General features: G+C 40.7%; 3 protein-coding genes across 6 annotated transcripts in view; 2 read left to right on the top strand and 1 right to left on the bottom strand.

Annotated features, from left to right (window-relative positions):
- Nucleotides 1-10,835, bottom strand: part of LOC127632934 (heterochromatin protein 1-binding protein 3-like) — a 14,932-nt gene extending 4,097 nt beyond the window's left edge. The window contains exons 1-10 of the mRNA XM_052111778.1: nt 10,704-10,835; nt 9,987-10,068; nt 9,118-9,316; nt 8,378-8,516; nt 5,821-5,967; nt 5,679-5,720; nt 1,898-2,046; nt 1,724-1,814; nt 1,483-1,642; nt 1,121-1,232 (exon numbers count right to left, since the gene is read on the bottom strand). Coding sequence (XP_051967738.1) covers nt 1,121-1,232; nt 1,483-1,642; nt 1,724-1,814; nt 1,898-2,046; nt 5,679-5,720; nt 5,821-5,967; nt 8,378-8,516; nt 9,118-9,316; nt 9,987-10,059 — 1,112 coding nt within the window. The 5' untranslated portion in view covers nt 10,060-10,068; nt 10,704-10,835. The remainder of the gene's footprint in view (nt 1-1,120; nt 1,233-1,482; nt 1,643-1,723; nt 1,815-1,897; nt 2,047-5,678; nt 5,721-5,820; nt 5,968-8,377; nt 8,517-9,117; nt 9,317-9,986; nt 10,069-10,703) is intronic.
- Nucleotides 10,836-59,238: 48,403 nt separating this feature from the next.
- LOC127632455 (protein bassoon-like) lies at nt 59,239-213,553 on the top strand. Its single transcript, XM_052111035.1, has 11 exons — nt 59,239-59,586; nt 89,904-90,665; nt 188,291-188,725; nt 189,313-195,597; nt 203,900-205,943; nt 206,327-207,168; nt 207,307-207,418; nt 207,859-207,984; nt 208,344-208,399; nt 208,660-208,764; nt 213,021-213,553. Exons 1-9 carry the CDS (start codon nt 59,239-59,241, stop codon nt 208,382-208,384), a joined length of 10,995 nt encoding a protein of 3,664 aa, XP_051966995.1. The 3' UTR covers nt 208,385-208,399; nt 208,660-208,764; nt 213,021-213,553.
- Nucleotides 213,554-222,054: 8,501 nt separating this feature from the next.
- LOC127632964 (ERC protein 2-like) overlaps nt 222,055-288,358 on the top strand; it is a 127,493-nt gene continuing 61,189 nt past the window's right edge. For 2 of the 4 annotated variants that reach the window (XM_052111811.1, XM_052111814.1), the window contains exons 1-3: nt 222,055-222,106; nt 226,254-227,010; nt 286,611-286,637. In XM_052111811.1, the coding sequence (XP_051967771.1) occupies nt 226,357-227,010; nt 286,611-286,637 (681 nt within the window). In that variant the 5' untranslated portion in view covers nt 222,055-222,106; nt 226,254-226,356. The remainder of the gene's footprint in view (nt 222,107-226,253; nt 227,011-286,610; nt 286,638-288,358) is intronic. The other 2 variants (XM_052111812.1, XM_052111813.1) reach the window with 1 other exon arrangement.

Below are 288,358 nucleotides of genomic sequence, written 5' to 3' on the forward strand. Positions count from 1 at the left end.
TTAGGACGATTACGCAAGGATAAGGTGTTGGAGTGATGGCTGCTGGAAATGGGGCGTGTCTAGATTTGATCAAAAATGACTTTTTTCCCAAATAGTGCTGTTTTTTTTACATCAGTAATATCCTGACTATACTTTTTGATTAGTGTTATGACACTTGTACCATTTTCCTTTAGGACAATTGAGGGACTCATACACAACTATTACACAAGGTGCAAACATTCATTGATGCTCAAGTTTCTCTGGATTTACCATTTATATGTATGTGTTTGAGTCAAATTAAAATTGTTTTATCATTCTATAAGGTTGACAACATTTCTCCCAAATTCCAAATAAAAATATTGTCATTTAGAGCATTTATTTTTGGAACATGACAACTGGTCAAAATAACAAAAAAGGTGCAGTTGGTTGTCTAATGGTTAGACGGAGACCTGGAGAGGCCTTCAAGCCACAACCACTGTGAAATTTTGTGTATTATCGGTGATGACCTGAGGGTGCTTCAACAAGGCTGGAATTGGGCAGATTCGTCTTTGTGAAGGACACATGAATCAATAAATTGTGCTTCCTTCTGCTCTGAGGATTGTTTTTTTCAGACAATGCTCCATGCCACACAGCCAGGTCAATCAAGGTGTGGATGGAGGACCGCCGGATCAAGACCCTGTCATGGCCAGCCCAATCGCCAGACCTGAACCCCATTGTAAACCTCTGGAATATGATCAAGAGGATGATGGATGGCCATAAGCCATCAAACAAAGCCAAGCTGCTTGAATTTTTGCACCAGGAGTGGCATAAAAACACCCAACAGCAATGTAAAAGACTGGTAGAGAGCATGCCAAGACGCATGAAAGTTGTGATTGAATATCAGGGTTATTCCACCAAATATTGATTTCTGAACTTTTCCTAAGTTTAAACATTAGTATTGTGTCATTTAAAAAAAAAATATATATATATATATATATATATATATATATATATATATATATATATATATACACACACACACACAGTGGCAACCAAAAGTTTGGAATAATGTACAGATTTTGCTCTTAAGGAAAGAAATTGGTTTTAATGTTGTGGCTGATCAGAGCATATATATATATATATATATATATTTTAAATGTACCTTGGGTAATATGGGTAGCTAAGCTGGTAAGAGCCACTGAGTCCATGACCAGAAATCTGCTCCATCCATCCCATCATTTTACACTTCTGCAAGGTCCTCTTCATGTTGTTCACTATGGTGATATGACAAATAACATTGATAAGAACTTCTGCAAGATACATAATAAAATGTAATATTCACAAGACACGAAAGCATGAGCAATAGTAAGTGATAGATCAAGAGAACTACTTGTGTCCCTAAATTCTGTCTGCAAGACTTCTGAACAACTCATTTGAGAGTATTAGATGCAACCTCAAAACAAAGGAGACCTAATAGAGTCCTTACAGAAAATGCCTTCCCCAGACTGTGTTAGTGTACCGTACCGATTAAATAGACATTCCGCTCCTTCTGTTCCTCCATCAGGAACTTGCGCAGTGTGGTGATGCTGCAAGTCTTGGGTTCGTTCATTGCCGTGATGGCGGCCACTATAGCATCTTCCAGCAGTCCGCCGCCCATGAGGACCTCTTTTCCAGCTTTCTTCAGCTGTTAGAGCACAAACATACAAATTCATTGAAAACACTGTTTTAGCCATTGCACATCTCAACTACAAAGAGGGTATCTCACCTGGAAGGTTCCAGATGCTCCTTTGCCGGTGATCTGCTCCAGGTAGCCCTTTTCCACTGATCTTTGCAGGCAGTTCTTCAACATGTCAGGTCTTAGAAAGAATTATAGAAAGGCTTTACATTTAAGGCTACATTCATAGGATGTCCTGGCTTCTAAACCAGAGCCAAAAATCACCTGTTCTCCACATTGAGTTGAGGGAAGTGTTGCTCCAGGTATTTCTTGATGAGAATGTACGAGGCCTCCTTGGGTTCACAGAGTCGAGTGATGATCAGAGGCAGAGCATCTCCCAGTGTCTCCTTCGTCCCTGCAGTCACAGCTGACTTCTACCAACCAACCACAAACAATTGCAACTATTTTGATAATCGATTATTTGTTTGATTAAACTAATTAAAAAGCTTTTTTTTTTTTGCTTTGCAACAAGTAGTTGTTGCAGCCCTAAAAGACACATAAGGCTTAAACATACTCCATGCAAGTACGTGAACATAGATGCTTCTAGTACACAAGCTCGATTTAACGTAGCGGTTGCATTCCATAATCTGTCAGACTGCCATTTATAACACAACGCAACCACATGGGACGCTATAATGGACATTTTTGTGAACTGTCCACTTCTATGGAGGGTCCTCTTTCAAGTCAACTTCTGTCGTGGCAGAGCAACAGTTTGAAGTGAAAAAAGCTAAGCAAGAAAGATAGTCAATATATTTAAACCAACTTACCATACCTGATTAATAACACTAGGGCTAGGCACTAATACACATTTCCCGTTTTGATTCAATTCGGATTAACAAGCTCTTCATTCGATAATTACATATGAAATAAATTCTCTCCCAGCTAATGCCATTAATTATACAGGGGACCTTCTAACTAGGTACATTAGTATAATAACATTTTTACTAATTATATTTTCACAATTTGTTACATTTTGGCTTTTTAAAAATGAACAAATCAATTTTTCAATCAATAAGATATTATTTATTATTATTTATTAACATATTTATTGTTAATTGCATAATTTGTACTATTTACAAGCATTTACACTGATTTGTTGAACACGTGCTAAAACCTGTACTCACTCTATAACATAAAAACTGCATTTCTGTACAGAGCGCCTGTAGATGATCTTATCTGTGCTGTGCATGATTAGAATTACATTTTTATTTTTTTGATCAACAACTGACAGTAAAGAAAACAAATGGTATTAAAAGAGACATTATACAATGACAAATGGGTTGAGTGGATCTCATCTTTGGACAAACATTACACAAATCAACTTTTACTCTCAAAATGCAGTCCAAAGGATTTCGCTTCTGAATTTGCCACCATTATACTACAAAATCACTGGTAAGTGAAATATAAAGATTTACCAGCCAGATGCCAAATATATACATTTTAGTTGTATCCCTGCATCCAAAATAGTGTACCAAGTCTTGCATTTGGGATGTCTAGATTTTTTGGAGAACGATTTCCGATACTTCCTTTTCCGTACTCGCTTTTTTCCTTAATTCCAGATTCATAGTTGAAAAGCTAAATCAAATGAAAATAGAACTATTTCCAAAATATCTATTTTTTCATTTTTATCAAATGAAGTGCTTTAATGCAGAACTTCAGAGAACATTTCAAAATACAACAAGGAGATATTTTTGTTAAAGTGCTGGACAACAGATCATCCCAGATGTGAGATATTGCTTAAATATAATTATTATTATTAACTTTTAAGTAGTAGTCGGATTACAGTATAAATTATAGTAGCCATACGTTTCTGTCATACATTTTTCTATTTAAATTGAGCTTTTATTTTGGCAAAGCTTTTATTTTGAAGTGTTTGTGTTGTTTTGACGGTAGCTTCTCACCTCCGCAAAAGCAGGTCGCTATGTAACCCAGTGTGATTAAACCACAAAAGGCTGCAATTTCATTAAATACTGTATGTAGTCTGCATGTGCTGCAACTACAAAGTGAATTAGCACTCTTCTTACTGCCATCTGCTACAGATTGTGCAATGTTCATGATGCTGTTTTCCGCATAGATACAGTATCTATAGTTTTCCATGTATGAGCAGCCGGCTATATTTATCTCATTAAATCACAGCCTTTGTGCTTTAAAAATCCCACTAGGGCATATCGTTATTTAATTTTTTCAGCTGAATGTTCACGCTATGATATTCGTACGTCAGATGGTATCGTTTTTTTTATTGAAGCATTTTTAGAGTGTAAGTCAGAAGTTTACATACACTTAGGTTGAAGTCAATTAAACTATTTTTTTAACCACTCCACAGATTTCATATTAGCAAATTATAGTTTTGGCAAGTCGTTTAGGGTCTCAACTTTGTGCATGATACGAGTAATTTTTCCAACAACTGCTTACAGACCGGTTGTTTCACAGTTCCAGTGGGTCAGAAGTTTACATACAACGATAACTGTGCCTTTAAGTAGCTTGTAAAATTCCAGAAAATGATGTCAAGTCTTTAGGCAATGAGCCAATTAGCTTCTGATAAGGCTAATTTGAGTCAAATGGAGGTGTACCTGTGGATGTATTTTAAGGCCTACCTTCAAACTCAGTGCCTCTTTGCTTGACATCATGGGAAAATCAAAAGAAATCAGCCAAGATCTCAGAAAAATCTTTTCCAACCTCCATAAGTCTGGTTCATCCTTGGAAATTGCTCCCAAACACCTGAAGGTACTACGCTCATCAGTACAAACAATAGTACACAAGTATAAACACCATGGGACCATGCAGCCATTATACCGCTCTGGAAGGAGACGCATTCTGTCTCCTAGAGATGTGCGTATTTTAGTGCAAAAAGTGCAAATCAATCCCAGAACAACAGCAAAGGACCTGGTGAAGATGGAGGAAACAAGTAGACAAGTATCTATATCCACAGTAAAACGAGTCCTACATTGGCATAACCCGAAAGGCTGCTCAGCAAGGAAGAAGCCACTGCTCCAAAACCGCCATTAAAAAGCCAGACTACAGTTTGCAAGTGCACATAGAGACAAAGATCTTAATTTTTGGAGAAATGTCCTCTTTTCTGATAAGACAAACATTTCACTGTTTGGCCATAATGACCATCATTATGTTTGGAGGAAAAAGGGTGAGGCTTGCAAGCCAAAGAACACCATCCCAACCATGAAGCATGGGGGTGGCAGCATCATGTTGTGGGGTGCTTTGCTGCAGGAGGGACTGGAGCACTTCACAAAATAGATGGCATCAAGAGGAAGGAAAATTAAGTGGATGGATTGAAGCAACATCTCAAGACATCAGCCAAGGGTTAAAGCTCGGCCACAAATGTGTCTTCCAAATGGATAATGACCACAAGCATTCCTCTTAAGTTGTGGCAAAATGGCTTAAGGACCACAAAGTCAAGGTACTGGAGTGGCCATCACAAAGCCCTGACCTCAATCCGATAGAAAATTTGTGGGCAGAACTGAAAAAGTGTGTGCAAGCAAAAGGGCCTACAAACCTGACTCAGTTACACCAGTTCTGTCTGGAGGAATGGGCCAAATTTTCAGCAACTTATTGTGAGGAGCTTGTGGAAGGGTACCTAAAACGTTTGACCCAAGTTAAGCTATTTAAAGCCAATGCTACCAAATGCTAACAAAGTGTATGTAAACTTCTGACCCACTGGGAATGTGATGGAAAAAATAAAAGCTGAAATAAATCATTCTCTACTATTATTCTGACATCTAACATTCTTAAAATAAAGTAGTGATCCTAACTGACCTAAGACAGGGAATGCTTTCTATGATTAATTTAGATGTATTTGGATTAGGTGCATGTAAACTTCTGACTTCAACTGTATGTAACGAGTACAATAGCACAGTATCGAACCAAATCTAGTTCATGACAGATATTGCAATATGTGAACCATAAAAACAAAAGAAATTTGGTAAATCAATTAGGCTAGCTTTCGCTAATAGCACTTATTTTAGAGTTGACTTAAACTGGATTTTGCAGATACCTTTCCAATGGCGAAACTTCCAGAGAAGCCTTTGCCTTTCAGCTGTGGATAAAGAAGAGAAGATTAGGTATGATTTTGATCTGGCATTCTTTGTGTACTTTAATCTATAAATCCATATTCACATATTTAAATGGCAGATAACCTGTTTGACAGCTCCCTTCTCGATCATACGCTTCAGGGCCTTCTTATACTGATTTTTGGTCTTTTTGTCCATTTCCACAGATGGATACTTCTTTTTCACATATTTGATCATGGTGACAGCAGAAACACCACCCCGTTCTTTGCAACTCTGTAAAAAGTTTAAAAGCATACATTTGAAGATGACAAGTCAATAAAACTAAAAGTTTCTACTACCTAAATCATAGCTTAGAGAGTTCTTTAGGTTGAAAATAGTAAATGGTTTGAATTGTAGTTCTTTATCTTAAAAAGTGCAGCTTGACTGTCTAAAGCCCATAGTATACTTTGGTTTTGATGCGAATGCTTAGCGTCTGCATTAGTGGTCTTCACGGGTCCACCCTAACCCGAGACCTGACCCGGGACCTGTACAGGTTCGTATCCACGTTTTATACAGTCAGTCGTGTCCCATTCCATTGCTGTGGGCCCCAGGTCTATTTAACATTATGTGTAATACCAGAGTCGATCCGAGAAGACCTGGACGTGATCAGACAGCGCTCATGATGATGGTGCTGTGTGTGCGTTGTAACTTGCAACGCACACACAGCGCTCATGATGATGGTGCTGTGTGTGTGTTGCAAGTTACAACGCACACACAGCACCATCATCATGAGCGCTGTCTGTGCGTTGTAACTTGCAACATTGTAAAATTAGGATGAAAAAGTGCAGGGAAATAAGGTGAAAAATGGAGCAGAGCCACAACGAGCTGAGTGACATCAGAGGCAGAGCGGAGTTGAGGCACACAATAGCAAATTAGCAATGCTAATGTTAGCAGCCATGGTAATGACAAAAAAAAACTGCAAAGCTGAATCAAAACAAGTCGCGTTTGTCATCCGTTACTGTGACAGCTAGTGGACTTTTGAAGCTGAAATAATGCGTGGATTAGCTATACAGTTTCAATCATGGTGCGTTCAGACGAGAGGCATCGAGAGTCAAAGGGACCGGAAGTCATTTATTTTCTATGGCAGCCAGCGTCTCTTGGCAGCGAGGCAACCTATTGGAGTATAGAAGTGCTCCGCTCCAGCGATGTCTAGAGAACACAACAGTGTAAACTTTGGTTCCCACCAAACATTAGTTCCAAAGACATAATGGAGAAACTGATTATTGCCATGGTGGGTTTTCCCGTAATATATGATCTGTCCCTGTTTGCTTACAGGGATATAAAAAATAAAAAAAACGATGCGTGGACAAAGTTTTCTGAATTTGTTGGTGTGCCAGGTGAGTTGATGAAGTGGAAATTATGGTTTATATAATATTATATAACAGTAATTAAAAAAAAATTCATGAGGATATACGCTACTTGTGATATGTCGGTAAAAAGATACCGGTCGACATGTCTGGATGTTCTGCGGCCCCTTTAAATATAGTTCACAAAACCAAGCATTCTGAACGAACTCTGCTGCCTATTTCAACTATGTCAGAGCGTCCACAAATCTTCCATAGCGTTGTTGGCAGGGCAGCCATAGTGAATTTTGACACCTCTGGTCTGAACGCACGGTCAACAAGAGAGGAATCACAGAAAACCTGGATGTATTTTACCAACTTTTTTGGCAAGGAGGATGGATTATATGCATCACGGCCAGGCACAGGGGAGAAGGCTACTAACGTTACATTAGGTAAGACACAAAGTTTTGTTTTCACAACTTGTAAATTAACTTAGCAATCAGCTGTGAAATCAGTGTCGATCGGGTCAGTGTCTCCCGGCCGGGAGCAGGTCCCAGCTTTCAAATAATAGACTGTCCGGTTCGGGTCTAGCATTTCTCGGTTCTGCATGGGTACGTGTCAAAGCTTTCAAATAAAAGAAGGGTCCAGGTAGTACATTTCCGGGTCTCTTTGGGTTTGGGCATGAATTTTTGGACCTGTGAAGACCTCTAGTCTGTATAAAAGTCGAACTCTAGCCTTTCAAAGTATACTTCATTTAACTGTGAGAACATACACAGGCTATTGGAACATACACGCTACAACTGCTATTAGACAATGGACTGTTTCTCTTCAATATCTAGACCCATAAAGTCTTTATATTCCTTCAGACTCTAGTTATATTGTGATGACCAAATCCACTGTTGTTGTTTCTATCTTCCTCTCCTGATGTTTAGTGGCAATTAAAAATTATGAGAGCAACAGCCCCACTGTGAGTGTTGCCACCTTGTAGACCCACTTATTTCTGCAAATAATTCATGGCACATGTGCTTTATGGATGTTCAAATCGGGCCACATGCGTTCAGTGTTCGAGCACTCTGCTGATGACGAAGTTTGCTTCACGCATCCAGTACACAGACACCTAGCATTCACGTCTGACCGAAGAATACTTTGGGAACAAGATGTTAAACAATAATAAATGCCGGTATAATAATGTCAGCATCTAAAATGTTACCTTCTGACCAAATATTACAAAAACTTGATGATAAAAACATTCATACGACTTTCTTAGATATATGATTTCACTCTAGACGTTAAGCTGGGAAAATAGCACTACATGGATGACCTTCAATACAACAAGTGCTCCAATGAACTTTGAATAAGACCTCAATGGCTTCTATGATGATTTCTTCAACTTTGGGATGGGAAAGCGAAGTTGCGGCAAATCTCTTGCTAGAGATAGCCGCCCAGACAGGAATCTTCTTTTTTTTTGCTTTTTTGCCTTTGTCATCTCCATCCTTTTCACTGTAACATTTGAGCAAAACAAAAGCATTAACTTGTCAGTTTAATTAAAGGAATAAGTTTAAAAAATAAATTGATAGTCAAGTAGACCTCAAGAAAAAACCTTCAGAAAAACAGATGGATAAATTTTTTTTTTTGTAACCTGGTGTGTTTGTTTACATTAGAATTTTTGAAAGTTGGAGTTTGAATTAACGAGCATTCCGTTGGCCCATTTGATCTCTGTCAATGTAACTGTAGAGGATTTTTTAATAATCCACTGTGTGAAAACAGTCATTACGGTCAGTTAGAAAAGATAAAGCAATGCCAGAACAGTCTGAAGGTCAGTGCCAAGTTTGGTGAATGTAGCTTGAAAGCTCTAGAAGAATTGATAATTTTGGTCTTGGTTTAGGGATATTGGAAAAATATCTGTAGAATAACAGTATGTTGACTTTGTAATCCAACATGATTACCTAACATTTAAGTAAGTACCACTACCATCACCAACTGGAATTGCAAATAACCCCACCCCCCCCAATCTTCCACTTGTCGAACAAACAATCATTATTAATAACAATAACTTGAAGATATTTTTTTTGTACAAGATTTAGAGAAATCCTTAGCTTACATTTTCGCAACATCCTTGACCGTTTTCTTCTTGCTCTTCCCTTGTTCAGTTCCTGCTTCCTCGGATTTCTCCCCCTCATCAGCTGTCTCTCCATCTTTTTTGGCCTGATCATCTCCATCCCCCTCCACCTCATTTGATGCAGGCACTGGCTCTTTATCTTTCTCCTTCTCTACAGGGGCAGAATCTTCGGCAGCAGCATCTATGTAACATAAAACATTGGGATACACTGAGATGTTATGGAAAAGATGCTCCAAACTGGAGTTTTGATGGATTCTAGATGGCTAATGTCTCATAAGCTGATCTTTTTGATTAGAAGCAGAGTTTTGATAGAGACTGAATGAAAACCAGCACTCAAAGTGCTGGAAAGTTTAAGAAATGTTAATTTACAGGAATCTTCAATAGAAGTGAACCTCAATTAACAGCACAAGGCACTTATAATGAAAGTGAATGGGGCCAGTCCATAAACATTAAAACATGTTTCAACAATGTGTCCATAAGATGAGAACAATATACATGATAACAGTGTGATAAATCAGTTCTTTTTTTAAATTATTTTTTACCTTTTTGGTGCTTGACTGACATGGTCACTATAAATGTATTACAAATTGTTTATGTTCCTCATTTGCAAGTCGCTTTGGATAAAAGCGTCTTCTAAATGACAATGTAAATACAAAATTCTTTAAAAAAATTCTCCTTTCGTGTTTTACAGTTAAAATTACAGTGTACGTACTTGGAATGATATGAGGGAGAGTATATAATGACAGAACAATGTATTTTATGTGAAGTGGCTTGAATTGGTTCTACCTGTGGGGGTTATCATTATTACCCTGTCAAAATGGCCACTGTGCCAGGCAGGGGGTAATACATACCTTCCTCAGGGGCATTCGCTTCGGGTGCCTCTTCTTTAGGCGGGGCTGCTGCTGCTGCTCGGCGAATGGGCATGTTTCGAACCTGCCAGTAATAGAGACTTGATTATAGTTTGTTTAAAATAATAATAACCACAGGAGATTTGGGTCAGTCTGCGCATTTTGTGTATGTATCCAAGCAGGGAATCCATGATGCATTGTGTATTGTTATTGTAAATACATTACAGTGTGGTAATTGCATGTTTATTAAAAAATAAATAATAATAATATTCTTTGTATGCACTCTTATGAAGATGGCAGATGAAATGTAAATGCACGACCTCTGCAAACAGGGAACATTGTGCAAATAAAAGCACGCGCACAGAGACTCGAAGGACATAAAGGTACATCAAATTAATGAGGAGCAACAATCTCATTGTTTATATGCTCCATACATAGTATTTGGTGGTATATGAAGCACACAACTTGCGAAAAATCAAAATAGCGTGCATTTTGGCAATGCATGAGAACTCAGTCCCATTTAAAAACGAATAAAATCGAAAATGGCCATTTTGTCAATTTTACCCCTGTACAGAAATGGCGCTGCGTTGGTCTGAAAATGGCAAATGCATGAGGTTGCAAATGCAAAAGAATAAATAAAACATAAACGGCTGCAGTGCATTGAAAACGATGCTGTTAATTGAGCGCGAGCAGTTACAGAATGTGGTTTTTAATGCATACCTTGATGAATTTGCAGTATCAATTGAAAGAAACACTCCCTTCCTTTTCGGAATTCTCTGTTTACGCGCCCCTCCCCCTCGAACGTACACGTAGCGACGGGCGCGTGCACGGATGCGTGTGCGTTCCAGGCACGTCTGTTGTGAGAGGCCAGGGATTGGGCCCATCCTTCTTCTTCTTCTTCTTCTGATTAATGGCGGATCATATCTTTACGATATATACCGCCACCTACTGAACTACTACACAGGAGTGTGTAAAAAGGACGTTTGGCAAATTACATCAAATCAAAAAAAAAAAAAAAAAACTAAACTAAATTATTCTACTTAAACCAGTATCATTAAGATATATAATTAAATATTCGCTTCTTTGTCCCTGCATTCCTTGCTCCTGTAAAATATTATGAATATCATTTCCTGCATCAGTGTCTTTCCATTTCTGTCTGAATTTGTCAAATTTCTTACATTTAAATAAAACATGGGTGACATCCTCCAAGACTTTACATTCAGAGCATATGCCATTACTTTTACCTATTAAGGATAAAGTGGAATTAAGGCCTGTGTGGCCCAACCTCAATCTGGTTATCATACATTCTTCGTGCCTATTAAGACCCAATGAGGTGATTATTTTCCCTCCAACACAGTTCTGGTTCCTATGATAATGTCTGGCATTACTCTCTAACTCCCATTCATCTTGCCACCTAAGTATGATCTGTGATTTAGTTAGAGCTTTAGCATCTCCTTTACCCAATGTAATGTGAATTTGTACTTGGTCTAATCCCAGAGCTTTTTTAGCTAACTTATCAGCAATTTCATTGCCATCAATTCCATAATGGCCTGGAATCCAACAGAATTTACTAATCCAAGGTTTATAAGATTTAAAAGAAGATGCTTTACTTCTAGTACCAAATCTTCATGTATTGCATTATCTGTTATAAAACTTTTTAATACTGCCATAGAGTCAGTACATATAACAGATCTCAGAGGTTTAGTCTCTTCAACCCACCTAAGGGCAGTAATTATTGCAGTCATCTCTATTGAATATACTGATAAATGGTCACTCACTCTATACCCATATCTTTTTCCAAATTCTGGAATATAAATTCCAATACCACAATGACCCTTGGATTCTTTAGAACCATCTGTAAATATTTTCAAATATCCATAATATGAAGTATTTAAATAACTTAAGCAGGCTTCAGTAAAACTTTGCTTAGTGTGATGCTCACCTTTTCCCGCTAATAAATCAATATTTACCTCTGGAACAGGAAGCAGCCATGGAGGAGCACAACTTAAAGCTAATGCTGGACCATACTTCAACTCTTTTAATCCATAATGATTTACTAAATTGTCAATATTCCAACCAAACCCACTGGACGTTTTACAATATTCCCAACAATCACTAAGTACTGACAGAGCTGGGTTGTTGAAACTTCCTTTTAACTTTACCCAATAAGTTAGTGACAATTTCTCATACCTTAAATTAATAGGGGTTTCCTTAGATTCAACTAATAAAGCACTTGTATGAGTTGTTTTAAAAGCACCAAGGGCAATCCTCAATGCCTTAAACTGCATTCTTTCAATTTTCTTGAGGGATGTCTTTCAAGCTGAGCTATACATTATACAGCCATAATCAATAGTTGATCTTATCAATGCTTTATATATGTTCATCAGAGACAGCCTGTCAGCTCCCCAATTATGCCCAGTGACCATTCTCATAAGGTTAATTACCTTTTTACACTTTGTTTCAACACATTCAATGTGATATTTCTATGTAAGTTTGGCATCTAACCATATTCCTAGGTACTTAAATTTTTCACTTCTTTCAAGTTGCTGTTTATAAAGCATAATTTTATATGTTTCAGGGACTTTTTTCCTAGTAAAATAAACAACCTGTGACTTTTGAATAGAAAATTTAAAACGCCAATCAATTCCCCACTGTTCAAGTACATGAATGTCCTTTTGAATCTTATCATTAACATATGAAATGTTACGTCCTCTTCTCCAAATGACAGCATCATCTGCATATAATAAACCTTCGTTACTATCTCCCAGTTTTTCATATATATCATTAATCATTATGTTGAACAAAATGGGACTGATAACACTCCCCTGAGGAATTCCATTTTCAACAATAAACTCATCAGACACTACATCACCCACTTTGACCCTGATGGAACGTTGAGATAGAAAGTCAAGTATATAATTATAAATTTTCCCATTAATTCCCAATTTTCCTAATTTAATCAACAAACCTTCTCTCCACATAGTATCATAGGCTTTCTCAATATCCAGGAAAACTGCCGCCATTACTTCTTTCATTATTAAAGACTTTTCAATTTCATTGCATACTTTAACCAGAGCATCAGTTGTTGACTTACACCTCCTAAATCCAGTTTGATACCCTTTAATTGGATTTATGTATTCTAGAAAATAATTTAAACGTCCAACTATAATTTTTTCCATTAATTTTCCAAAATGTGAAGTGAGTGCAATAGGTCTATAGTTTCCTGGGTCACTGGAGTCTTTACCTGGTTTAGGAAATGGAAGAATTCTTGCCCATTTCCACATGCTTGGTAATTTACCTTCATTCCATACTTTGTTAAACAGCTTAAGAACTTTCTCCAATATATTATCAGGTAATTTCCTAAACATAGCATAACACAGGTTGTCCGTCCCTGGTGCAGAGTATGCAGTATTACTCAATGCCCTTTTAAGTTCTGACATATTAATTTCAGCATCCATAATAGACATATTTGACTCTTTGGTATTTAAGATATTCCTATTTATTTTCAATACCTCTTCTTTCCTTTTCATATAACGCTCCTCCAGGTGGCTACCCTTGTGTATGTCTGCAAAAGCTCTAGCAAGCATATTGGCTTTTTCCATATCTGAGATTGCATGGGTCCCATCTTTAATTAAGACAGAAACCTGAGGAGGCTTAAATTTGCCTATCATCTTCTTAATCATCATCCATACTTTATTTAAAGTGGTCTCTCTTCCTATTGTTGAGCAAAACTGTCTCCATGAATCTCTCTTAGCCTCTTTAATAACCTTCCTGGCTAATGCCTTCTTCCTTTGGTAGTTAATAAGATTGTCCATTGTTAATGTTCTGCGCAGATTCTTAAAAGCTCTATTCCTGTCCTTGATAGCCTCAGAACATTTATCATTCCACCATGGAACATTGGTTTGCTTCTTTTGGTTTTGACTAACAGGAATGCTTTGGCTGGCAGCAACCAATATAAAAGAACTGACAATACTATTCATTTCATCAACTGTCTGATCATTATTAATTGATATACTTTCCCCATTCCCACAGCTTTCTACAAATTTCTCCCAATATCCACAATTGATTTTACCTTATTACTTCCCTGATGAGGTTCAGTTGCTTTACTGATCACTGCGCAAATGAAGGCAAGGAAGTCATTTTTCTTGACCAACATTATTTCTTCTGACATTTTCTTTTTGAATTCACAGTATTCTGACTGTTGAGAATTACGTTTAGGCCTACTGACCTGTTGGACTCTCTCGTTAGGATGGCTCCTGTGGTTTACTCTGCTTATTGGGTTGCTAGCATTTGTTTCCCGAGCTTGCTCTGGTATATACTGGGGAACAATTAGGCTAGCACCTTTCTTTTCCATTTCAATTTTCTTAACCGCCTCAGCATAGGAAACTTTATGAATCATTTTGCATTTCTGGACTTCTTTTGCCTCTTTGTGCTTCTCACAACCTCCATAAGCTGCACTATGATTGCCACCACAATTACAACATTTTAATACAGCATCATGTTCACATTTGCCATACTCATGTTCTCCTCCACATTTTGCACATCTAATTTTTCCTCGACATTGGCTAGCAGCATGACCATACCGCTGGCAATTAAAACATCTTAACGGCGGCGGGATATATTCTCTCACTGAAAATGACATGTATCCCATTTGAACCCTGCTGGGTAGTTCTTTCTTGAAGCCTAATAAAATAGACAGGCTTTCTATTTTATCTTTACCTTTTGTCAACCGCTTAGCTTCAATTAAATCATACTCTTTTAAACTTTCCATGATCTCTTCTATTGAAACTGAAGTTGGGATTCCAGATATTACTCCTCTGACCTTAGATGCTGCACCCGGAATATGTGACGTTACCTTGAGTTTGTTGAGTGTGGTTTTCTTGAGAATATTACTTTGTTGTTCCTTGGAATTTGCAAAGATCAGTATTCTCCCATTACCCATGAAACGCGCATGATTAATCTTGCCTATTTCCTTCTCTATTGCTTTCATGATATGTATTGGATGTAAATCTGGTCCTCCCTTTTGATCAAACACCAAAATAACTTTCCAAACATCAATCCGAGGCCTCAAGGCCCTGTTACCATCTGTTTTGGTCTTTTTCGCCATAACTACTGATTCTATGGATTCCCCTTCACTCTCTGATCTTTGTCGTACATTCTGCTTGTTGCCATTAACAACCTCATCCCAAAACATTTTACCTTCATCAAGCATGTTATCTAGGTTTAACGATAATAAAGATCCACCAGATGTCTCAGCCATTGTCCAAATTATATTCACTGTGAGTAGTTTATTTGATTTTACCGTCGGCGTTCAAATTTTTCGATCCCCACGATTCCGTGTTTGAAAACTCGCCTCTGGCTGGTGTTCAACCCCCTAGACCCCAATACCATCTTCTTACTATTTCTGCTTTAAGCTGCGTTCTATTGGCTGCATGTCGCCATTTATCTTGCGGTTAGGTCGCTAGTGGTATGGATAGTCTAAACAGCACTGTTTCTTTACAATTAATATTATTATTAAAATATTATGATCACGTGACGTGAGCTCTACCATCTTCTCTAGTATTGGCTGTCGCTCCCGAAAGTCGTTCCTCATTTGCATGAAGTTAAACATGTCTCAAATTTGTTGCATCGCTGGACACGACCACATCCCCGTCGCCAGTAGGCCTTTATCACAGTGCTCGTGTCGTCACTTCCAATGGCGGATAGTAGCGTAAAGCGACTTCCGGTTTAGTCTGTAGCAATGGCAGCGAGCACAGCGAGGAATTGTTGTTGCGTTCCTAAATGTTCTAATAGTTCATCTAAACAGCCGTATCTCAGTTTCCATTCTTTTCCAACCGATGAAAAAGCGAAGAAAATGTGGATTCATGCTATTCGACGGGATGAAGGCAAAAGTTTTGCAGTTTTAAAAGGGAGTACGTACGTGTGCGGGAAACACTTCACAGAGTCTGACTACTCGTCAACAGCCGATCGTAAACGCTTGAAACGTGGAGTTATACCGTCCAGGTTCGAATGGAACAACTGGGGGATCCGAACGATCCAAAACGATCCGATGTGCTAGATAAGGTAACGTTAAAGCGACCAACATTGCAGTGAATCAGAGATCAGTGATGAACAGCCTGTAGTCTATTACGGACCCATCCCACCCACAGACCATGACTACTCAACACCTCCGTGTCCAGGTCTTTTGGATGCTGCAGCAGAGAGAATTAGAGAGCTGGAGGCTGCAGGTCTGACTTGCTCTTTGGTCATCCAAATAGGCAAAGACCCCAAAACAAGGTACAGAAAATTTGCCCATGTTATGATTACTCGACTGACCGTTGTCGTACTCACATTAAATATATCTGCCAGGACCTTCTCTCGTAGACCTGCAGACACGCGACAGCAATAAAGAAAAAAACTCATCAATAAGCTGAAGCTTTCTGTTAGGGCTTGGTCCTGGAACCGTCTCTAGACCATGTCTCTGTGCCTTAGACCAATACACAAGGTTCGATGCTGATGGTTCTATTGATGCCCAGAAAATCCTGAAAATCTTCTCTGAGGGAAAGCGCGTATAAAATCGGAAGTCGTCATCCGAGAGACAAAGTCTATTTATTTGAATGCGGGAGACAGACAAAGCTCGCACTTCAGCCTCCAGCTCTCTAATTCCCTCTGCTGCAGCATCCAAAAGACCTGGACACGGAGGTGTTGAGTAGTCATGGTCTGTGGGTGGGACGGGTCCGTAATAGACTACAGGCTGTTCATCACTGATCTCTGATTCACTGCAATGTTGGCGCTTTAACGTTACCTTATCTAGCACATCGGATCGTTTTGGGCGAACACTCCCCCAGTTGTTCCATTCGAACCTGGACGGTATAACTCCACGTTTCAAGCGTTTACGATCGGCTGTTGACGAGTAGTCAGACTCTGTGAAGTGTTTCCCGCACACGTACGTACTCCCTTTTAAAACTGCAAAACTTTTGCCTTCATCCCGCCGAATAGCATGAATCCACATTTTCTTTGCTTTTTCATCGGTTGGAAAAGAATGGAAACTGAGATACAGCTGTTTAGTTGAACTATTATAACATTTAGGAACGCAACAACAATTCCTCGCTGTGCTCGCCGCCATTGCTACAGACTAAACCGGAAGTCGCTTTACGCTACTATCCGCCATTGGAAGTGACGACACGAGCACTGGAAGTCGCCAGCGGTCATTGAAAATGCTCAATCTCATTTTTGCTGCATTTCGTTGGCAGTGCGTTCACACTGCCAGCTAATTTGTCACTTCATGTTGCCAGTGGCTGGCTGTTAGGTTGCTAGTGGTGTGCACGAAGAGTCTGATCATCACTGTATCTTTTCAATAAATATTATTATTAAAATATTAGGATCACGTGAGCTCTACCATCTTCTCTAATATTGGCTGTCGCTCCTGAAAGTTGCTCTTCATTTGCATAAAGTTAAACATTTCTCAAATTTGTCACGCCGCTGGACATGCCCTCATACGGTTGTCGTCGCTCTTGATGCCGGAAGTCACCAGCTCTCATTGAAAATTAATGAGATGAGGTAATTTGTTCGCTGCGTGTAGCTGGCAGTGTGAACGCAGCTTTAGACATATGGCAGAAGTAGGATTAGTATGCTGGGTTCAAACAGCCAGCTACTTTGTCGCTGCATGTCGCCAGTGGCTGGCGATTAGCTCGCTAGTGGTGTGTATGGAGAGTCTAAACAGCACTGTTTTATTACAATTAATATTATTAATAAAATATTAGGATTACAAGTGCTCTACCATCTTCTCTAGTATTGGCTGTCGCTCCTGAATGTCACTCTTCATTTGAATAAAGTTTAAAAAATTTCTCAACTTTGTCATGTTGATGGACGTGGCCACATCCCGTCGCCAACGGTTGCCATCACTCGTGTTACCGGAAGTGCCGGCTCTCATTGAAAATGAATGAGATGAGGTCGTTTTGTCTCTGCGTGTCGCTGGAAGTGTGAACGCAGCATTAGACATATGGCAGAAGTAGTAGGAGTAGTATGCTGGGTAGTATGCCATTGCAAACTCAACCAATGCTAGCACGTTGCAGTACACTGGCGTGGAGACCAGAGGCTGTTCTTTTTAAATGGATGTTAATTGAAGGAGATTCTTGGTTAATGTGAATAAACTGCTTTTGTGAGGAAACAGCTCATCACTGGATAAAGTGACTGCCTGTCCCCTAATCTTCAACGTTTTACTCTGAACAATAGGTGAGAACTGTAGGTGGAGTTTAGTACAACAAAATGCTTTTTTTATAAGAGAGGTCACGTTCAATTTTATGACAGATGGAAGTCAGTTTACGGCTGTCCCCATTTATTTGTACGGTATCTGCAAACAGTGGTTGTTTCTTAATGCTAAGAATACAAATAATGGATTTGCTTTCTTGTGAAAATCAGTCTTGCCCAACTACGGTGAAAGAGCTGATTTAGAAACAGGAGGACATAGAATGTGTCTAAGTGAGTTTTAAAATCGTCCGGTAGAATCTTCAGCATTTTCGTCTGATTTTCACACTTTCTCTTTAGTTAAAATATTTAAGTAGGAAATAAAGACTCAAGTCTGAGCTAAAGTGGCACAATGTCTTTATTAAGCACAGAGAACAAACCGCACACCAACACATAGCCTTTTAAAGGTGGCAGGACAAGAGCTTTCTTTTATCAGTCCCTGTCTTCCCCTTGCCTGCCTGGACTCTGTGGAAATTCCACAGACAGCTCTCCAAAGACAATTGAATCAACTGAAACACACCTCCTCTACGTCTGGCCCGCCAACACTCTCTCCTTATCTGTTTCAGATTTATATTTTATATTTATTTTTATGCATTTGGCAGACGCTTTTATCCAGAGCGACTTACAGAGCCCGTATTACAGGGACAGTCCCCCCGGAGCATCCTGGAGTTAAGTGTCTTGCTCAATGACAAAATTGTGGTGGCTGTGGGGATCAAACCGACAATCTTCTGCTTAACAGTTTAGTGCTTTCAAAATTTCTGTTTGATTTCCACCAGATACATGTTGTGTTGGCCATATTGGGGAGTTACACTCAGTCTGAAAGGGTTTTATGATCTCCAGGGCTTGTAGGTCAATGTGGTACTGTTTCTGCTGTGCTGGTGGGGTCCCAGGACCTGCACCTTGGACATGTTAGCCCACCTGCAGTAATTTTTGTGTGAAGCCCACACTTCTGGGTATTTGGAGTATATGGCTATGTAGTGCAGCTGCTATGGATACATCGGCTAATGGGCTTGAGGAGGTCCATCCCCAATAGAGGGGCTTCTAGCCTTGGCAGCACGTAGACTTGAGTTGTGGTGGAGTGATGTCCTACCTCAAATTAAATCGGTTCTGACAGGTATGCTGTCAATCAGTGTACTGTCACCCTTTCAATTTCAATTGATTGGTGAGTAAAGGGGAGATCCAGGTAAGTCAGCATGACAAAGGCCCCAGTATCTATCCGTAGATTGTAGATACAGCCTGCCTGCTGAAGTGCCATTGTTGCGGCACTCGTTCATGGGGGCCACGTTCCCCTTGGTACAGTTAACCAGCTCTTCCATTTTCTGGAGGACCGCCTGAATGGGACCTCAGTGCAGTCTCGGGAGTCGTGTGGGAAAGAATGTACATGATATGCCCGCACCCAAGACATTGAGTGGATTGTCAGTCCCTCCGGACATGGCTGATTCAGCAAGCGGGTCCAGTTCTGATAGCAAATACCTCCATGCTTCCCCTGGGCCTGAAGTACTGCATCCGCCCACTGGAGGACTTGGTATCGCCCAAGGTATCGCCCATGAGTAACTAAATGCCCTTCCATATCTTTTCATGGTTCTTCATGAGGCCCTCAGGAACACCTTGCTCTCCCTTTCTGGATTGTCCAGGCTGCTATGGGCTTGGAAGGCTGCCCACTTTTTTTCTGCATACTCGTACATGTCTCCATCCAGAATTTGGAGTTGCAGTGACCCATTTTAAGCGGCGACAGGTCCTTCAGGAGTTGAAGGCAGTCAGGCAAAGATAGTTGGGTCACATTGCAACAGTAGACCCCATCATTTGCAACCTCCTTCCATGCCATAGGAGCCATTTTCAACCGTGGGGAGCATTCTAGCTCCACGATTTCACCCTCACTGTCGAATTCAACCTCCTTGAACAGTGCACTGTCAAAAATAGACTCTGAGCCAAAACACCCGCTGTACTGCAGCTCACGCCATGCTCAACTTGTGCTCTGACATGCTGCTGCAGCTTCCGACGGAATACCGTCACCTTACTGTTAACATGGACACAGAAAAAATATGCTCTGCTCATGTGCTGCTCACTCTTGCGATGTGAAACAGGGTAGAGCCACAGAGGTAGGTATCTCAGTATAAATGAATCTTTGGCAATGCAGCTATGGAGCCTTTTCACATATCCGATTGAAATGCAGAAGTAAACAACCGCGGGGTAAACTTGTATAGCGGTGAATGGGAGACTACAGCAAGTAACATTTTTGCTTCTCCTTTGCTCTAACAGCAAAAGAAAAAAATCCACTATCAAGCTTTCCCAGCTTTGCAAAGAAGAAAAAAAAAATAGAGAGTGGTGGATTACAGCAGTCAAAAGAGAGAAAGAGGCAACTTTTTTTGCACTCCATCAGCAGCTATGTGGTAACTCATTTTAAAGCTTATTCCTGGGTAATAAAATACAAAGTATAATGTTAGAAATTTCCACAAAATAATAAAAAAATTGCTAATATAAATAGTTTTTGCTAGATTTACGCTGCTAAATAAAGATGAAACCCTTCATCACAGTCTGTGAAAAGGGTCCATTGAGCATTTTTGTAAAATAATTTTTATTTCATTTGATATAATTTATTGTATTTATTTATTTTTAGTATAGGGAACAATAGGGCATTTAATAGCGTGGTAAAAGATACATTTTATTTTATTTTATCCCAAAACACTAAATAGAAACAAAAACTAACCGCACCTTCCACATGCTTGTAACAATGCACTGTAGAATTTTATTGATCCATGAGATCATTGCTTGGATACGGTCTAAAAGTCGATTTTCAGGCAATTTTATCTAACATTTAATAATTTTTTTAAATGTTGCAAATTTATATATCTAATGGGAATCCTCATTTTCAGTTTTGTTCAAGACGATTAAATCAATAGTTTTACAATAACTGTTCAAGAAGTCAAAGGATAGTGTTTGGGATAAAAACAGCCCCCCTGTTGCAGGGGCTAAAGACCGATATAAAAATGTTTTTTTCTTAAATTGGGCAAATATATTTGTTGTTATATTTGAAATGGGCTCACATTGACTGATTCAATCACAATGGAGATTAATTTGTTTATAGAATGCTTGAAATTATATGAAATGCAAAATGTGATTTAAATAAATAGGAAACAGTTGCACAGTGCTGATGTAGAAACATTATCTTAATTTGTTACTCAAAAAAGCATCTTGCTGTCTCAAAACATTTGCTTTAGATTACAAATTGCACCATAACTTTACGATATCACTATAAACCCCCCTGGAGGCCTTTTACCCTTAAGTGTAAAAAGGGCCAAATAATTTGTGTGAAAATAAATAATAACAGAAGGTTGTTTTGATTATCCTTAATTTAAAAAAAGCTGTCGTATGGGCCTTTTATACCACACGTATAAGTCGTGTAAAAGGCCCCCTCGACACCTTTTTTTAAAAACTGAATTTTAATCTGTTATTATTTATTTTCACACAAATTATGTTGCTCCAACAAATTCAAATATATATATTTTTTTTATCCTGATATATTTTTTGACCAGAAAAAAAGCTAATTAAAGGGTGTGCCTTTAGCCCTCTTTAGTAACAGTACCCAAATTATATTTTTCCTGTCCCTGCATTATTAAATGCAGTGCTTACTGTTCCCTATGTAATGTGCAAACAAAAACATAAAAAAGAGCAGTATACTATTTTCAGATTATGCATTTCTGTTATTTTTTTTATACATTGTATTAATTTTAGTAGTTCTTTACTATTCCGAAAATAGCGCCTGACTTTTAGAGAAACAAATGTACAGTACATTTTCGCAAACAATGCCATAGATAACCACGTTTTTTATTTAAAGAGTGAAGTAAATAAAGCAGGGGTTTTCAAACTGGGGTTTAGAGAGGAGACCGTCAGGGGGATGCAAGGCAGTGCTAGTGGGTCCACAAAAATGTCAGAGGAAAATTATGAAAAATTTACACATTATTTCACATTATTATTTAATTCTAAAATCATGAGATTTTTCAGATTTTTTTTTTATTCTATTGACAGCCATATTTTTATTGAGAGGAAGCTGTAAGAAATAAAAACAAATCTGCATTTAATTTTTACATACAAATATTTCTTATTTGTAAGAAATGAGGGTTGCATTTCACTATACTCTGTATAGCTTCTTTAGAACAATATTTATTATAAAAAGCGCTGTACAAATCAATTTGAAATGAATTGAGAAAATGTTTCTCTTCGGGTTTATATATCTAACCTAACTTTATAAAAAGTAAACATATTTTTATATTTATTTTGTCTTTAGTACAATGAAAATATTTAAAAAAGTTATTTTATTTTTGAAAACATGTCTTTATAACACCAAGTTTAATATTTTTCCCTCAAAGGGGGTTCCATATCCAAGTAAACATCATATTTGGGGTCCTCATTATCAAAGAGTTTAAAAACCCCTGATGAAATTAGTTTAAAATTGATGCAATATTGTTTCTGTAAACTCTTTAATAAAAGCAAACCAATTTTTATTTCATGTTTGTCATGGTACTAAGTCTTTAGAAATGTATATCACTACAACGTTTAAGCTATATTTCACCACAAGAGGGTAGTATTGCAACATTAAGATGACTTAAATCATATCTCTTTCATCTAAAATATAATAAACAGATATTTCTTCATTTAATTTTCTATTAAATGTAGACCTATTTGAAACCAGACATGACTATGCTATTACCATAGCATATAAATACCACAGTATATGAATTTGATAATCATATGTTACCATTTAATCTACCATCACTGCTCTACTGGTACTGTTAAAGTATTTTTATTTTATTAAATCATAATACAGGCACGTTTTTCTCTTCCAAAAGTGAAAATATGATAAACAACAGAAACAGGACAGCTGGACTGCCGGGCATAATGCAACTTGTGGGGTTCCACTCAGTATCAAAACAACTCCCACATACCCTCTGTGATTTTGGCCTGCATGTGGCATACCACACAATAATTTCGCCAATGCAACCTGAAAAAACTACAATATAGGAAGCTTATCTAGCTAATACATTTTATATCTGGTTCCTAAACATACATGGTCTCTCATCATGATTTTGCCAACATTTGTTTTTGGTACCTGGTCCCTCAAAAGCAGTGAGCTTACAGTGTGGTTACCATGCCAACACAAATCTACATCTTTTCAGAGGGAAAGGCCATTATCAAAAAGTCCAAAGAAATTGGCATACAAGTGCAATTGTATTAGAAGTCATTGTTATATGCTCTTTTTGCATATTTTTGTAGTATAAGGAATATTATTGTCATTGTGTTATTCAAATTCACACCTGTTGCTTTCAAGGAAAGGATCAGATTAGCCTTTCTTTTATTGCAACCCTTGTACCCCTTAAATAATTTTTTGTAATAAATGAATATATATATATATTTAAGCAATATCACACAAGCAAGTGTGCGATATGGCCCTACATCAGCACTGCTGTGAGTCGGCCATAGGTAATTACAGCAGTGCTGATGTAGGGCCATGTGATATTGAGAGAGAGAGAGATGGAGCGTGTGCGATCACCTGTTGCCACACCGAATTAGAGATGCTTAGAGCTTTCTGAAGGTCAGCTTTCTCAGTAGAATAAAGACGTCCAAGCAGGGTATTCCTCTCTATTTCCTCTGTTTGATTTAATCATCTATTTTTCCTCTGTTTCAGGAAGGGCTGGTGCACTTCACAAAATATATGTCATCATGAGGAAGGAAAATCATGCGGATATATTGACGCAGCATCTCAAGACATCAGCCAGGAAGTTAAAGCGTGATCGCAAATAGGTCTTCCAAATGGACAATGACCCCAAGCATACTTAAGCTTAAGGACAACAAAGTCAAGGTATTGGAGTGGCCATCACAAAGCCTTGACCTCAATCCGAGAGAAAATTGGTGGGCAGAACTGAAAAAGCATGTGCAAGCAAAGAGGCCTACAAACCTGACTCAGTTACACCAGTTCTGTCTGGAGGAATGGGCAAAACTTCCAGCAACTTATTGTGAGAAGCTTGTGGAGGCAACCAAAAACATTTGACCGAAGTTAAACAATTTAAAGGCAATGCTACCAAATACTACAAAAGTGTATGTAAACTTCTGACCCACAGGGAATGTGATGAAAAAATAAAAGCTGAAATAAATAATTCTCTCTACTATTATTCTGACATTGCACATTCTTAAAAGAAAGTAGTGATCCTAACGAAGATGTATTTGGCTAAGGTGTAAATAAGCTTCTGACTTAAACTGAGAATATATATATATATATATTAGAGCTGTCGATTTAACGCGTTAATTCAGCGCGATTAATTTGACCCCGCAATGCCCGCAATGCCCCGGACCGTAATATGGAAGATTCCTGAGAAATGCAAGCTTGTAGTACCACCTGTTTACTCCAGAGGGCAGTAAGTGCAATTTCAGCTGTGTGGGCAAAGCGCAGTTTATACAGTGAAGAAAAACAACCTTTAGCAGACACACAACACAAACATGCATTATGTTCTTGCATTCAAAACAGATGATGGACCGCAAATCCGAACTAAGAGATTTCAATATGTGTTCTAAGTATTAAACTATATTTAACTTGACACAGTGACCTAAAAATGTTATGTTTATGATGCAACGCATCCAAGACGCTACACAAGCATGTCTGATGCATGTGTTCATTGGGGGGTCCTTAAACAAGCCCTCATAATAAATCTCAAACTGATTGACAAATTCACTTGTGAAATGGATTGCTGTGAACTGTATGCCAATGATTGGTTTATGTTCAATAATATGGTAGTAAACAATACATCTAAAGCCGCTTTTTGTATTGTCTTAACAATGATTAACTCTTCTGCCACAAGAATGTAATGCATTTTAATTATCTGAATATTATTTAATTTATATATATATATATATATATATATATATATATATATATATATATATATATATATATATATATATATATATATAATTTTTAATATTTAAAGATACGATGTATCATTATTTCATCATTATTTATTGAATTATACTTATATAAGGGGCTTTCTCAGCAAATATTTGTAGATGCATTTTTTTAGCGATTGACAGCCCTAATATATATACGTATATATATATACACACAACCGTTAGTCAGAATCAAATTTAACATCCCATTATTTCCCACATAGCCGGGACTTTGAACAAAACAAACGGAAGTGTCACAAATTAGTGTAATCCGAACGGTGTGGAAAATGACAACTTTTCATGGGACATGGGAGTTAAGGGGATTTGCCAACATCCCTTTGATAAATCCAGTGTTGAATAAAAGTGAGCCATGCCTAACCAATCAAGCAGTTCATCAATCCGAGACAGTGGGTACAGATAAAATGTAGATCCTGCATTGACATTTCTATAATCCACACAGAACCGGACAGAGCCGTCACTCTTTGGAACCAGCAACACCGGGCTGGCCCAGTCACTGTGGGATTCTTCTATTACCCCCATATCTAGCATGGCATTTCATTCTTCCTGAACCACTTCTTTTTTGTGCTCGGGTAATCGGTAGGGACGACTGTGTACCACTACCCCTGGTCGTTTCGATATGGTGCTCTATGAGATTCGTAAGACCTGGAAGAGGTGAGAACACATCGGAGAATTCTCCTTGCAAAATGGCAACCTCCATGACATGTGATGGTGAGAGGTGGTCTCCACAAGTGACCGGGGTGACTTGAAGTGGCTTTTAATTTCACTTCCATTCCGAGCTCCTCCCTCTCTGGAACCACCATCACCAAAGTTACGGGGACCGCCTCTCTCCACGGTTTTAAGAGATTGAGGTGGTTAACCTGATGTGCTCCACCTCTAGCCATTCGTTTAACCTCATAATCATTTTCCCAGACTCGCTGTGTGACCTCAAAGGGTCCTTGCCACTTGGCGAATAATTTAGAGCTTGATTTGGGGAGCAATACAAGAACTTTATCTCCCGGTGTAAAGTCCTATAGCTAAGTACCTGAGTAAATTTCCTCATTGTGTGGAGTTTTGCTCTCATGTCAAGAACGTATTGAATTTAGTTTTTGCTGTTTGAAGGTCCCTTTTTCCAATTTTCCCATAGGACATAGAGCACGGCGTGCAGCCGATGCCCATATAATAATTAAAAAGGGGAAAATCCCGTGGAGGCTTGCGGGACCTCTAGTACTGCAAATAATAGGGGCTCGAGCCACACGAATTTACGAATCATATTCTTTTGTGTCTGATTATATCATTCAACCAAGCCATCTGTTTGGGGGTGGTAAACGCTGGTCCAAATTGATTATATTCCCAATACTTCATACAATTAGTGTAGTGTGCCTGACATAAATGTAGTGCCCTGATCAGTGAGGATGTCTTTCAGAAACGACACTGGGCGGTGCCACTGGACCCACGCAGCGGTTCATTTCGGTAACTGGCTGACGAACTGCTCCAGTACCATGAGGTCGATGACAGCTTGGGTGTCATGATCCTCTGCCAGCACCCACCTCTGACAGGCATTGTGGAGCTGTTGAGGGAAGGCAAACGGCAACCGTATTCGCTGTACGGCCCACTAGGTCAGGCCAGCCACACCTTTCAGCCGCCCTCTTGAAGAGCTCGATGAAGGCCTCTGCATCGTCTTGCGGCCCATCTTCACGAGTGTGATGTGGGGCTGGGCTATGGCTGAGGAGTACTCCTCGGGGCCATCAAGCTCCGCAATACCTGCCTATCCTCTCCCTGGACTTGGAGCAGAACCTGGAAACGCAGCTCCTGCTCTGCACGTAAATCCAGGAGGGCTTGATGTTGGGTCTAGTGCATGCCGGCAAGTGTCTTGATGACTTCAGCAAATGGCAATGATTCCATGATTATTTTTCCGCTTTTCAGCTTAACACAAAAGAGTTTGCTTTTCAGCACAACGAAAATGCATGCAAACTCTGCAGCGTGTGTCTCTCTCACTCCCCTCCATCGGTCTGGACACCCTTTTTATCCCTCTCCAGCTCTCACTGTAACACAGAACAGTCGTTAGAGATATGGGACATGTGTCAATCCTTAACGTTCTTCTTTTCCCTCCTCGCTCTCCACAGACATTACTACAGACATATAGTTTGAATGTATTTTAAGCAATGGATGAATGTTATGATGTTATGTTTGATAATTATATAATAATTTGCATATTAAACAAGGAGTAAACAGTAATAAAGATACATTTCTGTGTTTGTATGATTTGGATACCAGAAATTATATTTATCAGTATGGTGTTCTAAGGTGGCAAATCTAGTTTTGGTATGGAGTAGTAAGGAATGAGACAATGTTGATAGCAGACTTTTATAAAATATATTTATAAGTGTGTCACCCATTGCTACTGGAGTGCTCATTTTATCATGTTGGCATAGCTATTCGAATCTCACTATGTGTGGAAGACATCAGTCTGGGTTTATTAGGTAATTCCTGAAAGCTACTGTAGGGTCTTCACTGTCAACACTATGTGTGGGTCAGCCATAGAAATCAAGGCAAAGAAAATGTTTACAGAAATTAAAATAGGCCTAAACTCTCAGTTGCCATTGGTGATGATTCTTTTCCTGATTAATGTCTGGGTTGTTGTATAGCACATTGCAGTTGCAGAGCTGCAGGAAAGCTCATTGGAGAAGACGGAAAAGCTGTAATGAATGAAAGTCAAAAGAAATAATGAGATAGATTTATGATTTGTGAGATTCCTGGTGTAATGGACTACCCCTAGCATGAAGAAACCAGCAGTCATTGAAATGCTTATTTGAATGCCATTTTAAATCCAGAACACTAATTGCACTAATTACAACAATTTTGTAATTTCTGTGCCCTTTAGCTCTTCCTGGTTACCCCCTTTTTGTAAGATCCTTCCCCAGCTGGGAAGCAGCTTTCTGAGTAAGTGGAAACATCCATTTAAAACGTTGTTCCTTTTAGATCCTGTTTGTCATGCACCAGATTTCAGATGTTACGTTTTAGAATCTACTACAATTATCGTACTTTTCTTAATGCTGTGTGCAACGGGGGAAAAACCCTTAGAATAGAGCCATAAAGTTTTTCTGCAGTATATACAATAATACAATTTTGTGAGATGATATATTAAAGTGCAATTATTACTTAGTGTATCTATGTACACTACCCTTCAATGGTTTGTATACATTATAACATTTTTGAGTTTGTGGAAGCAAATTATAATTTATTCACAGAGGATGCATTCTATGGATAAAAAATGATGGTAAAGGCATTTATAATGTTAAAATGTATTATTTAAATGTAAATAAATGCTGTATTCTTCAAACTTTCTGTTCATTCAAGAATCCTCTACTTGTAGCCTTAACACCTTAAAATGAATAGTTAACCCAAAAATTCTAATTCTCTCATCATTTACTCACCTTCATACATCGCAGATGTGTAAGACATTCTTTCCTCTACAGAAGACATGCACACGCACGCGCGCACACACACACAATACTATTATGCTGCCTTTATGTGCTTTTTGGAACTTCAGATTTCTGGCCACCATTCACTTGCATTGAATGGACCTACAGAGCTGAGATGTTCTTCTAAAAATCATAATTTATGTTCTGCAGAAGAAAGAAAGCCGTACACATCTGGGATGGCACGAGGGTGAGTGCTTTCTGCAACACTTCCCAAAGACGGCATTAGTTTATAGGATGCTTTTCATGGATCTTACGATCAGACTTTTCTAACAACAGCTCAATAACTTTATCTTAGACTCATTCGTCTATAATACTCATTCTTAATCACTTACCACTCAAACTTTTAAGTTCTTTTTACATTCTACACTTTTTCCTCTTTTTGCCAGTTTCAGATGTGGCTTATTCTTTGAAAGTCTGCCTAAAATGGCAGCATCCCAGAGTTTTCTATTCACTGTTGCAGATGGGGTTTGACACGTACTGGTCATTGAAGCTGCTGTGGTTTGGTGAATTGTGAGGGTTCTTTTTCTCAAACTAGAGACTCTAATTGACTTGTCGTCCTGTTTTTGAGAATCTAGGCTGCCTAGTTCCATCTCTATCCTGGTTAAATCCAGCTTGATTTCTTGATGGTTCAGGGCAAGACAGTCATACTTTGAGTCGGAGGAGAAAGCGGGGACTTTTTTTGCTAGATATATAAAGCAGAGTGAGTCTTTTACAACCATTCCCTGGTGGTGAACTTTTGACCTCGGCCATTGATATTAATAATGCTTTTAAAGAATTTTATCTTGATCTTTATAGTTCCACATCTTTGTCTACTGATGAAGATATTAGAAACTTTTAGAAACCATTAGATCTCACTGACGACTGAGCAAAAAAATTCTCTTGATTCTGAGATTCCGGGCCAGATGGCTTTGCCGCTGAATTTTTTAGATCTTATGCTACAGAACTGGCTCCACTTTTGCTAGAAGTTAATACGGAATTATTAAAGAATGGAAAGATTCCGCCAACCATGACACAATACTGGTTTGACAAAAAAAGATCCAAGTGAGTGTAAGAATTACTGTCCAATTTCCCTGATCCAGCTAGATGTTAAAATATTGTCAAAACCTCTGGTTATGATATCTCAATTTCTTCCCCTCCCCTTTTTCTCCCCAATTTGAAATGCTCAATTCCCAATGCGCTCTAAGTCCTCATGCTGGTGTAGTGACAGTCCAGGTGGCGGAGGATGAATCTCAGTTGCCTCCACGTCTGAGACTGTCAATTTGCGCATCTTATCACATGGCTTGTCGAGTGCATTACAGCATAGACATAGCATGTGTGGAGGCTTCATGCTATTCTCCGTGGCATCCACGCACAACTCACCACACGGCCCACCAAGCGCGAACCACATTATAGCGAACATGAGGAGGTTACCCCATGTGACTCTACCCTCCCTAGCAACCAGGCCAATTTGGTTGCATAGGAGACCTGGCTGGAGTCACTCAGCACGCCCTGGATTCGAACTTGCAACTCCAGGGGTGTTAGTCAGCGTCTTTACTCGCTGAGCTACCCAGGCCCCCAGTTATGACATCTCTTATACATATAGATCAGGTTGGGTTTATTCAGGGCCGCAGCTCTTCTGATAACATTAGGTGTTTCATCAATATCATGTGGTCAGTGGCAAATGATCAGACTCCGGATGCTGCCATCTCACTTGACGACGAAAACGTCGGCGTCAATGAGATACATGTATAATATAATATAGTATTTAAATTATATGTATATATAGCCTATTTGTATATGCATTTAAATATATAAAGTTTGTGTGTATGTATGTACAGTATGTATATTCAAACCAAAAAAAAATTATATAAATTCTTAATGTGTAGGTATAAATTATATAATACATAATTGTAAATCTGAATATCCAGTTACAAATCTCAATAAATAATTGTCAATCTGACTATATAATAATAAATCCTGAATAGACAGTACATCTGTAAATCCGAATATATAGTTCTAAATCTGATTTTATATTTGTGTGTAAATAGCATTACAGTTTATTCAGATTTACAACTACACATTCAGAATCACAACTTCATATTCCAATTCACAATGATATATTTCCGATTACAAGCACATGTTCAAAATATTCAGATTTATGAACAATAGTGCATAAATTGTCACAGCTTCGGTGAGTTTGGCAGCGTTATTCTGTTGTTTTGTTTTTCTCTCGCCCTCATTTCTCGCAAGCGGATCTGGCAAGCATGATCGGTGTTTCCATGGGGACATTGATTATTCCCGGGGAGGCACTGATCATGTCACTGATTAATGTGCTAGCTACACCTGTTCCACTCTGATAGCACTCCCTACTTAATCCTTGTGTGCCTTCCCTGCCTTCACTAGATTATTGTTTGTGCTGTCAAGCGGCTAACCTTGTTCTCTTTGTCTAGTTGGTGCTGTCTCGTGTATCTGTTGGTTGCTTGTCTCTGCCCACGTGTCGGGAATATGACTGCCCTCCTTTGCCCAGGCTTTGTTCTCTGCGCCACACCAGGCTTCAACGAACACTTCTTATGGATCTGCTCCTGACTTCCACAATGCATACACCTGTCTACGAACACACTCCTCCTTTGCCCATCCTGCGACTGGAGCCGCTTCTGGGATCGCCAGCCTTCACCAATTCAGGCAGGGCTGAAAGTTGTTGGGATATTCTGGATATCGTGGTGCCATTTTGTGGTCCGTTCTGCGTAACGCGGCGGCTCATTTTAGCTTATCGTGGCCCATTCGGCCCATTTGTGGCTGACTCACCAGCCCGCTCGGTTCTCCCGATGACAATTTCTGTTGTTAATATGTGAATTGTTCTTCTGCTTTTGGGTCCCTTTGTCTCACTCTCGCCCTGACATAAATAAATATAATTTATACATGCAAAGTAATAATTAAGTATGTAAGAGTTGCACCCATCAGCATGAAAACATTTCAGTGATTTTGTTTAAATGTCAAATTTTAGCAGTGTGCTCTATTTGAGTTTGTGTAAATCAGTGTAAATAGCTACCCAATTTTGGCCACTAGATGCCGCCATTTAACAGGTTTTCTCTTTGTTTCACACACATATTCTCTCTCTCTCTCTCTCTCTCTCTCTATATATATATATATATATATATATATATATATATATATTGTTCTGTATGCAATTATCTTGTAACCAAGAATAATATGAATATAATAATGTAATTATATATAATAACCTTTTCAATAATGTTCTCTTTTTTTGGTGGAGAATATCATGTTTCAGGCAGTGGCGGAGCTAGGGGATGGATAGAGGTGGCCGTGGCCACCATGGACCGAAGCCTGGCCACCTCATTGGCCATCCCACTCGCAATTGCTGTTTCAGTCTCTTTTTTGGGGTCATATTTTGGTACAGATGATATAAAAATGCTGCCTGAACATTTCTGTGCCACCACAGACTGATCGCTTGCCCCTGCCTGGCCACCCCATTGAATAACCCCTGGCTCCGCCCCTGGTATCAGGGATTTAACAATTGTAATGTGCTAGCTTCGAAATACCCATTGTGCTAAGCACTGAGGCCCAGAAGTTTAATTTCGGTTACTTTGAATCTGAGCTGAAATGTAATTTACGTTTACAACACAGGTTTCAAAGACTTTCCAAATAGCCTTTTTATTACACTTACGACTTTCGAATACATGAACGTTATTGACACATTAGATAACAACAACATGTAGATCCAAGTGTAATTTTTTGTAAAGAAAGATAACACAAGCACACCTTTCAAGCACAACATTTCATTAAAAAAAAAAAGAAATTAAATGCTCAACTGTTAGATACACTGTACTATTTAAACAAATTTAGACACTTTCTGGTTGTCAAACGTTAGTGGAAATCCAGTTGGTTAAAAGTCATTGCACAAATGGCCCAGAAAAGAGAAGTTAGTTTGAGTTAAAGAAAAGCTTTAGCATCATTTGTGGAAGATTATTTGTTTGATGTTTTGTAATATAATTCAATGAAATGCATACATTTTTAAGTGTGACTTGCGCATCCTAATACTTTGCGCTCTTGCATTGTACTAGTATGATTCAGTGCAAACTTGTATTTATTAGCGTTGCTCAGAATAGGCAGTATAAAATGTGGGTTGCACCACAGCTGAGATCTCCATGGCTGATGTGCTTCCATGCAATATTTGCTTGTGTCCATCCCATACAAACAGAGATAATTACATATCAGCTGTGTGAACAGGAGGTGTTCTGTAAGGGGTCTCAGCTGTAATGAGTATGCCAGCACTATGTGCCAGTCAGTCAACTCTGTTTCAGTTAGGCCTCGAAAATGAGTTAATCTGATACAGGCCAAAGAGAACAATGTAAATACACGCTTTCACTTTTAAACAATAATTGAAACGGTAAAGACTTTGGTCTCATTAAATGTAATCTGAGTATGTTTTAACCAAACTCAGATTAAACATGATAATGGGCGGCACTTCTTCAATAACTTCTTACTCAAGCTGGTCTCACTGAATCACAAGATTATATTTATGTGGCTTGTTATTAGGGCAATTTACTTGTAAAAAGTACTCTATAGGCACTACACCACCACCACCACCACCAACAACATTTAGTTTTTACGACACTATCCAGGTTTAGGTTTAAGGTATAGGGAAGGGGGTAGTTTCTGTTGAATTAAAACTTGATTGAGCATTAACTTTTAAACCCTTATTTGTTTGGGGGAAAATTTTACTTGCTTTTAGCTCCAAACAGTGGACATTTCACTTTGAAACTGCCACGAGACGCGTAAGGAACCACATAATGCAATTTTGGCAAAAATGTCAAAATTTTCAGGTCAAGAATCTGACCTCAGTCTTCATGGTGTTAAACTAGGCTTGCTCTGAAGAACTTGCATGAACCTTTAATCTCTTCTAACTAATGTCAGTACCACACCACTAGTCCATCCATGGGAGTAGAAAAATTGGATGAAAGTCAAAAGTACCTTTAATCATGTTAAAATGCAGCCCAATCCCTCACAGTTGTAAAGTTTTCCTCTATTTCAAACTCGCTCATTCTCTTTTCCAGCTTGTGGATATGAGATTTGTGCCATTGGAGTGATGATCCGTTAGTGCTAAAGTCCTGCTGAAACAGCTTGGAATGGAGTTAGAAATTAGTATTGATTTATCCGATTTGGGTGTGAGATGACAATCTGAAATTGTTTGGTGAGTATGAAAGCATACTGTGCATTTATATATTCACCTCAAACTTTCTATGTCTTTTAAAAAGTCATGATTTTCTGCCGAGAAAGCATCACAACAAAAAATCAATTCCCTTTTGTTGCAGAGTACCTCTGGGTAAAACAACTTAATATGTGACTGTCTCAGCTACAAAGATTTCTCATCCTCACAGAACCTTACAAGCATTTTTGATGCACTAGTCCATAGTTGTGTACCAGTTAGAATAGATAACTACTTTAAATTTTAATTCAAATTCGAATCTTAATAGTCCTTATTCACAACATTGACATCCTTGATTTTTAACGGGAATGACAATGAGGCTGTGAAAGATAGACTTGCCGTCTCTTCAAAGGACTGCACTTCAGGTTAAAGTGTTTTTTGGATCGTTCTCTGGACAAAATATTGAAAAAATATTTTTCCAAGAACATTGAGTAGACAAAAAACTCCAGACAACATGAGTTTTGGAAAATCAGATGTGATCAAGAAGCTTTATACAGCTTTATACCATGCGTGCCATTGAAGAGACTGTAAGTCTATCCCTCAAAGCCTAATTTTCATTCCTGTTCAAAATCAAAGATGGCACTAGCGTAAATATGGTGTACTGAGTTATAAAACAGGATGTACAATTTCTGCAAATTACAATTTATTTCAATTAAGAATTTTAATAATACATTTCATTTTTCATTTTTAATACATTTTTATTATTCATAACCAACATTTTAAAATGCCGGCTAGAGCCTATATACATTTAAATTTGCATTTATTAATTTGGCAGATGCTTTTATACAAAGTGAATAAATTATAAGCGAATCATCTTATGGAGACAGTTGTACGAAAATTGTTGTATTACAAAGTTTCACTAGCATCAGAATAACAGTATTCAGGACAGATTAAAGGCTTTTCTTTTAGTGAATGGTTAAGTGCTCATGGAAAGATGTGTTTTTAGCCATATTTTGAAGACAGAAAGTGAGCCTCACGGATGGAGTTGGGAAGTTCATTCCACCAACTTGGGGAAAGTGTTTTGTGCCTTTTTGTGTTAGTACAACAAGGCACAGTTCCAAGCCGATCACAGGCTTCTCGTGTGAACGTGGCTCTGCAGACATATTTTAGGTATGCTGGGGCAGACCCAGTGACTATTTTGTATGCCAACATCAGAGCCTTGAATTTATTACGTACCTCAACCAGCAGCCAGTGAAGAGAGACAAGGAGTGGTGTAACATGTGCTCTCTTTGGTTCATTAAAGACCAGACATGCTGTTGAATTGTGGATCATTTGCAGGGGTCTAATTGTGCATGCAGGGATGCCTGCAATGAGAGCGTTACAGTAGTCCAGCATATTTATGACAAGTGACTGAACAAGAAGTTGTGTGTCATGTTCAGAGAGGAAGGGTCTTATCTTCCTGATAGTGTACAGTGTAAATCTACATGATCGTGCTGTCTTTGAGATGTGGTCTGTGAAATTGAGTTTGTTTTCAATGGTTATCCCTAGATTTCTGACCGTTTTGGAAGGCATTACTGTAGTTGAACCCAGCTGCATGATGATGTTGTGTTCAACAGCAGGGTTGGTTGGAAAGACAAGGAGCTCAGTCATGGCTGGGTTAAGTTGCCGGTGGTGTTCCTTCATCCAGGCCGAGATGTCTGCCAAACAGGCAGAGATTCGAGCAGACACCACGGTGTCGTTGGGCTGGAAAGACAAGTAGAACTGTGTGTCATCGGCGTAGCAGTGGTAAGAGAAACCATGTGCCAGAATGATGGGTCCCAGTGATGTTGTGTATATAGAGAAGAGTATTGGGACAAGCACTGAGCCCTGATGTACCCCAGTAAGTAGCTGATGTGAATTGGACACCTCACCTCTCCAGGCTACCTTGAAGGACCTCCCTGAGAGAATTAAACCAGTCGAGCATAGTTCCTGTGATGCCCAGAGTATAGAGAGCGGATTGTAGGATCTGATGGTTGATTGTGCAAACTCTGCAGAAAAGTCCAGTAAAATCAGGAAGGATGATCTGGATTCAGAAGTTATCTGAAACAGTATGGTGAAATTGTTTTGGTGCTATATGTTAAAATTAAAATAGATTTGTTAAGATTGCTGTGTTAATTGTTTTGAAAGTATTACAATTAAAGATGTCTACTGAGGTAAAAATGTACAGTATTTTAAATGCAGGAAATAAATAGGCATTATCAGCTGAAATTAAAGATGTAATCTGTAATATTTTGTCGCAGAACTTGTATTGAACTATTGAAATTCCTCTGTAGTGTGACTGTGTTGAATTCCGCTTCCTGTCATTAAAATGCAAATCACAACTGAACATCCTGTGGGGCATGGCCAATTAAATTCAAGTTCCAAATGAATTGATAGGTAGCCAATTGTTTAAAAACATATTATTATATACTATGGCCTATTATTTAAACCTACAATAATAATATTACTACTACTACTACTACTTCCTCTACTACTACTAATACTAATAAGGACGACGACAACAACAACAACAATAATTGTTTATAATAACTCTGATTATTATTTGTAATTATTATTTTTAAATATTATTATTAAATTGTAATAAAAAATGATATTAACAATAATAATAATTGATTGCTATTTATTATAAATATATGCAAACTATTATTATTATAGGTTTAAATAACAGGTTATTATAAATAAAACAACAACAACAGCGATAATAATAATAATGCTGCTACTACTAATACTAATAACAATAATAATTATTATTATTATCATTGTTATTAGTAGTAATTTTTTTTATTTATTTTTTTATAATATAACATAATGCTACTACTACTACTACTAAAACTAATAATAACAACAACAATACTTCCTATTATTAAATAATGACAACAAGAAAAATAATAATTGGTAGTAATAACTATTATTATTGTTTATTATTATTAAATCTTATAATAATAATTTTAATAATTAATAAAAATATAAATGATGTATGAATATAGCCTAAATATGAATAATAAATATGATTATTATTGTTTTAAATAATAGGTCATTATAATGAATCATAATTAATACATTAGTATTTTTTTCATTTTTATTAAAGGAAGACTTTTTTAAATCTTCTGATAGCTTTACACGGGCGCGTTCACGCTGCATCTCCGCCCTGCTCATACTCTTTCACGCGCGCTACCGGCTCCGCATGCTCGATCGAGCCCTTCCGTTGGGCGCAGGCGCGCGCGCTCCGCTGTGGATGCTGGATTGTAGGTGATGATGGCGGAAGACGAGCTCCGCTGAGTTTTCTCAGTGTTTTTTATTTAAATTTTTTATAACCACACCCCTATAAGACAAACGCTCGTCAAGACATCTCGTCTTTCTCCTCCGTCTCACTCCGAGGGACGATGGGGAATGAAGCCAGCCTCGAAGGAGAGGGACAGCCTGGACAACCGGGAGGCGCTGTCCCCTCGGCTGCAGCCCCGGCTTCCATTTCAGCACCGGCGGGCGGTGGACAGCTCCACAAACCGAGCAATGGAGCGCCAGCTGGAGCATTGGGAACCGGACTCGGGCCGGGAATGAACAGGTAGCCTGCATAATTTCAACAGCTCCGGGATTTTATGAATGCAATGCAATGCTGTGCATTGGATCTAATTCACTTCGTGTAGTTTATTTTGAAGAGACTATAGATCAGGTCTGGTGTGTATTGAAAGAATGTAAGTCGCTAAATTCAGCATTTATTGAATTGAAACTCACATCCAATAATATGCATTACATTATTCTAATTCTAGTACTAAACCAAGAGCTTCAAAACCTTGATATATGTGCATTATAGATAATCACATCATGAGCTGGACTAAAAAGGGTTATTTGATCATAGGGTTTGGCTACTTGAGGCATAGCTCTATTTACATAATAATATGCTTGTACATTTAGCCAGTTAGACAAGAGTATTTTGGTTCTGCATGTAGTGGTGCCATGCCTAGTATGACTTTCCATTCATTATAGAGGGAGTCTGTGCTTCGATTTCCCATACACTGTCCCAAAGCGAGACAGCATGTTTGTTTCTTGTTTATAAAGGATATAGGGAGTTTATTATGTGAATGCATAATAAATAAAATGACTTTACCATATGCATACCACATAAATCATAAATATTGAATGGAATATATTCTAAGCAATCTGATGTCCAATATGGTAGGTTATGGAAGCAAGGAATATGCTCATTGTGAGATTTATTCCAATAATGTACTTTCTATTCTTTTATTATGCAGATATATTTAAACTTCAACCAGTCTTTGTAGAATAAAGTCAACATTCTTAAAATAGCAACAAGATGAGATTTTTTTTTTACAATGGCAGCCACGCCTGTTTAGTGCTGCTATCAAAATGCATTGGTGCTAAATTCACTCTGTAAAACACACTCAAGACTTAGACAAGAGTATAAGCAAGATAAAATGCTTTAGGATTAATAACTGATAAAATTATGATGAGGATCCATGTGACTCATCTGTTACACGTGCTAGTGTACATCTTTCACTCCTTCTCTCGTCCTTTTTCAGACTCTGCTTCTCTCTCCCTCTACAATCCTTAAATAATGTAACGTGTGAATTGGCCTGTATTCAAGGGATTTAGAATCCGAAAATCATGCTATAATTTATGTGAATGCCCATTTTAAGAATATTTTCCATTCATTGTCAAAATATTCTGTAATAAAGAGTTTTTAACCACGTACCAAACCAAACAGCTCTAAGAGGAAAACATTACAATCTTTGATTTGATGCTTAAGATAATTCGCTTATAATGTATTCCTCTTTTGTATGTCAAAGGTACAAGGATGTGTATTTGAATTCATTTTAAGTGGCATTGAACTACTTATCTCAAAGCAATGAGAAAGATGTAATTGAAACAAAAATGATGGTACAGTATAAAAACAGTATATTAAACAGGAACTATAAAAAATGTATGTTGAAATAACTCTGACTTTTTGATTCTACATAAGCAAATACCAATGCTTGAAAATCTCAGAGCTAATGGTAGGTCTGGATTGAAATGCTTATACGTTATTGTATAAAAAGGGGTTTCTCTGCAGATAAAATTAATTTTGCACTCTATATTCCCAGATTTCCTTTTCTCACAAGTATAACTTGTTTTATATTTTGCACAACTGCATATCAAATATTTTAAAGTGCAAATACACAGTGTAGCCAACCTGAAAAATTTATTTACTATGCAATGGCATCAATAAAATGCATTTGTTGCAGAAGGGTGACCTAGCTGTCTGTGTATTTATGGTTAGGCCTCTCATAGTAAGACAATCTTTTTGATATTAGCATTTTTTCCAGCCTGACTGGTTTGTTCATATCCTAAAGTTGTATCTGTCTAGAGGTGTTAGAAACATACGGATAGATTTGTAATGTTGCATCGTTACGGCTGCAAGTACTGTCTGTCTGTCTGTGTCTGAGTGGCATCATTTAAACTCCTGGAATGGGTGTGTAGCTTGTAGTCTTGAGTGTGTGTTAGTTTGAGGAAGAAGCAAACCCACTGAGTATATTAAAAACTCTTTCAGAGAAAACATTTATTGTTCCATGGGCCATTCCGAGACTCTCACACTATTTCTGCTGCTGCCAGTGTCGGGATTTTCTACATTTCTCAACCCAGTGACTGCTCATTATTACTATTAATAAATCCTTTGAACTGTTCCTTTGCTCTTGGGTCTGTTTGTCTCACTATCGTTCGTTGCACGTGCCTAAAAATGAGCCAAGACCTTGTGTTGAGTTCCTCATGGGCTCATTTGGCTTTTAAATCTTTTTAAAACAAGTTTAAAAAGTTTGACATTTTCCTAACCAGAATATTTAAGTTAAATTGTTTAATTGTTTCAATGTTAATCGAAGTTTAAGTTTAATATGCCAACCTATATAATGCTATTACCACCTTTTTGCAAAATGACTTTTACGTGCCGAACTATAGGTTTTGTTGCAGTTTCCTGGTGAAATGAACACTAGAGACGCTAACAACTGTGTCACAATACAATGGCTGATTATGACTTTATAAACGCTTATTTTTCACACTGTTAATCACACACTGCTATGTTATGATATCAAAACACTTTTACTACTGTATAACGCATCAGTTGAAAAATATTTGTATTACTTGTTTTTTTAACTTGTACTACAGACTTGCCTGCTTTTACACACTTATTTCAATGTGATTAGCTTTCGTGGTAGATGGAGACCAGTTAAGCACACAAGCTGACACGTAAGATGAGAATGTCAAAGAAGCAACACAAGATGATGTGGTTGCTTCAGAAATTGTGCTTTTCATATCTCATTTTGTTTCTCATCAGATAGGTTTAGGTGTTGGTTTAGGGCAGTGGTTCTCAACACTGTTCCTGGAGCCCCCAACACTACACATTTTGGATATCTCCCTAATCAAAACACACCTGATTCAACTCATCAGCTCATTAGTGGAGACTCCAAGACCTGAATTTGGTGTGTCAGAAAAGGGAGATGTACAAAATGTCCAAGGAACAGGGTTGAGAACCACTGGTTTAGGGTAACGATGGCTGTTTTGTTTACCTCTCATTTAATTTTAGATGACTACTGGTTAGGTTTTGGTTAAAGTTTATGATTAGGGAGGTAGTTTTACTCATTAAAACCTTTATCTAATATTCACCCTAAAAACCTTGTCTGATTATGACACCATTTCACTCGCTTTTGGCGCCCCCCGCTGGACATTTCACAGGGAAACTGCAACGTAACGTGTAATAAGGCACGTAATTTCATTTTAAAAATGTTTTGCCACGGAACCGTAATTTTCATGAGACCAGGCTGTAATATGCAGAGACAACTACAAGTAATCCATATGTAGGTTGATTTCCCTGAAACGTGAAAACACTGTGGCTCTATTAAAACATTTCTGTTTTTGTTTAAGGATCTCGACCAGCCTGACACAGCAGCATTGACCCTATGGCATGAGTTTGGGGCAGGACTATTTGTTTCTTGCCCAATAGAGTGCAATGGTCTGATTCTGGAAGTAAAAATCCCATTAATTCTTTTCCATAGATAAATTGATTATTAACGATAACTTATAAACCTTTAAAGCAGGTGTTGGGAACCTATGACTTGCGAGCCACAAGTGGCTCTTTGTTAGAAATCAAGTGGCTCGCAGGGTGATACACCATTCACCAACACATGAACCTTGAAAACTTTCTAGATATAATTTCCAAGCAGAAAGTGTGGGTGCAATTGCAAAGCTTGAAGTCAATGACAGTTTTGATTTCCTTTCTTCCGAATTTGTATATATTTGTATCATCAGCTACTCCTACTGAACAAGGTTTGAAATGAACACCCGCCAAATGCAGATTTTTCATGCAGAATATTTTGCTGATCTACCAGCCACTGTGGAAGGCGAACTGTAAGACTTCTCTGAGTGATATATTACAAAAAATCAGACACAAAGAAGCACGTTTGACAAACCGTGGTTATATTTTGAAGAACAGAGGAAAGAAAAGCCTCGGAGGCGCGTCTGATTTGATATGTGTGCGCAGTGAGCTCTGCTGTTCACGAGTGCAATGAAAGCACTTCTCCAAGACACACATTCATAGAGTTCAGAGCCTCGTTACTATGAGCGATTTTATGAATGTTCTTTATTTTTATGTACACTCAGGGTGTGAAATAGCATCCGCCACCCGCAAAATGCGATGAGCCTCAATCCAGTTCACGAGCTCCTCGTTCAAATGAATTTCATGTGTGGGTAATTTTGCTCATCTACCCGTAACACGTGGGTGACCTGTAAGATTCACAGGTCACCCACCTTGAGTAACACATGACAAGAAATGCTTTTAGTCACAAAAACACGCGCTTGAAGAAACACGTTTCATTATATTTTTAAGAACAGATAAAAAAAGAAAAGCCGTCAATGCTCGTGTCTGATTCACTGTTTTTTCAGAGGCGTGCAACAGGACCCTGTCTCGTGAAACAAGCTAATGTAATCTATGAGAATGCTGCAAGTGAGGTGCAGTGACGGAGCAGTTCACCCTTACACATAATGAATGCATCTCTGCGGGTTCAGTAATATATACAGGCATCTTTGTATTAAAGAAACAAAGACGAAAATTAAACATGTAAATATGTTACCTATTAATGTTTGCATATTTGTTGGTTTTTGAGTAGTCTATTGGCAATATAAACATTTTATTTTATTGAAAAACTTTGTTTTTGAAAATAGTAAATAATTTGTTTGTGGTTTGGCTCTTTCGAAAAAATGCATCAACCAAAAAGTTTTAAATTGGCTCCTTAGTGAACATTTTGCCCGGCTTTAAAGACTGACCTACGGTGAGGTTGTTAATAGATGGTGTTTCTGTTGTAGCCATTAGTCTGCGTTATTTTTTACTTCATTAACTTCTGTAACTTAATTTGTTTCAAAATTGTGTTACAAATCTGAATTCCTGTTGAAGTACTACACTGCCCTTGATCCCAAAGGAGAAAATCCACCAATCAGAGTAAAAAGTGGTAGCAGTGCCCAAAAGTGCCAAGCAGCTTCCGCCCACTTCCATGACTCACCGCGACTGACACAACACAGTTGGTCTCCCTTCACTTTCAAACTACTTATATATTTCGGAATATTTTGCGATACACTTTAAATATAGTGATTCTATTCTTGTAATCAACAACATTAAATCAGTAGTTACATAATTCACAGTGCTTCATGGGTTTGCAGTTTATTCACATAGTCTTGTATCAGATTTTCAAATACGTTTTTGCTTCAAATCAAAGTTACGATTCACTTTGCTGCTGGTTAATTCTGTTTGATTTTTCGCGTACAACACTTTTATTAAGGGATCCCTATGGACAAAATAAATGGAAAAAATACTTCCAGAAACAAGACTTCTGGAAAAGTGGTCAGGTACTGTTGTGCCCTATAGCAGATGGGGGGAATATTCAGGAAACCTGTTTGTCATCCCTTTTGTAATTCCATTGTGTACACTATAGCGCAGAAATTCTACACTTCAACTTAAAAACATTAGCATTATTGTGGTAGGTTTATCAACTTGTAAGCCGTATTAAACAGTTTGTGTTTCCATATCAACAGATTGAGTCTATTGTCATTTTGGTTAGCTCAAGGGCATATTCAGGAACGCAATTGCTCAAGGACATATGTGAATCCCTGAAATTAGTTTCTGAATAGACATATTTGAGACATTTGTGGTACATAGTGCGTATAATTTCGCCTTAACTCATAATGTGTCCTTTTGAATAAAATTAAGTGTTTGCATGTACATTCCAGGGGAATGTGTAGGTGTTGTTGTTGTTATTAATGTAAGAAACATAGAAAGTAGAAATAAGGAGGGATGGAGAGACAGAACAGTGTCTGAAGCTTTATTTCTCAGCAGATGGAAGCAGAGCATTGCTGCCTTAACCACCCAACATCCTACTGGTAGAAGGACCTGAATTGTAATGACACAGAAATCTACTACATGTTCTCGGTGAGCCTAGGGCGATCTTTTAGCTTTCGCCTTATGCTTCCATTCAGTGTCTTTATACCACTCCATTTATTAAGCCTCAGAAGAAAACACAGATGGAATATAGGGATGCACCCCTGGCCTACATGGAGAAAGGCAAGTTTTAAAAAGGTTAACACCATGCCTTTCTAATGCAGACCACTTCCATCATGCAACACTTAATCTTTAGTTCCATTGTTCCTTTGGCCTTCATTATTTATTGCACCAGTATGGCTACTTTAATAAAAGAGAACAGACATTGCTAATTGAGGGAAGAAAAAAGAGAGACTCTTAAGAAGTTTTCACTAGTACAATCATCATGGCACATCAGTACAGTAATAATAGTGGTTAGTATTGTGGAATAGTGCTCTATACAGGAGTATAATGATTCAGACATAAAGTTAGTGCTCCTAGTGGTAGTAAAGTAGTCCATACAGTTATTATTAGACTTTCACTGGGAATTTGGCAACAGTAGGTCGAAATTTCTTCAGCTGAAAGAAAATTTACTGAAATTTGAATCACTGCAATGTAATTTGTGAACATAAATTCTCAATCTTTGGAATTATATCTTGTGTTTTATGCAATAATATGCTTTCCTAGGCTTAGAATAGAATATGAAGGAACACATAAGATGTTACAAATAAAACACAAAACTCATTATGAAATTTTAAACACATTTTGAAATTTGGGGTCATTTTTGTCACTTTCTACATTTTTGTAGCCCCCTTTAATTTCTGATCCTGCCCCAAGTTATACTAATCCTGTAAAAACTGATATAAGGGTATATATTACACAATCTCTTATGAGAAGACTTACTTTTTTAAGTATGGAGGTACCCGAAGTTCATTGTGTGGTAGTATTGTGTGGAGACGATAAACTGAAAGAAGCAATTACCATTTTTCAGAGGAATAAAGCTTGTGGCAAATTTAGGTAAGATTCTGTTTGATTCTGTATTAGCTTGCCCAGCCTAGCCTAGCATACAATATGCATCTCTTAATAAATAATTGTCCCATAATACTAATATTTAATAACCTATAAATGCAACAACAACATAACAACATGTAAATGACAAAGACGCTATCATCACAGCAATTTCTACAGACATTGTTTATCCCATCCTAAATAATGGTAAACATTACAGACATCCGCAGTGACCATTACTGAAGAGACACATGCCCGGAGACCTATTCCGGTCAGAATAGGGAAAACGCAACCTCCAAATTACATTCATCATTGTTTATGTGAACACAATTACTTCCTGGTTTCCATGGGACCAGAACCCATATCTCTAAAGATGCTGGTGCAGTGCACTATCAGTAGAGCCACAGGAAAAGATAAACACAATTGAATTGATGCAAAATGTCTGATGGGAGATGACGCTTGTCAGTAACTCAGCAGAATGGGGTCGATTTCAGGGTACAGGAACATTTGGTAGCAACATGTGGAGTTCCTGAGTGCTCTACAGAGGGATATAATGCTCCAGATAATAGTATAAAACTCTTACACAGAAGTTTAGCACTCCACAAAGGAGACTGTCCAGACAGAGATGAGCCATATTCAGTTTCTATCAGTCTTCACCCATGTCTGTTCTTCTCATGTGGAGATGAGTTGACTCCCACTGGTTTTGTACTCTCCTTCTGTCACTCTGTGAGTCATCAGAGGTGTTAACACAGGCAGTGGGGATAGAAGTTAAGGGTACTGCTCAGCGCTACAGATCACAATTAATCTGATCCTACAGACAGGGCTGTCTAGGGATCCTGTTAGCCCTTTTACGGACTGAAGAGAGAGCAGAGCTTCACAGTTAATGTTCAGGTCTGCACGGTGAAACACTTAAGCCCCATGTACATGCAATTGTGCCCAATTTATTATTTTGTTTAGAATATAGTAGGATTAAAATCAGACATATTTTCAGCCTGCATATACTGTCGATTTGATGAATACAAATACAGCAATCTGAGGAAAAATACTTAAAGGAAACTTGTGATTGAACTCAACTGCACAAACACATTTATATTTCTATCATGTGAGGAGTTTTCCATAGACTTTTATAGTTTTCTAGCCTAGCATACAACTTTTTTCATTTTAGATTTGTATTAATTCATTTTCCTCATGGGGAACATTGTCTGATTGCCACAATGTAGGTGATTTCAGGTTTTACTATCCTTTATTATACTACTATTCTGTGCCTTCTCAAATTTCTGTGCAAAGACGCAATGCTGCATAAAAGCCAGACTAAATTATGCCTGCTCTGACCCACCTCAGTATCTAGTATTAAAGGCAGTTCTGATTACAACCTTAAAATTTGTTGTTGTCATGATAGAGCATATATTTTATAGAGTCACATTTAAATATATAATGTATGTGTAAAGTATAATGAATACATTTTTCATTAATTTCATAGTTCTACATTCATAATTTTATATTTGAAACATTAATCACATAACATTATTAACTGCATTTGTAATTGCTGTTCATGCATTCATGCCACCTCTGAGTAGCATTAAACAGCCTATGTAAATAAAAATGTTCTTAATATATATGCCACCTCAGGACACCCCTAGATGTTACTAAAGGGAGATTTTGTCAGATTTAGCTCACATCTGGGGACAACTGTGTCAAAAAAATGTCAGTAAACACAGACGCACACCCATTTGTATAGTTTCTCTTTATATTTCTCTCTTTCTATACAATCAGACACACAGTTTAACGTTTAAAATTATACCCAAACATTCTGCTTGTATCTTGAAAATGACCACTAAAAGGTACAATGATTTCCAGGTTGAAAACAGCAGAGTAGAAAATTCCAATCAACACTCAATTATGTTTATTTCATTCATGAATAATTACATGAGCACTAGATAGTGTCAAATGTCAATTGTCACATTTATTTATAAAGCACAATTTATACAACAGCCATTGACCAATGTGCTGTACAATACTGATTATGAAAGACACATATGATGAGTCAGAAGATAAACATTAATTGGATCTTAAAAACAGAGCACTGTGCATGATTAAAAGCCAATGAAAACAAATTAGTTTTTAGCAGTGATTTAAAAACATATATGTCTGAGCAGTCCTTATATGCATGGGTAGAATTGTCTAAAGCCTGGGACAAGCAACCACAAAAGAGCGATCAACACTATGTTTCAGTCTAGACCTAGGGACAATAATCAGTCTTTGAGTACCTGATCTAAGAGATCTAAAAGGTAGCTTGGTACAGAGTTGTTCAATGATTTGTAGACAAAAACTAGGATTTTAAAAATTGACCGGCAACCAGTAAAGAGATGCTAATATCGGTGTAATGTGTTCACATTAGAGTCTGCCCTTTAAGAATCTAGCCGCGGCATTTTGGACCATTTGTTAATGTGCCAGGCTTGAAGAATTAAGTCCAGAGTAGAGTGAATTACAATAGTCCAATCGTGAGGACATAAAAGCATGTATCACTCTTTCAAAGTCTTTAAATGAAAGAAAGGGCTTTACTTTGGTTAGTAGTTTCAAATTAAAAAAGCTTGATCTGACAGCTTTTCTGACAACTCTGAGTTCATTTGTTTAGCTAATTTAAGGCCGCTGTAAAATAAGAAACCCAGGTTCTTCACACATGGTTTAGTATGAGCAGCAAGGGGACCTAAATTAAAATGATGGGTGGTGATACCATCTTGGTATCCCAAACATGATAATTTCATTTAAATTTAAGAAATTCAGAGACAACCATGCTTTTACATCTTTATAATAGAGGTTCAAGTGCATTTTTGTCAGTATGTTTCAAAGGCAAATAAATGTGGGTGTCGTCAGCATAACAGTGGAAGGACACACCATGTTTCTTAAAAATAAAGCCGATAAGTAGTATATATATAATGTAAACAAGACAGGTGCAAAAATGGAGCCTTGAGGCACCCCCCGCTGGAGATGGGCTGCTGAGGATGAGACATTTCCAAGGCTAATAGAGGACACCCCTAATAATAATTATTAGGAGTACATGATTCAGTTAATGAGACAATCAATCATCACAAACACAATGATTCTTTGATTAAACACAATTTAGTTTGTATCAAATTACATTATTCTGGTCGCTTAAGTAAAAATTGGAACCAATTTTAGACCAACATGATCACACGGGAAGTCGGCATGCTGTTTCCGAAAGTTCCGGTACCCTTGGATCAGCAACAGTATACCAACTCACTGACATACCCTATCTCTTATCAAACATATTTGCAGCTGAAAATAATTATCTTTACAACTGGCTTCTGGTGATCTCTCCTGGATATAAATGGATGTCACACTTGTTTATTTGCTCTAAAACACTGACTACTTTAGCCTCTGGGGGCAGTGTTTTAAAATTTGGTCAGTGTATAACGATTTAGGCTTTAGAAAAATTGGCACACACTTCTCAATTTTTGTGTGAGATCAGGCTGGCTAGACATAGACTGCATCACAATTTGCATAAAACCTGCCCTATGTAATGCGAGATTTGGATTAGTACAGTATGGCAAAGGTTTTTCTTGTGAATTTTTTGTGTATCCATGCATGTTTTTGGGCAAATATTGCCAACAAACCCTCCTAAAAAGGAATTTGTGAACATTCTCTTTTGACATTTTTAGTTGTATAAAATGGCAAGTAAAGTGAAGTTTTTAAATGTATTAATCTCAGACCTAGATGTTAACACCAGGGCCCAAGCCTTCATGGGGCCCTAAGCAGAAGTTGATTTGGGGGCCCCTCGGTGCCGCCAATATAATTGAATATTGTCAATGCTTGATTATTCGCACACTATAAATCTAACACGCCCCTTATCAATTTTATTAGTTGTAGCTGTGTTGCTTACAACATACCAATGTCTGCCTGGCATGATTTTACCCTTCTACAGTTTTAAATGTAACAGTAGCACACCTATATTTACCCAATCCTGTTGATCCTCTGTTACCAGTTTTGTGGACTTCCTAGAGAACAATTTGCAGCAGAAGCTGTAGACAGTATCATTTCTTTTTGAATAAGTGAACAGCTCCACTTACATTTTTTTTCCCATTAATTAACTTTCTGTAGGAGTAGTGGAAGCTTCGGACATCAGGTTTTTCAGGGAATGTGAAGTTTTCCTGTATAGGCAGTGGCACTCTGCTTACCAGATCATTTCTGAGTCAGACAGGATAGATGACCACATCAGTGGATGCAAGTGCTGGGAAGTGCTCCTCGCATGCAGAGGATGGACCTGATGAAAGATTAAAATAATAATAATAAAAGCTAGCCATGTTAGATGTCATATTAGAAGGTAATGCAACTGTCTGTCAAAAACAAAGGCATGGTTTTAATATGGTTTAATAATGATCTGGGATTGTTGAAAAATCATCATCAGCTGTAGCACAGGAACTTGGGGCAGGTGGCGTTGGTTGTGCCCAACGTCCAAAATATTTCAACAGTGCTCCTAGGGAAGTTTCATAAGAGTACATATTTGACAGAATATTTGACAAAATATGTTATTTTCTCAACACAAATTATTATACACAGCAGCAAGCCATCTGTACACCTAAACAACAACTCTTAATCTATAACTAGCTAATTGAGGCATAATGATATTGGAATATAATAGCAAAGACCCCAAAATGGTAGACTAATGTAAATAATGTTAAGTTGTTATCAGTACCAAGTTTATGGAACAGAAGCTTATTTTTATTACAAAAATATATACCCAGGAAAGTTATTTTTACACAGAAGACAAAAACTTTAATCTAAAACTTGTTAAGTAATATGTTGTACTAATAATATATTAAGATGTCAAGGCAATTTACGGATGTTTAATCAAACTTTCCTAAAAAAGAAGATATGCTACATTGGCTATGTTAACTAACTAGCCAGCTAATGTTAGCTCGTAACTTAGCCTAGCTACTTAACATACCTTAATCGTGCTGTTTTTTTCTCTTCCTGTGTTTTCTTCTTTTTCCTTTTCTTTGCACCAGAGGATATGTCCTTTTTTGTGACATTGCTGTTTTGCTTGCTTGCATCCTGCAGCCCGTTAACATAATATTGCATTTAATATTGCGTTTTTGTATAATTACCATTGTCCATTGATAGTATAATCACAAAAAAAATAAAATAAAATAAAAAATAATAAAGCTGTCATTTAATGTGCTCTTGGGGGCCCCCTGGTGGCCACCGGGGCCCTAAGCAGCCGCTTAGTTCGCTTATGCCTTGGGCCAGCTCTGGCTAACGCTAACAATGCAAACCAAACACTATGTAAAAAGGGCTTTATGGTACTTTCTTTTAAAATCAATTTGAGGTCTTTAGCTCTGAGAAATTTGAGCTTTTAGAATTTGTTGTTACTGTGCATACTGGTCTTGTCTGACTTCAGAGCACAAACTGTTTTAAAGAATACCTGTTTTAACTGTTTCAAAATTCAGTTTTAACATTGTGTGAGACTAACCTCTGTGTATCGAATGAAGCTGAGGCAATGTGAAAATTGTTTTCTATCTCCAAATCTCTTTTTATAGCCTTCAGGATTTCAGCAAAGATATATTCAACAACTTATTGGCAATATCTCAGAATATCTCTGGGTGGAAACCTCCTCAAATGCTTGCTGGAGAACACTATCAACGGCATGATGTTTAATACTTATGGTTTAGGGTTTGAACAAACCCTTAAAGGTGCTATATGTAATATTTTTACTGTATTAAATCATTAAATGACCATAATATGTCATTAGAGAATTAGGAAACATGCTAAGTTGAAATACTGGCTTCTCCGAATAACAATGCTATAGCCAGTATATTCTACTTTTCCATTCCGGGCCGGAATTTCTGTTTATGTTTTGGCCTGTGTGATCCTGCCTATTGCCCACTCACCAATAGTATTTCAACACTGCCGGATTGCCAGATTTGAAAAATTTGCAGGCAATCAACACTGCGTGCTGCAGCTATGGAAGCCAGCAAACAAACTGGATCAGAGATAACAGATTCCCCCGACCTAAAAAGGCTCGCCATCCATCTAAACCACCATGACCAGAGGTGTAGTAAAACAAGGACAAATATTGGAGATGCCTATGTAAGATGGAGACAGCTTAAAGCCTAGAAATCCTTTAAAACGGATGCTGAGTTGGCTAATTTGCATGTTAACATTCTGGAAACCTGCATTGAGTCTTGGGCATGGCAGACAACTCTCCAATATTTTGAATTTGGACTGCAGTACCCATTTTAAATACTTGTTGTCAGTCTTACATTTAGTACCTTTAAGGTCCCAGCACACTTACGGAGATGTAATTCTTCATTCTTCTTTCAGAGGTAAAAAGAAGTTTGAAACCACTGAGCAATGACAAACTCCTTGCGAACATTCAGACACCGGTCACACTGCTGGGGGAGGTGTTTATAGGTACATTTAAAAATGAGGCCACTCAAGATGACATGTAAATCATCAACTAATATGACATTAAAATGTGTTATCAATGAGTTCATGCCTTGTTTTATAGAATTCACATGAGATCAGTAAACAAAACTGTATTATCTGCCCAATGATGATTTAAAGTAACATATGTGCACAAGATAATGTGTAATTTATTATATTTACTTTCCCCATTCCTGGTGCTAATGTGCTAATGCTATACACTGCTGTAGTATGTGCCGATTACACTCTGTTATTATAATTTATGATGGCACTGATTCTACTGCAAAATTGGGTACATAAAAGAGTGTTAAAGGGTTAGTTCACCCAAAAACGGAATTATCCCATAATTTACTCACCTTCATGCCATCCTAGGTGTATATGACTTTCTTCTTTCAGCCAAACACAATCAGAGTTATATAACAAAAATATCCTGGCTCTTCCAAGCTTTATAATGGGAGTGAATGGTACCTTAGATTTTGAAGCCCAAAAAGCACATCTCTACACGAACGATTGTACAAATGTTGCTATTTTGTTCACTTATAACTCTGCAAGTTATGTTGACTGATATTAACTGACTGAATGCAATTTAGTTGTCAGCCTCAAAGTAGGTGGAACTCCAGGTCACACCTACCAATGACATGGATCAATGGCAATAAGGTTTTTAGCAGCCGGTAAGTTTTCCTAAAAGTTCGCCCTGGCAAGCTGTTACGAACCATCAAAATAAACTCTAAAACACTTTCTTTTTGGCCAGATTTTGTTCTAAATTATGTCAGACCCGTTTGTTATTTGACTGCATAAGAAGTGTGCTGAGGCCTTTAACCTTAAGTATGAGCAATTGTAATAGCGATATTACTACAAACACCACAATACAACTCAAAGGCTCCAAAAGTGAAACCTTTTTTATCTTTTCAAGCATAGGATAGTCTTTCATTTAATAGTTTATATATTCATAAACATATCGGTTTGCATCACTGTAAAGACGAGTATTATTTGATACCATCAGGTCAGTCAGTAGTCATTATCACTGAACAGAATGTGTAAAACTCATAATAACTTTCTAATGCCTCAAGAGTATCATCTGTAATTACTGATACAGAGCCAGCCAAGCATTAGCAATTCACTCTGAGTCACAGTGGTTGGAAACGTATTGAGTCGACATTTAAAATCAACATGAAATGTGTTCGTAGTGTATATGCAACTTTTATCCATCAGGAATTGATTAAATTGATCTGATTTTTATGTTGACCTTATGTAACAGGGTAACAGAGAAAGGAGGAGACGAGAACAGGACGAAGCATCAGCTTTAATTATACTAAAACACTCAAACATAAACACATACAGGGCAGCTGCCTGTAGCCCTCTCTCTCTCTCTCTCGAACTGCCGCGTCCAGTTGCCTTTATCCCTCTCGTTGGCTTGATTAGCCTGATTAGGGGCCGTGTGTGTGTCATCACGGCCCGGCCTGGCCCCACCCTTCTCCTTGTCACTGTGAAGTAAATATCAGTAATAGTGAAAATGCTAATTCTTGATATCAGTACTTAGGTTTGCACTTGCAGAAATGCCAATTCTTAATGTCAAAAATGAAGTAATTATAGCAGAAATACCCTCAAAAATAGAGCGGAATGAAGTGTGTAATTTCTCTCAAACTATCCAGTCAATGTTTTGGTGTGCCATAGTTTTTACACTCTTAAGAAAATCAGCCTACAGATGGATAACTTATACTTCTCTGCACATCAAACTGGGATCAGAACAAGTCGTTTAACATTGAAAAAATTACACATTTCACCTTTTAAATATGCTGAAAGATTATTATTGTGCCCAAGCATAGTACCTGTAAGCCTCTTCATCTAAACCAATCTGTTGCAATGGCAATATAGTGTGTAAATTGAATGTTCTGAAAGAACTCTGCAGCCCTTGTTGAGCAGAGATTATATTTCTCTGCAGAAAATAAAGCTGACCCTGAAATAATTAACTTTTCTCACACTGTGGAGCTTCTCTGTTGATTCAGACACTATTAATGGGTTTAGACTGGCGATGTGGCCCATTTTAGGACGCCAAAGTTTCACTGGAAGTTTTGGCCAAAATATAATGAGGGACCAGGTGCTGCATATATTCCTGGACAGACAACAGAGCAAGCCAAGTGTAGCCACACACACACACACACACACACACACACACACACACACACACACACACACACACACACACACACACACACACACACACACACACACACACATATGTTGTGTTTCCATGTTTTATGGGGACTTTCCATAGACATAATGGTTTTTATACTGTACAAACTTTATATTCTATCCCCTAAACCTAACCCTACCCCTAAACCTAACCCTCACAGAAAACATTCTGCATTTTTACATTTTCAAAAAACATAATTTAGTATGATTTATAAGCTGTTTTCCTCATGGGGACCGACAAAATGTCCCCACAAGGTCAAAAATTTCGGGTTTTACTATCCTTATGGGGACATTTGGTCCCCACAAAGTGATAAATACACGCTCACACACACACACACACACACACACACACACACACACACACACACACACACACACACACACACACACACACACACACACACACACACACACACACACTTGTCTATGTCTGACTCACTGTGAAACCAGCTATTTTAGTTCTTGCACACTTTTTTCTTTCTCCTCTGAATCTGACAGAGGAAGTGTACACGTTTGAAGTGTCTTATATGTGCGTTTGAGGCTTTGTGCATGGATCCTCGTGCTTGTGTGTTAGCTGGCTCTCTGGAGACGTTGTTATGACCATAAAGAAAGCTTAGACTCTTTTCTAATTGCTCACTTATCTCAGTGCCAACAGGAGAAAGACAGAAATGAGAAAATCATTACTGCTGTTGACGTGTGACCTCTGCAAAACACAGAGTAGCAGAAAGTTGTCACAAATAGGCAACTTTATAGGCAACCTGGGTCCTTAATATAGAGAAAAAGAGACCAATAAAAGGTTAAACAGAAACTTAAGTAAGAGGTAGAAAGAAGTCTGGTGTTTATTCAACATTGGGTCTTAATTGAAAAGGAAAAGATATGTGAGAAAGCAAAAAGAAACAAATGTAGTATACATAAAATGTACAGCAGAAGTTGTGCTAGAAAAACTCTTTATCCGTCACACTGACGGACATAGTTGTAAAAAATTTTTATCCATCATACTTGTTCCCTGTCAAAAAGGTACACTTTGATGCTGCGCTGATTTAGCGCTTTGGGAACAGTTTTAGGTGTGACCAGCTGTGAATATGTGTGCAACACGTCAATGAAATTGACTAGAATTTATAACCTCTGCTGGTGACATCAATTGGATGCACCTGTAGCAGGGCTATAAATAGATGCGTCACAGGTGCATCGTCAGATCTTTTGTCATTCTGTGTGTGTTGTGCTTCTTGACTGTCAGAACTTTCTACTTTCCTCTGTTAGCAGTTAGAATTGTTAGGCAGTGCGCAGAAACCTTTCTCTTTTCTTTAATAAAAAAATTAAAAAAAAGAAGAAAAAGAATGACTGATAAACAAAGCAAGCGGTGTGTCTTACATAAACCATCAAGGAGGTCTATGTTCATGCCAGCTAAACAGACTTACACGACAGATTCTCCTTTGGGCCCAGGGCAAGCTCCTGTCAATCAGAGCAGCTTATATCCCTGGATGCCTGAATGTGGGAGCAGATTTACTGTCCAGACAGAAAATACCGACGGGGGAGTGGAAACTCCACCCTGAGGTAGTTGAACAAATCTGGGTGAAATTTTACAGGGCAGAAGTTGACCTCTTCGCCTCTCAACAGACAGCGCAATGTCCCCTCTACTTCTCTCTGAGTCACCCAGCCCCCCTGGGTCTGGACACGATGGCGCATACATGGCCCAGAATGCTCCTTTATGCTTTTCCCCACGGTTTGGCCAGAGTTCGCCAGCAAGGTTCCTGCCTCTTACTGATAGTGCCGAGCTGGCTGAACAGGGTCTGGTTCTCGGAGATAATGTCTCTCCTCGACGGCTCGCCTTGGGCGATTCCGGACAGGAGGGACCTTCTGTCTCAGGCACAGGGGACAACATTCCATCCCCGGCCCGAGCTGTGTTCATGTTTGGCCCCTGAAGGGTACCAACTGAGGGACACTGGGCTTTCACCTGAAGTCACCGAGACCATTCTAAGTGCTAGGGCTCCCTCTACTAGAAGTTATGCCAATAAATGGGGTATCTTTGAAAGATGGTGCAGTGCACATAATGCAGATCCAGTTAACTGCCAGATTGCTTTAGTTCTGGACTTTCTGCAGGAAACATTGTCAGCAGGCACATGCCCCGCCACTCTCAGGGTTTACGTGGCCACTCTATCGGCTTGCCACGCCTTGATTGACAGGATACCGTTGGGGAGACATCCTCTGCTCGCTCGCTTCGTTCGTTGAGCCATGCGACTGAGACCTCCTGCTAGGACCAGGATCCCCTCATGGGACTTAGCAATAGTCCTCGAGAGTCTGGTTTAGACCCCCTTTGAACCTCTAGAGCAGGGGCTCTTATGTCCTTGAGTCAACATCACAAGCTCATGTCTGAGACCACTCTTGCTCTTGTGAGCACAACTACACAACCGTAAGGGGTCTGGCAGCGGTGTGGGTATTCTCGTTCCCAAAGCGCTAAATCAGCGCAGCATCAAAATGTAGCTTTTTGACTTAACTGTAACCCCTGTTCCCTGATAAAAGCGGAACGAGATGCTGCGCTTCATTGCCGCACTGGGATGCCCCAGGACTGCTCTTCAGACAAAATACCTGATGATGCACCTGTGATGCATCTATTTAAAGCCCTGCTACAGGGGCATCCAACTGATGTCACCAGCAGAGGCTATAAATTCTAGTCAATTTCATTGACATGTTGCACACATATTCACAGCTGGTCAAACCTAAAACTGTTCCCAAAGCGCTAAATCAGCGCAGCATCTTGTTCCGCTTTTATCAGGGAACAGGGGTTACAGTTAAGTAACCTGATACGTTTTCATTGTACTAAGACTACATTCAGGGGCATAGTATCCATTATAAAGGTATATACATGACAGTGGACAGGCCTATATGATAGATTTTTTGACTCCCAAACGCAAATCTGGGGAAACTAATAAATTGTAGGGTGAAGTTCTACCTGTCAATCAACCACTGTGCTAAAACAAGATCTTAAACTGTGCTGGTTATGTGTGGGTTTCAAAAGGAAATAATCATTCAATTGAAAATATGAAAAATTTCGAACTTTTACAGTGTGCTGAATAATGACATACATTTTCACAGATGATAAGGACAAACATCTGAAGTTCAGTTAATACAGGTAAAGACTTCTGCTGTAAACATCATGTTTGTGCAGATTAAATGCAAGGATAATTGGTAGAAACTATGCTCCACTGTTGTCAAGATTAGTTTATGTTGTTATACTTTTTTTTGTTCTTTATTATCATGTAAGATACTGACATGTGTAACGTTGCTGCTAGTTTCTGGCAAAGACAAAGTCGATGGAATGAAGAACCCAAGTGCAAATTTATTAATAAATGTGAAAACCAAAAAACCCTAACTACAAACAAAAAACATGAACTTGACTTAAAACTTGACTTGACATAAACATTGCTTGACATGAAGACATCACCAAACACACAATACCTAACAAGGGACAATGGAAAACATGAGAGCTTAAATACTAGACATGTGAGAACACATGACAAAGATGACCAATGAACAGACAGAACTGATAACAAGATAAGAAGACAATAACCCAATGAAAACAAGACACATGAACATGGAGGGAAACAGGAATCACATTACCAGGGATTCACATGAAACAGGAAATAAACTTTCAAAATAAAAGACATCAACAAAATACACATGACAACGTGATGATTGATGCAGTCATGAAATCAGAGATCCTCTCCTCAAAATCCGAATGCAGTTAGTCAAAAGAGACACAGAGAATTTTTGGTTAATTCCCTTCTTTTTAAAAAAGGCATCTATTTCAGCATCTTTTTTGGGTAATTATGATGTTTTGGAAAGGGTTCAACATTTGGAAGAGCTTTAGTCATGTCAGTTTTGGAATTAACAAAATGTTTATTGATCACTGTTTTGTGTGTGTGTGTGTGTGTGTGTGTGTGTGTGTGTGTGTGTGTGTGTGAAATGGCAATAAATAGCTCATTAGAGAAAATTGATGAAATGCTCAAGCATTTTCACAGTTGTTATGCAAACTGTGTTCTCCAAAAATGTGAAAGAAAAGTGCTTATAAAAACACAATCTCGCTGCAAGGAAGATGACAAAATGATAAAACCCGTCAATCTCTTTTGGAAGGTTTTTTTTTTTTTTGCACTCTCTGAGCGAAAAGCTGTTGTTCCATTTAAAAATGGTTCTATTTAAATTAGTTCTTTGAATGTTATTTTCAGTCACCTGAGAGATAACCTTCGTGGTCAATTTCTGCTTCCTGTCATGCAACCATTTTCTTGCAAAATGTCAGAGTCAGAGCAACTACAAAATACTCAGTTAGATTCATCCATAAATGTATTTTTCTCTGTCTGTTACCTGATATTTTACATTATACATTAATTTGAATAAAAACAGTTCAATTAATGCCCATAGAAAAGAAACGTCTCACACAAGAGATCTCTTTCATATTTCAATTGTTTCTCCTTGACAGAAATGACATTAAATGGCAGGAAAATGGAGACCTTTGCTTTAGTTTTGTAGTCTCCTGCTGATTTTTCTTTTGAGAAGAAGATTCTGCGTTTGTTTCCTTAAGGCTTTCATAAAGATCTGAACAATGTCACAAATTATGCTCACACCGCAAAATACATTTACATTATTTTTGGCTTGTTTTCTAGTAAAAATATCCAAACATCCCTAAAACAAGATAAATTTACTTGTGAAGCAAAATGGTGTTATAGCGTTAAGACTGTACTTGTTTTTAGATGATACATCTTATGTTTTTACTTACCACATACTGTAGGCCAATTGATTTTTTTCACCAAATTCTTTCAACATCAAATAATCGGAGGCGCCATTTACACCTTAAATTAACATGCATTTCATACCTTGATAGTATCTGGATATTCTCTAGCTGGATTGTATTTACACCTTGCTGTCAAATGCGCCTCCACTGTGATAGAAGAGAGATCCGATCAAAGTTACCCATGTTAAATCGAAAATGCAACTTACATATTACATCGGAGGCTGTGGTAACTGGAAATTCTCCATCTTTTAGCTAATTTAAAAAACACTGATGGATAATTCAAATGCTTTCCATCACTATGACATTCAGGGTTTTTCCTGAATTTATATTGTTTTTTGGTGGCTTACAAAGCTTAAAGGGATAGTTCACCCAAAAATAAAAATTATCTCATCATTTTCTCACCCTCATGCCAATCCAGACGTGTCTGACTTTCTTTCTTCTGCTGAACACAAATGAAGATTTTATATGAATGTTTCAGCTCTGTAGATCCATACAATGCAAGTGAATGGTGACCAAAACTTAAGCATAAAAGTAATCCATAGGACTCCAGTAGTTTAATCCATGGCTTCAGAAGAAATATGATAGTTGTGGGTGAGAAACAGATCAATATCTAAGTCCTTTTTTACTATAAATCTACACTTTCACATTTTTCTTCTTTTGTAATAAAATATTTTTATTGCAAGATCTTTTGTAATAAAATGTTATTTGTAGTAAAATACAACTTAAATATTCTTATATATATAAATAAATATATACTGTATATAATGTATACATATATGCTGTATATATAATATATATATATATACAGGTATATATATATATATATATATATATATATATATATATATATATATATATATATATATATATATATAAATATCACTTTAGAATGTGCTTTCATTGATCCGATCACGATCTAATCACAATGAGTCTTGGTGCATTTACATCTGTCATTTAATGTGGTCAAGGGCTATCCGATAGCGATCCGATCACCAAAATCGCATGTTATTACGCTTACTGTATGTCAACAATTGTCTCAATTATTTCTATTTTTATGTCTCAGTAGAAATTGTTGTTAAAACATCACAACATTGATACTTAAATTAATCTGACATCTACATACATTTTCTTGAGTTAAGATAGAACAATCTCTGAGCAAGTAAGCCTAATGGTATCCCCTCCAGGAGCCATCATTTAGTCTTTTTGCCACTATGCAGACTCTGTTCTGTGTCAAAGTTCAAGAATGACCATTTCTGACAAGTAAATATGCTTAGTTGAAGAGCAAATCCTGTCACCTCCTTGTGTATATACATTTTCACAAATATAATTGGCAGTCTTTTGGTTGGATCCCTTTTGGTCTATCTGCCTATTTCCTCCCCCAGATTGTACCTCGCTGTATTGATCTATATTTCTATTCTCATTTAAACTACTTAGGACATTGTGGCACAAAGATCTTTAAATCTCCTCCCGTGAATTCCCTAGACAGATGGATTCAACAAAATGTGCAGCTATCAGAAGTTCCAAACGCATACCACACTATTCACACAGCAATGTCTTTCTTTTTTCACAGTACCCAAGGCAAACCTAATCAGACAGACCCGAGCATGGGGCCCAAACAGGGGGGTCCACCGGGTGCGAGACCTGGTCCGGGAGGCCCGACACAGCCCCAGGGACCCGGTTTGGGCCAAACTGCCCGAAAGAACCTCCAGGTGGATGTGAGCAGTACCAGAAGTGGGCATTCACCCGCTGTTTCGCCAGGGGGCAGCGTACCAACCTCGCCCTACTCTTTGCCCCAGATCGCACCCATGCCCAGCAGTAAGCTCTGCCCAGTGTGCAAGAGTGCAGATCTGACAGGCACTACAGAAGGCCAGCCAAACTACAATACCTGCACGCAGTGTCGCTCCATGGTGTGCAACCAATGCGGATTTAACCCTAACCCGCACCTCACTGAGGTAAGTTGATCAAAGGTCATAGGCATCAGGGAGATATCATTTTTAATGGCATATGTTGCATCTTACTTTTATTTTCTTTGATGCAATGCATGTTCACTCAACTCAGTTCATGTTCACTCAGCCTATTTATGGATCCTTGGATTTAAATTCAAGTCTCTTACATCTTTACTTCCCGATCACTTTAATTAAAGATTTTCTCTTAATTTATTGTATATTGAATTGTGCTTCCTTTGTGAAAAATGCCTATTTATGACATCTAAAAAAACAGCAAAAATCGCAACCTAGTCTCATAGAATGAACAAACAACGATTTTGAAAACTGACTTTTACGTGCAGAATTCTATGTTTGAACACTAGAGATACTACAACAACTGTGCGTTTTATTTGCTTTCACACAAATCACAGCTACATTGGCTGATTATGACTTTATAAACACATATTTTTCTCACACTCATAAATTGTTTTATATTATATATTTTTTCTATTTTACTCACACATTGCTATATTATGATATAGAAACACACTTACTATAATGCATCATTTGAAATACAATACATTTTAATGCTTGTATTACAGACTCACTTACATTCATACACTTATTCCAATGTGATCTGCTTCTGCATTAGCTCACCTTATAGAGTGCTGGACTTTGGACTGACACGTGAGATGAGAGTTTCATAGAAGTGACACAAGATGACGTGGTCACTTCGGCAAATGTGCTTTTCATTTTTCATTTTGTTTTTGGATGCTCTCGGTTAGGTTTAAGCGTTGGTTAAGGGTGAGAATGTTTTGTTTACCTCTCATTTGATTTTAGATCACAATTGATTAGGCTTGGGAGGTACGTTTTACTCATTAAAACCTCCCATAATTTTCACCTAAATACCTTGTTATGAAATTATGAAACAATTTCACACGCTTTTGGCGCCCCCTGCTGGGCTTTTCACTAGGAAACTGCAGCCTAACATTTAATAAGGCACGTAATTTTGTTTTGCAAATAAAATATTACATGCATATGTATATTCATAGTAAGAATTGTTCGTTTTGGGTTTGGGCCAGGGCTAAACCCAGGAATGCAGTCGGGACATGTTGCACGCTGGACTCGAAACTGCGTCACCCAAATGAGCACTACAGCTTAATGCTCCAGGAACGTTTGGGATAAACGCTACACATTGACTCTGATACTGATGTCTTTGAGGCATTATATATTCTGATATATCACATTTAGAGTTCTGAAAGTAGAGTTTGGGCCATCAGATACACTTACAAGTCAACGTAGATATTTTGAGAAAGAACAGTTCCAGGCATATATTGTAATTGTGGCCTAAGAGAAGATCTCCAAACAATGATGTGTGATATAATAGCAGTAAAAAGAGGGCAAGAGAAAAAGAGGGAACAGTAGTACACTTAGCAAAGAAGTAGTGGTGATTGTCTTGACCAGAAGCACTGTGTTAATCAGAGTTGTACTGCTGCCGGTAGAGTTTTGGAGGAGAAATAGAGAGCTGTGTTAAACAAAAAGCCTTGGCTAATGAATCCTACGCCTGGTCTCACTCTCCATCTGGAACATTCCCAGGACACACTATACACAACCTGTGACTGCTCAAAAGAGCACCCTCTGGGGCGCAGGGCAATGTGTGTATGCTTTTCTCTGTGCCGCTGCGTGTAGGATGCAAAGGAAAGAGCGAGCCAGTGTTCAAAGATGCGTGTGTGGGAGCGCGAAAGGCCATGCGGCTGAGCTTGTGAGGTTGAGATTGTTTCAGCTTGTCAGAGTAAGTTGCTCAAAGGGGCAAATGGGTTGCAGTGCTTTAAAACCTCCAAGTGAGAATTAGGCAATGGACAGGGGACGGAGAGGAGAGGAGGTTGACAGATCACATCATATTTTCTTGGATCTATTCTCAAGCGGCAGGCCATTATAAGGGAAAATGTATAACAGGCTAGTAGCCAAAGGCAGTTTTTAGAGAGGTTACACACTTAGGAAATGTCCTAAACCTGCTGAAAAGCATGGCTTAAACCAGCCTAATATGTTTTTCCAGTCTGTTTTAACCTAAAAATGCAAAGTCTGTCATCATTTACTCACCCTTATGTTGTTTCAAACCCACATCTGTGAAGCACAAAAGATGTTTTGAAGAGAATGTTTACACTGCTTGTTTACATACAATGAAGTTATGTATTGACCCGGAGTTATTAAGTTCTAAAAAGGAAAACAACAACAACACCATAAAAGGAAGCTATATGGTAGCTTTGTGTGAGGAACAGTCTGAAATTTTAAGTTATTATTCATTGAAAATCTTGCCCTTCACCATAGGTCTTAAATTTCATTTGCACTTGCTCTAGTGCTAAATGATTAATCTAAATAATTTGTGATTCAAAATATGCTTTGTTTTGTGGACAGAAGAGTGGAGCTTTTATCTGCATTAAAAGGCCACTGTCAACTCGACAGAAGTCTTCCTTCTATGTTCAGACAAAATAAAAGCTTCTGCCAAAATAAAGGCTTAACATAGCAATGTTATGCAAGTTAAGAAATTATTACATCAATATTGGTACTGTTTTATAATGATAATAATAAATAATAAAACTAAATAATATACATTTTCCCCTCCTTTCAGACTAAAGTGTCAACAACCGTTTTTGAACAGTATTCAAAATACAGTTATTCTCTCAGCATCTGTTCACCGTCATGCCATCTCAGATGTGTATGACCTTCTTTATTCTGCAGAACTCAATTTATGATTTTTAAAGGAATATTTCAGCTCTGTAGGTCCATACAATTCAAGTGAATGGTGGCCAGAACTTTGAAGCTCAAACAATCACATAAAAGTAATCTATAAGACTTCTGAAGAGATATGATTTGTGTGGGTGTGAAACAGATAAATATTTAAGTCCTTTTTTTACTATACATCTTCACCTTTGACCAGCCCAGATAAGTAGGTGGCAATATGCATGAAGAATGTGAATCAACAAAAATCAAAAGAAGAAGAATTGAAAGTGAAATTGGAGATTTATAGTAAAAAAATTACTTAAATATTGATCTGTTGCTTGCAGAAGATGGCAAATCTGGGATGGCATGAGGGTGAGTAAATTAATAGAGACATTTAATTTTGGGTGAACTATCACTTTAAATTTGGTCAGTAAATAATAGTAAAAAAGTTCATAATTATCATATCGCATTTTATCACAGTTTGATTTTTTGGCCGAATAGCCCTAGCCTGCAATTATATTCAAACTTGCCATGTGGAGAAACCTTGCACTAGGATTAATGTCAACAATGCCAAATGCTGTTGCCTCTGGTTGTGTCTCGTAATCAAATGCGGCAGTTTTTAAATGCAGAAGCACAAATCTTCATGTAAAATGTAATTACAGCTGTTTTGGTTAGCCTGATCTCATGGAAATTACTTGAATGTATTTTACATGTTTCATTACAGATATCGCAACATTATCAAGGTGAAATGTCCACTGTGTGGTGCTAAAAGTCAGTTACATTTTATCCCAAAAGTTAATGCTTTAATGTGTTTTACATTAACAAAACCTATTTACCTAAACTCACCGATTATGTCATAAAAACAAATGTGAGATGAAACATGCAATTCCTAAAGCAACCACATCATTTTGTGGTGCTTCTATGACACTTTCGGTGCCATTGCGCATGCTCATCTGAACCGTACCATGGTCCTTTGTGTTACAAGTGCAATGATCTTTCAGTTTAACCACTGCCTAACTTGATCCCCCTTGAATAAGCTTGTAAATATAGTTGGTTATGCAATGCAATCATCATGCGCTGTAGTAAAAGTGTTTAGGTGTCATAAAATGACATTGTGTGAGGAACAGAGCAAAAGTGAATTGTTTATGAATGGATAATCTGCCGTTTTCCTTGTGATTTGGTTAAAATAAAAAAGTCATTGTTGTAGCGTCTCTAGTGTTCACCAGGAAACTGCCGCGAATCGTACAACGAGCCATGTTTACATAATATTGCAAAAATGTAGGTATAGTAATGTGATACTTTGAGATGGTGGAAACATTATAAGTGCATTATGGACCACAGAATATTTCCCTTTCAACGAGTGTGCACTGTACTATAAATGGCTTTGAAAAAAGCATCTGTTAAATCACGATTAACAGTGACATCCAGGCAGTTTAGTCAGTCAACATGAGGAACACAGCCGAGAACATGTTAGACATAAATTCATCAATGCTATCTATCATCTCCACATCCTTCACAAAAGAGTTTGGTGTTAGAAATTTGTTTGGTGAAGATTTAGGGTCCTGCTGTGTTTCAAATAGACAGGATTGGATTAATTGTGCCCCAGTAGAGCTACACTACAAAGCAGCTGTGATGCTGTCTTGATTTATTTTGATGTTACAGCACATAGCATACAGTGCTAACTCAGCAAAAGTGTCTGTTCTACTACATGTGACAAAATGAAGTGGAAATTTTGATCTGGAGTGTAATTTAATGGTTCAAGTGTGATAAAGCAGATGTTTTGTGAGAATATGGTTTGAATTACCGGAATGTTCAGCAAAAATGGACATGCAGCAGCCTCGGTTAGGCCCAGCTCTGTCTAATGAAAAACTGTAATATTTATACTGTCCTAAAAATTTTGTTTGAATCAGGCATGAACTATATATTGCTAAATGCTTGAGTGCAATGACGAGCTCTGAAAAGCTAGTGTAAATACAGTTGTTGATTTATAGGGTTGGTGCTATATTGGGAATATTGTTTCTACTCCAGTTGTGCTTGACTAATACTGTCAATCTTTTTAGTACTTGATCTGGAGTGATTTTAAAGTCTTATCTAGGGAATTGAGGTAGATGCAATGCATCTTTTTTAGTCTTTTAACAAAAATGATGTCTTTTTGTACTGTCCCTATACAAGTAAACTCATACATACATACATACATACAATTTAAAATCAGAAATTGGGCAAAAATTTGGTTGAAATGGTTCTGCCAAAAGATGCAAATAAAACAGTTTTCAAATAAATCTTGGTACATGTATTTTAAATAAATTTTTATATTATTATAAAACAAATTCAAAAAAATGTAATTCTTTAAATGTGTCAAAAGGACAATTAATTATTTTTATTCAGTAGTTTTTGAATAACGTTTTCATGAAAATGTGTTTATAACATTAGGGCTGTCAATTGATTAAAATATAATAACATTCATTGTGCTATGTGCCGATTAATTAATCACATTTCATCCAAATTAATCACATATATCAATATTTGCTGAGAAAGGCCCCCCAAATAAATAAATAAATATGATTTTATATATAATAAGTTAAATAATTAGAAATATATCATAAATATAATCCATTTAGTCAAGTTCCATTTAGGCTATTTTTTTTTCAAAAGATTATTTGTGCAAATGCATCAGATGGACACTCTTTAAGGGTCATTCTTTGGTTGCGGTATGTTTCATCATCTCGTGCCATAAACTATGCATTTTTAAAACGCTTGCAAGGTAAACGTCGGTTGAAACTTTGAAAAATGTGTCTCAAGATCCCTGCATTATTATGCTCTGTTGAGCTGTCTTCAGTCACAAAAGTTCATCATCTATTTAAGTCTCTGTAATGCAGTGCAATGGAAAGGAGGAGGCGAGAACCGGCTTGATGACATAAATAATATTTTAATGATTAACTTAAACAAAAGACAAACACACACAGGACGGACATGTTCGTAAACGATCTCTCTCTCCCGCACTATCCTCCACAGTTGGCCTTTATCCCTCTCAGAGGCTTGATTAGCCTGATAAGGGACCGGGTGTGTAGAATCATGACCCGGCCCCGCCCTCCGCCCTGCCAAATTCCTCCCTCGTTCTCACAGGCTGGGGAGCCCCCGGCATGATGTGCACCCCCACCCTTTCCCTGGCCGTCTGCCGGCAGGTCATCCCTGTCTACCTGGATGAGAGAGGGGACACGGGGAGGGAAACAAAAATAATAAAAATGGGGGGGTACTTCCTGTAACAGCGTAGCACCCCCCAAAAAAAACACTGTAAAATTTAAACGAGAGGGAAAAGGCCAACGCAGAGTGGCAGTGAGTGAGAGAGAGGAGATGAAAAAAAAAACATTTACTCGCCAGTTCTCTGATACGCGGTAGCTTGTTCCTCGGCCTCTCCTCTACCCTCTAACGGACGACAGACGTGCCTCTCCGGGCAGATCGGAGGCAGTCCTCCAGCCCCTGGCAGACGGAACTCCCCACCGCATTCTCGGGGAACAGAAGGGGTCTCCCCCGCCCCTGGCAGCGGTTCTCCCAATCCAGGCGGTCGGCAGCGAGCCCCTCCCCGCTCGCGGTCTCAGACCCTGCCGCGTTTCAGCAGCTGGTAGGGGACTCCTCCGCCCCTGGCAGTGGCCCTGACCGCTCCAGGCGGTCGGTTATGAGCCCCTTCTCCCCTCGCGGTCAGCGGCCGTTCCTCCACTTCCAGGCAGCTGGGCTTCTCGTCCCCCGGCAGATGGCCGCGGCTGCTCCGTTGGGGTGGTTGGTAGTGGCGAGAACTCTACTATGGCGTATCCCTCCTCCTTCCCGGGTTTCGTAAAGGAGGAGGCGAGAACCGGCTTGACGACATAAATAATATTTTAATGATTAACTTAAACAAAAGACAAACACACACACAAGACGGAGATGTCCGTAAACAATCTCTCTTTCCCGCACAATCCTCCGCAGTCAGCCTTTATCCCTCTCGGAGGCTTGATTAGCCTGATAAGGGACCGGGTGTGTAGAATCATGACCCGGCCCCGCCCTCCGCCCTGCCACAGTCTCCTTGTTCTTTCTGGGCAGCATGCTATCTAGGATTGACAAGGCATGTTGCTTGTACAGACAAAGGAATTCTCTATAAAGCCCTCCCTTTCCAAAAAATGTCTGTGGTATAGCCCAAAGTTGAGGCTGCGCTGACTGCCCCTTGCTGACTGCAGAACGCAAAAAAACATCAAGGTTTATTACAGAATTTACATACTGGACAGGGGGCGTGATTACATTTGTTGATTTTTTTATGCATTATTTTTTATTGAAATAATTACACAAAATGAATGCATTAAATTAACAACCCTAATCATGATATTTATTGTTATCGACAAATACATTTTTGGGATTCCCAACAGTATTGGTATTTTTGCTTATATCGCCCACTTTTATTATATAGTTGTGGCTGTTGCTTTTGTGTTTTTCGGAGTATTCCGGTAATATTTTGTCCCAGGTATTTGGTGTAAAGATATCATATAAAAATGTATCTCTAAATGTCTCTTAGAGAACAAAGACAACAGAACCTGAGACAAGAAGCGAGAACAGCTGGTGAAGGGGAACGAGAGAGAGAGAGAGAGAGAGAGAGAGAGAGAGAGAGAGAGAGAGAGAGAGAGAGAGAGAAAGAAAGAAACATGACATGACATGATGGCGACAAAATTGAGTGGGATGCAGGAATGAGTGATATACGGACAGAGAAATAGCAGGGTGGGAAAAGGAGGATGGAATGATACAAGGAAAGAGAAAGTGGCGATGACACACTCCAGTAGTCACCCACCAGCGTACAGGGGCGGTTCTGCTCTGCCATTGGCTGATCCTCTATTTATAGATCCTACTCTGTCGCTGCAATGATCTCCTTTTCTTACCGCTAGAGAGAAAGTGTGGAGGATCAGATAGGAGGACCTGCCCCAGAAGGATGATGGTGAAAAAATTGGGATATGAGAGATTTCAAATGAATTTGGTAGATAAATTATCCCAAAATAATTTTACCTTTGTGGCACACAAGCACTGTGGAATATAAACTTTAGAGCGAAAAAAGTTCTAAATTCTCAGATCAAATCACTTTATTGTCACTCGAACATATACACAAGTGCAACAGTGGGTGAAAGCCTTTGGTGCAGTTCCAAGCATGGCAGTCATGGCAGTGATATGACATATACCAATTTACAATAAACATCAGATTTATGCAATCTAATATACACATACAATACACAATACAATATACAAATAATAATATACATTATATATATATGTACAATATACAATACACAGAATATAGAATACAAATTATACAATAAAAACTATGTATATAAATATGCAGTAAGGTTGTGTAGTGTTGCATTGACATTCACGCTGTCAGTTGATAGTCAGTTGCCAGTGTGTTGTTAAGAGAAATATAATTTATGACAGTCAGTCAGTATGAGATTAAAGTGCATTGCTGATGTATGTTGATCGTAAGAGATCAAGAGTTCAAAAGTCTGACTGCTTGGGGTAAGAAGCTGTCATGAAATCGGCTGGTGCGGGTTCTGATTAGAGATGCACTGATCCAATACCTGGATCGGTATCGGCTCAGATACTGAAGCTTTTAGACGGATCGGGTATCGGTCCGACGAGACCGATCCAAATCTGATACTGTATGTTAGGCATATTCGTTACTGTCAAGCTCCAAAAATTACATAAAAGAACCACAAAAACAAAAAGTAGTTCATTTGACTCGTGCATTTTATTCAAAGCCCCTTGAAGACGTGCGATAGCTCTGTGAATCACAAAACGCTGTGTTTAACAAGTAAATATATAAAATGCACGTGCAGCTCCAGTGCCTCAGTGAATGGAGCTGCTCTGTTTACACACACACACACTTGCGGCTATTTTTAGCCTTCACGCGGTGCACAACATTTGAGCTCTACTCACGAACAACATCTCAGATGTAGATGCTCAATAGTTCGGTTCACTTATAATATGCATTTAGAACGGCACTGGAGCTGCATTTTACCAGAATTTGAAGAAGAAGTGAATTATACTACTGTGAACATACCTACAAACAGACACACTTACAGTACTTCCTGGAGAGTTCAGAATGTCAAAATAAAAGTTAAGTTAAAGTTAAAGGTGCATGATTGAGATATATTACTATATATTTCTATTAGTATACAAATTATAATAATATTTTAGTTGAATGGGTTCCAAATAAGAACTTGTGAATGAAAAGTGAGCTGATGTCTTCCAGCTAAATGAAACTGAATCCTTTTAAGTCCAGATTCAAGATTAATGTTTTTTTACAAAAAAAACTTATTTTATACTGATGACTTATACTGGAATTACTGTTAATTTTGCTGCTACATTATCCAGTATACTAGTTAATACAGTTTTTTTCAATCGCTATGAAATTTCCTAAACTCTTAACACAGTTAGCACTACATCCGTCTCTATAAGCTATACTATTAACACATTTGTTGTTGCTTTAACACAAAATGCATACAATTAACACAAATTTAAAATGCTTGAACTTCTTTTACACACAAGCTCAACCAAGACCAAAACAATGTAATTTTACAGTCAAATTTACAAATGCTTTCACACTGTATGTCAGAACAGATAACATCATGTTCTAAACATAACTTATGTAGGCTAAAGTCAAAGTGAACAGCTGTTCACATTGTGAATTGAAACACAAATATATTCCCTGTATCTTATTCCATTGCTAATGAGAAACAGCTTATTGAAGTTATGCAAATATATAAATCACAGCTGATTCCCATCTAGGAAGCACACTCAGGTGTTGAGGTTCTTTCAATCGCATGATCATATGTTTTAAAAGAGGACTCTTTGGGCTGATCTTGTGTGGAAAAGGAACAATATAGAGCAACACAAAAGAAAGAAAGAAAGAAAGAAAGAAAGAAAGAAAGAAAGAAAGAAAGAAAAAAAATGCCTGCACGAGGGAGAGGAAGACGAGTACCAGGACAAGGGAGAGGAGTGGGGCAAGGGCAAGGACAAGGGAGAGGAGTGGGGCAAGGGCAAGGGAGAGGAGTGGGGCAAGGGAGAGGAGTGGGGCAAGGTAGAGGGAGAGGAGTGGGGCAAGGGCAAGGACAAGGGAGAGGAGTGGGGCAAGGTAGAGGAGTTAGAATGCGTGGTGGCGCTCAAAGAAGGACCAGAGCTAGGGTAACTGATCAAATAAGAGCTACTATCATTGACCATGTCATAAACCACGGGCTATCATACAGAGTAGCTGGTGAACGAGTACAGCCAAATCTCAGCCGGGACACAGTGGCATCCATTGTCCGTATTTTCAGAGAAACCAACAGGTAGGATATTGCTTCTCCTACAGCAAAGTGTAAATAATTTTACCATTTATTAGAGTGACTGTATGCCTCCGGTCTCTAAAATGTAACTGTATTTTGTCCCTCTAAGGATTCAACGTCTACCTCCCTCAGGGGGCAGAGGAAAGCTCCTGAATGAAGAACAGGAACTTGCTATTGTCAACATGGTGATTGCTGACAATGAAATAAAACTGAAGGACATTCAGTCCAGAGTTGTAGAGGACAACCTTGTCTTTGGGAACATTGCAGCAATCAGCATAACATCCATTTCTCAGACTCTAGCTAAACACAGAGTTCGAATGAAACAACTATACAAAGTTCCTTTTGAAAGGAACAGTGAGCGCATCAAAGAACTCCGTCACCAATACGTCCAGGTAAGGTTATGCAATACAGTCATTACTGTACTATACACAGTGTGTTTTGCAGTAAACTACTCTATAAACCTGGAGTACATTAGGACATACAGTAGATATACAGCAAAGCATTTACATACACTGTGTCTAATTACTTTCAGAGAGTCATGGAGGTGGAGGCCAAACAAGTCCCACATGAAATTATTTATGTTGACGAGGCTGGCTTCAACTTAGCAAAAAGGCGTCGCCGTGGGAGAAACATAATTGGCAAAAGGGCCACAGTTACCGTGCCGGGCCAGAGAGGAGCCAACATTACCATGTGCTCGCAATCTCCAACAACGGTGCACTCCTGCATAAATGTGAGATTGGCCCCTACAACACAGACCGCCTTCTCCTGTTTTTAGAAGACCTGCACGAAAGACTGGTGCCAGAGGTAGAAAGGGGACAGGTGGGAGACCACTTGCCAATATATGTGATCATATGGGACAATGTGGCATTCCACCATTCCCGTGCAGTCACAGCCTGGTTTGACGCCCATCCAAGGATGATGTCCCATTTCCTTGCCCCTTACTCCCCTTTCCTCAACCCCATTGAGGAGTTTTTCTCAGCCTGGAGATGGAAGGTTTTTGACCATCGTCCACATGACCAAATGTCCCTCCTGGATGCAATGGATGCTGCATGCCAAGACATCACAGCTGAACACTGCCAGGGGTGGATAAGGCATGCCAAAAGATTCTTCCCACGATGCCTTGTCAGAGAAGATATCAGGTGTGATGTGGATGAGAACATGTGGCCAAATGCAGAAGACTGGGAAGATTAGAAGATTACTTTTGTTTTTTTAAATTATTATTCCAGTGCTTTTTCTGTTTGTATATCTTGCAGCAATGTCCTTTTGCAAATAAAGTCTTTACTGCAGCAATTCTGTCTCTGTCTTTTTTTTTTCAGAAACTGTACATTCTATAAAGCTACTCTGAGATGGGTCATTCATTTTTTGTGTTGAATTTCTGCAGCAAAAGAAAGTAAAATGCATTTACTAAACCCAACAAAACAAAAATGTAGAGAGGCATCAAAAGAAACTACAGTGCAAAACACAATCTATGATCAATACAATATACTGTCTATTGTATAAGGGCAGACCTTACACATAAAATAATGCAGTTTCTGTAATTTCAGCTGATGATAGTGTTTTTTGTCATTGTGTTATGATTGACTAAATGTTCCTGTTGGAAGAGAACATGTGTTAGTGTTTTGAATATTTATTTGATTTTGAAACATGTTTGCAGTGTTTTGTTAGACATAGTGTATTGTGTTAGTGTATTATTGTATTTTGAAAATTAGTTTTGGAGTTTAGTTTACAATGTGTGATTTTGAGCATGAAATTAACCGTTTTGCCAGTTGTGTGTTTTAGGTGTGTTGGTGCGTTAAGAGTTTAGGAAACTTGTTAAATGTATTGAAAAAAACTGTCATAGCTATTGGAAAAAACTGTAATAAAGTGTTTCTTAATAAGCTATATATTTATATTGAAATAATGTGTAGTTAAAGGTTTGTGTTTCTTTACATATTAAAGAGCACACCCAATTAGTTCCACACAATAATGTAAAGATATTCTAAGCTGATTATGCAAAAAAACAACACTGGTATCGGATCGGGATCGGCCAATACTGAGATTTCCGATATCGGAATCGGTTCGGAAGAGAAAAAGTGATATCGTTGCATCCCTAGTCCTGATGCTGCGATACCGCCTGCCTGATAGTAGCAGTGAGAGCATCCCATGCCTCGGGTGGCTGGAGACTCTGATGGCCCTTTTTTCACACACCGCCTAGTATAGATGTCCTGGAGGGAGGGAAGCTCACCTCTGATGATGTGTGATTCTGCCATGCAATACAATTTTTTATAAAAAGGCAATTGCGAGTTTATTTCACACATTTCTGAGAAAGTAAAATTACGAGATATTATATTGAAATTGTGTGATAAAATTTGAAATTGAAATTTTACTTGCAATTGCGACTTTATGTCACACAGTTGTGACTTTATATATGGTAATTGCAAGTTACCTTTTTTATTTTTTATTCTGTGGCAAGATCCAGCTTCCATAATCAAAAGCACTGTCCCAAAACCTTTTAAAAATAGCTAATAGTCTTTAGTTACATGAAAGCTGTGACCTACGATTTGCTACTTGTTAGTGTTACAGATGGTTGTCATTCTCAATCTGAAGAGCCTTTGATTGGACTGAAATCTGTGTAGTGCAAGATGAGTCATCAGTATTTGGGTTTTGTTTCCCCAGAAGAGAAAGAATGTAAATTTTAAGAATGTATTAAAAGGGAATTTTGTCAATATTTAGTTGTACACTAGAATATATATGAGCTCAAAGCTAACAGCCACTGTGAATAAAAGCCAAAAAACTCTCATTTTGATTTCATATGGTTTTAAAGATGAAGTGTGTAATTTCTGCCCTACTGGTGGCATAAAATTGAATTAACCTTTGCCAACACTCCTTAGACTCATCACGCCATTTTGCACTCTTTGATTCCCTATGCACAAATAGGCAATACTAAATAGAAGGTGATAAACATTTAACGTTGTAATGCACAAGACCACTATAACATAAACACACCAGACAGAAAGCATGGCAGAGGAATCGGCTTGTCCAATAACATCACTGGATTGAATGGCAGCTGGTGTGTAGGGGATCCAGCACAAGAGGTGGGCTAGTTCTTGGTAACTAGTAAGCGTAACAATATCTATTCCAAGTATCTTACGAATTTATCTGAGGGTCGACAGTAATGAGATAACTTGTGAGTGAAATGAACCTGTCGTGAAGCAACATGGCAAGAATCGAACCCCCCAAAAATTCCTCAAAATCCTCCACTTTGTAAATGTTCACTCAGGTTTTATTCAGTTTTCGGTCTCTGTCTCTTTTAGCAAGTCTTCTAATTTTGGCGAAGTTAAGTTTTGTTTCCTCTATAACATGACTGCCATGGACGTGGACATTCATGTTCTCACGGTTGAACAGTTTACTACAAGTAGACACGCCCCAAACTATCGCTATTGGTTTACATAGAAAGGGATGGGTGGAGCTGAGCGGGCCGCTCAAAATATAAACAGCAATGTTTTGTTTGTGTCTGGGAGCTCAGTGTTTATACATTGAGGGGAGGTAAACCAATGAATGACTTATAGTTGTCAATAAACAATTAACTTGGAAAGTAGAATGTATTTTAAAATATAAAAAAGTTGCACACTTCACCTTTAAATGGAACCTTATAACTGACTAATTTGGAATGCTTTAAATAAGCAACACACACTTAACTCCAGAAGAGTGTGGCATTAGCATGTTGCTAAGCTTGGTAAATAGTGAAGTGACAGCTCAGATGCTAAATAGATTGACCTATTTTCTCCATCCATGCTTCAAATGTCTTGTGTCTTCTGATTTTCACAGTATCTACAGGATCTGCCATGAGACTGACAGCGGGAACTGAATGTAGGGCCATCTGGGCTACAACACACACATCACAGCACAAACACAAAGAATACATTCACACACACTGCTACAGCTCTAGAGATTGCATGCAATTTTTCCACCATGACACAAATGTGCCCAGGCAGCATTTGTGTTTTTATTTTTTTAATGGTTACCATATGTAAGACTATACTTTATATAGCCTATAGATCATACATGCTTTATGAACTAAAATATACATACTGCGAGGCTGTGATTGAGAGATCATCCTGCTCTTGAGCCTGATTGAGACATCAAACTTGCCCTATGGCGAGCTGCCTGTCTCATTCCAGAACTCGTGAATCAACCGCTCGGCTCCGAAGAAAAAATCTGAATGAGTGGTTGCGAGCCAGCTCCTTTTATACCCGTATGTCCGGGGGAGTGGCATGCAAATCCCACACGCCAATTCCCATTGGCCTTTTCTCAAAGATCAGAGGTGTTTGGGGCTCCCAAGAGCAACCCCTAGTGTCACTACATCGGCACAACATCGAGTGAGTGACAGATAGGGAACTCAAAATCACAGGATATATTGACTACAGACCTGTCGTTTTGACGTCTGTGGTCATGAAGTAATTTGAGAGACTGATGTTAGCCCGCCTAAAGGACATCACTGGACCCTTTCTAGATCGCTTTCAATTTGCTTATCAAGCAAATAGGTCTGTGGATGATGCATTCAACATTAGATTGCATCATATCCTGCAACATATGGACAGACCAGGGGCATATGCAAGCATCTTTTTTACATACTACAGTTCAGCTTTCAACACCATCATCCCAGCTATACTCCGGACTAAATTACAGCAACTCTCTGTTCCCAGGTCTATCTGTCAGTGGATCACCAGCATTCTGATGGACAGGCAGCAGCTAGTGAGACAGGGGAAATTCACTTCCAGCACATGTATGATCAGCACTGGTTCCCCCCCAGGGATGTGTGCTCTCCCCACTACTCCCTATATACCAATGACTGCACCACCAAGGACCGCCCTGTCAAGCTCCTAAACTCTGCAGACGACACTTCTGTCATCGGCCACATCCAAGATGATGATGATTCTGTACACAGAAGGGAGGTTGAATGGCTGGCTCACTGGTGCAGTCAAAACAGATGATTGTGAACTTTAGGAGGAACAACCCAACATAGACCCCGCTCACCATTCTAAACAGCACTGTAGCAGCAGTGGAGTCATTCAGGTTCCTTGGCACTACCATCTCATAGGACCTGAAGTGAGAGACCCACATTGACTCATTGATTGGGAAAAAGGCCCAGCAGAGTTTGTACTTCCTTCGCCAGCTGAGGAAGTTCAATCTGCCACAGGCGCTACTGATACAGTTCTACACAGCAGTCATTGAATATGTCCTCAGCACTTCAATAATTGTCAGGTTTAGTTCAACTATGAAATCGGACATCAGAAGACTACAAAGGACAGGTAGGACTGCTGATCAGATTATTGGTTGCCCCCTGCCCTCCCTTCAAGAACTGTACACTTCCAGAGTGAGGAAAAGGGGTGGAAAAATCACTCTGGACCCCACTCACTCAGCCCAATACCTTTTTGAACTATTGTCTTCTGGCATGCGCTACAGAGCACTGAGCACCAGAACCACCAGGCACAGGAACAATTTTTTCCCTATCCATCTCATGAACAGTTATAATTATTTTTGAGCAATAATTATGTGCAATACACAGCTTAGTCTATTTATATTTATCCAACATACCCTACTTCTTCTGCCATACATTCCCTTGCATCTGTATAGAACAGATTTGTATTTGTACATACATAAATAAATATATTTTTTTGTCTTATTGTGTATTTCTATATATACTTATATATTCTAATTTATTTATTCACTTTTTAGTTTTATTCTATTTTTTTTATTATTATCTCTGTCTTGCTGTTGTATTGTTTGTGCACTGGAAGCTTCTGCCACCAAGACATATTCCTTGTATTTGTAAGCATAATTGGCAATAAATCTCATTCTGATTCTGATTTTGATTCTGATCTTTATTTAGGGGCCATACTCTTGATTGACAGCCCAAGTACAGTACTTATACATTTGAACCTGCAGCTATCATCTTAAATTCCCTTCCCTTTTAGCACACATATAAAACAATACATGGTAAAATTGGATCAGAAGTGCTTGAGTTCATATTGAACTCATGTGTGAAATGGCTGCCAGTCTCTGAGGGCTGAGAAAGAATGCATTGCTCACAACGCAAATATGATTAATCAAACAACAGAGTGCTTTTTTTATATAAATAGCACAGTGTCTCACTGCCTCTCCATGACAATAGAATCTGCCATGCATTAAAGAAAGGACGTCCTACTTTTTTGGCGCTAACACACAGCAAATGCCTTCATGTGCAACCTGTGTAGTTATAGCAACTGTTAGTGAGAATTTCATTAAATGTCATGTTTATTTGAATTTCATTATATGAAAACACTCTATAATAAACTTCAAATGTTCACATAGTGGGCATGTATTTGCTAACTTTTTGTTTACCTGAAGGTGACAGAATGTTCTAGAACTGTAATGCCTGTGCTGCATTCACAACATGTTGGAATTACCAAAATTAAAAGCTAAAAACTTGTAGAGTTAACAGAGTTTACATCCTTTGACTCTAAATGTAATTGTTTCTAAGCAACACTCATGTGACAGGGTGGAAGGCGGGGCCGGGTTGTGATTATACACACCCGGGCCCTTATCAGGCTAATTAAGCCTCAGAGAGGGATAAAGGCCGATTGCGGATGGTGGTGCGATGAGAGAGAGATCGTTTTCGGACATGTCCGTCTTGTGTGTGTGTGTTTGACTTTTGTTTAAGTTAATCATTAAAATATTGTTTATATCACCAGGCCGGTTCTCACCTCCTCCTTTCCATTGAACTGCTTTACAACTCATAACGCTAAATAAAAGACCATTAAGTTGGTGGCTACTGGCTAGCAAAATGTTTTGTTCTAGCTATACTAACAATAACAATTGAAGTGTAGGTCTTTGGTTAATTTTAGATATAGCCAACCAGTTAAACCAGCTAAAAACTAGCTTAGCCCAGCTTGGACCAGCAAGCCAGCTTTTTAAGATAATATATATATATATATATATATATATATATATATATATATATATATATATATATATATATACAGTGTTTGGGAGTAACAGAATACATGTAATGGGAATATGTATTTAAAAGACTAAATACACTCACCTAAAGGATTATTAGGAACACCTGTTCAATTTCTCATTAATGCAATTATCTAATCAACCAATCACATGGCAGTTGCTTCAATGCATTTAGGGGTGTGGTCCTGGTCAAGACAATCTCCTGAACTCCAAACTGAATGTCAGAATGGGAAAGAAAGGTGATTTAAGCAATTTTGAGCGTGGCATGGTTGTTGGTGCCAGACGGGCCGGTCTGAGTATTTCACAATCTGCTCAGTTTCTAGGGTTTACAAAGAATGGTGTGAAAAGGGAAAAACATCCAGTATGCGGCAGTCCTGTGGGCGAAAATGCCTTGTTGATGCTAGAGGTCAGAGGAGAATGGGCCGACTGATTCAAGCTGATAGAAGAGCAACTTTGACTGAAATAACCACTCGTTACAACCGAGGTATGCAGCAAAGCATTTGTGAAGCCACAACACGCACAACCTTGAGGCGGATGGGCTACAACAGCAGAAGACCCCACCGGGTACCACTCATCTCCACTACAAATAGGAAAAAGAGGCTACAATTTGCAAGATCTCACCAAAATTGGACAGTTGAAGACTGGAAAAATGTTGCCTGGTCTGATGAGTCTCGATTTCTGTCAGAATTTGGCGTAAACAGAATGAGAACATGGATCCATCCTCTGATGGCTACTTCCAGCAGGATAATGCACCATGTCACAAAGCTTGAATCATTTCAAATTGGTTTCTTGAACATGACAATGAGTTCACTGTACTAAAATGGCCCCCACAGTCACCAGATCTCAACCCAATAGAGCATCTTTGGGATGTGGTGGAACAGGAGCTTCGTGCCCTGGATGTGCATCCCACAAATCTCCATCAACTGCAAGATGCTATCCTATCAATATGGGCCAACATTTCTATAGAATGCTTTCAGCACCTTGTTGAATCAATGCCACGTAGAATTAAGGCAGTTCTGAAGGTGAAAGGGGGTCAAACACAGTATTAGTATGGTGTTCCTAATAATCCTTTAGGTGAGTGTATATGTAACTGTATTCCATTATGTATTCCATTTAAATCATTGGTAATTAAAATACAGTTATATTCAAAAAGTATTTTGATTACTGAAGAGATTAATTAGCATTTTATTGTCATTTGTTTCAGTTAAGATTTAGTCCTTTAGGATGGAAAACATTTATACATATAAATGATGCAATCCAAAGTGGATTTATACAGTGGTGAAACACTTTCTTATGATGTGTTACATTCATACGAGCAGACAGAGAAGTAAGTTTGAAGTAAGTTTGGAGCAGAAGAAATAGTATATTGTAAGCTTTACGCTAAGCTAAAATGCCATTTCTAGCCATTTTGCACGCACGTTACCAGGCATGATCATATTTTTTTATCAAGAAAATTCACATTGCATCATAGTTTCTTTTTTCCAGTAAGACCTTTGATATTAGGGCAAAAATCGCATTCTTGATAATAATGTTTGTATTGTGATCCTTTAAAAATATCAAAAAATCCTTAAAACAAGATCAATTTGATTTATCTTATTTTAGAAAAAACACTGCATTAGACATTTAGGTTTTTCAGAGAATGTATTTTTAACATGTGTATTTGGTCTTATTGTACTGAGAGTTTTTTTGTAGTCAAAACATGTGAAAAAAATCTACCAGTGCTGAAGAAATAATCCAAAGTATTTACAATACGTTACTGACCTTGAGTAATCTAACAGAATATGTTACAAATTACATTTTACAGCATGTATTCTGTAATCAGTAGTGGAATACATTTCAAAAGTAACCCTCCCAACCCTGTATATATATTAGCAGGGTTGTCAAACAAAAAGCTAACAAGCCAAAGCAGCTTTTTGTTTTTAAATGACATCACAATGATCAAGTGGGACTAACATAACGTTCATAAAACTTGGGCTGGGCATTATGGCTACAACAATTATGTCTCAATCATTTTCAACCAGTTTTTGTTATTTGATTTTTTATCTTAATAACTATTTATTTGCTTTGAAATATTTATTTTAAATCAGAGGAACCATAATTTAATCCAAACAGCTGTTGTAGCCAAGTAGATCCAATATTTTAAAGGCATTGAATAAATATCTATTTAGAAGTAATAATAAAGGCATGTTTCATATTGATCTTTTATTTATTATAAAACATATAAACATATGTAAGCGTTCTTACATGATTCTTATTTGTCAATGGCGCCATCCAGCGGTCAGATATTGCTCTGTAACAACCACACATCCGGGGATTAAGACGTTTCAGACCGCTCCTCTGGGTTCTGCGAGCTGTCTCTCCTGCAGCTCGGCTCACTGTGGGATCATTTAAAGTTAGCGAATTAAATAATTTAAACTCAAATCAATGTTTCATGTGCATTTATTTATTTATTTGGCAAGTAGTCTTATTATAGGCTAAATATTGATGAGTCAAGATGGTCATTTTTACAAAATAAACACCAACAGAACTCAATCCGGAAGTTGATTTCAGTTGTTCAGTGATTGAATTATTCTCAAATTACATAATTTCAACTCAAACCAATATTTTAGGTTCATTTATTTATTTATTTGTTTAGTAGCCATGTAATAAGTGGGATAATGTACAGTCAGCCAGTTGTTTATTGTATGATAACAATCGGCTAATTGTACATTATCCGACTGACTGTACATTATGCCTTATTTAAAGTATTTACCTTCAAATACTTTTCCTAAAATATATATATATTTCTTGAATGAACAAGGTGTGCAAAAACTACTCCATTTACTTTTTGTAACCCAGTTGAATATTGCATAATATTACATTATTACTGTGGGACCCAGTCAAGTTTAATATTATAATACAATACTAAATTATCATTATTATTTAATGTAAATAGATAAAAGATAAATGAAGATTCGATTCATTTTTATAGAAAATGTATATATTTCTGTCCTATTTACTTCACCTGAGGCTTTTATTTTGACACCGAAAGTGCAGCGTGCCGTTCATAATGTTCCGCAGCTGTTGAAACGCTACTATCTCCTCCTCCCTACCATCTCATTCTGACATGTCGAAGTGAAGGCAGCATTATCTTAGTATATTCACTTTGTCATTAATGGGCATATCATATATTTTTTTCATTATTATTTTTTTTATGTTAATACTCAAAGAATGTTTTCCACAACTGTCAACTCTTTTGCAATTTTTAAGGTACAGCAACAATGTATTGTTGCTGTACCTTTAAAACTCGTCAATCAGCTAATCAATTAGCTCTGTTAAACTGTCAGTTTGGGTAAAGCACATAGAGAAGCTTTTGTTTATGTGACTTATGCTTTTGGAGACAGGATGAAAAGCTGTGCTGTGTTTATAGAGACATTTCAAGTATTTGGGTGCCTTGAGAATGCTCTTTTGATGTGTCTCGTCCCAGTTTTGGCTTACTGTGTTGCTACAGTGGTTTATTGGTAGGAAACTGCAGCATTCAGTTGCTCTCTGTCTCTCAACCACTTTAGTCTGTATACAGGCAATAGTTCCTTTCCTTTGTCTTTCTGCACAGACTGTTGTTGACATGGCTATCTGTAGAGATGTCATGTTATTTGTCTACATGCCTCTTTGATTGTGACATTATCTGTTTGCCTTTCACTTGTTTTATGGATCCGTATCATGTCCATTCGTTCTATCTGATTCAATGGCTTCAATCTGCTATTAATTTAATTTAAAGTAAATAATTTAAGAGTAAATATTGACACAAAGGCACTCCAAAAGCGCCGTTCTTACTTAAAGGTGAAGTGAGCAATTTCTACACTACTAGTGGCACCAAACTAAACTACACAAATAAAGTATGTTTTCAAACAACCTTTGCCAACATTCCTCAGATTCATCACTCCCTTTTGCACTCTCTGATTGCCATACTAAATAAAAGGTGATAAACATTTACCATTGTAATGAACAAGACCACTATAATATACAGTAAACACACCAGACAGAAACAAAATATAAAATAAACGTTTGATTCACTTTAGAAGCCAGCCATTAATGTCCAAACCGCTGGCAACAAAAGTGAGTACACCCCTAAGTGAAAATGTCCAAATTGGGCCCAATTAGCCATTTTCCCTCCCCGGTGTCATGTGACTCATTATTGTTACAAGGTCTCAGGTGTGATTGGGGAGCAGGTCTGTTAAATTTGGTGTCATCGCTCTCACACTCCCTCAAACTGGACACTGGAAGTTCTACATGGCACCTCATGGCAAAGAACTCTCTGAGGATCTGAAAAAAAGAATTGTTGCACTACATAAAGATGGCCTAGGCTATAAGAAGTTTGCCAAAGCCCTGACACTGAGCTGCAGCACGGTGGCTAAGACCATACAGCGGTTTAACAGGACAGGTTCCACTCAGAACAGGCCTCGCCATGGCCGACCAAAGAAGTTGTGTGCACGTGCTCAGCGTCATATCCAGAGGTTGTCTTTGGGAAATAGATGTATGAGTGCTGCCAGCATTGCTGTAGAGGTTGAAGGGGTGGGGGTTCAGCCTGTCAGTGCTCAGACCATATGCCGCACACTGCATCAAATTGGTCTGCATGGCTGTCGTCCCAGAAGGAAGCCTCTTCTAAAGATGATGCACAAGAAAGCCCTCAAACAGTCTGCTAAATACAAGCAGACTAAGGACATGGATTACTGGAACCATGTCCTGTGGTCTGATGAGACCAAGATAAACTTATTTGGTTCAGATGGTGTCAAGAGTGTGTGGCGGAAACCAGGTGAAGAGTACAAAGACAAGTGTGTCTTGCCTACAGTCAAGCATGGTGGTGGGAGTGTCATGGTCTGGGGCTGCATGAGTGCTGCCGGCACTGGGGAGCTACAGTTCATTGAGGGAACCATGAATGCCAACGTGTACTGTGACATACTGAAGCAGAGCATGATCCCCTCTCTTCGGAGACTGGGACGCAGGGCAGTATTCCGGCATGATAACGACCCCAAACACACCTCCAAGATAACCACTGCCTTGCTAAAGTTATTTATAATGTTTTATACACCTTTTTTCTGCAGGCATTTGTTAAACAAGCTTTAGTATCATGTAATGTGGAAACAAACACATTTATCAATATTACTTAATATTAGTGAATGTTTATCACTTACTTTGAAAATCTCCCTGAGTGTCGACATGACATCATGGTAAATGGTCTGCACTTATATAGTGTCTTTCTTTAAACTTAGCGGTTACCAAAGCGCTTTACACTGCGTCTCATTCACCCATTCACACACCAATGATGGCAGAGCTACCATGCAAGGCACTAGCCTGACATTGGGAGCAACTTGGGGTTCAGTGTCTTGCCCAAGGACACTTTGGTATGTGGAGTCATGTGGGCTGGGAATCGAACCGCTAACCCTGCGATTATGGGACAAACCGCTATAACACCTGAGCCTCAGGCTCCCACAGCTCCCACATCATAACCCTGCATCTCGGCGAAATCGGAGAGGGGAATTTCTGCACGAGCCTACAAGTTGTAATTCTGACTTCAAAATGCATTCCATTTCACTTTTCCTAGTAGGAAGTTGTAAAATCCGACTTTCCGAGTTGATTGGAATGCAGCACTACTTTTCAAAACTTGATCTGACAATGAATATTCAAGCAGCCTAATTTACACTTAGAAAACTTCTGATGTTGTATAACACTGCAAAAAGCACTTACCAATTTGCCTGAAATTAAAATCAGTCGTCCTTTCCTGTTTAATAAATTAAGCAATTACACGGTCATGCAGAACATCTCATGTTTTTAAATCCATAAGGATCTCTTTCTCAATGGCAATAGCAGCAGTAATGACAGCCGACTCAGTAAGATCTTGCGCTCTTCACTTTCAAATTACTACACTTAAAGCATGATTGCATCACTCAAATAACCCTATTATTTGATTTGAATGTGACTATGTTTCCCAAAAATTTTTGGAATAGCATTCTACTATTTCTACAGTATACATCTCTTACTTTATTAATTGACCAGACTGCAAAAAAAACTAAAAACATCTATATTAAACCTGCACTGTGATGAGATCATATCAGCGACATACCATACCATAGACTGTTTGAACGTCTATTGTTGCATAATGCATTGTTTTACATACTATTTAAAAACAGTTTGCAGAATACAAAGTGGGATCTGGGGACCCAGGGGGATGCAATGTGGTGCTGTTATGAATGGTGGCAGCGAAGGCAGACTAGGAGAGTGGATCTAAATGCAGCTTAACTTTATTAAACAATCAAACAAATAAACACAAAGGAAAAAACCCACAATGGGAAAACAGGAAACTTAAACACGATGAAACAAAACTGAGAACTCGGGCAGGGAACACATACCAGGCTTAACAACATTCAACGATTGACAGAGGGGAGTGAAAACAACCGGGTTAAAATACACGGACATGGGAAAACGGGGGCCAATGAACAAACAGAACTCAAACAAGATAACAGGGCAATAAACAGAAACCAATGGCAAACTAACGAGGGCAGGTGAAAACAATGAACAGAGAACACGAAGGTTAACAAGGGAACTATGGAGCTACAAGGGTGACAAAAGTGCAAACTAAGGAACTACAAAAGTGACAAAAAAGACAAACAAAGGGCAACAGTGAGACAAGACAAGGTATACCTAACAGGTGCCAGGAGGTCTGCAATCAATTTGAGAGAAAAAAAAAACGAACTAAACATTTATGGATTTTTACATTACATATTTATGCTTTCTAAAGACTAGAAATAAATTTTTAATTGAATTCAATATTTTTTTCAAGTTCATACATGTAACATTGCTCTTATAGTTCGTTAAAGATGATATGCGGTCAATTTAATACATTAAATACATACAATTTTCTTTATGATTTAGTATAATGGCAATATAAAAGGCAACTATTTAATTTTGCAAACATCATGTTTTGTTTATAATATAATGCTGAAACAAGATTTTTCTCTCACAGTATACTGTAAATTAGTCTTTATACAGTACATACAAATATGGCTGGGGCTATTTGCACTGTAAATAACAACCAAAAGCATCTTCTTTACACTAAGTTCAAATATTGTTAGATACTATTTGCACCTTGTGTTGATAATATTTGCACCCCAGTGCAAATAGTGGCAGATACTTTTTGCAACCCTAATTAAATACTAACATACAGAATAGGGGCATCAGTGCAGCATGTTTATTGTGTTTATTTAGAGTCCCACAGACACCCTACACAAACACATACCCCTAAACTTAACTCTAATCTTCCCTTACAAGAATTAACCATATTTCTACCAATTTAAGTCATGTAATGTCATAGTAACTACAAAATAAAAACATGGTTACTATATTAACACCTTATTAATGCAGTAACACCATGGTTAAGTTTACACGGATCAAACTATTCTTGAAACTCCTCGAAAAAACCTTTATATATATTTTACATTTTTATTATAAGTAGCCTAAAGAAACGAACTAACCCGCAACTAACACCAATCAGAATTAAAGAAAATATTGGAGTGGAGTGGAGACAGGAAACATAAAAAGAAAATCTGGGGGCAAAAGGGGAATCAAACCTGTGTCATTCGAACGAGAAAAACACATCTATAGCGTGTTTACACACCACACCATTGAAGCGACACTTGGGGGTCCAGTTTGACTTTAACTTTTGTGTTTCAACCAGACTATCTGAATGCAAATAGTTACAGTGTGTCATAGGTGCTATTTGCATCTAGCGCAAATAGTAACTACATCAAAATATATAGCTGCATTTATATTTGAGAAAGGGGGTCCCTTGCCAGGAGGTCATCATATTTGGGGGTCCTTCTTGACATCAAAGTTTAAAAACCCGTGTACTCTATGTAATATGCAGAAAGCAATACACTAGCATTCTATTGCAAATACAGCAGTAGATTTCAATACACAACCCTTGTGTTGATAGGCAATTATGTTGAATGTCTCAGCAGCTCTCAAATAGTTGGCCCACTTATAGTCAGAATTAATGAGGAATATATGAGGAAAGTGGTGGTCTAGAAAAGGGCAAAGAAAGAGTCAGATAATGGGTGGAGCCTTGAAAAGAAGGGACCTGTAGGAAGGAAGAATCTGTAGGAGGTTAAAAGCAATTGAGTAACTACCAAGAACAAACACAGAGAGATAACGCTTATGGGAAAAGCATGTGTGAGAAAGATAGGGTAGAAATGAAGAGTATTGGCAAAGGTGACACATGTTGTCCCAGTGTCTCTTTTTGTAATTCCCCAGTGTCCATTTGATTCAGAGTGTTTATCTGCTGTCTGCGAGAGACAAGTGCTGACTTTTCATACATCAAACACAGACAAGCCACTGAAAATGCATTCTTAGTACTGCACTGTCCTTAAAAATGACTGACAAACACAACTAGAGACATAATCACACAGTGTGTACTGGCTCAGAATTTGACTTCATGAACATCTCTTTCTCTTACACATACACACTTTCAAACTATTGTTTTTATATTGAATTTTAAAAATGTGTATTTGCTTTCTTTATAATATAATAATAAATGTAATATAATATAAATATACGTTTTCCAATTGAGAATGCCACCAGATATCACCAAAATGTGTTTTTGTCAGATTTACTGTAGCTCACTTTTGGGGTTAATTTTGTCCCCAAACTAGTTTAGTCAAGTGCGTACACATGTACACATGTTTGCTGTTCAAATGGGGACTTTCCATCGACTTCTATTGTTTTTATACTCAGCTGATGATATTTTATATTCTCCAAATCTATTAATTTACCCCTTAACCTAATTCTGTAGTATCAAGCTGCTAGTGTAGCAGATTTTAGGTTTTATTGTCCTTGTGGGGACATTTGGTTCCCACAATGTAGAAGTCTATCCTTTTCTTCCTTAATTGAAGTACTTTTGAAATGCTAAATCACAACAAAGAACCAATATTCAAACAGTTGGCTGAATTCACAAATTGACAAACTAGCTGTCGAAATAATTTTTCAGGCATTTTTAAATATTTACTCTGATTAAATTAAAGTTTATGAATTACTATGCTTAAATTGAATCCCACAAGAAAGTTTGGAGTTAATCATTATGAGAATAATGATTGCCTATGACGTGCCTGGCTGTTCTATGAAGAATTTGGTCATTATCTTTCTTCATAACCCAGAAGTGCATGCAAGCAAAAATATTTACTCACAAATGTAATTTCTTGAACAGTCATTAAATCATTAAATTTCACTATTTGTTATTAGTTGTGTTTAAATGGGTTTAGACTGAAAAAAGATTACCGTAATGCAGATAATGAGAAATTCAAAATCATGTGTATGTAAATATATGCTGTTGTGTTCAATTGTTATTAGATATATGATCTTACAAAAAGTTAAATCTGTGGTGGTACTGAATTGTAATACAGTGGTGCTTTTTCTATACTGATATGATTTTTCAATGGCCAATATACAGTATTAAATATATAAGAATAACATGTACAATAACATGTGGCCATTCTTCTCAGAGTGAACTTCAGTTGAAGTGTGTTTACCTGGTGTAAAGATGCTCAATAACGGACACACACACACACACACACACACACACACACACACACACACACACACACACACACACACACACACACACACACACACACACACGTTGGTTCAGCTATCATTATGAGGCCTCTCAATAGACATAATGATTTTTATTCCGTACAGACTATAGATTCTATATTCTAACCCTACTCCTAAACCTAACCCTCACAAAAAACTTTCTGCATTTTTGCATTTTCAATAAAACATTGTTTAGTGTATTTTTTAAGCATACGTTTTCTCATAAACCACATTTATAGCGTAATACCCTTGTAATTACCAGTTTCTATCCTAAAAAAAGTCCTCATAAACCACTTAGGGGGCTTTCACACTAGCACTTTTGGTGCGCACCCCGGTTCGAATGACGTCAGAGTTCGGTTCGTTTGGATGATGTGAACGCTGTCTTCCGAACTCGGGTGCGCACCCGCGAACCGTACTCGGGTCCGCTTAAAAAGGTGGTCTGGGGTACGGTTCATGTGAACTCCAGTACGGTTCGCTGCTGATATGAACGCAATCGAACCAAACCGCGGAAGTGAATCGCTATTGATGACGTGCGTGTGTGCATGTATGCACTTACCTTGACGAAAAGCGGGATTGACGCACACGCACTGCAAGCAGAGAGATGATTTCTGCTTGCCTTCGCAAAAATTGTCTTCGGCGGACAGCCCGCTGTCTTTTGAACGATTTCAGTATTTTTGCGGCAGACAGACGCAACTGTGTTTCTGTATCTTGATGTTGAAAACAAAACCAAAGGTTAAAAAAAAGAAGAACAAATGTGAACCGAGCAAGTCTATTCATTGAATTTTGACGCCTTTTCATTTCGCGGTTATCAAGCAACACGATTACGCACCAGCTGCAGCTTGATGACGCAAGCGTACTGCGGTTCGGATACAAATATATAATGTGAACACAGTCCATCGGGGGCAGGGGGGAGGGGGGATCAATCGAACTCGGGTTCGGAACAGGCAATCGAACCAAGTGTGAAAGCCCCCTTAAACTTGCCCACACACGCACACATCTGTTTTCACATCTGAACCATGTGACAGCCATCTGTAACACTTTAGAATACTGTATATTACTTAATGCATAACTAATAAGGAATTACTGCAGAACTAATAAGTAATTCTTCATTAACACTTAAGTCACTACTATTAACTACTAAGGAAGATGTGTTAACTAATCAGTATGTAATAGCATTTTATAGTTGTGTTAAGTAACAATTAGCTAATCAATAACTATTGAATTCAGTCATGCCTCCTGATGAACTACTTTTAATTATCTACTAATTCAGCTTCAGGAGAAATAACTATTGAGTAACTACTAATGAACAGTCGATTAATTACAGTTACAATAATATCATAACAATTAGCCATTACAATATTCAGGTTTTGGCCCTTTCTTCTTCCTTACTTCTAATGTTATTATTACTATGGAAATGCAATACGCATTTCGTGGAATGACTACACTCCCAAAATGAGTCATTACAGCGAACAGTATTCTAAAGTGAAAATACAGGGAACCCATGATTATTTAATACAGAATTACCAGATAATCATTCATTAATGGGGTTCCCTGTATTTTCACTTTAGAGTACTGTTCCAGGTTGTAAGTAATTCCTTCATAATTATGTGGTAATTCTTTATTAATTACTCAGGGGTTCCCTGCATGTTCCCTTCCCCTCAGTCATTGCCTTACATACAGGAATAATTTACCCAAATGTAATGTGATATGTGCTGAGGAAAACAAGAGACACACACACTATACTGTATATAAATCATAAAGCTACCTGAGGTAAGTTAGCTAGTCACTTATAGTGGGGATGGGGTTCCATTCCGTTGTTGATTTCTGGTTACAGACCACACTCACAAAGCAATTGACCATTGAAGAAGAAAGGGTCACATCCTGAATATTGTAATGGCTAATTGTTATGATATTATTGTAATTGTAATTAATCGACTGTTCATTAGTAGTTACTCAATAGTTATTTCTCCTGAAGCTAAATTAATAGATAATTAAAAGTAGTTCATCAGGAGGCATGACTGAATTCAATAGTTATTGATTAGCTAATTGTTACTTAACACAACTATAAAATGCTATTACATACTGATTAGTTAACACATCTTCCTTAGTAGTAAATAGTAGTGACTTAAGTGTTAATGAAGAATTACCTATTAGTTCTGCAGTAATTCCTTATTAGTTATGCATTAAGTAAGATACAGTATTCTAAAGTGTTACCCAGCCATCTAATCATAACTAGAGAGACACATACTTACACACATCTCCCACACGCACATACACAACTTTTCTGGAGAGAGGCAAAGTATGGCTAGAAAGCAGAGATATTGAGAATTATTTAAAATGTAAAAAATAGAGCTTTCAATCTCTTAAACTTTTTAATCAAATTAATTACATGATATGCTGATTAATTCATCAAATTAATTACAGTTAATCACATAACAATATTTGCTCGAAATGCAGATAATTCAAAGACATGTTGTGGCTGATGAGTATATCATTGATTAAACAATACAAAAAGTGGCTAAGTTTATGTATTGTTTTTTTATTATTATTATTATTATTACTTGCCCTCTGACTCTACCTCTGGCACAAATTTACAAACTTATACGTAACTTTTATCACCAGCAATCACAATTAGGGGCCTTTAATCTTCAATAGAAGCCAGTTGAACACACATTTGCCCATTTCTTTTGACAACAGTAAGTGGAAACTCTCCCAGAATAACCGATGCCATATTGTGTCAGTTTAGCTGTCAGATATTACAGTTTCATATGATATGATTTGTCGTTTGGTTATATTAAATCCTACATGTCAGCCTTCATATCTCAACATGCCAGTTTCAAATATCGTATCACTGTATGGACACACGACAAGCTAATATACTAAACATCAAACTCAAATGACTATTATAATCCATTCATGAAGGCAAATATCCTGACCAGATGTCACTTGCACATTTTGATCCTATTAGTGAATCCTATTAGACATCTCTGTCATAATATAGTCATGATATTCTCTGTCATAGATTGTGAAGTAAGCATGCAAGCTGTTATAGCTAGGTAGTTAGCACTTCTGGTGCAGCTCTCATTTCAGTGGTCAAATGTGCTCTTACAGTATGTCATTACTACTTCTACTACTACAACTACTATTTATAAAATTATTTCTATAAGTAACTATTACATAATACACCTAGATTTTTGTGGTGCTTGTGCATGCAAAACTTGGCTCCAAATTTCTAGGATGTTCAGGGTGGTTTGGCAACGTGCTGCTTTGTGGTCAGTAAGGTGGTTCTCTATTTGGTTGATAGAGTTTTCTGGGGTTATGTCTAGAAGGGAACTGTTGAGCTGGGAAAGTCTCGCAAGAGTCTCATTTTCTGTTTTTAGGGTAAGGGGTTTATTCAAATCCCTAACTCCAAGCATGAACAATGATAATGCTTGCCTAAGCGAGCACATTTACAAAAATAATTCAGTCGCAAACAACACTCCTTATAAACTCTACCAGTCCTACTGACACCTGCACTTATGTGCCTTGTCCTCTAGTCATCTTCCTTTTCTTCTTTTCTTTTCTTCTAGACCTCCCTGTGATCTTCATCGTCTTTGTATTTTGCACACCGATGCTCTTCATTATGTGAAATTAATGAACATTCTTCTGATGTAATTACATTGTCAGTAAATGGTTCATTGTCTCTCCCAGGTGCAAGAGTGGTTGTGTCTGAACTGTCAAATGCAGAGGGCATTGGGGATTGACATGGAGACACCACGATCAAAGAGCCAGCAGCAGATCCACTCGCCATCCCAGCCCAGCAAACCTCAACTCCAGCCTGAATCACAACCCATGGTGGCCCCGCAGTCCCAGCCCCAACACCAACCTCAACCCCAGTCTCAGCCTCCCCCAGAAGCAAAGAAGCAGCCCCTTCCCCAAGCTACCCCTCTAAGCAAACCTCCTGCTCCAGGTGCCATCCCTCTTCCAGGCTTGGCCAAAGCCCCTTCCCAGCCTGACCTCTCTCGCTTGGGCCCTGGAGCCCAGTCCCAGGCCCCGTGGCAGGACCAGACCCGCAGTGCTGGAAGCTCCCCATCCCGTCAACCTCCTCCACCAGAACAACCCTTTGGGAAACTCTTTGGTTTTGGTGCTTCACTCTTGAACCAGGCTAGTAGTTTGATATCTGTAGATCCCGTGCAAACCGCACCGCCAGCCCACCAACCTTCATCCCCCAAGCCACCACAGAAACAACAGGGACCCACTGGACCTGGTCCAGCAGGGGGTGTTAAACTTGCAGCCCAGCCCGGTCCACCAAGGCAAGATGCTGCTCCAAAGCCCAAAGTGTGTTGCCCACTCTGTAAGACTGAGCTGAACTTGGGAGATCCAGTTAAGCCTCCAAATTACAACCACTGCACCCAGTGCCACACCCAAGTCTGCAACATGTGTGGCTTTAACCCTACTCCTCACCTGACCGAGGTATGAAAGTAGTTTTTTTTATCTTGCTTATTGCTGGTTTGGAATGTCTGAAAAATTCAGGTAATTGTTAATGTGCCTGAGCCTTGCAAGTCTTGAGTGGCTCTTCTTTAACATTGTTGTGGCTTAGTCTCTCTTTTCACTAAAATGTATCTTTTGACAAGTTTTCGTCTGAGACCTGTGAGTTGAAATAATGACTTAATCACTTAATAATTGCAAGTCACATCACTCTGATGTGCTCTTACGTTGGGTGCTGCTGACTAACCAATCAGAATTAACCTCAGGCTAAATTAGTAAATCAAACAGAGATATGAGGATGAGTACTGTATATTCAGAGACTAGTGGGAGCTGGAATTGTTTTTGATCATATGGTGTGGAAATTGCATATTTCTGCCTTGTGGTGATGTCATCTCGCAGTTTATAAGATCAGTGCAGTTTAGGGCGGGTTACTTCCAATTTTTTTTCTTTTTTGAGACATATCAAACAACAGATCTTGTCTGGCCAAGGGATAGTTGAGGAAATTATATTGATGTATATCAGTGATTCAGAATCATTGATCACATAATACCATATTACACATATCATCTTATACAGTGTTGTGCTACCGAAAGGGGTTATTTATCTGCAAAACATTATTATGTTGATTTTATTACAAATAAGATCTAGATATAACATTTTATAAATAGTTTTCAAGTAGAATAAAAGGTGTTATCAGTATTAACTATATAAAGCATCCATTTGGTTAAATCACTTAAAATTAAAATTACTGTATGTTAAAATGTAATAAAACTTAATGACATTTTACACTAGACTTAAAGTGTACTATTTTTTTTCCCCAATTAAAAAGTTTTACTCCTATAGAAATTCATTGTAATTTTGAAACATATTTATAAAATCTATTCATATCAGTAACCTCATACAAGTGGTTTTATTCTATATGGGACAGGGGCGCCCTCATGGAGGCTGCCATTTTAGAATCACATGACCAGCTGAATTCTACTTGCTTAATCTCCATAACTGTTTTGTTGTTGGACACTTTAACTCTTGGATTAAGTTAATCATGGCTGATTGTGAATAGTACATTTCTACAATGACATCTTTAACTGAAAACTATTGATTTTGAATGATGTTGTTTCCAAACCATTAGGTGTCACTGTAATTCCAAGATGACACTAGCATAAAGTTACTGAGTGCACTTTTAATTATTTAACCAAGAACTGCTGTTACACAGAGTGACCGAAATGTTGCTAATATGGCACTGCTTATTTCTCTTAATTTTAACATTTCAAACTTTTTGACCTGTTCACTTGAGGGTGTTAGATCATTACAGTCTTTTCATGGTAATATGTCATGGTATTTTTGGGGGGAAAGTATATTTTAGTGTGATTTTCCAAATGTATTTGAAATGTGGTCAGATTTAGAAGCAATTACTTATCTTTAAGCTTCCAAGGAACTGTTGAGGTGAGGCTTTAGACAAATGTTTTGAGTGTCTTTTATATAGGCCCTTTGGTTCGAATAGAGGTCAATAGATTATCACAAATAACATTTTGCATTTGAGCACTTGGGGAAATTCTGCTGTATTTTGACTGTATTTTCCAATAGCTCTATAAGGATATATGTCAAATTGAGAGAGATTTGTCAGACTTAATCTGTCATTGAGTTTTTCATGAGTTTTTCAAAGCTCAATTTCAGTCTGTGAGATTTCCCCTCAGTCAATGTATTTCCGAAAACTCTTTTACATTTCTACCACCTGTCCGGGTGTCTTTGAAGTCATTCACAACTCTCAAGCTGAAAGCCATCAAATGACTCACTGCCCCTCAGGTCGACAGACAGACGCTCACTGATGGTTTCATTTCCTTCTAATAAAGTAACGATCCTCGTGCAAATTAGTTCCATTGATCGCGTTTAAGCTACTTAATTCAGAGGCCAACAAATTTGACCCTACCCTGTTAGCCGAGCCGGAAAGTTTCTTCTGAGAGTAAGGAAAGCTGGGGGAGTTTTCCACCAAGAAAGCAAACTGATAAGTATGCAAATCCAAATTGATTGAATGATGGCACTAATAACAAGCTTTCAGGGAAGTGTTGCATTGTTTTATAAGCTCACATAGGCTTTACGTAGACACAGCTCTCACAAATCGAGTGTGAAAACTGTCAAATCTTAAGCGAATACACTATAATCTGTCTTGTATTTTTTTTTTTCTTTTTTCTTGTTGTTTTAAAAGGGCACAGTTGGTGACATGATATGGGCTGCAGACTCCTGTTGTATACAGTCTCTCATGTTGTATGTGTCATCTGACCTTTTTGGTGGACTAGTTTGACCCCCTTGTGTCACTGCGGTCAAGCCAGCCGCCACTTCGAAATGAGCGGTCAAACTAGCCGCACCTATATTTCGTGGTGCGCGTATACACTGGTTATTGCGGTATGACCGTCAGAACTAAAACAAGTTAATTCCTGCTAAGGCAATTTCACATGCATTCATTTATTCTGTCTGTCTGTCTGTCAGAAAGAAAGGAAGACAGAACGAAAGAAAGAAAGATTTTAGCACACCTCACAACCTGTCACTGCACGATATATTGAAGTCCAAAATAAGAACCCCCCCCCCAAAACTCATATATTACCTTTTTTGTCCATACATTCAGAAAATCATAAAAATAAAAGTCCTAGCTTCCACAGACCAATTTCACCTCAGATGGGGAGGACACCTTCTCAAGGTGTGAACTGCAATGTTTCAGGACATTCTGATGTTGAATTCCAAAATAAGAGCCCCCCAAAACTCATATATTACCTTTTTTGTCCATACATTCAGAAAATCATAAAAATAAAAGTCCTAGTTTCCACAGACCAATTTCACCTCAGATGGGGAGGACACATTCTCAAGGTGTGAACTACAATGTTTCAGGACATTCTGATGTTGAATTCCAAAATAAGAGCCCCCCAATCTCGAATATTAGATGTTTTGTTTACACATTCAGAAAATCATAAAAATAAAAGTCCTAGTTTCCACAGACCAATTTCACCTCAGGTGGGGAGGACACTTTCTCAAGGTGTGAACTACAATGTTTCAGGACATTCTGATGTTGAATTCCAAAATAAGAGCTCCCCAAACTCGAATATTAGATGTTTTGTTTACACATTCAGAAAATCATAAAAATAAAAGTCCTAGTTTCCACAGACCAATTTCACCTCAGGTGGGGAGAACACCTTCTCAAGGTGTGAACTAAAATGTTTCAGGACATTCTGTTGTTGAATTCCAAAATAAGAGCCCCCCAAACTCGAATATTAGATGTTTTGTTTACACATTCAGAAAATCATAAAAATAAAAGTCCTAGCTTCCACAGACCAATTTCACCTCAGATGGAGAGGACACCTTCTCAAGGTGTGAACTACAATGTTTCAGGACATTCTGATGTTGTCTTCCAAAATAAGAGCCCCCCCAAAACTCATATATTACCTTTTTTGTCCATACATTCAGAAAATCATAAAAATAAAAGTCCTAGCTTCCACAGACCAATTTCACCTCAGATGGGGAGGACACCTTCTCAAGGTGTGAACTACAATGTTTCAGGACATTCTGATGTTGAATTCCAAAATAAGAGCCCCCAAACTCGAATATTAGATGTTTTGTTTACACATTCAGAAAATCATAAAAATAAAAGTCCTAGTTTCCACAGACCAATTTCACCTCAGGTGGGGAGGACACCTTCTCAAGGTGTGAACTACAATGTTTCAGGACATTCTGATGTTGAATTCCAAAATAAGAGCCCCCCCCAAAACTCATATATTACCTTTTTTGTCCATACATTCAGAAAATCATAAAAATAAAAGTCCTAGTTTCCACAGATCAATTTCACCTCAGGTGGGGAGGACACCTTCTCAAGGTGTGAACTACAATGTTTCAGGACATTCTGATGTTGAATTCCAAAATAAGAGCCCCCCAAACTCGAATATTAGATGTTTTGTTTACACATTCAGAAAATTATAAAAATAAAAGTCCTAGTTTCCACAGACCAATTTCACCTCAGGTGGGGAGGACACCTTCTCAAGGTGTGAACTGCAATGTTTCAGGACATTCTGATGTTGAATTCCAAAATAAGAGCCCCCAAACTCGAATATTAGATGTTTTGTTTACACATTCAGAAAATCATAAAAATAAAAGTCCTAGCTTCCACAGACCAATTTCACCTCAGGTGGGGAGGACACCTTCTCAAGGTGTGAACTACAATGTTTCAGGACATTCTGATGTTGAATTCCAAAATAAGAGCCCCCCAAACTCGAATATTAGATGTTTTGTTTACACATTCAGAAAATCATAAAAATAAAAGTCCTAGTTTCCACAGACCAATTTCACCTCAGGTGGAGAGGACACCTTCTCAAGGTGTGAACTACAATGTTTCAGGACATTCTGATGTTGTCTTCCAAAATAAGAGCCCCCCCAAAACTCATATATTACCTTTTTTGTCCATACATTCAGAAAATCATAAAAATAAAAGTCCTAGCTTCCACAGACCAATTTCACCTCAGATGGGGAGTACACCTTCTCAAGGTGTGAACTACAATGTTTCAGGACATTCTGATGTTGAATTCCAAAATAAGAGCCCCCCAAACTGGAATATTAGATGTTTTGTTTACACATTCAGAAAATCATAAAAATAAAAGTCCTAGTTTCCACAGACCAATTTCACCTCAGGTGGGGAGGACACCTTCTCAAGGTGTGAACTACAATGTTTCAGGACATTCTGATGTTGAATTCCAAAATAAGAGCCCCCCAAAACTCATATATTACCTTTTTGTCCATACATTCAGAAAATCATAAAAATAAAAGTCCTAGTTTCCACAGACCAATTTCACCTCAGGTGGGGAGGACACCTTCTCAAGGTGTGAACTACAATGTTTCAGGACATTCTGATGATGAATTCCAAAATAAGAGCCCCCCAAACTCGAATATTAGATGTTTTGTTTACACATTCAGAAAATTATAAAAATAAAAGTCCTAGTTTCCACAGACCAATTTCACCTCAGGTGGGGAGGACACCTTCTCAAGGTGTGAACTACAATGTTTCAGGACATTCTGATGTTGAATTCCAAAATAAGAGCCCCCAAACTCGAATATTAGATGTTTTGTTTACACATTCAGAAAATCATAAAAATAAAAGTCCTAGCTTCCACAGACCAATTTCACCTCAGGTGGGGAGGACACCTTCTCAAGGTGTGAACTACAATGTTTCAGGACATTCTGATGTTGAATTCCAAAATAAGAGCCCCCCAAACTGGAATATTAGATGTTTTGTTTACACATTCAGAAAATCTTAAAAATAAAAGTCCTAGTTTCCACAGACCAATTTCACCTCAGGTGGGGAGGACACCTTCTCAAGGTGTGAACTACAATGTTTCAGGACATTCTGATGTTGAATTCCAAAATAAGAGCCCCCCAAACTGGAATATTAGATGTTTTGTTTACACATTCAGAAAATCATAAAAATAAAAGTCCTAGCTTCCACAGACCAATTTCACCTCAGGTGGGGAGGACACCTTCTCAAGGTGTGAACTACAATGTTTCAGGACATTCTGATGTTGAATTCCAAAATAAGAGCCCCCCAAACTGGAATATTAGATGTTTTGTTTACACATTCAGAAAATCATAAAAATAAAAGTCCTAGTTTCCACAGACCAATTTCACCTCAGGTGGGGAGGACACCTTCTCAAGGTGTGAACTACAATGTTTCAGGACATTCTGATGTTGAATTACAAAATAAGAGCCCCCCAAACTCAAATATTAGATGTTTTGTTTACACATTCAGAAAATCATAAAAGAAACATTTCGAAAAGTTTAAATAAGGGGATGTATAGGTTTTGTTTTGACTGCGTCTATGCAAAAATATATATATTGTACCTTGTAAAAATATGACATGCCTGCATCTGTCTTTGAGTAACTCAATATAACAACCTTTATTATTGTCTATCATTAGCAAGATGTGATATATATATATATAGATATATATTTGTGTGTGTGTGAGTGTGTGTGTATGTGTGTTTGTGTGTGTAAATTTTAATACTTTGTAGACAGGCATCAAGTTTTGACAGACAGCCAATGAAACAAAGAAATGCGCACCTTATGAAATACATTTCACAGTCGATAGCGATTGTTTTTAGTGTTTGCAATGGCAAGTGCAATGCACACTTGTCCCCAGAAGCCGTCTTTATTTGTAATATTATCATCATAGTTGCCGAGATTCTTTTTCAGGACTTCAACTGTCTCCACAATTTCATTGTCTACTATATGTATGGTTTTGTTCTATTGGGGAAATAATGCATTAATACAAATAAATGACATAGTTAGACATAGTTATTGCACTAAGTTCAAATTCACAGATGGATAGTTAATGATTGAATTACTCACCCCAAATAACTTGAATGAGTGCACTCTGTATAAAATCAAAAGAGGAAGACATTAGGATGACAGCATATATATATATATATATATATAATACTGGAATACTGTTCCGTCATTAATATATAAATACACAGGAACAAATGAGTAACGCACTGTTGACATTCAAGTAACTACTATTAACTAACAAGAATTAATAAAACAATTTGTAATTAATATTGCTTTGTCGAATGAGGTAGTTCACTATTAGAAAAGTACTATACTTATTTATTACTTATCTATTACTTACCTATTAAAAATTAATAAACAGTTTCATAATACTTGTGTTTTATGCATAATGCATAACTATTGTACATTTAAGACTAAGGTAACTCCCTTTGTAATGACTGTATGTATAATCTGTATTCTAAAGAGAAAACATCACAAAAACCTCAAAAGTTTAAATTACTTAAGTAAGTATTTAAGAATTCTCATGCTTTTCACTTTAAAGTAATGTTCAAAATAATTAGTATTTTTGGAATATTTGATTCATTATTATTTTCACTTTAGAATTAATTATACATTAAACATTACACGCATTATTTTGAACCTGTACAGTTATAAGTAGTCTTCAGGGAGGAGTGAAAAAAATTGTAGTTAACGTTACTGATTAAATAACAGTGCACTACTAAGCCAACTAAGTCCTATAACTTACTAATTCGGTAATCAGAGTTTTTGGTTAATAAATAATAGTTACTAGAGTGTTCATGTTTGCGCTACTCATTTGCTCCTGTGTAGAAAAAATCAAACTAACTTTACTTAGACAATAACTTTTTATAGAGTTGCTGTAAAGTCAAAACAATATGTGTCCTTTGACTTTACTATTTTCACTGTAAGCTGCTTTGAAACCATCCGTATTGTAAAAAGCGCTATATGTGACTTGACTTAACTAGTTTTTCATTAATGATGGCATGGAACCGTATTGTAAATTTATCACTGTAATTACTTTTCGGTGATAGCATCAACAATCATCAGTTTCTATTGAAAATAATTATGACAATTGATTGAACCAAAGACTGGCCTAAGTAAAACATTTATCTTTTATTATTCAGTAGACACTTTACTGTATAATAAACATTTGCATGACATTAGACAGACCTCAGAGAAATAACATGTTAGCCTAGAATAGATGGTTGAATTTTGCAACGTAGGGCTAATTGATTTGACATGCATGGCTAATGGTGTGTGGCAAACAATGTAATTGCCGTGATGAGTAACGTTACTCAAATGTGCAAATAAATCCAGCTGTGTATCGCAAATGGGAATTGCACATTTAATAAAAAGATGCAGTCACCCTTTCTTTTTCTTCGGCATATTTTCCGTCATCAGATGGTGCAAGTTACGGTTTTGGTTGTTCATTAAGAAACAGCAATACCTACTGTCATCGCACGGTTGTTGTAGGTGTAGGTGCATGTTTAGGCCTCGCAGGTGCCTGTTTAAAACGTATTACATATTTGCTCTTTTGACATTGCACTACGTTGCACAGTGTAATTTCACAAATACAACATAGTTTAGGCATAATAACCATTAAAAATATAATGGCGATCATAGAGGTCAAATCTGAAGTAGACAGTACGTTAATAAAATATCTCTTATTTTCAAGATATAAATGTAATGCAACAGTAATCTAAGTTACTTAATTCTACATTACTGTCGCAGTTAAGTTTTCTATGCAAAATGTTGCAGTTAAATGTTTTTATTACAGGTTAAAATAGCGTGACCAGATGAGATGAAATGGGGGGTCCTGTAGTCTAATATGTAGTCATTGTTCTTTGCCAAAGTATTTTTTTCATTGTTTTCTGTGTATTTTTTCTGTGTGCCACGACAAATCAATCACTCCTTTACGACTGGCTGCACATTAATTCACTGAGCTCTCGGCTGCTGCAACTTGCGCTCTCTTCACGACTCAACCTCCACGGACAGTTTTTAATGTTTTATCAGACAATAACTACTCATTTTTTTGCTGTAGTATAATTTTCGGGCCAATCAGGGCTGATTCGGGATTCGGGACAACAGCTTAGATTTCGGGATTGTCCCGAATTTTTCGGGACTTCTGGTCACCCTAGGTTAAAATAATGAACCACTTTCACCGACATTAAACTTCCAGTCCTGAAACGATTTATTATGGCTCCCTCTGGTGGACAACAGCTACCACCAGTCCAACTTAGCATATATGCATTCAACCATGTAACGGTGGTTTCCATAATTAAGCATATTAAGCTTATGCTTTAATTATGTAGTTTTGAAAATAATATTCTAAACTACAAGTGGATCTGGTGGGGCTTACATCGATGCCTCTCCGGGAACCAGCACCTTATCGTGGTGGAGAGGTTTGTGTGCCCTTATGATCCTGAGGGCTGTGTTGTCTGGAGCCATGTGCTCCTGGTAGGGTCTCCCAAGGCAAAGTGGTCTCATGTGAGGGGCCAGACTAAGAATGGTTCACAAAGACTCTATGGAAAAAACGGAAAGAGGAGGAGTTACCCTGCCCGGAGGAAGCCCGCGGCCCCTGTCTGGAGCCAGGCCCAGATGGAGGGCTCGTCGGCGAGCGCCTGGTGGCCGGGCTTGTCACGGAGCCCGGCCGGGCACAGCCCGAAGAAGCGACGTGAAACCCCCCTCTACATCCCTTGGGCCCACCACCCATTGGAGAAACCGCAGGAGTCGGGTGCGCTGCCATATGTGTGGCAGTGAAGGCCGTGGGCCTCGACGGACCAGACCCGGGCAGCAAAATCTAGCTCTGGGGACGTGGAATGTCACCTCACTGGGAGAGAAGGAGCCGGAACTGGTGAGGGAGGTGGGGTTACCAGTTGGATCAAGGTACCGACAGGCCCGAAGGGCTGCGGCCTCGGCCGTGAGGGAGGCAAAGCAGTGGGTGTGGGAAAAGTTCGGAGAAGCCATGGAGAAGGACTTTCGGTCCGCACCAAAGTGCTTCTGGAAAACAGTCCGCCACCTTAGGAGGGGGAAACGGAGAACCATCCAAGCTGTATACAGCAAAGATGGGACGCTGTTGACCTCAACCGAAGAGGTTATTGAGCGGTGGAAGGAACACTTTGAAGAACTCCTAAATCCCAAAACACTCTCTATGCTAGAGGCAGAGCAGGAGGCCGATGGGGATCAGATTCTATTTCCCTGGGGGAGGTCACTGAGGTAGTCAAACAACTCCGCAGTGGCAAAGCCCTGGGGATTGATGAGATCCGACCAGAAATGCTGAAAGCTTTGGATGTGGAAGGGGTGTCATGGATGACACGCCTCTTCAACATTGCGTGGAAATATGGGACAGTGCCTAAGGAGTGGCAGAACTGGGTAGTGGTTCCCCTCTTCAAAAAGGGGGATCAGAGAGTGTGTGCCAACTACAGGGGTATCACACTTCTTAACCTCCCTGGTAAAGTTTACTCCAAGGTGCTGGAGAGGAGGGTTCGGCCGATTGTCGAACCTCGGATTGAAGAAGAACAATGCGGTTTTCGTCCTGGCCGTGGAACAACGGACCAGATCTTTACTCTCGCAAGGATCCTGTAGGGGGCCTGGGAGTATGCCCATGTATGCTACATGTGTTTTGTGGATCTGGAGAAGGCGTATGACCGGGTCCCCCGGGAGAGACTGTGGGAGGTGCTGCGGGAGTACGGGGTGAGGGGGTCCCTTCTTAGGGTGATCCAATCCCTATACGTCCAAAGCGAGAGCTGTGTCCGGGTCCTCGGCACGAAGTCGAGTTCATTCCATGTGTGGGTTGGTCTCCGCCAAGGCTGCGCTTTGTCACCAATCCTGTTTGTGATATTCATGGACAGGATATCGAGGCGTAGTCGGGGTGGGCAAGGTGTGCGTTTCGGTGGGCTGGGGATCTCAACGCTGCTTTTTGCAGATGATGTTGTCTTCATGTCATCATTGGTCCGTGACCTTCAGCTCTCACTGGATCGCTTGGCAGTCGAGTGTGAAGCAGCTGGGATGAGGATTAGCACCTCTAAATCTGAGGCCATGGTTCTCAGCAGGATACCGATGGAGTGCGTACTCCAGGTAGGGAAGGAGGTATTGCCCCAAGTTAAGGAGTTCAAGTACCTCGGGGTCTTGTTCACGAGTGAGGGGACAATGTAGCGGGATGTTGGCCTGAGAATCGGGGCAGCGGGGGCGGTATTGCACTCGCTCTATCGCACCGTTGTCACGAAAAGAGAGCTGAGCCGAAAGGCAAAGCTCTCGATCTACCGTTCAATTTTTGTTCCTACCCTCACCTATGGTCATGAAGGCTGGGTCATGACCGAAAGAACTAGGTCGCGAGTACAAGCGGCCGAAATGGGCTTCCTCAGAAGGGTGGCGGGCTTCTCCCTTAGAGATAGGGTGAGGAGCTCATTCATCCGTGAGGAGCTCGGAGTAGAGCCGCTGCTCCTTTGCGTCGAAAGGAGTCAGTTGAGGTGGTTTGGGCATCTGGTAAGGATGCCCCCTGGCTGCCTCCCTAGGGAGGTGTTTCAGGCACATCCAGCTGGGAGGAGGTCTCGGGGAAGACCCAGGATTAGGTGGAGAGATTACATCTACACACTGGCCTGGGAATGCCTCGGGGTCCCCCAGTCAGAGCTGGTTAATGTGGCTCGGGATAGGGAAGTTTAAAGCCCCCTGCTGGAGCAGCTGCCCCCACGACCCGACTTCGGATAAGCGGTTGGATGGATGGATGGATGGATGGAGAAAATAACATCCATCACAAAACTGATGGGGAGAAACACAAGAATCAGAATAACGAACACATGCAAAAATAAATTGAGTAGCTACTTCAGCACCACGGACAGCATAATTGATTTGTATAGAGCACTTCTGAGGCTTCAAAGTTATTAGGCATGGTCAAGGATACCAATATGTGTTTATTATATGTGATGTTTTGTGAGTAAAAGTCAGAAAGAGAGAAGAAAGCTTCCAATAGGGACACAGAGAAATACATTTGCATAATGATCTTCCCACCCTCATCCGGAAGGCAGAATCCCAGACAGCATTCAAAAGACAACTGAAGACTTATCTCTTCCATGAGTACTTAACATAAAAAAAAAAAAAAACTTTCCTTCTCCTTTAAATCCTCCCTTTTCTGGTTTTTGCTACTCTGAGCAATGCCTGAACTTTGTATTTTCAGCACTTCTTGCATGTTCTTGCCTCTTCATGTAGTCCTCAGTTGTAAGTCACTTTGGATAAAAGCGTCTGCTAAATGACTAAATGTAAATGTAAATAAGTAATAAACATTGAAAGCAGTGTTATACAGATCTTCGACAGACAAACAGTCCTTGAGGCAACATGGGCGATTACAATACTTGTTTAAAGTACATAATTTTATGTGAGTCAAAAAAGATGTAAATGTATTCACATGCCAGTTACATATCACAATGACATCTATATTGCACAAATTAATGTCCACCACAGAGAGATTTGTGTCAACTAATATTTTCAATGGATAGACACAAGCACAAAGGGAATAGGAATAAAAGTCTCTTCTGGGCATTGTTCACAACTGAGAGCATATAATTGTCCAACTTGAGATCATGAAAGACACTGCGACGGTGCAATTTACATCATCTGCACTGGCTTGGGCACTGTTGTGACTGAAACAGAAAAACAGGGAAATTAATGTTATTACTCATCAATTACAGAAAACAGAAGTCTTAAAAGGCCATTTATTTTGTAAAACAACATCAGAATGTCCTGAAACATTGTAGTTGACACCGTGAGAAGGTGTCCTCTCCATCTGAGTTGAAATTGGTCTGTGGAAAAAGGTAATGAGTTTTGGGGGGGGGCTCTTATTTTGGAATTCAACATCAGAATGTCCTGAAACATTGTAGTTGACACCTTGAGAAGGTGTCCTCCCCACCTGAGGTGAAATTGGTCTGTGGAAACTAGGACTTTTATTTTTATGATTTTCTGAATGTGTACACAAAACATCTAGTATTCGAGCTTGGGGGGCTCTTATTTTGGAATACAACATCAGAATGTCCTGAAACATTGTAGTTGACACCTTGAGAAGGTGTCCTCTCCACCTGAGGTGAAATTGGTCTGTGGAAGCAAGGACTTTCAGTTGTATGATTTTCTGAATGTATGGACAAAACAGGAAATATATGAGTTTTGGGGGGCTCTTATTTTGGAATACAACATCAGAATGTCCTGAAACATTGTAGTTCACACCTTGAGAAGGTGTCCTCCCCATCTGAGGTGAAATTGGTCTGTGGAAGCTAGGACCTTTATTTTTATGATTTTCTGAACGTATGGACAAAAAAGGTAATATATGAGTTTTGGGGGGGGGGCTCTTATTTTGGAATTCAACATCAGAATGTCCTGAAACATTGTAGTTCACACCTTGAGAAGGTTTCCTCCTCATCTGAGGTGAAATTGGTCTGTGGAAACTAGGACTTTCAGTTGTATGATTTTCTGAATATATGGACAAAACAGGTCATATATGAGTTTTGGGGGGCTCTTATTTTGGAATACAACATCAGAATGTCCTGAAACATTGTATTTAACACCTTGAGAAGGTGTCCTCCCCATCTGAGGTGAAATTGGTCTGTGGAAGCTAGGACTTTTATTTTTATGATTTTCTGAATGTATGGACAAAAAAGGTAATATATGAGTTTGGGGGGGCTCTTATTTTGGAATTCAACATCAGAATGTCCTGAAAGATTGTAGGTCACACCTTGAGAAGGTGTCCTCCCCATCTGAGGTGAAATTGGTCTGTGGAAGCTAGGACTTTTATTTTTATGATTTTCTGAATGTATGGACAAAAAAGGTAATATATGAGTTTTGGGGGGGGCTCTTATTTTGGAATTCAACATCAGAATGTCCTGAAACATTGTAGTTCACACCTTGAGAAGGTGTCCTCCCCACCTGAGGTTAAATTGGTCTGTGGAAACTAGGGCTTTTATTTTTATGATTTTCTGAATGTGTAAAAAAAACCATCTAATATTTGAGTTTGGGGGGCTCTTATTTTGGAATTCAACATCAGAATGTCCTGAAACATTGTAGTTCACACCTTGAGAAGGTGTCCTCCCCATCTGAGGTGAAATTGGTCTGTGGAAACTAGGACTTTTATTTTTATGATTTTCTGAATGTATGGACAAAAAAGGTAATATATGACCTTGGGGGGCTCTTATTTTGGAATTCAACATCAGAATGTCCTGAAATATTGCAGTTCACACCTTGAGAAGGTGTCCTCCCCATCTGAGGTGAAATTGGTCTGTGGAAACTAGGACTTTTATTTTTATGATTTTCTGAATGTATGGACAAAAAAGGTAATATATGAGATTTGGGGGGATCTTATTTTGGAATTCAACATCAGAATGTCCTGAAACATTGTAGTTCACACCTTGAGAAGGTGTCCTCCCCATCTGAGGTGAAATTGGTCTGTGGAAGCTAGGACTTTTATTTTTATGATTTTCTGAATGTATGGACAAAAAAGGTAATATATGAGTTTTGGGGGGGGTTCTTATTTTGGAATTCAACATCAGAATGTCCTGAAACATTGTAGTTCACACCTTGAGAAGGTGTCCTCCCCACCTGAGGTGAAATTGGTCTGTGGAAACTAGGACTTTTATTTTTATGATTTTCTGAATGTATGGACAAAAAAGGTAATATATGAGTTTTTTGGGGGGGGGGCTCTTATTTTGGAATTCAACATCAGAATGTCCTGAAACATTGTAGTTCACACCTTGAGAAGGTGTCCTCCCCACCTGAGGTGAAATTGGTCTGTGGAAACTAGGACTTTTATTTTTATGATTTTCTGAATGTATGGACCTTGTGTTTCCTTGAGAAGGTGTGAACATGCAGTGAAGGTGTGAAGGTGCAGAGACAGGTTGTGAGGTGTGCTAAAATCTTTCTTTCTTTCGTTCTGTCTTCCTTTCTTTCTGACAGACAGACAGACAGAATAAATGAATGCATGTGAAATGGCCTTAGCAGGAATTAACTTGTTTTAGTTCTGACTGTCATACCGCAATAACCAGTGTATACGCGCACCGCGAAATATAGGTGCGGCTAGTTTGACCGCTCATTTCGAAGTGGCGGCTGGCTTGACCGCAGTCTTGTGTCATGGATGCTCTTGTTCAGGCTTATGTCCATACACTTTTAGAAACCAATGCAATAATTTTCTTATCAAAAGATTACATTTTTCATGTTATTATTAGAAGGAATGTCTTTGTGCTCTTTCCTGCCCAGGTGAAACACTGCTATAAGCAGCTTAAATCAGCTGGTTTAGCTGGTCTCCCAGCCTGGCATTGCATCGTTAGCTTAGCAACATGCTAATATCTGACTCTATTGAAATCAACTGTATGCTTAGTCTTATGTGCGATTCATGCTTGGAGTGCCACCTGTTCAGAGCATTTCAGATCAGATAATTGTAGTTAGGAAGCTTCTTTAGGTTGCTGGCAATGTAGACTCTAAGACAGGTAGCACAATATGTTTTGAAACAAAAGTTAATGGCTAAGAAAGTTAATGTTAATGAAAGCTAAGAGAGTTAATGGCTAAGAAAGCTTGCTTACATGCTTCTATTATACAACTTCCTTCTCTGATAACAACTTTTGTTAAGGTTATTTTTGCACAGAGCTGTAACTAGATATTATGGAGAGCAATTCTTCCTTCCTTCCAAACAAACATGATTAATTCTCTAGAGGCAACTCACACAACCCTAGTCATATTTGCCACATATTTATTTATATCAACTAACAGAATCTAGGTCTAAAAAATATCTCATTAGCATGTGGGCTAGATGGCAAAAACACAATTAGGGTGATAGACAACTGGACCTGAAGCACAGTAAATCTAAATAAAACACTCTAAATGGTATGGCAGTTAGAAAACACATTATACATAACTATATAAACTATATACAGTATAGTGTCCTACCAGACATGCATTCTCTCTACCATACTGCTGCATGATATATTGGCTATGCTTGGGACAGCATACTACCATACTATTCTTACTATTTCTGCAGTATTCAATATGCATTATGTACATGGTATGCAAATGTTTTGTATGCCTAGAATACATGTATTCATTTGTCAAAATGTGCAGTATACAACAGAGAATACTTCCATTTCCATTGTACTGAATGAACCAGAGAATACCAAGAGATATTTAAATTTTCTATTTTATTTTTATAATTTGTATGTGTATGTTTTTTATGTTTATTTTTTTTTACTCATTGTTTTGATTGTTTAATTTTTCATCATATATAATAAAAAAACATAAAATATTTCAGTTTTTATTATTGTAATTTTGTTTACACAATTCAGTTTTGGTATCTTCAAAATATATATTTTTTTGAGTGTAACTGGACTGCACTTGTTGGCTTACATTTTAGATACATATAGTACATACGTGTTTGTGAGTGTTTGTGTGTGTGTGTGTGTGTGTGTGTGTGTGTGTGTGTGTGTGTGTTTGTTTAGCAGATGCAAACGTATGACTAAGAATGCTATAAAATACTGCTGTTTGAAACATTTATTGGCTGTATACTTGACATACTTTAAAAAAATTATAGGCACACTGCAGAGTATATACAGTGCAGTATACAGTAAGTATTCCATCTGAATATAGCCATTAAAAAGCTGCAATGATAGCTCAAACAAGTCTTTGAATAATTTTTGTAACCGATGCTTTGATTCAGTTGATTCTGAAGTTTAATTGTTTGAAAGAATCAGTTCTGTAAAATTATTCCTGTAATTGTCGGCATTTTCCGGTGGGCCAACGCACTTTGTGGCCGATCAGGGGCGGACTGGCCATCGGGAGAACCGGGACTAAGCTGAAATGAGCCGCCGCATTATGCAGAATGGGCCACAAAACAGCACTGCGATATGCAGAAGGGAGCTGCGTTATGCAGAATAGGACAATGACCCCCCAACACCCATACCCCCTACCCCCCCCCCCCACACACACACATTTTGGGCCAGTTTCTATGTAAAATCCCGTTTTGATTTCTTTTCCCAGTCCACCCCTGAATGTCATACTGCTCTTTTATCTGTATGTGGCAGTTGACTGATTTTGTTTGCACTCTGGTGGATTTTTGTTCAAAGCTCAGATTGAGTTTGCAGATTCACTGGCCTCTTTAGAGAAAAACAGCTGCATGGCTAAAAGGTGGGATATATTTTAAATCAGACATAGATAATCATAATGCATAATTTATCCTCACTCTGTAGACCCTACTGCTACATATTAATTTAGTTGAGATGCTGTTTTAAGATGTGTGACTATGCACGTATGTGTGATTGGGACATGTGCTATCATGGGGAGATTAAAGAAAGCACAGATCTCTTGTTCTTTGATTCATGAAATTCCACTGCAATTTGTAAATAAGGTAGGCCAATTGTGTTTACAGTGTTCTGTAGCTTACAGTATTCTTTCATAAACAAAATGTTGATTTGTATGTTCTCTCAGAAAATATCAGAATGTTATTGGTGTTTCACAATGGCTTGAAATTTACATAATTATTTGCTCAAATTTGTACCATAGTTCTCAAATCTAATTTGTGTTTGCGTACGTTCAAAAGTGGTGCATCAAGATGTGTCGGACAAGGTTTGATGTCAGTGAGCGTGTAGACATGCATGTTCTTTTACCTATTATGCTTAAAGGCCCCAGCACACTTATGGAGACGTACTTCTTTATTCTTCGTTGTTTTTGTTGTTCTTAGCTCAGAGACAAGAAGTTTGAAACAGCTGAGCAACGACATACTGTTTATGAACATTCGGACACCACGTTTGGACAGGTACATTTGAATATGAGGATTCTTTAGACTTCATGTAAAACATCAAATAATATAACATGTATTATCTCTCTATATCTATAATATATAACATTGATGTGTGAATGTGAGTGTGCATGTGTATGTGAATGGGACACAGTGTTAAGCGCTTTGGTAACCTCTAAGGTAAAAAAAGGTGCTATATAAGTGCAGACCATTTACCATTTATCAATAACTTTATGCCTCATTCTGTCTTGGATCTTAGCACACCTCTAAAAGACATGAGTAGAATTCACAAGAAATCAGTGAACGTAGATGTTTTAAATACTTGATGATGCTTTTAAATAATATTTATGCAGTAGACAATGTTTAATTTGTTCTAATTACCTTTTTGCATTCATGGCTTAATGCCATACAGATTACTCTGTTATTGTAATTTACGATGACACCGATACCACTGCAAAGACGGGTGTATAAAAGAGTGTTAATGTGTAGAATACAGATAAAAGAATAATGATAGGCATATGTTACTTTGGGTAGATGTGTGAATAGCTTTACCTGCAAACGGCACATGAGTGAATGAGCATTTAAGAGGATTTGAGTAGATTTAATTCCTTTTGTAGACTAATTAAACAAAAACATGAAATCCCATGACATGTTCTTGGGAAATGTCTCTACGTAAACGATCGTACAGATCTAGGTACGTTTGAACCAGCTCGCTAATAACTGCACGTCAGTGTGTTCATGTTGACATTAACATTGTCAACAATGACATAACATTGTTTAAAGGAGAAGGCCTGAATAGAAATCCTAAATATCTTAAATTCTGTTTTGATGAAAAAAGAAAATCAGACATATCTTGGATGGCAAATTATCAGCAAATGTAAATTTTTGGGTGAACTATTTATTTAATATGCCAAGAACATATTTGGTCATGTAAACGCTAGTTACGCCAATTTCAACGTTTTTGCCGCATTGTGTGCATGTAAACGTGCTCAGTGATGGCAAATACTGGTTCTCACATGTCTTGTAACCATTCATGATGTGCCAAGTTTCAGTGTGGAAGTGTTAGTGAGATTTGTAAACGTGTGGATCCCTTTTTTGTCATTTTTGAAAATTGACAGCCCCCATCCCTATTCATTTTCATTGGATAGAAAAGAGCAAGCAGGACATTATGCAGATTTACCCCGTATGTGTTCCACAGGAGAAAAAAGTAATTTAACTTTCACCCTACATTAGGGTGAGTAAATTATGACAGAATAAAATTTGTTTTGGTGAACAATTCTTTTTAAAGTCTGCAGACATTTTTTGTACAAAGCTTCAAGTGGCTTTTCAAAGCCCTTTGCGGAACACCGTCTGTGCCGACAGTATGAAATCACTCCATTATTCACAGAAACTTGTTCTGAGAAGCGTGAGCCAATCTGAGCTGTGAACCGAGGGGATTTAGCTGCTCATCAAATCATGTGACACTGATCTAAGCTGCTGCATGTAGATATATGTGCATTCCAGACTCTGCACTGCAACAATAAAAGTTAGATGTAAATTGGAGAAGGATTGTGACTACTCCTGTTTTAAGACTACGCGCTGGTCTGGTGGGTGTCATAGTAATGATAAAAATGAATTCAGGGAGCTCCCATTATGGCTAATGGTTGTGATTCATCTGCCGTCTGTGTGCTACAGTTCTTACTCATGATTGGAAGGGGGGAGGAAAAGTGAGTCTCATGTCTTCTAAGGGGATGTTAACATTTGTTTCGTACTGCATCTAATTTGCATTTCTGCAGACCATATTTGTTTTTAAAGCTTTGTTTCAACTACATTTCTGCATATCAGGGCTCAGGACAGTTCAGCTTTAAACCAGAATGATCTCACATTAACATAGAAAAACAAAGGTTGACTTTTCTTTAGCTAACATCATTCTGTTCTTACAAGAATTCGAAACACTAGCCCCATTGGCCAAAGTGGTAAGTGTTATTGGTGCATGGGCACATGTGAGCTCCATTTTGTCACTGATTATGCGAGCATGAATACTTCCTGGTTTCAATGCGGGATCCGAACCCGGGTCGTCCACATCACAAAGGAAGGTAAACGCACTGGAGCCGATGCAAAAATGTGAGTTTGGCAAAATGTGGCAAATCCTAGGGTACTAGAAATCTCAGGAAACAACATATCAATTTATTTGTGTTTATGCTGTTTAATCTGGCAAAAATAAATGAGATTTTCAGAGGTGAGAATGGCTTGTAGGCCACTTACACACGAATATGTTTTTGGTTGAAAATGCATTCTTTCCTCACACTGGACATCCACCAGGGCATGGAGGACTCGCTGCCATCTGCTTGGGGGAGGAGCGAGCTGGCACCCATCAGAGGACAGAGGAGCGGTTGAGAACCGGCGACAGTGAGTCTGGGAGCCGGCAAGCAAGTTATTCTATCTCTCTCCTCTCTCTCTCTCTCTCTGTGTGTGTCTCCGCTTGCCCTTACCCTCTCATCATGCCTCCCTTCGACTCTCCCCCATGTTCACAAGAAGCTAAATAGTGAAAGCGGCTAAAGCTAGCCAGAGCTCAGAGCTAGTCACAAGTCAGCAGCCTCTCCTATCATTCCTTGGTATGTGCAGTGAAAATACCAAAGTATTCTCCTCCCCTCTACCAGTGATGCTTGATTTAACATCCCGTGTCTACTGCCTGTGCAGATATCAACAGCGCAAATGGGTTGTAGGTTGCCAGATTGTGGTCATAAATGATTTGTAATTTGTATGATGTGTCGATTGTGTGAGTAGGATGCGTTTCATTCAAGATCTGGCAACTGGACCACCTTGGAATAATAAATTGATGTGATTATTCAAATAACGTGGTTTGGGCCATACAAATTACGGAGTTTTTTTGGGAGAAATAACAAAATGGGAGACTCCCGGGAAAAACGGGAGTGTTGACAGGTATGCAAGCCGTTCCCGAAGCAGTGCACAGTTTTACAACTGATATTTGGATTTATAGTGTTACATCAATATTACTAATTGATGTGCAGTGCAAACACGTTTTTGTATGAACAATAAGATTAATGACTAATGTCTTTGAAATCCATCCTGGATTAACTGCAGAAGTTTACATAGATGCATTGTCCTTTGTTAGTTGGCTGACAAAGGCTTTTATTGGCAATTAATTGATAGTCTATTTATTTCATTTCAGGAGTGTAGTCCATAATTAGACCAAGGTGATGCAGGCAGAGATGAGTGAGGTGCATTGCAGTTCAACCAGATGGTCATTTCAGTGAGTTCTATCCTAAGTCCAAGGTTCAGGCAGTGGCAAATGCATGTATTCCATGTCTGTTGGCATCAGTTCATCCTCTGAAATCCATTGTAATAGACTGAAGTGATGTCTGGCTGGCATCGGCTGCATTTAGCAGCGGAGTCCGACACCAAGCAGGAACAGAGCTGGATCTGGCCTGTTCTGGTGTCCTCGAGATAGGAATCCTAAGTTTGAGACAGTGATACAAATAGAATAATATTAGCATAGATGCCATTCAATTATTTGCAGAGTTATAGATCATGACCTAACTAAAACAGCCTAATTGTGTTGATGGGTAAATTAGGTGTATGCCTGGCTGAATAGATGAGTCTTTAGTCTATACTGCATCATGAACAGTGTTAGGGAGACACTTTAGGAGCCAAATAGTAAAAGGATCTAGTTCCTGTTGTGTATTTTGATATTCTAGGAACTGTTAATAGGCCAGAATTTTGTGATCGTAATGAACGTGATAGATATGGCTTGGTAGAAGGTCACTTAAGTACTGCGGCGCTAGTCTATTAAATGAATAAGAAATTTAACAGGTAGCCATTGAAAAAACGATAAAATGGTGCTAATATGATCATATTTCTTAGTTCTAGTCAGCACTCTGGCTGCTGCATTTTGAACCAGTTGAAGTTTATTTATTGAACTTTCTCTTTATTGCTTTATCCTCCCAGTAATGCATTACAATAATCTAGTCTTGAGGTCATGAAAGTATGAATTCGTTTTTCGGCATCAGCTACAGAGAGCTTGTGTTGTAACTTATTTTTAGAGGTTTTTGGTCAAATAATTAGTACCTCTATTTTGTCAGGATTGAGTAGAATGATATTTCTGGCCATCCAATATTTGATTTCATTGATAATTGTGAAATTTCGTTGGGTTTCAAAGAAATATAAAGTTGGGTGTCATTGGCATTACAGTGAAAATGTATTCCACAATTCGTCATTATATCTTCCAGGCAAAGAATATATAAGGAGAAAAGCAGAGGCCCTAAAACTGATCCCTGTGGCACTCCATACTTAACTTTATTTATTTGACAATTCCTCACTTACATGGACAAAGTGGTAGCAATCTGCAAAATAGGACGTAAACCATTCTAATGCAAGTTCGCAAATGCCAACATAATTCTCAAGCCTTTTCAAGAGAATGTTGTGATCTATGGTGTTGAAGGCAGCACTAAGATCTAAATGCAGCCACGATCAGATGATAGGAGCAAGTCATTTGTAATTAACATTTTTATTGATTCATATGCACATGACAAAGAAAAACTCAACACATGTTATGTATACCTTGTCTTGTTTCACTGTTGCCCTTTTGTTTGCCATTTTTGCCACTTTTTGCACTCCTTAGTTTTCACTTTTGTCCCTTGTTTAACTCCATAGTCTCCTTGTTAGCGTTCGTGTTCTCTGTCATTGTTTTCACTTGCCCTTGTTAATTTGCCTTTGGTTTCTGTTAATCACCTTGTCATCTAGTTTGTGTTCTGTTTGTTTATTGGCCCCTTTGTCCCATGTTTTTGTATTTAAACCCTGTCTGTTTGTTCAGTCTCTGTCAGTCGTTGAATGTTTGTGAATGTTGTTACCCTGGTCTGTGTTCCCTGCCCGAGTTCTCTATTTATGTTTATTTATTTGTTTATGGAGTGGTGGTGGTGTAGTGGTCTAAGCACATAACTGGTAATCTGGTAATCAGAAGGACGCTGGTTCAAGCCCCACAGCCACCAACATTGTGTCCTTGAGCAAGGCACTTAACTCCAGGTTGCTCCGGGGGGATTGTCCCTGTAATAAGGGCTCTGTAAGTCGCTTTGTATAAAAGCGTCTGCCAAATGCATAAATGTAAATGTAAATGTAAATTTCCCCACTGAGGGTTTTCCTTTGTGTTTTTGTTAACAATAAAGTAAGCCGCATTTGGATCCTCAACCTTCGTCTGCCTTCATTGCCTTACATTCGTGACAGAACGACTGACCACCATGGATCCAGCGGTTTTACGTGCCAGATACCACCTGCTCTGCCTGAGGCAAGAGGACCGTCCGATTGAGGCCCACGTCTGCGACTTCCTTGGTCTTGCGGCTGTTGCGGACTTCCCGGACACCTCCCTTGTGGTCTTCTTCAGGGAAAACTTGAGTGGCTGGCTGAAGGAGCGGCTGCCGCCGGCATCACGCGGCTGGACTCTCCGCGACTTCCTGGAGTTGACCTTATTGTTGTACGGCTCCCCGTTCACCATGGGCCATGCTGGGAAGGACCCTACCTCCCCACCTACTGTGGAGACTCTTCAGCCGTCCCAGGCTCTCCCTGTTATGTCTGCGAGCCAGAGCCCACGCCTGCCCCGGTCTGCGAGCCAGAGCCCACGCATGTCACGGTGAGCGAGCCAGAGCCTATGCATGTCACGGTGAGCGAGCCTGCGCCCACGCCTGCCCCGGTCTGCGAGCCAGAGCCCACGCATGTCACCGTCAGCGAGCCGGAGCCCTTGCCAGCCACGGCCAGCGAACCTGAAGCCACGCTGACCAGGAACAGCGTCCCAGCTTCGCCAGTCGCATCAGCCCGGAGGAAGAGGAGAAGGGGAAAGGTCTCTGCTCTCCAGCCTCCGCCTGCCGCAGCCCCGTGCCCTAAACCCCTCTTGGCTCTGCCCTCAGCGCCCAGCGAACCCAAGCTGGCGCATACCACGGTAACCCAGCCAGCGCCTGTAGCCTCGACCGTCCCTGAGCCAGCGCCTGTAGCCTCGACCATCCCTGAGCCAGCGCCTGTAGCCTCGACCGTCCCTGAGCCAGCGCCAGTAGCCTCGACCGTCCCTGAGCCAGCGCCAGTAGCCTCGACCATCCCTGAGCCAGCGCCAGTAGCCTCGACCGTCCCTGAGCCAGCGCCAGTAGCCTCGACCGTCCAAGAGCCAGCGCCAGTAGCCTCGACCGTCCCTGAGCCAGCGCCAGTAGCCATGACCATCCAAGAGCCAGCTCCAGTAGCCATGACCGGCCAAGAGCCAGCGCCAGTAGCCAAGACCAACCAAGAGCCAGTGTCAGTAGCCACGACCGTCCAAGAGCTAGCGCCAGTAGCCATGACCGTCCAAAGGCCAGCGCCAGTGGTCGCACCCGTCCAAGAGTCAGCTCCTCTCGAGCTTCCCAGTGCTCCGCCTTCCGAGCTTTCCAGAGCTCCGCCTTCCGAGCTTCTCAGTGCCCCGCCTTACGAGCTTCCTAGTACTCTGCCTTCCGAGCCTTCCGAGCTTTCCAGAGCTCCGCCTTCCGAGCTTCCTAGTACTCTGCCTTCCGAGCTTCCCAGTGCCCCGCCTTCCGAGATTCCTAGTACTCTGCCTCTCAAGTCTCTCGAGTCTTCCAGGGCTCCTCCTCCCGAGCCTCCCAGGGCTCCGTCTCTCAAGTCTCTCGAGTCTTCCAGGGCTCCTCCTCCTGAGCCTCCTAGGGCTCCGCCTCTCAAGTCTCTCGAGTCTTCCAGGGCTCCTCCTCCCAAGCCTCCCAGGGCTCCATCTCTCAAGTCTCTCGAGTCTTCCAGGGCTCCTCCTCCCGAGCCTCCTAGGGCTCCGCCTCTCAAGTCTCTCGAGTCTTCCAGGGCTCCGTCTCTCAAGTCTCCCGAGCTTTCCAGAGCTCCTCCTCCCGAGCCTCCTGGGGCTCCGCCTCTCAAGCCCCTCGAGCCTTCCAGTGCTCCGCCTCTCAAGTCTCTCGAGCCTCTCGAGCCTTCCAGGGCTCTGCCTCCCAAGTCCCTCGAGTCTTCTAGGGCTCCACCCCTCAAGCTTCTCGAGCCTACCAGGGCCCCGCCCCTCGGGCCTCTCGAGCCTTCCAGGGCTCCACCTCCTATGGCTCAGCCTCCTACAGCTCCACCTTCCGAGCCTCCTACGGCTCCGCCTCCTGCGGCTCCGCCTCCTGAGGCTCCTACAGCTCCGCCTCTCGAGCCTCCTACGGCTCCGCCTCCTGCGGCTCCGCCTCCCAAGCCTCCTACGGCTCCGCCTCCCACGGCCCTGCCGCAAGAGCCACTCCCATCTCCACCTCCAAAGCCTCCCTCAGCCTCGCCTCCGACACCTCCTAGTTCCTTCCCGGCTCCGCCTTTCTCGGCCCCGCCCCCTGGGCCTCCCTCGGCCCCGCCCCCTGGGACTCCCTTGGCCCCGCCTCCTGGGCCTCCCTCGGCTCCGCCCCCTGGGCCTCCTAAGCCCCCCCACGGTCCTGCCTATGCCTCCTTCGGCGCCGCCTCCCAAGTCTTCTACGGCTCCGCCTCCGAAGTCCTCCTTGGCTCCGCCTCACGCGGCACCGCCAGCCCCTATCCTGCGGCCACCACCCAGGACCCCCAAGCCTACCCACATCCCGTGGTCAACTCCCAGGCCTCCTGCACCTGTCCTTGCCCTGCGGCCAGGCCCCAAGCCTCCTGAACCTGTCCTTGCCCTGAGGCCAGCTCCCAGACCTCCTGAACCGGTCCTTGCCCCATGGCCATCTCCTAGGCCACCAAAACCGGCCTCTGTCCTGTGGCCACGTCCCAGGTCCCCTGAACCGGCCCTTGGCTCACAGCCATCTCCCAGGCCACCAAAACCAGCCTCTATCCTGTGGCCTCCTCCTAGGCCCCCTGAGCCGGCCCTTGCCTTATGGCCAGTCCCCGGGCCATCTAAACCTGTCCCTGCCCGGTCGATACCTCCCTGGCCCCCTAAACCTGTCCCTTTGTGCCCCCATAGACTGCTTGCCTGTCCTGTCGGCCTCCTTGGACTGCCTGTCTGCCAATCTTGGCCCCCCTGGACTGCCTGTCTGCCACTCGTTGCCCCCTTGGACTTCCTGCCTGCCCTCTGTGCCCCTTGGACTGCCCTCTTGCTCTTGTGCCCCCCTGGTCTGCCTGTCTGCCCCTGGTGCCCTCATTTTGTTTTTTGTGAGTTTTTGTCCTTGGTTTTTTTTTCTTTAGGATCGTCTGGAATCCGATCCTTTGGGGGGGGCTCTGTTATGTATACCTTGTCTTGTTTCACTGTTGCCCTTTTGTTTGCCATTTTTGTCACTTTTTGCACTCCTTAGTTTTCACCTTTGTCCCTTGTTTAACTCCATAGTCTCCTTGTTAGCGTTCGTGTTCTCTGTCATTGTTTTCACCTGCCCTTGTTAATTTGCCTTTGGTTTCTGTTAATCACCTTGTCATCTAGTTTGTGTTCTGTTTGTTCATTGGCCCCTTTGTCCCATGTTTTTGTATTTAAACCCTGTCTGTTTGTTCAGTCTCTGTCAGTCGTTGAATGTTTGTGAATGTTGTTACCCTGGTCTGTGTTCCCTGCCCTAGTTCTCTATTTATGTTTATTTCCCCACTGAGGGTTTTCCTTTGTGTTTTTGTTAACAATAAAGTAAGCTGCATTTGGATCCTCAACCTTCGTCTGCCTTCATGGCCTTACATTCGTGACAACACATATACGAAGAATCAACATTTTACATTTAAATCCCACAAATACAATCCCAACCTGACCCCCAATGAACACTCCTGTGGTCCCACATATTAACACACAAACACACACAATCCCCCAAAAAATAAATAAATAAAATAATAATAAACATATATGATTAAACTAAACTACACTCTCCACATCCCCTCCCGAAAGTCCCCCCAAAAAACATATTCCAAGACCGCCCCATCACATAAAATACAGAGTCTGGGACAAAGCAAAATTTTAACATTCAAAACATCACACAAATAATTCTGAACATTTACCAAAAATCTTGGATCTTAGCACACCTCTAAAAGACATGGGTAGTGTCTCCAACTTCTGATTGGCATCACCAACAGGTGGGTGTGTCTTTAAGACCAAGCCTATATAATCTAGAGGGGGTCCAATGAAATCTATGTAAAAACTTAAATTGCATAAGGCGAACCCTTGCATCTCTAGATACAGATTCAGAATCTTAATCCACACTCCATCCTCCAATACCAAATTCAAACCTTTCTCCCATAATCTCTTCATAGAAGTTAAAGCTCCATCCCTCAGACTCTGAGTTAGCAGGGAGTAATACACTGATGCCTCATGAGCTTTTCCAAAAGCAGCAATCACCTCTCCCAACTTAGGGGGGTGTGTGCTACTCCCAAAAATAGTATAGAGCATGTGGCACAGCTGTAAATACCTATTAAGCTGAGATCTGGGAATCCCAAAATGATGACCCAAATTCTCAACACTCCACTCTCATACAGGTTGCCGACTGTAGTAACCCCCTCACAATCCACTCTGACCAGCAGAAAGGGGACTTGTTGATACATATAATTTGGGGTTCAGCCATATGCTTGAGGCAACTTTTAAATTAATGTCAGAATTAAATACTTTGGCCAATCTTGTCCAAATCATGTGCAAATGTGAAATAACGGGGTGTGATTTAACTTCTCTCGTTAGTTTGATATAAGGGCTTTGTAATGGCAAAATATGGGCAAGGACTTCTTGTTGAATAGAAAACCTGGGAGGGGCTCTTTCAGTTGGAAGCGACCAATGAGCCAAATGCCTGAGACCCGACACAAAGTATGACTGTCTTGCCCTGAATAACCAAAACTTTACTTTCTGTGACAAAGTAGCATTATATCTGTATTTTAATCGAGTCAATTCTCTGAGGCCATCAGACGACATTTTGCGCTTCAGCACTTTTAATATTCTCTTCCAACTCCATGAGTTCTCGGGCTTTGGCTGTTTTGGTAAATGAGGCATATTGTATGATCCAACCCCTAAGAACTGCCTTAGGTGCCTCCCAAACCACACCCACAGAAGATACTGAAGACCAGTTGATCTTTATATAAACACTGACTTGAGTCTTTAGCATTTGTTGGAAATCAGGATTTTGTAAAAGGGATACATTAAAGTGCTAACTATTTGATTTCTTTTTCTTTGAATGTGGTAACACCTCTAAACTCACCAGGGCATGATCTGAGACTAAGATATTTCCAATTGAGCAATCCACAACAGATGAAATGAGGGATTTAGATATATAAATAAAAATCTATTCTAGAATAAATGTTATGGACTGATGAAAAAAATGCCTACCAGATGGGTTCAAAAGTCTTCAGATACCTGCAAGACCAAGATTTTTACACATCCTGTGAAGCATCATTGCTCTAGGGGGTTTACACACTTTTGCTTCACTATGATCAAGGACTGAGTCCATCAAAAGATCTCCTCCCAATATTATATCAAGATGGTTGCCAGTGGCTTGCAACATCCCCTCAAGATCTAGAAAAAAGCCCTGACCATCAGCGTTAGGTGCGTAAATATTAGCCAAAATCAACCTTTGCCCCTGAATTTCTGCTAAAACAATAATGTCTCTTCCTAATTTATCTTTAATCTGTTTAAGACATTTGAATTGTAGATGTTTATTTATCAGTATAATGACCCCCCTACTCTTACTTGGGCCAGAACTAAAAAAAAATGTCCACCCCATATCTTCCCAAAATGTTCAGCTTCCTGCAGGCAAAGATGCGTTTCTTGATGAAACACTATATCACAATTATTACGCTTAAGAAATAATCTTCCTTCTATTCATGGGGTGCCCCAACCCATTCACATTTCACATGGAGAGAGATAATCCACTCATATTAACATTTTATATTTTATATAATAGAAAAAATAAATCGTGTGTCAAAAACAAGATTATACAGACCACATTCCAACATTATTGCAACAATGAAACCCCGAACTCCCTCCCGGACAAAACAAACAGAAAAACTAAAAACTAACCTTGTGCAAGACAGCACCAACCGCTGTCAGTCCCTCTAAACTTAAAAGGTCCATGTACGCATACGAGAGCCCCCGCGACAACTTTGCCGTTGGATTTTTCAAGCTTCTGCACAAATTTTGTAAGGCAAAATTACATAACAGAAATAATTTGTAAAACAAACCCCAGCCAACAGGCAGAATAAACACAAAGAAAGTTTAGATTAATTCACAGAACTGTCTCGAAGGTGTGTTCCTCCACAAAATAAGTTCCAGCAGCTATAAAGCCATCCAGTTTCCTCGGACAGACAACCAAGTGATCAGTGAGCCAGTTGTTATGAGTTCAGCAGATGACATAATCATTCTAATGTCCCTTAAAAATATTCAACAAAAAACAAACTCCAGCCAACAGTAGACATAAGCACAAAGAACGAACAGATTCATCCACAACTGTCCCGTAGCAGTGTTATTCCACAAAACAAGCTCCAGCCGCACAAAAAAAAAACAACAAAAAAAAAAAAACAATACAAACTTCCCGGTTTCTCGAATGGTCAAGTGTGTATTATTCACTCAGAGGCTGCATAAAAAAATATACAATGACTTAGTCTGTCAACTTTATAAAAGACATCCTTTGTGTGGGCATGAAGATATATTGCAGTCATTTTTAGTATCCATTCTCAATCTGGCTGGGAACTTCATTGTAAAAGTGATCATACGTCCATGCAAAAGTTTCTTGAAAGAGTCATGCCACAAAACAAACTTCATCCGCTTTGCGGAATGAAGCAAAAAGAAACAGAAATGTGCCCAGCTTCCTCAGACAGCCAGAGTAAGAACGTCTAGGTTACGTATGTAACCTCTGTTCCCCGATGGAGGGAACGAGACGTTGTGTCGGAGAAGCGACACTAGGGGTCTCTCTTGAGCGCCGAGAAGTTGGCAGACGGTATTTGCATATCCTGCCCCCGGACATACAGGCATTTAAGTGGGGCGAATACGGGAGTTCATTCAGGATTTTTCTGAGGAGCCGGAAATGGTCCGGCCACAATAGTGGCTCGGCTCAGCGACGTGGCGGGGAAGACACAATGTCTTCCCTGAGAAAGAAGGTCCTTCCTCAGGGGAATTCGCCAGGGATTGGCTGTCGCGAGAAGCGTGAGATTTGAGAACCAAGTCCGGGTGGGCCAAAAGGCTCACTGGGGGAAATGCGTATTTGTGCAGCATTTATTTGTGCACTGGGGTTCATATGCATGAACCCCAGTGGCGCGGCCGCTGCAGAGGATGCCATATGCCCCAGGAGCCTCTGGAAACGTTAAAGGGACCACGGTGCCTGGCTTGAAGGAAGCGAGGCATTTCAGCACCGACTGTGCATGCTCGTTGGAGAGACGTGCTGACATTGAGACTGAGAAAAGAGATGCTCTGAACCGGGGCGAGCTTGCTCTTTTCCCAGTTGAGCACCTGGTCTCTGTGCGCGCATAGTAACTCTCACAAGGGTGCCAGGATGAGCCAATCGTCGAGGTAATTGATACACCTGTACTTTGTACTGATACACCTGACCGGCGAACGCGAACTGTGGAATGGGTCGGTGTCGTGGCAAGATCGAGACGTAAAAGTACGCGTCCTTCAGGTCTACGGCTGCGAACCAATCTAGATGCCGGACGCCAGACAGAATTTGTTTCTGGGTGAGCATTTTGAACGGGAGTTTTGACAGAGCCCGGTTGAAAACTCGCAGGTCCAAGATCGGTCGTAAGCTGCCGCCTTTCTTGGGTACAACGAAGTAAGGGCTGTAGAAACCCTTCTTTGTTTCGAGAGGATCCTTCTTTGAGAGCGGAGGAGCGAGGAAGCTGAGCGGCACACATGCCAGCGGAACGAATTAAGCCCGGGGAAGCATAGCGGACCTCCGTGCGTCAGGCTTAGACTGGGCGGCAGACCCGAAGGTGGTGGCCCAGACGAGTTATCCGGACGGTAGGCCATTACGAGGACCGCACTAATCCCGAGCTCGGGGGAAGCAGGCAAGCGTGCCGGGGAGGCGGGAGGTTTCGAGGGGATTTACCCAGCGAAAGCATCACCATTATTCTCCCCAGAACGTCTTTCATCGTCCGCGGCGTCTGCCCCAATCCCGTAGGAAGGAGGCGAGGCGCGGGGGGCGGCTGAAGTGGCTTCCTCTCACTACAAGAGAAAGCAGAGATCGCAACGCTGCCGCGGTTATGTTCTCACACTGAAAACATAACCTATTGGAGAGAATGCTCATCTCGAGCTCGGACGGAAAACAAGCAAGTGTGCCGGGGAGGCGGGAGGTTTCGAGGGGATTTACCCAGCGAAAGCGTCCCATTATTCTCCCCAGAACGTCTTTCATTGTCCGCGGCGTCTGCCCCAATCCCGTAGGAAGGAGGCGAGGTGCGGGGGGCGTCTGAAGTGGCTTCCTCTCACTACAAGAGAAAGCAGAGATCGCAACGCTGCCGCGGTTATGTTCTCACACTGAAAACATAACCTATTGGAGAGAATGCTCATCTCGAGCTCGGACGGAAACAAGCAAGTGTGCCGGGGAGGCGGGGGGTTTCGAGGGGGTGCACCCGGAAAAACGGAGCCCGTCATTGTCTCCAGATCGTCTTCATTGCCCGCGGCGCCTGCCTCAATCCCGTAGGAAGGAGGCAAGGTGCGGGGGGAGGCTGAAGTGGCTTTCTCTCACTACAAGAAAAAACCTACAACCGCAATGCTTTCATGGCTATGTTCTTGTACTGAAAACACCTGCGTGTGATCGCAACCCAGGTACGCGAGGCAGTTTTTATGACCGTCAGAGGTGGGGAGAAATCAACCGCATCCAGAAACTACACAGGGGCGGAAAAATAGTCTTTAAAAACACGCGTCCTGAGAAAGACGTTCAACGCCACTGTGTTTTGGTCTTTTTTAGAGCGAAATTACTCTTTTAGAATAACTCTTTCGAGTTGTCTGCGCTGTCGAAGCGCCCAGGGGCAACAAATGCACAGCTGTGCAAGGAAGGAGAAAGCCGCTGTTATGCGCCGTCAGATCCAACAGCATGCAGAGCGTCAGAGGATTAAACAGGAACTGGTGTGTGACTCGCAGCAGACTGCATGCACGACCATCGGCTCCGAATAAATTTTTTGAATGAACTCCAGTATTAGCCCCGCTTAAATGCCCGTATGTCCGGGGGCGGGATATGCAAATACCGTCTGCCAACTTCTCATTGGCCTTTTTTGCATAGAACAGAGGTATATATCAAGTTCGCCGATGACACGACCGTGGTGGGTCTCATCAGCAAGAACAACGAGTCAGCATACAGAGAGGAGGTGCAGCGGCTGACGAACTGGTGTAGAGCCAACAACCTGTCCCTGAATGTCGACAAAACAAAAGAGATGGTTGTTGACTTTAGGAGAGCACAAGGTGAACACACTCCGCTGAACATCGACGGCTCCTCTGTGGAGATCGTCAAGAGCACCAAATTCCTTGGTGTTCACCTGGCGGAGAACCTCACCTGGTCCCTCAACACCAGCTCTATCACCAAGAAAGCCCAGCAGCGTCTCTACTTTCTTCGAAGGCTGAGGAAAGCACATCTCCCAACCCCCATCCTCACTACATTCTATAGAGGGACTATTGAGAGCATCCTGAGCAGCTGCATCACTGCCTGGTTTGGGACTTGCACCGTTTCGGACCGCAAAGCCCTGCAGAGGATAGTGAGGACAGCTGAGAAGATCATTGGGGTCTCTCTTCCCTCCATCAAAGACATTTACAAAAAACACTGTATCCACAAAGCAACCAGCATTGTGGACGACCCCACACACCCCTCACACAAACTCTTTACCCTCCTCCCGTCTGGCAAGAGGTACCGAAGCATTCGGGCCCTCACGGCCAGACTGTGTAACAGCTTCTTCCCCAAGCCATCAGACTTCTCAATACTCAGAGACTGGTTTGACACACACGTGTCCTGAGTTGCACTTTAATAACTGTCACTTTATAACTGTCTGCTACCTCAATAACTGCTATGTGCATAGAACATTATCTCATAGTATGTTATGTTTACATTTTAGAAACTGTCATCTTTTTGCACTACTGAGTACTGGTCGGCGCTGCACTGTCTATTGTCCTGTTCATTGTCAGTAATTTGTTGTACTGTCCTGTACTTTTTGCACATGTTTGCACGTGCACTTTATATAGGTATATATAGGTAGTTTATATAGGTATTTTATTTCGTTGTGTAGTCTCATGTGGTCCTATGTTGGTCCTTTGTTGTTTTTATGTAGCACCATGGTCCTGGAGGAACGTTGTCTCGTTTTGCTGTGTACTGTACTAACTGTATATGGTTGAAACGACAATAAAAACCACTTGACTTGACTCAAGAGAGACCCCTAGTGTCGCTTCTCTGACACAACGCAGAGAGAGTGACAGAAGGGGAACAGTGAGTTAATCCACTCTGGAGCTACATAAAAAAAACCAAATGGGTTACTTGCCCATTGTTTTTTATAAAAACAGTGCTTGTTTAGGACATGTAAATACCCTGCAACCATCCTTTGTTTCTATTCTCAGTTTGGCCAGAAACATCAGTGCAAAAGCGATCTTCTGATCATATAAGAGTTTCTTACATTCCTTGAATCTATTGCATTTCTCTCTTGTTGAATTCGCAAAGTCCGGGAACAAGAAAATATTGTGATTCTTCCAGGAAAGCTTTCCTTTGCTCCTCACCTCGCGCAAAACACGAGATCTCTATCGGATGATCTCAGAAATTTTGCCAGAATTGATCGGGCCTGTTTCCCTCAGCAGATCTGTGAGCCAGGATTCTGTGAGCTTGCTCGATTTCGGTTTCCTGTTTATGGCTTGTTATGCCGAGCAGACTCGGGAAGAACTCAACTAGGAATTTCACCATATCTTTGCCTTCACCAACAATCTGTATGTTATTCCTTCAGCTCCTATTTTCCAAATATTCCAGTTTTTCCAAAAGATTTTCCATAAATATTTTTGTCACTGGCGGATTAATGGAAAATTCCCTTTACGATGACTCCAGATAATCAATCTGTTGCTCAACATCTGCCACTTTTTAACCAACTCAGAGAATTTAGCTTCCATCGCCGTAATTCGACGTATTAAAGCGAGATTCTCCAAGTCAGCATCGACATTTGTCAGGGCGGCTGTGGCTCTGTTGGTAGAGTGGGTCAGCCACTAATCGCAGGGTTGGTGGTTTGAGTCACAGTTAAAGCACAGACCATTTACAATGGCATTACAATGGTAATTGTAGATTGTGTTTGGAAAGTTGATGCTGAATTTCTTCTCCCATCACACTTTCCAAATCGAGTGCCCAGTCTGCAGGCCCAGAGGTTTCATCTTGAGCATGTATGTGTCTTTTAATGTCTCCAGAGCCTGAGGATTTCGACTTATTTGCCATGTTTACCTCAAAGAACAAATATGTAACTGGGTGTATTGAATATCACCGTATTGTAACATGAAAATAATAAAAAAAACTAGCAAAGTGTGCAGAGCTCATGATTCACACTTCTGCCTCTCGCATGGCGTCTCGTCACTCTGGAGCAAGTCATTTGAAACTCTAATAAGTGCAGTCTCTGTACTGTGTTGGGACCTAAATCCTGGCTGAAATTGTTCATATTTCTCTGTAGAAATGAACATAGTTGGGAGGACACAACCTTTTCTAGTATTTTTGACATAAATGGGAGATTTGAAATTGGTCTATAATTAGCCCAATCTCCAGGATCATGCTGTGGCTTCTGAATAAGAAGTTTGATAACTGCCATTTTAAAGTTTCTTGGGACAAAAGTTTGTTTATAAATATAGCTGTATAATTTCCAGCTATTGTTGTATATTATTCCAGCTATTATTTTTGTATAAAAAAACTTGACATTTAATGAAAGTTATGAATATAATTTTCTGTCACATAAAAATACATTGCTAAAAATAAAATGTTTCATTTCAAATGTTGATGTTTTATTTGTTGTTGTTGTTGTTTTTTATAGCCAAATGAATGCCATGAATATTTGCTCATGAATACCAAAATTAATGTGATCTTGATCCATCTAAATTTCTCTCTGTAATTCTTCCAAATAGTTCATTTTCTGCTCAAAACCACATTTAGTTTATTATATTCCAACTCTACATTTCAACATGCAAATAAACTCTCTCTACATAAACTAACTATCAAAACACAGCAAATGCAACTATTTAGAATACAGAATCATTCTGTCAAAATGCTAGCACATTTTCTATCCAACAGCAACATATAGTAAATAAAAGCACTGTCAACATATTAACAGCATTACAAAAACTGCATTACTTGTCATGTTTCAATTCTACCTGCATACAATAGACAATATGAATTCCATTCAGTTTCCTTTTACTGTAAACCACTCTCATTTTTGGTTGAGTGTCGAATGTGTGCATTCTTGGCAACATACTATCTAAAAATGAATGAGTCATCATTGCTTCATAGAATGTGCAGTAGATAAAAATCATAAGTGAGAGAATTGCTGCAGTAAAAGCTTTATTAGCAACATGAAATTGCTGCCACTGATCAATAAAAAATCGAACATACATGGCCATTGGTTCCAAATATGTAAAAATAAAACACAGTCCTGTTCTAATCTATATGATCTTCAGCATTGGCCTCATGCTCTCATCCACATCACATCTTATGTCGTCTCTTGCTATGCACCTTGGATAGAAATACTTGGCATGCCTTGTATACCTCTGGCAGTCTTCAGCTGAGATGTCTCTGCAGCCAGCATCCATTGCATACAGGAGGGACATTTGGTCATGTGGCCGATGATCATACACTTTCCACCTCCAGGCAGAAAAAAATTCCTCAGTGGGGTTGAGGAAATGTGAGCGAGGGGTGGGGGGGAACCATTCTTGGATGGGCTGCAAACCAGTTTACGATTGCAAGCGAATGGTGGAATGCTTCATTGTCCCATGCAAACACAAATGTTTCCTCCCAGTATGTGTAAATGCTTTTCAGTTTGTTCTACTGTATGTCCTCGCCACTACCATCCACCCCAACGGAGCAGCCATGGCTATCTGCCGGGGGACGGAGGAGACCAGGCCAACCGAGAAGGGAGAAGGGGCTCCTAACCGACCACCTGGAGCGGTAAGGGCCGCTGCCAGGGGTGGAGGAGGCGGGGTATGAGACTGCTGTCTGACACCTTTGTGTGTTTGTCTTTTTGTTTATGTTTTTTATTAAAATATTATTTCGATTCTCAAGCTGGTTCTCACCTCCTCCTTTCCCTTTAACACCGTTTCAAATGGTTTATCACATGGTCTATGATGGTGCCTCTTATTTCATCTGTTACAGCAGTTCTTACTCTCCAACTATTCTTCTTTCTCGTCCAGACATTATTTTTTCTCTCTCTGCTTTTCTGTGTTGTTCTGTATCCACACTGAACAAAACCAATCCAAAAAGTCCCCCTTTTTAATGTGTATGTCCATGTAATGGAAAGAACTTCAAAACCTGGCTATGTCTTCAGTTGAGATTGGAATCAGCGATTTCTCAATGTTTCAATGATCTGTGCATTCAAAAATGCTTGTCAGCTGTTACAGTATAGCTTTTGAGCTGCTATTGTTGCAGAAGTAGAGGCTTTATTTAAGGTTTGGAACATTAGGTCTTCATTTCTGGCATGCTGTATGCAAGCATCTGTAAATAAGACAAGATAGAGATGTATCAAGATAAGATAGATCCATGCTTTTGGTATTGAGTAAGCTTGTATGTAAATAAAATAAGAATTTTAGAAATGTGTTACAGTAATTGACTGAATATTCTGTGAAAACAATATGAATTGTGTTAATGGTATGGTCCACAATTTGAAAATATGACTGCAGATTGGACAAAAGGATGTTAGCTATTGTAAAAAAAAAAAAAAAAAAAAAAAACTGTAAACACAGTAAGTATTTCTTAAAGTTGGAATTCAGAATTATTTTGAACTGTGAATCTGTCATTTATAACCCCCCCAAAAAACAAAAGAAACATAAATTGTCTATAGAGAATATGTATATTTTGCATATAATTAAATCCTATTTTAGGACCATCAAGATATTTTATATTGTGACATATTTTGGTTAACATTTAAACACATTTCCATGTCCAAACTCACATTACTGCAGTTTGTCCAGACATTTGAACTTTTGGCTATTTTGTAATACTCTCTATTCTCAATGATGCCACTGATTAGATTCTTATTGCTGTAAATAGTTTTTTTTTTGCTTTATTTCTCCCCATTAACTTTGTATTAATATCAGCATAAACAGAAGTAATACAAACAAATGCTAAAATACTCTTTAAATGCAAATAAGATCTTTTTTTTTTCTTTCTCCACATTACATTAATGAAAATGTATATTTTTTGAGAATTGGGGGAAATGTAAAGTCGTATTGCAAAGAATCTTAATTAGTACAAAAATAGACTTCATTGTCTTTATGCAACACATATTCTTTAAACACATTCTTTACATTTTTGGGTGAAATATGATATAAAAATGTTCTTGAAAACTTTGAACTGTGGCTATGATGGTCACATGACCATGCCCTATCTCATGTATTTGTTTCATCTATACTAACAACCTCTGTTCTGATGTGTCAAATGTGAGTGAACTTCAGAGTTAAAAAAAAAAAGCCTATAAATAATTCAGAAAGGGAGAGCACATTTTAAATAGTGCATGATATGAGAGGCATGGAAAAAGTTTTAATTCACGTGTTAAGGAGATTTGTATGTGTGTGTGTGTGTGTGTGTATGCGTGCATGCATGCATGCAAGGGATATGATGTTTTGTCAGGAATTCTCATTTAAGACAAATTGCCAGCATCATAACAGTTGATATGCTGCTTTTTTTGTAAGCATGTCATATTAATGGAATGGATAATGTATTTGGACCAATAAGAATCAAGGTGACATTGTGTGCAGAAGATAATACTGTCTAGAACACAAATATGGTTTAAAACAATTTTCAGGAGCCAATTGTGAAGCAAAATAGATTGGTATGTTTTCACAGTGCCGTTGAACAAGATGTCAGTGTGCAAATCAGGGTTAGTATAAATTTAAATTGAGATTTTCTTCTTTTTTTTTATTTAAAGAACGAGCAACACAAAAAACACAAATTAACTATATACAATACCAGGGTTCGTAAGACAAGCAAAAGGCCTTCATCAGGAATCACACAAGGACGATACATAATACACTTCTTGGATGTATACAGAGCTCATCTACACCTTACCATTGCAAAAAAAGAATACAGAATACAGAATTCAAAATGTATTTAGTTGCCCTAACGGTTATTATGTGAGAGAGACTATCAATAAAGTCTGACCATGCCTTAATTGTTCTTGGTTTGACTTTGTTAATCCTTGCTGTTGAGTGTTCTAACAATGCAATATTTTTGAATTCTATGAGACACATTTTGTCTGCAGGATAAGTAGGTTCATGCGAAATTCTAAAGAAAACCTTCTTAGCAACAGTTAATGCGGTGTGAAGTATTCTACGCTGATTAGTAGTATGGTTACGCTCATAGTCATCATTCAGCAAACAAAGACTGGGTTGTTTAGCTATGTCCCTGTCACATAACTCTAACACCAGCTGGAAAACCTTATCCCAGAATATATTCTCTAATATATTGACTAATATATTTACGGTTGTAAAACATATGCATATATGTCCCCAATAACTGCAAGTTAAAAATCAAACAAAGGGGGTTGGGTATACGCAAAATTTTATGCAGAATATATAGAGTAGCATAAGCCTTGTGAATTAGTTTTTAGTGTATAAGTTGATGGGCTTGGTTTTTGGACATACAAGGAATACTTCCCTAATCCAGTACCATTTTGGTTTATAAGGATCCAGTTCTTTTTCCAGTACTGTAATAATGGTGAGTGTGCAGGAGCTCTGCTCATGTAATCAGTTGTAGATGAAAGAAACTGCTCCTCATGTCCGTGAGTTCTTTAAACAGTCTGTCAATGGATGGGAATCCAAATTAGAGTCCCATGGTACTCCATAAGCATGCAGTGCACTTCTTAACCTTAAATACAAAAAGTAGGAGTATCTGGGCAGATTGTAAAACGCTTTAAAAAGCTGAAATGACCTTAACCCTTGATCATTGAATATATCACCTAAAACATGTACACCTTGTTCAGACCAAGGCTTAAAGACTAAAAGTTTGTTTCCAGATTTTACATGATGGTTATTCCAGATTGGAGACTCAGCTGAAAATGAAGAAGAACATCCCATGAATTTGCAGACATCCTGCCAGATGCTATGAGAGTTTGCAGATTTCTGAGCTTTCTTTGGATAACCTGTAAACAGCAAATTCTGCAGTTGGTGTGGAATCACAGCCGAAGTTTCTATATCTCGCAAGCAACCTTAGAGTCATTACTTGAGGAGAGGAAGACATTTGAATTCCTAAATATGTAAGAGTCCCATTAATCAGAATTGTATGAGGCACTAAATCTGTATCAAAATAAATACATTTATCGCAGTTAATTATATACCCACTAATGCTGCTGAACTCCTTGAATATTTTCAGGAACTGAGAGACAGAAGTAGAAATATTAGACAAATATAGAAAAATATCATCCGCAAAGAGGGAAATATGTTTGTAGCCAAAAGTAGAGATAGGGGAAATTATTTGATCCTGTCAAATTGCCTGTAGCAAAAAAAAAAAGTAGCAAACAGCATTGGCTTTAATGGGCATCCCTGTTTTGTCCCTCTGCCCATTTGGAAGATGCCAGAGCAGCGTAGCTCTGTTGATATTAGGGCAGAAGAATTGGTATAAAGTGTTTGTACTACATGTATAAATCAAGAGCCAAAACCAAATCGAACCAGAACCAACCAGAGGTACATCCACTCGACCCGATCAAAGGCCTTCTCTGCATCCAATGAAAAACAAATCACAAATATTTTTTTCTTTTCTCCCCAATTTGGAATGCCCAACTCCCAATGCACTCTAAGTCCTCATGGTGGCGAAGTGACTCACTTCAATCCGGGTGGCGGAGGACGAATCTCAGTCACTTCCTCATCTGAGACATAACACATGTGGAGGCTTCACGCTATTTTCCACGGCATCCTGGCACAACTCACCATGAGCCCCACCGAGAGCGAGAACCACATTATAGCGTCCACGAGGAGGTTAAACCATGTGACTCTACCCTTCCTAGTAACGGCAATTTGGCGTAAAAATTTTATACATACAACAAACCCTGATGTTTCAAAAAACTAAAAGATAAACCAACCAATGAACATATAAACACATTACAAATGGTAGCCTACAGAGAGTTAAAACACTCTCTTACCTGCCTGGACAATAAAATTACTCTAAGCCATGCACTCGAACAGTGAGGTGACCCAGAAACTCAAACTGCACCAGTCCAAATGTCTAATAACACTAAAACAGAAATTGCTCTATACTTTAGAAAAATAATACCAAAATATTCATAAATGTCGAGTTTAAATATCCACAGTCTCAGTCGGCGAGGCAGTGTCCATCCGTGAGCTGACTTCCAATGTTGAGACAAACTTCCCAAGCTCTTCTGGGGTCTTGATAAGGAATTGCCCTTGGCCATTTCTTTGAATAGTGCTGGATATAACAGAAATGGCTCTATGCCCAGTTGTTGGAGACCATTTCCTTCCTTCGGACATGGCTTTCCTTGTCATTGATGTGCCTTTGCTTAAGTCGAGAACCGCAAAATACCCAATCCATGATGAGCCTCTGCCGCCCTTCAGAATTTCTTGCCTGTAGCTTAAAGATCAGGGTGCACGGCCTATTTCTAGCAGTGTTACAAGCGATGTGCACGTTCAATTTCAATTGTCTTACCCCTGCAGAAACTGGATAGCACGTAAGCCCACCAGGCTTAAATTATTTTGTCTGGATTTGTCTTCGTAAAGAAACAACTTCTCCCTAAATTCATCCAGATGAGATTTGCTTGCGATCGAGTTCTTTTTTATATCTCGCACCGTAGTTTGCATATAATTAAATTAGTCATTAAAGGATCCATCCTTTTTCAGTGAGTCAAGTCGGTCGGAAATTGTCAGTAATTCTTCACGCATGATTGAAGACGTTAATCTTTATGGCGCTAAGCTGTTTGTCTAGCATCTCAGCGATAGCGTTCATTCATTTTAGCTATTTCTTGGATGGAGAAAAGGGAAATTCCCATTTAGTTGCCATCAAAAGTGCCTGTGAAATTATAACTTCTAAAAAACTCAACTTAGAATGGTGTACGGACAGCTAAGAAATAACAAAGGACATTTGGGTTAGAGAGCGACAGATCTATTGGACCGCCATCAATCGCTGTGCATTCATGCCCCATATTTTTTTTAATCCGTCCTTTCAATTTAGTTTAGTTTTCAATAGTTTTTTACTTTGTGCTTGCTGTTTTGAAGTTTTATATATAAATATATATATAGTTTTTTTATAATTTAATTTTTTATTTTAGTTATAGTTTTACTATATTAATATTTAATGTTCAATGAAGGTGGTCTTAAAAGTTTTAAATGAAATGATATACTGTGTATCTTTCATATTATTTTAGTTTTGAAGTCATGATAATGTATTTAATTTTATTTTCAGTTTTTGTAATTGTTAGTTTTAACATAGTTTTAGTTTGTTTTCATTAACGTTAATTACACTGCGCAAATATGGGCTTGCAGTCCTGAGGGTGTTACCAATTGAAAGCAATTTGAAAGCGTTAAAGATTTACTGTAGGCCAGTGATGAACAAAATGGCAAATAAAGGAGCATGGCCTTGGTCCTGTGGCTGTGTTTAATCATATCAGAAACATATGGTGCTGTAATCCTTTCAATACTGAACTGACAGATGAAACCATGCATGAGTCAGAAAGATAGATTTCAGATATTAATATAAGTAAGTAGTAATTTAGCTGATGCTTATATCCAAAGCTACTTACTATAGACTTATTACAAGGACAATCCTCTCGGACAAGCCTGGGTTTAAATTATTTGCTCAAGCATGCAGTGGTGATTTATCCAGACTGATATCATAGTGAAATTGAATACGGTAGGTTGACTTTTCTTTAGCTGAAATTTTGTCTGTGCTTACTGAAATGCAATGTTGTTGTGCGCATGGGCTCGTGCGAACTGTATTTTCCTGGTGAAATGACCACAGAGGGCCTGCAATAGCAAGTTTTAAAGCATTTTGTTTTCAGCTGTACAGGCTGTAATACAGTGAAGAGGAATGGATATTTTCAAAACTGTACCCCCAAACCTAAATCTTACCATCTGTAGAGTAAAAATTTAATTTTAGAGGGAAAATGCAACCTCAAAATCATACTCGTCACTGATTTGCAACGGAATTATTTCCTGGATTCAACGCGGGATCCGAACTTGTGTCTCACGCTTCCAGTCTGACACGCTTCCAGTCCACAGGGGAAGGTAAACATGTTGGAGCAGTCTGATAGGATATGGCGCTTGTCAGTGAATCTGCATAATGTGGCCGATCCTAGTCTACTGGAACTCTTGGAATCAACATGCTTACATCCCGTGTGATCATGTTAGATTTATCAACCCTTGTGGGGATCGAACTTGCAACCTTTCGGTTACCAACTGCTTAAACTAAAGCTTATAACTGCTTAAAGGTAAAGTTCTCAACATGAGGTTGAGTAAATTATGACAAAATTGATATTTTTGGGGTGAACTATCCCTTTAAGATGGAAAATAGAAAGTGTACATTATGAAATTATTCTTAAAGCACCATTTACTTCTCGTGTTGCACAGTCCTGAAGTAAAAGACCCTCAAAATTGCTTAGCTGGTGTGAAACTCTGCACTAATGCTGCTATCAAAATGAATGCTGGTCTTGACTGGCAGCTCGTCATGTGCAGTGCATATTAATGAGTCTGGGAGAATTTAATCCTAATCCAAAACAACTGGATTTGAGTGACGGAATCCCCAGCATTTAAACCCTCAATGCTGTGACATCACAAAATGTTCTGTCATAATCCGTCTCGAAAGATTTCACACCAATTCACACCTCATGGAAGCGACTCCCTTGGGAATCGTGAGTCTCGTTGCATTCTGGATATTTTAAGCATAATGTTCTCAAAACAGATGTCTAGTTGCTGATTTTGTCTCGTTTTGCTGTATCAATGCTAAGCACACAAAATGGCAGTCCTTTCAAACCATAAATTCTCCTGATCACTCCAATATATCATGTATTAATTACATGATGTATTAATTCAATGATTACAAACATGTAATACATGTATATCGTCAGATAAATGCCACCTAGCCACTAACAGCTGCTGAAAACAAACGTGAAATGGTGTGTACAGTACATTATACTTCATGATGTGATGTATTTCTGAGTGAAACAGGAAATTCAATGACAAAAAGAGAATTTCTTGGAGAATGAGTACAAGTCCCGATGCTTCCTTTTTGATACTCGCTGGTACCAATACCTGATCTTTTGTTTTATTTTCTCTGAATTCCAAATTCAACAGTTTTTTTTTTTTTGTTTGTTTGTTTTTATCTTCAAAATCGTGTCTAAATAAATAAACAAATTAAATCTTGAATCAAATGTAAATTGAACAATTAATTAAAAAATGTTTTTTATCATATGAAGTGCTTTTATAAAGAACTTCACAGTACATTCCAAAATACAACATTGGAGTAATTTTTGGTCAAATAATGTGCTGCCCAACAGAGCATTATTTCTGCATTATTATGTTTATTTCTAATATAATTATTATTGATTTATTATTATTATTATTTGTAGTAGTAATAGCAGTAGAAGTACAGTGAATATTACATAACTATAAAGTAGTGATATATTTCTGTTGTAATTGTTTCCATTTAAATGGAGCTTTTATTTTTGCAGAAGCTTTTATTTTGGAGTGAGGCCCATTCCATATTTGTGTGCATTTGACGGTAAATTCTCAACCTCAACAGGTGGCTATGTGGGGTGCGTTCCATTCAGAAGTAATCATCCCTATGCCCTATTGCCTTTGAAGTCTTTGTCATCCACTATGAGAGCTTTGATGGGCTGAAAGGTGTGTGACTCAAAAATAATGTACATTTTGTTTGCACTTTTTAAATCAGTTTAATTGGAAATGCTGCTTTAAGCTATCTTTTACATGATTATTATGATTGTTCTCACCAAGAAGTACCCTCTAGATGCTGATTCATCCCAATTTATCGAAGGGCCAGTGTGATTATTACACTGTTAAAGGCAGCTTTTTATCTAAATAAATATAGTCTGTATTTGCTGCACGCTACCAAGTGAATTAGCGTTCTGCTTACTGTTATCTGCTACAAAGTGCGCAATGCTTTTGATGGTGATTTCTGTATAAATATCATCTAGGTTACGTATGTAACCTCCATTCCCCGATGGAGGGAACGAGACGTTGTGTCGGAGAAGTGACACTAGGGGTCTCTCTTGAGCACTGATATATACCTCTGTTCTATGAAAAAAGGCCAATGAGAAGTTGTAAGATGGTATTTGCATTAGGGTTGGGCGATGTCCCCTAAATTGGCAGTTGACAATGTTGACAGTAAAACATCGCGATGGACGATGATATTGTGGGGGGATTATATAATTTCATATAATTTTCAAAAATTATATGAAAAATTATAATTTCGTTATTTTACTAACCCAACTAAATGACTCGTCGGCGCTTTATCAGTAGGTTGCACGACACATGAAGCATTTTTTTTTTTAGCTTTCACTTAAGAAGAGTTGTGCACTTTTTATTTTAATATATCTCTTTACATAAATACTATTTTCCACTTAAAAACTATAATTTCGTTATTTTACTCACTGATGAGCAAAAGGTTGAGGCAGAAATGACCATGTACCTGCAGGAAATGGCCATTGATGGGGAAGAGGACCCGCTGACTTGGTGGAAAACAAACGACAAAAGGTTTCCGTTCATGGCAAGATTAGCACGGAAATATCTGTGCATATGTGCTAACAGTGCTCCATCAGAGCGGGTCTTCAGCACAGCGGGGAGTGTAGTTACTTCAATCCGCAGCTTATTAAAACCAGATAAAGTGAATATGTTGGTATTTCTGGCCAGAAACATCGAAATTTAAACATGGTCTATGGTGAAAGATATTAGAATTCTTTACGCATTTTTCGCCATCCGTTGCGGGGCTATTCGATTTTGCATATTATTTTTTAAACGTTCATTTGTGTAGTTCTGTAATGCTTGAGCAACGAGGCAGACGAGGAGATGCGGATCCAATCGCAGTTTAAACTTTATTTAATTAACAAAACAGGTAAACACAAAGGAACAACCCACAATGGGGAAATCAAACATAAAAAAACTGCTAACTAAACACGATGTAAACAAACAGAGGACTCGGGAAGGAAACACACACCAGGCTGACATCAAACAACGATAGACAAGGACTGAACAAAGAAACAGGGTATAAATACATGAAACATGTGAAAAAGGGGCCAATGAACGAACAGAACTCAAACAAGATAACAAGGTGATTAACAGAATCAAAAGGCAAACTAATGAGGGCAGGTGAAAACAATGACAGAAAACACGAACGCTAACAAGGGGACTATGGAGTTACATAAGGGACTAAAGTGAAAACTAAGAAATGCAAAAGTGACAAAAATGGCAAACAAAAGGGCAACAGTGAAACAAGACAGGGTATACATAACAGAGCCCCCCCTCAAAGGATCGGCTTCCAGATGATCCTAGAAGACAAAAAACAAAAGACAAAAACCCACAAAAACAACATGAGGGCACCAGGGGCAAACAGACAGTCCAAGTGGGCACATGGGCAGACAGACAGACCGGGGGGCACAGAGGGCAAGACAGGCAGGTCATGGAGGTGCAAGGGGCAGCCAGGAAGTCCAGGGGGGGAAATGAGACAGTCCACGAGGGCACAAATGGAGATGAGACAGTCCACGGGGCCCATTAGGCAATCCCTGGGGGCACAAAGGGACAGGGTTAGGGGGCCAGGGAGGTATCGACCGGGCAGGGACAGGTTTCGATGGTCTGGGAGCTGGCCACCGGGCAAGGGTAGGTGCAGGAGGCCTGGGAGCTGGCCACAGGGCAAGGACAGGTTTGGGGGACCTGGGAGGAGGCCACTGGACAGGGACTGGGTCAGGAGGCCAGGGGGGAGGCCTCAGGACGGGAACGGTCAGGAGGCCTGGGTGGAGGCCACAGGACAGGGACTGGGTCAGGGGGCCTGGGAAGAGGCCACAAGACAGGGACTGGGTCAGGGGGCCTGGGAAGAGGCCACAGGATAGAGGCCGGCTTTGGTGGCCTGGGAGGTGGTCGTGGGCCAAGGGCCGGATCAGGGGACCTGGGAGGTGACCACAGGACAGAGGCCGGTTTTGGTGGCCTAGGAGATGGAGTGGCCACAGGGGAGGCCGGCGGAGCCGCGTGAAGCGGAGCCAAGGAGGACCTCTGAGGCGGAGCCGAGGGAGGTGATGGCTCAGAAGGCCCAGAAGGCGGAGCTGAGGGAGGCTCAGGAGGTGGAGCTGAAGGAGGCTCAGGAGGCGGAGCCGAGGTAGGCGGCGCCGTGGGAGGCTTTAGGAACGGAGACCAGGAAGGCTCTGGAGTCTCTGGGGACAGAGACGTAGGAGGCTCTGAGGGTGGAGCCGTCGAAGGCTTGAGTGGCTCGAGAGGCGGAGCCATAGGAGGCTCGGAAGGCGGAGCCATAGGAGGCTCGGGAGGCTCTGAGGGTGGAGCCGTCGAAGGCTTGAGTGGCTCGAGAGGCGGAGCCGTAGGAGGCTCGGGAGGCTCTGAGGGCGGTGCCGTCGAAGGCTTGAGTGGCTCGAGAGGCGGAGCCGTAGGAGGCTCGGGAGGCTCTGAGGGCGGAGCCGTCAAAGGCTTGAGTGGCTCGAGAGGTGGAGCCATAGGAGGCTCTGGAAGCGGAGCCATAGGAGGCTCTGGGGGCGGAGCCGCAGGAGACCCCGGAGGTGGAGCCGCAGGAGGCTCGAGAGGCTCTGGGGGCGGAGCCGTAGGAGGCTCAAGAGGCTCTGGGGCGGAGCCGTAGGAGGCTCAGGGGGCGGAGCCCTGGAAGGCTCGGGAGGCGGAGCCCTGGGTGGCTCGAGAGGCCTGGAAGGTGGAGCCCTGGAAGGCTCGAGAGGTTCGAGAGGCGGAGCCCTGGGAGGCTCGAGAGGCTTGAGAGGCGGAGCCCCAGGAGGCTCGGGAGGAGGAGCTCTGGGAAGCTCGGAGGGCGGAGCTCTGGAAAGCTCGGGAGGCTTGAGAGACGGAGCCCTGGAAGACTCGAGAGACTTGAGAGGCGGAGCCCTGGGAGGCTCGAGAGGCTTGAGGGGCGGAGCCCTGGAAGGCTCGAGAGGCTTGAGGGGTGGAGCCCCTGAAGGCTCGAGAGGCTTGAGGGGCGGAGCCCTGGGAAGCTCGGGGGGTGGGGCACTGGAAAGCTCAGGAAGCTCGGAAGGCGGGGCTCTGGAAAGCCCAGGAGGCGGAGCTCTGGAAAGCTCAGAAGGCGGAGCTCTGGAAAGCTCGGGAAACTCGGAAGGCGGAGCTCTGGAAAGCTCGGGAAACTCGGAAGGCGGAGCTCTGGAAGGCTCGGGAGGCGCTGGCTCTAGGACGGGCATGACCACTGGCGCTGGCTCTTGGATGGTCCTGGCTACAGGCGCTGGCTCAGGGACGGTCGAGGCTACAGGCGCTGGCTCAGGGACGGTCGAGGCTACAGGCGCTGGCTCAGGGACGGTCGAGGCTACAGGCGCTGGCTCAGGGACGGTCGAGGCTACAGGCGCTGGCTCAGGGACATCTGAGGCTACAGGCGCTGGCACACTGACGTTTGAGGCTATCGGCACTGGCTCACTGACGTCTGAGGCTACAGGCTCTGGCTGGGTTACCGTGGTATGTGCCGGCTTGGGTCCGCCGGGCGCTGAGGGCAGAGCCAAGGGGGGTTTAGGGCATGGGGCTGCGGCAGGCGGAGGCTGGAGTGCAGAGACCACTCCCTTTCTCCTCTTCCTCCGGGCTGATGCGACTGGCGAAGCTGGGATGCTGTTCCTGGTCAGCGTGGCTTCAGGCTCGCTGGCCGTGGTTGACGAGGGCTCAGGCTCGCTGACCGTGGTTGACGAGGGCTCAGGCTCGCTGACGGTAGAGGCCGTAGGCGCTGGTTCGCTCACTGTGACATGCGTGGCCGCTGGCTCGCTCACTGTGACAAGCGTGGCCGCTGGCTCGCTCACTGTGACAAGCGTGGCCGCTGGCTCGCTCACTGTGACAGGCGTGGGCTCTGGCTCGCAGACCGGGGCAGGCGTGGGCTCTGGCTCGCAGACCGGAGCAGGCGTGGGCTCTGGCTCGCAGACCGGGGCAGGCGTGGGCTCTGGCTCGCAGACCGGGGCAGGCGTGGGCCGGGAGGCGGAAGCCTGTCTTTTCCTCCTCCTCCGGGCGGACGAAGTGGACTGTGCAGGTTCAAGAGAAGCCACTGGCGTGGGGGGTTGCTCGCTGACAGGTGAGGCTGGTGTGACAGGGAGCGGTGAGCTGCACGCTAGTAGGGTCGTCTCCAGGTAGTCGCGGAGAGTGCAGCCAGGCGTTGCCTGTGGCACCCGCTCCCTCAGCGAGGGATTTAAGCTGTCCTTAAAAAAACCACCAATGCGGAGTCCGGGAAGTCCGTAAAGGTCGCCAGGAGGAGAAAGTAGAGAGCGTGGTCTACCAAAGGCTGGTCTTCTTGCCGCAAGTTGAGCAGCCGGCATTTGGCCCGTATAGCTGCTGGATCCATGTGTGGTCTATCGTTCTATAATGCTTGAGCAACGAGGCAGACGAGGAGATGCGGATCCAATCGCAGTTTAAACTTTATTTAATTAACAAAACAGGTAAACACAAAGGAACAACCCACAATGGGGAAATCAAACATAAAAAAACTGCTAACTAAACACGATGTAAACAAACAGAGGACTCGGGAAGGAAACACACACCAGGCTGACATCAAACAACGATAGACAAGGACTGAACAAAGAAACAGGGTATAAATACATAAAACATTGGAAAAAGGGGCCAATGAACGAACAGAACTCACACAAGATAACAAGGTGATTAACAGAAGCAAAAGGCAAACTAATGAGGGCAGGTGAAAAGAATGACAGAAAACACGAACGCTAACAAGGGGACTATGGAGTTACATAAGGGACTAAAGTGAAAACTAAGAAATGCAAAAGTGACAAAAATGGCAAACAAAAGGGCAACAGTGAAACAAGACAGGGTATACATAACAAGTTCATATGACCACTTTACAATATTTCAATAACATAATTTATTTTGTAGCCTGTGCTGAAGTTAATTGTGCTGCTAATTATAAGTGAAATGTTAATGCCGAGTTTCGGTCTGAGTGTTGTTCCCGTTTTCTTGTTCTTCTATGTTTTAATAAATGGGTGTTATTCATATTCACCTTGTTTCTTTCATTTGATTTGACATTATGGATTTATGGCCAAGGAAATTTTTCTTTAAAAGTATTAACCAGACAAAAGTTATTTGACGTTCGCTGGTCTGGGTTTATCTTAAACTGCCGCTTCAGTGTATACAAGAGCTATGTGACAATGAGCAAGATTTTCTGAGACACTACAACTACTAATAATTAATTAATAAAGGCTATTTTCTTGTAGCCTACAACATAAAATATTTTAATCTAAATGTACAGTGTAAGACATGTAAAAAAAAAGACAAGAAGCTAACAATGTCAAGATCAATATTTGTGTAGCCTGCCTGACACGGTATTTTCACAGACTAACACGTCACGTCTCTGGCATATACTACAGTATTTAAAATAGCATATATGCATTAGTTATATTCTCAATTTAATTTACAGAGCAATCCCTGCAAAGTTTTTAGGTTAACTATAGAAGAGACTAGGATTAGTGAGTCACACTAGCAAGACTCGCAAAAGAGGGCGTGGCATCACGATGGTGGCTCTACATCGTGATGTTGGTCAGCCATCACGATGGACGATGATATCGTCCATCGGCACAACCCTAATTTGCATATCCCGCCCCCGGACATACAGGCATTTAAGCGGGGCGAATACGGGAGTTCATTCAGGATTTTTCTGAGGAGCCGGAAATGGTCCGGCCGCAACAGTGGCTCGGCTCAGCGACGTGGTGGGGAAGACACAACATCTTGTTCCCTCCATCGGGGAATGGAGGTTACATACTTAACCTAGACGTTCCCCTTCTGTCGCTCTCTCCACGTTGTGTCGAAGAAGCGACACTAGGGGTCCCACTTCAATCATGCCATGCGCTGAGCCGTGTACGTGAACTGCTGATATAGGAGCGGGCAGGTATTCTTACGTGCAAAGGCGACCAGCTGTATCAGGCTGCACGTACCCTTCCCCAATGCCCCATTAAAGCCATCAGAATCCTTCTGGTTACCCTAGTGAGGGGAACAAGGTGATGCTTGCCAACCTGGGAACAGGCCAAGCCTGGCTGGGCCTCTTTTCTCTCTATGTTTCTCGCATAGAGCAACTACGGCCAGGGCCCTTACATGCATTAAGGGAAGGGGGAGAAGACCCTGCGGAGACCACACCTACCCTTCAAGGGAGGCAAAGAGTGGCGAATACATCACATGGCCGCTTAGGTCCTATGTGGGAAAGTTGGCGCAGTGGTAGATCCAGCCTCGTGGAGGGGGGAAGCTACAGCACGATGACCGAGGCAGCTGGAACTGCCTAAGGGAGACACAGGAGTCCGCTGGTGAGGGGACAGTACAGCGGAAATTACACACAGGGGGAGTCCAAACAGGAGGCCTTAACCTGTGGAGCACCTATTCCAGTACAGGGTAGATTGAGTACCCATAGTGGCTTGGGTCGGCGAGTTCCTCCGCTGAACTGCAGACCCAAAAGGGCTAGGGAGGAATCAACCAGGGATCCGAAAGATGGGGTCTCCTGGGAACAAAGGCGCACTATTTTACCTCGGCTGAGGGAAAGGGCGCTAGGCGCAAGCGATTCATCCGGTCAGATCGTCAGTGTGTTACCGAGTTCTACGGGCTCGGACCTGAGAGAACACAGGACAATACTGACTCAATTCAGAGATTGTAGAATCTTGCGAAAGTGTTAGGTGTTGCCCACCCTGCTGCTCTGCAGATGTCTGCTAGGGAGGTGCCCCTGGCCAGTGCCCATGAGGATGCAACACTCCTCTGTCGCTGACAGAGAACATTTGCAGGTCCCCAACCCTCTTGATGGAGGCGTGCGCGATCAGCAGGGCCGTTTTGAGAAAGAGGGCCCTGAGTCCAGCTGAATCTAGCAGCTCGAAGGGGGGGGGGTGGTATCTGGAGGCCAGTGAGGACCACAGAGCAATCCCAGGAGGGGAACAGGCTTGGCCGTGAGGGAGTTAGCCTCCGGGTGCCTTTTAGGAACCTGATAATTAAGTTGTGCTTTCCCAGAGACTTGCCGTCTATTGTGTCATGGTGAGCTGCGACGGCGGCGACATACACCTTGAGGGTGGAGGGGGACAGCCTCCCCTCCAGCCTCTCCTGTAGGAACACAAGCACTGACCTAACTGCGCATCTTTGTGGGTCTTCAGCCCGGGAAGAACACAGATTTGCAAACAGGTGCCACTTTAGGGCGTAAAGATGCCTGGTAGAAGGGGCTCTGGCTTGGTTGATTGTGTCTACGACGGTCGATGGTAGACCGGCTAGACCTTCCGCATCCTGTCCAAGGGCCAGACGTGGAGGTTCCAGAGGTCTGGGTGCAGGTGCCAGAGCATGCCCCGTCCCTGAGAAAGAAGGTCCTTCCTCAGGGGAATTCGTCAGGGAGGGGCTAACAGGTCTACCTGGGCCTTGCCGAACCGTTCCCAGATTAGCTGTACCGACTGGGGGTGGATCCTCTACTCCCCACTGGGCAAGCGTTGTCGTGACAGCGCATCCGCTATCACATTGAGGTTGCCGGGGATGTGAGTGGCACGCAAAGACTTGAGTCTGAGCTGGCTCCAAAGGAGGAGACAACGGGCGAGTCGTGACATGTGGCGGGAACGTATGCCGGCTTGGCAATTTATGTAGGCCACCACTGAGGTGCTGTCTGACCTGACTAGGGCATGTTTGTCTCGAATTAACGGGAGAAACTTCCTCAGGGCAAAGAAAACAGCCAACAAATCTAGGCAGTTGATGTGCCACCACAGCGGGGCCCCAGCGCCCCAACCCGATTTGGAGGCGTCGGTCGTGACCAGGATGTGTCGGGACACCTGCTGCAAGGGTACTCCTGCCCGTAGAAAGCATAGGTCTGTCCAGGATTTGAAGGTTTGGCGGCAGGCGGTGGTGATTCTCACACGGTGCGTGCCGCGGCGCCATGCTCGTCTCGGGACTCGAGTCTGAGGCCAGTGCTAAGGTGGTCTCATATGCATAAACCCCAGCGGTGCGGCCGCCGCGGAGGATGCCATATGCCCCAGGAGGAAGCGAGGCATTTCAGCACCGACTGTGCACGCTCGTTGGAGAGACATGCTGACATTGGGACTGAGTCTAACTCCATGCTGAGAAAAGAGATGCTCTGAACCAGGCGAGCTTGCTCTTTTCCCAGTTGTCCTGAAGCCCCAAATGGCTGAGGTGCCTGAGCACCTGGTCTCTGTGCGCGCATAGTAACTCTCGCAAGGGGGCCAGGATGAGCCAATCATCGAGGTAATTGAGTATGTGTATGCCGGCTTCTCTGAGCGGGGCAAGGGCTGCCTCTGAGACTTTCGTGAAGACGCGAGGGGACAGAGACAGGCCGAAGGGGAGGACATTGTACTGATACGCCTGACCGTCAAACGCGAACCGTAGAAAGGGTCAGTGTCGTGGCAGGATCGAGACATGAAAGTACGTGTCCTTCAGGTCTACCGCTGCGAACCAATCTAGATGCCGGACGCAAGACAGAATTTGTTTCTGGGTGAGCATTTTGAACGGGAGTTTTGACAGAGCCGGTTGAAAACTCATAGGTCCAAGATCGGTCGTAAGCCACCGCCTTTCTTGGGTACAATGAAGTAAGGGCTGTAGAAACCCATTCTTCATTTTGGTTGGAGGGAAAGGCTGTATCACGTCTTTGCTTTTTTAGTAAAAGAGAGGCGATTTCCTCACACAGGGACTTGGCATGTTTGCCGTATACTGTGGAAAAATGGACGCCCGCGAAGTGGGGCGGAGGCCTGGCAAACTGAATTGCGTAACCGAGTCGAATGGTCTGGTGCAGCCAGCGTGACAGGTTGGGCAGTGAAAGCTACGCCTTTAAACTCCATGCTTTGGGCACCAAGGGGACGAGTATTTTGGATGTACCCGGCGGGGCTTCGCAGCCGGGCGTAACAGGTAATACGGCGTCGGCAGGCAGTGAAGCGTCCCGAAGCTCTGGTGCTGAGAACAGACTCGAAGCACTTACCTTGCTCCGCACACCCGGCAGGGGGCGGGTTCGTGACTGAGGAGGAGGTCTGATGTTGGCGTCCTCTGGACTCATCTGAACCGGCCGGCCAGGGAACAGTCATGGGGCTGAAGGCAGACTGTGGCGGCGTCCAGCATGCCGGGACTGTTGAGGCCTGGCGGCAAAGTGCCGTGAGAACGGCATTTGCGGGCTAGGTGACCCAGAGACAAAAAAGGAAATAGCTCTATTATTGAGAATGTAATGAATTTAACAAAATATTCTCCTCCCGGTCCTCCACCGGGGAACGGAGCGGTCTTACCAGCTCCGGAGCTACCGTCTCGGTCTCTGGGACAGTCATCTCAGGAGCGCCTGGGAGCCTTCCGGGTCCTCAAGGGGGTTCGTGAGACAAGGGGGTCCAACTTCTGCGGGGAGCTCGACACTGGGGCTGAAAGCTGGGCCCACTCTCTTTTGTTAGTTGAGGTGGAGCACCACTTTCTTTTTTTTTTGAAAGCCGCAGGAGGACGCCCTTGGCGAGCAAACAGGGGATGGCCCCTGGTGGTAGGTTTGCGGCAGGACAAGATGTGTGAAATAGCCTCCGTCTGTTTCTTCACCACTGAGGACTGCTGGGCAGAGTCGTCAAGTGGTGTCGCCGAATGGACGGAGCTGGGAGACGGGAGCGTTTTGAGAAAGCATGCTTTGTCTGCCTCCTGTACCTGGACCAGGTCCTGTCCATGTGTTACGTTTCTGGACCATGGGGGGTGGCCATCGCCTGTTCGAGTGCAGTTCCTGCGGCACGTCAAGAACAGGACTACCCAAGTGCAGATTTTGAAGTGCCTTGGCCCGGTGTACTTGCAGGAAGGGGCCATGGCATGCAGGGGGGGAGCGGTCTGGGACCGCTGTACCACCGAGGGTAGCGAGAGAGGAGGAGCGAGGAAGCTGGGCTTGCTCAGCTCGTCATGCACGTCCGGGAAGGAACCGGGGGGGGGCGCGGCTGTGAGTGGCGCACATGCCCGCGGAACCAATTGAGCCCGGGGAAGCATAGCGGACCTCTGTGCGTCAGGCTCAGACTGGGCGGCAGACCCGAAGGTGGTGGCCCAGGCGAGTTATCTGCATCAGACGCCGCTGTTACGCACTCCGAAGCAGCGGTGATGTTGTCATCCAATGCCGGGGAGCTCGAGGGACCGGACGGTAGGCCGTTAAGCGGACCACACTAATTCCGAGCTCGGGGGAAGCAGGCAAGCGTGCTGGGGAGGCGGGAGGTTTCGAGGGGATTTACCCGGCGAAAGCGTCCCGTTATTTTCCCCAGATCGTCTTTCATCGCCGGCGCGCCTGCCCCAATCCCGTAGGAAGGAGGCGAAGCATGCGGAGCGGCTGAAGTGGCTTCCTCTTACTACAAGAGAAAGCAGAGATCGCAATGCTGCCGCGGTTATGTTCTCACACGAAAACATAACCCATTGGAGAGACTGCTTATCCCGAGCTCGGACGAAAAAAAGCAAGCGTGCCTGGGAGGCGGGGGGTTTCGAGGGGGTTCACCCGGCGAAACGGAGCCCGTCATTGTCCCCAGATCGTCTTCATCGCCCGTGGCGCCTGCCTCAATCCCGTAGGAAGGAGGCGAGGTTCGGGGATCGAACGGCTAGATCATCGGCTCCGAAGAAATTTTCTAAATGCCAGTATGTCCGGGGGCGGGATATGCAAATACCGTCTGCCAACTTCTCATTGGCCTTTTTTCATAGAACAGAGGTATATATGAGAGACCCTTAGTGTCGCTTCTCCAACACAACGTGGAGAGAGCGACAGAAGGGGAACTATGGTTTTCCGTGTATGAGCAGCCGACTTTACACATACAATTTTAAGTGCGCAGCACATGCAAACTATATGTTTGTCTCATTAAATTTCAGCCTATGATTTTAAATTGTACACTTAATGTTTACGCAATGAAATTTGTATGTCAGATTGTATCGGTTTTTGGTATTAGAGTATTTTTACGTGTACAAGAGCGCAGTATCAGACCTGATTCCGATATCAGTATTATGATGATTATGATAAAGTACATTTAAAAAAAACAATTCCATTGGAATGAACTGTTCACAATAAGATCAGGAACGTGTATTAAAAAAGTAATTAGGGTCAATATTGATTTCATATTGACTTTAAGCACAGACCATTGGAAATACACTTGCAAAATACATTTAATGTAGTGTACAAATTAAATTCATTATGGCACTGTAGCAAAAACAGCTTTTTTTTGGTGCAGGAAACATTATACAATTTTAAGTGCACTTCAGAAAAAAATTAAATTCTGCAAAATCATTGAAGTCGCTTTTTTATGGTCACTTTCTATGTAAAACTTGGCTCTGAGCAGAATATTTATTGAACTTTGAATGGGAAATTGTAAATGTACTGTATAATGAAATATTTGAGGCCTATAAACAATATACTGTATACTGTACTGTATATTGTGATTATATATATTGCGTTATTGCATGCTCTGACCTTCATGAAACAATTCAGATTCAGAAAGATTCACACAGATCTCAAAACATACACTATTCTTGAGTTACCCTCTTTCTTTCACTCTCACCCTTCTTTTTATATATTTACCCAGCAGGGTGGTAGAACTGATCATGTTAGCATTTATAAGGACATATGAGGTAGTGTTTTGTGTGTGTGTGTACGTACATTGGCCTGTCTGCTTATTACTCTTCAGGTCCCAAATGCATACACACATGATGAGGTAATTTGATGCTTCTTTTGTTACTGTGCTTTAAGCAAAGGTATTATAAGTGTTATTGTTATTGTGCTTTAAGCTTTATTGTTTTTTTTTATTGTATTTGGCTTAAAGCACATGCAGTTTATAGCTGCTAATTTGTTGCCTTTGGTTGCTATGTCAAAACTGCCCATTGGCATGGTACTGCAGTCATCATGAGACTATTAATGTGTGTGTCTGTGTGTGTTTGAGCGTACTTTGCCATACAGGACCATGCATGCCACGCCACTCTCATTTGGCACGGATCAGTTGTTGCATTGCAGGAGGGCCAACACAAACCAGATGGCCCTTGTGCGAATGCTTAAGCTAGGCAAAATGTCCTATGATACGACACCAGACATATTTATTGCATAATGCAAATATACTGTACTCCCAAACATACACATTATTTGTACAGTTAAAACTGCATCACACCTGTTTGTAGCAGGAGAGGTTTGTGTCTATACTGTGATTTTCTTCTTTTCTGAAGGAAAAGGATGAAAGCGTGCAGCAGGATTGGATCAGCCCCGTGGGCCAATACTTGATAAGTAACCTCAGAGAATCCAATAGGATTAACCGAGCACAACACAAGAGAACAGAATTCAATAGAATGGAATGCAATAGAGTGATTTGTAGTGTTACTGCTCACATAGCGTTAATGTGCTTGTTTACTGTTAGTCCATTGGATATTTTCTCTTCTTTCTATTTCTATGATAACACTTTATGATATGTTTTATTAATAGAGTTATTTGGATTACTTTTACCCTGCCTTTATGTCCTTTTTTATGCTCTGCCATGTTTGTGAAGGCATAATGTCGAGTAAACAATTATAATTTTTAGGACAGATTTTGGGACAGACTTTTCTGTCCCAGACTTTTGTTATGAAATCGATATGCGCAAATCTTAAAAATCAGCCAAAATATTTTTTGGCCAGACATGTGCACGATTACTAGTCTTTTTCTTAACAGAAAAATTTTAGAAGCTTTATTCTTATGCATAAACATAAACATAAACTTATACATAAACTTTCTTCCAAATGTTCCTAAAAATATTCCTTAGAAGAAATAAGAATAGAAACAAATAAGACAATTGTTGACATACATTAAGTAAAGAGCTTAAAGATGATTGTGTATTGCATAGCTCAGATAATTTGGTCTTGGGAGAATTTGATAAGAAATGTCCATATTGAAATCTCTGACTTTTGATTGCAGACTTTGGTATATCCAAACAGATTGCATTCAAAAAAATTATTTCAAGATTTACAGATTTCCATTTTATGAAAAAAAAGTCATTAAATGGACTGTGAAAACTTTAATAAATAAAATGAAAACAAAATATTTAGTTTTAATAATGTAATTTTGTTAAACATTACACAATTCAATGTAATGGCATTTTGGGTCCCACTTTCTATAAGGTGTCTTGAATATGTGCTAACATTAAAAGTAAGGTTATGGTTAGGGTTCAGGGTAGGGGTAGGGTTAGTCTTAGGAGTAAGGTTACTGTAACAGTGTAATTACAGATCTAATTAAAAGCAGGTAATTTACATACAAGTACAACGGAACAACATGTACAGTATGTACATAATAATAACATTGTATCAAATTCTTAAGTACATATTAGTTAAATACAACAAATATAAAGTGGGTCCGAATTTTGTTATGAAATCGATATGCGCAAATCTTAAAAATCGGCCAAAATATTTTTTGGCCAGACATGTGCACGATTACTAGTCTTTTTCTTAACAGAAAAATTTTAGAAGCTTTATTCTTATGCAGAAGTCTCCATTTGTGAGAAACAATTATATATATTAAAGAAATCTCATTTGTGATTTTATTTTCTCCTATAGGATATGTCAAGTTTAAAGTTGAAAAGGATTGATTAGTAAAGTTGATTATGTAATCATAATCGAAGCTTGTACAGACATGCATTTTAGTAGCCAACAAATTCCATAAACAATAGCAACAGGTTAGATGCATTATATGAAATAATAAACAGATCACTGTCAAAGGCCATATTGTGGAAATTCATAAACCGTGTAATGAGTGCTCCGATTGCAATAGAAACAAACAAGATGTTGCATCCGACAGACGAGCGATTGCATAATGACACAGAGGTGTGATATGAAACCATGGAAACCAGCAGTGAAACTGCAGAGATAGTAACCGGTCTTGTGTTGAGGTTTTTGAAAGGCAGGACAACAAAACAATTGAACAAAAATATGCCATTAATATTCTATTCTGAGCTTTTAAAAATTTTAAACGTGGATTTTAGTGGTTGTTTTCTAACATTATACTTGTACCGTTTTTTGCCTATTAATCTACAGATTTCACTTTGCAATGCGGTACCTGTCCAACTGATTTTTCATTATTCCTTTTTTCATTTTGTCTGCTATACTCCTCCAACATGTAGCTGAGACAAAATTCTCCAAGCCTAGTGTCTTTTCTCCCTCTCTTTGTCTTGCTCTTTCTGCCGGGTGACTTGTTTGTTGGCATGTTGATTGAATTGGTAACAACTCTTTAGAACGATTTGAGATGATGTTTCTGCACTGGCACTGCACCTTTGTGACTGCTGTGTCAGTGTTGCCCATGGACGGTTGGGTATGTATGTGTGTTGGTCCCAGCGTCCAAAATTAACTTTTAGCCACCTGTCAGTGGTGGGTAAACTGAGAAAATATAACGGCCCTGGTTGTCTCCTGTGTGGGAGTGGATTTTTGTGTGCTTGTATTTACTTGTTTTTTCAAGAAAAGCCAGGGGGTAAGCAACGGAACTAAGCAAGATTAATAAACGAAAATGTGTGAAATTTGAAAGGATTTCAGTGTATTGTCTCAAATACCCCCATTCAGATTAGAAATACTTAGCTGAAACAACAAAGGCTGCACAAATCCTTTGGAGTTAGCATTGGCTTCATCATAGTTTCATGTTATGGCACAGTTGTAACCTGGTGCCCATGCTTACATGTATAAGCAAGCCTCTGTTGAATGTGTTCTCAGTGAAGGAGCATGCAAAGTGAGCTAGTACTAAGACTACTTCTGATCCTCCGAGATCCTTTCATTGCTTCTACAAGAGCTCCACAGTTTACTCTGTAATAAGACAGAACAATATATAAAGGATGCAATCTGTTATGCCTGTAGCTTGATATCTAGGGCTGTGCATTTTACACATACTGTATTTTACAGTGTATTCTTCCTACAATTTATTTGAATGAAGGAAGTGAAACAGTATGTAATGATAAACCTTTTAAACAGTGGTATGCTATATTGTTGTCACATAAATTTGTTGTATGTTTCATTCAGCGAGTGCCGTCCATTTATTGGGCTCTATTTTCGTGACTGCACTAGGCACAGTGCAACGACCATGCACAGCTCCTTATCTAATTTTTGTGAGAGGGCTAATACTAAGCGCAATTTTCATGCTAGCTCAAAGCGCAAGTGGGCATGGGTGTGAGTGTTTCCGTTATCTGTGGGTATACGCTTGCAAACTGTGGGTGTATTGTATGTTAATGAAGTGCCGCAAATCGAAATTTGCTGCAAAATAGGTCATTGCACGGGTTTCAGTACCACGTCTTTTTTCAGCGTAAAGTCTAAAATCTGTTTCTAAGTTTGCAGTTTGGATATTCCACCAGCAGGTGGCAATAAAGTGCAAACATAGTGGAACATCAAATTATGTCGGTGACAACCACTGTTGTAGCTGTTTTATTAAACAAAAATGTATGAAATTTGAGTAAAACCTTCTAGAGGATATGGTTTATTTTTCAGTAATTATTATTATTATTATATTTATATTAACATTTGTATTTATGATCTAATTTCTATTAATATATTTTTCTGCTGTTGTCATAGAGTGATTTTTAAGGCCGCTGGAAGAAGTTGGAGAGTGTAAAATGTTGGATTTTATAAGAGGTGGCTACATAGGAATTTTTTCATTCATTATTCAATTTGTTATTTTGATTATAAAGTATATATTGTTTTTCCGTTTGTTGTGTCATTTGAATTTAACTTATTTGTAATTTTAATGAATTATAATTTTATTATTTTTGGTGTGTGTTTCAGTATGACGAGTAGAAGTGTTAAAATCCACAGCCAAACCTGAAAGGCCAATACAACCACTGTTAATCCTAGCCATTATTTGTGTGTCAATTGATCAATATGATTAATAATTCTCTATAATTTAATGGAGCCTACATCCAAATCCAGACGAGAACCACATTTTCTATGTGTATAAAAGGACTGTGTCACTAGAAATATGCCAGACTTTCAACAAGGACACACTTAATGCATAAAAGAATGTAAGTTCATATTTCTGTTTTTCTATTTCATTGCATACATCCTATTAACACTACCAACCTCTTATGAATGTGCTGTCTTTGTTTATATAGTTGGTGTTTGATAGGTTATGGACAATATAGGATGCAGACAGTGGAAACCCCAAGAAGAACCTCATAATTAAATTGCACTTGATCCAGCCCATTAGCACTTTGAGCACGCAATTTTGCCAAACCCACTTGTGCCTAGACTTTGCGCATACTTGTACGAAAATACCAAAACTTCATGGCCATGCCTATTGACTTTGGAGCTTAAGATGTATTGCATAGAACTGCACTTTATGCTGGTGCTCTTAAAACATTTAGAATCTAATTTACAGTAAAGATGTCTTTTGGCAGTCCCATCAAATATGAATCAAAATGATAAAAACATTGTGACTATAATTACTTTTGGATAATTTGTCATATGAAAATGGCATTATAATTTAGTACGCATCTCTCTGGAATGCTTGATTCTGATTGGTCAATCCAGCAGTCTGATACTGTCACAACCTCGATCTAACAGTGCTCTCCTTCTTGTTATCCATTAATGTGTTGATTTCTGTTTTGTGTTTGAGTGCATGCTCTGTTTTGTTTTTTTGTCTGCCATGTGCTTTCTGACCCAGCCCAGTTGTTTCCTCTTGCCACACCTCCTCGTTTAGTCCTTGTATGTTGATTGACTGCACCTGTCACTCATGTGTCTTCATCTATATATTGTGCCTGCCTCCACTTATGTTTGTCGAATAATTTTGTTTGTCAGTTCATATGTTCCTGTTCCAATTTGTTCCTGTTCCAGGACGGTCCTTGTTATTATTTTTATTCTAGTTTATGTTTAGTTTGTTTTCTCTCCACCGTGAGAGATTGTGTTTGCCTGTTTGTTTTCTGTTGTTTAATAAAATATATTTGTAACACAGTTCCATGGAAAGGAGGAGGCGAGAACCGGCTTGTGAATATAAATAATATTTTAATGCTTAACTTAAACAAAAGACAAACACACACGACGGACATGTCCGTAAACGATCTCTCTCTCCCGCACTATCCTCATCAGTCAGCCTTTATCCCTCTCGAAGGCTTGATTAGCCTGATAAGGGACCAGGTGTGTAGAATCACGACCCGGTCCCGCCCTCTGCCCTGCCACAATATTTATTTGCACTCGTTCATGCGTTTGGGTCCTCCTTCCTGCTTATGTACCCTGACAGAACGATTTGACCACTAATGGACCCAGCAGGAATGAGTTTTGTTTTCTGATTCTCCGGTTCACCAAAGAGCTGCCAAAACTGAAAAGGTCGTTGGTCTCCATCAAGGGAACTAGTTGGTGAGGGATTATTCACTGGGATTTCTAGCGTTGACCTCGGGTTTGGGCTTCAACCAGGAATGCCTCACTGATCTCTTTGTGCCAAGCCTGGAGCCAATCAAGTCTTGTATTCTGATTGGGGGTGAAGAGGGGAGTCTTACCGAGACCATAAAATTGGCTTTAAAGTGGGATTATTTTATCTCAGTCTGTGTCTCAGAAGGCTCTCTCTCTCTTAATCACAGCCCGAGGACAGCGATGCACACTCAGTGACAGAGGGTGCTACAGCCCCTCTTCCCATCACTCTGGGGAGGAGGAAGAGATGGAGCTCCACACCTGAGTCTGTGGCTGCCCATCAGGAGGCAGCTTTCTTGCTGACGAATGGCAGGAAGCAGTGGCCATTCTCACTGCAGTGCTTACAATCATCGGGATGAGGAGGAGAACGAAGCAGAGTAAATTACCCATGATCTAGTCGCTGTCAGCACTCATGGCCACAGTGGCCATTCCCCAGTTGCTGCCAGTGTTTCCGGCCATGGAGGCCATTTCCCAGTCACTGCCAGCACTCCCAACCACAGCGGTCGCTGCACAGCCTGTCCAGTTCCCTGTAGTCACTGAATCTGTCCAGATCCCTGAGGCTGTTAACAAGCCTTTCCTGTTCTCTGTGGCCATTAACGAGTCCGTCTAGATCCCTAAGTCTGTCAACGAGCCTGTCCAGTTCCCAGTGGCTGTTGACAAGTCTGTCCAGTTCCCTGAGGCTGTCAACGAGCCTATCCAGTTCCCTGTGGTCGTCAACAAGTCTGTCCAGCCCTGGTGACCTTCGACGGGCCTGTTCAGTCCCCTGGGACTGTCGACTATCCTGTGTAGTTCCTAGCGGCCATTGACCAGCATTTTACTCAGTCCAGTGTCCAGCACCCATCAGACACCAGCTACCAGTCTGTTACTCATCCCATTAACAGGCACCCATCAGACACCAGCAACCAGTCTGTTGCTCATTCCAGTGGCCAACACTCCTCAGACACCAGCTACCAGTCTGTTACACAGCCCAGTAACCAGCACTAATCAGACACCAGCTACCATTCTGTTGCTCAACCAAGTAGCCAGCACCTGTCAGACACCAGCCACCAGTCTGTTGCTCAGCCCAGTAACCAGCACATATCAGAAACAGCCACCAGTCTGTTGTTTAGCCCTGTGAGGTCCCTGCCAGTCTGTCCAGTCCTCTGCTACTGACTTTTCCTTGGTCCCTGTGTTCCCCTCAGGTTCACCCTGGCCTCCCAGCCCATCCAGACCTCTGGGGCCGTCATCTTGACTTGTCACCACAGGCTGGCCGGGGTGTGGTTTGTGTGATGCAGCAGGGCACGCAAAGGTGGGGGCCGTGTTCGTGAGGCCCAGGCTGCAGACGCTCGATGTTCGGTGGCCGTGGGGGAGGTGACCATGAGCACTGGCAGTGTTGCCCAGGGAGAGAGGAACCTGCTCTTTTTTTGACAATTTGGGTACCGCAAACCAGATGGGTGGCGCTCAGCAGGCACAGGTGTGCCGCGATCGCCTTATCCACCTGGGGTATCGCAGCATACCCGTCGAGGGTAGTGAGAGCGAACAAGCCGAAGGATGGCATTCGGGCAGTGAAAGGTGCCCTCCACGATCGCATCAGTTCATCGTGCACCTCCGAGAAGAAGGGGACTGGAGGGGGGAGTGACGCGCCGAACCCAGATACCTGTCATCAAGCCGCGAGAGCTCAGGGCCGTGTGGAGGGTTCCACTCAAGCCCAAAACTTGCGGCGATGCATGGCGGTCAGCTCCGCTTTGCCCTCAGACTGGGCTGCCACACCCGAAGGTGTCTGACATCACCAAGGCGCTCTCCGATGCGGCAATCAACATCTCATCTGGCTCATGAGTTCCGAAAGAGACATTAGGCATTAGTCTCATCCCAGAACTGGGCAGCGTACCGGGGAGTGGGCGGTCCGTTAGGTTTTACCCAATGGAATCGTACCCACTGAAGTCCCCAAATCGCTTTCAGCGTCAACCGGGGTAGCCTCGTACCCGTAGGTAGAAGGACCAGCGAGGGGGACAGCTGAAGTGGCTTTCCCTCGAAAGAAGGAACCTTCGAACGCAACACTGCCATGGTCATGTTCTCGCAATGAGAGCATGAACCATCCACGGACACTCCCTCAACGTGATCCGGGCCCAGACACGGGAGACAGTGATTGTAACTGTCAGAGTCGAAGAGGTAACGACCGCATCCTGGAACTGCACAGCGATGGAAAGGCATCTTTAAAAAGACGCGTCTTTAAAAAGACTTTCAATGTCATGGTGCCTGCTCTAATAGTACAAAATATACTCTTTTAGAGGAAAATATATTTTATAACGCAGTAGAATCGCCCAGGTGCGTAGCCTGCAGTGGAGTGCAGAGTGGAGAGAAACCTCTGGAATGCTGCGTATATCCAACAGCATATGCTCTGAAGAGGTGAATGGTTTGTGATAGTATTTCAGCTTGCTCAAACACAACCGCTTGTCTCTGAAGAAAAAATCTGAATGAATCTGCATTCTAGCCTCTCTTTTATACCCGTATGTCGGGGGGAGTGGCATGCAAATTCTACTCACCAATTCTCAATGGCCTTTTCTCAAAGATCTGAAGGTGTCTCGGGCTCACGAGATTGACCCCTAGTGTCACTACATCGACAAAACATTGAGTGAGTGACAGAAGGGGAACTGGAACATCATAACATGATGGAGCACACACACACACGCACAGCTCTGTGTGTGTGTCTCTCTCTCCAGCACTCCCAACTCCTCCTCTTATCTCTCTCCCGCTGATTGGGCCACTCAGCATCATGCACGCACACTCACAGCCCGGCCACGCCCTCCTGCTTATCACAATAAAATCTAATAAATATAATAATTCGGAAAATTTTATTATTACATTACAGTATACACATACAAGTAAGCATTTAGGCAAAAAAAGATTAAAAGACAAAATTTTGCTTGTGTAATTTTCATATCATTGAACATACAGTAACCCTATTTTTGCCCTATTTCTCTCTGTGCTATTTTTAATGGTTGGACTATGTACATCACTTTGGTTACATTAGGCTACTTCTTACTTGTTTTCAGCATCTTTTGTGATAAGCCATGTGTTTTAGGACGCCATGTCAATTTAAACTTAGTTTAAAATGTTGAAAAACGTGCCTTCTGCTGTGCTCGGTCTAATTGTATTTGAATGCAAGAGAGTGTCATTTGTGGTAGGCTGTGCTGTCTGCTCTAGCTAGTTTGACAAGGTGTGTTGCCAGCCTGAAGCTGGTGCACTGACTGCCCCCTACTGCCTGAAATTTGCAAAAACATCAAGGTGGAAAGTCAAGCTTGAATCGCTCAGATGGCAGGAACATTTCTTATTAAATAATTTATGTATGGGTTGGGGACATAATTAATTGTATTTTTTTCTTTTAACATATTATATTTCATATAATTAATGGCACTAAATTAACACATCAAATTGATAGCCCTAATTATATTTTAATATAAATATTCGTTATACATAAATATTTCTCCGCTATTGGCAAAATTGACCAAGCAGATTTCCAAAGCTCCATAGAGCTGTAATACATAACATAACATCCATACTTGCCCTCTCATCTGTAACGTTGGGCATCTGTTTTTGCAGAGTAACCCGCATATACAGTATATGTCTCTATATCTTTGGACAGTGTGGCAACTCAATTACTGTGAGCATCTCAGGCCTGCTGTCAGAGGCTCTGTGCTTTTGTGGGCAGGGTAGATTAACAACCCGTCTAAAAGGTTGTTTATGGGGTAACACAGCTATAGAAAATGTGATTCAATGAGGCAAGCTGAAAGGCAGAGTGCAATGAAGTAAATATACACTGGAGATAAAGGCAAGGATAAATAAATTCCAGTTTTCATCTATACTGTGAAAAATAGGGATGTTAAATACACTATAATCACTGAAATACCAGGAGTTCTTGAAACTGAGGACTGTTGGAAGTCCGAATCTGAGCCTGTTTGTGTCTTGCTGCGGACTGCAAATTTGTGAATGGGATTTTGGCAAGAAAGACCCCCCCCCCCCCCCAACTTTGATTAAAGAACTTGGTTCAGCAAGGCAGGCAAATAAAATGTTGATAGGGTGGTTCAGTGGAGCTCGTCCCTAAATCGTTAACATTTAACGAGTTTATCACAGCTCTCGATATGAGATCCTTGATCAAGTCAACCAATTTCTCCCAAACTAAGGCTTGAAATGCCACTTCAGATTACCGTCCTCACTTTTGTTCCTATTGTTGAATTATTCAGGAATTCAGCAGCACCAGAATGGTGTAGGCACTCCGGGAAGCTTAAAAATCTCAGTTGATTACTTTTGAATTTTAATTTAATTTGCAAGATGACACAGGATGTTAAAAACTGAATTCTTAGTAGCTCTTCAGTATGAAAGCTGAAAGCAGTGTCTCAAAAAATATTCAATGCTTACTAAATATGGCAGTCAAAAATTCATTACACTCATCTAATTAATTAATCGAATTCATCGCATATGTAGATATTTGCTGAGAAAGGCCCTCAAATAGCAATAATTCAATATATTATGATTAAATAAGTACATATATTTGACTTATTTCATAATTAAATAATTTTAAATATAATATTCAGTATATTATTAATATACTGGATAATTCAGATAATTAAAATGCATTACATTTTTGCTTATGGAATATTCTGGATTCAATCAAGTTAAGCTCAATCGAGAACATTTGAGGCATAATATTGATTACCACAAAACATTATTTTGACTTGTCCATCCTTTTCTTTAAAAAAAGCAAAAGTCTGAGTTACAGTGAGGCACTTACAATGGAAGAGAATGTGGCCCACTCCATGAACATTACAATACTCACTATTTCAAAAGTATAGCCACAAGATATGTAATGTCAACAAACAATAAAACCCTAAAACTTTACACCCCTAAATCAAATTTACCCCTCAAAAAATACATGAGTTTAAACAGAAGAATTAATGTATGCATGGCTCTACCCAGCTATGAGGTCACGAGGTCTGGACCTCAGTAATATTGTTATTTAAAAAAAGAACATTTTGAAGCTATATACAACATGTGACTGCAATTTCTTAATTGCCAGGTCAGTTCATATCAGACTTGATACACAAAGTGCACGAGGCAGTGCAGCGCATTGAATCTTTAGTTCAATCTTATTCCATCAGTGTGCTATGCTAAAACTAGCTAACAAGGCCTCTGAGGTTTTCGTGTGAGTTTTGAATTTGTGAGTGTTGGCAGAGGTCAAGATCCATTTGTCTCTGTTCTGGATTGCTGTTATGCAAACAGCTCTATTCATCAGTCTAATGGTCCAGAGAGGGTCGATGGCCATCTCTTACTGGATATGTTTTACACAGATGAATCTGACCGCAGCATTTCCTGCTTGTCCGGCCTCCTTCTTGCTGTGCCATGGCTCTGATTGGCTGAGCCACGTTGATTGATTGGTCTCTGTGCTATCATGTGCTGGGAAAGATGTGGAGGGGAAACAGTTTTTATAATTAAATTATGTCATCAGTCTCCTTTCATGACCTTAATCATGTATGTCAGGGAACTTCAGTCTTTTAAAGTCAGCTAACATTGGAGTCTATAAGATCTAACCTTGTTAATCTTTCTTTGCATTTAGCTATCTTATTACTTAAGCAGGTTAAACCATGAGGATGTCAAGTCCTAAGACAAATACTTAATCTCCAGTGCGGTTAGAGTGCTACAGGTTGGACTAAGGAAAGTTGAATACTAGAACAGACCGCCACAGGACGTTCCAGCTTGATCTCATGGACATTACATGACCATGGTAATTTTGCGAAACAAAATGATGTGCTTCATTTCAAGTTTCACTGCAGCTTACTTTCAAATGTCCAGCCAGGGGCACCAAAAGCGAGTAAAATGGTGTAGTAATCATACAAGGTTTTTAAGAGAATATTAGATGGAGGCTTTAATGAGTAAAACGTACCTTCCTAACCTAAAACTTTAACCTTAACCTAAAAAATAGTGATCTAAAATCAAATGAGATGTAAACAAAACAGATATCCTTACCCTTAACCAACAACTAAACCTAACCAATAATGTTGTAAAAGCAAATGCAACATGAACAGAAATTTTTCGGATGCAACCACCTCATCTTGTGTCGCTTATATTACAGTTTTGTCTCAAATGGCAGCTTGTGTGTTTGACTGGGCTCAAGCCATGTTATTTAGAGTCCAAAGTCCAACACTCTATCAGGTGAACTACCACACATGATACTCACATTGGAATTATGGGGCTTTTCCACTGCATGGTACAAATTGACTCGACTCGACTCTGCTTGTTTTTTTGGGGTTTTCCACGGTGGATAGTACCTGGTACCTGATACCTTTTTAGTACCACATCAGTCGAGGTTCCAAGCGAGCCGAGCCTATACTAAATGTGACGTCAAAATCCTGCAGATCACTAATTGGTCAGGGAAAATCGTCACTACCAGTGTCACTGGATTTCCGACATGTGACATCCACCTGCTGGTTTTATAGTTAGTAACAGCGATAGCAGTATCATTTGTTCATGGCGACTTTCGAATTGTGAAAAAGACCACTCCGTGGTCAATAAACGAGGTGTAGATGGACCACTCGTTAGCGATGAGCGAAACGATAAAATCTCTCAGGAAGTGTTTCAGCTGTTGGCCACACATGACAAAAGTCCCGGTTCTCCCTTTGGCCACTCTGACCCTGAGTGAGTCTTAAAATGTATAATTTTTCAAATGATGCATTGTAGTAAAATTGTTTCTATATCATAACATTGCAGTGTGTGAGTATTAGTGTGAAAATAAGTGTTTATAAAATCATAACCTGCTTTTGTTCTTGTGATTTTTGTGAAAGTGAATAAAATGCACAGTTGTAGCACATGTTGTAGTGTTAATTTTACCAGGAAACTGCGACGAAATGTAGATTTCGGCATGTAAAAGGGAGTTTGCAAAAATTGTATTAAAGTAACATTCATTCCATGAGACTAGGTTGGTCTGTTCTTTGACCATTTGATGCATATTGCACATAAAACTGGAAAATTGCCAGCTCAAATCAGATTGTCTGATTGCTACGCAACTTTTGGGAGTCAAAGCGTATGTGTTTTATAAGTCCACAAGGAAACAATATTGTGTTTTAAAGTAAACAGGTTGATATTGTAGAGTAAGAACTAGCCACTGGATTTACCAAAGTTTGAATGTTTCATGGCACTGAATGACAATGATGTTAGGCAGTTCATAGCAAGTAAAATAAATGTTTAGGACTGACAAATTTACTAATTTCTGTCGTATCTGTCCTGGTATTCACTACTTGGGTTGAAACTGTATGTTTACTGTAAGTTGCTTTAATAAGAAATATGTAGCTTTTTCAGCTTTTTCTAATAAAAATGTAAATGTACTAGTGGTCTATTAGATGTTGTCATGCATTCAGCAATTCATGAGGTAGACAACTTGATTATGTCTAATTGAACATCAAACTGAATTACAAAGATAAAAATATAAAATTCAAATGGCAATTCTAACTATACTTAAGGAGATGAACAGGCCAAGGATAGTTCACCCAAAATTAAATATCAATCGTCATTTACTCACCCTCATGTTTTTTCCTTTCTTCCATAGAACACAAATATACTGTCTCTATTCTCCTTTATTGTCTGGAAGAACGTTGTAATGAAAGTGAATGGTTACTGAGGCTAACATTCGGCCTAACATCTCCTTTTATATTCCACTTCCACAGAAGAGAAAGAGTCATATGGGTTTGGAACAATTCGAGGGCATGTAAGAATTGACAGAAACTGACTTATACGTGCTGAATTCTGTTTCGTTACAGTTTCCTGATGAAATTAACACTAGAGGCACTTCAACAACTGTGCGTTTTATTCACTTTCACACAAACCACAACTATTATGGCTTATGAATTTATAAACACTTATTTACACACTGTGACTCACACACTGCTATGTTATGATATCGAAACATTTGTACTATAACGCATCATTTGAAAAAAGACAGATGTAAATGCTTGTATTAGAGACTCACCTACATTTACACACTTGTTCCACTGTGATTAGCTTCCATGGTAGCTCACCTTGTAGTGTGTTGGACTTTGAACTTTGACAGTGGTTTGACACCAGCCAAGCACACAAGCTTACATGTGAGTCAACAGTGTCATAGAAGTGACACAAGATGAAGTTGTTGCTTCAGAAAATGAGCTTCTCATTTTGTTTTTGTGCATAATGGGTTAGGTTTAGGTGTTAGTTTAGGCTAAGGATGTCTATTTTGTGTCTACCTCTCACTTGATTTTAGATCACTATTGGTTAGGTTTAGGTTAAAGTGTTAGATTAAGTAAGTGCATTTTACACAATAAAATCTCCATCTAATATTTACCTTAAAAACTTGTCTGATTATGACACTATTTCACTTGCTTTTTGCACTCCCCGCTGGACATTTCACTGGGAAACTGCAGCGAAATGTTATATAAGGCACATCATTTTGTTTTGCAAAATTGTTGCCATGATCATGTAATGTTCATGAGGCTAGGCTGAAATTTTCATTTTTGGGTGAACCATCCCTTTATGTCTTGCCTGAGCTGACTGGCTCATGTAAATCACCTTGAAAGTGATTGGCCTTTTCAAATCCCTCACTGCTTTGCATATTACCTCACCAGAGCTGGAGAGCAGAGAAGGAAGAAATTAGAGATAGATAGTGACATGATGAGATGATAGTGAAGGATGAAGACATGAGAGGAAAATGAGATGAGCGGTGTTAGGAAACATGATATCTGCAGAAATCTAGACTCATGACTCTGAACTATGGGTTTATCCTGAACACTGAAATGAAGTCTGAATATAAGACCATTACTTACAGAAATGTACCATGGTAACAATAGTATAATCAATATAAAATAGTTACAGCAGTTATTGATATTACTGTAAAATCATAAATTAAAGGAACCCTCATGTTGTTCCAAACCCAATCTGGCTGATCTATCAGTATAATCTACACATGTGGAGGACAATGTTTTATCACTGCATTTGTTTAATAGTAAATTATTTATTTGAGTGATCATACTATTGTGTTGTTTATGGGCTAAAGGTTTTAGATTCCACCCTCAAAAAGGTCAACACAAACTACCACCATTGTGTCTTTGTGAGTGTTATTTACCCTCTGGTGGCTATAGCAAATGTACTTTAAGTTGCCTCTATTAAAATAATCTGTTATATGACAAAAAGCCCAATAAGAATAACTTAACAATCCTGTATCAATATTAGACTTTCCTCGGCTGTCCAGAGTGAAAGATGTTTGGGTTGAGAGTGGAATGCTCTGAGGTGTAGTCAAGAGATCTGGCCTTCCACTCGGGTAATCAGAGAGTAGTATGGGCTGCGGGAAACTGCCGCTCACAGCAACAGTCTTCACACTGCACTTAGTTCATTACAGATGGCATATGATATGGTCTGTGGTGTGTGTGTATTGTCATTGCAGTTACACCGTCCGTCACCGAACGTCTGAGCGATTTCATTTTGATGCGACTGATGCACAGCGACAGAAGCCATAAATAAAGAGTGCAAATACATGACCCTGCCCTGCTCTGGCCCTGAGAGGGACTAAAAGGGTGTGCTCGCACGGGCTTAATCGCTGCTGACAGACTGTTATCCTGCAGTGACATGCGGGTGTCTTGTGTGTGTGTGTGTGTAGAAGGGCTTTATTGTTACTTCAAAGTAGGAGTGGGTGGTAACTTAAAACTAATCACCATATAAGTCATTTTATATCACAGTTATATTGCAGTATAGTTCTTTTATCTGGAAATTTAGGAAAAAATGGTTAATATAAAAATATGAAATATGGTTTATAACCATGTAGTATTCTCATGTGAATATTGGAACTTCTTTGGAATAAAAGAGAAGATTTTTTGAATAACAAATAAAATAGCCCTGCTTCGGTGCACATACAGCTTCACATTGTGTAACAACTAAGTGAAAAAAATAATCAATAAAATATTTAAATATATTATGAATATCATATGGTCAGTTTATAATAATTTATATAAACTGCATATACATATATACAATATACACAGTATATACTAATATATATATATATATATATATATATATATATATATATATATATATATATATATAAGTTTAGGGTCACTTACTCATTCTTTCTTTATTTATTTATTTTTTTCCCACATTTTAGAATAATAGTGAAGTCATCACAACTATGGAATAATAGAAATGGAAATATGGGAATTATGTTGTGACTACAAAAAAATCCAAAATAAATCAGAACAATGTTATATTTTAGCATCTTTTAAGCGGCCACACTTTGCCTAGATTTTGCAGACATGTACTCTTGGCATTTTCTCAACCAGCTTCTTGAGGTATCACCCTGGGATGCTTTTATAACAGTACTGAAAGTGTTCTTAATGATTTGGTCCAAGTCATCCATTTCAAAAACTGATATATATATATATATATATATATATATATATATATATATATATATATATATATATATATATATGTAATTACATTTAATTAAATATAGAATATTTTAAATAAATATTTGGTTAAATTGATATATTGGCACAAGTATATTTTTGTCTACAAAAATTATTTCAAACATTTAAGCATACACCTTCAGATCAAAAGGTTTTTAAGATCATGAGAAACATTTCAGGCAAGTGACCCCAAACTTTTGAATGGTAGTGTAGATATACAGCTCTGGAGAAAATTAAGAGACCACTATTATCAGTTTCTCTAGATTTAGTATATATAGGTATGTGTTTGAGTAAAATGAAGATTTCTGTTTTATTCTATGAAGTACTGACAACAAATAGAAATACTGTCATTTAGAGCATTTATTGGCAGAAAATTATAGTTCAGAAATCAATATTTGGTGGAATAACCCTGATTTTCAATCACAGCTTTCATGTGTCTTGGCATGCTCTCTACCAGTCTTTCACGTTGCTGTTGGGTGACTTTATGCCACTCCTGGTGCAAAAATTCAAGCAGCTCAGCTTTGTTTGATGGCCATCCATCTTACTCTTGATTACAGTCCAGAGGTTTTCAATGGTGTTCAGGTCTGGAGATTGGGCTGGCCATGACAGGGTCTTGATCCAGTGGTCCTCCATCCACACCTTGATTGACCTGGCTGTGTGGCATGACGTATTGTCTTGCTGGAAAAAAAACAATAATCAGAGTTGGGAACATTGTCAGAGCAGAAGGAAGCAAGTTTTCTTCCATGGCTTTCATGTGTCCTTCACAAAGACAAATCTGCCCGATTACAACCTTGTTGAAGCACCCCCAGATCATCAACAATAATCCACCTGGTCGTCTAAAAGTTAGAAGGAGACCTGGAGAGGCCTACAAGCCACAGTGTCTCGCACCCACTGTGAAATTTGGTGGAGGATCAGTGATGAACTGGGGGTGCTTCAGCAAGGCTGGAGTCAGGCAGACCTCCAGACCTGAACCCCATTGAAAACCTCTGGAATGTGATCAAGAGGAAGATGGATGGCCACAAGCCATCAAACAAAGCTGAGCTTTTATCATTTTTGTGCCAGGAGTGGCGTAAAGTCACCCAACAGCAATGTGAAAGACTGGTAAAGAACATGCCAAGATTCATGAAAGCTATGATTAAAAATCAGGGTTATTCCACCAAATGTTGATTTCTGAACTCTTCCTACGTAAAAAAAAAAAATCAGTATTGTGTTGTTTATAAATTAATATGAACTTGTGTTCTTTACATTATTCGAGGGCTGAAAACGTTTTTGTTATTTTGACCAGTTGTCATTTTCTGCAAATAAATGCTTTAAATGACGATATTTTTATTTGGAATTTGGGACAAATGTTGTCAGTACTTTATAGAATAAAAATAAATATCTTCAATTTACTCAAATACATACCTATAAATAGTAAATCCAGAGAAGAGGTCTCTTAATGATTTTGCAGCGGTCTCTTAATGATTTTCCAGAGCAGTACATATATATATATATTGGAATTTTGAAGCTGAAATAATGAGTGGATCTTTCGATCAGCAAGAGAGGAAACAACAAGGATGTTATTATGCCATCTTTCTTGGCAAGAAGGATGGATTGTATGCGTCATGGTCAGGTACAGGAGACAAGGCTACTAACGTTACATGAGGTAAGACACAAAGGTTTATTTTCACAACTTGTAAATTAACTTGTTAATAGCAATTAGCTGTGGGATCTGTGCCGATCGGGTTCAATCAGGTCTGTGTGTCTCGGCGGGTCCGGGTCCAGATTTCAAATAATAGACTAGTCCGGGTCGGTTCCTGATAGCACATTTCCGGGTCTCACCGGGTTCGGGGACACATTTTTGGACCCATGATGACCTCTACTTACAAGTTATGCACTTTAGTAAAAGTGTTTAAATGTCTTAAGATACCATTCTGTGGGGAACAGAGCAAAAAGTTTATGAATTGATAATCTGGCATTTTACTTGTGGTTTGTGTAAAAGTGAATAAAAGATTCAGAAACTCACCAGGAAACTTCCACAATACGTGCAACAAGCCATGTGAAAATCATGTTGTAAAAATCTTGTTATAGTGACGTGTTTTATGAGACAAGGTAGTGAAAAATATCCGATATGTAACATTTGTACTTCTTCATTGTCTTGACTTTTTTTTTTAACATGTTTTGCTCTGTATTTGCTCTGTAAGTCAAAATGACGATATTAAGAATATTCTATTAAATTCAATTCAATTCATTGGGCTTTATTGGCATGAAAGTTTAAAAAACAATGTTGCCAAAGCATCATATAGAACAAATAAAATAAAAGCAAAATACATTTGTCCAATAACTTGGACAGTATATACACTCACCTAAAGGATTATTAGGAACACCATACTAATACTGTGTTTGACCCCCTTTCGCCTTCAGAACTGCCTTAATTCTACGTGGCATTGATTCAACAAGGTGCTGAAAGCATTCTTTAGAAATGTTGGCCCATATTGATAGGATAGCATCTTGCAGTTGATGGAGATTTGTGGGATGCACATCCAGGGCACAAAGCTCCCGTTCCACCACATCCCAAAGATGCTCTATTGGGTTGAGATCTGGTGACTGTGGGGGCCATTTTAGTACAGTGAACTCATTGTCATGTTCAAGAAACCAATTTGAAATGATTCGAGCTTTGTGACATGGTGCATTATCCTGCTGGAAGTAGCCATCAGAGGATGGGTACTGTAACGGTTACCCTCTCTTGTCCCTCTGTTGCCCTTTGTTTGTGATTTTGTCACTTTTGGTATTTCTTAGTTTTCACTTTAGTCCCTTATTTAACTCCACAGTCCTCTGTTAGCGTTCGTGTTCACTGTTCATTGTTTACACCTGCCCTTGTTAATTTGCCTTTGGTTTCTGTTAATCACCTCGTTATCTTGTTTGAGTTCTGTTCTTTCATTGGCCCCTTTTCCCATGTTTTGTGTATTTATACCCTGTGTCTTTGTTCAGTCTTTGTCGATCGTCGTTTGATGTTGAACCTGGTGTGTCTTTCCCTTTCGAGTTCCCAGTTCATGTCTACCTTGATCTGCTTACCCAGTTTATGTTTCTTTTCCCCATCGTGGGTTGTTACTTTGTGTTTTGCCCTGTTTAGTTATTCAAATAAAGTTCAACTGCGTTTGGATCCGCATCCCCTCGTCTGCCTCGTTAATCAAGCGTAACAGGTACATGGTGGCCATAAAGGGATGCACATGGTCAGAAACAATGCTCAGGTAGGCCGTGGCATTTAAACGATGCCCAAGTGGCACTAAGGGGCCTAAAGTGTGCCAAGAAAACATCCCCCACACCATTACACCACCACCACCAGCCTGCACAGTAGTAACAAGGCATGACGGATCCATGTTCTCATTCTGTTTACGCCAAATTCTGACTCTACCATCTGAATGTCTCAACAGAAATCGAGACTCATCAGACCAGGCAACATTTTTCCAGTCTTCAACTGTCCAATTTTGGTGAGCTATTGCAAATTGTAGCCTCTTTTTCCTATTTGTAGTGGAGATGAGTGGTACACGGTGGGGTCTTCTGCTGTTGTAGCCCATCCGCCTCAAGGTTGTGCGTGTTGTGGCTTCACAAATGCTTTGCTGCATACCTCGGTTGTAACGAGTGGTTATTTCAGGCAAAGTTGCTCTTCTATCAGCTTGAATCAGTCGGCCCATTCTCCTCTGACCTCTAGCATCAACAAGGCATTTTCAGCCCACAGGACTGCCGCATACTGGATGTTTTTCCCTTTTCACACCATTCTTTGTAAACCCTAGAAATGGTTGTGCGTGAAAATCCCAGTAACTGAGCAGATTGTGAAATACTCAGACCAGCCCGTCTGGCACCAACAACCATGCCACGCTCAAAATTGCTTACATCACCTTTCTTTCCCATTCTGACATTCAGTTTGGAGTTCAGGAGATTGTCTTGACCAGGACCACACCCCTAAATGCATTGAAGCAACTGCCATGTGATTGGTTGATTAGATAATTGCATTAATGAGAAATTGAACAGGTGTTCCTAATAATCCTTTAGGTGAGTGTAATATAATTATTAGTAATAATATATAAATTATTATTATTATTTATTTTACCATATCACATCACATTGTGTGTGTGTGTGTGTTTATCCAGATATTTCACTGTCCCTCAGGTTGTGGCATGTTAATGCATATTGGGCAGGAAGATGTGCCCTGTCTACTTCTCCTAGGAGTATTTTTAATTTTAAGAGGTAATTTAGGTCTTTAAAATCTGAAAATTGCTTACTTAATACATGTTCCTGTTCTTATCTGTCTTATTGTGAACATATTTAAAGTAAATAGGGTCCATTCTGATTTCACGTTGACTTTAAAATAATTTTTGTAGAAAGTTACAGAATAAATTGCAATGGTAGTTTAATGCATTATTAAAGCAGCACAGAAAATTTGCCATTTAATATACAATCAAATATTTATTAGATTAGACACATACAATAATAATGTACGAAACAAGTTCTCTTTGTTTTATTGAGAAAAGAGGTCTAGTTCTATGAATGACTGCTCTCTCAGGAGTTCATCCATTCCTTTGCATTGTGTACTATCACCAGGGCTGCCTCTGTGCTGCTAATACACAGTAAAATAAATTATCCACATGACTCAAGGACTTTTCTTTGCCTGAGGTGGTGCAGTAGCTGAAGTACAGACAAAGAAGCATGCAATGGGCTGAGAATGGTGTGGTGTTCTCACACTCATAGGTTTATACTGCAGTGAATAATAAATCCTCAGAAACCGTGTTCTCCTCACAGGTGTATTAATGGGTTGTGTGATGATATAGGAGGAAACGTTTGGTTACGTACATAACCTCCGTTCCCCGAGGGAGGGAACGACACGTTGTGTCGGAGAAGCGACACTAGGGGTCTCTCTTGAGCGCCGATATCCACCTCTGATCTATGAAAAAAGGCCAATGAGAGTTGGCAGCCAGTATTTGCATGTCCCGCCCCCGGACATACGGGTATTTAAGCGGCGCAAATACGGGAGTTCATTCAGGATTTTTCTGAGGAGCCGGAAATGGTCCGGCCACAACAGTGGCTCGGTTCAGCAACATGGCGGAGGAAAGACACAACGTGTCGTTCCCTCCCTCGGGGAACGGAGGTTACATACGTAACCAAACGTTCCCCTTCAGTCGCTATCTCCACGTTGTGTCGGAGAAGCGACACTAGGGGACCCATTCCAATCTTGCCATGTGCTGAACCGTGTACGTGAACCGCCGATACAGAGGCGGGCAGGGATTTCATCCAGTGCCGCGCATCGTCTGTACCTGGCTGCACGTACCCTTCCCCAATGCCCCATAAGAACATCGGAATCCTTCTAGTTACCCTGGGAGGGGAACAAGGTGATGTTTGCCAACATGGGAACGGGCCAGCCTGGCTGGGCCTCTTTTCTCTCTATGTTTCTCGCATAGAGCAATCACGGCCGGGGCCCTTACACGCATATAGGGAAGGGGGTCTTACCCAGACCCTGCGGAGACCACACCTGCCCTTTTTCTTGGGGAGGAAAAGTGGTAGACACGTCACACGGCCGTCTTAGGGCTCGTGTGGAAATTATGGTGCGGTGGTAGATCCAGCCTCGAAAGGGGGGAGTTGCTACAGCATGGCGACCGGGGCAGCTGTAACTGCTTAAGGGAGACACGGGGGTCCGCTCGTAAGGGAACAGAACTGTGGAATTACACACAGGGGGAGTCCGCGCAGGAGGCCTTACCTGTGGAGCACCTATACCAGTACAGGGTAGCCATCAGGGTACCCGCAGTGGCTTGGGTCGGCGAGTTCCTCCGCTGCAGGAACCTAAGCTAGCCGGCGAGTTCCTAAGCCGGCTAGCTCTTCCGCATCCTGTCCAGGGACCAGACGTGGAGGTTCCAGAGGTCTGGGCGCGGGTGTCAGAGCGTGCCCCGTCCCTGAGAGAGGAGGTCCTTTCTCAGGGGAATTTGCCAGGAAGGAGCTGTCGCGAGAAGTCTGAGTTCCGAGAACCAAGTCCGAGTGGGCCAGTAGGGGGCCACTGACGTGACTTGCTCCTCGTCCTCCCTGACCTTGCACAGCACCGGTGCAAGAAGGCTCACTGGGGGAAATGCGCACTTGCGCAGCCCCGAGGGCCAGCTGTGTGCCAGCGCATCTGTCCCGAGGGGAGCCTCTGTTAGGGCGTACCAGAGCGGGCAGTGGGAGGTTTCCTGGGAGGCAAACAGGTCTACCTGGGCCTTGCCAAACCGTTCCCAAATCAGCTGGACCGACTGGGGGTGAAGCCTCCACTCCCCACCGGGCAGGCGTTGTCGTGGTAGCACGTCCGCTACGACGTTGAGCTTGCCGGGGATGTGAGTGGCACGCAGCGACTTGAGTCACTGCTGGCTCCATAGGAGGAGACGGCGGGCGAGTTGTGACATGTGGCGGGAGCATACGCCGCCTTGGTGATTTATGTACGCCACCACCGTGGTGCTGTCCGATCTCACGAGGACATGTTTGTCCCGAACTAACGGGAGGAACTTCCTGAGAGCAAGAAGGACGGTCAGCAACTCCAGGCAATTGATGTGCCAACGCAGCGGGGCCCCTTTCCAATGGCCCGCTGCTGCGTGCCCGCTGTACACGGCACCCCATCCAGACCGGGAGGCGTTGGTTGTGACCAGAACGCGTCGGGACACCTGCTGCAGGGGCACTCCTGCCCATAAAAAGCAGAGGTCTGTCCAGGGTCGGAGTGTTTTGAGGCAGGCGGGGTGAACCTTACCCGATGCGTGCCGTGGTGCCATGATTGTCTCGGGACTCGAGTCTGGAGCCAGTGCTGGAGTGGTCTCATATGCATCAACCCCAGCGGCGCGACCGCCGCGGAGGACGCCATATGCCCCAGGAGCCTCTGGAAAAGTTTTAGAGGGACCACTGTGCCTGGCTTGAAGGAAGCGAGGCAGTCCAGCACTGACTGAGCACGCTCACTTGTGAGACGTGCTGTCATTGAGACTGAGTCTAACTCCAACCCGAGAAAAGAGATGCTCTGAACCGGAGTGAGCTTGCTCTTTTCCCAGTTGACCTGAAGCCCCAAACGGCTGAGGTGCCGGAGCACCTGGTCTCTGCAGATGCCAGCTACTCGTAGCGGGGCAAGGGCCGCCTCTGCGACCTTCGTGAAGACGTGAGGGGACAGAGACAGGCCGAAGGGGAGGACTTTGTACTGAAACGCCTGGCCGTCGAACGCGAACCGTAAGAAGGGTCGGTGTCGTGGCAGAATTGAGACGTGGAAGTATGCGTCCTTCAGGTCTACCGCTGCGAACCAATCTAGATGCTGAACGCCAGCCAGAATATTTCTCTGCATGACCATTTTGAACGGAAGTTTTAACAAGGCCCGATTGAAAACTCGCAGGTCCAGGATTGGTCGTAAGCCGCCGCCTTTCTTGGGTACAATGAAGTAAGGGCTGTAGAAACCCTTCCTCATTTCGGTTGGAGGGACGGGCTCTACCGCGCCCTTGGCTAAAAGGGTCGCGATTTCCGTGCGCAGGGAACTGGCATGCTCACCGTGTACTGCGGAAAGCGGACGCCCTGAAGGGGGCAGGAGCGGGCAAACTGAATTGCGTAACCAAGTCGAATGGTCCGGTGCAGCCAGCGTGATGCGTTGGGAAGCAAAAGCCACGCTTCCCAGCTCTGCGCTAGGGGCACCAAAGGGACGAGTATTTTGGACGTACCGGGCGGGCCTCGCAGCGGGGCGGAACAGGTAGTGCAGCGTCGGGCGGCTTCGTTGCGGCCTGAGGCTGAGGTGCTGAGAATAGACTCAAAGCACTTACCTTGCTCCGCGCACCCGGCAGGGGGCGGGTTCGTGACTGAGGAGGAGGTCTGATGCTGGCGTCCTCTGGACTCGTCTGAACCGGCCGGCCGGGGGACAGTCGTGGGCAGGCGGAAGGCAGGATCGCCACGTCTGGTGTACCGGGACTGTCGTAATCTGAAAGCAGAATGCCGTGAGAACGGCATTTGCGGGCCAGGTGACCCAGAGGCAAAGGAAATAGCTCTTTTATTGAGAATGTGGGTACCACAGCCCCCGTCAGGGGGTGTGGCAAATGAAAAAACAAAGGATTCTCCTCCCGGCCCTCCACCGGGGGACGGAGCGGTCTTACCACCTCCGGAGCTAACGTCTTCGGCTCTGGGTCGGCTGTCTCAGGAACGCTTGGGAGCCTTCCGGGTCCTAGAGGGGGTTCGTGAGACAGGGGGCGTGCGCTGCCTGCGGGGTGCTTGACGCTGGGGCTGAGAGCTGGGCCCGGGTTGAGGCGGAGCAGGAGCTGGTTTCTTTGCAGGGGGACGCCCTCGGCGGGCAGACGGGGCGGGGCCCGTAACGGCAGGTCTGCGGTGGGGCATGATGTGACTGATGGCCTCCGTCTGCTTCTTCACCACGGAGAACTGTTGGGCGAAGTCCTCGACGGTGTCGCCGAAAAGGCCAATCTGGGAGACAGGTGCATCCAGGAAGCGGTTCTTATCAGCCTCACGCATCTCGAACAGATTGAGCCAGAGATGGCGTTCCTGGACCACTAGGGTGGCCATCGCCTGTCCGAGTGCCTGCGCTGTGGCCTTCGTCGCTCTCAGGGCGAGGTCGGTCGCTGAGCGCAGTTCCTGCAGCACATCAGGATCAGGTCCACCCCCGTGCATGTTTCTGAGTGCTTTGGCCTGGTGGACTTGCAGGAGGGCCATCGCATGCAGGGTGGAGGCAGCGCGTCCAGCCGCACTGTAGGCCTTCGCGTTGAGCGAGGATGTTGTCCTACAGGGCTTGGATGGGAGTACGGGGTGGCCACGCCAGGAGGTAGGGCTACCGGGGCATAGATGGTACACAACTGCCCTATCGACCTGGGGAATCGCCCCGTATCCGTGGCGCTCTCCGCCATCGAGGGTGGTGAGAGTGGAGCGGGTGGCACCTAGACGAGCGGAGAGCGGGGCTCTCCACGTAGACGTCAGCTCGTCATGCACCTCCGGGAAAAACGGGACCGGGGGGTTGCGTGGCCGCGAACGGCGCGCTGTCCCAGGAACCAGTCATCCAACCGTGAAGGCTGTTTGGAGGATGGAGGGTTCCAATCCAACCCCACGCTCACGGCGGCCCGGGAAAGCATGTCAGACATCTGAGCGTCGGCCTCAGCCTTGGGCATGCTGGCCCGAAGGCAGCAGTCCAGGGGAGTCCTCGGCATCAGACATCACACTCTCCGATGCAGCGGCGAGCTCATCTGCTTCGGGCTCGGGAGGATAGACAGCCAGGCCGTGAGGCGAGCCGCTATCGTCGCGAGCATGGAAGGGGACCAGCGAGCGTATCGGGGAACGGGAGGTTCGCGGGGGGCTACCCGGCGAAACTGCACCCGCTGCCGCCCCCAAATTGCCCCCAGCGCCAACCGCATCGTCCTCAATCCCGTGGGAAGAAGGAGCAATGCGGGGTGCAGCAGGGGTGGCTTGCTGTCTGTTGAAAGCAAGCCGTGACCGCAACGTGGTCATGGTCATGTTCTCGCAGTGAGAACATGAGCCATCCACAAACGCCGCATCGGTGTGATCGCGGCCCAAACACACGAGACAGCGCCTGTGGCCGTCTGAAGCGGAGAGCACTCTACCACATCCAGGAACAACACAGGGGCGGAAGGGCATCTTGAAAAAGACGCGTCCTGAAAAGGACATTCAACGCCGCTGTGTTTTGCTCTTTTAGAGAAATTCACTCTTTTAAGGGAAATAACTCTTTTAATACACAGTATGTGTGTGTGTCTGCGCTGTCGAAGCGCTCAGGGGCAACAATGCACGCCGTGCAAAGTAGGAGAAAGCCGCTGTTGTGCGCCGTCAAATCCAACAGCATGCAGTTCGTCAGAGGAACAGGAACGTAATAGTGGTGTGTAAACTCGCAGCAAACTGCAGACAGACCATCGGCTCCAAAGAAATTTTCTGAATGAACTCCCGTATTTGCGCCGCTTAAATACCCGTATGTCCGGGGGTGGGACATGCAAATACTGGCTGCCAACTCTCATTGGCCTTTTTTCATAGATCAGAGGTGGATATCGGCGCTCAAGAGAGACCCCTTCTGTCGCTTCTCCGACACAACGTGGAGAGAGCGACAGAAGGGGAATTAGTGTTACATGTGTTGCATGATTCAACTCGTTTGCAGCGGCAATTGCAACTTTTTTGTTAAGGGGCCCTTGTAATTCATTTTCAGGTGTATTTTTTGGTTTTGTTTTAACTTTTAAGAAGCCATATTCATCTAACAATATAAAACATGTGGTACCTTTATGTGAAATACTTTAATTCAATTAAAATAAAATAAAAATAAGAATTTGAATAAATCAATATTTAAAAAAATGATTTTAGGTGAACTTTTTTTGTCTAACCATATAAAAAGGGTTGTCAATTTATGTGAAATATTTAAAATGAAGAAAATGTTGCAAAAAATGTTGTGAGCCATAGAGAATTTTCTTTCTTTCTCTTTCTTTATGTGATGGAGTTTGAATGGGTGCTCTTTAGTGCCTGTATGCTAGATGATCTTTCATTTCCTCCTGTAATCCAGTGCAGGCTCAGACTCAGGGCAGCAGGCCCAGAGGGTGTGTGCGCGAGTGCGTGTGTGTGTGTGTCCATGTGGCCCATTGAAGGAGTCTCACAGGATTAACCCACATATCTCCTGACTTGCCCTGTAAAACTGGCCTGACACACACACACACACACACACACACACATGCGCACAAAAACATACAGCAGAGTATGACAGATGAATACACATGCATGTGAGATTTATAAATCACAACTAGAGTTGCAGAGAAATCTAGTTGGCTAAAAATAGGAATGTTCTTGAAAACACAGTACCACACTCAATAATGCAAAATATGTAATAACGGAAACACATAAACACATGTACAGACAGAAATGCACAAATATTTTGTTATGTAATGCAATGACAGTCATTAATTTTTAAGAGTGGCATAAGTGTCCAAATCATCTAAATGGAATTTACATTAATACAATTAAATCTATCTATCTATCTATCTATACTAAATTTCACCTTATAGGGAACAATAAAAGATCTATCGATCTAGAACACATTACAAAAGACTGAGACAACTGCCACGTTGACTACAATTACAGGTTAACCGGAATTGGATGGTCAGGGTCAAAGATGTGACATGTAGAGATGGCTGAGTGGGTGTGTCTTGGCTGTTAATGAGCACTGACATTTCCTGTCCCAGCATGAGAACCTGAGCCCAATGGGTTGCCAGCAGGGAAGGAAGAGTCCTGCCGAGGCATGAGTGGCAAGCATAAGCATGTGGCTGTTTATGTCAACAGGCATATGGGAATACTGGCAGAGTGGAGAGCATGTGGTTGCATCTGTGCCCCAATGTGGACGCGATTAAATGTAGTGATTTGTGCTCTCTCTGGCGCCCTCCTGAGGGGAAAAAAGGGAATGGAGCTTGGCAGAGGTTGTCTTTCCTGGTCTAATGCAGTATTTTAGTCCACTCTACTAGAAAGCAGGCTGCTTTATGCTACAGTATGGCTATTTTTCTATTATTATTATTATTTTTTTTATTTAGGTTCTCTTCTCTTTAAATAAAATAACAGACACTTAGAAGATGTCATACTTACAAAAAGTGTATTTAGTGTACCTATAAAGGAATAAATTAGTGAATCTCACGAAAAAACATGTTCAGATCACATTTCACATAAACAAATGTGAAAAAAATTGCATAGTATGCACAGTTTCTGTATGGATAGAATACCCAGATGACTACATTTGCTACAATGTGCAGTATACAACAGAGTGGAGACCGGGTGGTTGAGATTTTTTACTCCAGTTAATATTTCTCAGGGTAGTTTATATTTGAAAGTCAATTTCTGCACAGCCACATACTTTAAGTCTTGGCATGTGGGGCAAATTGTCATAATGGAACTTGCCACTAAACCAGTGCCGTAGGTTTCATTATGCGTCTGTTTAAAGGGATAGTTCACCCAAAAACAAAAATGATCTCATGATTTTCTCACCCTCATGCCATCTCAGATGTGTATGACTTACTTTTTTCAGTAAAATATAAAATGAGATTTTTAGAAGAATATTTCAGCACTCTAGATCCATACAATGCAAGTGAATAGGGACCAAGAAAAACAATTAGCCTGTGGAGTAAGAAGAAATACACAAAAGTCAAAGTTAAAACAAGTTTACTTTCTTACATTATCAATTTTAGATATTTTTACTGGATAAGACAATAATACTTTTTCCAAAAATAATTTTTTGCAGTGTAGCATCGTGGCACCAAGTTTTGGAACTATCGACACCGATTAATCAGTAAAACCGACATATCGGTCTACCCCTAATATGTGTCCAGCAGAAGAAAGTAAGTCATAAACATCTGGGATGGCATGAGGGTGAGCACATAAGGGAATTTTCATTTTTGGGTGAACTATCCCTTTAAATCTACACCTGCATTAAACAGCCTGTTATAGGCTTTTCAGTAAAACATAAAACAGTAAAATAATTATAAAGCACAAAATCAATTATTAAAGGTGCACAGGTTTTTGCTAGTTAAAAAAGTTTTACACATAAAGACATGAACAGCATTTTATATATATATATATATATATATATATATATATATATATATATATATATATATATATATATATATATATATATATATATATATATATAATGTATAATGTTGAAATAATATACATTCACATAAGATGAAGACTTAAGTCATATCAGAAACCCTATAAAAGCGGTTTAATTGTACATGTAGCAGGTCGCCCCCTCATGGGCGCTGCCATGTTGACAACACATGAACGTGTGTCATGCTGTGGTCATCAGGGGTACCAATTATAGTGCGGTATTGATAAACAGAAGTGTGATCCACAAGACAGTCCAAACAGAATAAGTCAAAGATAAATTTCGTTTAGATAAAATGTCTAAACGAGAGGTCCCTGCTGGTGCGATTAAACAGCTACAACCTGCAGCTCTATCTGCGCAGTTCACGGATCAACACGTCAAGTGCAAGCACAAAGCGTTGTTCAGCCGGCTGAGTATGGAGCCAGATCAATCTCATTAATAATTCACGCACAAAAAACGATTCACACATGCGTAGACAATTTCACATGCATGAAACCTAATTCACGTACACAAAAAAAAAATAATAATTCACGTGCGCAAAATAAAAGTATGCATACGTAAAATACATTTTACAAACGCAAAACATACTTCATAGATAGACAACTAGTCGCAAAAAGTTTCGAATGTTTAAAATGTACGAGTGTATCCATGAATCTTAATGTGCAAATCGTCATTCACGTGTGAATCACCTCGGATTTGTGTGCGTGTGTGTGTTTTTGAGACTTTCCTGGCAGAGATCTCTTCCCACTTGGGTCTGTCGTACTCTTTAGCCAATCAGATGCGAGTTTAACCAATCATATCATAAGCCACAGATTCTGCGCACTAGTCTATGAAGTATGTTTTGCGTTTGTAAAATGTATTTTACGTATGCATACTTTTATTTTGCGCGTGTGAATAGCTTTTTTGAATATATATTTTTTTCACGCACGTTAATTTTTTTTTTTTAGATAAACAAACACATTTGGTGTGAAGCGACAGCACTCCAAGACGATGGGTGTCAGTATAGAATCCAAAACAGTAATTCTAGGGATGAGTAAGAGCCAGCTAAATCATTGCTAAAATGTAAGAGTACCTTTAATAAACAACATCGAAAATGGAAACATACAAAAATATCAAAACATTGTTATGGCAATGTTAAGCAATTTAAGCAATTATTAAATTGTACACATTTATAACCTCTGCTACAAAAAAACATGTGCAATTGGACTTTTGATTCTAAATCTTATTGTTACTGAGATAGGCCTATAGCCTTTGTGTAAACTTCCCTTCAGTGACAACTAGCCCCAGTCTTCCTTGTATACTGTGAAAGTAGTATTCCATTCTGAAGTAGCATATCATAGCCTCAATAAATAATGTTCACATGTTGAGACACGGTCAGAGAGCAACATGTCACATGGTACATCATTATACCACCATTGTTCCCTCGAGTACCCATACATACATGCAAACAAACACACATTTGTCATGTAACCGCGGCTCAGGCTGAACTGCAGGTGTTTGGTCACATGGTGAGTCTGCAGAACTTACTGTGTGGATCAATCTGACTGACCTTTTTCCTCCTGTAACATGTGGAGAGACGTCTCTGATTGTTGTGTTAATGAAAGGGCACTTCTGCTGTTCCAGAGGCGAGCTCTGACTGGTCCTTGTCTTTAAACTTCAGTACATAAGCAGGCTAAAGCAAAATACAGGTCTTTGTTAAAAAAAAAAAGGTCTTAGTTTCACATAAGCCGTATGCTCATCTTTTAAAGGGATACTGACAGCCTCAACGTGGAGTGGTGCATGTCTGCCACGATGCAACACTGCAAAAAAATATGAATTAAATCAAGTATTTTTGTCATGTCCTGTAAAAATATCTAAATATAAAAAAGTGAACCTTACTAAAGTTAGTTAGATTTCTCCAAAATCAAGACTTTACATTTGATGTTATTAAATTTATTTTGTTTTAACGATGCTTGGATATTTTTACTGGAAAAGAAGATATATTTTTTTGCAGCGTATGGTGTTTTGGAATGCTTAATAGCTGATTTGATGATTCTTCCAAAAATATTATAAAAAAATGTTAATGTTTGGTGTTAATCTTATTTGAAATATCCAAGATAATATATCTTTTTATAAGTCTTTAATAACTCATAATTCTGAGGAATCTGGTCATAATCACTGTTGATTTTTTTGATAGAGAAAGTGTAAAGACCATTGCAGCCATCATAAGATTATGTAAGAGATTGTCTTATGTAAATCTTGTGTTCACAGAGATGGGCTAATTGAATTTACTGGACTGTAGATGGCTCTGTTTCTCTGGATTTCATGTACGAATCACTGCAGTTTTACAGACTAGTTCAGACAACCTTTTGTTCTGCGATAATACTTTTTAATTGCCAAACCCCAAATTAGAATTTCATTTTACAGGGAAATGCAATGGGCTTCTCACTTTACTTTTCATCATTATACACACACACACTGGCAGCCAAAAGTCTGGAATAATGTACACATTTTGCTCTTATGGAAAGAAATTGGTACTTTAATTCACCAAAGTGGGATTCAACTGATCATATATCCATATAACTGATCGTATAGCCAAGACATTAATAATGTGAAAATGCTATATTAAAATTTGAAAAAATGTTCAGAACTTCTTAAACTACAGAGTTCTCATCAAAAAATCCTCCATGTGCAGCAATGACAGCATTGCATATCCTTGGCTTTCCAGCTGTCAGATTGTCCATATACTCAGGTGACATTTCACCCCACACTTGCTGTAGCACTTGGAAGAAGCAGACATGTGAGCGACTGGCTCTGCGCACTTTGCTAGTTTTTCAATTATTTTCATGTTTAATCCGGTGAGATTCGATATACCCAGCTACACATTTGCTCTTTGAGGTAAACATGGCAAAGAAGTCAAATTCCTCAGACTCTGGAGACATGAAAAGACACTTACGTGCTCTAGCTGAAACCTCTGTTGGCCCTGCGAGCCAGGGACTCGATTTGGAAGGCTCGTCGGGAGAAGAAATCCAGCGTCAACTGTCCAACATCTCTGCGATGCTGATGAAGGTTGTTTCTGACTTAGTGGATCTTGAGGATCTTGCTGTAACACGTCGATCGATTATGGTGATGGAAACAAAATTCTCTGAGTTGGTCACAACAGTGGCAGAAGTTGAAAGACTGATTGATTATCTGGAGTCATCGTAAAGGCAATTATCCGCTAACCTGCCCGTGTCAAAAACAGACTTGGAATACATTTTGGAAAAATTGGAGGATCTCGAAAATAGGAATCAAAAGAACAATATAAGGATTGTTGGAAATCCTGAGCATGAAGAGGGCAGAGATATGGTGAAATTCCTGGACGAGCTCTTCCCGAGTCTGCTAGACATAACAGGCCATAAGCTGGAAATCCCAACTCACAGATTTGCTGAGAGAGATAGGCCCCAATCAATTATGGCCACATTTCTGAGATCATCCGAAAAAGATCTTGTGTTGCGCCAGGCGAGGAGCAAAGGAAAACTTTCTTGGATGAATCACAATATTTCCTTGTTCCTGGACTTTGTGAATTTGACAAGAGAGAAACACGATCGTTTCAAGGAATGTAAGAAACTCTTACATCAATGGAAGATTGCTTTTGCACTGACATTTCTGGCAAGACTGAGAATAGAAATGAAGGATGGTCGCAGGGTATTTACGTGTCCCAAGCAAGCACTGTTCAATTCAATTCAATTTTATTTGTATAGCGCCTTTCACAACACACATCGTTTCAAAGCAGCTTTACAGAATATCAGCATTAACAGACGATAAAACTGTAATGTCTATAAAGTCAATGAATCATCATTGTGTAATTTAGATAAAATAAGATTTTAATAGTGTTTAAAAATAATTAAATGATAATTGTATTAATAACCCCAGTGAGCAAGCTGTAGGCGACTGTGGCAAGGAACACAAAACTCCATAAGATGTAGATCAATGGAGAAAAATAACCTTGGGAGAAACCAGACTCACTGTGGGGGCCAGTTCCCCTCTGGCTAACATTATGAATGTAATGTAAATATTAATTATGTATATGTAATACTGTATAGTAAATACTGTCTTTTATAAAAAATAATGGGTGAGTAAGCCATTTGGGGTTTTTCCATGTAGCTCCAGAGTTGATTAACTCGCTATCCGAGGAAGCTGGGTGCCATTTTTGTTTCTTTTGCGTTCTTCTTGGTTCCGCCAAGTGGCTGGAGTTTGTTTTGTGGAACGACTTCTTCAAGAAACTTTTGCATGGACAGATGATTGCTTTTACACTGAAGTTCCCGGCCAGATTGAGAATGGATAATAAGAATGACAGCAAAATATCTTCATGCCTACACAAAGGATCTCTTTTAAAAAGTTGACGGACTGAGTAAGTAATGGTGTATTTTTTTTATGCAGCCTCCTAGTGAATTTGACTCGCTCAATGCACATTTGACCATTCGAGGAACTGTTATGTATACCCTGTCTTGTTTCACTGTTGCCCTTTTGTTTGCCATTTTTGCATTTCTTAGTTTTCACTTTAGTCCCATATGTAACTCCATAGTCCCCTTGTTAGCGTTCGTGTTTTCTGTCATTGTTTAAACTGCGTTTGGATCCGCATCTCCTCGTCTGCCTCGTTGCTCAAGCCTTACAGAACGATAGAGGCAGACGAGGAGATGCGGATCCAAACGCAGTTTAATCTTTATTTAATTAACAAAACAGGTAAACACAAAGGAACAACCCACAATGGGGAAATCAAACATAAAAAAACTGCTAACTAAACACGATGTAAACAAACATAGGACTCGCGAAGGAAGGTAAGGAATCGGAAACACACACACACACACACACACACACACACACACACACACACGTTGTGTTTCCATGTTTTATGGGGACTTTCCATAGACATAATGGTTTTTATACTGTACAAACTTTATATTCTATCCCCTAAACCTAACCCTACCCCTAAACCTAACCCTCACAGAAAACTTTCTGCATTTTTACATTTTCAAAAAACATAATTTAGTATGATTTATAAGCTGTTTTCCTCATGGGGACCGACAAAATGTCCCCACAAGGTCAAACATTTCGGGTTTTACTATCCTTATGGGGACATTTGGTCCCCACAAAGTGATAAATACACGCTCACACACACACACACACACACACACACACACACACACACACACACACACACACACACACACACACACACACACACACACACACACACACACACACACACACACACACACACACACACACACACACACACACACACACACACACACACACACACCAGGCTGACATCAAACAACGATAGACAAGGACTGAACAAAGAAACAGGGTATAAATACATAAACATGGGAAAAAGGGGCCAATGAACGAACAGAACTCAAACAAGATAACAAGGTGATTAACAGAAGCAAAAGGCAAACTAATGAGGGCAGGTGAAAACAATGACAGAAAACACGAACGCTAACAAGGGGACTATGGAGTTACATAAGGGACTAAAGTGAAAACTAAGAAATGCAAAAGTGACAAAAATGACAAACAAAAGGGCAACAGTGAAACAAGACAGGGTATACATAACAGGAACCTTGACCATTCGAGGAACCGGTGCGCCTGTTTTTTTATTGCTAGTTCCGTCTAGTGGCAGGAGCTTGTCTAGTGGAATAACGCTACTTCGGGACAGTTGTGGATGAATCTGTTCGTTCTTTGTGCTAATGCCTCCTGTTGGCTGGAGTTTGTTTTTGTGGAATATTTTTAAGGGTCATTAGAATGATTACGCCATTTGCCAAACTCATAACAGCTGGCTCACTGAACACTTGTTCGTCCGAGAAGCATCTTTCACCACAGGAAGCTGAAATATTTGGGAAGATATGGGGTGGACATGTTTTCTTTTGCGGTGGCTCAAGTAAGGGAAGGGGAGTCATTATATTGGTAAATAAACATCTACAATTAAAATTTCTCAACCAGATTAACGATAAATCAGGAAGAGTCATTATTGTTTTAGCAGAAATTCAGGGGCAAAGGTTGATTTTGGATAATATTTTCACACCTAACACTGATGATCAGGGTTTTTCATAGTTCTTGAGGGGATGTTGCAAGCCGCTGGCACCAGGGAAGTAGTGGAGGCTAAACGCACGTAAACGCCGTTTACGCATCTCCCAAAATTCGGAAATAGCGTTTACCCACCTCTAAATAGATAGTTCCTAAGCCATTTTAAATTAAGCTTATGTCGTTTTAGTTTCATATTGTTCATTATTAGTTTCATAGGTTGTTAAACCTAAGACGAAGTCTTTCATAATGCGCTGCTGCCAGTGTTTCCCATGCGCGTGCATCGATATTGACTACTACCAGCTATATACAGCGTGCTGACCTCAAAAATCCAGCTGTATTCTAACAATAACTTAGCTCTCCTTATTAGCTAGGCTCCTTGCATGCTGGCTAATAAGTAATAACTGACAGTGCTGTGTTGGACAGATTTATGCAGCTGTGTTCCATGACGGAGAGAGAGCGTGAGAGGTACGGGTGAGAGAGAGAGAGAGAGAGGGACGAGCGAGAGGTAGCCCTAGTGCTGCGCGAATGCGCTACGGCTCTCTGCAATCAAATACGATTTTAAATAGGCTTAGTAAAAAATAAAAAATAAATCGAAAATCAATGTGTGGCGGTCAGCGTTGATATTGTGGCGGGCCGCCACAAATAAATGAACGTATGGGAAACCCTGGCTGCATTACTTCTCTCCTCTGTGACAGTAAACTGAATATCTTTGAGTTGTGGACAAAACGAGACATTTGAGGACGTCATCCTCCTGGGCTTTTGGGAAACACTGATCCACATTGTTCTGACATATTATAGACCAAACAAATAATTGATTAATCGAGAAAATATTCAACAGATTAATCGACTATGAAAATAATCCCTAATCATTATGTACAAGTGCATTGCATTGGAAGCCCTGGATATAAGCATCCCTCTCTATCGCTCTTAAATATTTTTGTTCTCTCTGTTTTGTCATTTAGTAAACTTTATAGATTTCAACCATATTATTCCTTCTTGGGTCTCTTTAACAAGAACTTAGATTAATGTATGAATTGAATAGTGATTGTGTGACCTATGATGAGGGAACAACCAGTGATACCCTTGGTAGTACCATCAAATGATAGCCTATAGCGATGTCATCAGGATACACATACACCGGTAGGCAGTGGCCCACCTTACCGGGTGACCACGTCGTGGTCCACCAGAATTTATAGTTTACCCACCTCTTTTTTTACCACTACACCACTGGCTGGCACCCCTCATGATATAATATTGGAAGGATTCAATCCTTGATCATAGTGAAGCAAAAGTGTGTAAGCCCCCTAGAGCAACATTGATGCTTCACAGGATGTGTTAATATCTTGGTCTTGCAGATATTTGGCTACTTTTGAACCCATCTGTTAGAGACTATAAATTTTTTCATCAGTCCATAAAATTGATTCTAGAATAGATTTATATATATATATATATTAGGGCTGTCAATCGATTACATTTTTTAATCGAATTAATTACATGGTGTCCCGATTAATTAATTGCGATTAATCGCATATACAAATATTTGCTGAGAAAGCCCCTTATATAACAATAATTAAATACATAATGATTAAATAATTATACATAGTTATCTTTAAATATTACAAAATTGTATATATATATATATATATATATATATATATATATATATATATATATATATATATATATATATATATATAAATAAAAAATATTCAGATAATTAAAATGCATTACATTCTTGTGTCAGAAGAGTTAATCATTGATAAAACAATATAAAAGCGGCTTTAGAATACGATGTATTGTTTACTACCATATTATTGATCATAAGTCAATCATTGGCATACAGTTCACAGCAATCCATTTCACAAGTGAATTTGTCAATCAGTTGGAGATTTATTATGAGGGCTTGTTTAAGAGCCCGTCAATGTACACCTCCGTCCTTTTTTTTAGAAACAAGCCAGGGGTATACGTAGGGTGACCACCTGGCTATTGCTCTGTTGCAGATCAGCAGACCTGATTTTGCAGAACACGAGAGACACTTCCTATTATTGTACTAGGTGAATAAATATTGATTTTATATTAGATGTATTTTTGCAGTGACGTTAAATGCTGTGAACGTCACTCAGTTTGGCATAAGGTCTACGATACAAACTAATTTTAACAGCTCAGACCTACTCAATGTAAATATAATGAAGTGAAAATAACAATCTAATCGTTAAAAAGCACATTTCCAAATAAGCACATCAATTTCATTATTAAAGACTTGAAAGATTAAATGCATTCTTACCGGATTTAGTGCATCTTGAATTAAATTTTTTTGTCTGATCTGGCTGCTTCGAGTAAAGCCTTCTCATTCATTATGACTGTAGAACTCCTGGCAGATGTAGGTGTTCACTTTCACCAGGAGTTGACTTTTGATGAGGTCCACAGATGCTCAGTTCCATGTCTCTGTCCACGCAGCAGTCATCAGTGAAAACACCCTCTCCACGAACGCATTGGTGACAGGAATGCTCAAAGCCAAAGATATCAGAGCTGTCATGTTTGGGGCACTGAAATGCTTCAGCAGAGCTGTCCGTGAAACTTCGGTGGCATACCCTGCACGCTCCTTTTTTAAGGTCACCTGTAACTGGTTTTAACCATGTATATATTTTCTCCAATTCTTTATTATATGAACAAAGACACGTTTTCTTCTAGTGTTTTCCCACTCTGGCAAGAAAAAAAAGGCTGCGCTGCGCATGTTCAGTGTTTTATTATTAACTTTTTTTATAGTGATTTTGTAATTAAAGGACGATTAAATAAAATGATCCCGAAGTAATAATAGAGATCCAAAATTATACAGACATAATTGAAATGTGGGACAAAGCTTCCAATTTCGGGACTGTCCCGGTGGTCACCCTACCATACGACCCGCGTCAGACATGCTTGTGTCGCGTCTCGGGTGTGTTGCATCATAAAAATAAAATGTTTAGGTCACTGTGTCAAGTTAAATATAGTTTAATACTCAATCTTTAAACACATATTGATATCCCTTAGTTCGCATTTGAACCCTTAGTAACGCATATCTGTGTTGTTTTCTTCACTGTATAAACTGTGTGTTGCTCACACAGCTGAAATTTCACGTACTGCCCTCTGGAGTATACAGGTGGTACTACAAGCAGGCGATTAAATGCGTTCATTATTTTAACGCGTTATTTTTTGTATAATTAATCGCGCGTTATTAACGCGTTAACTCGACAGCCCTAATATTTGTACATCTTAACCATGTGTTATTAACCACTTTTTAGATTATATATATATATTGGTATTTGCACTTCTGGTTAGATGCTAACTGCATTTCATTGGCTCTGTACTTGTATTTTGCACAATGACATTAAAGTTGAATCTAATCTAATCTAATCTAATATCTTAAGTACAGTCAATGGCCGGTGCATGCGGAAACGATGCACACAGATGAGGTCTGCATCTGAGAGTAAAAAGAATCTGGGCCGTACACGGTCAAGCCGTGCAGACTGTGTTAATGTCTAAATTTGCGTCACGCATACTGTGCGCAGAGCGATCAGTAACACAGACAACCAAAGTATACTCAGGCCTCAAGATTTTAACTGCCCACAGAAAATAAATGTTTTTCCTGAATACTCCCACCTGTTTAGCATTGGTTGAGTTACAAAGTTCCGCCCTATGATATTGAAAAAAGTGACACAAAAAAATAGTCTCGTCTTGAACTCATGGATTTATGACTTGAATTGATGAATATTTTTGTACTTGGGACGCAAATTTTACTTTATTACATTAACTTTTGCTGTGGACATGAGATTAGTCATTTTGTACAGACAAAGCCTCAACTTTTTGATGCACGCAGTGATTTATTAGCATCAAATTTGTGTGGGAAAACAGTCCTATTATTCTGTGATTTAATTAACTCATTTGCCATTTATTGAGTGCAAAGTTTGTCCCAACAAGCAAACAAGTTATGAGTCAGTCAAAATTACCAATTACCAATTAAAGACAGAAAAAAATGGTGCAAGAATCACAGATGCACAGACAGCGACACAGGAATGCAATTTGCTAATTCAGGTCCTGTGGATTAGCAACATAATGTGAGCAAACATTTATTGTTGCTCACAGCGGTGTAGTTTGCTAGCTGTCTTGAATATTTTATTATTTTACTAATCAACTGTCATGGCCTTAGATCCATAAATCCCAGTATTTTCTATGATAGATACTAAAATAGATACTTGCATAGCATACTGGTATGTTAAGCAGTATATTTTTATTACACGGCATCCTGGAATACTCCATTCTGATTTGTCAATGATGCCAACAGCACATCCACATATTAGACCACTCATCCGGGTATTGAGGGCCATCTTTCCTGCTTCTCAGATCACTATGCGATCTCTACATGTAAGCTAAAAAAATAGCTGATGACCCTGTTGGTGTTTATTTTGCAATAACATCCGGCTGACTGTACATTATCCCTTACTAATTACCAATTTGGACCCTGGGGATGCACCGATCTAGAAATTTCGACTGATACTGGTGATAATTGTTTCTATCATGGTTGGTTTATGATGAATAGTATTGTGAAAAATCACAATTAAATTGGCAATATAGAATTGTACATGATTTGTAAGTTATCAAATTTATCAGTTGGACTGAATTTAGGACTTGTCTTGGCCCTGTAACTTTGGATCTATTCCATCTTTAGCTTGAGATTTTTAGGCTTTTGTCTTATTACAAAAAACAGGCCAGAATTGTCTGCTACAAGAGAAGCCAGGACCAAATTTACTTACAACTACAGCCATTCTTTTTGTTGTTGTTGCAGTTATTCTAAGTTCAAGAGGCTTTTTCATCTGTATTAGACAAGTACAGCAGACAAAATAGGACCTGTGTCACCCACATGAGCACCACAGCTCAACATCCCAGGACCACATTTGCTTACACCAACAGCCATTTTTGCCTTTCTTTACAAGCAGACACACTCTCACAAGACCACATTCTCACACAAAGTCCACCTCGCTTGAACGAAGCATATAAAAAGCAGAAAGGCACAGATGGCAGACCATTTTGTGAGCTTTGCACAGGCATTGAGTGAATGCTGCACCTGTTATATTTAGCTGCAGTGTGGAGAACTGGGAGGTGGGGGGACTTAAAATCAAAAAGAAAAGGCATCTGTCTCGCGTGGGAAACCTTTCCTTCATCAGCCTCTCCAAAGGCTCCATCCTGACCCACTCTGGCAGCCAAGCAAAACTGTGCACATTTCGCCCGAATTTTGTTAAAAATAGAGCTCTTGGTTATTCAACACAAGAAGCTTATTTCTCTATCTATCAGTTTAGTTTTGGTTTAGTAGTTTTAATTTTGTGATACTTTGTATGACGTTACTTTTTTAGATTGTATTTGATTTCTTTAGTTTCACTGGTGGAGTGTGTCAAATGTCATAAGTTCCATCCCCAGAGAAACATCTAATGATATAATGCATACATAGAATGAACTGTAAATTGTTTTGGATAAAAACTTCTGCTAAATGTATAAAGGTACATGTAAGAAAAAATTACTAGTTGGACTTGCAAAATCAAGCATCACTAATATTTTTTGCTTAAATTTATGGTGCATCTGACCGAATCACATAGAGAACATGGTTGAGCTTGACTTGGATCAGTAACGAACCACCAAGTAATCACCTACTGTAAAACACACCTAGCAATGCCCTAGCAACCACCTAGAATACCCTAGAAACTGGGTAACAATGTGCTAACAATGACTCGGTACATCTTAGCAACTGTAAAGCAATGTCCCGGCAATAAACCACAACAACGTTGTATCATGTTGGCAAGTTTGGCTGCTGAAAACACCACTCACATTTTCCTCAGAAAATTTCAAAATCTAGTACATCTGTTTTTCTATGTTTCTTTTTGATAACATTTGCAATGGTGAGGAATATCTGATGATGACTAGCAGGTTGTCATTGTTTGTGTATGCTTCTGCTTGCCAGAGATGTACAAACCGTTGCATCAGTGTTTTAGTCTCTCAGTGTTGCAAAGATCAGAATAGAATCCCATGGGGTGTAATGCTTGTTTATCAGCCTGAGTCAACAAACCTCAGCCAGTGAAAAGAAAGAAAGAAAGAAAGAAAGAAAGAAAGAAAGAAAGAAAGAAAGAAAGAAAGAAAGAAAGAAAGAAAGAAAGAAAGAAAAACTATTAAAGCAAACAATCCAACACTCTCTGTCAGGTAAGGCGAGAGCATGTAAGTCTAATTTAAAGTCTGACAAGGAAATTTGTGACGAGGCAGAGAGACACAACAAACTAGAAATGTGCTCTGTTTTATATTTAGAACTATTGTTTTTTTATTTATTGTACTCATGGGACTTATTAAATAACTACAAGCAGACTTTTTTAATCTTCTGTCTTTTGTATGTTTTTGGCATTCATTGAGATAGTAGACATAAAGAAGTATTTTTAAATCTTTAAAAAGTAAATGTTTTTCCTTCACTGTTATTATAACTGTTTAATGACATCTTATTATCTCCTTAATTTTGCTCATTGTTTCTGAGTTTATGAAGTCAGATGTCCTTATACATCAATTTATATATTCCTAGTGTCTGTCTTACCTTTGTATAAGAGTCTATATGGAAATTATTTTAGGTTATGTTGTGTACTTCACAGTCAGTGTTAACAAAATGCTAGGTCAGGGTTCCCCAGTTAGTTTTCACTAAGTGCCAAATTCTGTCAACAATACAAAGCCAATGGCCATCGCCCTAGATATTATGACAAAGTGTCAGTGCTGCTGCTATTATTAGTAATATTATTAGTGTTATTATTGTTGTTATTATTATTATTACTGTTATTGTTTATGTTGTTAAAGGTGTCACAACATTGTATTCTTTTTTAAAGTTATTTTTCTCAAGACTTTTTTATTTATTCAAGTGATTATGAACATTTTGTTTGTACACAGATACACAAAACTGCACAACTTTGCCTGTAAAAAAAAACAATAAAACTCTAATGAACAATTTGGATCTCCATGCGAGTCAACTGTTCCTGCTCAACTCCAAACGAGATTTTCTCTCTGAATTTTCCCTAATTGCAGATTTAATTATTAGACCTATTAGCATTAATATTGTTATTGTTCTTAAGGATAATATAACAAATTATTGCAATAATTTCAATAAAGACCATGAACCAGTGCTTTATTGTATATTATTTTTAATATAATGCATTACATCTTATTTTCCTGTACTATACATGTTATTCTTAAATATGCACTATCCCACGTGAATTTACAGGGTTTATACTCAAATTTATGGGAATGCCCAATTCCCAATGTGCTGTAAGTCCTCAGATGCCTCCGTGTCTGAGACCGTCAATCCGTGCATCTTATCACATGGCTTGTTGAGCAAATTACCGTGGAGATATAGCATGTGTGGAGGCTTCACACCATCCACCGCAGCATCCATGCACAACTCACCACGTGCCCCACCATTAACATTATAGTGATCACAAATAGGTTACCTGTGTGACTCTACCCTGTTTTACCCTCCCTGTAACCACTGAGCTACCTAGGCCCCCCTCGCACCCCGTTTTTCTCTCGTTCAACATTTTTAATGTGAAATTTCGAGCCGATAGCACATTTTATGATATAAAGCACAGAAAGCAAGATGAATAAGCGGTGTAATTAAAGACTGGTATCACTTGCATTTCGCGTGATCTGCCGAGAATCTCTCGTGCAAGTGATGTGTATGCCGAGAATCTCTCTTCTCTATCCTACTAGTGTGTACTGAAGCATGCAGGTGTTAATATGACAAATCAAAATGTATCATTTCATAATACTTATTTCATGTTTGCTTTTCATTTTCAGAAGAAAGAATGGCTGTGTTTGACATGCCAGACTCAGAGAGCGGTATCAGGGAGCTTAGGGGATATTCCTCCTTCTGAGCCACCATCTGTTGGATCTCCCAGACTACCAGGCCCAGCCAGTCAACAGCAGCAGAGAGGACCCAGTCAGCAAACTGCACTGAGACCTACCGGCCCTCAGCAGCAAAAGCAACCTGGTGCTCAAGTAAGTGGTCCTTTCTCTCTGGTAAAACAGGGGGCACCACAGTCCAAGGGCCCCTCGCAACAGATTCCTGGAACTAAAGCTGAGCCACAAAAACAAAATCAAGGCATTAACAAGAAAAAAGCTATGTCCAAAACAGAAAAAGAGGGGGACGTCAAAGCACCGTCTAAAAAGGGAACACCGGATAAAAAAGATGAGAAGAAAAGTAGTGGCATGCAGAAATCTAAACAAGATGATGTGAGTGACCCTCCGTGTCCTCATCACCACTGTCTTTGTCTTCCATAACAAATCATGTTAACATGCTATGATGGGAATATTATATTCCAAATCATTTAGCTAATGTTATTTGTACTCAGAGCAAGTTTAATGTTAACAATCTCAGTTGCTAACATAGTCACTATTTCTAGTGTTTTATGTTTACAAGTGCACAGTGATGAATCAATTTCATTTATAAAACACATTACCCATTACAAAGAATTTATTATACCAAACAGTCCCATGTAACCATTTAATGTACCATACACTGTAAAAATAAGCATTTCCAACATCACCATTGTTAATAGATGCATGCCTTTTTATTTAATGCATTTAACCATATTAATAATAATATCAGTTTTGTTTATCAACATTTTCATCAGGATTTATTTTCACTTTTGGCCTCATCCTCATCAGATTTGCATTCTTGTCTAATGTACTGTGCCATTTATACATTTTGTATATGGTGCTTTATAATTATTAAATTATTTATTGTAATTCATTGTAATTAAAATATTTGTTGATCAAATGAGAAATGACCTAATGCATTATGTTCTCTCATTTTACAGGATTCCAACAAGTCTAGTACGCAGAGCCTGAGTGATACAGGCTACTCCTCAGATGGGATATCCAGCTCCCAGAGTGAGTTTACTGGATTGATCCAAGAGGACTCTATGAAGCTAAATGAGAGGGGAATCTCAGACCAACGCAGCCCTCCAAGTCCATCTGAGATCACAAAATTGGAAAGTTCAATGCGTCCTTTGCTGGAGTCACATACGGGCACTGACCATGGCCAGAATAATGATGGAAAGGACACCACAGAACAACAGAGACCTCAATCTCTCACTATATTAAATGATCAGGAATTTGAATCGGATGAGGAAGCATCAGATGATCTCAGCTGTAAATTAAGACATGACTATGTGGAAGACAGCAGTGAAAGTGGCCTTTCACCATTACCAAACAGACAGAAGTCACAGAAAGAGTTAACAGATGAGGAGTTCATGAGGAGACAGATTCTGGAGATGAGTGCAGATGAGGAAGATATGACAGAGGTTGAGGGCCACATAAAGACAAAAAGGAGCCATAAACACAGTGGAGATCTTGGAAAAGAGAGACGTCGCCTCACACAGCAATCTAACAGTTTTGAGGAAGACACTAAAATCACTGATAGCTCATACAATTCAGGTGAAGCAGATGACATGATGGCCTCCCAAGGTGGTCTGAGACGATTTAAAACTATAGAGCTGAATAATACAAATAGCTACAATCGTGATATGGAACTCAGCACAGATCATGACCTCAGGGAGCCTGAGCTTGAGATGGAAAGCCTCACTGGGTCACCAGAAGAAAGGTCGAGGGGGGAATACTCTTCAACTCTCCCAGCAACCACACCGAGTTATACTTCTGGCACTTCTCCCACTTCTGTGTCATCAATGGAAGATGACAGTGATAGCAGTCCCAGCAGAAGACAAAGGCTTGAGGAGGCTAAGCAGCAAAGGAAAGCAAGGCATAGATCCCATGGCCCATTATTGCCAACAATTGAGGACTCCTCAGAGGAAGATGAATTACGAGAAGAGGAAGAACTCTTGCGAGAGCAAGAGAAGATGAGAGACCTGGAGCAGCAAAGGATTCGCAGCACAGCCAGAAAAACTAAACGGGACAAAGAGGAACTTAGGGCCCAGAGACGCAGAGAGAGGTCAAAGACACCACCTAGTAACCTCTCACCTATTGAAGATGCATCCCCAACAGAAGAGCTCAGACAGGCGGCTGAAATGGAAGAGCTCCACAGATCATCCTGCTCAGAATACTCTCCCTCCATGGATTCAGAGGCAGAAGGTTTTGAAATGAGTTCAAAGCTTTACAAGTCTGGCAGTGAATACAATCTTCCTACATTTATGTCTTTGTACTCACCAACAGAGAAAACCTCTGCTGTCTCACCCTCAGCAGCAGATAAATCATTAAAAAGTGCTGAAGAGGTTTATGAGGAAATGATGAGGAAAGCAGAGTTGATGCAAAAGCAGCAGCAGCAGCGGACACAAGGAAGACAAGGACAACAGGAAAGAGTCATTCAGCCAGACAGTAAACATCATTTAGATTCTGGAACAACGTCTCTGAGTCCAGGTACAAGTCCTACCCAGATCTCAGCTCCAGTCACATTCTCTGGAAATGATCCTGCAGGAAGAGAGACACAAAGGATGCATGTTACACAGAGTCATTCAAAACAAAGTCAAGTTAGAATGAGCACCCAAACCTCTAAGTTAGGCCATCCTACTGGTACCCCACAATCTCAGGTTAAGCAGCCTTCTCCGACACAGTCTCAAGGAAGACCTAGTGTTCAGGGTACAGCACAGGGTCAAGTGCCTGATCCTGGGGGATCCTCCTTAACATCAAAAATGTTCTCATATTTTAAAGGCTCAAGTCCTTCCACATCACCTTCTACTTCACCCACACAAAGTTCCACTCGTACCCCTGCACCTACTACCACAGTGGCACCCATTCCAACCACTCATATCCCTCATAGAGCTGGAGCGCCACGCCTTGCAAGACAGCAGTCCTCCCAAGATTCCCCTGTCATGGTGATTACATTGGGATCATCAACCAGCAGTCAACCCACCAAACCAGTGACTGTGAATTCCTCCACCTCACCTTTATCCTCACCAACAAAAGACAGCCAACAGACAATTTATCATACTACAACAAAGTTGCCTACATCTCCACAGAAATATCCAGCCCACCCATCACCTCAACATAGGGCACAGATATCAGAGCGAGTTAGTGTGGCTGTAAGTACTGCCATCTCTTCTGGTTCCACATGCAGTGGATCTCTTCCTATGGGAAACATATCCTTGTGTCGAATCTCCACAGTCCCTGGTACATCAAGTGTTGTGGAGCAGGGCACAATTGCCCCTGGTAGTAATATAGTGGATCTTAGAACACCAATGAAGCCTGCCCCAATCATCATGACAGACCAGGGTATGGACCTAACATCTCTGGCTTCTGACACACGAAGGTACTCACTTGATGGAGAAACAACTCCAAATCTCCATACTGCTGTACAATCTCTTATCATGAACCTAAATGCACAGGCACAACCTCAGGTGACAACAACTACACCTACAACAGTTAGTGTGACTGTGGCAGCATCAATGTTCATATCACAGCCAAAGCATCCAGTTGTGTATGGAGATCCATTGCAAAATAGAGTTGACTTTGGTCAAGGAGTTGGATCTGCAATTTGTCTTACTCAGACCAGGCCACTGATCACAGATCCATCTATTCCAAAAATAGATGCATGTCTGGAAAATCTAGGCATCCAGCAGCAACAACTTCAGAAGCAGCAACAGAAGCTTCAGCAACAACAAGTGCTCCTTGAGCAACAGCTCCAGCAGCACCAGCAAAATGCTTCTTTCGCTCGGTTCAACTTGGCTAATCAAGTCCAACCAATATTGCTGAAAAAGGACTTGGTAGTAAGCCAGATCCCAGACGGAGTTACACAAACAGTGGTCAGTTCCATTTCTAATATTTCTCCACTAACTCCACCACCGTCATCATGCTCTGCATCTTCCAAACCTACACTTGGTCATGACATATATGGCGGGGTGGCTTTGGAGCTAAAGAACAAACCTGTTGTAATGAATCTTTCCACAGGGAAGCCCCAAGTTATGATGGTGCAGTTGGATGAGAATAATGCTCAAGGAGGAACAGTGACTCAGCTTGTTAAAGGAGAGGATCCTCCTCCACCAGTAGAGGTCCTTGATCTCACAGGTCAGATTAAACCAGATAATCAGTTAGCTTGTTGTGATGTTGTCTACAAGTTGCCATTTGCTGGTAATTGTTCAGGTCCTTTTGCTCAGAGAAGTAAGACAACACACTCAGAAGCTAATTTATCTGTAGAGCCATCTCAAGCTCCTGGGCAGCAAAGCCAACCTGGAAAAGATGTTTTTCAAACAGCAAATATACAAGGGGCAACAGAAGAGCGCAAAGCTTTTACCTTGCCTCCTTCAGGACGACTTCCACCATCAATGTCAGACAACAATCTAGCAAGTTCAGGTCTTCAATATTATCAAAGGACTGATGCTGGGGATCTAGCAGTAGATTTAAGCACTGTAAATCAGGCTTATGAAGCAGGATATCTAGGAATGGGCACCCAGTATGGATCTTACACAGATCTACGACATCAAGGAGGTGATTCAGCTCCGCCATTACCTTTGCGAAAATATGGTTCTATGTCCAATATCAATGCAGAGTATGGCTATCCATCTCGTGACCTTGGTGGATTTCAAGAATCTAACCTTGCACAGTACAGTGCCACTACAGCCAGGGAGATTAGCAGAATGTGTGCTGCTCTCAACTCCATGGAGCAGTTTGGTAGTCGTTACACCAGTAATCCTGACCTTCTGCAGTACAGTGCTGGTAGAGGAGGCCCTACAGCTAGACTGAACATTCAACAAAGCCTAGCATCTATTAGAGCCAACCTATTGTATGGTCCCGATGGCAGACCAACAGTACACAGTCAAACACTAACAAATCTGATTAATGCAAGACAAGCTAGCCTAAGGTCTTTATATCCCCCTGCTGTAAGGACAGCTGATGGCATGATATACTCTACTATCAATACCCCAATAGCCTCCACCCTACCAATCACCACCCAGCCTGCCCCTGTCCTCAATCCTATGATAAGAGGTGTATATGGTCCTTACCCTCCAAGTAGTGTAACTACTGTACCTCTGGCTAGCCTCACCAGGTTGCCTCAAGTCAACCCAAGAATGCCTCTTACTGCCCAAGGATCTTACAGATATCCTCCTCCAAATTGTTTTTTAGCAACAGCTCAAGATACTTCCTCAGGAAGTGTACCACCAACTATTACCTCCCAGGATGTTCCAGTTTATCTGGGGAAGCCTGCAACAGCTACAAGTGTGTCAACAACTGCATCAACAGAAACTGGTCAACCTTTTTCCAAATTAGGTATGCAAAGTGTACAACCAGCACAGACAAGTGCAGTGCCAGTCCAGTCAGGTGTAAATGAACAGGCTCCCTTTGCTCATATTTCAGTAGAGGGTACTACAGCACAATTCCAAATGCAAACACAGTCCCAAACTCAACCACAGTCATTGGTAAAAGGTCAGGAACAATCTCATGCTCAATGCCAGCCTCAGACTCAGCCTAAAACATTATCAGTGCCACAAAAACAGGCCCAGACATTTACCAGAGTCTTTCCAGATACAGCTGCCAGTACAACTATTACCACTTCTGCTAATATTGAGAAGGAAAAAGAGGAGGAACGACTGCGCTTACAACAGGAGCAACTCTTGCAGCTAGATCGAGAACGTGTTGAGTTAGAGAAACTGCGTCAGTTGCGTCTTCAGGAGGAGTTGGAAAGGGACCGCTTAGAGCTGCAGAGGCACAGAGAGAAAGAACAACTGCTCATGCAGCGGGAGATTCAAGAATTACAGAATATCAAACAGCAGGTTCTTCAGCAGCAACAGGCTGAAAGAGAAACCCAGTTGGTCATGCAAAGAGAGCAGCTTGCACAGCAGAGGATGCAGCTAGACCACATTCAGTCCCTTCAACAACAGCTCCAGCAGCAGCTTGAAGAACAGAAAAGGCAGAAAACAGCAGCCATAGAGGCAGCTGCGGTAGCTGCAGCAGCAGAAGCAGCAGCTGCTTCAGCAGCTGCTGCAGTAGCAGCTACAACAGCTCAAAGTGCCATTCAGGGTGTTATGGTTGGTGGAGCTACACCTCAAACGATCTCAATTATCTATGATCAAAGTGGTAGAATTATTTCACGAGAGGGCCAGAGTCTGCAGATCTTGCCTTGTGCCGATGGGCAGGTGGTCCAGGCGGTGGTGTCTAGTAGGCCTTTGCCCAGCTCTTCATCAGAGATGTCCCTCAAGAATAGCAAAGATCAAGGAGATGGCCGGATTATGAAGAAACAAAACTCTATGCCCCGTTTGAGAAATGTGTCAGAGGATGAGTCGGTCAAGAGGATTGCAGATTGCAGTGTCCAAACTGATGATGAAGACACAGAGGACAAACTCATATCTCGTCGCCGTAGAACCAGACGTATAGCTGACTGCAGTGTTCAGACAGATGAAGAGGACCAGGGTGAGTGGGAAAGTCAACCAGTACGCCGCAGACGGTCAAGATACTCCAAACACTCTGATTCTAGTGCAGAGACCAAGAGTGATACATCAAAAGTATCTAGCATTGCCATTCAGACCACCAATGACTCCGCATGTCAGACTGAGTCAGACCAGTTGGGTAGAATATCTCCAGCCATACACATTACCATGGCTGAAACATCAAAGGTAGAACTACTTCACTACATATCAGCTCCAGAAAGAACCCATAAGGGAGAGAGTTTGGCCTGTCAAACTGATCCAGAGGCCCAATCCCAAGGAGTGGTTGCTCCACAGTTGAGTGTTCCCACTTCTGTTAGCCCCTATTCCACTAGCTTGCAATTAGTTGGTGTCACTTCAACCAAGTTTGAAAGAAGAAAGCCGGACCCATTAGATATTGCATACCAACAGCAAGCTCAGCAACAGAATGAATCGCCATCCCGTCAGCCACCCAAATCTCCTCAAGTGCTGTACTCTCCAGTGTCTCCATTGTCCCCCCATCGTATGTTGGAGACTACCTTTGCCTCCAATGAGAAACTTAACAAGGCTCATGTAACTCCCCAACAAAAAGCCTTCACTGCAGAGTCACCGCAGAGGCACCAGACTATTCCAAGGCCCATAAAGAGTGTTCAGCGGTCCATGTCAGATCCTAAGCCTCTCAGCCCAACATCAGAGGACCCAGCCAAGTCCAAATTCTTCCAATACCAAAACCAAGCCAGCCCAGGAAGCCAGGTATGAAACCAGTTAATTTTATTATTTTTTTTTTAAAGTTGTTAACAATAGATTTTTTGTTCCAAGTTACAGATACAGTAAATATAGCTTGTACATACTAGTGTCAGATAGTATAATGCAACACATTCAATACCCATTCTCTTAAGTCTTTCTGGCATTAGTATGCATTTTGTAGAGAGATATGTCACCCAAAAATTACTCACCCTCATGTTTTTCTAAACCTGAATGACTAACTTTATTCTGTGGAACACAGTAGGGAATATTAGGCATCATGTTAGTCTTATTCACCATTCACTTTCCTTTTTTTACTCCCCATACAATGAAAGTGAATGGTGACTGAGGCTGGTTCTGTTTAACATATTATTTTATTGTTCCATTTAAGAAAGAATGCCATGTGGTTTTAAAACCAAATGAGAGTAAATAAATGATGAAAAGATTTTCATTTTGGGGTGAACTAACCCTTTAGCATTAATTTTCACTTCTCAGAATCTGTTGTCTTTGACCATTATGAACCCTGATATCACACACACACACACACACACACGTTGTGTTTCCATGTTTTATGGGGACTTTCCATAGACATAATGGTTTTTATACTGTACAAACTTTATATTCTATCCCCTAAACCTAACCCTACCCCTAAACCTAACCCTCACAGAAAACTTTCTGCATTTTTACATTTTCAAAAAACATAATTTAGTGTGATTTATAAGCTGTTTTCCTCATGGGGACCGACAAAATGTCCCCACAAGGTCAAAAATTTCGGGTTTTACTATCCTTATGGGGACATTTGGTCCCCACAAAGTGATAAATACACGCTCACACACACACACACACACACACACACACACACACACACACACACACACACACACACACACACACACATGTTGGTCTACCTATCATTATGAGGACTTTCCATAGACATAATGACTTTTATACTGTATAAACTATAGATTCTATCCTCTAAACCTAACACAACCCCTAAACCTAACCCTCACAGAAAACCTTCTGCATTTTTACATTTTCAATAAAACATTGTTTAGTATGATTTTTAAGCGATTTGAATTATGGGGACACTAGAAATGTCCTCATAAATCACATTTATAGCATAATACCCTTGTAATTACTAATTTGTAACTTACAAAATTGTCCTCGTAAATCACAAAAACACGCACACACACACACACACACACACACACACACACACACACAGCTATGGTGCAGCTATCATTATATGGACTCTCCATAGACATAATTATTTTTATGCTGTACAAACTATAGATTACATCTCCTAACCCTAAAACTACCCCTAAACCTAACCATCACAAAAAACTTTCTTTATTTTTACATTTTCAATAAAACATAATTTACTATGTTTTGTAAGCTATTTTAATTATGGGGACACTAGAAATGTCCTCATAAATCACATTTATAGCATAATACCCTTGTAATTACTAATTTGTAACTTACAAAATTGTCCTCGTAAATCACAAAAACACGCGCACACACACACACACACACACACACACACACACACACACACACACACACACACACACACACACACACACACAGCTATGGTGCAGCTATCATTATATGGACTCTCCATAGACATAATTATTTTTATGCTGTACAAACTATAGATTACATCTCCTAACCCTAAAACTACCCCTAAACCTAACCATCACAAAAAACTTTCTTTATTTTTACATTTTCAATAAAACATAATTTACTATGTTTTGTAAGCTATTTTAATTATGGGGACACTAGAAATGTCCTCATAAACCACATGTATAGCTTAATACCCTTTTAATAATTACCAGTTTGTAACCTAAAAAGAAGCCTCATAAACCACTTAAACCTGCCCACACACACACACACACACATACAAACTGCTATATCTGACAAAGTTTTAGAAATGCTAGAGGGTGGCACAAAATGTAGGCATACTGGGTCAGCCCTGCTCTCTTCCGTCCTGTCAGCAGCTGGTCAGAGAAGTCTTTCATTCTCAGTGTGATTTCTGTCTAAGGAATGACCAGGCTTGTCGGAAAACTATCAAATGCATTCAGAGACCTGCATACAAGTTAAAAGGAGACTATTTTTATTCGTCCAATGTGTTTTCAACTAAATTTCGTAATGGATTCTCCATAACTCTACAATAGGTATGCAGAAGTCCAATTTCTATGTACAAATATATTTGCTGTATATTTCATGTAATCTATTAACACAAATACTTTGTGTAATAACTAATTCTCTTTTTAGAGCAAAAATATTCAGTGCAACGAGTCATTACAGTTATGTATGATTGCTACTTAGAAAACTAACATCAATTTTCTTTTAATGGCTGTACATTTATAATTGTTATCTGAAAAAAACTATACCTAGGTGTATTGTAATGTCTGAATATTCTTTCAAACCTCAAGACTTAAAGGGAAATTGCCCCTCATAAATTGGGGGTCATCTTATAAAGCATACTAATTATGTCACAATTTAATAATAAATGGATATTGTTCTTAATGGGGCAAATGAACACTTTCAACACAACTACTGTAAATTTAACTAAAATTGCTACTCTGATATTATAGTTTGTAATGTAAAGATTTGCATTAAATTATAAAAGAGTTTAAAACTCTTCACTGTGGTGCGAAGAAGCACTAGTGAATCCCAATGTATAATTATTAGAAAACATTTAGTTTTAAAGTAAAATCCAGTAAAAACCACAAAACAAAAATGCTGAATCTACTTTAAAGACTTATGAGTGAAATTAAAATGTAAATTTTAAATATCAAAATATTTACAAATACTTAAAATATCTGTCTCTCGTTTTGGTCACTGTGGCAGGGCACCAGTGTAGAGGGAGTCAATGGAAAGGAGGAGGCGAGAACCGGCTTGATAATATAAATAATATTTTAAATATAAAACAAAAGACAAACACACACACATGACGGACATGCCCGTTAACGATCTCTCTCTCCCGCACAATCCTCTGCAGTCAACCTTTATCCCTCTCGGGAGGCTTGATTAGCGTAATACTGGCCCGGGTGTGTAGGATCACTACCCGGCCCCGCCCTCCGGACTGGAACCTTCCGTCCTCCCCACAGCCATCGCGGTTGGATGACTGGTTCCTGGGGTCTGGACGCCGCTCACGGCCATGCCCCCCCCGTCCCGTTTTTCCCGGAGGTGCATGATGAGCTGACGTCGCTGTGGAGAGCACCTTTCACCTCTCATCACAAAGCCACTCGCTCATCCGCTCTCGCTACCCTCGACGGCTGAGCGGTCCACGGATACACAGCGATTCCCCCGGTGGATAGGGCTGTTGCGCTTCACCTATGCCCCGGAAACCCTACCACCTGGCGGGGTCGCCCTGTACTCCCCTCCAAAGCCTGTAGGATACATCCTCGCTGACAGCAAAGGCCTACAGCGCCGTCAGACAGGCCACTTCCGCCCTGCACGCCATGGCCCTCCTGCAAGTCCACCAGGCCAAGGCGCTCAAAGAATTGCACGTGGGTAGCCCTGATCCTGACGTGCTGCAGGAACTGCTCTCAGTGACCGACCTCGCCCTCAGAGCCACGAAGGCGCAGTCACTCGGGCAGGCAATGGCAACCCTCGTGGTCCAGGAATGACACCTGTGGCTTAACTTGGTCGAGATGCATGAGACGGACAAGACTCGCTTTCTCGATGCCCCAGTCTCCGAGTTCGGCCTCTTCGGTGACACCATTGAGGATGTTACCCAGCAGTTCTCCGCGGTGAAAAAACAGACGGAGGCGATCTCTCAGATCCTGCCCCGCCGCAAACCTGCCGCCTTGGGCCATGCCCCGTCTGCTTGCTGAGGGCGCCCCCCTTCGAAGAAACAACAGGCTGCTCCGCCTCAACCTGGGCCCAGCTCTCAGGCCCCCGTCTCACGGACCCCCTCGAGGACCCGGAAGGCTCCCAGGCGCTCCTGAGATGGACAACCCAGAGCCCAAGACGTTAGCTCCGGAGATGGTAAGACCGCTCCGTCCCCCGGTGGAGGGCCGGGAGGAGAATTTTGTTTTGAATGCATTTCATTTGCCGCTCCCCTTAACCAGGGCAGCGGTACCCAAATTCTCAATAAAAGAGCTATTTCCTTTGCCTCTGGGTCATCTGGCCCACAAATGCCGTTCTCATGGCACTCTGCCCCCAGATCTCAACAGTCCCGGAATGCTGGACGCAACCCCCGGCCGGCCGGTACTGACGAGTCCAGAGGACGCCACCATAAGACCTCCTCCTCAGTCACTAACCCGCCCCCTGCCGGGTGCGCGGAGCGAGGTAAGTGCTTCAAGTCTTTTCTCAGCACCAAAGCCTCGGGACGCACCATCGCCTCCCGACGGCACATTAGCTGCTCCGCCCGCCAGGTACGTCGAAAATACTCGTCCCCTTGGTGCCCCTAGCACGGAGATTGGATGCGTGGCTTTCACTTCCCAACCCGTCACGGTGGCTGGCCCGGACCATCCGACTCGGTTACACAATTCAGTTTGCCAGGCCCCCGCCCCCACTTCGCGGGCGTCTGCTTTACCGCAGTGCACGGCGAACATGCCCAATCCCTGCATGCGGAGATTGCTACTCTTCTACTCAAAGACGCGATCGATCCTGTCCCTCCAACCGAAATGAAGAAGGGTTTCTACAGCCCTTACTTCATTGTACCCAAGAAAGGCGGTGGCTTACGACCAATCTTGGACCTGCGAGTTTTCAACCGAGCACTGCTCAAACTCCCGTTCAAAATGTTAGCGCAAAAGTGTATCTTAACATGCGTCCGGCACCTAGATTGGTTCGCAGCGGTAGACCTGAAGGACGCGTACTTCCACGTCTCAATTCTGCCGCGACACCGACCCTTCCTACGGTTCGCGTTCGACAGCCAGGCATTTCAGTACAAAGTCCTCCCCTTCGGCATGTCTCTTCCCCCTTGCGTCTTCACGAAAGTCGTAGAGGCAGCTCTTGCCCTGCTCCGAGAAGCCGGCATCCGCATACTCAACTACTTCGACGACTGGCTCATACTGGCCCACTCCCGAGTTACTATGCGCTCACAGAGACCAGGTGCTCAAACACCTCAGCCGTTTGGGGCTTCAGGTCAACCGAGAAATCTCCTTTCTTGGCATGGAGTTAGACTCAGTCTCAATGTCCGCACGTCTCATCAACGAGCATGCACAGTCTGTGCTGAAATGCCTCGCAAAGTTCAAGCCAGGCACAACGGTCCCTTTCTACGGGCAGGAGTGCCCCTGCAGCAGGTGTCCCGACATGTCCTGGTCACTACCGATGCCTCCAAATCAGGTTGGGGCACAGTTTGCAATGGGCATGCAGAGGGGCCCCTGATGCGCTGGCATATCAATTGCCTAGAGTTGTTGACTGTTTTCTTTGCCCTGCGACAGTTCCTCCCCTTAATTCGAGACAAACATGTCCTAATCAGGTCAGACAGCACCACTGCGTTAGCGTACATAAATCGCCAAGGCGGCGTACGCTCCCACTACATGTCACGACTCGCCCGTCGTCTCCTCCTTTGGAGCCAGAAGCGACTCAGGTCGCTGCGTGCCACTCACATCCCCGGCAAACTCAATGTGGTAGCGGACGCGCTGTCACGACAACGCTTGCCCAGTGGAGAGTGGAGGCTTCACCCCCAGTCGGTCTAGCTGATCTGGGAACTATTCGGCAAGGACCAAGTAGACCTGCTTACCTCCCGAGAGACCTCCCACTGCCCACACTGGTATGGCCAGACAGAGGCTTCCCTCAGGGCAGACGCGCTGGCACACAGCTGGCCCACGGGGCTGCACAAGTACGCATTTCCCCCAGTGAGCCTTCTTGCACAGGTGCTGTGCAAGGTCAGGGAGGACGAGGAGCAAGTCACACTAGTGGCTCCATACTGGCCCACCCGGGCCTGGTTCTCGGACCTCGTACTCTTCACAACAGCCCCTCCCTGGCGAATTCCCCTGAGGAAGGACCTTCTTTCTCAGGGGCAGGGCACGCTCTGGCATCTGCATCCAGACCTCTGGAAACTCCTCGTCTGGTCCCTGGACGGGACGTGGAAGATCTAGCTGCCCTACCACCTACTGTTGTAGACATGATTAACCAAGCCAGAGCCCCTTCCACCAGGCAGCTCTATGCCCTGAAGTGGCGCTTGTTCGCAAATTGGTGTTCTTCCCGGGCTGAACACCCACAGAGGTGCGCAGTTAGGTCAGTGCTCCTATTCCTACAGGAGAGGTTGGAGGGGAGGCTGTCCCCGTCCACCTTGAAGGTGTATGTTGCTGCTATCGCGGCCCACCACGACGCAGTAGACGGCAAGTCCCTTGGTAAGCACGACTTAATTATCAGGTTCCTGTTCCCCTCCTGGGACCTCTCGGTAGTCCTCATGGGCCTCCAGAGACCTCCCTTCGAGCCGCTAGAATCGGTTGGACTCAGGGCCCTCTCTCTTAAGACTGCCCTGCTGATCGCGTTCGCCTCCATCAAGAGGGTCGGGGACCTGCAAGCGTTCTCTGTTAGCGACACTTGCCTGGAGTTCGGTCCGGCAGACACTCATGTGATCCTAAGACTGCGACCGGGCTACGTGCCCAAGGTTCCTACCACTCCCTTTAGAGACCAGGTAGTGAACCTGCAAGCGCTGCCCCGGGAAAAGCAGACCCAGCCCCGTCGTTGCTGTGTCTGGTACGCGCTTTGCGTACCTATTTGGACCGCACGCAGAGCTTTAGACACTCTGAGCAGCTCTTTGTATGCTTTGGGGGACAGCGGAAAGGAAACGCTGTCTCAAAACAGAGGCTTTCCCTGTGGGTAGTAGATGCCATTTCATTGGCTTATCACACTCAGGCCGTGTATAAGCCAACTTTTCACTTTTAGTACAGTGAACTCATTGTCATGTTCAAGAAACCAATTTGAAATGATTCGAGCTTTGTGACATGGTGCATTATCCTGCTGGAAGTAGCCATCAGAGGATGGGTACATGGTGGCCATAAAGGGATGGACATGGTCAGAAACAATGCTCAGGTAGGCCGTGGCATTTAAACGATGCCCAATTGGCACTAAGGGGCCTAAAGTGTGCCAAGAAAACATCCCCCACCCCATTACACCACCACCACCAGCCTGCACAGTGGTAACAAGGCACGATGGATCCATGTTCTCATTCTGTTTACGCCAAATTCTGACTCTACCATCTGAATGTCTCAACAGAAATCAAGACTCATCAGACCAGGCAACATTTTTCCAGTCTTCAACTGTCCAATTTTGGTGAGCTCTTGCAAATTGTAGCCTCTTTTTCCCATTTGTAGTGGAGATGAGTGGTACCCGGTGGGGTCTTCTGCTGTTGTAGCCCATCCGCCTCAAGGTTGTGTGTGTTGTGGCTTCACAAATGCTTTGCTGCATACCTCGGTTGTAACGAGTGTTTATTTCATCCAAAGTTGCTCTTCTATCAGCTTGAATCAGTCAGCCCATTCTCCTCTGACCTCTAGCATCAACAAGGCATTTTCGCCGACAGGACTGCCGCATACTGGATGTTTTTCCCTTTTCACACCATTCTTTGTAAACCCTAGAAATGGTTGTGCGTGAAAATCCCAGTAACTGAGCAGATTGTGAAATACTCAGACCGGCCCGTCTGGCACCAACAACCATGCCATGCTCAAGATTGCTTAAATCACCTTTCTTTCCCATTCTGACATTCAGTTTGGAGTTCAGGAGATTGTCTTGACCAGGACCATACCCCTAAATGCATTGAAACAACTGCCATGTGATTGGTTGATTAGATAATTGCATTAATGAGAAATTGAACAGGTGTTCCTAATAATCCTTTAGGTGAGTGTATATATATATATATATATATATATATATATATATATATAATATTTTATTGTATTCTTGTTAATTACATGTTTCCATGATGTATTAAAATACCATGTTTAATATACTTACCTCATTAACAAACTAAATATTTTAATTAATTAAATAAATACATACAACAATAACAATAAAAACACAAGCCCTCAAGGCAACAGGGATCCTGCTTTACGAGCCCCAGGCTTTCCAAAGATAAATTCTGTAATATTGTTTTAAATCTGTAGTAAGGCCATTTAATGCAAAATGCATAAAGCAAGTGTCAGAGCAAATCATTGTAAATTTTTCTACATTCCTCTTAGACATTTGGGAGCATGCAGTTTACTTACTTTACAGTTGGAGAAGATTATATATTGCTAGTAATACAATAACTTCACATTTCTATATATGCGGGACAAAGCTGTAGTCTCAATTGTTTCTGGTTGCATTTATATAGTCATATTAAAGAATCTCTCACATCTCTGCTCTCTAGATGTCAGCCTTGCAACAACAGAATGCAATGATGAGAAAGGTGAAGAGAACTCTCCCCAGCCCCCCTCCAGATGAGACTCCTGTACCGATTGTAACTCCAGCAATGCCCCATATATACAGCTCACTTGGATCATCCCAGAGAGTTTTGCCACGTCCTGCACAGGGTGCCATGAAGGCAGGCTTGCTGAGTGAACTGAAAGCTGTGGAACAAGAGTCCACCAAATTACGTAAACAGCAGGCAGAGTTGGAGGAGGAGGAGAAGGAGATTGATGCCAAGTTACGTTGCTTGGAACTGGGCATAACCCATCGCAAGGAAACCAGGGTTAAAGAAAGAGAGAGGCAAGAGTTGGTGTACTTGCGATGCATGGGAGATGCCCGTGACTACATGTCGGATAGTGAGCTGAATAATTTGCGAATAGGTGGAGTTGCATTAGGCACCTATGAAGAGAATGGACTATTGTCATGCCCTGGGACAGCTCCTCTCAACCAGTTTACATCTGATTTAAATGCATCTCAGTATCCTCCTACTTCAGCATATGTTCCATATAAATATCCACAGACCCAGCCCACACCCACACAACCACCCACTGCACCCTATCAGCAGATTGGGTTTCAACCATCACAGTACCCAACCTCCTCACAGCCCCAGCCTGGAACATTCCAGCCTCATCCTCCTCAACCCTCATCTTACCAAAACCAGGGGCCATACCAGACTCATAGCTACAGTCAGTCTCCTTATGAGTCTGATCTTGGTTTGCAGCAGCACAGTCACCAGGGTTACCAACCAATCACTGCCCCTTTACCAGGCCAAAGCCTACCTTATCCTGGCCAGAGCATGTCCTTCCAGTCCCAAGCTGACATGCTTTCTGTCCACCAAAGGCCAAGGCAAACCTCGCTTGCGGATCTAGAACAGAAGCTACCCACAAACTATGAAGTGATCAGTAATCCTTCCATTCCAATAGCAACATCAGCACAAGAAACTGGATTCACCTGTGCCTATTCCTCACCATTGAACAATGCTTATTGTCAGTATCGCCCCCCTGACCAACCCATGAATGAACGAATCCCAAGTCCATCATCAGGGTATGTAACAGATGCTGTCTATGCCACAAATCTAGAGCAGAATATCCCCAGAAATTATGTAATGATTGATGATATCAGTGAACTGACAAAGGAAAACATGGGGTCCTCTGACATGTCGCGAGTAGGTTATGGAAGCGAGAATGGCCCACGTGGACCGACCTATGGGGATGGGTCAGAGAATGTATATGGAAGAAATACAAGCCCCTATCAGGGCACAGTTGACAGCCATGGACATCCAAATACAATTGTGAGTGGTGGGTCTGGATATTACTATGATGACTATAAGCATCCTTCTCGCAACAGTGGGGGAATGGGCAACCAGAAGCACTCCTCCAAAAATTTGGCTCCTGCTGTTTCAACCAAGCGTAGTAAGCATAGGAAGCAAGGCATGGAGCAAAAGATCTCCAAGTTCTCCCCAATTGAAGAAGCTAGAGATGTAGAGTCTGATCTAGCCTCCTATACCATGACAACATCAACAGGTGGTAGCTGCACAGTGGTGACTAGGACAGGCCTGAAGAAGAGCTATGATCAGCAGAAGTACTATGGGTCAAAAGAGGCATTGGAAGAGGATGAACGTCTCTATGGCTCTGGACGATCAAGGTCCACAGGTTATGGAATGGATAAGATTTCCTCCAGAGACTCAGGTGGCTACCGAAGTAAGTCTTATGAAAGGGACGCCATGGAGCGTTCACAGAGGGGCGCCCATAGTCGTAGTGGTCGTCCTTCCATGCGTACACAGAACTCAGAGGAAGAGAGCCCTCTCAGCCCCGTCGGAAAGCCCATGGGAATTGGTCGTGGCTCTGTGCCAGATCCTCATGATGTACGAAATCAGTATGGCTCCAGCCATTCCTTACCAGATGTTCAGGACCACCATATGAGGGATATGCCTAAGAGTCATGTATATAAGCCGGATGACCCTTACCTTGCAGATGACATGCACTGTGCTGTGTCAGACAGTGAAGGTAACTGGTGCTGAATTACAAACTGCCTGTTAAAATGCATTTGGCAATCAAAAGCCTGCATGCCAATGATCTTGCCTTGAATGCAGAGGGAAATAAAAGTTTGGACTACTTTATGTGAATGCTATAATCAATGCATGGAACCATATATGACTTTTTTGCATGGACTGCATGTGTGTTCTGTTATCTGTTTGAGATTATGTGATTCAAGTGTCTGTACATGTCTTTTGTCCGTTGGCTCCCTTTTCTTTCTCTTCTACGGGTGATATCTTTCAGATTTGGGAACCCCGCTCCTTGCATGGCTTCAGTATGTTTAGATCTTGTCCTTTGCTATTGGCACTTGCAACAGCATAAAATATTGACTTTTTGCTTCATCTCCCAAAAAGCCTATCATTTGGGTCAGGAGGAGACAGACTGGTTTGAAAAACCACGTGAAGCTCGATCAGATCGCTCTAGACACCATGGAAGTGGAGGTCATTCATCCTCTAGCCGGAGGACCAATGGTAAGCACACGTACCATGATTATGATGAGCCCCCTGATGAAGATCTCTGGCCTCAAGACGAATATGGTCATCAGCGACATTCTTCATCCACCTCATCTCGAGAACACCGTCCACATGGTAGTAGCTCAGGAAGACACTCCTCTTCCCGACATTCCTCAGATGATCCCAGGTTGTCGCGTTCTACACGGTCAAATCCAAGAGATCCTTCCGCTCGTGCCGAGAGCCGCGCTGGCTCATCAACCTCACAGAAAAGATCCGCAGATCCACGATCTGTTGGCCACCGAGACTCAGGAGACTACTCCCGTGATCCATCAGGCCACCACCATGGCTCCAGTGGACAACGGGGGCAGAGGCAACCGGGTTCATCCAGGAGGCAGGAGCCCTCTTCAGGTTCCAGGCAGCAACAGAGTCTAGGAGAGCAGCATATACCATCACAGCAAGGACAGCAGCAGCGACAACAACCAACTGGCAAACCCACAGGGTCTCAGCCATCTGAGGCAGGTCAGCAAGGTCAACAATTGGGGCAAACAACCCGAACACAGCAGCAACAACCACAGCAACCTGGGCAACAGCCGGTGACCATGATGGGAGCGACTCAGCCCACAACCACAGCTGCTGGCACAGGAGCAGGTCTGACTCAGCATCAAACTAAGCCAGGTCAGGCTCCAACACAGGCAAGACAACAGCCAGGAGGACCTCCCACTGCCCAGCCAGCTGCAACTATGGTACATTTTCATTAATCTCTTATTGCAATTATATTGCCATTTAAGTTGTTCTTTATCTTATTCTTTGAAGTGTTACTTTTAGGGCGTGAGAAATGGTTTACAACATATTTTAATATTTTTCATTAATTGGCTGTACAGGCAAAACCTGACACAGCTGTACCTGCTCCCACACCAACTCCTGTAGTTGCTATTGGGTCAAAAGCTGTACCACAGCCTGCAAAAACAACACCAATTCCTGCCACAGGAATCGGTAAGTGGAACTAACTCTGCTAACACTGAGCACCTGATATAGGTTTTCTGCAACACTGAAAACAAATTTAGTTAACTTCATGCTTTACTGTTTGGGTAATTAAATCACTGACAAATAAATATTTACTGTACTCATTCAACATCATTTCCATTCTTATGTCTGGGATTAACAAGATGCTTTTTTGCTTACAAATGTGAGGTCAAAATTATTTATTATAATTGTAATTATTAATGTTCTTAAATGCATAATAAGTCATCCATTTAGCTTAACCTTACTTATAGTTTGAATCTATGAGGCAGTTTCAAATGAATTCATACCTGAAATGTTGGTCCTATGTAAAAGACTGATTTCATAAATTATACAGTATATAGTTTGAATTTAAAGGATGCAGAACAGTTTTGTAGCACATCAGTTAATCTCTGGGAACTTTCTCTCTCCAGGGTCAAAAGCAGCACTCCGGCCAGGGGGCATAGGCAGTGCTGCACAGCAGCCCACCGAAGGGGAGAATGTTCTCACAAAGATCCTGCAGGGAGGAGCAGCAGAACAAGCTGGAAAATTAGGAGATGGTATGGAACTGTGAAACATAAGCAAGCAAAAAGTTTGACAACAGAGATAAAAAACAGATGTTATTAAGGGTCTGTGACGTATCTTGGCTTAGGATAGTAATTAATTGCTATTTAGCAGATGCTTCTATTCCAGAAAAGCTTTATGTGCAGTAATTTCAGGGAAAGTCCCCAAGGCTATCCTGGGTTAAGTACAAAAATGGTGGAGGGCTGAGCTGGATTGTAATTTTAGTTTCTATGAGTAATTTAGTTACTCTTTCGTAATACGGAGGTCAGATCTTTTAGGTTGCTGCTGCCTCAAACCAAAATTATTTTACATTGTCTTTAAACCTCCATCTTTCACTTTCCAATGTTTCATACAGCTGTATCTGCTCTCGGGAAGAAGTTTACTTCGTTTTGGTGATCTACTGACACTAAGGTGAGAAACCAATTGGTGCATTACCCTGCCGAAAAGACACGTTTCGACCAGCATGAATTGCTATGCTGGTCCAAGCTGGTTTTTGCTAATTAGTGCTAGTTTGGTGCTGACATAGCTGCTGGACCAGCAGAACAATGCTGTTCACCACCAAAACATGGTTGATAGTTGACCAGAATGGTCTTTTTGGAGAAGCCAAGACACTGTTAGCTTGTAAAATATGGATATATGCTTAACTGTTTACTGTAAAAAATGTTCTTCAGGTGTTGGTTGGTGGTGACTTAGATGGTTCGAACTGGAAAAACCTACAAATCTGTTTCTGCCTTTTAACATCTTTAGCTGAGGGCGGGATACACCTGAGGACACTGGTGAGTATTTGATTTTGCAATTCTCTTTATTTTAAACCTCAACACAAGTTGAAAACCCCCAGGACAGCTATTTAAGTCTTTCTAATATTGTTACATTGTGTTTGCTATTAGCAGAATTGATCAATGAGCTTTGTAACTGTGTTATCTGTGCATAGTCTTTGTGGGAGATAAACCAGTATAATTGATGCCTCAATTAGATTCTTGCATATATAATACATACTTTGGTATTAAGAGAGGACTGATGACTCATTGGATACTGTGGGTTGGCAGTTCTCAGTCAATTTGAGAAGAACTTTAGGGAGCAGATGGAGCAGACTGCCTATGTCAGCATTCAAGACCCCTGACAAATTGGCTTTTACAAATGTGTGACAAATTAGCACTAACTAGATTTATAACAGTACATGATATAATATAGCTGTTCGTGCAAGGTTATGAAAATTCGGAATAAAAACAACTGGTCTTAGTTCGTCTCCCAGTCTGATCACTTTTCATCTGATCAGGCTGGAAGGACCAGCTGGCCGATCTGCTAGACCAGTTGAGCACCAACTTGACAAAACTAGGAAACCAGCTAGACCTGCTGAAGACCAGCTTTGTCAGCCTGGGAGACCACCTTAAATCAGCTATGACCATCTTAAAACAGTCAAACCAGATTTTTTTTTTTTTTTTTTTGTTAGCAAGGGAGAAAGCAAATTGTGGCAGTATTTGAGGGAGGATCTCATCTCAGAGTAAAGTTAGCTCAATTTCCATCAGCTACTAAGACGAAATAGTAAAAATGTTCATCTCCATGCATGCAATGTAGCACTGCAGTAAAGAGCAGTTTACAGTATGCCTTAAGGGCGCTTGGCCCTTCGTCTTGTTTTGAAGGTGTGTCTGCACTTATAATGTCAGTATTTTAGTTACAAATGGTTCTTTATCTGTACTTGAGGGAAATTCCAATGGAACTGTCCTGAACTGCCTGCTCTTTATTTATGTCGAAGGTTAGAGCTCAGATTAGCTGACCCTGATCTGAGGCCAGTTGGATCTAACCTTTCACTCTTGAGCATGAGCAAATTAGGTCAGTCAACGTGAGCTATAATTAGCAGGCAGATCAGTGTGCTTGGATTAGCATTAGTATCCGGCCAAAGCTCATTCATCTTTACACCACAAATATTCAGATGAGTCACGTTAATAAAGACTCACATGAGATAGCATGTGGCACAGTGTAATGTCAAAAAATTAAACAAGAAATGAAAATGAAATAGTAATTAAATAAAAGGGTGGTGTACAATGATTAGTTTTGTATTGAGCAACCTTACAGTGACTTGACTAAAATCTCATTAAAGTTATACAGTATCTTCTGCTGATGATGTATCTTTGTCTTTGTGAGTACTGGCTTTGTTTGGAATAACATATTAGCCGTATTAGTATGCTGTATTTTTTGCAGTGTGGAGACTGCAAATTTCTATATGCATGAAATACCTAGATAATCTGCTACATTTGCTGAAATGTCCAGTGTACAACAAAGGTTCTGGTACAGACTCTGTATCTCACTAAGCAGTGTGTTTGACCTGACCTTCCATTTCCAGTGTGACGAATGGACTGAAAGTAATTTCATCTAAAATATCTAATTCTTGACTCATTATTTGGTCAAACTGACAATAATTTACGGTAGTAATTTTTATATAATTATATATTTATATTACAAAACATTTGATCAAAATGCAAAGTTAAGTCATGTAACAACAATGTAGGATACTGCTGTTTGAAGCATTTTTCATTGCATAATATGTACTGTTTCACATACTATCTAAAAAAAATTAAATTAAATAAATAAAAACAAAACAGTAACGAGTATACAGTACAGTTTACTGCACATTATGCAGAAGTGCCCTTACAAAAAATCTAGAGTTCTGGCAAACTAGTCACTAATTTGCCACTCATTATTTTCAAATGCAAACGAGCTTGTGATTCACTGCAAATGTTTGTCCGAAGTTTTCATTTGTTCACCGGTAGTGATAAACCTGCAGCATACATTTGGCAACAATGTACAAATTGCATCAAAGCTCATTTGCATGTGAAATTGATCAGTTGCGAATTTGCTGCAAGTTTGCAGCAAATTTACCATGAACTCTTAATTTTTGTATGGGTATTCCATTCCGAACAAAGCCAAAGAGACCAGGAAATACCTTTTGGTAATTGGCAATTTTCACTGAAAACAGTTCTTTTCTTACAGCCGCCACATTGAGTGATGCGGTTCTCTTAATTCATTCTGCTCCTCCTTAAACTGCCTTTTGTATTGTATCATGGTAACTTTTGTGGTCTCTGACTGTCAGTGGGTGTGATGCATGTGAAGATCCAGAGAAAGGATCTGGGATAAAACAGGTTTCTGGGCTCCTAAAACCACAGCTAATCCTATTCAACTCTTGGCTTACCATGCAATCCAAATCCTGTTCCATACATCATCATGGTTTTCCATTGCAGTCACATTGAATGTTGTGGGTGTGTCTTTCCAGTCACTATTCGCTAACTAATAGGTAAAACGCTCTTTTTGCATCTCTAAAACATTGAGTTGATTTGTTACCTGACAGTTGCTGCTCTCATGCTGAGTAGTGTATAGTGTATGGGATTTCAGCCATTTTGCACAATGTCAATCCATGCATTATAGTCAAACATTACCCACATTTTCTTCCTGTGATATTTGCTGCTGCTTCAAATTTGTAGTGACCATACAAAAGTATTTTGAAAAACTTTTTTATGTGCATATCTTTATGGTATTTGTGTATGTTTCATTCATGTACTATTAGCTTTTGCTGGTCCAATAAATTCCACCACTTCTGCCCTCTAGTGTCTGAGAAGGGTAGTTATATAATCCATCATAATACAGCATGAGTGAATGTTCCGGGTTCAATACAAGTTAAGCATTTGTGCCATAGTTTAGATTACTATAGAAAATAAATTTGACTTATTCTTTATTCATATATTTATTTAAAAAACAAATGTTTACAGTACAGCACATTACCAATTAAAGTAAACTGTAAAGTTGTCTAAATGGTCCTTTTGGAGGTGGGACTACGTTTCTTTGTGGGTGAACTCCTGTTTATATCCTGGCTAGTTCCTGTGACGTTTGCTCCATGTAGGCCTAAACAATCCGTTTCAGAAATCCATGCACGCATCATGCAAAATGTTCCATGTTTAACTGGCATGACATGGTCATGACTTTGAAAGACTGGATATAACTTTTCTCACAAAAAGTCAGTAAGTAATTCTATCACACTAGAACACTCTTTTTTTAAAACTCGTTCAATGTTTAAATCGCATAGCCTGAGGCATCATGCACCTATTTTTTCCAGACACCAACGTCAACCAATGTCAGCAGTAACACTCACTTTTTTAAATTAAACACTTAATCTTGCAGCTGTTTGTCAATAAATGTCTATCAGTACTTGTTGCATTTGATTACATTTTATGAGGTGTAGTGTGTATTGGATATCTTTGGGTTTTACGTCAGCTATTTTTGCAGTCTTGCCTCCTATTTTGTGCAGGCATTTACCATACACGGCATGAGAGATGGTGCAAAAGCAGCCAGCACAAACGCATAGATGCACAGAACTGCCTCAGCTGACGAGAGAGTGAAAATATGTAGCCTATCTCTAAATGAAGCAATCCTGTAAACAACGTATTCCATGTTCATTTTAAGTGATAGCAAATAAAACTAAGAAAATTAACTAAATAAAATGGTTTGTATTTCTCCATGAGTGTTATTTCTCCATAAAATAGTTTAACCACATATAGAACTTGTTCACATAGTGATTGACACACAATGCGCTATATAGGGAACAGGGAGTGATCAATCAGACAGATTTCTGCCACAGACATTATTTTTACATGCAATAATCATTTAATGTAATTATTGAGAGTGCAAATACGTATTTGGAATTGCAAATTATCCATTCGAAATCCTCAAAAATCTAAGGGGGTACGTGCGCCCTCAGTCTAAATGGGCATGATGCCTCAGCTTGTAGCTATACTTGTAAAAGAGTGTTTATTTAAGTGTTTGTTGCCACAGTGTACTTCCAATGTAAGTGCTTTACTGCAACCAAAGCTCCTTTTTATTAAACAAAGGGACAAATAAAAAAAAATGTTCTGTGCTAATTAACATTATGTCACAAAGTTTGTCTAAATACCTGGATATTTGAGTGTTTGGCCAATTTTGCCTTTGATTAGGCAGAGTACAGATTAAATATGTTTGTAAATGTCTTTTTTCGTCTTTCCTCCAGATGTTTCACCCAACCTTGACGTATCAATGAAAACTTCTATCTATCAGATGATATCCACATAACCAACCAACAATGGAGGCTGAATATCTCTTCCAGAGTCATTCCATAGTTGCTGATGAAGCAATTGCAATTTCCCAAAATACCAAATTCCTGTTCAGTTTGGGGTTTCTCCAGACGATTATATCTTCCCTTAAACTACATATCTGTTCTCAGGTGTCCCTCCCGATTCTCAAAACAGTGTGTAGAGGTAAGACAGCCACAGTACTTAGATTTTTGCAGTCCTAATAAAGATGTCTACACCCAGACTCTAGGAGACAAAAGCATTGCAGGAGAACGACTACCCTACAAAGGCTTCAAACAAACAATGCCTGTTACTCTCTTTAAAAGAAAAAAAAAAATGTTTGCTCGATTTCTAAGATCTTGACATTCCAATATGGCGATGATTGACCCTTTCTATGAATGTTTTAGTTTCTTCCTTATCCTTTTTGTCATGTGTGTTAATGAATGCAAATGTGTAAACCGTGGACATGGAATGCACGCACATAAAAAATAATAATAATAATAATATATATATATATATATATATATATATATATATATATATATATATATATATATATAATATATTCATAATATATATGAATCCATATCTAGACATCTTTTATTAGAGTCTCTAAGGGTGAAGCCATGTGCACCTTGTGTAAAAAGCTGGTTCTTCAATGTAAAGTTTAGAAATATTTGTCAAGTCCAGAGGTCAGTAATAGCAGAATGTTAGTTGTATCACTGTTTTATCAATCATTAGGCCATTTCGACACACTTTTTATTTTCTCATTTATTTTCATTTTATTAGTTTCATATCAGTTTTGCCTAATTTTCCTTTAAATTAAGAGCCTTATTCATATTTTTTACTCATATACCTCACATATTTTTTTAATGTTCCATATCATCCTTACTTGATTTATTTTGCACAATTGTATACTGCTGAATATGTACAGTACATCTCTCGTTAACACTCTGCTCATGTAAGATATTGATGTGTATTTATGGATTTATATTTCTGGTATTCGTTTAATGTTTGATATTATTATTATTATTTATACTTCACATGTTTTTCTCATCATTATTGGTATACTAATATAAGGTATGTTTTGTTTTTTATAAATTTAATTGTTTTTTTTTCCTAAAGCAATAGCATGCTAATCCATACAGAACACAATCATTTTAAAGTTTTAAAGTGATCCACAGTCATACAATTTCCATGATTACAAGTCTGTGACATTTACCTGTGTCCTAAACATACAGGTAAAATAAAATCCAACAAACCCTCTATCACCCTCTCACTCATACCCACAGATTATTGTTCCCAAAACCATATTTACTGGTATGCAGATCCACCTAGGAAGAGGGTTTGAACCAATTTCAGATGTTCTATGCAATAATCCATTTTAAACCATCCCCACCGCGATATCCCTTGCCAATGCGTTACATTAGATTCACATACAAATAGGGACATGATGTATCTTGTATGTATGAAAATATCGAAGTACTATATTTATTTTTTATTTTATTTTAGTGGCATGTTTATTAGAGCCCTCATCTTCCCTAGTTTTCAGGGAATCTGTTGCCAAAGGGTTTACTGTGTGGACTGATGGTCTTGGGACATCCATCATCTTTGTTGCTTGCGGCATGAATTTGCTCAGCTCTCTTTGGCTCCTTGTAGTGCTGTCATTCTTGTCTGCGATGTGATCGGGTGTTCATTCGGGCACACAGCTTATGCACTCGTTATTATGTCTCCAAACACAGGAAATACTTAAGATCCATGTTTGGTTCAGGAATTTATGTGATCTGTTATAGGACTACCATATTGGTCACATTTTTTTGAGATGGAAAATAAAGAGTATCATAACAATAGTAGAAAACAGAGCTGTGTTGGGGAGATCTTTAAACACAGCTAAATCTGAACAGGTACATTTGCAAAAGTAAGTCTCATATGTTGTTACACAGTAAAAAATATATATGTGAGACTTACTTTTGCAATTGTACCTGTTCAGCTTTAGCTGTGTTTTAAGATCTCACAACACAGCTCATCAGTATTTTTGTTTTGTTTTCATGTAAAATTCTCTAAACATCCTTCAAGTAAGAATCATTTAATTGAGAAGCAATATGGAAGATCATAAGACTTGTTTTCAGAGAATACAACTTAATTATTCATGATATTTGTCTTCTTTAAAGTATAAACCTCATTAAATTGTGTTGGATTTATTCTTAAAACAAGAAATCAACTGCAATTTTGAAACATACATATTTAATCATGACGACTTATATGAGATGAAGACTGCAGTCAATAACCTTAGAAAAGCTGTTTTATTCTGCAAGGAGATGGTCCCATCATGGGGGCTGCCATGTTAGGATCACATGACCATCTGAATACTACTCACTTAATCTCAGTAACTGCCTGCTATTTGATACCATCACATTCGTGTATTAAAGTAATTATGGCTGTGACTGTGAATAGTGATTTTCTACAATGGCATATTTAACTGAAAACTATTGAGTTTGACTGATACTGCATCCACACCCTTAGGTATCAGTGTAAGTCCAAGATGACATGAACAACAACTTACTGAGTGGACCTTTAACGTGTTAATTTAGTGCAAATAATCATATAAAAATAACACAAACAATATGTGCAATTAATCATGCCTCCTGATCCGTATGCAAATTCTGTAATAAAAGTACATATATACATTGTTTATTTTTCATACCCCATTGGCAAAAGTTTTGTTTTAAGCATAAACCTTACTAAATTGTGTTTGATTCATACTCAAAAATAAAATAAAAATACATTTATATGTATACAATGTATAGTCTCTGAAAACAAGTCTTCTGCACAATTTTGCTTCTCAAGTAATCCAATCTTGTTATAAGGATATTTAGAAAGCAAGACAAATAAAATAGTTTAGTAAATATATCTTTGCAGTGTCCAAACAGTGCTTTGAAATGTTCAAGCAAACTTGCCATAAACGTGCTAGTGTTTATGTAGCATGAATTCACCTCCATGCCATTTATATGAAAATCAAGGCATGCTCTTTGAAAGCACAAATTGTTCATCACCATTTCTGTTAGGTGGGACCTCTCTCGTTTGAATGCGTCACAAGGTGAATTGGGTAGAGGTGAATATTTTCCTTTTTTTAGGCAATCAGATGTCTACACGGTAGGATAATAACTCTTCTTACATCACTGTTATGATGGAGATATACAATAACAAGTGCATGAGCCAAAGTTGCCACCACAAAAGCTGGCCACAGTGATGGATAAAATACGCAAACACGGACATATCCACACAAACAAGCATGCGCACGCGTTAAGTTACACATACATACACAAAGTAACTGTCGCTGTAAATACTGACTTTGGTTATTTTGTACAGTGTTTAAATATCATGAGTAAAATGATGGCCGTCTTGTGCAACTTCACGCCGGCCTTGCTGCCAACCTTTTGTGCTTTTGTGTATAAAAGAATAATGATGATTATTGTTATTATTATGAGAAGAAAAAAATCATTGTATATGTTGCTGGCTCTCAATGACTGTTGACTGCAGTGGAAAAAAGAGAATCTTACAATCAGAAAATCAAATGGTCTGTGTACTGTATGGTTTCTATATATATTGTTTGTTAAAACTCAATTGAAAAATATTTAAGTGGCTTCCCTCATGACAGTGCCAGAAGAGAGGGTATAACGAGCATAAGCATATGTATTACAAATTGAATTGGGATTTGACAAACAATGTGAAACTGGCAACAAAAAATAAAGTAAACAATCTCGCGATTGAAAAGATTCACTCACTGTTGTAAGTGCAATGGGATAAATGTGAGTCCAGTATTCATTGTGAAATATTGTGTTCTTTTCAATGTATTCCTGTTAAAAAAGATACATTTTGGTGCATCATGTCATGTAATGTGATTATGAAAATAATGAACCTGCAATTTGTTTCCAGACTGGAGAAGAATAAAAGACAAAAATTAAAATTAGCATGGTCTCTTGTATCGGAAAACCTTTACTCATCTAGGTACTAAATGAAGATATATGGGTGGAAAAGGTATGTGTATTCCACTTTATTTATTCTCTCAATCTTTCTATATAAACAATTTGATTAGTTTGTGAATCAGTAGGGTGCTGTATTTCTATATTTACTTCTAATGTCTTTAAAATAACAAAATAAACTACCAATTATGGCAAAAAATAAATAAATAAATCTAGATTTATGGTTACAGGGTCATAAGGTTTACCACTTTAATATTCTGTTGAAGTTGACTAAGGCTCACCCATTTGATCAAATCCACCCCTTTGCAATTTTCAGGTGTGAAATAAACAGGACAAAGGTTAGTATGGTGGCTGAGGGGTGAACAACACAACCAAATTAGCAAAGCAAATAAAAGCTGAAAACGAAACGGAAATAAGCCAAGATACATCATAAAAGCCACAGCCCAACATAAATAAGCCATAACACAAAGAAATTAAGCCACAGCACAGCCAAATTAATAAGACACAACAGATCAAAACAATCAGAAAATAGATGCTGTACTTATTTGTCCTTAAAGGGATAGTTCACCCAAACATGTAAATTCTCTCATGATTTACTCACCTTCCTGGCATCCCAGATGTGTATGACTTTCTTTCTTCTGGAGAACAAAAATGAAGATTTTTTAAAATATAGCTCTCTAGGTCCATACAATGCAATCTGCAAGTGAATGGGTGCCAACATTTTTAAGTTCCAAAATCCACATAAAGGTAGCATAAAAGTAATCCATACGACTTCAGAAGTGGTATGATAGGTGTGGATGAGAAACAGATCAATATCTAAGTCATATTTATCATAAATTCTCCTCCCTGCCCAGTAGATATGCACGAACAATGTGAATCACCAAAAACAGAAGAAGTAGGACTTGAAAGTGAAGCGGAGGTTGATTGGGCAAGGAGGAAAATTTATAGTAAAAAAAAACACTTAATATTGATCTATTTCTCACCCACACCTATCATAAAGCTTCAGAAGATATGGATTTAACCACCAGAGTCATCTGGAGTACTTTCGTGTTGCCCTAATTTTGGCACCCACTTGCATTGTATGAACCTACAGAGCTGAGAAATTCTTATAAAATCTTAGTTTGTGGTCATCAGATGAAAGATCACATCTGGGATGGCATGAGTGTGAGTAAAAGATTAGAGATATTTTTGTTTGGGAGAACTATCCTTTAAGTGCTCTGGATGGTGGGGCTTCTACTAGAACTCTTAATGCATAACTTGTGCTGAATTCTGACTGCCCGACAGATACTGACTCTGCGCTGCCTAATTGGACCTAATCCTTAAAGCCCACCCATAATGCTAACCTCATCGGCTCCTACCCCTCAAGCCAATCCCTACACCTGCCCTTAACATAAGGAGACTAGGGAGCCAAATAGGGTGCCAAAATTTGCCACTACAATGGTGAAGCACTCACAGGAAACTTTCTCTTGTGACATGTTGACTGGGGAACATTTTAGTGACTTGCAGATCTCTCTGCATCTTCCGAGCAGCCTCAGGATCTCTCATGCATTCAGTCAGACTGCGACACAACTTCAAATACAGTCCTTAAAAAATATGTATTTTCTGTTAATTTCACTGTGCTGTGGTTTAAGTTCAATGTGCTGTGGCTTCATTTTGTTGTGTTGTGGCTTATTTCTGTTGTGTTGGGGCTTATTTCCTTTATTTACTTGGCTTATTTGGTTATGTTGTGCACTTCTCGGTCACCATTAGGTTAGGCCTTTTAGTGAATTGACCAAAAGGTTAGCAAAACGGTGTATATCGAATTGCAATTCAGTCCAATTCGTTCGGACAGCTGACTCATTGTCACTTGGCACGGTTTCTCAATCAGAAAAATAGAATTGGTATACTTCAGACCACAAAGAACAAACAGAGCACTGGATTAAGTAGATATTTACTTACAATCTGCTCTCTTTTTCGAGAGGCAACTTTCAGAAACTTATACTAGTGCTGTCAAGTGAATAAGACTTTTAGAAATGTTTTGGAGCCAAATTACATGAATGCTACACATACTCAAGAAAATTTTAAAATGCTAATCAAGTCACCAGAAATTGTGATTGACATATAATCAAAACAATAAAAAAGTGTAAGTTTTTATACGGCCTATAAGTGTCATCAGAGCACTCTTTTTCCAATGTGAGCCATTATCTTTTCAGTCAGAGTGATTTTCTGATTTTACGTGACTGTGCTATGATTTGGTTCTCAATCAATATTTTATGCCCCAGGAATTCAATTCTTTACCCAACGTCCACAGAGACATATGATTATTTGTTTTTTGGGGCATCAGTGTCCCTTTGTCTCACTCCTGAAAATAAATGATGGAATAATAATGATTTTGTGGAAAACAAATGATGGAATTGACAATTTCTCTGCTCCATTTCCCCTATATAGTCATTTTACAACCATTTTCATTTTCAAATGATTTTGTGTTCATGTTCAAATAAACCCACAATTTATTAAACCATGTTTCTTGATCAAAACAAACCAATAAATGAGTGTGCAACTGATATCTGTGAAATGGTTGCAAAATATTTTGCCCCAACCAGTCTACTGTTTACAGAACTTGACACAGCTACATGCTGTTTGTGTAACTGTGTACATGTTTTCTTGTCCACATACTGTCACATACAATCACCATCAACATTTGCTTAAATCCCTCAGCACCAAGAACCAAATAAAATGCTATAGTAGTAAGGCATTATTCACATCACCAAGGGACTAACAGTGCTGGATGCACTGTTGAGTCATATACACTGATTAATCAAATAATTTGCGGTAAACTTGACAGGTCACATTGTAATGAACATTTCATTTTTATACAGAATGGCACAAAGATAGCTGCTATAAATGGCAACTTCTTAACATTTCTTAATGCTGTTTTAAACTTTAATTATTTGCCATAAGTAAACAAGAAGGGCCACATTACTGAGTTTCCAGCTCATTAGACTGTACACTGCATGAAACAAAGACATATATTTTTCATACCTAATGACTGAATTTTAAGAATCCAGTAAACTTTAAATTAATAACATTATTTGATGTCTTACCTGTTGTGTTATATTTCAAGCATTTTATTTAATAAATGATCTCAGGCCCATCAATATCATATCTAACTAGTCATCTCTTTTTAACACTCTGGGACAACGTAATGACAGACTACTGAGAATTACTCTCTCCACCCTGAAGCATCATGTCTGGAGGAAGAGCTGGAGGAGAAGTCTTTGAGATGCACCTAGCCAATCACAAAGCACCAGATGCATCAAAGACAATTACAGCAGTGGTCACAAGACCACACTTCTTCATTATTTGGTCCAAGTCATCCATTTCAAAATGGAATGAAATAAATTAATATGTTGGCACAATTATATTTTTGTCTACAAACTAATTTCAAACATTTAAGCATATGCCTTCAGATCAAAAGATTATTAAGATCATAAGAAATATTTTAACTGATCACAAAGTATAGTCAGGACATTACTATTTGAAAAAATAAATTTTTTATCAAATCTAGACAGGCCCCATTCCCATCAGCCATCACTCCAACTCCTTATCCTTGAGTAATCATGCTAAATTGGTACTAGAAAATCACTTGCCATTATATCAAACACAGTTGAAAGCTATTTGGTTCATTAAATTAAGTTTAACATTGTCTTTGTGTTTGCTTTTGAGTTGCCACAGTACGCAATAGACTGGCATGTCTTAAGGTCAATATTAGGTAAAAAATGGAGAGAAAAAAATTCTAGAAAACTAGACACCTCACATGTCCTCATCTGACAGCTTCATTGAATTCTACCCACTCAACACCAGTTTCATGTACAACAATAAAGAGAAGACTCAGGGTTGCAGGCCTTATGGGAAGAATTGCAAAGAAAAAGACACTTTTGAAACCGAAAAACAAAAAGAAAAGGTTAGTGTGGGCAAAGAAACACAGACATCGGACAACAGATAATTGGAAAAGAGTGTTATGGATCTTAAACCCATTGAGCTTTTGTGTGATCAGCTTGACTGTAAGGTGTTTGAAAAGTGCCAGACAAGACAGCCCCATCTATGGCAAGTCCTACAGGAAGCGTGGGGTGAAATGTCATCTGAGTATCTGGACAAACTGACAGCTAGAAAGCCAAGGATCTGCAAAGCTGTCAATGTTGCACTTGGAAGATTTTTATTTTTTTTATTTTTTGTATTTTTATGAAAACTCTGAAGCGGTTTAAGTATAATAATTTTTCACATTCTTAAAGTCCTGACAATACATTGTGATCAGTTGAATGCCACTTTGGTGAACATTTTCTTTCCATAAGAGCAAAATCTGTACATTATTCCAAACTTTTGGTCGCCAAAGTGTATAGTATACTATATATATATATATATATATATATATATATATATATATATATATATATATATATATATATATATATTTTTTTTACACTTTATAAATATTGTGTAAATGTAAACTACTAGCAAATTTGTGACAATTCACCGCCATCTGTATACCGTTTATATGCCTACATACAGTATTGTGTATTAATAGTATATTGTTCATATTTAAAGTTACATAGTATTTTTATATGACTTAAAGACACACATGCTCACAGTTGGCTATATATAGAGGTCTAAGCCTGTATGATAAATTAAAACAGGTGATTATGCATCTTTGTCATTTAAATTTCAAAGGTTACCTTCCCCTTATCTTTCATCATCATCTTAACCTTCATTTGGAGTCAGTTGTCCTTATAAGTGTCAATGACGTTAACTGAGCTTAAGTGATTATGCAGTGTAACAAGAAATACAAATATGCCTGGGTGACAACGCCTCATGTGGTCAACGTGTCTCCTGTGAAATTTTTCTACCCACTGGCCCTTTAAATTGCCTCCTCCGACACTAATTTATGAGTTTTGGGGCGGAGCTTGTATACGTTGTCCAATGAGAGCACGGGATGCTGATGTTGGAGTGAATGCTGATGCTGAGGGGGACCCGCACAGTGATGGAGCGGCGATTTCGTTGAAAAGGTAACGGAACCTTGAAATACACGAGCTTATATTCATCCAAATTAGGTAAGGTTAAGGGTTTATATTGAAGGATCGAAATAAGATCGGATTCATCACTGGGGGCTAATTATTTTATATTTGTAGGCTGATTAAATAAGCTTAAATCCGCTTCTCGTGCAGAATGAACGAGGTGAAGCGTCGCACGGTGCTTTTTCAAATGCATTTGCTTAATGATTTCTATTGGACTTTTCATCCAGTGTATACGCATTCTTTCATATTTGACTTAGCTCATCTATGAAAGGTTGGTTTGTTTCTCTATGGTTGTTTTTATACGGTCTATTTGTGTTCTGTCACCGCTTTGGCGTGTCGATGAGAATAGTTCGATTTTAATCAAATAAATAACCGTTGTCATGTGTTCGTGTCTATTAATGTTGATCACACTTTTGTTTCTCTCAATTTAGGGGCATTTGATATTCAAATGTACACCGTATTATGCGAGTTTCCTCATTGGTTTCTTTACATTGAGGAAAAACATGGGTATGTGACTGTCAGCCTCTTGGAGTGATTTTTTTTTTTTCTTGAGGCGATGATTGACATTAATGTAAGCCAATCAGAAAACAGACGTTGACCGCACGGCCAGTGGTTGGAGGGTGGGGGAGGGATTTCACACGCGGCTTCTGTCTGCGATCTTTAAAATCAACACATTCTCACACCCCAACTCGTCACATACGGACGCTCGGGCAGGACCCCTTGGCGTCACTTATTGACGCGCTGGGTGTACCTTTGGCGTCATTTTACGACGCGTCAAAAAACAGTTGGAGGGCCATTGTAGCCTATTCCTTTTTATTTTTATTTATTGCAGTCTCGACTCTCGACCCATTCGCGGCGTGAGCTTACCCAAGACGTGAAATTGTGTTGTTAAAATATCAGAAAATGCATAAAATCTAGTTGGAAGAGCAGTGTGTCTAAAATCCCATTATTACATGATGGGGAATTAAAGGATATATTTTTTAACAATATTACCCACAGCCATCATAAATTGTCAGATTTTATAATGTGACCTGTTTACAATTGCTACAAAACCCTGCAATATTTTATTTGATGGATTATTATAGTATTATAATATTATTTAGGAGAGACACATTGGAAATATATAGTGTACATATGTATATGTATAGGAACTTATGAACTTATGATGTGTTAAATACAAGTGGCCCAATTGATAAACTTAGATACTTTTATATTATATAGATATTTGACCATGGCAAGGATATTGTTAAACATAGTTCTCTTTGAACTCTGGGTGCAAACAATGCACTTAACATAGGCTAAATGTCATGGTTAGACTGCATTTCATGCAACAGATGCGGCACTTCACGGGTCGCTTTTCCAGTTTCTACTTTGAACATGTCACGTTATTGAAGTCTGTATAATTTGCCATTTTTGTCTCTTTAAACACACCGTGTTCAGCGTCAGAGTGGGTGGTGGAGAGAGATGCAGTGACTCGTGATGTCGACCCTGCCACCTTGATTAAGCCTTTTATGCTGGAGGGCAGCTGGTTTTACATATTACTGACTGTCTTTCCATTATTCAGTTCTCTGAAAAGAGGTGTATTGTCATGCTTTCTTGTGACATTAACCAAAATCAATCTGTAGGTTCTGTTAAGATTTAAACAGTATGCTAATTAGGCAAACATTACTGTTACTTTTGCACATTCTTAGGGTTTGGGATTTGGAGAAATTCCTAATCCAAATGATTGAAGGGATTGTTCACATGAAAATGAAAACTGATGAGAAGTCATTACCTGCATGTTGTTCCAAACCCATATGACTTTGTTTCCTCTGTGGAACACAAAAAGAGATATTAGGCAGAATGTCCACCTCAGGCCATATGCACATTATCCATTTTTCAGTTTCGTAATTTCATTGTTTTCCGAAGTATGCAGGAATGGAGAGCGTTTTCTAAATGCTCTGTTTTCGGGGGAGGAAACATTTTCTAGTATGGATAAGAGGCTTAAACGTAGCAAAATGAATACGTTTTCAAACAAAAAAAATAAGTGTGGATGTAGCCTTCAACACAATTAATTTTATAGCATTTTCTAGGAAAAAATGAAAGGCGACTGACACTTAAGGTTACTTTGTTTTTCCGCATGTCATTACGTCTTGCACACAGTCGAACGCTCAGCCTTTCAAAGCATACTCTTTTGACCACGAGTGTATATGGTTGCATTCGACACATATGAACTACAACTGCCTTCAGATGACTCTTTAGTACATTTAACGGCAGGTGCATGTGCAGATGACACACACAGATGTGGACTTTCTGTGCACACAACACGGACTGTCCACACTTACTGTTGATAACGAAATTTGTGTCTCGTACACTGTTTCAACCATGCATTTTATTGAAGAGAGCTGTATTTAAAAAAAATAACTGTATTTTCTCTCCCAATTTGTAATGCCCAATTCCCACTACTTAGTAAGTCCTCGTGGATGCCTTCAATCTTATCAGATCTTATCACATAGCTTGTTGTGCAAGACACCGCGGAGACTCCGCATGTGGAGGGTCATGCTACTCACCGCGATCCTTGCATAACTTTCCACGAGCCCCATTGAGAGAGAGAACCACTAATCGCGACCACAAGGAGGTTACCCCATGTTACACTACCCTCCCTAGCAACTGGAGACTTGGCTGGAGTCACTCAGCACACCCTGGAATCAAAATTGTCGCTCCAGGGGTGGTGAGACCCCCGAATTGTAACTCCAGGGGCTGCCCAGACCCCCGAAGATAGCTGTGTTTAAAGCGTTCACTTGGATGACAATTAAACAGGCAAAAAAGCCTTACAGATTTACATTGAAGAAGGAAACCAAGCCATATCTAGGGCTGGACTCTTTTGACTTGGCCGAGGAATGAACTACCGAGCAACCACCAGAAACCCCCTAGAAATGCACATGCAACCATTTAGAATACCCTTGTGTCACCATTTCCACTCGACCCATCCTGAGTGTGATTCAAACCTATGATCCCCGGCATGGGAGTTGGATGTACAAGCAAGGAGGCTATAATAGCCATGGCCTCTAGCCTTGGTCGCTAGTGCATCTCTTAAGGCCAGGAGATTGAGGTTTACACACTGCACAGCTATCACGTATCAGCTGGCTACCATTACACTAGCATAGAGTTTTCCATTGGGAACCACCACATTTTCTTCTGAAAATGAAAAAATCGAGCCATTTGGATGCAATCCTTTTTGATTGTTTGTCCAGTATGGTGAGCTATATATGGCCAACTGCCGGAAAGTTTGTCATGTCCTTTCTCTGGCACGGAGGAGCACAGATGACCTGACCATCTGCACAAGCCTTCATTGAATGTCAGCATAAATATACATTTCTCAAGTTCTCTCTCTCTCTCTCTCTCTCTCTCTCTCACACACACACACACACATACACACACACGCACACACCCATGAAGGCCCACACATCCTCACTGCTCTGTCATACGAGTAAAAACAGGTGTGCTCCTCTTCATCAGCTCAGTCACTGTTGCCATAACAACGCTCTCCACAGCATCAGCATTATCCCCGCAAACAGCAGGTGGTCCACACCTCTGAGAAAACTGTGGGGCACATTTAATTTTGACTTATCTATCTGTAGAATACAAATGAGTGTTATCTTGAACTAACTTTTCTGCTGGTAACTCCAAAAAAGAAACTCGTAGGAAGTCTTATTTCACAGAAACATAAAGGAATAAAATGAATTGCTTTTCTCATCATCACATGTTTTCTGATAGGCAATTTACCGTACAGCACATCTCTCAGGAATGTTAGATGTCTTTGCATTTTGAGTGGCTTTAGGTGATTGTGAATGAAAGAGAAGAATTGTTCCACAGAATAGTCAGCATCGTTGCAGCCATTTTGAAATGTGTGACCTTTTCTCTTCTCTTCTCTTCTCTTCTCTTCTCTTCTCTTCTCTTCTCTTCTCTTCTCTTCTCTTCTCTTCTCTTCTCTTCTCTTCTCTTCTCTGGTCTGATCTCTTGGTGCTTTTCTCATCTTGTCTCTTATCTTCTGCTCTTTTCACATCTTGTTTCTTCTCTGTTGTTCTCGTTTCATCTTGTCCTTTCTCTTCTTTGCTCTTCTCTTCTCATCTCTTTTTTCTCATATTTTCTCCTCTAGGATGCAGTAAACACCCTTGTCAGTTGACAAGGGAGCAGTTTTTCTCACTGCATCACAGCCCTCTAACGGGCACTCTGTTCTCCAACTCAGTAAACTTCAGAAGATGTATGGCAGTGCGCGGGCTGTCGGCCACATTGAGGGCAACCCTGCATGCTCCCCACGGCTGCCTCGTTCCCCACGGTTGGGACACCGTCGGGCCAACAGCGGCAGTTCGGGTGGCAAAACCTTATCTATGGAGAACATCCAGTCCCTCAATGCTGCCTACGCAACATCTGGTCCCATGTACTTGAGCGACCATGAAGGTGTTGGATCCACAGCTACTTACCCTAAAGGTACCATGACGCTCGGTCGGGCCACAAGTCGAGCGATGTATGGTGGCCGGGTCACCGCTATGGGCAGCACCCCCAATATTGCCTCGGTGGGGCTTCACCATGCCGACCTGTTGGCATATGGTGATCTAGGCTCACTGTCTATGCTCCACCACCAAGTAACGCCCTCTGCCCTTCTGCGGCAGGCAGTCAGAGGTGGAGGAGGAGAACTTTTGGAGTTCCAAGCGCAGCTACGAGACATGCAGAGAGAAAACGAGCTTCTTCGGAGAGAACTAGACCTGAAGGACAGCAAGTTGGGCTCCTCCACCAACAGCATTAAGAGCTTCTGGAGTCCAGAGCTAAAGAAGGAGCGAGTTATGAGAAAGGAGGAGACAGCTCGGACCTCCATCCTGAAAGAACAGATGCGGGTGACCCACGAGGAGAATCAGGTTAGGATAGTTACCTTAGTTTCAGTTTGATCACATTGAGAATCTAAGGTATGGAAAATCTTTGTAACCTACTGTGCATGTAGAATGATTAGGCCATATGCTGAGTAAAAAAGTGGCCATGCACTCTTAAAAATAAACATTTTTTAGTGGTTCTTTGCTGAAGAAGTTCTTGATGATACATTTAAGGTTACTCAGATCAATGTGTTGGTTCTGAGTATCATCAATTCACAAATGAAAAGCATAGCCCTCCTGGGTGCTTTTAAGCACCAGTGGGGTAAATACAGGTAAAGTTGGATACTTTAGCTTAATCATCTATTATTATATGTATATTTTTCCATGACTAAAAATCAGTAATAAATTAATCTACTCTAGTATTGGATAAAAAATGTTTAGCCATTTTTAACATGTTTTAACCCTCTGGGGTCTGAGGGTGTTTTGAGCCCTGGAGAAGTTTTGACATGCCTTGACATTTGTGATTTTTTCAGTAGCTTAAAAACACATTAATGGCTAAAGTCTGATTTCACTGTATTCAGCACAACCTGGGCTACAATAATATGTGAGCAACATGTATGTACAGGTTTGTATTTTTGAGAAAATAACATTTATGCATGGTTTTTGAAAAAAAAAATATTTTTTTAAGTCATTGAAATAAGGCCATATAAAACATAATACATATTTGTCCACAAGACGTTTGAGAACTGGATCTTGTAGACTAGATTTTTTGCTACAAAATGATGTGAAAATCATCCTGATCACTCATTCATACAAAACAATGTAGTAATTGAACTTTTGTAAGACAATTTTAGTGTTGAAAGGTAATATGTGAGGAGGCGTGAACAATCATGAATATTAAGGTAATTACACCTGAAGAGACAAAAGATGCCTCCCCTGGGCCTATCAATGAGGGATAGAGAATGAATGTGAGGAGACTTAATGATCAAAATCAAGTTTTAAGTTAAAAGAAGTGATCTGACTATACATTTTCTTTACACAAAGACTAATTTTAGACCTACACTACCGTTAAAAGAAGACTCTTCTGCTCACCAAGGCTGCATTTAACAGTTTTTACAGTAAAAACATTGTGTGAACTCTTTTACAATTTAAAATAACAGTTTTCTATTTGAATATATTGTCAAATGCAATTTGTGATCAAAGCTGAATTTTCAGCATCATTACTGCAGTCTTCAGTGTCACATGATACTTCAGAAATCATTATAATATGCTGATTTTCTAATATGGGCATATTTAAAGTGCATTTTACTCCTGAACACATATTTGTAAGCACAAGCTTTGTTGATGATAATGAGGCGGCATAAACGCTGGTTAAAATATAATCTAAACATTCATATTATTTTTATATCATATTACATATCATATTTATACCATACAGCATACAATTTAAATATCTGCTTCAGCCGAAACAGCATTTAAATGTAACTAAAACTTGCTTATTAGGAGTCATATTTCAAATGTCAATACTCTGAATCCTGTCTGGCAAGTCTGGAAACAGTCCCACTAGTAAAATATGAATAAGTTTATATAAAATAGCATGTCAGCTAATGAAAACTAAAGGACCTACTCGTCTGAAATTGTATCCTCAGCTGGATCAAGTCTCTCTTCAAAATACAAACGTTCATCGGGGTCCTGCTCTTGAATGGGAATTATTATTTTTTGGCTATACATAATCACAAAGGTGTTGTTTAATAATTCCTATGGTACTTTTTGTATGATTGCTTCTTTGTGTTGGATTTCGGCAGAACAAACATAGGTAGGAAGGCTTTAGCAACTTTTTGATGAATAGAAAACAAGAAAGAAAAACATTTATGATACAGAAAAAAAAAAAATAGCAGATCAACCTCTGATTGGAATGCCATGCTATTGCAATGTGGCAATGTTTTGTATATCTAACATAAACAGTACTGGAAAGTTGGTACCAGTTGATACATTTCTACAGGTACGTAATTTTAACCAGTAAATCAGTGTGTTAGCTAAATCCAGAAAAAGCACACAAACATTCTGACCAATGAGGGACTGTTCGCTCACATGCCACTTTATTAACACAATTTTGCTCCAATTTGAAATGTTTTGAAACAGATCAAACTAGCTAGGAATTGCTCATATACAGTTTTCTTATGGCATCAAAATGGGAAATCTCTTTTTAGAAATAGTATTTGCTGAAATTATTTTCTTCACCAATAGATTGTAAAGAAATACACTATGTCAACAAATGCATATACATTGCATTTGTTGACACCTTACAATATTTTTTTACAGCTCTTGATAGTCGTGGCATTTAGAGTTTTATATTGGTTAGTTGTGTTCTATATTTATATTAGTGTGTTCTAAAACTTTATGCATTTCAAATCAAATCACTTTATTGTCACACTACCATGTACACAAGTGCAACAGTAGGTGAAATTCTTGTGTGCAGTTCCGAGCAATTTTAAGGCATCATATGCACACACCCAACATGAAGGCTGTTCCAAAAGGTAGGCAGCAGCATCTAAGATTGGCCAAAATCTAAGGCATCATTGTATGCATCTTTTGCAGAGAATTTAAGATTGCTATGCAACAAACTCAAATATACAAACAAAATATACTTCAAATCAATTGAATACAGAAAAGTAACTATAAAATAGTGAAACTAAATGTGAATCAACTTTATGTCAAGTCTCATGTGCACTGCGCACGAGGAGCGCTATTTGTATGACACCCCAAGTTATTACCTATGTACAGCATTTCAGATACATCACTTATGAGGTATAATATTGCTAACTGTCCCATTTTAGCCGGAAAGTCCCGTTTGGACCCCATCTATCCAACCTCCACCCACCGTACGGTGAAACACAGTGAAACTTTGTGGTATTCAAGCTGGAAAACACTCAAGGGGACCCTTTTAAGGCAGCTGCATATGTGAGCAACAGACAGCAAAGCAGCTCCCTAGGGTCTGGAAAAGAGTTACATTTTAAGGCTAGTCATGGAAAATTTCACTAAAGGTTATCACTAGGTTTGGTTCTGGCAGTAAAGGCTCTTCACACCCTATAGTTTAATTTGACGAAGCCTAGATTATGAGTTCCTATGTTTGCCAAGTTTACTCATCTTGCCTCCAGGTTTGGTGTCATCAGTGGGCTTTACTCATTTCTTTTCCTTCATTCTGTCTCTCATTTAACCGTATATCCACGTTCTCTCTCTCTCTCTCTCTCTCTCTCTCTCTCTCGCTCTTTTTTCCCCACCCACTCTCACGTCTCTTCACAGCTGATTTCCTCTTTATTCGTCTGTCTTCTGGGTGGCACTTCTGAAAATAGGCTCTTATAATCATTAATATTTCATCAATTAATCAGATATGGCACTGTTTCAATGGACACGCCAAAGCCGCACATACTAAAACATTTTATTTGTGGCTCTAAAATCTGGTTGGATGAGCTACAGTACATTCAAAGCTATTTTAGAATAGCTGATATACACACTCCTCATATAGGATGAATCCCATAATAATGTGCAAAGCTGCCACATTACTTGTGAGCATGGTGTCAGCAACGCAGTTGCATTGGGCTTTCACATTGGCCTCATCTGTGAAGAATGTAATGTGTTAAAATGGATGTCAAAATGAAAACGCACTGCTTACGCCCCTCTCATGAAGCATATGTGAATCTGGCCAAAAATGTCAGTCTTGGCATGGTGTTAATGTAAATATAGTCAGTAATGTCTAAAGTGAACGTTAACAGCGGGACAAAAAGTGGATTTCATTTAAAATGTCGGACTTGAAGTATAAATGCAACTTAAAACACCTGCAGCTGCTAAGTATGTCGTTAATATTAATTAAAAAAAAATAACAAGAAAACAAATAAAACAAATACTGCTTTTGACTGGATACATTTAGTAGCTTTAAAAAGTATTAATGGAATATAATCAAACAGTGACCAGTAGCTATTTCATTCTGAATGTTTACTTGAAAGGCTACTGCTTTATTAAATTCTGTAAATTTTTTAAGCTAAAGAAACGTAATGGCTACGGTTGTAACCTCCATTCCCAGAGGGAAGGAATGAGACGTTGTGTCCCTCCTGCCACAGCACTAGACCTACCACTGTAAAGGGCCGTACCTTATTTTTGGCTCCTCAGTGCAAAATCCTGACTGGTGCTTGCTGCCCCGCTTCCCTTTATACCCATATGTTACCCTTCTGTCACTCACTCGACGTTGTGTCGAATGACGTGACACAAGGGGTCTGATATAAAAACACCACCCACTGACCGTGTTACATGAACTGTCGAGCCAGGTGCAAGCAGGCTAATGCATGCTAGAGGCACCTGTGTCGGCTGCACGTAGCCCTCCCCAACGCCCCCAAAGAGATGTCACATACAGACCTTAGGTTCCCCGCACCCCTGAGGGGGGAACAGGTGCTACATGACTAGCATGGGAGCAAGCCCGGCAGCCGCAGCCTTCTCTCTCACTATCTTAACTGGGCTGGGGCTATCTTAACGCTATGAAATGCGTCGGGGAAGGCGTTCTTTCCCGGTCCTATTCTTTAAGGGGGAAAAAGACCCTGCGGAGGCCACATCCTGCCCAGTCTAGGGGTAGGTGATGTGTGGCAAATACACCACGAGGGTTGTGAAGCCGTACGTGGGAAATGGCGTGGTGGTAGTTCCAGCCTAATGAGGGGGGACTCTACAAGAATTTCGACCGGGGCAGCTGGGCTGCCCGAGGGAAATGCGGGTCCGCCGACAGTGGGGACCGTACCATGGGGAATACATCACAGGGAGTTTGCCTGGAAAGGGAACTAAGCCCGTGGAGCCCGACCCCTGTACAGAGCACCTGTGACTCGTAGTGGGTCTGGACGCGAATTGCTCCACTGAATTTGCAGGCCAGAAGGCTAGGGAGGAGAACATCCAGGGAGTGACGCTTAGTGGCTAACCTGGGATAGAAGGCGCACTGGATCAACTTGGTGAAGGGTGCTGTGCGCAAGCGGAACACCCTGTCGGTTGTGCCGCGTTACCGAGTTCTACCGACTCAGACCTGACAAAACACGGGACGAGACTGACTCAACCCTGAGATTGTAAAATCTGGCAAAGGTCTGGGTGTGATAGGCTAAAGAAATAGCGTCAACGACCCAGTGAGCTAACCTCTGTTTGGAGACGGTGTTCCCTTTCCACTGTCCGCCGAAGCAGACAAAGAGCTGCTCAGAACATCTAAAGCTCTGCGTGCAGTCCAAATAGATATGCAAAGTATGTCACAGCAATGAAAGGGCTGGGTCTGCCTCCTCCCGGGGCAGCACTTGCAGGTTCACGACCTGGTCCCTGAAGGGGCATGTAGCCCGGTCGCGGCCTCAGGATAACGTGAGAATGTGCCGGACCGAACTCCAGACAGGTGTCATTGAGAGAGAACGCTTGCAGGTCCCCAACCCTCTTGATGGAGGCCAAAATTGCCTCCATCTGCTTCTTTACCGCCGAGAACTGCTGGGCGAAGTCGTCGACGGTGTCGCCGAAGAGGCCAAGCTGGGAGACGGGGGAGATAAGAAACTTAGCCTTGTCAACGTCGTGCATCTCGACCAAGTTCAGCCACAGATGACGTTCCTGAACCACAAGTGTGGCCATCGCCTGCCCGAGTGACTGCGCTGTGGCCTTCGTGGCCCTGAGGGCGAGGTCGGTCGCTGAACGCAGTTCCTGCAGCACGTCGGGGTCGTGGTTGTGAGCGGGATGCGTGGCTGTGAGCGCGCCCAGAGCCGTGGTACCAGTCATCAACCCGCGAAGGCTGTGGGAAGGAGGGAGGGTTCCAGTCCAAGTCCACGCTCACGGCAGCCTGGGCAAGCATGTCGGCCATCTGCGCGTCCGCCTCAGTTTGGGCGGGCTGACGCCTGAACGCTCTCCGATGCAGCATTGATGTCATCATCCAAGTTCAGGGGCTCAAGGGAGAATGCCGTCTGGCTGTGAGGCGAGCTGCACTTATCCCGAGCTCGGACGGAAGCTAGCAAGCGTGTCGTGGGGCGGGTGGTTCGAGGGTATTTACCCGGCTAAACTGAGCCCCTTGTCATCCCCGTATCGCCTTCATCGCCAGCCGGGTCGTCCTCAATCCCGTGGGAAGAAGGAGCGATGGGGGGAGTGGCTGAAGTGGCATTCACCTTAAGGAAGGAGAGCCGCGACTGCAACGCTGCCATGGCCATGTTCTCGCAATGAGTACATGAGCCATCCACGAACGCCGCCTCAGTGCGAGGCAGCGTCTGTGACCGTCGGTCTTGGAGAGAAATCGACTGCATCCAGGAACAACACAGGGGCGGAAAGGCATCTTGAAAAAGACGTGTCCTGAAAAGGAAGTTCAACGCCGCTGTGTATTGCTCTTTTATGAGTGGAAAACTCAAACTCTTTTAGAGAAATAAAACTCTTTTAGGAGGAGAACACTCTTTTAACAGTGAAAAGCGCTGGTGCAGACTGCGCGGCATGCAGAGAAGAGAACGCTTGCTGCCCCTCTTCCTTTTATACCCGTCTGCCAACTTGACATTGGCCTTTTCTCAGGTTCAGAGGTACGTTTGGATGACCCCTTGTGTCACTTCATTCGACACAACGTCGAGTGAGTGACAGAAGTTGAAGCACTGTTTTGTTCATTTGAGTTTTTATTTGTAGTTCTATTGTTTATATTTTATTCCAATTTTTTTAATTTTTGTATTTGTTCTTATTTGATTTCAGACTGTTGACTTGTCTTGAATGATTACTTAATTAAAAATAAGTATTATTATTTGCTGTGGTACCAAAATAGGTATAGACTCGTGAAATTTCACTTCCGACTATTGTAGAATAAAATGCTATATTTACATTGATTATACTTGATTTACTAATTGATATACTTACTTAAGTCCCAAACTATGTACAGCAAATATTGTTTATGGTAGATCTTGCTATAATATCATTATGAAAAATGAGATCTCATTCCATAGATATGTGAGCACCCCTGGTCTACAGTTAGGCTATGAACTATATTACTTGGTGGAAGAATAGTTTTTTGTGATAAGAATAGGTAATACATTTGATTTGTTATTGAATATTGGTGTCTTTTATCATTTTGCTGTTGCCAGTTAAAGGAATAGCTGTATAATGTATATTCTGTAATCATTCAGACTGATTTAACTGTTGCTGAAATTTCTTTAACTGAATTCGGTCTGTGCTTACTTAAATTCGAACCACTGATTATTGTGTTGTGTAAGTATGTGTACATATGATTTGTAAATTGTTTTGTGTAAGTATGTTGTTTACTGTAATTGGTATATGTCTCGTCACTGTCATGACTGCTATGTTGCTCGGAACTGCACACAAGAATTTCACCTACTGTTGCACTTGTGTACATGGTAGTGTGACAATAAAGTGATTTGATTTGATTTGATTTGAAGCTGGAATTGTTGTTAATCTTTTTGAGTAGGGTCAAAATTCCTCTGCAGTGCTCCCTAGAGTGAGTTATTTTTGCAAGTGACACTGCACAGCTGGAAGTGGGGAGCCAAGTGTAGATTTTTATTTTATTTTATTTAAATGTTTTGTCATAAAAATATACTGTATATTATAGAGTGAACATGTGAAATAATGGATTATGTTTGCAGTACTTTTTTGTTTGATTTATTTAGTTTTTATAGCTTCAAAAAAACTAATGAACAAATAATATCAGCAGTCTGGTTTGCCTATGTACTGTTTGACATCTCAGACATTGAGTGTGAGTGTGTGTGTGTGTGTGTGTGTGTGTGAGCGTGTATTTATCACTTTGTGGAGACCAAATGTCCCCATAAGGATAGTAAAACCCGAAATTTTTGACCTTGTGGGGACATTTTGTCAGTCCCCATGAGGAAAACAGCTTATAAATCATACTAAATTATGTTTTTTGAAAATATAAAAATGCAGAAAGTTTTCTGTGATGGTTAGGTTTAGGGGTAGGGTTAGGTTTAGGGGATAGAATATAAAGTTTGTACAGTATAAAAACCATTATATCTATGGAAAGTCCCCATAAAACATGGAAACACAACGTGTGTGTGTGTGTGTGTGTGTGTGTGTGTGTGTGTGTGTGTGTGTGTGTGTCAAGTCAAGTCAATTTTATTTGTATAGCGCCTTTCACAACACACATCGTTTCAAAGCAGCTTTACAGAAGATCAGCATTAACAGACGATAAAACTGTAATGTCTAAAAGTCTATGAATCATTGTGTAATTAAATAAAATCAGATTCTTAATCGGGTTTAAAAATAATTAAATAATAGTTGTATTAATAACTCCAGTGAGCAAGCTGTAGGCGACTGTGGCAAGGAACACAAAACTCCATAAGATGTAGATTAATGGAGAAAAATAACCTTGGGAGAAACCAGACTCACTGTGGGGGCCAGTTCCCCTCTGGCTAACATCATGAATATAATGTAAATATTACTTATGTATAGTTAAAGTCATGGTTTAAAATTATTAAACTAAGTAAGTGTTAAGGGTCAGTGTTTAAACATCGATTGTGTTTGAACTGTAAGATAAATGACCAATGTCTTTGAAGTCCATCCTTGTTAATTGGCTGATGAAGGCTTTTGTTGGCAATAGTTAGTCTATGCATTCCATTTCAAGATTGTAGTCCATCAATAGACTAAGGTGATTCAGGTTGGAGTTGGCACCAGTTCATCCTGTGAAGTTCATCATAATAGACTGAATTGATGTTTGGCTGGCACCGGCTGCATTTAGTCATCATCATTCAGCGACACATAGCAGTGGAGTCCAACACGAAGCAGGAATGGAGCTGGATCCAGCCGGTTCTGGTGACCTCAGGATAGGAGTCCCGAGGTTGAGACATGGAAACAAATAAAATAATATTAGCATAGATGCCATTAAATATATTGCAGAGTTAGAGATCATGCTCAATGTTTCTGGTTTCTGGTTCCGGCAGACCCAACTAAAGCAGCCTAATTGTGGGTTGGAGGATAAATTAGGTGTATGCCTGGCTAAATAGATGAGTCTTTAGTCTAGACTTAAACTGAGAGAGTGTGTCTGCATCTCGAACAGTGTTAGGGAGACTATTCCATAGTTTAGGAGCCAAATATGAAAAGGATCTCCCTCCTTTTGTGGATTTTGATATTCTAGGAACTATTAACAGGCCACAATTTTGCGATCTTAATGAACGTGTTGGAATAGAGCGTGGTAGAAGATCACTTAAGTACTGCGGAGCTAGACCATTCAAAGCTTTGTACGTAGTTAACAGAATTTTAAAATTAATACGGAATTTAACAGGTAGCCAATGTAACAATGATAAAATGGGGCTAATATGATCATATTTCTTGGTTCTTGTTAGCACTCTGGCTGTTGCATTTTGAACCAATTGAATTTTATTTATTGATCTTGTGTGTGTGTGTGTGTGTGTGTGACAAGCGCTAATGTTATCAGACTTGGCTGCGTGCATCAGATAATCATGCTCGAACAGCATGTTTTTACTGTGAGTATACAATTTTTAAACTGTTTTCATGGTGCTTTTGTGATCGTCTCTTTTCGAAAAAATATTATATGCTTGAAAAGACTTTGAGTTGCTGTTTGTGTGAATGAAAACCACATCTGCTACTAATCAGCAGACATGACTGCGTGCATGGGAAGATCACATTTAGATATGATGGCTTTGCATATACAAGGTGTGAACTGTTATCGTGGTACTTTCGTGACAATTTGGCTGTTTGTTACATAAAATAACTAAATGTTATGTGCTTGAAAAAAGACACTTTGAGTAGCTTTTTGTTGACAAATGACAGCTGCTGCTATTGTAAACAAAATGGCAGTAAGCATTGGAGGAAAATTGTGTTTGACGTATTGACCCTGCTTTTAAGAGCTGGTAACTTTTTATCGTGGCTCTTTGGTGACGAGTTGGCTGTATATTTATAAAATAAACTTGTTCTGTGGTTTAATAGACTGTATGAGTAACGGTTTGATCAAATGTAAATCATAGACGCTTAACCAGCACAGCTTGTGTTGGCGCAAAAGCTTGTAACATAACTGGCTGTTGAAACACATACAGTTGATGTAAAAAGTCTACACACCCCTGTTAAAATGCCAGGTTCTTGTGATGTAAAAGAATGAGACAAAGATAAATCATGTCAGAACTTTTTTCCACCTTTAATGTGACCTATAATGTGAACAATTCAATTGAAAAACAAACTGAAATCTTTGAGGGGGAAAAATAAAAACTTAAAAACTCACAATAACCTGGTTGCATAAGTGTGCACACCCTTAAACTAATACTTTGTTGAAGCACCTTTTGATTTTATTACAGCATTCAGTCTTTTTGGGTAGGAGTCTATTAGCATGGCACATCTTGACGTGGCAATATTTGCCCACTCTTTTTTGCAAAAGCGCTCCAAATCTGTCAGATTGCGAGGACATCTCCTGTGCACAGCCCTCTTCAGATCACCTCACAGATGTTCAATTGGATTCAGGTCTGGGCTCTGGCTGGGCCATTCCAAAATGTTAATCTTCTTCTGGTGAAGCTATGCTTTTGTGGATTTGGATTTGTGCTTTGGGTTGTTGTCGTGCTGAAAGATGAACTTCCTCTTCATCTTCAGCTTTCTAATGGATGCCTAAAGGTTTTGTGCCAAAATTGCCTGGTATTTGGAACTGTTCATAATTCCCTCCACCCTGACTAAGGCCCCGGTTCCAGCTGAAGAAAAACAGCCCCAAAGCATGATGCTGCCACCACCATGCTTCACTGTGGGTATGGTGTTCTTTGGGTGATGTGCAGTATTGTTTTTGCGCCAAATATACATTTCCCACATGCTTTTGGGAGATTTGATGTTTGTTTTTGCAAACTTCAGCCAGGCTTGATCTTGCCACCCTACCCCATATCCCATTAATATGAAGAATACGGGAGATTGTTCAACCTTGGTTTCATCAGACCATAGCACATTTTCCCACGTGCTTTTGGGAGACTTGATGTTTGTTTTTGCAAACTTCAGCCGGGCTTCCGTCTTGCCACCCTACCCCATAGCCCATTCATTTGAAGAATAAGGGAGATTGTTGTCACATGTAGCACACAGCTAGTACTTGCCAGAAATTCCTGCAGTTCCTTTAATGTTGCTCTTGGAAGCCTCCCTGACCAGTTTTCTTCTCATCTTTTCATCAATTTTGGAGGGACGTCCAGTTCTTGGTAATGTCTCTGTTGTGCTATATTTTCTCCACTTGATGATGACTGTCTTCACTGTGTTCATGGTATATCTAATGCTTTGGAAATTCTTTTGTACCCTTCTCCTGACTGATATTTTTCAACAATGATCCCTCAGATGCTTTGGAAGCTCTCTGCGGACCATGGCTTTTGCTCTGAGATGCAACTAAGACAATGTCAGGAAAATCCTACTAGAACAGCTGAACTTTATTTGTGATTAATCGGAGTCACTTTAAATTATGGCAGGTGTGTAATGACTTCTATTTAACATGAGTTTGAATGTGATTGGTTAATTCTGAACACAGCCACATCCCCAGTTATAAGAGGGTGTGCACACATATGCAACCAGGTTATTGTAAGATTTTTCATTTTTCCCCCACAAAGATTTCAGTTTGTTTTTCAATTGAATTGTTCACATTATAGGTCACATTAAAAGTGGAAAACGTTCTGACATGATTTATCTTTGTCTCATTCTTTTACATCACAAAAACCTGGCATTTTAACAGGTGTGTGTAGACTTTTTATATCCACTGTACTGTATGTGAGACGCTACTATGCAGGGCCCAGTAATTAACCATCACATTTGTGTGATGTTACAGATGAAGGGCATGTGTGAGCTCCAGTTTCTAGGTGAAATGTCAAGAGTGGCGCTAAAAGCGAGTTGTAAAGCAAGCTGTTTTTATCGAATGGATATTTTATTTACCATGCACCCTAACCCAAACCCCAAACCTAAATCTTCAGTGGAGGAACAATTTAATTTTAGATGGAAAATTCAACCTCTGTATCATTGATTAGGTGAATGCCATTTCTTCCTGGTTTCCACAGGACCAGAACCTTTGTCTATAAGGTTCATATTGATTGTCTATAAGGCAGCTCATATTGATTGTTTTAAGATGTTGTGTACTGGAGACATTTGTTTTCTCACATTCTCACCCCTTCTTCTCTCTTGTCATTTCTTTCTCCCTGTCTGTCCCGTTCTTTCTTTCTCTCGTGAGTGGGGTTGTGACCTAGTTAAATTAGCACAGTGCAAGATGCCTGAAGTTGCAGGCATGTCAAGGACAAATGCTTGTATCAGAAACTTTTTCTCTCTCCATCTGATTCCTTGTCCCTTTTACACTCATCCCTCCACTGTCTCTCTGTGTCTCTCATGTCTGTTATTCTCTCTCTCTCTCTCTCTTTGTCAACCATCTCTCTATTTGGCTGCTTCTGTGTCACATATCCCCACTCTTTGTCTTTTCCTCTTGCTCATCCTGTGTCCTTTCCGCCCATCTTGTTCTCCATTCTGCAGTCCTTCCATCCATTCTCTAAAGCACCATATGGCATTTTCTCACATATTTTGGATGACATTTGGATCTAGTTTAATATACCTTTATTTAAAGTGCCTTGCTAGATCATTCAGACCTTTTACCAATTTTATCATTTTACTGAATTGTATTTTATTGATTAAAAATGTTATGTGAAATTTTTAAATGATACAATTCTTTCTTGTATTCCAATATGTAGGGTTTCACCCATACCGATACTGGTTTCAGACTCAGGTCCGATACAACGCTCATGTACTGGTACTCATATTTGTAAAAATGCTCCTATACCAAAAGCGAAACCATCTGACGTACGAATGTCAAAAACATCTGACGTACGAATGTCATTATGTAAAAATTCAGCGCTCAGATTAAAACCACCCCATGTGCTAGTGAGATTATTTAACAGCAAAAGCTGCAATTTAATGAGATAAATATATAGTACATGCAGCATTTTAAATGTGATTGCTTGTGAATGTATGCAGCCGGTGTTGTGCAGGCATAGAGACACAATCTTCACATACCTTTAGAGATTCTTGGCTCATGCATAGAAAATATTTTTGAGCATTGCATGACTTGTAAGGTGATACGTTTGAACAATTGCATTACATAACCAATTATATTTTCAAGCTTGGTCGAGTGGGTCTAATTTTTCTTATATTTCAACTCAAGTTAATTGACATCTCTCCCTTTAGATGCCAATCAACCCTTGTTTGAAGCGCGAGACTGCTTTGGTGGCTTTTTGTGTCTGTAAAGACTAACTGTAGCACGAGCCAATAGCATTCGAGTGTGGGCTGTGAAGGAGCATACTGTTGGTTTTATCCGCTAAACAAATACGCCCCCTCATTGAAACAGTCGAGTTGGTTGTTTTAATTGGAACAAGATGAGATGTCTTGTTCATGAACAAACTGAGTAATCTGCTAAACTCATTCGAGATCGAAATGAATGAATCACTCAGTCATCTTGTCGAATGAAGATCTGCTGACAGAGTGAACGAGAGGAGGCATGATGTTTGTTCAGTTCAGCATGTGAGTCATTCGTGTTCAACAAGGAGAGAAAGGGGTAAAATCCACAAGATAAGTTTAGTTATGCACAAAAAACACCCAATTTATTAAGGTGTAAAAATTACTGTAGACAGTACAGTTCAAATTACATGAATTGTGAATGGAAATGCTATGCTTTGGAGCACCGTGTGAGATATTTATGCTTTCATTTAACTTTTTCTATTTAACTTTTTGCCATTTGTGGTGAAAATGGTTATGGTGTTTAAACTTTATTTGTAAAAAATTGTTTTAATTTTTAGACGTGCAAATTAAATTTTTGTTGGTTTGTCCTGCTTTTAAAGACTGACTAAAGCGTGAGCCAGAGTGCTGTCTATGAAGATGCTTATCATTGGTTTGACCCACTGAATGAATACACCCCTTCACTAAACAGTCATCTCATTCTTGAACAAGGATCTGCTGACTGGCTGAACAACAGGAGCTGCATTTCGTTTGGTCAGTTCGGCATTCTTGTTCAACGAAGAAAATGGGCCGGATGAATTATGATTAAAAGGGAGTGGTGACTACACATTACAATGACAAATGGATGTTATTGAAACTCATAATTATTTTTAGGCTATTGTTGCCTTTTTTTGTATAGCTTGATAAAAAGTTGTGCTCAGCAGTTCACAATATGGTAGATATGTTTTGTTATTTGTGGGGATATGCTTATGATGCTTTAACACTCGTGCTTAAGTCTCTCGCAGACATGTGAATTACAGACATGCAAATTTTAATAAAGGATAATTAGACTAGTTTCGGTTGTGAATGACCATTGTGCATTTCCATTCCATGCAGTTTACTCGTTCAAAACTAAAAAGACAATAATTTGGTGCCATCTACTGGTGCAAAGGCGTGATTTGCAGAAATGGTAAATTAATGAATCATTGAATTAATCTGAATGAATCTTTTTGGTGAACAGATTCAAAAGACGAGTAACTGATATGAATCAAAATCACCACCACTATTTTGCTGTAGCTCAACTGATACATGTGATACAGAGCCTAAAGTGTCATAAAAGCACCACAAAATGACGTGGTTTCTTCAGCAGTTGCGTTTTTCATCTCACATTTTTGACACTATCTGTTAGGTTGAGGTTTAAGGTTTAAAGTAGGATGATGGTTTTGTTAATTTAAAAACAGAGTATTAACCTTTAAAATAATCAATTTGTGTGAAAATTTTACTGACTTTTATCGCCCCCTTAGTGAGCATTTCAACTTGGAACTGCTGCGATACGTGAAAGGAGAAATATAATTAAGCTAAAATGTCACAGAATTTTCGAAGTCTTTCGAAAAGTTTAGTTTTCTTGAATCTGTTTAAAAACAATGATTCTTTGTGCAATAATACTACTGCATACTCCACAACCCAACACACAGAACCTGTCTGCAAGATGAAGAATTGCACAAATTGCGTTCTCCACTTGGGCATGTATACATGAAAGATATGCTGTTTACTGTGCTGTAGAAATTCACATGAATAAAAATCAATTGCCCTAACAAGGATCTAACTCACTTACAGTTGGCTTCTGCCTGCGAATTATTTAAATAATCACAATTTCTGCCTAAACCCCCTCAGATAAGAGATTCAGGATGCGAGTCTAAATTCAATTTGTGAAAATGAAGACCAAACATGTTAGAATTACAAAGAACATAGCAAAATCATAACATAGTACACATTACAAAGAACATAGTAAATCAAATGCTTAGATTAGCGTCCATGGGGCAGCTTTTATCAGCAGGGAACGGGCTTCTTATTAAAACGACTAAAGAAAGGATGATGAAAAATATTGCTGGGGAAACTGTTTTAGTAAGTAATAAAACTGAAGTGTGGGATGAAGTTTATTATCAACAGGTCAAGTTGTACATACTAGGCCAAATTAACATTGGAGTGGCTCAAGAACAAAAGGTGAATGTAGAGGCCCAACCAGATTATTTTTAAATCGTAGGGTCATCCAAGAGTGAAATGGACCAATTATGCCTGGAAGAACAGGCAAAAAATCAATTCAACAAAACTTAAAAATGTGGGGATTAAATTATTTCGTGTATAGAATATATTCTATAATTAAATAACAGGACTTTAAAACAGGTGTAATTAAAGAATTAGTTAAGTGTCTGATTAATCCTGCATGGCACTGAAGTAACAAAGAAAAAAATGTTTATTTAGTTTACATTAATATAAAATGATTGCAAACTCACTATTAAGTAGCAGATGTGTGGTGTAAAATGCAATCGTGGTTAATGCAAAACTACCAGCACAGGCAGACTGTAAAATACACAAATTAGATTGTATATGCATGCTAGGCTTGCCTATGCTTGGCCAATATGTGAAAGTGTGTGTATGTGTGTGAGAGTACTGTCCCTTCTTTTGAGTCTGCAAGGTTAAATCAGAATGCTATCACCACAGCTCCGAGCATACACCTGTGTGTGTGTGTGTGTGTGTGTGTGTGTGTGTGTGTGTGTGTGTGTGTGTGTGTGTGTGTGTGTGTGTGTGTGCAGCAGACTGAAAATGGGAGAGGACATTAGCTGAGATGTAGTTACATGTCTAGTGACATTTCTATAGTGTCTCAGTCAGTGCCCTGTGATCAAAAGTAACAAGATTAGTATATGGAGTGCTTGCCTTTAAAATTCCTCCTTTATATATTTTATGTTTGCAGTATATTGATGTATTTCTTCATTTGTGCATTTGAATGGGAAGACATTTGCATGTTTTTCATAAATGTATTTCTCATTAACATTCAAGAAACACATTCATTAAGAAAAAAAAAGAGCTGATATACTGTAGTTAACATAAAGGACATGTCACATTTATTTTGGATTGTGGTGCAGAGTGAAGACTCTTTGAAAGATGCTTTTATGAAGAAAAAAAAAGAGATTAACAGAAATGAATTTTAACAACAAAGTATCTAGAAAGGGATGCAAACATCCATTTGTTTTTTGTTTTTTAAATTTGTTTTTTAATTGTTTTCCAGTAAAAATATCTAAATATTCTTAATTCTAGATACATTTATTTGACAAGCAAAATGGTGTAAGATATTCTGTGTTGTTTTCAGAGAAATCTAACTAAATGTAGTGAGGTGTATGCTTAAAACAAGAAAAAAAAATTTGCCAATGGGGTAAGAAAAATCAACTTTATACCTTAGACAGTTTCATTTCAGCGGGTAGTTCAGTGTTGTGGCAGGAGGGACATGATGTCTCATTCCCTCCATCAGGGAATGGAGGTAACAATAGTAACCAAGATGTTCCCTATCTGTCAACTCAACGTTGTGTCTATGTAGTTGCACTAGTTGCACTATACAAAAAGCCACAATCAGCTGAACTGTTTTACGTGGATCGGCGGTGCAGATGCAGGCAAGCTACCGTGTGCCTGGTAACAAGCGCACACAGCCCCGTCGTAACCTTCCCAATGCCCCAGATAAGTCGCATAGCCCCTCGTACCCCAAGGTGGGATCAAGATGTACTTACAATGGGAATTGGTCACATCAGCCTTTTTGATCTTTTCTCTCTTTTCCTCTTTGAAAATGAAAAATTCACAGCTGGGACAAAAATATATTTGAGCCGGGGAAGGTGTTTTTTCCCCACGGAAAAAAGACACCACGAAGACCACATCCTGTGCGAAGGGGAGGTTAACAGGTGGAGGTTCACATGGACTTACCAACCGAGAAGTACCACACATGGATAGAAGTTCCCGCTGTAGGTCCTGGAATGGAGGAGCTCTACAAGCGCAGCAACTGGTGGCAGAGCAGAACTCTACCGGAGCGAAGACACGGGTGTACCATCAGTGAAACCGTACTCATATGGGATTACTGACAGGGAACCACCACATAAGGAGCACCTATACATGGGCTGACCTGACAGGGTATACTTCATGATTACTGGGCCTGGCATCGAATTCCTCTGCCGAATTCATGTGCCGCACGGTGCTGGTGGAAGAAGGATATCCAGGGTTCGCCGGTCCCTGGAACTCACATGGACAAAAAGCACACGTTATCCCCTCAGGGAGGGGAAAGGCACTGTTTGCAAGCGGTACACCTGGCTAGCTGTCCGCATACTTACCTGTTTGTACCTGCTAACACACGGGACGAAACTGGCTCAAACCGAAGATTGAAAAATCCTGCAAAGGTATTGGGTGTAGTCCAGCCCGCTGCTCTACATATATCTGTTAGAGAGGCGCCATTCACCAGAGCCCAGGAGAATGCTACACTCCCAGTGGAGTGTGCTCGTACTCCCAGAACATCGTTTTCTACGTACACTTAGCTAGAAAATATTACAATAATCAGAGGTTTAGACTTCACCCTATTTAGGCTTGGTCGAAAAATTCATGCTGTCCTAAATGGAAATTCCATATCGAGCCTGTACACTCTAAGGACACTTGAACTAATGCCAGTCTGTTAGTCATAGCTCTAAAGTCTCAGTTGGTGTGTCCCATGCTCCACTCTGAAGTGAGCTTTAGACCGCTGCTAACCTGGTCATAGATTTGCAGAAACATGGACTTAATGTAATCTACTAAATACAATATAAATTAGAATAAACTCAAATGTAACAATGTATTTACCAGGTAAAATAATACATTCATCAATTACAATTAGACACTAATAAGTAAAATTTTAACATTTAGCAAAACAGAAATAAGAATTGCATACCTGGTAGAGAAAACGACACAGAGCAATTGTGCGGGAGATCTAACAACAGACTACCTGAGTACCAAACAATTCAATTGTTTTTTCAGATGTGTTTGTTTGATGTTATTCATGATTTGGTTTACAATTTAGGGGGTTGTATGTAGACCTTTGAAACTTGTAATTGAGTAGGTCATTTGATGTTTACAAAGAATGCATCTAATCTGCATACAGAATATGGTTCATGTGAGAGACCTGGGAGGGGATTGCCCCTGATAAAATACAGTATTTTATTAAGTTCTTAAAACTTACTTAATTGGACTTTGCTGAAAGGGAATGAGACTGTTTTACCAGTTGCACTGAGACCTCTTGAATGATACCAAACATGTATGATCAGAAAACCTTTTACATTACAGAACAGGATAAGTCATTAGTCAACTTTTTGGCTCTCGCTGAGTTCCTTGACTTTTACTGGAAATGGCGCCATTTGGGCATAGACATCCTGGTGCCAGCCTTACACAACAACATTTTTTATTGTCGAATAGTGGTTTGATCTCATTTAACGTAACATGAGATCATATGAAACTCTAATGAAGATGCACAAGAGCAGCACTCCTCAGTCAGGAGTGAACTGCAGAGGAAGAATTACACAGCTCACAGTCCAGATGCACTCTGAACTTTCCAAACAGCTTCAGGTGATGTAGAGCGCAAAGTATGAGGGAATTATAATGCAAAAACACAAAATAAGTCAATACAGAAGCACTCTCATTGTGGAAGAGGCCGAGCAGAACTGCTGCTCCATTGAAGCAAAACCTTTCTTTAAAGGAAACACCCAGCATTACATCTTTAATGCATTTATATTTAATGCATTATAGCTTCATAAAGTTAAAATAATACGGAAGCAGATCATGTAAATAACTACAAACTCCGAAACTGGCATTTCTCTGTGTGGTCAGCACCTCTACTATGAGTTGCGCAAATATCCCGATCCAAGGAGAAGAGATTGAAACTGCACCCGGTTGTTGCACACTTTGTCGCAGGGACACTCATGCCTCAAGCACGCACACTTAATGCAGCTAGATTGTAACGTGATTACTCGCGACTAATTAAATTATAATATATGTCACTGCATTTCTTATTGTGAAGAAAATTGCCAATATTTTGTGAGTTAAAGATGTATCGAAGTGAACAGAATGGTGAGAGAGGTAGTCTCGCCCTATTATACACTGCAAGAAAATATGTTTTTGATTTGTTTTTGTTTTGGCTTATTTTCCAATATAAATATCTAAAACTCCTTTAAAACAACATACATTTTCTTTAGCAGCTATACTGCAGAAAATTGTTATCTGAGAATGTTGAATATAATATTAAAAATACAAAAATCCCTTAAAAAAGATACATTTACCTGAGAAGCATCATATAACATATTTAGACTTGCTTTTAAATATAAGAATATAAGTATATATGACTTTACTGCACTCACAGAAGTATAACCAAGTGAAAAATACACTTATATACAAAATACACTTATATTTAAGATACATTCTTGTAGGGTTTCTTGGTTCAGGTTTGGGGAATGTACAATTAATATTAATGATTGTAATCAATGATTAATCATACGGTTTGAACCAGATACCAATACATTCTAAATTGCCCCAAAACAGGGGTTATATAGCCCAAAAGTCTGCTTCAGATATATATATATAGATAATTAAACACAACAAATTATAATTAATTAGGAATATATATCCTATGCAGACAGGCTGTATTAATTTTCAGAACACCTTAATGGAATTAACCCGTACCGCAACCAACCAGTTCGTCGAGCAAACCACTTTGCTTGGTACTCTTGATCAATTCTCCAGAAGGTTTATTCTTAGTATAAGCTAACTTAATCAAAGCACGTTAACTTACTTTGATAATATCAGCTCGTAGCTTTAGATCGCACATTAAAGAGGCTTTGTTTTATGACCAACAAACACAGACAATCAAGCGTATAACTGGGTTTAATACAAGGAACTAGGATATATCACTACACTTAAACAAACATAGAACACATTTAACAACAAACATTTAACATAGAACAAACAAAGTAAAACAGGAAGGAAAATGATAGCAAACTTGTTACAACAGTTAAACCTTAAGAGCCAGCAAGGGAATTACACACTTTAACGCATTTGAATTTAGATGGAATAATACTTGCAAAATGGACCTTTGTGTCACTGAACAAGACTGCGTGTGTGCGTGAATGTCCTCGTTGCGTCCGTGAGCTGGAGGATATCTGTTGGTGCTTCCGGAGCGTGGATCGCTCGCGGGAAGTGCAAAGCATCTTAGGAGTAATGGTTGAAACTGAGAGAGAGTCCTTTCACCCGGAGGATATCGGACTGCTCCAAAAACGTAGAGTGTTGAGCTTTGTCCGAAGACAAGGAAAAGACTGAGATAAACGCCAAATAAAACAAAAGACATGTCTGACGAGAGTAACACATTTGCCTAATTTATGACAGTGTCCTGGATGTGGTTTGAATCACTCAAAAGATGGTAAAACATAGCAGAATACATTTTAATGTAACCTTATATATATATTCAGCTAGGGCAGCGGTTCTCAAAGTGTGGGGCGCGCCTCACTGGTGGGGAATAGAAACGTGACAGGTGGGGCGCGCCAAACGGGGGGAAATTTTCCTTTTTATGCATTTCTGTCTTTATTCGTTCATGGTGAGTCCGCATCGTCAACTTCATCTTTGCAGTGACACATAAAACACCAGTTTATTAATAAACAATTAAATGTCTCCTTGCTATTTTTGTTTCACATTCATAATCGTTACTTTTGCCGGTTCTTTGTGGCAAGCTTTATGCGTCGGTCGATGCGCTTGAGTGCGGCTATATAACGCTCAGTATCCTGTATAGCCTACTTAAGTTATTAAATCAATATAAAGGGGCGATTTGTCCACTAATGGCTTAAATGAACAACTACTAGTCGACTAGAAAAAACTTTAGTCGGAGGCAGCCCTTATTTCACATATTTTTGAACCAGCAGGCCATTCTGGGTTGAGCTGCGACCCTGAGCGGAATGAGCGAGCAGAGCGGAATATTCAGAAATGCGCGCTCCGCTCACATGCTCTGATCGGAACAAAGGAATATTAGAATAATGAATCATTAGTTTATCTTATAGCTACACTGCCCATAATTTTAATCCAATTTCAAACACAGTATGTTATGTCTATTTAAAAAATATATATATTTCACGTTTTTAAGTACAAAATGATGTTAAGGCAGCTCAGCCCTGAACTAAATTAAGTTTTGACAGAAGTTATTAGCGTTGTCAATTTTATCAAAACCCGACCCCTGAAAGCGTGACTGTTCTCCACACTTTGTGAGGAAATGGGAGCTGATCACACATCTGTGCTGTTTCACAGTGAAGCAAGGTGGCTCTCCCGGGGCAAAGTGCTGTCGCGCGTCTTTGAGCTCAGGGCAGAGATCCGGATGTTCTTGGAGGAGGAGCGCATGTATGAGGCTGCAAGCAAGTTCAGTGATGAACAATTTCTGTTTAAACTGGCCTACCTCAGCGATGTGTTTGGCAAGCTGAATGAATTAAATCTTCAGCTTCAAGGCAAAGACAAGCACCTACCTCACCTGGCAGACAAAATTACTGCATTCACCCGAAAGCTTGAGGTATGGGGCAGGCGCCTCGGTCAGCAAAACATAGATGTCTTTGAAAACCTGAGTGAAGTTGCTGAAACCACTGATTCTGGAGCCATCACAGTGATCCCATGTATTAAACAGCATATCTCTTCCCTGAGAGAATTGTTTCAAAAATACTTCCCGAACAACAGTGATTAGTATGCCTGGGTTATGGATCCATTCAATGCAGCAGGTTGGTATTTTAACATTTTATTGAATATTATACTCATGTTATACATGCATTTTATTTATGTTGTATGCTACTTACTAACTGGAATGGATTGTTGTCAAACAGATTTCTTTGTGTTTATTATGCAATGACAAATAAAGTAAGCCTATTTATTTATATTCTGTCTGCAGCACCTGCTGATTTTCGGTCTGCTGAGGAGGACCAGTTTATTGAGATGACATCTGACTCCACCCTGAGGCTCAGGTTTAAAGCTCAGACTCCTAGTGAATTCTGGTTTGGAGTGGAGAGGGAGTATCCACTCATCGGGCAGAGAGCTGTGTGCATTCTTCTTCCCTTTGCCACATCATATCTCTGTGAGATGGGCTTTTCAGCTGTTGCTTCACTGAAAACTAAGTACAGATCTCAACTGAACATTGAGCATGACTTGAGAGTGGCAGTATCAAGCCTGCAACCCTGCTTTGAGAAACTGTGCAATGCAAAACAAGCTCATTGCAGCCACTAATACAGGGAAAATGAATTCTTTAAATACTTTCTTGCCAAATGGATTTCTCTTTTTTTCTTTTTTTTAACAGATTGCAAAGTAGCACTTGTATTTCTTTTCAAATGTTTTTTATCTTGATACAAATGTTGACACAGCTGCACTTTTATTTTCTTTATTTTTGAACTTGCTGTTATTTCATGTAAATAGTTAGTTTGGATTTAGATACAACTTGTTACTGATACTACTTGTTACTTGTTACTACTGTTCAATAAATTGGAAAATTTTAAGCTTGTTGCATATTTCATTAGCATTGTGTTGGGGCGATGGGGGCAGATGGGGCTTGAAAATTCCCCCTTGTCCAAAAGTTTGAGAACCACTGAGCTAGGGCGAGTCGTAAGGTTTAATTTGATACCAAGAAACTTGTATTTGGTATACTTAAAAGTGAATATATATTTTAAGATTATTTATATAAGCCCTCAGAGTTTAACTACACAACTAAACAATCTTAACTAGTTTGATATAACAGCAGAAATACATATTTCATATGTATACATAAAACATATTTCCTTAAAAATAAGCCATTTTGTGGTTTTACATGGTATGAGTGTATAGATTATCAGTGTGTAGATGGCGATATCACGAGTGTCTCTGGAGAGGCTCTTTGGGTTGTAAAAACGTCAAGAAGCATTCTAACTCCCAGACTTGCTGGCACTATCTCGTGATTTAGATGGGGAGTCACAGTGTGTGGGGGTTTTAGGATCCTTCGCAAAAATGTGTGCATTGCATTCAGAATTAATGAGTTCATGATTTTCCGTTCATACTCTACATTCTCTTAAAGCAAGTCTAAATATCTTATAAATATCTTATCTCAAGTAAATGTATCTTGTTTTAAGGATTTTTAGAATCCTTAAATTTTTTAGAATCCTACAATTGTAAAAGATTTAAAAGATTTACAATTGTAAATGAAAACAATACAAAAACACTTGTGTGGCAGCGGGGGCGTGGTCAAGCGCCCGTCCGGGAGAGGAAAGCGGTAAGAGCGCTTACACCTGAGCTAAATTATGCCTAACACCTGTCTCTAATTCCAGTGAGCACGAGGAGAGCGGCATAAAAGCAGACTCCGAGCCTCCAGTCGGGGAGAGAGCCCAAAAAAGCAACCCAGTGTGCTGTATGTTGTGTTTATTGTGAAATAGAAAACGGCAATTAAAAAGCCTACCTTCCGTATCGAACCCCGTTTCCTGTGTCCGCCTTGATCACCCTTCCCGTAACTTTGTTAGAACTTGATAACAATAGGATTTTCTTTACTGAATTAAACTTAATAAAAATAAGTTTTTCCCTTTAATTCAGCTTAATGTCATTTAGAGTTTTTTTTAAAAGATGATTTTGTCCTCTTTATTGTTAGTAAGCATGTTTAATACAACCTTTTAAGTTGGGGCACAAGCTGAAGAATCGGTTAAGAGCTAATGATTAATTGTTGCAATAATCGCCTAATATTCTAATCATTATTCTAATAACCGTTTGATTAACAGATTATCAAAATAATCATTAGTTCTAGCCCTATTTTTGGCATATCGTCAAGAATCAAATGTCAAATTGCTGTATGCGCAAGTTTCGAATTTTGAAATCGTAGCTTTAATCGGGGAGGAGAATAATCTTGTTATTGACCAAACTAGCTTTAAGTTCTGTAAAGTGCGTACCATACCATCGACAACATCAAGTCAAGTCAAGTCAAAATTTATTTCTATAGCACATTTAAAAGCAGTGGAGTTGCACCAAAGTGCTGTACAATAAAACGTTGAGCTTATAAAAAGAAAGCATTAAAGGAAAACATGCAGCGTACAATATATACACAATAAATAAAATACAATCAGAAAACATCGACATAAAACCCTTAAACTAATATTAATCAAAAGCCCGAGAGAACAAATAAGATTTACGAGCCGATTTAAAACTGGCTTGTGAAGGAGCAAACCTCACATTTACAGGCAGACTGTTCCAAAGTTTAGGTGTTACAGCAGAGAAGGCCCGACCACCCTTCATTTTACAGTAATAACGTGGGGCAGTTAAGAGAAAGTGATTACTAGACCTAAGTGCCCTTTGGGAAGAGTAAGGAATCAGAAGGTCACTAATGTATTTTGGTGATAAAGCCTTGAACACAAAAACAGCAATTTTAAAATAAATTCTAAACTTTACAGGAAGCCAATGTAAAGTCGCTAAAATTGGAGAAATGTGATCCCTCTTTTTAGTTCCGGTAAGAAGTCTCGTTACAGCATTTTGGACAATTTGCAGGTGAGAGATCACAGTTTGAGGCAGCCCACAGTATAGGGAATTACAGTAGTCCAGGCGTGATGTTATGAGAGCATGGATTACAGTCTCCAAATCTTTCGGGGATAGGAATGTTTTAATTTCGCAACTGATCTCAGATGAAAGAAACTGCCCTTTACCAATGTACTGATTTGTTTTTCAAAATTTAGTGACGAATCAAATGTAACTCCAAGATTTCTTACATGGGGATGAACACTGGCAGAAAGTGAACCTAAATTAAAAACAGATGAGACCTGGAGGGGCCTAAAATCAGGGAAAGCACATTGAAATCACTGCAATATTCATGATATTGGTACATTTTTAATTGTCAGCAAAATTATCTTGATTATATCTTTAATATTCAATATATTGCCCAGCCCTACTGTATATATTGTGCGTGCATTGATTTGATTTGCTATGTAGATTGACAAAATACAGGGCGGTGGTGTGAAGCTAAAAGTTGGGCAGTGGTGAAGATGATTATGATCGGAGAGGACACAGCTTGACCTTAACGCTTGTGGATTTTTGAAGGGGCATGTGAAAGGGGAAAGTCTGACCGGACAAAGCAGACTGATTAAAATGTCAATAATGACTAAATAACAGACTATATTTGTGATGGGCTAGGCCAGTGCCGCTAATTACAAAGTTAATATTCTTACTCTTCTGTTGAAAATAATCCAGAGTGCATAGTTTTATAATTCTCTAGTGATCTAGAAACAGCTGCACCCTGTTTGATTGACAGGCGGCTTATGTGTGTGTATTGAACATGCACGTGTGTTCTGAAAACATTTGTGGTAATGCGCACCTAAATGGTCAAACACGTTTCGTAAAATTTCACTTTAGACTACTGAAATTTTGGTATTGTGATAATGTATAGCCTTTGTTGTACATGGTAGATCTTGCTGCAATAACAGGTTGAAGAAGTATATAAGTGGGAGCATCCCTCTACTGTTAATGGTGGCGATGGAGCCTTTTCTTTATTTCACTACCATACGTAACATAAAATAATTATCAAATGACAATAGGCTCCTCCCCTACACAGTGCAGTTTACATTTCTGTTGATGAGAATACAGTTGGTTGCATAAGTACATAATTAAGTTGGCTATAGGTCGTAATTTTAAGAAACAAACAACAGCTCTTTGACATGTTACTTGAGCATGTAACTTAAATTTCCTTTTTTCTCTCCAGACAAGTAACTTTTTTACAAGTGAATGACCAATTTACTTAGCACATGACAATTCTTAATGCTGAGGTGTGGGAGAGGAGGCAGATCCTTAATCTCACCTGGGCCTTCAAGTGGACCTGGGAAGCTCTTATTTCCAAATTTGCCATTGGTTTTCACGACATGACAAGTGTTCAAGTCGGAAACAAAATGTGAAAGAAGCCAAATTATAACAAGTACTCAATAAACAACAGCAAAAGCTTTTTTGTTGTTGTTGTTGTTGTTGTTGTTGTACTAGTGGATAAGCATAATTGAATACACCTGCAGCACTTTTACATGGCCTATGGAATTTATTAATGCATGGTAACTTACAAATTATTAATTTGCATAAAACAAACTGAAAAGAGTCATTAACTTTATATTAATTGACTATAATATCTGTCATTAATAACAAATTAATAGTACTGAAATAAAGCACTGAAATTGAAACAATTTTGCAAAATAAGTACTTTTTGTCATATTTCATGTCGACATGCCCCTTCCAACAATTCAACTCGCAACTTGGGGTATCATCTAGAATTCTAAGTTTCCCAAGTGTAAATACAACTTCGCTTGGTCACTCATGTGCTCGGAACTCGTTATTACGATTTTTCCAACTCCATTCAAAGGCCACATGTTCAAAACTGAAAGTAGCTGCCTTCATGAGGTCAAGTGTGTATATAATGAAATAGTTTAAGCTAATGAACAAATTGTACTTGTAATGAACATAGTTTACTTACATAAAATAGTGGGCTCCAAACGTCTGAAACCACTAGGTGAAAATGCAATATGCTTTTTTTCTAAATTAATATGTTTCTTTTTGTTACAAATTATATTTTCATTTTAAAAATTTGACTGACAATGTGTGTTTCATTGAAAGATTTTAGAATTTCTTTTCCTTTAATAGCAGCATGCACTCAAGCTGGCTTGGACTCTGTAAGTTTATGTAAAGTCTAATGATCCATGTGATCCCACTATGACTTGAGAATGTTCCAAAGAGCATCTTGTGTGCTTATATGGAAGCAAGGGAATTTGACCTTGTGTACAAAGGTTTATCACAGCCAATGCCACAAATCTGATTATAATTAATTAGTGATGTAAAAATGGTACTCACTTTACCTAATTTTACCTCTTTGTTTAAAGAATTTCAAAAGCCTAAACATTCTTTTTATTTTCAGGTTTAAATTGAGAATAAATAAATAAAAATCCAGATTTTCAATGTGGTCTTAGACTTTTGTACCACACTGTATCTCTGGAAAGTGTTGCTTTTGACTTTTCATGTAAGTCTTGTAAGTTCTGGTCAGTGGGTCGAGGAAAAATTGGCATTGATTGAAATAGACAGGACAACCTAATCCTAATCTAGTTCTTCTAAACCACTCCTCACCTCTTTGACTGGATTTCCCTTCTATCTTGGAGAAGATGTTAATAGTTTGGTTTTGATGAATTAATTGTCACCAGCGATCAGGTCAGATTGTTGGGTGGATTGTGCTTTGTGCTATAATGGCTCTTTTGTAGTTCAGTTCTCAGCTTGCAGAGATGAATGGTTGTGAGAAGGCCCTTGGGCGTTGTGGGCTAGTTTAGCTCCTGAGCGAAGAGCTGAGGTGTGTGTGACGGCTTGGTTCAAACAGGCAGCAAAATGTTTTGACTTATCGGACTCAACTCTATTTATAATCTTATCCAAACCACATCAATATGTACTGTAGTTTAAAATCGAATGAATATAATATGTGTTTGGAATGACTTTCGTTCTGAACAATCAGATCAGACTAGGATATTTTTTTGTGTGTTTTCGGCAGCCTTTTTACACGTTCCTTCCCTCTTTCCCTACCTCCCTCCCTAACTCTCTCGACTGCCTCCTCCATTTCTATCACTCCTTTTTTTCTGCCCTCTTGCTCAGTGCTCTCAAATCCCTCAGCCCTTTTGGGTGTCTGAAAGAAAGCCAAAAAGGATTAGTTTGGGCTGATATGTTTTTGAGTTTTTACAGTAACAAGATATGATGGTTGGTGGTAAACATGTTGGTATTGAGAATAATAATGTGGTGCGCTAATGAAAAGACCAAATTTATATTGTGAATTTAATGTTTTAAATTAATAACTTGTGTTGGCTTTTCTGTTGCTATTTTTAAAATTATGCAATCCCTAAAAGACAAAATAGCAACATTTTAACCCCAGGATCTTAAAGCTTTGTGTTTGAAAAACAGTTGAATTTGAATTTAAGAATTGTTATAATATATTGAATGACCAGGGGCCATATGCATAAAACTTCTCGGAAATGCTCTTAAGAATAAGTTTTGACTTAAGTGTTTTTTAAAATTAGGAGCTTTATATAAAAATGCTAAAAGCAACTTTCAGCAAAGTCTAAGACTGATTCTTAAGAGCTGATTCATGTGAAATTTAAGTGTTGTGAAAAGGACTACAGTGATGTTGACCCGAAATGGCCGCCCTCAACCAATGATTCAGCCAATAGTGAGTCTCCAAGGGTAATATGTCCCAGCTGGTATGACATTATTAAATCACTCATTATTTAATAATATACATTATAAAACAATATTTTGATAATAGGTTTGTGGCACATCACTAGCTTTCTTCTTAACTCTTTCCCCGCCAAACACGGAATTTTCCGGGTTTTATGAAAAAACGCTTCCCCGCCAAACACGGAATTTTCCGGGTATCCGTGTTTTAGGTGGTATATGGTAAGGAAGACCCGCACGCATGTTTTGAAAGAGTACGCAACTCTTTGATCAAAGAAACAGACTGCGATCGTCTCAAACGTGAAGTGGAACACCATACTAATACTAAAGCACTTGTTTGATAAAAATGCCTTTTTCTCAGCTTTTTGTCCGAAATGTTGTTTTTGACAAAACCTACCTCTGTTCAAGTGGCAATAAAAAAAGAACAAATGAAGATAAAATAAAATAGTTTTTTTTTGCCTAAAAGCAGAGGCTCAGATCTTTATTTTGATATATAGCATCTATTCATGGAAGAAAATATTCTGCGGGCCATTGAAGTTTAGCGAAAATCGTCAAAAACCCTGGCGGTGGCTGGCAACTTTTTTTAAAAACGCTGGCGGGGAAAGAGTTAAGGAGGAATCGGGAGCCGGTTAAATAATCCAGGGTAAGTTTTTATTTTCCACACTCTTTTCCTGTAACACAAAAACTAATGCCTTTTCAGCACAATCACACACAGTCAGCTTCGTGTGTTGTTCTCTCCCCTTTTTTCGGTCAGGACTGCCCCTTTTTATCCCTTTCCGCTGCAACTGCAAAACACAAACAGCTGTTAGAGATAATACCCACAGGTGGGACTCCTTACTGTTCTCATCTCCCGATCTTGCTCTCATTCACAAATTAGTGCTTGACCACGCCCCCACTTACACAAGGTTATCTTCTATTGATTAATTATTTGATTTATCAAATGAGAAAGCAAAACTTTATTTCCTGTATTTTAAAATATTATTTAACATCTTGCTGAATGTTGTCCTCAAACAATGTGATACAAAAAATGTAAGGCTACAAAAAATCGAAATACATGTTCTTGCAATATAAATAGATGAAATATAAATAGAAGGACTATTTAAATCACAAAATGAAATAATAAAAACCAAGCTGTTATAATCCCGTTACAGTTAGATAAGATTTCAGTTAAATACGGTTCAATTTAGTGATAAATTTGACGTTTAACATATCAACAATATTTTATTGTGACACTCCATTTGGTTACTTAACTCCATGAAGTAAGCTCATTTTTATTTTATTAATTTATGTATTTTTGTGGCCTATATGAAGTAATTATTGCTTGCTTGCTCTTTTGGACAAGTTGTTTAGCAAAATGGGAACTGAAACTTGAGTTTATAATATTTACAAATAAGACTAAATGAGTAAAATATAAGTTACGAGGGTTTAAACATCTCTCAAGCACATTAAACAGCAGAAGGAATCTATTAAAGCATCCCACACAAAACTATAATATTATTAAATGTTTTATTTAGTGCTTGGGTTTGGCTCTGTTATGCAGCTCTGTAGCATTTTTATGCAGTCTTTTTATCCATCTAAACATGTTTTCACTACTTTAAAGTGGCGTCATTGATGGAGGTTGCAGTGCTAGTGGAATGATTTTCAACTTTTCATAAATGAATTCATTGTTGATTATTTTCATCATTGATTTTTATCATATTAGTGATATTTAGATTTTATGAATTAATTGCTGCAGCCCTCTGAAAGCCATGTGGCCAATCAAGTTGTTCAAATGCTTAATTCACAACAATTTAAAAAAAAGAGTGAAAAAGAGTTTCAATGTATTAATGAAATGAAAATACGTGCTGCTGTTAAAAGATTTATATTGATGGATTTAATTTCACTTAACTACAAAACACATTTGCAGAAATTCCACTGTCACTAGTATAACACATTCTTTCTTTGTTGTAGAGTGTGTTGTCTTTGTGGAACACAGTCATCGTGCTACTCCTAGCACGATGCAAACCGTCTAGACTGGTTTAAGCTGTTTTTTTCAGCAGGGTACATGGTTTAAGTTAAGGTTAATGAGCCCCTGTACATGGTACTACAAGATATTTCAAAGATCACCATGGTATCTGCTGCAACGAGCAGGGGCCATATATATGGAAGTAAAAATACATTTGCAGTCTTAAGTGTGTCAAATAAAGGTTTATAAGTGCTAAGACTTGGTCTTAGCTGCTAATTTGTTTAAGAGTTTTGGAGAGGTCTCCTAACCTAGTTAGTAATAGCAAGATGACTTTACTATGGTGAAACCACACACTTTATAACAAAGACAGAGTGTGTTAGACTTACATGATAGTGTAATTTGGGCAAATGTGATTAGAAGTTGAGCAAATAAGTAAAATCAATCAACATAATTTTAAATTGCATCACATTTTTGAAAGTATATTTTTGCCCACAATGCATAGTGTACAATACATAAAACAAATTTCAGCTTTCAATTTGCACATTGTTTGGGGGGAAACATTGGGCAAGATGTTGGAACAATGTTTTAAAATACAGAAAATTATAACTGGCTTTCTTAATTGATTAATAAATATATTTATCGACAGAAAACAACCTATTATTGTTGAATTAAATCAGGAATGAATGCCCTGATATAAAACATTTGCAGGCTCACTATTGGCTGATTCGGTGGTTGAGAGCACGCATTTTGGGTAGACATCGTTGTAGTCCTTATTTCAAAACACTTAAGTGTAGCCTCAGTCAGCACTTAAGAATCAGTGTTAGACTCCATTGATCAGAGTTTTGGCTTCTTGATAAAAAAGCTCCTACTTTTTGCTTTTAGACACTTAATTGAACTCTTAAGACTATTCTTAAGAGCATTTATAAAGCTTTATGCATACGGCCCCTGATTTCCATTGGTCCGTCTGGTCTATTTTGATGGTTTTAGAGGGATTTTAGGTTTCTGTACAGCATGATCTTAGTTTTATTTGTTGCTAATTATACATAACAGCAGTAAAGCAGCACCTCTCACATGTTGATCAACCGCTGTGCTGAACAAGAAACAATTGCCGGTTATGAGCAGCTTAATGAGGACTGATCGGCAATTTGAAAAGCGATTACCAAGCACAATAACTTCACGGATCTTCTTCAGTGTGTTTTGATATCAACATGCAAAGACAGAGATGACAAACACACACCTGAGGCTCAGCTAACACAGCTACTCCACATCAGGGAATGGAGGTTACAACAGTAACCGAGACGTTCCCCTTCTGTCACTCACTCGACATTGTGTCAATGTAGTGACACTAGGGGTCCCTATAGAAAAATGCCACAACAGCTGAACGGTGTTACGTGAACTGCTGATGCAGGTGCAAGCAAGCTTTGTCTGCACGTAACCTCCCCCCAACGCACCACTGGACGTCATGTAGTTCCCCACATCCCTGAGGGGGGGGTGTGACGTAACTAACATGGGAGCAGGCCGTGCCAGCCGCACATGGAAGAGGCGTGGTGGTAGATCCTGCTTCGAAGGGTAGGAGCTCTACAAACACAACAACCGGGCAACGAAGGCACGGGCACGGCCTGGGCCTGGTATGCCAAAGCAATGGCATCCATGATCCAGAGGGCAAGCCTCTGGTTGGAGACAGTGTTCCCTTACCGCTGTCCACCAAAGCAGGCAAAGAGCTGCTCAGTGCGTCTAAAGCTCTGCTTGCGATCCAAGTAGATGCACAAAGCACGCACTGGACACACAGGTGGCGTGTGCTCTTGTCACATGTCACAACTCGCCTCCTCCTCTGGAGTCAGCAGCGACTCAAGTCGTTGCTAGCCACTCATACCCGGGCGACCTCAACAGCATGGCAGACGTGCTGTTGCGGCAGGTCACGCTCAGGGGAGAGTGGAGACTCCACCCCCAGGTGGTCCAGCTGATTTGGATTCGATTTGGTCAAGCACAGGTAGACCTGTTTGCTTCCCGGGAATCCTCCCACTGCCCTGACCGAGGCTCCCCTTGGCACAGATGGCCCTGGGGGCTACGCAAGTATGCGTTCCCCCCAGTGAGCCTACTTGCACAGACCCTGTGTAAGGTCAGTGAGGATGAGGAGCAGGTCGTCCTAGTAGCACCCTACTGGCCCAGTCTTGGTTCTCGGACCTCGCACTCCTAGCGACAGCCCCCCCTGGCGAATTCACCTGTGGAGAGATCTCTTTTCTCAGGAATGGGGCAGCATCTGGCACCCATGACCAGACCTCTGAAATCTCCATGTCTGGCCTTTGGATGGGATATGGAAGACACAAGTGGCCTACCACCCACTTGTTTTTATGGTTCTTTAATGTAATTTTTTGAGTTTGACAGTGACGAACATGACTAACACAGTGTGGGATTTGGATCGGGGTCGTCGGACCAATTCCCGATCCGTCTAAAAGCTTCAGTATCGGATTGGTGCATCCCTACTAACTACAGTTGCTCCATACAGCACATATTGCAGTTATTGATCTTCAGCATGTACTGTTAATCACTGCCTTCAAACTGTCAGACAAATGTGTGTATGCATCCTAGCATACAGCCGTGATAATCCCTGAAGTGCTTGGTGGCTCCTTAAGATCAGCCATCCACATCCTAAATATAACTTTTTATTCTCTTTTCAATGTGCTCCACCATGCCAGTCACAAATGAACCAAATCTGTTTAACATGTCTGTGTTGATGCTACACTGCAGGGGTAGCAGCTTTGATCAGAGACCATAAGCACTGGGTTAAATCATTACAGTTCACAATATGGTGATCAACATGCATTGGTCTCATTCCTGAAACATGTGCTGGACAAATGTCTTGTGTAAAATTTCATATGCAATATGATACTCAAAACATAAGATTGAGCCCATTGTGGTTATTTAATTCAGAAAAATCAAAAAGTACCTCAGGACAGACTATCGTATCCATTTATCACACTCTGAGATGTTCGAGATACACTGAGATTACATAGTACTCCAATGTACTTCAAAGAATACCATGGTACACTGTCTGAATTTTTTTTCCTTTAGGGGTTTAATGCCTTGTCACTGGGGCAGTATCCTCAAAGGGACACCCTTATTACCCTTACAGCTTGTAACTTTTAGTAAGCAAATATGTACCCTTGGTGACTAACCTGGATCTCAGTGTTATGGTACTTTAATATACCTTTGGAAAAGGTTCAAATTTAGCCTTTTAAGGGTCCTGCCCCAGTAATAAGCCCTTTGTACCTTATGAAGGGCTAATTTGTACTCATCACAGCATATTAAAAACTGCCAACAGGATGTTTAATAGCGTTTATTAAATTACATGACACATTTAATCATTTGACATTTCTGACATTTTTGTTCACATTGTCACAGTATTGACACTTTAAACATCTCAGAGTCAAAAATGTTCATAAAATATAGCAGGATACAAATACATTTATTCACCAGTTTTACTTAAAAAAATATTAATAAACATTTAATTTTAACTAACTTTTTAAAGTCTTTAAGACTTGCCCAAAAATGAAAAGAATGTCATCATTTACACCCTTGTGATGTTTCAAGCCAGTATGATTTTCTTTCTTGCCCTGAACATAAAAGGAAAGGTTTTAATGAATATCACAGCCTGTCTTTTCAATAAATTGGCGGTGGACAGTGCCTCAATTTAAAGCTTAAAAAGAACCAAATGAACATGTGAGCAACTGTGAACAAGTTACTCTTGTGCACTTCTTAACACGGAACAGACATAAAGATTTTGACACCAATGTCAGATTATTTCTTACCAAAATGTATAATATGCCTTCAGGTGACATGAAACATGACGCACAAGTCACATGGACTACTTATGATACTTTTGGGTCCTTTAAGCTTTAAAGTGAGGCTCTATTCACTGGCATTGTATTGAAATTAAAACATCTCCTTACTGCCCACAAATAAGAAAAGAAATACATACATGTTTGAAATATCATGATGGTGAGTAAAATATAACAATATTCCTTTTTGGGTGAACTGTACATTTTAAAACATTTTAAGAATCACAATCAATTCATCAGAGAACATATCTTGACCTGAGTAAATTATATTCCATTCAGGATCAAATTTGTGTATGCAGGAAGTGTGAAGCACAAGACATTGTGATTAAAATCTTAATGCAAAGAAGCCATTTAGTATTGATAATTAAAATAAAAAAACACTGGAACATCCTCTGTGTGGATCGTAACTGTTAATAGTCTCTTCTGAAACACAGTGAATGTCTTCAAATGATTATTCACCCACACCTTTGCAATAGCATATTGGAGGAAGAAAGATTATTTTTAATGTAGGGCTAGAAAAAGTATTTAAAACGAAAGTATGCACTGAAGGCTGCAATTACCCCCCTTCAGCTGTTATTTCCCAACACACCATCCACTCTGATCAGGAACTGAACCCTTCTCGTGAATGCATTTTCCACCCAGTATCTATAAGTGCATGGTTGGATATGGTGTATCAGCATCACACTGTAAGAGGAAACAAAATGTTGTCTGTCAGAACTGCATTATGCACTGTATATCAATCACCGTATCGTCTAGGTTATGGATGTAACCTCCGTTCCGTGATGGAGGGAACGAGACGTTGTGTCGGAGAAGCGACACTAGGGGTCTCTCTCGAGCACCAAATATACCTCTGATCCATTGAAAAAAGGCCAATGAGAAGTTGGCAGTCAGTATTTGCATACCCCGCCCCCGGACATATGGGTATAAAGGCGAGGTAAATACTAGAGTTCATTCAGGATTTTTCTGAGGAGCCGGAAATGGTTCTGGCTCAGCGACGTGGCCGGGAAGACACAATGTCTCGTTCCCTCCATCAGGGAACGGAGGTTACATCCATAACCTAGACGTTCCCCGTCTGTCGCTCTCTCCATGTTGTGTCGGAGAAGCGACACTAGGGGTCCAATTTAAATCCGCCATGCGCTGAGCCGTGTACGTGTTCTGCTGACACAGGTGCAGGCAGGTATTTGTTACGTGCCAAACGACCAGCTGTGCCAGGGCACGTACCCTTCCCCAATGCCCCAGAAAAGTCGTCGGGATCCTTTTGGTTACCCTAGGCAGGGGAACAAGGCGACGCTTGCCAACCTGGGAACGGGCCAAGCCTGGCTGGGCCTCTTTTCTCTCTGAATACGTCACATGTGTCTTTAGGCGACACGTGGAAGTGGTGCGGTGGCAGATCCAGCCTCAGCGAGGGTGGAGTTGCTACACACGGCGACCGGGGGCAGCCGAAACTGCTCGTAAGGGGACCGTATCGCGGAAAATACACACAGGGGGAGTCCGCGTAGGAGGCCCTTACTCTGTGGAGCACCTATTCCAGTACAGGGTAGATCTGAGTACCCGCAGTGGATTGGGTCGGCAAGTTCCTCCGCCGAACTGCGGACCCATGAGGGCTAGGGAGGAATCGACCAGGGATTCACATTGAGTGGAGTCTCCTGGGAAAAAAGACGCACTGTTTTACCTCAAGCGAGGGAAAGTGCGTATACGCAAGCGATTCACCCGGCCAGCCCATCAGCGTGTTACCGAGTTCTACTGGCTCAGACCTGAGAAAACACGGGATGAAACTGACTCAACCCTGAGACTGTAGTATCTCGCAAAGGTGTTGGGTGTCACCCAACCCGCTGCTCTACAAATTTCTGCCAGGGAGGTACCCTTAGCCAGTGCCCACGAGGACGCAACACTCCTTGTCGAGTGAGCTCGGACCTGCAAGGGTGAGGGCACGGCCTGGGTGTGATAAGCCAATGAAATGGCATCTACAACCCAGTGGGAAAGCCTCTGTTTGGAGACAGCGTTTCCTTTCCGCTGTCCCCCAAAGCATACAAAGAGCTGCTCAGAGCGTCTAAAGCTCTGCGTCGGTCCAGGTAGGTACGCAAAGCACGTACCGGACACAGCAACGAAGGGGCTGGGTCTGCCTCCTCCCGGGGGCAGCGCTTGCAGGTTCACTACCTGGTCTCTGAAGGGCGTGGTAGGAACCTTGGGCACATAGCCCGGTCGCGGTCTTAGGATCACATGAGTGTCTGCCGGACCGAACTCCAGGCAAGAGAACGCTTGCAGGTCCCCGACCCTCTTGATGGAAGCAAGCGCGATCAGCAGGGCAGTCTTAAGGGAGAGGGCCCTGAGTCCAACTGATTCTAGCGGCTCGAAGGGAGGTCTCTGGAGGCCCGCGAGGACTACCGAGAGGTCCCAGGAGGGGAACAGGCTTGGCCGGGAGGGATTTAACCTCCGGGGCGCCTCTTAGGAACCTGATGATTAAGTCGTGCTTACCAAGAGACTTACCGTCTACTGCGTTGTGGTGAGCCACGATAGCAGCGACATACACCTTTAGGGTGGAAGGGGACAGCCTCCCCTCCAGCCTCTCCTGCAGGAATAAGAGCACTGACCTAACTGCGCACCTCTGTGGGTCTTCAGCCCTGGAAGAACACCAATCTGCGAACAGGCGCCACTTCTGGCCGTAAAGCTGCCTGGTAGAAGGGGCTCTGGCTTGGTTGATCGTGTCTACGATGGTAGGTGGTAGACCGGCTAGATCTTCCGCGTCCCGTCCAGGGACCAGATGTGGAGTTTCCAGAGGTCTGGATGAGGATGCCAGAGCTTGCCCTGCCCCTGAGAAAGAAGGTCCTTCCTCCGGGGAATTCGCCAGGGAGGGGCTGTCACGAGGAGCACGAGGTCCGAGAGCAAGGCCCGGTTGGGCCAGTAGGGAGCCACTAGTGTGACTTGTTCCTCGTCCTCCCTGACCTTGCACAGCACCTGTGCTAGAAGGCTCACTGGGGGAAAAGCATACTTGGGTAGCCCCGCGGGCCAGCTGTGTGCCAGCGCGTCTGTCCCAAGGGGAGCCTCTGTTCGGCCGTACCAGAGCGGGCAGTGGGAGGGCTCTCGGGAGGCAAGAAGGTCTACCTGGGCTATGCCGAACCGTTCCCAAATCAGCTGGACCGACTGGGGGTGGAGCCTCCACTCTCCACTGGGTAAGCTCTGTCGTGACAGTGCGTCCGCTACCACATTGAGCTTGCTGGGGATGTGAGTGGCACGCAGCGACCTGAGTGCCTTGGCGATTTATGTACGCTACCGCAGTGGTGCTGTCTGACCTGATTACGACGTATTTGTCTTGAATTAACGGGAGAAACCGCCACAGGGCAAAGAAGACAGTCAACAACTCTAGGCAATTGATATGCCAGCGCAGCGGGGCCCCTCTCCAACGGCCCGCGGCTGCGTGCCCTTTGCACACGGCGCCCCAACCCAATCTGGAGGCGTCGGTAGTGACCAGGATGCGTCGGGACACCTGCTGCAGGGGCACTCCTGCCCGTAGAAAGCAGAGGTCTGTCCAGGGTTGTAGTGTTTTTCGGCAGGTGGGGGTGATCGTCACACGGTGCGTGCCGTGGCGCCATGCTCGTCTCGGGACTCGAGTCTGAAGCCAGTGCTGAATCGGTCTCATATGCATCAACCCCAGCGGCGTGGTCACGGCGGAGGATGCTATATGTCCCAGGAGCCTCTGGAAGAGTTTTAAAGGGACCGTTGTGCCTGGCCTGAATTTGGCGAGGCATTTCAGCACCGACTGCGCACACTCGTTGGTGAGACGTGCGGACATTGAGACTGAGTCTAACTCCATGCCGAGAAAGGAGATGCTCTGGACCGGGGTGAGCTTGCTCTTTTCTCGGTTCACCTGAAGCCCCAAGCAGCTGAGGTGCCTGAGCACCTGGTCTCTGATGAGCCAGTCATCGAGGTAATTGAGTATGCAAATGCCGGCTTCTCGGAGCGGGGCAAGAGCTGCCTCTGCGACTTCAGGTCTACCGCTGCGAACCAATCTAGGTGCTGGACGCTTGTCAAGATACACTTGTGCATGAGCATTTTGAACGGGAGTTTGAGGAGCGCTCGATTGAAAACTCGCAGGTCCAAGATTGGTCGTAAGCCGCCGCCTTTCTTGGGTACAATGCAGTAAGGGCTGTAGAAACCCTTCTTCATTTTAGTTGGAGGGCCTGGCAAACTGAATTGCGTAACCGAGTCGAATGGTCCGGGCCAGCCAGCGAGACGGGTTGGGAAGTGAAAGCCACGCATCCAATCTCCGTGCTAGGGGCACCAAAGGGACGGTTATTTCTGACGTACCCGGCGGGGCTTCGCAGCGGGGTGGAGCAGGTAGTACGCCGTCGGGAGGCGCGGACGCGTCCCGAGGCTCTGGTACTGAGAAAAGACTCAAAGCACTTACCTTGCTCCAGACATCCGGCAGGGGGCGGGTTGGTGACTGAGGAGGAGGACCTCTAGTGGCGTCCTCTGGACTCGTTAGAACCGGCCGGCTGGGGAACAGTCGTGGGGCTGAAGGCGGATCTGGGGCCGCGTTCAGCATGCCGGGACTGTTGAGGCCTTGCAGCAGAGTGCCGTGAGAACGGCATTTGCGGGCCAGGTGACCCAGAGACAAAAGAAGAAATAGCTCTATTATTGAGAATGTGAGTACCGCAGCCCCCGTTAGGGGATGTGGCAAATGAAATTAATTCAACAAAAGATTCTCCTCCCGGCCCCCCACCGGGGAACGGAGTGGTCTTACCAGCTCCGGAGCTAACGTCTCAGTCTCTGGGTCGGTCATCTCAGGAGCGCCTGGGAGCCTTCCGGGTCCTCGAGGGGGTCCGTGAGATGAGGGGGCGTCCATCTTCTGCGGGGAGCTCGACGCCAGGGCGGAGAGCTGGGCCCATGTTTGTTGAGGCGGAGCACCGCTTTTCTTTCTTTCTTGAAAGCCGCAGGAGGACGCCCTTGGCGAGCAGACAGGGCATGGCCCCTGGCGGCACGTTTGCGGCAGGGCAGGATGTGTGAAAATAGCCTCCGTCTGTTTCTTCACCACTGAGGGCTGCTGGGTAGAGTCGTCAGGTGGTGTCGCCGAATGGACCGAGCTGGGAGACGGGAGCATATGAGAAAGCGTGCTGTGTCTACCTCCTCTACTGCGACCAGGTCCAGTCCATGTGTTGAGTTTCCAGACCACAAGGGGGGCCATCGCCTGTTCGAGTGCAGTTCCTGCAGCACGTCAAGAACAGGACTACCCAAGTGCACATTTTTGGAGCCTTGGCCCGGTGGACTGCAAGGGGGGGGCCATGGCGTGCAGGGGGGGAGTTGTCTGGGACCGCTTTACCGCCGAGGGTAGTGAGAGCGGAGGAGCGAGGAAGCTTGGCTTGCTCAGCTTGTCATGCACGTCTGGGAAGAAAGGAACCGGGGGTGGGGCGCGGCTAGAGCGGCGCACATGCCCATGGAACCAAACAAGTAGCCGTGAGGGGGAGGGGGACGGGATTTTCCAGTCCAACCTCGCGCTCGCTGTACCCGGGGAAGCATATCGGACCTCTGTGCATCAGGCTCAGACTGGGCGCGCAGACCCGAAGGTAGCGGCGCAGACGAGTCATCAGCATCAGACGCCGCTGTAACGCTCTCCGATGAAGCGGTGATTATTGTCATCCAATCCCGGGAGCTCAAGGGACCGGCAGGCCGGCCGCACTCATCCCGAGCAGATGGGAGCAAGCAAGCGTGCTAGGGAGGCGGGTGGTTCGCGGGGATTTACCCGGCGAACACAGCCCGTCTTTATCCCCAAATCACCTTCATCGCCCGCGGCGCCTGCCCCAATCCCGTGGGAAAGAGGCGAGCGTGGGGCGGCTGAAGTGGCTTTCTCTCATGACAAAAGAAAGCCTATGACCGCAATGCTGCAACAGCTATGTTCTCGCACTGAGAACATAACCTTATTGGAGAGAAAACGCTCATCCCAAGCTCGGACGGAAGCCAGCAAGCGTACCGGGGAGGCGGGAGGCTCGCGGGGGGGTACCCGGCGTACACAGCCCGTCTTTATCCCCAAATCACCTTCATCGCCCGCAGCGCCTGCCCCAATCCCGTGGGAAAGAGGCGAGGCGCGGGGGGGGCGGCTGAAGTGGCTTTCTCTCACTACAAGAAAAAGCCTACGACCGCAATGCTGTCATGGCTATGTTCTCGCACTGAAAACATAGACCGTTCATAAAAACGCTGCCTGCGTGTAATCGCAACCCAGGTACGCCAGGCAGTTTTTATGACTGTAGAAGGTGGGGAGAAATCGACCGCATCCGGAAACTACACAGAGGCGGAAACACGTCTTTAAAAAGATGCATCCTGAAAAGGACGTTCAACACCGCTGTGTATTGCTCTTTTAGAGAAAATCACTCTCTTAAACAACTCTCTTAGAGTTGGGTTTCTGCACTGTCGAAGCACCCAGGGGCAATTGCATTGCCGTGCAAGAAGGAGAAATCGCCGCTGTAATGCGCCCTCAATCCAACAGCATGCAGAGCGTCAGAGGAATACAGGAACTGGTGTGATCTCACGCGAACAGCATGCACAACCATCGGCTCCGAAGGAAATTTCTGAATGAACTCTAGCATTTGCCTCGCCTTTATACACGTATGTCCGGGGGCGGGGTATGCAAATACTGACTGCCAACTTCTCATTGGCCTTTTTTCAATGGATCAGAGGTATATTCGGTGCTCGAGAGAGACCCCTAGTGTCGCTTCTCCGACACAACGTGGAGAGAGCGACAGACGGGGAACACAGGGTTACAGTTTTGCAACTTTCCAAGCTTTACAAATTTGCTGACAGAACTTAAAGTATAACATCATTCTGACTTGAAATAAATATTTGTTTGAAAATATTCACATTCGTAAAAAACAGCAGTAATACAACAGTAAATACCTGGTAGATCTTCTGCATATTTTGCTTCATTGTAGGTTATAGCCAACAGGATTTTTCTTTGAGCAAGCTCACGCATCTCTGGCACAATACTGGTGTAGCCCTTCATGATGCAATGGCATGAGCTGATACATGGGTTCGGTCGATTTTATCACATAACTACAAATAGATGATAGCAATGGAAAGTTAATCATTCACATTAACTTTATTAAAAGGGTCATACCATTCTTAGAGGAATAGTTCACCCAACAATTAAAATTATGTTCTAACTCACTAATATATCATTCCAAACCTGTATACCTTTTTCTTCTGTGGAACGCAAATGAATGTTTGAAGTTTTCATAGTGTTTATTTGCCAAATGTAAGTTGATAGTGACTCAAAATAGCTTAAAAACGAAACCACAGTCAAATTAATCAATGCTGCTCACAGCATATATCAAGTTTGGTCACAAAACCAGTGAGGTTTTCAGTGCTTTATTGCTTTAATTCTTCAGTGGATAATGACTTGGAATACAGTGCACAATTCAAATGAAATACTTTTACTGTGATTTATTTGGTCCTTTTTCAAGCTTCTATTCACTTGCATTATGGCAAATAAACACGGTTAAACAGCTCCAGTGGTTAAATTAATGTCTTCTAAAGAGATACGATCCCTTTTGGTGTGAAAAATATCAATACGTAAGTACTTTTGAACTAAAATCCAACACTTCGTGTAAGGTTCACAAGAGGGTGGAGTAAAGTGGTCTCTCGTGTGACATATTCGCGTTGCCATGATACAGACGTAATCTCACGTACTTCACACGGTTGAGACATCCAGGATAAGCACACAAACTGTCTGTGATCACAAAAGTGCCCTGACTGCACAATTTTTTTCTGACAGTGTACTACCATGGTATATGTTACAAAAAAAAAAGCATGGCATTACCATGGCATTACCATGGCATTACCATGGTACCTTGTCCAAAAAGTTACAGTATGGTATTAATATAGTACTTTTTGATACTTTTGGTCTTTAGAGTGGATTTTTGTTCTCTTAGATGTGTTGTAAATTCTGTCATTTATTACCCACCCTTAAGTTTCTCCAAACAATTTTTTTATTTAATGATTTTTTAAATATTCACACGTCTTTTCGAAATAAAATAACCAAACTCATTGTTTTTTGTGTCATGATGATGAAATAATCATCATGAAATAATTTTGTGTCCATGTGATTGTGATTAAGTTGATTTAAGTTAATTTATGACATTAAAACTTACATTGACTGTTCAGCCAGTTCCTGCCTCCTCCTAACCCATCCTTTACCTTTTACAATTCCTTGGTGTTTAACGGAAGAAAGAAAGCCATACGGTTTTGGAGCACATTACAGTGAGTAAATAATGACAGAATTTTTATAGACTATCCTTTTAAACACAAAAATATGAAATGCTGAAGAATACATGTAAAGACGTGTCCTTCAAAAAAGACAAATTGACTGAAAAATTGCTTCTCTTGGATGTATGATGCAGAAAAATTTGTGATCGTGAAGGGGGGTAATGGGTAATGAGAGAGAGGGAGGAAGTGATGCTGGCTGCATTGGGAATATTCCCACTGCCAGCTTTTTTCAGAGTGATGACACCTCTCCCTTATCACTCGCTGCCGCATGGAACACATGCCTGTCCATGCTTCAGTGCATCCGAGAGCTCATCACACACACACACACACACACACACACACACACACAGGATTTGCTTCTAAACACTTCTGAATGTATCAGACCTCATGCTCTTAAATGCATGGTTGGGAGCAACAGAGAGACATACATGTAATTACGTTATGTATTTTTAATGCAAAATATGGGTAACTATTCCATTATTGCATAATCAGTGGTCATATTTACAAATTATTTATTTATTTATTTATAGAAAATGCCTTTTAAATATAGTCTGGTCATATATACAGTATTTTAGTAAATTTTACTATAACTAAAATGGAATATATTTATTTTTGACTAAAATGGCATTTTATTTGATTATAATGTGCAAAAATACAATAACATTTCTCAAAATGTAACCTACCTTTTTCAAAACAGTCTGAAAAATGTATAAACATGTAATTATTAAAACAAATTATCAAATATTTTGAAGAATAATATGTTTAATTCAAGTTGTTAATGTATTGTTAATATCTTTCATTATAATTATAATTTTTTCGTCAACAGTATTTTTGGAATTAAAATTGTTTGATTGTCACGATGTGTCTTGTTTGTCTCGTCTTCATTAATGTTGATGGAATCAAAAAACCCTTCGTTAACATAGATTAACACTGGTCACATTTTAAACTGCTGGTAATATACAGTTAAATGGAAAAAGAAATATTTATATTACTAAATTGTTAACTTTTAATTTGACAGTTTAATAGGTAAATAATTGTAGGCGATGACTCAAAAGGCAAGAGGGGAAAAAATTATGAAGAAGTATTAAGTTGTCTATCAAAATATTTTTCAAAATTAAATTTTAAAGCATGCATTCTTTAATCTGTTGTGGAATACATTTTAAAGGCATCCACCCATGCCTTAACCTGTTGATACGCAATTCCCCTGCACGCGGTGGTGACGTCACTCTGCTTACATTTAATATGTAATTTACCGTCTATAAATGTAATTAATGTTAACAAATTTCTTTTCAAAGGTCTAAGGGTTCAACATTGATATCCCATCTCTGTTTCACGATAGCAATGCTCCAGAAACAGCAATTTAGATATTTGTGCCAGGAGTACAAATTAAAACATGCAATATCAAAATGGGACATCATACCTTTGTTATGAAATCGCGATCACCAGATAAATCCAGTTCACCACACTTGGGTCAATTGTCCATGACAAGCGTTCATTGAAAATCATCCAATAGCAATTTTTGTCCATAAAAGTGATAAATCTGAGAAATATTGATATATTCTCCATTGTTTACGAGATCTTGCCTGACAGAATTAACCTTCGTCATCGTTCTTCAACAAACTATGCAATATGAGCAGCATTCATGTTGTAAAACGTCTAGGTTACGTATGTAACCTCCGTTCCCTGATGGAGGGAACGAGACGTTGTGTCGAAGAAGCGACACTAGGGGTCTCTCTTGAGCGCCGCATATGCCTCTGATCTATGAAAAAAGGCCAATGAGAAGTAGACAGACAGTATTTGCATACCCCGCCCCATACGGGATGGACATATGGGTATAAAAGCGTGGAAATATGTCGAGTTCAGGATTTTTCTGAGGAGCCGGAAATGGTCTGGCCACCACAGTGGCTTGGCTCATCGACGTGGCCGGGAGGACACCATGTCTTGCTCCCTCTATCAGGGAACGGAGGTTACATACATAACCTAGGCGTTCCCCGTCTGCCGCTCACTTCGACGTTGTGTCGAAGAAGCGACACTAGGGGTCCAATTTAAATCACGCCATGCGCTGAGCCGTGTACGTGTACTGCTGACACAGGAGCAGGCAGGTATTTCAAGTGCAAAGGCGGCCAGCTGTGTCAGACTGCACCTACACTTCCCCAATGCCCCATAAAAGTCTTCGGAATCCTTCTGGTTACCCTAAACAGGGGAACAAGGCGACACTTGCCAACTTGGGAACGGGCCGAGCCTCGCCGGGCCTCTTTTCTCTCTATGTTTTTGCATAGAGCCTAAACGGCTGGGGCCCTTACACGCATCGTGGGAAGGGGGTCCTAAACAGTTTCCTATTCTTTCAGGGGGGAAAGACCACACCTGCCCAGAAAGGGGGAGGTAAAAGTGGCGAAATATCTCATGTTCCACTCAAGTCGCATGTGGGAAAATGGCGTGGTGGTAGATCCAGCCTCAATGAAGGGGGAGTTGCTACAACACGGCGACCGGAGGGCTGCTGGAACTGCCTAAGGGAGACGTGGGTCCACTCGTAAGGGGACCGTACCGCGGAAAATACACACAGGAGGAGTCCACACAGGAGTCCCGGCCTGTGGAGCACCTATTCCAGTACAGGGTAGATTTGAGTACCCGCAGTGGATTGGGTCAGCGAATTCCTCCGCTGAATTCATCCAGGGATCCGAATGAACGGGATCTCCTGGGAGAGAAAGTGCACAGTTTTACCTCGGCCGAGGGAAAGGGCGCTAGGTGCAAGCGATCCACCCGGTCAGTCCATCAGCGTGTACCGAGTTCTACCGGCTCGGACCTGAGAAAACACGGGATGATACTGACTCAACCCTGAGATTGTAAAACCTCGCAAAGGTATTAGGTGTTGCCCAACTCGCTGCTCTACATATGTCTGCCAGGGAGGTGCCTCTGGCCAGTGCCCATAAGGACGCGACACTCCTTGTTGAGTGTGCTCAAACCCGCAGGCACTAAAGAAGGTATTTCCTCAGGGGAAATCACCAGGGAGGGGCTGTCGCGAGGTCCGAGAACCAGGCGGGCCAGTAGGGAGCCACTAGGGTGACTTGCTCCTAGTCCTCCCTGACCTTGCACAGCACCTGTGCAAGAAGGCTCACTGGGGGAAATGCGTACTTGCGCAGCCCTGAGGGCCAGCTGTGTGCCAGTGTGTCTGCCCCGAGGGGAGCCTCTGTTCGGGCATACCAGAGCGTGCAGTGGGAGGTCTCTCGAGAGGGAAACAGGTCTACCTGGGCCTAGCTGAATCATTCCCAAATCAGCTAGACCGACTGGGGGTGAAGCCTCCACTCTCCACCGGTGTTGAGGATGCCGGGGATGTGATTGGTGCGCAGCGACTTGAGTTGATTTATGTACGCTGCCGCGATGGTGCTGTCTGACCTGACTAGGGCATGTTTGTCTTGAACTAACGGGAAAACAGACAGCAACTCTAGGCAATTGATGTGCAAGCGCAGCGGGGCCCCTTTCCAATGGCCCGTGGCTGCGTGCCCGTTTGACACGGCACCCCAACCCAATCTGGAGGCCTCAGTCGTGACCAGGACGCATCGGGACACCTGCTGCAAGGGTACTCCTGCCCGCAGAAAGCAGAGGTCTGTCCAGGGTTTGAATGTTGTCATGGTCCGACCGCAACGTTGTCATGGTCATGCTCTCGCAGTGAGAACATGACCCATCCACAAACGCTGCCTCGGTGTGATCTTAGCCCAGACACACGAGACAACGCCTGTGGCCATCTGAAGCGGAGAGCACTCTACTGCATCCAGGAACTACACAGGGGCGGAAAGGCATCTTTAAAAAGACGCGTCCTGAAAAGGACGTTCAACGCCACTGTGTAAAGCTCTTTTAGAGGAAAATACTCTTTTACAGAGAAAATCACTCTTTTAAATAAACTCTTAATTTTTTGCGCTGTTGAAGCGCCCAGGGGCAAACTGCACTGCTGTGAAGAGAAGGAGAAAAGCCACTGAAGTGCTCCGTAGATCCAACTGCAGGCAAAGCGTCAGAGGAACAGGAACAGGTGCGTGACTCGCAGCTGACTGCATGATGACCATTGGCTCCGAAGAAAATTTCTGAATGAACTTGACGTATTTCCCCGCTTTTATACCCGTATGTCCGGGGGCGGGGTATGCAAATACTGTCTGCCTACTTCTCATTGGCCTTTTTTCATAGATCAGAGATGTATTCGGCGCTCAAGAGAGACCCCTAGTGTCGCTTCTTCGACACAACGTCGAAGTGAGCGACAGACGGGTAACTGTATATTTTCTTATATATTAGAGTCTCGGAAACAAAATGATCCTGTCTCCAAAGTCAATTTTTAAAAATGTGGTGTAGTTTTATTCATAATAGCCAAGTAGTGCAGTCAGATTTTGTGTCGTCTTGAAAGTCGGAGCCTTCATTTTTCTCTGTACGCTTCCATTGATTTTACAGAGAAAAGAACCTCATTTTTTGTTAGATCATCGTCAAATTTGAAACATAACTTCTTTAGACTTGTGGCTTTGAGAACGTTGTAGTTCTGGGTTGTCTTGGCACTTTTTTTTTATAGTTTTTTTAGATTATAAAAACATGTTCAGCACAAAATATTTCCATTACTATAAACTTCAGCTTCTCTAACTTAAAAAAATAACAACATATATTAATTCTGAATTCTGAAAACTTGGGAAATAAAGCCTGAAAGAAAGTGTCTTCTTTCAAAATAAACTACAACTGTGTCCATACTCCAAAGGGTCCAGTAAATACAACCATTTAAGTTCAGGTATGTGCTCAAAAAGTATCAACATGTTAATATACAGTGATGCCGAAAAGTAGTTAGCCCCTTCAGCCACACTTCAGTATATTTGACTGACATTGCATTAAATGACACAATATCAAATCAAGTGACTGCAAACACAAATAATGCTTGACATTTTCAAAGAAATAACTTCAATTTTCTGAGCATTTTGACATAGCTTTTAACCAAATGTTGTCAAGTTGGTTTTTAGTTGATATTTAAAATCATCCCCCTCATGTTCATACAGGTGAAGTTCAGCACATTAACTAAAGACATGTTCCACTAACGTTTAACAACCAGAAAGTGTTCAGATACTTTACACATTCTTCATTTTAAACAGTTTATCACCTTGTTTTTGTCTTTTTTTGTGAAATGTTTCACTTGAAAAGTGTGCTTGTGCTGTCTTTTTTTATAATAAATGCCACTTTTATATTTTGTAAGCTAATGTGAGGACATTGGTGTATTTTTAAATGTGGCTTCAGTATCCAAATAATTCTTCAGGCTACTAAAGATCTGGATGTAAGGAAGGAGTTAATTCTGGGCAACATTTTGCAACCCGGGGGTTGTGCGAACTGTTGTAATTATGCAAATGGAATGATTGGACCGTTTCCTCAAAGTTGTTGCCAACCAAGACAGATTATTGATTCAAAACGGAAAGAGAAGGTGGAGATGATGAGGAATTGGGAAGGAGACAGACAGACAAATGTCCTGTGCCCTTAATGAACTTCCTGACCAAATGAAAAACAATCTGTGTTTAGGACAGGGGATAGAGCAACTGAAATAGACTATTTTAATTTGCTTAGGTTTATTTTACTCTAGTCTCCTCTGTTTTGGTGTTCTTTTGATGTGTTTGAATTTGTGTACAGTATGTTTGCAGTCATGTGTGAATGTGTTTGTGTGTGTGTGTGTGCGTGTGTGTGTGTGTGTGTGAAGCAGTCTGAATTAATTTGCTAATGTGCCTGCAGTAAAGGCAGGCGACTCCCTACAGCTGCATTAGATTCTTTAAGAGGTAGTGAATGCAGACAGAGCGACCTATCAGCACTGACTCATAAAAGGCCAATTAGCCATATTTGTCATCCCCTATGTGAAATAAACATAACAGTCTTTGTTTAATTCACTCAAAGACATTGTGAAAGACATTTCAATTCAATGTTTCCATATTTCTATATAGCCATAGTTTTAAACATAAGATTTTATTAACACCATATTAGTATCTCACAAAATCTGTCAATAATATGGCTGGGACATATTTCTCCATAAAGTAAAAAAAAAAAATTTTAAAAGAGAAAAGAAATAGGACATTTTATGTTGCTCAAATCAATATTTATTCTATTTTATGACAAAATTCTTCCAAATTCTCTTTTACTTTAAGGCAAAAAAAAAAAAAAAAAACAAGTAACTGATGTGTTTATGGCATGTGTGTGCGTGGATCTATGTGGAAAGAATGTATAATGGCAGAAGTGTACCAGGCCAAAACGGCATTTCTTACAGAAGAAAGTGGCAATTGATGTAGAACTAAGACAGGCTGCTCACATTTGTACCATTTGTCTCAGAAACAGCACTGCCCTCTGCTGGGCAAAACAAGCCATTACAATTTCATGATACATATACTGTTAATTAACTACACTACGTGCCATAGTACAGGGTATAGGCCCTTTTCACAATGACATCAGATAACTTCCGCTTTTCCGCAAAGCAGTGTAAACGCACTTCCGTTTTAACTTATGCGCGCTGGTTAAAGTTACTTCAGGAAAACACAGAAGGTGATCATCGACAATACGAAAGGTAAAATTAAATTAATAATAATATTTACGTATTTAGCGTTATTGGTTCTTATATTTAGATTATTTTGATGACGTTAATGATCATACGCAGGGTGAAGGAGTACCACATTTGGGATGGGCTTGTTCCTCTTTCTATGGTAGGTTCAGTCAATCAGTTGTGGGCCATCTGTTGCCTACTCTCAAACTATCAGGGACCTCTTGATATCAAAGGGGACAAACCCGTCTGAAGTGCTTCCTTTCTTGGGTGAGATTAATTCTTAATTAATTCTTCTACTTTTAGGTGTTTGACACTGTGTAGATATACTGTAAATACATGTGCTTTGTAATATATTTTTAAATTTGCTACATTTTCTATGCTTTGTATGAACATAGGGGTTACTATATTTTCATGGTTATTAATGAACAATGTTGTGAAGCGTTCTGTAAAAAGTTTATCCAGAGTAAAATGAATTTACATCTTAACCAATAAAAGAAAGAGAATATCTTTAAAACTTGCCATTTTTATTATTTACATATTTGGTAATAGCATTTATGTGAGATGAAGGAAACTAATACAAAACTTTCATAGCAGCTCAAAGCTACAAACAAGGTTGAAAACTGGTTGAAGAGCGACCACTGCTCGATAAGACAAAGGATATTTACATACAATGCAACACTGACTTAAGTTGTAAATTGAAAAAGTATTTACAACAGGAATTACATGCATCAGATGTTCATAGAAATATTTACATTTGAAAATTCTGCCTTAATGTAATAATACATCCATGTAGATGTTGTGATAAAAATAATCCAGCTTCTGTCGCATTGAGTTGATGATCTCCTCATCCCTAAATATTCTTTCAACTGTGAAGTCAGTGTGGGTATCTGTTATAAAATCACACCACTGAAGTCCGCTTATGGCCAGCTGGCCTTGAACCTGATAGTAATATTTGTGGCTTTCCTTAAGGCAGGCCTGGCCTCGAACTGTGATCAGGTGTTTAACTTGAGCAACATCTTCAACATCACAACACTTAACCTCTGCCAACCCAAATGGTGGTGTTTCTCTGGGGTTGAAAACTTTGGCATCAGGGCTGGCTGCAAGGTGAGGTGCATCAGGGTGGATGAGGACATCACAGAAATCAGAATATTGCCTTAGTATGTCAGGCTCCAGGTCCAGCCCTCTTTTCATAGCTGCTGTCTGAGGAGTTCCTCTCAGAATGCGAGCAGCTAAGGATTTTGCAGTTGACTGTCCACGGACATGACATATCTCCAAATCTGCTGGCTGTAAGTTGGGGTTTGCGTACCTGGGTCCACAGCTGGCATTCTGACTGCAGTCGTGTTTCTGCCTCAATAGCAGCAGAGATCTCCCTTGACACTTTAAGGCTCTCTAAGTGGCATTGTTGCTTTTAGTTAGGCTCAAATTGTATGTGAAATTTAAAATTGTGACCTTCAATGGGCAACTGAGGAAATCCATGGGCACCAGGGTGTTTAATAATGTCTACTTATCTCAGGAGGGCACTGGTAAGAGAGCAAATACCCAAATGGCACCGGGCCAAATTTAGAGTCCACAAAATTAAGGGCCTCAAGCCCGTGGAGCAATTTGCAAATGCCTGGTTGTGGGCGTTTGTCTTGCAGTTTCTCAACACTGGCAAGGATGTGAGGATCTGGAAGAGGACCTGACAAAAAAGTGAGATGTATATTTTAATAAACGTGAAAATGGCACTGTCTTGAAGCCCATGGTACAGTAGTGAGCACTTTGAAACAATAATGCCACAATGTGGTTGCACAGTGCTTTCCCAGCAGAGCAGGTACATGACATGCATTTCAGTACCACAGGAACCTCTTTAGCATGAAATGTAACCTGATAATAGGAACATGAAAATAAGTCTTTCCTGCACAACAATTTTACATTTCATTTGAGTAATTGAACAAACTTAAGGTTTTAAAGTAAGTCCATGAACTTTGAACACCTACTTTATTTTAACATCACACAGCATATTTCTCAGTCCTCAAACAACCCTCTTCTGTTTTTTAAATGTAAGGTTGTCATCTAGATTTTGGTGCAACACACTCATTGACATCAGGCTGAGAAACACACTGAACCACAATGGAACTTTGTGGGATAACGTTACTGCAAAGTGTCTGCAACCGCAGCAGAACATGAAAATCAGAAAAAGCTGAAGGTGATGAGCCTCCTCATTTTTCCTCATGGACCTGTGACAACGCCCTCTCACTGTCACCTCATCGACAACTACATTTGAAACTATTCCAATGCAATGTTTTGGTGAAAGGGCACAACATTAACAATGAATGCGTGACTGACTTTTATCTAACAATACACAATCTGTAGCTAACATCAGTAATAAACATGATTGCAACAAGAGTTTACAGGTCTGTATTACAGTAAATTAATTAAGAATATGGACTTTCACTGCAGGAGAGAAAGCTAACAACTATCGTTATCCTAACTCCTCCGCTAACGTAATTTGGCGGGACAATACAAAATGCTTACCTTCATACGCAAACAGGTACTGCTCAATGAAGAATTTGTATCCTTTGTCAAGTTTGGAACGTGTTGTAAGTGAAAATTTGTCTGCAAGTCGCTGTACATCATCTAGATGTATTTTTGGCAGGTGTCGAAGGGACTGGGTAAACTCCATAGCGTTCCACTATGCTGGCGGAAGTAAACATACACTGCTTTGAGTCAGAACGGAAGTTGCATGACGTCACGTGAAAAGGGCCTATTTGTCCTCCGTTTAGTATCTGTACTCTTTCCAGGTGTTTTCACGCTTCCATTTGATTTTATGGCTTCCTTTGGTCTTTGTGACCATTTATGAGATGTGTATGTAGTAGGATGAGACCGATCAGACACATTTCTTAGCAATATATGGACACATTGTGCTGCCTTTAACTAGTGTAACTGACAGATATTTAGCAAATAATGGGCTGAATAAACTTTTATTGCATGAAACTATATTTGAGCGTCTTTACATGCACAGTAATGTGACTGATAACTATAAAAATGAATGAATGAACTTAATATTTATATAGCGCTTTTCTGACAATACACTCAAAGCACTTTACACCGCGAACAGTGGACTCTCCTCAAACACCAGCAGTGTGCAGCATCCACCTGGATGATGCGACGGCAGCCATAGTGCGCCAGTACGCTCAGCACACACCAGCTATTGGTGGAGAGGTGAGAGTAGTTATAGAGCCAGTTAATGGATGGGGATTATTAGGAAGCCATGACCTCTACTCTTTTCGAGAAGTGTTCTTCTCATATTCAAATCAGCATTTTCAAGAAAACCGACAATGTAAAGAGCCTGCGTTTACATGAGATTTGAAAAAATCATATTCTTCCCTGCTTTTAAAGTAATTTACATATATATTTATTCATTCAGCAGACACAGTTATACAAAGTGAGGAACATAAGCAATTTGTTATACAAAAGCCAACAGTAGTTCAAATCACAGCTGGGGTAGTATAGAATTTAGTCAAGTCATGTCAATTTTATATTATATTTTTAGAGTGATCATTGTGTAGTTTGATTAAATATGATTGTAAATAGAGATGTCCCTATCAGAATCGGCCGATATTCGTCTTAAATCCGTGATCGGCCGTTCGTGCCTAGATTTAGGGCCAGTCTTTTTTGCAGCAGGCAGGCAATCACACATACACTGTTCCTCTAATGAAAGATTGCTTTCTCAGCCCTTGAAGCATGACAGAATGGCCTATGGAGGGTGAGTTGTTGCCATTTCTAAGCATTCACGAATTTAAACTTTCAGACATGATGTAATTGAGATGAATATGCGGGTTTATTTGTAAAAACTTGTAAAAATTACATGTGTATGAATAATAAATTGCCCATTTTCTATAGTCGTTACGGTAGTTATTGGGACTCGTTGCACAGTGAACAGGAATAGGACATAGAGGCTGCTAACAGGTTTAAAAATGAATTAAACAACAAATAAACATGCAAATACATGACATGACTTGTGACAGTCAGACATTGTGTTGAGTGATAGAGACTGTTTGAGCAACCATGAGCGCTTTTGTCTTTACTCTCTTTAACATGAGCGCTCTGTGTCAAAGACGTGCACTCTTCAGGTGCTCTCAATATCTCATCATCAGTCACTCATCCCAATTTAAATCAGATTAATGTTGGTCACAATACCACTAATAATAAAAACTGTTTTACCTTCAATAATGACACCGCATCTTCATGAATTTGCTTAAAAGTGATTGTGATTTGTGTTACAGCAAAGCTCAAAGACAGTAAACAGGCCATAGATATTAATGATTTCTCACTGGAGCAGTTTTAGAGCAAGTTATGAAGATATTTTTTCTTATTTTTGAATGTATCTCTGCGTGTGTGATGCTTTCATGGTTTTTACTGGTTGTCAGTATGCCACAATGGCATTTTGATATTGACAACAGAACTATTAATAACTGTTTCATTATTGTTGAACCTGGGCCTGTTCAAGTGTAACTGTTTACGCCACTTAAGTAGAATTACGACATTTTTAATTTGTTTTTATAGAATAAATTTTTTGTTAGACTATTCAAGTCAAGCTGTTTACACCATTTGTAAGTGTATGTAAGATTTCTATTCATCCATACACAACTCAGTGGATTTGTGATTTATTTTTGTGCCTGAGTATTAAAGTTAAAATAAGCTATTACGCTATTCTAAGTAGAAGTTAATTTTATATGTGAGTTTTATAAAAATGCTAGCTGCACTAAGTTAAATGCATTAAGCTGAAGACATCTTTTAGTTACTTTGTTTACTTAACTTATTGTAATATAATGCCAATATTAGTTATTTATGTGCATTGCAGGTCATGGTTTAAGATTAGTAAACTAAAGAAGTGTTAAGGTCTAGTGTTTTTTTTAACTGTAAATTCATGGCTAATGTCTTTGAAGTCCATCCTGGTTTAACTGCAGAATTTCACATAGATGCATTGTCCTTGTTAGTTGGCTGATGAAGGCTTTTGTTGGCAATTAAATTTGTAGCCTGTGTATTCCATTTCAAGAGTGTAGTCCATCAACAGACAAAGGCAGAGATCAATGAGGTATATTGCAGTTCAACCGGCAGGACATTTCGGTAAGGTTCGGTGGTGTCCATCTTAAATCCAATGTTCAGGTAGTGGCATATGAAGTATCATATGAAGAATTTATATATATATATATATATATATATATATAACCCATGCACGATCTGTTGAGACCTTCTCAACATTCAAAAAACAGCTGAAGACACACACACACACACACACACACACACACACACATATATATATAGATCGTGCGCGGGTTGGACATGCATTCCACCACTGAGGAACAGAGAATGTGAATGATTGACTTTGTGCCTCGTTGCAATGGTGCCTCCAAGTGTCGCTCATTCTTTCATCGCAGGGAGTGAGAGGGGACATAGACTTGGAGCAGGAGTTGAAGGAAGAGCATGCTGTTCCATCAGCTGTCCTAAATGCCTAAGTTAACCCTCTAGAGTCGACGGACGCGCCGGCGTGTCCTGTTGGATATTTTCGTCATTACAGCGGAAACAACTTAAAATACTCCGTTATTTTTGGGCATACAGATAAGTGTAAGATATCAGTAGAGACTATAAAGGGTCTACTTGTATCTGTGTGCACTCACAATAACAACAAAACCTTTGTCTCTGTCTCCACAAGCATATTTCTGAAACACGTCAAAAAAATTACTGAAACTCCGCGAATACTTATCACACAAACATGAAACATATGTCTAAAGAAAGCTTAAAATGTCTACTTTTAAATAAAAGAATTCAAATTTAAAACAAATATTCTCCTGCAATGTAATCTGTATGAAACAAAGCGATGTACATTTTTTACTGGTTCATCTAATTATCTCTAATGTGATCACACCCACCAGCAGAGTGCGCCATTCATACGCTAATGTGATGAGAGGATCAAATCAAATGGTAAACGCCCCCGACTGTGCCTTGAAAACATATAGTACTTTCACTTATCTGCACGTTTAAATGACAGCACGATACACAAGTGAGATAGCTCCTGGATAGTGACGAAGCGTTAACATTTTCCTCAGAAGAAGAGCGGGACTCCGATGAACGTTTGTATTTTGAAGAGAGACTTGATCCAGCCGAGGATACAATTTCGGACGAGTAAGTCATTTAGTTTTCATTAGTTGACATGCTATTTTATATAAACATGTACATGTTTTACTAGTGGGACTGTTTCCAGACTTGCCAGCCAGGATTCAGAGTATTGAAATTTGAAAGCAAGTTTTAGTTACATTTAAATGCTGTTTCGGCTAAAGTAGGTATTTAAATTGTATGATATCAAATTATATGAATGTTTAGAATATATTTTATCTAGTGTTTATGCTGCCTCATTATTATCAACAGTGCTTGCAAATATGTGTTCAGGTGTAAATGAGTAAAATGCACTTTAAATATGCCCATATTAGAAAATCGCCATCTTATAATGATTTCTGAAGGATCATTTGACACTGAAGAGTGCAGTAATGATGCTGAAAATTCAGCTTTGATGAAAACGGTTCTTTTAAATTGTAAAAAGAGTTCACTCAATGTTTTTACATTATTTTGGATAAAATAAATACATTCTTGATGAGCAGAAGAGACTTCTTCTAAAACTTTTATATACGGTAGTGTAGGTATAAAACTAAGTAAAGTCTTTATGTAAAGAAAATGTATAGTCAGATTGCTTCTTTTAACTTAAAACTTGATTTTGATCATTAAGTCTTCTCACATTTGTTCTCTTTCTGTCACATTCCTCAGTGATAGGCCCAGGGGAGGGGTCTTTTGTCTTCTCAGGTGTGAATTACAATCCATATTCAAGATAGTTCACCCCTCCTTGCATATGACCTTAATAACACTAAAAGTGTCTTCCATCCATCCATCCATCCATCTTCAACCGCTTATCGGAAGTCGGGTCACGGGGGCAGCTGCTCCAGCAGGGGGCCCCAAACTTCCCTATCCCGAGCCACATTAACCAACTCTGACTGGGGGACCCCGAGGCGTTCCCAGGCCAGTGTGGAGATGTAATCTCTCCACCTAGTCCTGGGTCTTCCCCGAGGCCTCCTCCCAGCTGGACGTGCCTGAAACACCTCCCTAGGGAGGTGGCCAGGGGGCATCCTTACCAGATGCCCAAACCACCTCAACTGACTCTTTTCAACGCAAAGGAGCAGCGGCTCTACTCCGAGCTCCTCACGGATGACTGAGCTCCTCACCCTATATCTAAGGGAGAAGCCCGCCACCCTTCTGAGGAAGCCCATTTCGGCCGCTTGTACTCGCGACCTAGTTCTTTCGGTCATGACCCAACCTTCATGACCATAGGTGAGGGTAGGAACAAAATTGACCAGTAAATCGAGAGCTTTGCCTTCGGCTCAGCTCTCTTTTCAGTGATAACGGTGCGATAGAGCGAGTGCAATACTGCCCCGCTGCCCCGATTCTCCGGCCAACCTCCGCTCCATTGTCCCCTCACTCGTGAACAAGACCCCCAGGTACTTGAACTCCTTCACTTGGGGCAAAACCTCATTCCCTACCTGGAGTACGCACTCCATCGGTTTCCTGCTGAGAACCATGGCCTCAGATTTAGAGGTGCTAATCCTCATCCCAGCTGCTTCACACTCGACTGCCAAGCTGATCCAGTGAGAGCTGAAGGTCACGGACCGATGATGACATGAAGACAACATCATCTGCAAAAAGCAGCGATGAGATCCCCAGCCCACCGAACCAGCACACCTTCCCCACCCGACTACGCCTCGATATCCTGTCCATGAATATCACAAACAGGATTGGTGACAAAGCGCAGCCTTGGCGGAGACCAACCCCACATGGAATGAACTCGACTTTGTGCCGAGGACCCGAACACAGGTCTCGCTTTGGACGTACAGGGATTGGATCGCCCTAAGAAGGATCCCCCACCCCGTACTCCCGCAGCACCTCCCACAGTCTCTCCGGGGGACCCGGTCATACGTCTTCTCCAGATCCACAAAACACATGTAGACCGGATGGGCATACTCCCAGGCCCCTCAAGGATCCTTGCGAGAGTAAAGATCTGGTCCGTCGTTCCACGGCCAGGACGAAAACCGCATTGTTCCTCTTCAATCCGAGGTTCGACAATCGGCCGAACCCTCCTCTCCAGCACCTTGGAGTAAACTTTACCAGGGAGGCTGAGAAGTGTGATACCCCTGTAGTTGGCACACACTCTCTGATCCCCCTTTTTGAAGAGGGGAACCACCACCCCGTTCTGCCACTCCTTAAGCACTGTCCCAGAGGGCGTGTTGGGATTTAGGAGTTCTTCAAAGTGTTCCTTCCACCGCCCAATAACCTCCTCGGTTGAGGTCAACAGCGTCCCATCTTTGCTGTATACAGCTTGAATGGTTCCCGCTTCCCCTCCTAAGGTGGCGGACGGTTTTCCAGAAGCACTTTGGTGCGGACCGAAAGTCCTTCTCCATGGCTTCTCCGAACTTTTCCCACACCCACTGCTTTGCCTCCCTCATGGCCGAGGCCGCAGCCCTTCGGGCCTGTCGGTACCTTGCAACTGCCTCCGGAGACCTCCGGGACAACAAATCCCGGAAGGCCTCTTTCTTCAGTCGGACGGCTTCCCTGACCACCAGTGTCCACCACGGTGTTCGAGGGTTACCACCCCTTGCGGCACCTAAAACCTTGAGGCCGCAGCTTTCCACCGCGGCTTAAGGTGCTGGCTCTCCACCACGATAAGGTGCTGGTTCCCGGAGAGGTAAAAGTGTCTTACAAAGGTTAAATTACTATATTTTTTTGTATGAATGAGTGATCAGGATGGTTTTCGCATCATTTTGTAGCACAAAATCTAGGCTACAAGATCCAGTTCTCAAAAGATCTGTGGACATATGTTTAGTATGTGTTATATGGCCTTATTTCAGTTACTTAAAATGTTAGCATAAACGTTATTTTCTCAAAAATACAAACCTGTACATACATGTTGCTCACATATTATTGTATCCCAGTTTGTGCTGAATACAGTGTAATCAGACTTTAGCCATTAATGTGTTTTTAAGCAACTGAAAAAAGCACAAATGTCAAGGCATGCCAAAACTTCTCCAAGGCCCAAAACACCCTCAGAATTCCAGAGGGTTAAATACTGGAATTTGATGCAGGCAGCTACAGGTAGACAGTGTAATGAGATCAAGATGTGAGTGGCATTCGGAACCAACTGTAGTGGCTAAATTGTGCTACTGGGGAGGCCGGCCAGCAGAGCATTGCAGTAAACAAGTCTTGATATGACAAGAGCTTGGACCAGGAGCAGCGTAGCATATTCAGACAGGAAATGTCGGATTTTCCTGACGTTGTAAAGTGCATACTGCACCTGGAAGACAGTTTAGTTGGTCATCAAACAACACTACCAGGTTTATGGCTGTCCTGGTTGGTGTTAGGATTGTACAACCAAGATGAATTTTGAGGTTGTGTTCAACAGATGGGTTGGCTGGTCAAAATGTAAACAGTCATGAACACATCTTGCCCACACTGTATAAGCCGGTAGGAAGCGGTACAACATGATCACACTGGAAGTTGGCATGTTGAGAGTTCCAGTTCCCCAGGGTCGGCCACATTATGCCGAATCACTGACAAGTGCCATCTCAATTCAAACATTTTTTGCATCAGCTCAAGCTTGTTTACCTCCCATTGTGGCATGACCGTAATTGTGTTGCATCAGCAGCATGGGAGACTCAGGTTCGGATCCCGTGTTGAAACCAGGAAGTTTGCATAATCTGTGATGATCGTGATTCAGTTGCATTTTTACCTCTATCATTACATTTTGACTCCACTGATGGTTAGTTTTGGGATTGGGGGTAGACTTTATAAAATATGCAAATATTTTTTCTTCACTATATTACATCCTGTACAGTTAAAAACAACTTGCTTCACAACTCGCTTTAGTGGACATTTCACCTGGAAAATGGAGCTCACACGTGTCCATACACAAAACAACACCTTCCGCTTTTGTAACTGGGGACATTTCGGTAAATACAGACCAATTTTAGCTAAAGAAAAGTCAACCTACTCTTTCTGATTTTACTGTGAGATAAGTCTGGCCGGTGAAGGTGTTTACATGCAACCTGAAATCGGGGTAGGTAAAAATCTACTTGTGCTAATAATTTTTTTATCAAACCATTTAATGATCCATTAATGATCTTACCTGTAAAAGGAAAATAATTTAAGGCTTTTACAATACCTTATACATTTTCAGATTATTAAGCACAGTTTAATAATGTGCATGTAAACACACTTATAGTCCTACCAAAAAAGCATAATAATGGAACATCTAAACATCTTAAGGATGTTAAGATATTTTCATTAGAAAAGAAGAATTTATTTTTTCAGAGTACTTCATTGTTGTACAATTATCCTTTCTGATCCATGGTTTATAGTATTATGTGTGTAAAATGGATCATTATTGTTTGAAATTGAATTATAGTATTGATTTATGCCCTCTGTCATTGCTCGGTCCATCTCTTTCTGCTGTTTTGTGTTATGATGTCGCTCTGCACTCACTCTCTTGCGTTTCATTGTCTCTGTTTTGTTGCACCCCACAATCATGCAGCACCTGTTGGACGACAGGAGAACAAAGGTTTGTTGTCATGTTCGCCACCGCAAGCGTGTGTAGAACATGGTATCGCACGACCAATGTGAAGTGTGTCTCTGATCTTTACACTGATCCAGATTGTCCACTAACTTTGTGTGTTGTTCCGAGTTATTAGGGGTGCACAGTACGTACAGTTGAAGTCAGAAGTGTACATACACTTAAGTTGAAGTCATTAAAACTATTTTTGAACCACTCCACAGATTTAATATTAGTCATTTAGGACATCTACTTTGTGCATTCAGAAGTTGTTTACAGACAGATTGTTTCTATTTTACAGACAGATTGTTTCTATTTTAATTAACTATATCACAATTCAAGTGGGTCTGAAGTTTGCATACACTTTTACATGTTAACTGTGCCGTTTAGCAGCTTGGAAAATTCCAGAAAATCATGTCAATACTTTAGACAATTAGCTTCTGAAAGGCTAATTGGAGTCAATTGGAGGCATACCTGTGGATGTATTTTAAGGCCTACCTTCAAACTCAGTGCCTCTTTGCTTGACATCATGGGAAAATCAAAAGAAATCATCCAAGGCCGCAGAAAAAGAATTTGTGGACCTCCACAAGTCTGGTTCATCCATGGGAGCAATTTCCAAACACCTGAAGGTACTACGCTCATCTGTACAAACAGTAGGATTCAAGTATAAACACCATGGGACCATGCAGCGATCATACCGCTCAGGAAGGAGATGCATTCTGTCACGTAGAGATGAACGTAGTTTGGTGCAAAAAGGGCAAATCAATCCCAGAACAACAGCAAAGGACCTTGTGATGATGCTGGAGGAAACAGGTAGACAAGTATCTCTATCCACAGTAAAATGAGTCCTATATCAAAATAACCTTAAAGGCTGCTCGGCAAAGAAGAAGCCACTGCTCCAAAACTGCCATAAAAAAGCCAGACTACAGTTTGCAAGTGCACATGGAGACAAATGTCTTACTTTTTGGAGAAATATCCTCCGATCTGATGAAACAAATATTGAACTGTTTGGCCAAAATGACCATCGTTATGTCTGGAGGAAAAAGGATGTGGCTTGCAAGCCGAAGAACAACATCCCAACCGTATGGGTGGTATGGGGGTGGGAACATCATGTTGTGGCTGTGCTTTGCTGCAGGAGGGACTGGTGCACTTCACAAAATAGACGGCATCATGGGAAAGGACAATTTTGTGGATGAATTAAAGCAACATCTCAAGACATCAACCCCAAGCATACCACCAAAGTTGTGGCAAAATGGCTTAAGGACAACAAAGTCAAGGTATTGGAGTGGCCATCACAAAGCCCGAACCTCAGTCCGATAGAAAATTTGTGGGCAGAACTGAAAAAACATGTGCGAGCAAGGAGGCCTACAAACCTGACCAGTTCTGGCTGGAGGAATGGTCCAAAATTCCAGCAACTTACCGTAAGAAGCTTGTGGAAGGCTACCTAAAATGTTTGACACAAGTTAAACAGGCAATGCTACCAAATACTAACAAAGTGTAGGTAAACTTATGACCCACTGGGAATTTGATAAAAGAAATAAAAGCTGAAATAAATCATTCTCGCTACTATTATTCTGACATTTCACATTCTAAAAATAAAGTAGTGCTCCTAACTGACCTAAAAAAAGGAATGTTTTCTACGATTAAATGTCAGGAATCGTGAAATCACATGTAAACTTCTGACTTCAACTGTATATATTGCATATACTGTATATACTAATAACAGCCTT

The sequence above is a fragment of the Xyrauchen texanus genome, chromosome 39 (genome assembly GCF_025860055.1).
Source record: "Xyrauchen texanus isolate HMW12.3.18 chromosome 39, RBS_HiC_50CHRs, whole genome shotgun sequence".
Taxonomy (NCBI): Eukaryota; Metazoa; Chordata; class Actinopteri; order Cypriniformes; family Catostomidae; genus Xyrauchen; species Xyrauchen texanus.

Bases quoted from the DNA above. Each gene is read 5' to 3' on its own strand.
- LOC127632455 (XM_052111035.1), top strand. From the start codon at position 59,239: ATGGGGCCCAAACAGGGGGGTCCACCGGGTGCGAGACCTGGTCCGGGA. The intron at 188,726-189,312 runs GTGAGTGACCCT...CTCATTTTACAG, and splicing joins AGAAATCTAAACAAGATGAT to GATTCCAACAAGTCTAGTAC. The intron at 207,419-207,858 runs GTAAGTGGAACT...TTCTCTCTCCAG, and splicing joins AATTCCTGCCACAGGAATCG to GGTCAAAAGCAGCACTCCGG.